The sequence below is a fragment of the Heloderma suspectum genome, chromosome 10, assembly GCF_057233095.1.
Source record: "Heloderma suspectum isolate Gila_16-S chromosome 10, 16-S_ref, whole genome shotgun sequence".
Taxonomy (NCBI): Eukaryota; Metazoa; Chordata; class Lepidosauria; order Squamata; family Helodermatidae; genus Heloderma; species Heloderma suspectum.
The window spans coordinates 2,517,690-2,790,724 of record NC_139467.1 but is presented as its reverse complement, the minus strand read 5'-3'; the positions used below and the strand labels follow the sequence as shown (position 1 = coordinate 2,790,724).

At 51.9% G+C, this 273,035-nt stretch overlaps 7 protein-coding genes across 18 annotated transcripts; 4 read left to right on the top strand and 3 right to left on the bottom strand.

Annotated features, from left to right (window-relative positions):
- Window positions 1–1,169: 1,169 nt before the first annotated feature.
- Window positions 1,170–7,445, bottom strand: FOSB (FosB proto-oncogene, AP-1 transcription factor subunit). 2 transcript variants are annotated; one of them, XM_084814298.1, is made up of 4 exons: window positions 7,314–7,445; window positions 3,766–4,167; window positions 2,904–3,011; window positions 1,170–1,646 (listed from the first exon to the last, which is right to left on the bottom strand). In XM_084814298.1, exons 1-4 carry the CDS (start codon window positions 7,443–7,445, stop codon window positions 1,170–1,172), a joined length of 1,119 nt encoding a protein of 372 aa, XP_084670424.1. The 2 variants fall into 2 exon arrangements, with proteins under 2 accessions (XP_084670424.1, XP_084670425.1); XM_084814299.1 differs by having other exon boundaries at window positions 3,832–4,167.
- A 46,150-nt stretch (window positions 7,446–53,595) lies between these two features.
- Window positions 53,596–71,104, top strand: LOC146337443 (snake venom vascular endothelial growth factor toxin HF-like). The gene is made up of 7 exons (XM_084814614.1): window positions 53,596–53,851; window positions 59,503–59,533; window positions 64,258–64,454; window positions 67,783–67,862; window positions 68,584–68,613; window positions 68,871–68,933; window positions 70,022–71,104. The coding sequence occupies exons 1-7, from the start codon at window positions 53,786–53,788 to the stop codon at window positions 70,119–70,121; spliced, it is 567 nt and encodes a 188-aa protein (XP_084670740.1). The 5' UTR covers window positions 53,596–53,785; the 3' UTR covers window positions 70,122–71,104.
- Window positions 71,105–72,627: 1,523 nt separating this feature from the next.
- PPP1R13L (protein phosphatase 1 regulatory subunit 13 like) lies at window positions 72,628–107,386 on the top strand. The gene is made up of 13 exons (XM_084814613.1): window positions 72,628–72,830; window positions 86,568–86,689; window positions 90,210–90,340; window positions 91,203–91,788; window positions 94,003–94,101; window positions 95,705–95,802; window positions 96,289–96,685; window positions 98,628–99,175; window positions 99,904–100,041; window positions 102,033–102,166; window positions 103,060–103,226; window positions 104,288–104,487; window positions 104,807–107,386. Exons 2-13 carry the CDS (start codon window positions 86,635–86,637, stop codon window positions 104,843–104,845), a joined length of 2,592 nt encoding a protein of 863 aa, XP_084670739.1. The 5' UTR covers window positions 72,628–72,830; window positions 86,568–86,634; the 3' UTR covers window positions 104,846–107,386.
- Window positions 107,387–111,328: 3,942 nt separating this feature from the next.
- Window positions 111,329–140,228, top strand: ERCC2 (ERCC excision repair 2, TFIIH core complex helicase subunit). Of its 5 annotated transcripts, none has more exons than XM_084814600.1 (23): window positions 111,329–111,397; window positions 117,983–118,082; window positions 118,492–118,569; window positions 118,962–119,024; window positions 122,482–122,595; window positions 123,377–123,493; window positions 124,187–124,303; window positions 125,014–125,137; window positions 126,591–126,687; window positions 127,507–127,640; window positions 128,170–128,338; window positions 128,630–128,748; window positions 131,541–131,610; window positions 132,013–132,082; window positions 132,234–132,335; window positions 132,887–132,950; window positions 133,739–133,860; window positions 134,740–134,832; window positions 135,267–135,339; window positions 135,483–135,553; window positions 137,609–137,752; window positions 137,895–138,038; window positions 139,870–140,228. In XM_084814600.1, exons 1-23 carry the CDS (start codon window positions 111,393–111,395, stop codon window positions 139,960–139,962), a joined length of 2,283 nt encoding a protein of 760 aa, XP_084670726.1. In that variant the 5' UTR covers window positions 111,329–111,392; the 3' UTR covers window positions 139,963–140,228. The 5 variants fall into 5 exon arrangements, with proteins under 5 accessions (XP_084670726.1, XP_084670728.1, XP_084670730.1 ...); XM_084814604.1 differs by lacking the exon at window positions 111,329–111,397 and adding an exon at window positions 117,508–117,591; XM_084814602.1 differs by lacking the exons at window positions 132,887–132,950; window positions 133,739–133,860.
- KLC3 (kinesin light chain 3) lies at window positions 129,728–164,653 on the bottom strand. 7 transcript variants are annotated; one of them, XM_084814605.1, is made up of 13 exons: window positions 164,194–164,457; window positions 152,822–153,131; window positions 152,163–152,390; window positions 150,651–150,729; window positions 148,675–148,900; window positions 147,660–147,747; window positions 147,261–147,362; window positions 145,961–146,134; window positions 144,317–144,416; window positions 144,123–144,166; window positions 142,954–143,087; window positions 142,649–142,715; window positions 137,469–138,237 (listed from the first exon to the last, which is right to left on the bottom strand). In XM_084814605.1, the coding sequence occupies exons 2-13, from the start codon at window positions 153,113–153,115 to the stop codon at window positions 138,079–138,081; spliced, it is 1,695 nt and encodes a 564-aa protein (XP_084670731.1). In that variant the 5' UTR covers window positions 153,116–153,131; window positions 164,194–164,457; the 3' UTR covers window positions 137,469–138,078. The 7 variants fall into 7 exon arrangements, with proteins under 7 accessions (XP_084670735.1, XP_084670731.1, XP_084670737.1 ...); XM_084814608.1 differs by lacking the exon at window positions 137,469–138,237 and adding an exon at window positions 140,263–141,343 and having other exon boundaries at window positions 164,194–164,383; XM_084814607.1 differs by lacking the exons at window positions 137,469–138,237; window positions 164,194–164,457 and adding exons at window positions 140,726–141,343; window positions 164,581–164,653.
- Window positions 164,654–192,654: 28,001 nt separating this feature from the next.
- On the top strand, window positions 192,655–203,495 carry CKM (creatine kinase, M-type). Its single transcript, XM_084814296.1, has 8 exons — window positions 192,655–192,698; window positions 195,467–195,682; window positions 197,176–197,330; window positions 197,649–197,781; window positions 198,800–198,971; window positions 200,625–200,748; window positions 201,371–201,560; window positions 202,480–203,495. The coding sequence occupies exons 2-8, from the start codon at window positions 195,490–195,492 to the stop codon at window positions 202,656–202,658; spliced, it is 1,146 nt and encodes a 381-aa protein (XP_084670422.1). The 5' UTR covers window positions 192,655–192,698; window positions 195,467–195,489; the 3' UTR covers window positions 202,659–203,495.
- Window positions 203,496–203,565: 70 nt separating this feature from the next.
- Window positions 203,566–232,056, bottom strand: MARK4 (microtubule affinity regulating kinase 4). The gene is made up of 16 exons (XM_084814444.1): window positions 231,622–232,056; window positions 230,493–230,546; window positions 228,088–228,136; window positions 226,472–226,537; window positions 224,588–224,658; window positions 224,102–224,158; window positions 223,086–223,322; window positions 221,892–222,011; window positions 220,883–220,982; window positions 220,332–220,441; window positions 219,385–219,541; window positions 218,937–219,151; window positions 218,042–218,145; window positions 214,672–214,941; window positions 206,701–206,745; window positions 203,566–205,969 (listed from the first exon to the last, which is right to left on the bottom strand). The coding sequence occupies exons 1-16, from the start codon at window positions 232,054–232,056 to the stop codon at window positions 205,633–205,635; spliced, it is 2,427 nt and encodes an 808-aa protein (XP_084670570.1). The 3' UTR covers window positions 203,566–205,632.
- Between the last annotated feature and the right edge of the window lie 40,979 nt (window positions 232,057–273,035).

Sequence of the window (273,035 nt, the reverse complement as noted above, 5' to 3'; positions counted from 1 at the left end):
AGCCACCTGCTTCCCCCCACCCCGACATGTTGTTTGTTAGCCTCTAAAAGGCTTCAGTGTGTTTTCTGCTAGATTCAATATGTTATACCCTTTTCCTGCTAGTTTATTATCAGTATTTTATACTGCCCTTTAATAATATTCCCAGAGCAGTCCGTAAAAAAGTGAAATTGGAATCTTGTGAACTAGGAGAGTATTTTATTTGCAAGCCAATTAAGGTAGATTTTCCCCTCTCTTTTTCTCCACTATAAATTATGGGTGCAATCCCACTGAACTCTGTGGCACTTACTTCTGAGTAAACACACATAGGAAGAGGCTGAAATCACTGGGCTTTAAGCACCATGGGTGCAACATTCCAGACTTGTGTTGGTGTGGCACAAGCATTCAGTAGGCATCAGCCAAAATAATCCACAGAAGCTGCTGCCACAATCAGTTCCTATGGCACCGTGGCACTTTCCATACTCCAGAATGGAGATAACTGGCAAAACGCAGCTTCTTCCAAGGAGACCCAAAATTCAGATTATGCTATGTTGATTGACTAATAACGGGAAAAGCGCTGAAATGCCCATTTTTAGCAATGCAACTGGCACAGAATTCACAGAGCAAGTTAGAGCAGAATAAGCCAGAACACAGCTTTGGGGTGGGGGACACAGGTAGGGCCCCATTCATCCTCATTTCCCCTAACAGGTCAGCCCCTTTGCTCGGCTTCTTACAACAGTGCTGGTAGGAAGTAGGGAAACATCACAGTCCAGCTCAGCCAGGGTTTGTGTTCAGGTGAGGCCCTGGTTTCAAGAAAGCAAGCTAGGGTCACAACTCTCCAAGGTGGTGGATCCTACTTGCAGCCCAGAAGTGTCCTGGTTCCTCCCGATTTGAAAATTGCAAAGCCCCAGACGTGGAAATGTTAAAACAGACAACCACCGGCAAAGACTCTCTGCCACGGGTCGCGCCCCCGAAGGTTTGACGACAACAACAACAGGCCGCATGGCCAGAGGCGGCATGGCGGATGCTGGCAGCTGTTTCTGCGTGTTTTTTGGCGTTTTATAGGGCCGATGCTCCCAGATGGTGGGTGGGGCGTGTGCGCATCCCCATCTCTTGCCCCCTCCACTCACACTGAGGTTTGTGCACATGGGTTTATCGGTTTAGACACAAAATCTGAGTTTGGGTTCTGAGTTTCACAGAGCAAGGAGCGAGGGGGAGTTCAGGGAGTCCGAGGAGTGGTCGCTGCTGCTGTTCCGCTGGTGGGTGGCTCCACAGGTGGCTCCCTCTGGGTAGGTGAACACAAACGAAGATGTATATGAAGGGTTAACCGGGTACGGCTCGGTCAGCTGTTCACCATGTGTAAAGTAAGAACTAGAAAATGCTACCTCCGCTGGGCCCGCAGCTTGGACCCCGCCAAGGCTCTGCTGGTAGAGGAGGGGCACCGATGAGTAGGCCGTCGGCCCAAAGGGGTCCTCTTTGACTGGCATCGCTAAAGAGCCCACCTCAGTCGAGGTGCTGGGCTGGCCACTCAGCTCTGGTATGTCCTCATAAGGAATTTTGCAGCTGGGCTTGTGAGCTACAAGGACGAATTCCAGGCGCTCTCTTTCCTTCTGCAGTTCAGCTATCTCCGACTCCAGTTCGGCTTTCTCTTCCTCCAGTTGGTCTGTCTCCTGGGGAAGAGGTGGAGCACTGGAGTCAGTATGGGGCCAGGGCAGCAAAGGGACCATGGGAGTTAGTGAGGCATTGTGGGACTCTGGCTAACTGGAGCCAGGCAAGTTGTGGGCCTGAAGTGAGAGGCAGCCTGTATCCCGTCTCCACCACCTTGTCTTCTTGCACCAATCCAATAACTAACCCAAGAGAAGCGTAAATGGCTGTGAAACCCGCTAGGCTTGGCTCAGTTTGTTCTCCTTTCCTGAGCATACTGAGACTGGGCTTCTTCCTAAAGTGGAATCCCTTCATGTTTCATCTTCCCTTTATCAATCAGGGTGTTCTCTCTCTAATCCATCAACATCGGGGGATGAACTCATTTAACAGTGCGCAAGGCACAAGCCCATAAGGATGGGGGGGTTGCCCAGAAATTCCCTACCCAATTTTGGGGACTGCTGGCGGGGGGGGGGGGAGAATTCTTAATTTCTCCTGCTCTACTTTGGCCAACTGTTTCTTTCTCCTCCTTCAAAATGGCGGCTGCAAGACTGGAAGGGGTAAGAACCACTCTGGCCTACAGATTCCGCGGCACTCATTCCTCCACCATCAACAAGTTGGCAGAGTAGAACAGCAACTGCCTTGCAGGGAAGGAGAGAACACAGGGAATGGGAAGCATGGCAGAGCTAGGGATGGGGGTGGAAGATAAGCTCTTAATTGGAAGCTGAAAAGGGGAACAACGCAGGAGGAACTGGGAATTTGTTCAAGCAAATTAGCCAAACTGGCAAAGGAGTCTTGCCAGAGAGCCCCATGCAAAGCTAGCACATGTGCACAAAAACTGTTCCAAAATTCAGGTAACTGTGCCATGACTACACCAACCAAGTTTTATCAGGACCATATAAGACACTTTATCCAAAATCTTGCTGGAAAAACATGGTCTTCACCTTTGACCTTAATACCTGGTAAGGAGCTTAGGTGGGCTCTTGGGAGACCGTGTCAAAATTAGAGATCTGGGCAGCAGGGGAGGCAACAAAGAGGGCTTCAGTCACCTCCAGTACTTTTGGGTGTCTCCTAAGAAACTAAGTGATTGATAGTTTGCTGTCCTCTAAAATCCCAACAATAAGCCATCCGAGGCAGGCCACGTCATCATGCATAACGGCACGGTACATGGCATCGAGCCGCCCCCGCTTGGCTTAAAGCTTGTGGGGTTCCCTAATGGTAAGGAGACTGTATCACAAGTCAATACCCTATGGTAGCCAAGGAGGTTTACGCAAGGGCACGCTTACCGCTTGAAGACGGTCTGTCAGTTCTCGGCGCCGATTGCGGCATTTGGCTGCCGCTAGCTTGTTCCTCTCCCTACGGACACGGCGTTTTTCTTCTTCCTCAGGTGTCAGCTGCAAGGATAAGATACGGTTAGTCAAAGGATGGCGGCTAGGCAGTGTCCCTTCCTAGACATGGCACCATCCCAGGGGACTTTGCTGTCACTGTATTGGGCAAATCAAGTGTGCCCACCCCTAACTGGATTGGGAGAGGCTGTTCCATCTTTGGCCTTAAAACAGGGGTGCTGGAATGGCAAATGCAACCAGCGTGAGACCAGGAACATTTCTACTGCTAAGAACATCATGTTCTTACTTGTGGTGGGGTGGATTCATGGACTGTATTTTCCACAGTCTCACTAGAAACCCAAGGTTCCATGTGCCATAAATTCACACACACACAGCTTCCCACATGCACCATTAAGCCAGAAGAATACACCAGTGCAGCCCAACTTTAGGGAGCAGCAACATGTAACTAAGTTGAACTTGAACCAACAGATACTGGAGCTTCAAGCGGCCAACTTTGGCGGGGTATTGTCGAAACCAGTTTGCTTCAGGCGCAAGATACAGAATGGCAGATTCCTCGTTGCAATTCTAGCTATACTTTCCTTGCACCCCACACCTGGTGTCAACTCTCCCCATGGCAGCGGGGGACAGAAAGAGGGGAGCAAGCCAGGAAAGCATGCAGAATGCAAGAGGGCGGATACGTTCCCACCCCACCTGCAAACGCAGCCATTAAGGGATTTTAGGAATCTCTTGTAAGTTACAACATGCTGGGGAACCCCCAACTAGCAGGGCTGGAGTTAGGTGCAAAATGATTTGAATTAGTAACCTCGTTGCTGATGCCCCAGAGGAAGTTCCACAGCAGAAGAAAGGCCCTACACTCCTCCCCGCTCACCGTTTCCTCCCGCGTCCTTCTGGGCCGGGCCCTGGTGGAGGGTGGTGGGGCAGCAGCCACAGGGGCCGTTGAGGGACCGGCAGCATAAGCACCCAGTCCTGGGGTGGAGTAGCTGGTGCCAGGCAAGTCATAGGGATCCACGGTAGGGGGTGGCGGCTGCGGCGGCGGCGGCTGCTGCTGCTGCTGTGGCGGCATTTGCTGGCCTGGTGGCGGCTGAGACTGGGCCATGGACGAGATTAAGGTGGGCTGCACCAACCACTGGAGCTCCTGGCTAGTTGATATTGCAGTCACTGTTGGCACAAAAGGTCCGGGCATTTCCCCAAGGCCACTGCACTCCTGGAGGGATACAAAGACACCACAAGCTCAGAGACTGTCACAGAGAACGGCACCAGAAACCATTCACGGGTGATGTTTGCCTTCCCGCACTCGGCGCCTTCTAGATATGCTGGAATACAACTCCCATCATCCCCAGCTGGCTTCAGCCATGATGGGGGTTGCATTCCAGCACATCTAGAAGGCACCGGGTGGGGGAAGACTGGGCTATGTGATATAGGCTTCGAAAATGGGGTCCAACAGGGGATGCCTTGTGTACAAGGCATCCTCCTTCACCGCCATGGTTTGGGGCCCAATGGCTCTTTTTCAGCCTCCATCATGTGGGAGAGAGTGGTGTGCATCCAGCATCCAGGGGCCAATAGGAGAAGATTGCAAGGCAGGGTTCTTGTGACCTCAAACACAGCAGGGCATGACAGAGTATTTCTGAACAGCTAAAACCCCTTCAAAGATGACCTTTGCTTAAAAACACACACCTTTATTTTGTTTGTTGTACTTCTAGCCCACTCTTCCATGAGAAAATTACATGGGGCTCTCCCTGATCACTCATCCTGAGGCACTCCAACCCAACAGTCATTTTTACCTAGACTGTTGCTATTGGTCTACTCGCACAACTAAAGTCACACAAGCCTTCTATATTTTTGTCTTAGACACTTGATAAGGAATCAACAGAGAGCAGAAGCTTCAGTGACCAATTAGTTTATGTGCCTCATCTTGATTCTAGAATCTAGATCTTCCCAGATTATGGCCCCCAGAAGCCCCTTCACTACCCAGAATCAGAGCCAAAACAGTCAACCAGCTAAGACCCATGATCAGAGAACCACCACCATTGGGTCTCCAGTCCAGACTGCCATCCAAGCTAGAAGAGAGAAGTTGCGAAGAGGCCCAGAGATGCAATGCAGATATTTTATTAAACCAGCTCTGATTTCTGTTCAAGAGTTTGTGCAAGCTTTAGTCCACTCATCATCACATATGTTTTATCTACACTCCATTTGCTGTCCAAGCGAGAACTGCAGGCTAAGATTTCTCAAGGACTTTGCAGCAGCTTTGGACTTCTCTCCCCACTGATAATTAACATCAAGTAGCATTAGGTGTTATTATGTGTGCAACTGAAGGTAAAAGTGTCAGCTGTCAATGGCTGCAACCACAATGGACATTTTTAGGACAATCCATCTGCTCTCTCATTGATTTTCAGGGGCTTTATATAACTTGTGTTCTACACCGATACTGAGAAGAGCTCTTGTTCGAAACCTCGGCCTTTTTTTTCCTTTGGTCTTTTTCAGGCCCCAGCCTCAAAGCCCACAGGTCTCTGGAAGGGAAGATATAACGGCCTGACCGCAATAAGATCAGGAGAGAAAACTCCCCAGGGTCTCCCCCACAGCAACATTGCTCAGAAATCGCTCACAGGCAGGGAGATCTTGGCAGCTAAGTGCATGGTTGCTAAACTCCTGGTTGCTTCTTATAGGTGGACAGAGAGTGAACACATTTAAGAGGACAGGATGAATTGCAAAGGTAAGCCTCACCTCAAGATTTGCCAGCCCTTCCTGCCCAAGAGCGAGGAAGGGGGTTCATGCAGGTGGAGTTGTGCACAGCACAGTCTAAAGGAGAGGCTCTTCTGAAAGCCACGCCTGCCTCAAGCAATTTCACTTGCACTAAATGCCTTTTGCCCCTGCTCTCAAATGGGTTGCAACTGGTTGCTGGGAGAGACAAATACACCTGGATTACACTCAAGAACATCACTGCCGTGCCCTGGAATTTCAACACGTTTCCTAGCCTTGCAGACTCCTTGAGTGGGCTGTTAACTGACAGCAGGCTCCCCCATCCCTTTATTAAACCCTTTTCCGACATCCTTTGGAACTCCAAATTGCTTTTCTGTGACTAAGCCTGGCTGCCCTGGAGCCGCCTTACGGCCATGCACCCCCACCAGAAGGACTAGGGGCGCCAGTACGGCCCCCTCCTCTCGCCCCTTTCCTCCACTTCGCGCGGGGAAGGCGGCTGCTCGATGCTTGGGAGCGGCAGGAGAGCCCTGCCGGGTCGGGCCAAGGCCCATCTAACCCAGCGCCCGCCCACGCGGGGGCAGCCCGCCGCCGGCGCGACGCCCGCAAGCGGCCCACGCCCACAGCGCCCGCCCCGCTCCCAGCAGCCGGCGCACGGGCCAGGCCGCCTGCGGCGCGGGGCGGCGCCTGGCCATCGGGACGGGGCCCGGGCAGCCGTCTGCGGCAGGAGGTCCGCGCCCCCTCCGAAGCCGCCCGAGCCGGCGGCGGCGGCTCGTGGCGGCGCATCCCGCGCCGGGCGGCGCGCTGGCGAGGGCCGCCCTTCCGTGGCCGGCCTCTCGCCGTCAGCTGCCCGGGCGGCCCCGGGGGCTGGCGGGACGGAGGGGCGCGCCTGCCTCCCGCAAGCCCCGTCGCGCCCCGGCCGGCCGTTTCGGGGCAGCGCGCGGCCGAGGCAGCCTGCGGGGCGGGGCGGGGCCTCCGCGCCGGGCCCGGCCAATCGGCTCGGCGCTCCTGCCCGCTCCTCCCCTTAGCAACGGGGGCGGCCCAGCGTTCCAAAATAACCCGCGCGCCTCGGGGAAGAGGAGGCGGCGGAGGAAAACGCGCCGTACGTGCTTCACGTCAGCACGGAGGGTTCCAGCACGTCATGCGTTACGCACAACCCCGCCCCCCGTCCCCGTCCCCGTCCCGCTCCCGCTCTCCTCCTCCTCTCCCCCCGCGAGCCGGCCCCGCGTGCGCACGCGCGCCCCGGCCCCGGGCGGGACCGAGTAGCGGGAGAGTTCAGGACGCCGGAGCGCCGCGGGGACTGGTGCCGGCCGCCCGCCCGCCCGCCGGGGGGCTCTTCGGAGGCCGGCTCGCGGGGCTTCTCCGCGCGCCTGCAGGCTGCCCCGCGGCCGTCGGCAGGGGGCCCGGGGGCGCCCGAGAGCGGGCAGCGACAGGGTCCGCCGCACGGCGCGCGAGGGGCCGGGCAGCAGAGGCGGCGCCCGCGCCGAGCCGGGTCCTCCGCGGGCGCGGCCGGGCCGGTTCTCGGCGGCCCCCGGGCGCGCCCTCCCCAGCCTTGCCCCGGGGGCGCTGCGCAGCACCGCGCGGGACGAGCCGCTGCCCAGGAGAGGAGCGCCGCCGCGCCGCGCCCGTCCCTGGCAGCCCCGAGCGCGACCCTACCTGCGAGGAGGCGGCAGCGGCGGCCGTGGGGCTCCCGAAGGACTCCACCGAGGAGAGGTACTGGGACTCGGCCGAAGGGGACGAGCTGCACCGGGAGGTGGAGTCGTAGTCTCCGCGGAAGCCCTGATACATCTCCCCCGGGGGCGCAGGGGGAAGGCCGCGGCCGCGCGGGGGGCGCCTGGAAGCCAAGGTGAGGGGCGCGCGGAGCCAGCCGGCCGAGACTTCCCCGCCGCGCCGCGAGCCCCGCCCGCCGGCTCCGAGGCAGGAGCGCCGTGTCCGGGCGCCGCGCGTCCCTCTCTTCCCCCCTCGGCGGCCCGGCCTGGGGGGAGACGGCGGCCGAGTGGCGGCGCGCCCCTCGCTCTCGCCTCCCGCTGGCGCCTCGGCCGCCGCCTTTCAAAGGAGCATGGCGGAGAGGCGAGGAAGCGGCCGGCCGAAGTTCCGCCGGTCAGGCCAGCCCAAAGTCCGCTTCCAGGAGTCCCAAATCCACAATCCGCGGCGATGCCCGGTAGGAGAAAAGCCGCCGCGGGAGAAGTGGGGTCCCGCCTCCTGCGCTCCGTGCCCGGCTCGCTCTTGCTCCGCTGCCTCTCTTTCTTCGCGGGCCCAAACCTTATGAATGAGCCCGCTCGGCAGAGCAGCCTATTTATACAAGAGGGGGCCGGGCCCCTCCTGACGTCACCGAGAGGCGTTCTCAGCAGCGCCCCGAAACGCGGCTCCCGGGGGGCCCCCGCGCCCCAAACTCGGCCGGCGCGTGCCTCGAACCCCGGCGCCTTGGCTGGCCGAAAAGCGTCTCCGGGCAGCCCCGGCAAAGGGGTCTTTTTCAACCGGGAAGGCAGGGGATCCCTCGCTCCGCCCACTGGGGTTCCTGTGACGCAATTAGCCATATATGGTCTTGTCTTTTGCTGTGTTTGTTTGGTATCCTAGCAATGACGTCAGAGGGAATCCCTTTCTCGCAGCCGCGCTGCTGCTTCTGCGGCGGCGGCGGCGGCTTTTGTTGGGGTATTAATAGAAACTTTTACTACCATTCTAGAAATGGCTTGAATTCGCGGTCGAGGAAGAAAATGCACCCCCCCCCGCGGCATGGCTGAGGGCTCAAACCAACTCGCTCTCGACCCCCCCCCATGCAAAACTCTTCAAAGCTGTCAGCAGAGTCGTGTTGTTTTAACTGATCGGCTGTCGGGTTGGAGCCACCAAGAAAATACTTCACACATAACCATTAACTTTCGGAACTCACTGCCGCAAGATGTAATGAGGGTCCTAGAAGGGGGGAAATAGTGGGGGGGAGAAACTAATTCCAGGAGGAGGAGGGGTCTACCAATGCTTCTCATACGCCATATTCACTCAGCCCTTGCAATATATGATAGCACCTTCTGGGCTGGGAATATGAGTGATAGGTGGTACGAAAAACTATAAGAAATATATTATTTGACTTTATGCTCCTCAAACCCCCCCCCACACACACACACACTTGGTGTTTACAATATATTGGCAAATTGGTCCAGAGTCTTCTTAACCCTTTATTTGGATGCCTCACTTGGCAACCCAAAGGGAAGGGCTGTAGCTCAATGGCAGAGTGCATGGTTTGCATACCAAAGGGCCCCACAGCAAGCTCAATTCTTGGCAACTCCAGGTATGGCTGGGAAAGGAAGAATCCTGCCTGAAAATAAGGAGAGCTGCTGCCACTCAGTGTTGACAATACAATGCTAGTCAAACCCATGATCAGATGTGGTATAAGGCAACTTCCCATGACCCTAACTAAAAAAAAGGAGTCAATTTCTAGGAAGAGAGGTGCTGGGGCTCAAGCTGCCCTGGAAGCACCACCCCACCCCCCACCCCCCACCGCAGGCATGTGGAGAGAGTCTGCTGGGGATTCCAGAGGGATAGCTATCCCATAGCGAGGGGAAAATGAGGAAGCAGAAATATCCTCTGTGGTTGAACCCACACACTGTCCTTCCCCTTCCTGCCTTATCTGACCTTTCTGTAGCTTATGTAAGAGCAAGTTCTCACAGACACCACCCCCCCCGCCCCCACAACCCAAGGCTTTTGACTGCAGTCCAGGTGCTCTTAAATCCACATTCACTAGCTCTGCCTTCTCCAACCTTGTGGCCTCCAAATGTTTTGACTACAACCCCCATCAGCACAGCAAGCATGGGCAGAGGTCAGGCACAATAGGGGTTGTAGTCCAAAACATCTGGAGGGTGCCAGGTTGGGGAAGGCTGTTGTAGGCTGTGGTTGAGAGTTTCCTAGGAAACATTGTGATATTTGGAATAAAGTGTTCGAAAACTGCAGCTTCTTCAGCATATCGATTGCAACATAGAAATAATAACAGGACTCCTCCTCACCTCCTTTGGGATGGTCAGATCACCTCCTGTTGAGTTTTAGAGTCACAGGATCATAGTTTCCCCAAGGTTAATGGATCCAGATGGTTTCCAGAGGGCAAGCAGGTGGGGTGTTCCAGCTGGTATGGGTGGCTCTCCAGTTGAAGCCTTGGTTGATCTGTGGAATGTAGAAATTGTGCAGGCGGTTGACATGATTGCTCCTGAATGCCTCTCCTGGATTAGTCAAGCTCATACAGACAGCCAGTATGGTCAGTGGTGAGAGTGTTGGACTGGGATTCTGGAGATCCAGGTTCTAGTCTCCACTCAGCCATGAAGCTCACTGGGTGACTTTGGGCCAGTCACTGGCTCTCAGCCTAACCTACCTCACAGGGTTGTTGTGAGGATAAAATGGAGAGGACAACAACTATGTAAGCTGCCTTGGGCTTCTTGCAAGAGGGAAAAAAGGCAGGATATAAATATATCAAAAAATAAAACATACAAATATTAGATGCAACCTACCACCACCCAGAAAATGAGCAATGTCATTCAGCAGATCTTGCTCAGAAAGAGGAAAATATTAATTTCAGTCAGGAGAACATCCTAACTCCTAATAAAGAGGAAAGTAACCCCTGCCAGAAGAATGTACTCCCTTCTGATCATATGAGAAAGAGCCAAGATATTACCTATGTTGAGCCCCTCCCTGGCTTGTGGGAAAATTTAGCAGGTGTTCAGGTAAGGTTAATCCACCCCTCCCACATTAATGGCTTTGTAAATCTCCACCCAGCAAGTAGCTCATACAGAGTCCAAAAGGGAAATTTATGTAACCTACTAGTGTAGAGGGAAAGACTTGTGTGCTTGAGAACCAGGTTGTCTCTCTCTCTTCCTATAATCCTCGTACAGGGGCTGTAGCATATTCTTTAGCCAGAGCTTTCTGATCAACACCAGATGTACTGTAACATCTGGGGTTGCGGAGTCTCCCTTGCTTTAGTGTATGTGGTTACTGGCCTGCCTGAAAGATGATCCTTTTGAGCTTTAGCTGGGATCATCTGGTTTTTGTTTTGCTCTTAATTATTATTATTATTTAAAAATATCTATCAGCAAGCCTGCTGGTGGAAGCACCAATAAAATTTTGAGGCTTCCCAGTAATGCCACCCAGGTCTGCCTAAAATAATACTTAGAATGCCTATGGATGCTTATGAAAGAGGAGGGACCTTGTCTCAGTAGCAGAGCCCCTGCTTTGCATGTGCAAGGTCCCAGGTTCAATCCCCGCAGGTATCTCCAGTTTGAAAAAAGGACTCAACTTGCAGGGAAAGATGCTCTTTCTGTCTGAGACCCTGGAGAATTGTCATCAGTCAAGACAGATTAGTCTTCCTCAACGTGGCACCCTCCAGCCGTGTTGCTCTACAACTCCCATCATCCCCAGCCAGCAAGGCTGTTGTAGCCCAACAGAGCTGGAGAGTGCCAGGTTGGGGAAGGCTGGAATAGATAGTGCTGCGCTGGATGGACAAAATCGTCTGACCTAGTGTACAGCAGCTTCCTGTGTTTCTGTTCAATTGATTGCTAGATTAGAAGGGTCTTGGGCCTGTTTCACACAAGCATGGACGTCACGTGATTAATTCATGTGCACTTGGCAGCTGAATGTGTAAACTCACTCCACTGAAAAGCAGAATGATGTGAGGCAAAACGGAAGTCATTTCCATACTGTTATAGCTGTGATGTCCCATCCACATCTCCTTCTGATGCTTGTCTCTTTGTTTATTTTGTCACACTATATCTCGCCTTTTTTCTTCCAAGGAGCCTAAGGTGGTGTACGCAATCCTTCTCCTCTCCATTTTATCCTCATAACCTCCCTGTGAGGTAGGTTAGGCTGAGAGTCAGTGACTGGCCCAAAGTCACCCAGGGAGCGTTATAGCTGACTGGGACTTGGGAGACTCAGGTTCGAGTCTCCAGTCCACACTGCTTCCCAATTGGTTACAGTCACCAAGATGTATATTATTTTATTGATACATGTTACCCTTCATTGTAAGATTCCAGGGTGGTTATAAACGTTCATGTATGGCTCTGCCCTTGTCTGGTGCAGCAAGGCAATTCTTACGTACTCAGTGGGTGGGAAGCAGGAAATTCATGGGTCCATTGCTAAGCTGAGGCCAACGGAGTTGGGACAAAGTGATGGAAAACGATGTTGACATCCGGAGCTGTAGTTCACAGTCTTGGATATAATGCCTGCTTCACTGGCTTTGGAGTGCATCCCTTTGGAGTGGGTGTACTCAAGGCCCAGGTGATTTTGACAGTGTTGCCTTCCTCATCCTAGCAAATGAGAGAAAGCCACATACACGCCCCCCCCCACTAAGGTCGTGGTGTTTCTTAAATGCATGGAGTCTCATCCGGCATTCACTGGTTCCCAGAAACCCAAAAGGGTGTGTGTGGGGGGCAACAGCACTGGGCTTAGGTCCCTGTGGGCAGGGAGTGAGTATAGCAAGGGGAGGCAAAGCATCACTTCTAAATTAAGCTCCCTCCTCCTGCTCCTTTGTTGCTGCTAATTTCCTGTGTGCATTAGGAATGGATTTCTCTTAGTCCCTGGTTCATTTTTAGTCATGGAGATCTAAGAGTAGGAACTTCTGGGCGGGGTGGAATTAAAGCTCAGTTTAGGGCTGCAGCCTGTGCCCACTGGCTTGTGATACGCCCCATTGAACTCAGTGGGACATGCATAGGCTCCTTTAACTGTCCATCCTGTTTCCCCACAGGGGTGACATCAGCTGGTTTTTGACCTTGGGATGGGATCGAGTTAAGAGTGTAGCCTTACAGCCTGCTTTCCGCACCAAGGTTGATCCCTGGAGCCTGAGGAGTAGTAATAAAGAACAGAGTGATTCTGAGCATATGCAGAGCTTCCCCACCCCGGGGGGGCGGGGAGTAACTATAACCAGTTCTCTCATTCATCTGAGATTAGCATACAGGATCTCCAGGGCAGAAAGCATAGCAGAGGCAGGTTTTGGACCCAGCCCATCTTGAGCATGTGCAGAGTGTGTGTGTTTTTCACACCACCTGGCATTTTAAAAATCGAGCACCTTTGGACTCCCTATCTCAGAAGAACTTCCAGTTCCAGTTTCTGCTGGGCGCTGGGTGTGAGTAGAGTTTCTTCCCAGAGGCAAGGAAGCTTCTAACTTGGTTGATTGTTTGCATTCCTCTGGGCCTGGCTCATAACCACAGAAGGCGTCAAGCAAATGGCTTTCTGGCAGCCACCACAAGCCGATCTTCCCGGGGACAGTGACCGGGCAGGCGAGACACGAATAATGACAAGGTGGAGCCTGGCCTGGCCTTTTTGCCCGAGTACCAAATATAGCCCCCGCCGGCCTGCCCCACCAGCAATCAGACAGGACCCTGCTGGCTGGGCTATTCTAAGGAGCTGGTTTCCCCCCACCACCACCACGCCACCCCCTGTCTGCCTGCTGCTGCCACCTCATTGCTGTCTGAGAGGAGAGAGCACCCCGAGCTGAGGGACACAGCCAGACAGCATAGTTATCCCCTCTTCCTGACCAAGTCTGCTCCTCCCACACTGAGGCCCCAACAGGGAAGGGCTGTAGCTCAGTGGTAGCGCACCTGCTTTGCACGCAGAGAGTCCCAGGCTCCCAGAAACATACCGCACTGGCTTACATACCTAGAGAGTCGGGATCACCGAACTGAGAAAGGTTTATGGGTTGCAGTTCATTATATACACTGGGGGTGAGAACCTGGATCCCACAGAAAAGATGCTGTTGGAGTACAACTCCCATCACCCTCTGACCATTGTCCATGCTGGCTGGGGCTTATGGGAGTTGGAGTCCACCATGTTGGAGGGCTGCAGGTCCCCATCCCTGGTAAACCCAGTGGTGCCATACAGCAAGCTACGTCTAATTGTACCCAGGTGGCATAGCTGGCCAAAGAGGTTTTGCAATGTGGCTTTTGAAAAGTGTACATTTCCCCACAGCCAAGTAAATAGTACAATTTGAGACTTTTAAATTCTGCATCCTGTAGTGACTCTGTGAGACCTAGATAGTCAGATAGAATCCTGATAGATTCAGTGGTCAGCCACACAAAGGCCAGTATTGGGTGTAAATTCTAGGTCAGAGGGTGTCCTTTCCAGGCAGGTTTGAACCCCAGCACCTATCTTTACACACACACACACACACACACACCTCTCATGCCAATCTGTTCTTTAGGGGTTTTGTATCCTGCCACCCCATGCATTATGGCTTTCCATTTCAAATCCAATTTTGCAGCCACCATCTCCCTTTGGTGAGAACCAGCTTTAATCTGGCACATCGTACTGTTGCCAGGCAGGCCACCAGTGAAACTGTTGTCTGCAGGGATCTCTTCCACTCAGAACAGGGTTTATGCTAACAAAGTGAATCCTGTTGTCTCCTTTCACGGGCTGTTGCCGGCTTTTTCAAATTTCATTCTAGCTTTGCATTCAGGGATCTAGGGCTGCCCCAAAACAGCTGCTCTAAATGGTCCACAAGGTGCACTTCAGGATTCCTTGTGACACTACAGAGTGGGCTGGGCAATGCCCTGAACTGACTGCTGCTTGGCTGGTAGTCCTGAAACTGTGGCGCTGAGAGCAGCTGCTTGCGTTGTTTGGGTGGCTGGGCTTGTCCTGCTCTCACCAAGCTTTTGGAATAAATGTTCCTATATGGTTCCTAGGCTGGCTTTAGCTGTGTTTTGCTAGTCGGGGGGGGATGCTTTATTTGTTTTATTTTATTTAAGTAGGCACCCCATTACAAGTTCTCTGGACAGCTCGCAAAACAAATGCAGTGTTAAAATACAAGATAAAACAATAACAATATTAAAACTAAAACAGAATTGAAATACAAATTTCAAGCAGAGAGGCTCAGGCTATAAGACACATTTAAAAGGTCTAGGTGTCTAAAACGACGTTCACCTGGTGCCGAAAAGAAATGTGGCAGTGGATTGTGCAGCTGTGTGGGCTATGCTGAACACCTCCAAGGGCCACATGAGTCTATGGGTTGTGGGTTGCACATATGTGCTTTGCGGGAGTAGAACCCCATCTAGAACAGGTTGAGCCCCATTCACCTGGGTGGGTGGACCACTGACCAACAGTACCTCCGCCTTGTCTGGCTGGAGTCTCCAGTCAGCCTCATCCATTGTCTTACAGCATCCAAGCACTGATTTACGACAGCCACAGCCTCATCTGCATCTGATGCCCAAGAGAGGTTAAGCTGGGTGTCCTCCTGGTGACACCTCAGACCAAATCTCTGGATGATCTCTTCCAGTGGTTTAGTGTAGATGTTAAAACAGCATGGGAAATAGGATAGAATTTTGCAGAAACCCAAAGCATGACTGCCAAGAAGGGGTTTAGAAGTAATACCCCCCCGCCCTATTATTACCTTCTGGAAGCAGCCATTCAAGCAGGAGCAGAACCAGCACCAAATGTGTGTGCCCCTCCTACACCCAACCCAGACAGGCTATCCTGAAGGTTGATGGTATCAAAAACAACTGAGAGCTCCAAGAAAATCAAAAGGGTCACACTCCCCATGTCTCTTGACAAAGGCCTTTCCACAGGGCTACCGAGGCCATTTCTGTCCCAAAGCCAGGCATAACACCCAAATGAAATGGATCTGGATAGTCAGTTTTATCCAAGAGTGACAGAAGTTGGCTCTTGATCACCTTGATATCATTATTAACATTATCCAGGTTTAGGCCAGGCTTCTTCAGGAGTGGTTAAATTATGGCTTCCTTTAAAAATGCTGGAAGTGTTCCCTCAGTGAGGCATTTACAACCTCCTGGACCCAAATGGACAACCTCTCCTGGCTAGATTTAGTACGCCATGATGGGCAAAGGTCAAACATACACGTGGTAGGTCAGGCTCACCAAACACCTTGTCCACATCCTCAGGCTCCAATAACTGAAACTCATGCAAGAAATGACCAGATGGTGTTTCTGGATAGCTCTGCTAATGACGCTGCATTAATTGTAAATGCCAGAGTGTACAGGCATGGATATTCCTGTCCTTGAATGAATATTTTAGTCTTCTGGCACTTGGCGACATTGAGCAGGGGGTTGGACTCGATGGTCTTACAGGCCCCCTCCAGTCTTGCTATTCTATGATTCTATTCTATGACTGCTTTTGTTGAAGAGAAACCCATTGCTGGCCCAGGAGACCAAAAAGATGGTAGGAGGGCTAAGAAAACTGGATTCAAAATGCTGGGCTCTACCTTGCAGGGCTGTTGTGAGGGCAAAATGCAATGAAGGGTTTCACATTAGAAGTGGCATAATAAAGGTACCCGTTATGGTATCCCTGCACCCCACCTCCTTTTCTGTGCCTTATGATGTGTGCATGTTTGTGTGCATATACATGCACATGCTTGGCACAGTCCAGAATTCCTTCCCACTAGGCTGCCCCACTGTTCTCTTCTAAGCCCTATTCCCCTACAGAAATGGGGTTCAAACCCAGGCATCCTGTCCTCCCCCCCCCCCACTAGTCCCTTTCTCTGCAATATATTTTGCTTAGTCACAAATAGCTGCCCTTTCCTAGCAGGGGTGGGTTACTCAAACCCCTCCCCTCCTACCCACAGACAATTGGCACATCGTGTGGAGGGGCTACTTCACAGCGCTAACCTATTTCTGTTGATGCTGACTCACTTTGGCAATGATGCACAACACAAAGAAAGAAAGGAAAGGAAGAAGGAAGAAAAGGGCTGCGCCTAGTCAGGACTGTGGGAGAAACCTCAGGTTTTCAGACGGAGCCTGAGGTAGCCAGTGATTCAGTTCGGGATGGAGATGGATCAGCCGAACAGAGTGAACAGAGAGACATTTTTTGCTGTTTGACTGGGAGGGAGGGAGGTGGAACCCCCAACGAAGTGTCTGACACAGCACTTTGAGGTCACTGGCCAAGAATGCTGCATCCATTCCAGAGCGCTGAGTCACGCATTGGGGGCTGAGCCTGCTTTCGGAGCTCTGCCGGCTGCTGACCCACGTGCCTCTTCATTCATTCATTCGTTCGGTCGTTCATTCATTCATTCATTCATTCATCCTTTGAGGCTATGTAACCCAATGGGGAGACAGGGGAAATTAATTAGGAACTAGGATTTTTGAGGTGTGTGTGTTTCTTTCTCTTAGCCGGAAGTAGGGTTTTAATTGGGGGCTATTGGTGGTGGTGGTGCTGGTGGTCATAAGGTGAGCTACCCGGTCCCTGTTTCCAACTGATGCAAGGCAGTGATGCATAATGCTTAGAGCAAGGAAGTCTGCAGGACAGGAGGACAGGTTTTCTGAGGAAGGGGTGGGGTGCAGTGAGTTATAGAAATGGAGCTGGCTGGGGACTGTGGTCCCTCATCTTTGGGGGGAGGAGGAAAATGGGGGGGTCTAAACTTTTGTGGAGTGAACAGGAACAGGAGGGGGGTGGATTCCTGGGCTTCAAAAGGCTGGAAACCAGGATTCCTGGGTTCTTTACTTTCACTAGGTGTGAGAGGAAATGTGGTGAGCCAATGGTTTACAGACAGGGCCCAGTATGCCTGGGCCCTATCCTCCACTTTCTGGAGGCAGTGGCAGCTGATGTGTAGAGCAGGGAGCACAGAGAACCAGAATTCCCAGGTTCTAACCATTGGAATGTCTGGAGTGTCTGAGGAGCAGCAAAGGGAGACAGTTCTTTCCTTCTGGCCCTGTTTCAGGCTTCCCATGGGGGGACATCTGGCTGGCCACTCTGAGAAGCTGCAAGATGCTGGACTAGATGAACATAAGAACATATGAACATGTTCTTTGAGCTGATCCAGCAGGGCTCTTAAGGACATGTGGAACAGCACACACAGGACGCTGGCTTCTCCTTTGGCGGACAGACCTCTCCCCTTAAATGTACCACTGCCTCTTGCACGTGGACTTCCTTTCTTTGTTTATAAGGGTGGAATCTTCACAGAAGAAAGGACAACCATTAGGGGGTCACAGATTAACAGCGGAGATGTGGGGGAGGCCTACACAGGCTTCTCCTGATAACTGAGTGATTATCTTTCTTTTTAAAGTAGATTAGGCCTGGCACAATTGAAAAGTGCCTCTAAGCTTGAACAGATTGCCTTTCTCTCATCATATGACCACATTCACATCCCAAGCCCATTCATTAAGGCCTATGGGACGGCTCCAGCTGCCCCTGACCTGAGCGTAAACCAGGGAAGGCATCACAACTGTGGAATGCCAGGAGAACATTTGCCTTATGTACACTTCGTCGTCATTAATTTTTTAATAAAGCATTTAAAAGTACCACTTCATGCATAATTTTTAAAAAGACAAGTTCTTGCCTGCAAGCGTACAGTCTAAACATCTACAACATTCATCTACAAGAGAGATGACCTTTTTTAATTTAAAAGAGGGAAATACAGTCCAATCCTATGCTCATTTACTCAGAAGTAAGTCCCACTATATTTAATGGGGCTTATTTCCTAGCAATCCTTATGATTAGGATGTGTTTTTGTAAGAGCATGCATTTTAAAAAATCCCAAAGATTAGCAATGCCTCGGGGTGCTGCTTTATGGTGTACATTAATTCAAAACTAGATTAAGAAATGGCATCAAGCCTCCAAACATCTGGAAGTAGTCAAAGGACTTTCAGGAAACTTTGGACCCCAGCACCTCTCAGTTTAGAAGTTGAACACTTGGCAGATGCACTCTCCTACTGTTTATCTACCTAGAACTGTTGGCCAAGTTGGCGCTCTCACTCTCTCTCTCTCTCTCACACACACACACACACTGCAGCTGGACAGGGGTCTCCCTTGTGAGAGATGTGCAAGCTTTCGACCACAACTTCTGTTGGCTGCACACTATGTCTTTGATCCCCTTTCCTTCCTTTCTCTCCCAGCCCTGACATGAGTACACGTGTTCCTCTTGGCTTTGGCCTGTCACGTGAGCTGGAAGGAAAAGGCTGGGCAGAGGGAGGGGGTGTTTGTGAGGGTGGGACAGGGAGGAATTGGCTCACCATTTGGAAATAATAATAACACTAGCAATAACAGACCCATGAGGTCTGCCTGGGGCTTCTGGAGCAGAGCCTGGCTTCTGCTGGGGACTGGCAGAAGGTGGGGAGCTGGGATGAAGGGAAGGCTGGAAGAAGTGTCTGTGGAGTGTGGGTGGATTATAAAGGACTTTATTAATTCATTATTTTATTATACTTTTTAATTTCCCAATGAACCCAGGTTCTCTGGGTGGTGTACAAGACATTAAAGCATAAAATACAAACAATAAAACAATGAATAAAATTGCACATTTATTTATTAATTAATTGCCCATCTGGCTGGTCACCCAGCCACTCTGGGCAATGTACAATAATAGAAACAGTTTAAAACAATAAAATTCTACATTAAAAACATATTTCTAAAAATACCCTAACCCACCCCAAATACCTGCCTGAACAATCACGTTTTTAATGCATGGCAGAAGCTCATTAAAGGGGGGGGCATAGCGGAGTTCCCTAGGGAGGGAGTTCCACAGAGTGGGGGCCACCACAGAGAAGGCCCTCTCCCTCGTCCTCACCAGTCTAGCTGTCCTTGCTAATGGGACAAACAGAAGGCCATCCAAGGCTAATCTTGTTAAGCGGCCTGTCTGGTGTTGCTGGAGGTGCTCCTTGAGATAGGCTGGGCTGGAACCACATAAGGTTTTAAAGGTCAAAACCAACACCTTGAATTTGGTCTGGAAAACAACTGGTAACCAGTGCAACTCCTTCAGCACTGGAGTGATGTGATCTTGCTGGCGGCTGCCTTTAATCAGGCGAGCTGCCATGTTCTGTACCAGCTGCAGCTTCCGAACCATCTTCAAGGGTAACCCCATGTAGAGCGCATTACAGTAGTCTAGACAAGAGGAGACCAGGGCATGTACTACTGATAGGAGCAGATGGTCAGGAAAGGGCACAGCCGCCATATCAGATGGAGTTGATACAGCGCTGTCCGGCTCACAGCTGTCACCTGAGCCTCCATGGACAGCTGGGAGTCTAAAATGACCCCCCAGGCTGCGGACCTGGTCTTTCAAGGGTAGCCGTACCCCATTCAACATCAGGTCAACATCCCCCAACCTCCTCTTGCCTCCCACCAAAAGTACCTCGGTCTTGTCAGGGTTCAGCTTCAGCTTATTCCTCCCCATCCAGCCACTCATCGTCTCCAGACATTTGGACAGGGATTCTACGGCCAACCCTGGTGAAGATTTGAACCAGAGGTAGAGCTGTGTGTCATCTGCATATTGATGACACCACACCCCAAACCTCCTGATGATAGCCCCCAGCCGCTGCACATAAATGTTAAATAGTATCGGAGAAAGGATAGGACCCTGTGGCACCCCACAAGTGAGTGGCCACGGGTCTGAAACCTCCTCTCCCAGTGCTACACTCTGGTACCTGCTGGAGAGGAAGGACTGGAACCACCACAATACAGTGTCTCCAGTGCCCAGCCCCTCCAGGCGGTCCAGGAGGATACCGTGGTCAACAGTATCAAAAGCTGAGAGGTCGAGGAGAACAAGGAAGGAGCATTTGCCCCTATCCAGAGCCCTCCTCATATCATCCACCCAGGCAACCAAGGCCGTTTCTGTCCCACACCCAAGCCTGAAGCCCGACTGAAATGGGTCTAGATAATCAGCTTCTTCCAAGTGTGCCTTCAACTGCATCGCCACCACCTGTTCAATCACCTTGCCCCAAAATGGCAGATTTGAGACTGGGCGAAAGTTGTTCAGAACTTGAGGATCCAAGGAGGGCTTCTTTAAGCGCGGTCTTAGCACTGCCTCCTTGAGTGCAGATGGCATCACTCCCTCCTCAAGGGAGGCGCTCACCACTGCCCTGATCCCCTCACCCAGCCTCTCTCTGCAGCTCATAATGAGCCAAGATGGGCAAGGATCAAGTAAGCAGGTGGTCGGCCGTACAGATGAAAGCACCTTGTCCACTTCATCAGAAGGAAGAAGCTGGAACCGATCCCACAAAACCGGTTTGCCACAGGCTGCCTCTTGCTCGCTAACTGTATCCATGGCGCACGGAATAACACTCCTGATCTGATCAATTTTATCCGCAAAGTGCCTTGCCAAGGCCTCACAGGACGCCTTAGAATGCTCCAGCAGTTCCGGAGCAACTGGACCGACCAGACTCCGGACCACTTGGAACAGCCTCCTGGGACAGCACTCTGCGGACGCGATAGAGGCAGCATAGTACTCCTTTTTTGCGGCCTTCACCACCACGTGATAGGCTGAAGATGCAGCTCTAGCCGTCTCACCACATGATAAAACAGCAAAGCGTAAAAGTGCTCCAGCACATATTTGTGAAACCCACCAAAAAATGTCTGAAGACCGCAGTCCTTCTTGGTAGACCCCACTCAAGGATCTGGTATTCAAAGACAGAGTGCCCCTGAATGTGGAAGCTCCATTTGGCTGTTTTGGTAAATAGCTGTTGATAGATCTCTCCTCCATACATTTGTCTAATCCTGTGTCCCACAATGGCCAGCCAGACGGTTCCAGTAAGCCCATGAGCAGGATACGGCCCCATGAAGGCAGAAGCCCCCCCCCCCATTTGAACCCCAACAACTGGGGGCTCAAGTGACCTGTCATGGCTCACAGACGTTGTAAAAAGGGACTGGGCAGAACAGATAACTACGGCCTCCCCCAACCTGGCGCCTTCCAGATGTGCTGGACTACAACTCCCGGAAAACCCCGCCAGCAGAGCTCCTCCACAGAGGCTTAGTGGCCAGGGAAACCCTTCGGGGGCGGGGGGCAGACACAGATCATCCAGGCCAGGCTGGGAAGGCGTGGAACGACCGGGCGCCCGGAGGCAGGACACGCGTTGGGCGAAGAAGGCGAGAGACGCAGCGGGGTCCGGGGGCCCCGCGGGGGCGGGCGGGGCGCGGGAGGGGAAGGGCGGGCGGGCAGCGAGCGCTCCGGGAGGGAGGCGCGACAGAGGCCGGCGCGGCTGGGAAGGGGTCGTGGGGAGACAGGCGGCGGCGAGATCAAGCAGGCGGGCCGGGACTCCGCGGGGCGGAGGAATCCCGGACAGACCGGGGCGGGGCGGGCCCGGCGGCGGGCGGCAGCGTCTTGCGGGTGCCGGGCGGGGAAGGGCCCCGCCGGCGAGCGCGGGCGGCGGCGCCGCGGGACCCACGCAGGGCCGGGGCGCCGCGGAGCGTCCGGCCCCTCCGCCGGGCCCTGCAGGGCTCGGGCCCAGCGCCCTCCCCGCGCCGCGCCGCGCCGCGCCGCCGACCACGTGCCTGGCAGCCCAGCCGAGGACAAACACCGCGCCGTCGCCCGGGCGACGGCGTTCCAATCCCCGCGCGCGTCATCACGCCGCCGCTCGGTTTGTTGACGTTGCCCGGCAACAGCGCCGCGACGCTGACGGCGGCGGGGAGGAGCTTCCCGCGGGCGGCCGCAGGAGCGGCGCCCGCCTCGGAGGCGGAGTCAGTCGGCTGTCGGCGCGCGGCGCGGCGGCGTTCCGGAGGGGCGTCTTCGCGCGGGGATTTCTCACCGTGGGGGGCGGGGCGTAAACTGGGGACAATGGCTGCGGGGGGCGCAGGAAGGGGGGCGCAATGGCTGGGGGGCCTCGCTTAGAGCTGAATGGGGCGGGGCGGGGCGCACGCTGGCTTTCTTAGGGGGCTGGCGTCGGGCGTGGGGGCAACGGGCTGGCGGGGGCTGGAGCCGGGAGAGGTTGGTTGTAGGGCAGCCTTGCGGGATGCGGCTGTTCTTCCTCGAGGGACTGGGCGAAGACTCGGCTGTGCCGGGACGGAGCTTTCCCGGGGCTCCGCGGCTGTGGCTGGAGCGCGAGGTCCGAGTTTCCTCTTGCGCGTTCTCACCTATGCACCGATTGATGGATCGATTTGACTTGATTTCTACCCCGCCTTCCTACCCAGAAAAATGGCACTCAGGGCCGCCGTGTTGATGAAATTGTGTATGTTTTCTATTCACACCAGTTTTTCTACATTGATGGCACAATCCTACGCATGTTGAGACAGGGAAAAGCCCTACAATTCCCAGCATTCCCAGCCGGCGTGGCTGGCTGGGAAATGGTGGGCTTTTTCCTGGCTAAACATGCGTAGGATTGCACCCTGAGTAAAGTAAACATTTTGGGTATGCACAGACCTGTATCAAGGAAGGCCCTGCCCCCACCAAATGTTCTCTGCCCCCCCATTTTTAAAAAACAAATAATTAAATAACGGTGTACAGTTTTGTCTTTAAAAGGCCGGGAAACCCTACTCTTTGGGGGGGGGGCGGGGCGGGGGGGCAGAACATTTAGGGTGGCTACAGGCCTGTGTATGTACAGTGGGTCTCTGTTGTGGTTGGATTCATTTTGAGAAGACGTGTCCTGTGTTATGAAATTGGATCTGTGCTCCTTCTGCACACCGCATTGCTTTCTGTAGAATGCAGACTTGAACCTGTCATCCAAATACACTTGGACAGGCATTCGCCAGGCCTTTAAACTGCAAATGGGCATTCATCCCCTCAGTTTAAAGGATCAGGGAGCAGGGTGATCACTCGAGCACCACAGGAAGCAGAGTGAAATGCAGGTGCAAGAAATGGAGGCTGAAGGGTTCAGATCAGAAGGCTGATCAGAGGGGTTCAGGGGGAGGGGACGATGTGGCCTGCAGATTGGGGTACAGGCACACTCCCTCCTTTTGAGAATGGGGTTTCTGAAGGTTATCCTCTTTCCAGAATTTGGACTTCTCATCAGCACCTACATTTCTTGGAAGCCACTTTGCAAGTGGCATTCAGGCCCTCTCCTTTACTCCTGCCAATCGCCTACTTGCAAGCCTGCATGCTACTGTCTTGGTCTTGAGGAGGCAACAGGGGTGGGGAGCAGGTAATACCCCTCAGGGCCCTGCCACCCCCCACTGCTGATCTTGAGTCTGGGTTGGTCCTGATCTTGCAATACAGCTTCCTGTTCTATTCCAATGATTGTCCATTCAATTAGCTTTGGATTCCTACTGGACTGCAGGAGGGTACATGCCCTTTCTGCAGATCTTGAACTGCAGAGATTGTGTGTGTGTGTGTGTGTGAATGGATGGACACATGGCAAAATGTGTGACCCACAGAACTAACCCAAGGGCCTCCGTTGTGCTGAAAATTGTGGCTGATAGTGGTATCATTTAACTTTGATCGTGCGTAGAAATGACTTTGGGATGTAGAGTTCCTACACCCAGGGATGCAGAACCTCAGGCCTGGAGGGTCCCAGTCCATCCCTCTGGAACTCCCCAGATGGCCACACCCCCTGGCCCCGCTTCCTTTCCCCCAATCACTGATCGTCTGGTGGCTTCATGGCTTTTGCGTGTTTTCCCCCATTCCAAGAGGTTGAAACGCCTCCCCTGCAGCTCAGTTATCAGCACTCAGAGCTTTAAGCCTGAAATATGCTGGAGTTGTTTGGCATTTTGGCCCAGCCACTTTTGCCTTTGGCCCTGCCCACCGGTGAAAGGACCCCCCCCCCCGCTTCCCCAGAATGGAATTCGGCCCTCAAGTCAAAGGGGGTTCAATACTCCTATGTATATATATGTATGTGCAGGATGGTTTACACAGACGAGGAGAAGCAAAAAAGAAGACCTGCCCCCCCCTTTATAATCTGAATTTTGACAATAAGGGGGGTGCTTAGGGAAAGGAAGAGTGCTAGAAGATGATGAAGACGCAAAGGTTGGTCTTTGCCATGGTGGGCGGATGCGTGAGGCCTGTGGGATGAAGCCAAAGGATTCATTTTTTGTTGGGAGCATAGTGATAATAAGCAAGCCCTGCGCTGCAGCCCGTCCCTAAACATCTGTGCTTCTCAGTTAGTCCCATTGATTCCTGTTTGATTACCGAAGGGTAAGCACATTTTATAACAGCCTTCCCCTGCTGGTGTTCTCCAGATGTGTTGAACTACAACTCCCACAATTCCCAGTGGCCATGTTGTCTGGGAATGATGGGAATTGCAGTCCAACACATCAGTTGGGGAAGGCTGCTTTATCACAATCCAAAATGACAGCTACAAAAATGTGTACATTTCTATTTACTTATATCCTGCCTATTTTTCCTCTTGCAAGGAACCCAAGCTGGCACACGTGAGACCCTCCATTTTATTCTCACAACAACCCTGTGGAGTAGGTCAGGCTGAGAGTCAGTGACTGGCCTAAAGCCACCCAATGAGCTTCATGACCGAGTGAGGACTAGCACCCAGATCTCCTGAGTCCCAGCCCCATACTCTAACCACTGCATTACACTGCCTCTTCTAGAAACTCCTAGAACCTCAGAAGATCCCTGTTGGATGGACAAAGGCCTGTCTCAGGGGTGGGGGACATGTGGCCCTCCAGATGGTGTTGGACTCAAAATCCCATCATCCCTCACCGTTGGCTATGCTGGCTAGGGCTGATGGGAGTTGTAGTCCAACAACACCTGCAGGGCCATCCGTCCCCTATGCCTGGCCTGTCGGCTCATCCAGCAGCCCTGCTTCCCAACCAGATGCCATGCGGAAGAGCACAAGCCGGGCAGGAAGGCAGCCGCTTTCTCCCGCTGTCCCGCAGCAACTGGGATTCCTGCAGCAAGTGGCAGCCCAAGTGTGGCTGTGCTGTGTAGCTGTGAGGGCTAAATAGCTGCGGGGAGACAGACCTCTCCTCCTCCGGGAATGTGTCCAAACCTTTGTAGCATCCATCACCACATCTTGTGGCAGCGACTTCCATAAATGAGTTCTGTGCAGTATGAAGAGCGACTTTCTCTTCCCTGTCCTGAGCCCCCCATCAGCCAGTTTCGTTAGATGACCTCTGCGTGAGGTTTATTGTCACAAGAAGAAAAACCTCTCTGGCCACTTTCTCCACAACGTTTCTCCTTCAGAGGAGGAAGACCCAGCCATAGAAGGCTGAAGCTGTTGGGATGGCAGCAGGGGCTTGATTAGGGGAGGAGGGAACCTTACATGTGGCGGGGGGGGGGGGGCGTTGGCAAGGAGGGCCAATTCCAGGCACTGATCACTCACATTAACTGGCTAAATCCCTGGTCAAAATATACTGTGGGAATATACAAAATATATGGTGGAAATTTGAGGAGGGGTGCTGGTGGAGCTGTCATGTCCCCAAAGGGAGGAGCTGTCATGTCCTCTGGGGACAGCCGTTGCCTTTAAGCTGGCAACACGGGTGTGGACATGCACAGATTGTCCTTGTGAGGGGCCTGGATTTGGCCCAGGAGCTGGCAGTTGCTGGCCCATCAGCCTCATCATTGGCTACAGGCCTTTCATAGGGAGAGATTCCTGCCTCTGTATATGTGTTTCATTCCAGACGCAATGCATGGTGCACTCCAAATGGCTGAATGTGTCACCCTGTGAGCATGGAAGCATGTATGTCAGCCAACGGTGTGAGTAACTCTGAGTGTGTGTGTGTGTGTGTGTGTGAACGCAGGACTGCATGTGTGTAAATAAAAACAACGGTAACAGCTGGTGCATAAGCCCGGCTGCTTGCGTAGGATTGGGATCTTGCAAGAGTGCACAACAACTGGAGATGGGGGTGGGGGAGGCAACTGAATCATTTGCCTTGTGCATGGGTGTGATTATGTGTGCATGTGTGCATGCATGTGTGTGCATTGCAGAAATGGAGTTGCATTCTTTGGGTGAGTGTGTCAGGGATGCGAAGCTGGGGCTGGTTTGTGTGTGAAAGGTGACGGCCGTGTAGCAGCAGCAGCGCGCTCCCCTCCCCGCCTTGCGTCCCAGGAGCAGCCATTGGCAGCAGGAGCGGGGCCCACCTCGCCTCAGCTGTGGGTTCTGGCCCCCATCCAGCGGAACCTGGCATGTGGCCTCAGTAAATAACAACAGCCAGAATTGGAAGCTGAAGCTAGTTGCTAAGAGACAGATGTTTTGCTCCTGCAAGACTGGGGCCTCCAGTCTGGGCCAAGGGGCCTGGGAACAGGGACAGAAGGGAGAGGGGAACTGGGATTACTGGGATCGGGATGTGGTGCTGTGTGGAAACTGGGTACTGTAGCTAGCAGAGATCTTAGAAAGGGCCGACAGGCAAAGGAATAAAGTTCTCCAAGCACCCCACTCCGATCCTCATCTCAGCCTCCCTCAACCTGGTGCCTTCCAGATGTGTTGGACTACAACTCCCATCCTCCTCAGCCAGCACGGCTGATGCTGGCTGGGAATGGTGGGCGTTGTTCCTTTTTTCGTTGCTCCCCGGTGTTGTTTGGCTCTTCTAACTCCCGCTTTGTGGCTTGCTGATGGAGTGAGAGTTGACTCTCATTGACCAGGCAGAGCACATCTTAAAAGGTGGTTCCTTAGGAACAGGTAGGCTATTCGGGGCTTGTATGGGCTAGTAATTGTTGTGAACTTATTCACAGCACTGAGCTCAAGTACCTGACTTGCAAAAGCAGCAAGGATTAGATTGACCCCCCCCCACACACACACACACGCTTCACAGCACAGAGTGATACCTGTTTCCACTGTGGTAAGGCCACGGTGTTCAACAGAAGCTCACACCCATGTGAGTGTGCCCAGGCCAGCAGCCTTAACCATCCTTTGTTGTTCCAGTGTGTGAAAGGCTGGACACTTTCCCTCTGCACTGGCAGTTTGCACTGATCTCTGTGAGTGGTTTTAAGTATGGAAGCCATGGCTGGCAGTTAATCCAGGTGAATTGTTCTAGGCTGTCAAGGTGGGCACACACCCCTCTGCAGATCCCACCACCTGTGGCCTGAGGATGACTCTCTTGGTGCTGGTCACGGTGGTATGGATCCAAGGCTTGGGGAGAACCGAGTCTGACATTGCATAATTCTTATTAGAGCTGTGTGGAAATGGTCCCTCAAAATTCTCCACCTCATTTGTGGGCAATTTCACCGAATTTCTCCATGGGGAGGAGAAATTCTCAACAGTTTCTTCCAGGTGGGGCTCCCCATTGGCAGGGCTTGTAGCACCGCTGCTTCTTTCTTTTTTCATACGGGGTTTGGATCTCTCATGCCGCAACAGCATCAGCTGTGTTGGTGGCCTGGCCCCATTTTGCATTCACCACAAAGCAGGTGTGAGGGTGGGGTGGGGGGAGTGTTGTATCTAGCTGAAGGGAAGAGGCAGAGTTAGTGCTGAGCCAAAATCTGTACTCCAGTTCTTGAAAGTTTTCTTCCCCCATGAAAGAGGCTTCCATTGTTCTGCCTCATTCTCAGGGTGTTTTATAATTCTTTTTTGTGGTGTTTTTGAGCTTACTTAGTCACTGTTGATGACAATACATTATGTGAATGTGGAGAACCCAAGACCCAGTGCATCTGACGGTGTGTCGATCACTGCTGGAGTCTTGTACTGTTGACGATCCGCAGCAAGCTAACGACAAAGCTGTGGCGGGGGCTACATTTTGGCAGAGCAAAGTTTGATCTGGACATGAAATAAATAAAATCAGTGTTGCCCTCCCAGGCTGCCTGCGCCTCCTGATCTGAAAAGGCCCCGTGGGAGGAATTACCTCACGATGTCTTCTCCTGGGCTTTAAGCGGTGTGGGAAGCTGAGGAGGCTACAGGCTGCTGGAGAAGGGATTGTACAATGAAAAACAAGACATTTGCACACACTCCTTGCCAACCTTGTACGTCAGGTAAACCCAAGAAACCCAAACCCAACCAATGAGAATTTCTCCAAAATTTCTTCACCATTGAATTTCTTTTCAAAAGCAATTTCTTTTCTATCAAATGGAATGAAAATGGTCAAAAAATGTGGGAAAAATGTTTGTCACAGCACTAATTCTTATAGTAGTAGCCCATTCTCGTACTATTTCCCCCCACAGTTGCAATCCTTATTTCTTCCATCCCTGCAACAACCCTGCGAGGCAGGCCACATTTGTTCCCATTTTACATATGGAAGAACTGAGTGCCTTTGCCTGCGGCCACTCAGTGACATCATAACAACAGAGGTGTGATTCTAATTGCAGTCTCCCCGTCAGACACTCTGCCTGCTGGCCGTGTGTGTGTGTGTGTGTGTGTGCGCGTGCGCGCGCGCGGCTTGCATGCTTCATTTACAAAGTTTATTTAGAAAGGCGGGGGAATCCAGGAAGCTGGCACCTCCCCCTGCCGAAGCCTTGCCCGCCTGTTCATGCACCTCTACCTTTTGGTCCAGCCCCTCCCAGCCACGAGGCTGGGCCCCCCTGCAAGGCATGTACCTGCTCCTGGTTAGCAGAGGGGTTCCAGGGGAATTCTTGGCCGTGGAGATGCATTCCTTCCTGGGGCTGGCAGACAGCTGCGCCTGCTCCCTCCCCTGGAAGTCCTGCTGCTTACATAAACAGCCTTTGCTGGAGGCCCCTCCAGTTTTCTGTTTGTTTGTGTGCCTGCTTAGGAGGCCCAGCCGGGTCGCTAAGGGGGTTGCATAGCAGGCCTCACCTATATATTTATGTACACACCCTCCTTAGCTTGCCTTCCTTCCAGCCTGCCCCCTTGACCCCACACTTCCTGGTGTTCTTCTGCACCCCCTTGCAGCCCCTCCTGCTCACCAGTGGTACATGGCCTGCCCTGAAACCCTGTGTGAGGTTCTCCCCCCCCATCTGTTGACACCCTGCCTCCTCCACCCCTCCCTCATTCCCTGAGTCTTTGCACCTCTTCCTGGAGCCCTCCTCTTCTCTCACACACCTGCCACATCCTCCTCCTGGGCCTGGGGCGGGGGCAATCTCCTCCCCCGTCCAGCCAGATCCTTAAAGACAATGCAGACAACCAAGGCTGCATATTTGGGATTCCAGATCTCCAGGCCAGAGGGTGTGGCTTCTACATGAGTATGAGGCTTTGGGGCCCTGATAGAGAGTGACGGTTGGCTGTGGCAGAGCAGGCCCTTGTACTGGGGAGCGGCGGCACCTTCAGCATTCAGACCTCTGCCTTGCACTGCTCCTAAAACCCAATGTTGTGGGAACTCTTGTCTTTCTGGCACTGCAAGAATGAGGGATCTTTGTCCTGAGAGCAAAACGCTAACAAAGAAGTTGCATGTAGACACAGCTCTCCCATGGAGATGCCTTCCCACATTAGTTATTAAAAGCATTTTACCCTGCCCTTGAGCGAAAAAGGCTCCCAGATGGGCTTACAAGTATTAGCAGAAAAGCAAAAACCCTGCCCACAGACTGACAAGAAGAAAGACATGACACACGAGGAAAAGGGAGGAGGAGGGAGGAGGAAAAAAGCAAACCCAGGCACGTGTGCTGTGGCTGTGTCAGCCACTCTCCCGCGCAAAAAAGTTCCCTCAGCTGGCCCTTGAGCCCCATATAGTTTCCCCCAGTGGCTCAGTAAGTGTGAGCTGTTGTTTTTCAAGCTGGATGCACAGCAAAGCAATCACAGGTCCACAGTTGGCATATGCTGAGAGCTGCGTGAATCCACTCAACATGTGTTCTCAGCATGCTTGTCCGGGCGTGTGAAGGAGAAGTCTCCCCGCCACTTGGGCCAAGAGGGATGGGTGGGGAGACCGGGCAGGTGGCTGTTCCCACCCTGGGGCGCCTCAGCCATGTGTCCATGCTGTGCCATGCCTGGGATTGTGCCCCAGCACATATTGGGAAAGGGGCCCACTCCTCGCAGGTTGGGGGCACCACTTCCTGGCCTTTTGAGCACTGCAGCGCATTTTTGATGACGATTTTCATAGTCTGCCTTGATCACTTGGAGGAGAGGGATGCAATGTAAGCAGGATACACAAGCCTCCCCCCCCGGCCTGGAGCCCTCGAGATGTGTTTGACTGCAGCTTCCATCATCCCCAGCCGGAATGGCTGATGCTGGCTGGGAATGATCGGAAAAGCAGTCCAATACATCTGGAGGGCACCAGGGTGGAGGAGGCCGGGGTATGCCCTAAGCAATGAATCTGCAGCTTTGTTCATGCGGCTTGCAGGGCACCGTGGGCTTGGACTGGCTCTTCTGCTCCATCCTCCCCCTCCCCTCCCCTCCCCTCGGATTTTACCCCTCCCCCTAAAGGCCATCTGTCTCACAGCCTCGCCAGGTCCTTGTGAATCCAATGGCGTGGGGAGCATGCACAGCACTTCACGGACCTCGGAGGAAGGGTGGATTAAACACGCAACGAACAATCGCACAGTCGCCCTGCCGGACGCGCACACCCCGATCTCTCACACACGCCCGGTCCTGCGAGAGCTACATCAGCTCCCATCGAGCCGTAGCGCGTCTCTCTAGGTTTCGTGGGGGAGGGGTTGTTGTTCAGTCGTTCAGTCGTGTCCGACTCTTCGTGGCCCCATGGACCAGAACACGCCAGGCCCTCCTGTCCTCCGCTCTCTCCCGGAGCGTGCTCAAGTTCATATTCATCGCATCGGTGATGCTATCCAGCCATCTCATCCTCTGCTGTCCCCTTCCCCTTTGGCCTTCAATCCTTCCCAGCATCAGGGCCTTTTCCAGGGAGTTTTCGCATTAGGTGGCCAAAATATTTGAGCTTCAGCTTCAGGATCTGTCCTCCCAATGAGCACTCAGGGTTGATTTCCTTTAGGATGGACTGATTTGACCTCCTTGCAGTCCAGGGGACTCGTAAGAGTCTTCTCCAGCACCACAGTTCGAAAGCATCAATGCTTCGGCGCTCAGCCTTCCTTATAGTCCAGCTCTCACAGCCCTACATTACTACTGGGAAAACCATAGCTTTGATTATACGGACCTTTGTCGGCAAGGTGATGTCTCTGCTTCTTACTACGCTGTCTAGGTTGGCCATAGCTTTCCTCCCAAGGAGCAAGCGTCTTTTAATTTCAGGGCTACAGTCACCGTCTGCGGTGATCTTGGAGCCCAAGAAAGTAAAATCTGTCACTGCTTCCATTTCTTCCCCTTCCATATGCCAGGAAGTGATGGGGCCACATGCCATGATCTTAGTTTTTTGAATGTGGAGTTTCAAACCAGCTTTTGCACTCTCCTCTTTCACCCTCAACAAGAGGCTCTTTAGATCCTCTTCTCTTTCTGCCATTAGGGTGGTATCGTCTGCGTATCTGAGGTTGTTGATAATTCTCCCGGCAATCTTAATTCCGACCTGTGATTCATCTAACCCGCCTTTCTCATGATGTACTCTGCATATAAGTTAAATAAGCAGGGCGACAATATACAGCTACGGGGCGACTGATCAGCTCCGGGGGCGGCCTCATGCGCGGGGGGGGGGCAGGGCCCGCGTCCTGGGTGACTGCCCCCGCAGGCGCTGATGAGCGGCTCCCCGAAGGGCTGCCCATGACGGCGCTGGCCGCCAGAAGCAGCCCAGGTGCCGGCCGCGGGCCCGCTCCAGCGAGAGGCGCCCGGTTATTTTGGGCTCCAGCGCTTCTGAGCCAGTGAGCGGGGCCATTTATAGCCCCCGGCGGGTAAAAATGGACGGGGCTCAGCTGACCAGCGAAAGGAGGCACCGATGCGGGGAGGCACGGCTGGGCCAGCTCGGGGCCCCGAGGAGGTGCGTGGGAAAGGGCTTTCCCCGTTAGGATGGATGGAGAAGTAGAGGGAGATGGCTGCGTGCAAGGAGGCGGGGGAGGCCCCGGCGGGCCCCTGGTCTCTTCCGCCCTTGTGGCACTCCGCCCCGCCGGGCTAGGGGCATCTTGAGTAAGGCAACCTGCGTAGCTATTCGCGCCGTAACATGTGCCTCAGGCCACCCTAAAGCAGGCGCCCCGGCCTCCCTCGAGCCCAGCTGGACCCAGACTCTGCGCCCGTGCAGGGACTCCCCAGCAGGGAACGGCATGCGGTGTCCCCCTATGAATAAGACGCTGGCTTGGATCTGCTCCGCATTTGGAGCACCCTAAAAGTTGTCCCTTCCGGTTGAAACTGCTCCAGGGAGATGTCTGCTTTGCTTCAGCCCCCCCGCCCCCCAGCAACCCAGATAAGCACCCAGGACCTGGGGAGTGGGGGCGGCGGGGGAGATGACCTGCTCCGCATCCCAAGAAATCGTGCTCAGCTTTGCTCTTCCTCTGCGCGGTCGGGCTATATTTGGAGCGGCGCGGCTCTCTATCTCCCTCTGGTGGATAATCCCCATACGTGCAAGCACTGGAGTAATCATTTGAGGCTGTCGAGTTCTGAGAGCCTTTTCGCCCCACAAAGCCTAAGAGCTGAAGCCAGGCTGGATCAGTTCCCACAGTGGCCAACCGGATGCCCCAATGGGCCGCCCACAAGTAGGGCACCAGCACAACCGCACCCTCCTGATCATGTTCTCCAGTAACAAGAACATCAGAAGAGCCTTGAGGCTGGGTCAGGCCAGGGTCCAACTAGTCCAGCATTCTTTTTCATACAGTGTGGTCCAGCTGTTGACCAGGAGCCGCAAGCAGGAACCACCAGCAACTGGTGTGCACAGGCACGCTGCCTCTGGGCTTTCGTTGGAGTTCATATTTAATCTTAAGTACTAACAGCGAGCAGGGAACTGCAAGGTTTGCTGAAGGCCAATTGGGGGGGTCTACAGGGGGTGACCTGGAGTCCTGGCACCTCCTTCTGGAGCATCGCTCCTTCCCAGGCGCGCAGGGCCGGAGCGTGGCGGCGGCCAGAAGGGGCTCCTCCGACCCGTAACCATTAGACTGCCCTGCCTCTCCCCTGGCGGGGCGAGTCTGCGCGGCCGGGAATGTTCGAGGCCCCGCTGGCTTCTGATTCAGCCCCGGCACTCACTCCGCCCGCGTCATCCCGGCCAGGCCGCTGGCTCCGGCAGCTATTAATAGTGCGCCGGGCTCTAAAAATATCTCAGGGGCCGCTGCGCAAGTCCCTCTTGCGCGCCGCGCGTCAGCCGCGCTATTCATAGCCGCCGCGCCGGGCGCGCGCCTCGCCGGGTCCGGCAGGCGCTGAGCGGGCGCGCGGCCTCCCTTGGCCTGGCCCCTCCGCCCGCCTCCGCCCCTCCGCCGAGCCCTGGGATGGAGGGGGGCGCAGGCAGCCAGCCCCCTTCGGCCGCGTGCTGGCGGCGTGGACGCGCGCGCGTCTCTGCGAAGCCCCCGCCCGTTGGGCGGATTCACAAGTGACGCGGGGAACACGCCTCCCGGCCTGCGCTGAGTCACGCGCGTGAGGCAAGCGCCCGGCTTCAGGCTCTCGATGATGAATTTCACCCGGCGGGGACTGGAAGGTAAAGACAATGAACCCGAACCACGTCAAGTCCAGAGGAGCCTCCGTGGGAAGAGGTAGTGCACCGCGGGAGCCAGGCGGCGCCGGAGGCAGGGAACAGGGGAGGCGGGCCAGTGCGTCAGGGCCCGCCCGCAGCGTCTGGCCAGCGGCGAGAGCGCCGCAGCGGCCGACGATGCGCCCTGGACAGCCGAGGAGGCCGCGAGGCCGCTGCTTCGCGAGATGCGCCTCACCAGGGGTGCTTCCAGACCAGGCTTCCCCAGCCTGTGCCCCCCAGATGTGTTGGACTGCGACTCCCTTCACCCCCAGCCACCATGGGCCAATCTCTCCTCTTCAGTCGGCCTGGCAATCTTTTCTTTAATAATAATAATAATAATAGCACTCCTAATACTTAATTAATTTATATTACTATTTAATAAATAAAACTTAAATAAATGTGCAACCACCTGAAATAATTAAAAACACATAAAAGATAGCAGTCTGCCAGTGGGCATCAGTCTTTTTTTTCATACAGATTTTTATTGAATTTCAGTAATATTAACAAATCAAAACAAAACCGAAATAGAAACTAAAATAAAACAAATTCCATCAGGATTGCAACTTCTTACCACACAGTTGTATCTTAATTGTTGTATCTGTACAACACAGTTGTATCTGTACAGAGGTCACAGGTAATTCTTGTCAGTGCTACTAGATTATTTATCAGACGGACTCAGGATTATTCTTCATCTATTTTCTTCCTTATAAAAGCCATAGGGTTTAGTGGGCATCGGTCATGATCCTCCATAAGCAGGCAGTTTACTTGACTTGCTGCGGGCAAGCCACAGGGAGAGGAAGGCCCCCTTGGAAGATCCGTGAACCTCTGACTTTTGCTAACATTGCTCTGTCAAGTTCTGTACTTTCTGCCACCACCCAAATGATGGAATGGATGTACTTTACGTGTTTGGAGACTGCAGCCAAGTTCATTGACTGTCTCCCAAGCAAAAGGCAGAGGGAGAACCTGCAGGGATCAAAAGCCCCAGGATCTCCCAGCCATGGTGACCTTGGAGTGGCTTGTTCTGACTTTGGCCTTTGTATCCCCATCCTTCTCCCTCCAGGCCCTATTTATTTATTTATTTATTTATTACATTTATATCCCACCTTTCTTCCATTGTGCAACTCAAGGTGGCTACATGTGGTTCCCAGGTGGTCTCCCCTCTAAGCACTGACCAGACCCAGACCTGCTTCGCTTCAGCAAGGTGGATACATCATGTGCCTTCCGATCATGTCTGTCCCTGCTCTGAGAGGTCCTGGGTTGTTTGTTCCTGGAAGGAAGAGATTTCTCTACAAATTAGACAGGCACATTGGACTAGAAAGGACCAACTCTGGGCAAAACCAATAAAAGAACCCCATCACACTTTTGACGTGGCTTCTCCGGGTGTCCTGACAGCAAAAGCTGGGGGGGGGGGGGAGGCTCTGCTTGAGACTTCCCCAGAGGCATCTTCCAAGTGATGGTTAGGGACAAAGATGTAGCATGGCCTGATCTTCTAATCCAGCAGACTTTTGTTAGGATGTACATTCCTCCATCTTTATCCCTCTTTTTGCTTTCTACTCCCATAAATAATATCCAGAAGTGATGTGATTCAGAGCACTTCTTAATGTCACTTGTGAAAATTCATCTTTCTGGACCCAGGGTCTGCCTTTAGCCTGCAACATGGATGTCTTTTTCATAATTGTTGTTGTTTAATTTTGGCTACTCTAATCTCTCCTTCCTTCCTTCCTTCCTTCCTTCCTTCTGTCTTCTTCTGCCTGGAAACGTTCTCTCTTTCCCCAGGGCTTCATTTGAATCCAGGAAGCTCATTCTCTAAGCCTTGGAACCTGTTTAGCTCCTGAGTGCTGAGGTCTGGGAAAGGTGAAGCAAATACTGAAAGATCACTGAGGTGTCATGGTTAGTGTGCATTGTGTGTGGGCAGGGGAGACTGGGATTCAGATCTTGTTTGGGGCATGCATGGAGCAAACTGGGGGACCTTGAGACAGTCAGTGTCTTTCACCATAACCTACCCCTCAGGGTTGTTGTGAGGTTAAACTGGGAGGGGAGAACAAAGTTTGCTGTGCTGCCTTCCATGGAGGAAGTATGTGCTGAAAATGTGATTAATAACAATCCATTAATCATGAAGACTGTAGTTCCTGCATATCTGTGCCAAGGGACAATGCTTAGCTCAAAGGTAGTGTGGTAGGGAAGAGACTGAACAGTGTCTATCCCAGGAAGACCCCAGTTTGAGTTTGGCCTTGGCTGGGCAGTCATCAGTTGGCTTTAGACAAGGCTGAGTTCCCCCCTCCTCAGTAATATATTTGTTTACTATTACATCATTGTGATGTATAGAATCATAGAATAGTAGGGTTGGAACAAGCCTACAAGGCCATCGAGTCCAACCCCCTGCTCAATGCAGGAATCCAAGTCAGAGCATCCCTGACAGGTGGCTGTCCAGCCTCGTCTTGAAGGCCTCCAGTGTGGGAGAGCCCACCGCCTCCCTAGGGAATTGGTTCCATTGTCGTATTGCTCTGACAGTCAGGAAGTTTTTCCTGATGTTCAGCCGGAATCTGGCTTCCTGTCACTTGAGCCCACGATTCCGTGTCCTGCACTCTGGGATGATCGAGAAGAGATCCTGGCCTTCCTCTCTGTGACAACCTTTCAAGGACTTGAAGAGCGCTATCATATCTCCCCTCAGTCTTCTCTTCTCAAGGCTAAACATGCCCAGTTCTTTCAGTCTCTCCTCACAGGGCTTTGTTTCCAGTCCCCTGATCATCTTTGTTGCCCTCCTCTGAACCCTCTCCAGTTTGTCTGCATCCTTCTTAAAGTGTGGTGCCCAGAACTGGACGCAGTACTCCAGATGAGGCCTAACCAGTGCTGAGTAGAGGGGAACTAGTACTTCCTGGGATTTGGAAGCGATGCTTCTATGAATGCAGCCCAAAAGTGCATTGGCCTTTTTTGCAGCCACATCACATTGTTGGCTCATATTCAGCTTGTGATCAACAACAATTCCCAGATCCTTCTCGCTTGTAGTGTTGTTGAGCCACGTATCCCCCATCTTGTAACTGTGCACTTGGTTTCTTTTTCCTAGGTGCAGAACTTGGCATTTATCCCTATTAAATGTCATTCTGTTGTTTTCTGCCCAGCGCTCCAGTCTATCCAGATCACTTTGAATTTTGTTTCTGTCTTCCAAAGTATTAGCTATCCTGCCCAATTTTGTGTCATCTGCATTCCCTGCATCTCCTCCTCCAAGTCATTAATAAAAATGTTGAAGAGCACTGGGCCCAGGACTGAGCCCTGCGGTATCCCACTCGTTACCTCTCCCCAGTTTGAGAAGGTCCCACTGATAAGCACTCTTTGAGTCCGATTCTGTAGCCAACTGTGGATCCACCGGATCGTTGTTTCATCTAGCCCACTTTGAGCTAATTTGCTCATCAGGATATCATGGGGCACTTTGTCGAAAGCTTTGCTGAAGTCAAGGTATATGATGTCTACAGCATTCCCACGGTCCACAAGGGAGGTTACCTGATCAAAAAATGAGATCAGATTCGTCTGGCAGGACTTGTTTTTGACAAATCCATTTTGGCTTCGAGTAATCATGGCATTGTTGTCCAGGTGCTTCCAGATGGATTGCTTTATCATCTGCTCCAGAATTTTCCCAGAGATTGATGTCAGACTGACTGGTCTGTAGTTCCCAGGTTCCTCCTTTTTACCCTTTTTGAAGATAGGGACAACGTTAGCCCTCCTCCAGTCATCTGGCACTTCCCCCGTCCTCCATGATTTCTCAAAGAGAAGAGACAGCGATTTTGAGAGTTCTTCTGCCAGTTCCTTTATTCCTCTAGGATGCATTTCATCTGGCCCTGGATATTTGAACTCATTCAAAGTAGTTAGGTGTTCCTTGACCATATGCCTATCGATCTCAAGCTGCAATCCTGCCCCTTCAGCCTGTACTTTGCCTCTGACAGGGGAGCCATAGACCCTCTTTTGGGAGAAGACTGAGCCAAAGTAGGAATTGAGCACCTCTGCCTTTTCTTGGTCATCTGTTATCGTTTTGCCATCCTTATTTAATAGCTGAACAACCATTTCTTTCCTCTGCCTTTTACTATGCACGTAGCTGAAGAAAGCCTTTTTGTTGTTTTTAGCATCCCTTGCTAACCTCAGCTCGTTCTCAGCTTTAGCCTTCCTGACACCATCCCTGCAATTCTATGTTACCTGCCTGTACTCTTCCTTTGTTACTTGGCCTTCTTTCCACTTCCTATATGTGTCCTTTTTTGTTTTCAGGTCATCCCTAAGCATTTTGTGAAGCCACATTGGCTTCCTCTGTTGTCTTCCACCTTTTCTTCTTGTTGGAATTGTTCTAGTTGTGTAATGTAATAGTTGTGAAATGCAAGAAAGCAAAGTGGCTGTCTGCGGAGGCTTTACAAGTAGCGGAGGAAAGAAGGGAAGCGAAAAGCAAGGGAGAAAGGGGAAGATATATCCAACTGAATGCAGAGTTCCAGAGAATAGCAAGGAGAGACAAGAAGGCCTTCTTCAATGAACAATGCAAAGAAATCGAGGAAAACAACAGAATGGGAAAGACTAGAGATCTCTTCAAGAAAATTGGAGATCTCAAGGGAACGTTTTGTGCAAAGACAGGCATGATAAAGGACAAAGAAGGCAGGGACCTAACAGAAGCAGATGAGATTAAGAAGAGGTGGAAAGAATACACAGAAGAACTATACAGGAAAGAGCTTAATGTCCCTGATAGCCATGAGAGTGCGGTCACTGAACTTGAGCCGGACATCCTAGAGAGTGAAGTCAAGTGGGCCTTAGGAAGCATTAGTAACAACAAAGCTAGCGGAGATGACAGTCTTCCAGCTGAGCTATTTAAAATCCTAAAAGATGATGCTGTTAAAGTGCTGCATTCAATATGCCAACAAATTTGGAACACTCAACAATGGCCGCAAGACTGGAAAAGGTCAGTTTACATTCCAATTCCAAAGAAGGGCAACGCCAAAGAGTGTTCAAACTACCGCACAATTGCGCTCATATCACATGCCAGCAAGGTGATGCTCAAAATCCTACAAGCTAGGCTTCAGCAGTATGTGAACCGAGAACTACCGGAAGTACAAGCTGGGTTTCGAAGAGGCAGAGGAACTAGAGATCAAATCGCCAACATTCGCTGCATCATGGAGAAAGCAAGAGAATTCCAGAAAAATGTCTATTTCTGCTTCATTGACTACGCTAAAGCCTTTGATTGTGTGGATCACAACAAACTGTGACAAATTCTTAAAGTGATGGGAGTACCAGACCACCTTACCTGTCTCCTGAGGAACCTGTACGAGGGTCAAGAAGCAACAGTAAGAACCGGACATGGAACAACGGATTGGTTCAAAATTGGGAAAGGCGTACGACAAGGCTGCTTATTGTCGCCCTGCCTATTTAACTTAAATGCAGAGTACATCATGAGAAATGCTGGGTTGGATGAATCACAGGTCGGAATTAAGATTGCCGGGAGAATTATCAACATCCTCAGATACACAGAAGACACCACCCTAATGGCAGAAAGCAAAGAGGATCTCAAGAGCCTCTTGTTGAGGGTGAAAGTGGAGAGTGCAAAAGCTGGTTTGAAACTCAACATTAAAAAAAAAAAAAGATCAGGGCATCTGGCCCCATCACTTCCTGGCATATAGAAGGGGAAGAAATGGAAGCAGTGACAGATTTTATTTTATTTACCAAGATCACCGCAGACGGTGACTGTAGCCATGAAATTAAAAGACGCTTGCTCCTTGGGCGGAAAGCTATGGCAAACCTAGACAGCATAGTAAGAAGCAGAGACATCACCTTGCCGACAAAGGTCCGTCTAATCAAAGCTATGGTTTTTCCAGTAGTAAGGTATGGCTGTGAGAGCTGGACTATAAGGAAGGCTGAGAGCTGAAGCATTGATGCTTTCGAACTGTGGTGCTGGAGAAGACTCTTACGAGTCCCCTGGACTGCAAGGAGGTCAAATCAGTCCATCCTAAAGGAAATCAACCCTGAGTGCTCATTGGAAGGACAGATACTGAAGCTGAAGCTCAAATATTTTGGCATGCGAAGAGAAAAGTCATTGGAAAAGACCCTGATGCTGGGAAAGATTGAAGGCAAAAGGAGAAGGGGACGGCAGAGGATGAGATTGCTAGATAGCATCACCGATGCAATGAATATGAACCTGAGCACACTCCGGGAAAGAGCGGAGGACAGGAGGGCCTGGTGTGCTATGGCCCATGGGGTCATGAAGAGTCGGACACGACTTAACGACTGAACAACAACACATCATTGTGAAACTTCTGTACTGCTCCCTAGGAATCCTCTCCAGATCTCTTTGTATCTTTTGGGTGTTGTAAACTGGATTATATTTATCAAACACTAATTTATACATTATGATCAAATGCTAATGTCTTAGGGCACAATCCTATGCATTAGAAGATGAGCAAAGGGCTGGATGTGCTTGATCTCATGTGATCTCGGCTGCTAAGCAGGGTCAGCCCTGGTTAGTACTTGGATGGGAGACCACCTGGGAATCAGGCTTCTTGCACTGAGCAGGGGTTGGACTCGATGGTCTTGTAGGCCCTTTCCAACCCTATGATTCTATGTTAAGGCAGAAAAAAATCCTACAACTCCCAGCATTCCCCATCTAGCCATGCTGGCTCCGGAATGCTGGGAATCGTAGAGCTTTTTTTCCATCTAAACATGCATAGGATTGTGCCATTAATGTACTATGCTTTGTATGAACTTGACAAATTAAATTCTTTACATGCTGTGCTGTCGTTTCGAAGACACAAAATCCCACAGGATTGACACATGGGAAATATTGGAATAACCTTACAGTTAGGAAAATATAGGTTTGATGCGGGGTGGGGGGAGTTAATGCAGGTTAGAAGAATGTGCTCAAGGATTTAAAAAAAAATAAACAATGAACTTGGTTTAGCTCAGCTTTTTTAATTTTGTAAAATAATGTGAAAGTGTAGCACCAGCTCCCCCAGGACTGGGAGAGGGCAGTTTCAGCTGGCCAGAGTTGCCATCTAGTGATACAGCAAGGAACTGCACACTTTTTTTTTAAACAACTACATCTTTTTGGCATATGTTAGTTATTAGTTTTAAAATTATATCCTGCTTTATAAATGGGGGCAGGGGGAAATTCAGAACAGCTTATGTTAATTAAAAATAACAAAAACAGCTAACGATATTACTGACAATAACTAACTAGATAAATAAATCCAAAACTAGTAGAAATAACCGAACTTCATCAGATGCAAACTTCATCATGGACTATAGTCCATGAAAGGTTAGGCCAGAATACATCTGTTCATCTTAAAGGTGCCACAAGATTATTTGTTGTTTTTGCTGCAGTAGACTAACACAGTTACCCCTCTGGATTAAAACACCTCCCCCCCCCCCCGCCCGTAAATAGAACCTCACACAGCAGCATCTGATCTATGAAACTTTAGAGCCTGTGCTGGCCACATAAAAGGGCCTTGGTTGGGCTGCCATCATTAAGAAGGCCCTTTCTCTGGTTGCCACCTATGTAAGGTGATGGTGAGGGAACCTGGAGAAGGACGTCAGATGAAGAACTTAACACCCATAGGTTAGTTCATATGGGAGTATGTGCATCATGGCACTTGACAGAGTCATGTTAGCAAAAGGCACCCTGAACTTGCAGGGTGAAAGTAGACATGTGGAGGGAAAGGCAAGGACAACGAGGGGTGAATATACACCAGGGAAGTGCCTGCTTAAGTGCCCTCTCAGAGGACTGAGCAGTGGTGCTGCTGTCAGGGTGGAACTTTGTTGCAGAGGTCTGAGGGTCCCGCTCAGTAGAATGAGTGCGGGGGTGGCAAACGCAGCAGGGCTGGCTTAGCACATTTTGAGGTGAATGAAGTCATACACATGACCATCTAAAGAGCGGGGTGGGGAGTATAAGAACATTCAGTCCAGAGTCTACAATTTCCCAGCTGCATCACTGGGGTGGAGGATTAAGCCAAAGGCCCACTTTGCTCTGGGGTCTGAAGGGGAGAGCGCAGGAGCAGAGCGCTTGCAGAACACCAAGAAACCTCTGAGCAGCAAGCAGGAGCCGTCAGAGTTCTTTAACAGAGCAGACTTTGGGTAGCCAAGGGTGGTAGAACTGGAGGGGTACCAAATTCAGGCTGGAGGGGGCAAATATGTTGGGATATAAGAGCAGGAGCATAGTGTGGTAAGGCCAGAAAGGGCTTTCAAGACCTTACTTTTGTGTTTTCATTTTATCCTTCATTGGCTTTGTTTTTTGTCTTGAACAACTGTTATGGATTTGTATTACTTGCTGTTAATTCCTGTTGGTTTTGGTTGCTTGTGTTAGATTTCCCCTGATTTTAAAAAAAGTCTTATATTTTGATTGAGTTGTGCTGTTCTTTTATTTAATGAAATGTTGTTACAACCTAACACAGAATATAATTAAAAATTAATCAGTAGAGTTCCAAAGAGCCCTGTGGCAACTTTGATGTGGCTTTGCCAGATGCCATAAGAGCAAAAGCTGCTTCCAGGTGTGTGTGTGTGTGTGTGTATGTGTGTGTGTGTAGCTGTGGTGAGCTATGAATGCGAGTTCAACAGAATACCTGAATCCCAGCTTCTGGGGACAAATGGCAGGGGCAGGTCATCACCTTGAGACATCTGCCTGTGAGGGCAGGCCCTGCCAATGGTGCAGCTAGTTCATTTTAGACCCTGGACTTAATGATCTTATGGGAGGGCACTTTCGACAGCCATGTGTATTACTTCAGTTGTGAAACCCACAACGAATGTTTCTCTTCTCCCCTCTGTGCCATTCCATGCTTCATTCCTGATCTGTGAGAAACGCCCCCCAGAACTAAACAAGAAACTATTTACTAACCCCCATTTAAAAAAGAACTACTCTGAGCATGTACAGTTTCATATTTTAAACTCAAATCACACCACTACCATGTCTATAGGAATAAAAGGGAGTTTGCCTCTGCTACCCTGTTGCTGAACACATTGGTTTGGGAATAAGCACCATTTTGTTGTAGAAAAGGGTAATATATTTTGAAAGTAAAAAGAATAAAATGAACATCTGTACCCAGGCACATGCCTAGTCAGCTTCCCCCTAACCCTAAAATGTGTAAAAATGAGAAGAAAAGGTGCTGCGGCAAACAGCGTCAGCCCAGGTGCTGACGCGGGCCCTGCTTGCCACCGTCTCCGTCACTTGCTGCTCTCTGGATGGCCATTTGGGGCACCCTGGGCTGTGGGAGCCCTGGCCCTCGGTCCCAGCTGCACCAAGGAGTCCTGCCCGTGCTTTGATCCACCCAGGGAACTCTTCTGCTCTCACAAACCCTGGCTGAAGGAAAGAAAAAACACCAGTCAGAGGTGAATTTGGAATTTAGTCTGCAGAGAGATCTCTGGCCACTAGATGGAGCCATTTGCTTTTGGGAGTGTGCGTGCGTGTGCGCGTGTGCGTGTGTGTGTTTCCTGCCCTCCATGACCACACAAGGCATTTTGCCCTTGAGCTGCACCCCAGAGATGCAAATCGCAGGACCTCCTTCCAATGTTGCAAAAGGTGCTGGGGTGGCAGTCCAAGAGTTGTGTCCCACTAGCAGCCTCTGGAGCCTTCCATAAGATCCTGGGTGCGAACTGATGCCTTGACTCCCACACGGCAGCTCTGTTGGCTTCTTGAGCTGCGTGTGCCGTCAGGCCTTGGCTGGACTACACAGGAAGGATGCTGGAATCCAGCAATTAGCTGAGTCTGGAGCAATTTCTGGGCCCGCGTGCTTTTTGCTGAGAGACATAACACAGCTTTTGCAGCTGTTGATTTGGTTTCTGGGACTTGGGCTGCTGACTGTGGTGCATTTAACCCTCTAGATCCTCCTCCGTGTGTGAACCTGGAATTCTCATTTTACAGAGGCTGAGTCTCAGAGGCCCTGTGGGTTTCTTTGCCCAGCTAGCTTTCCCCATCCAATATTAGTCGCTGAACTGGAAGAGAGTAGTTCAACCCATATTTTTGCTTTTAACTCCTGTGCTCCTGGCTGGTGAGAGCCATAACTAAAAGGGATCCCCCAAGCCACCCTCACCCCTCTTAACAGCGCATAGCTTAACTATGGAACTCGCTGCAACAAGATGTAGCAATAGCCACCAGCTAAAAGGGCTTTAAAATGGGATGGGACAAATTCATGGAGGACAAGGCTATCAAGCACTACTGTTCAAGGTGGCTATATATTATCCCTGGGATCTTGCCCAGTCACAAACTCACTGTCCCCAGGCAGGATAACACACAAATAGATCAGAAGGACTGACGCCCAAGCCATGAAAAAACTTGTCCTGCTGGGCTTTGGAAACAGAGGAATGCTGCCCTTAACCAGGGAGGCTCCATTTGGCTTGGTATGGCCACTATCCATGTTTACATTTTAATTACAACCTGATGAGCAAATACTATAACCACCATTCTACTACTAATGCTCCTCCTCCTCTACTACCACGACCACCATGAAATTAACCCTTGCTTGTAGGGTAGCTTTAAGGCACATTCCCTCACACCTCCCAACCTTTCACAGATGAAGAACAGGACACTTGGATTAATAGAATCATAGAATCATAGAATAGTAGGGTTGGAAGGGGCCTACAAGGCCATCAACTCCAACCCCCTGCTCAATGCAGGAATCCAAGTCAGAGCATCCCTGACAGAGGGCTGTCCAGCCTCGTCTTGAAGGCCTCCAGTGTAGGAGAGCCCACCACCTCCCTAGGGAATGGGTTCCATTCATACTGCTCTAACAGGACATTTTTCCTGATGTTCAGCCGGAATCTGGCTTCCTGTCACTTGAGCCCATGATTCCGTGTCCTGCACTCTGGCATGATCCAGAAGAGATCCTGGCCTTCCTCTCTGTGGCAGCCTTTCAAGTACTTGAACAGCGCTATCCTATCTCCCCTCAGCCTTCTCTTCTCAAGGCTAAACATGCCCAGTTCTTTCAGTCTCTCTTCATAGGGCTTTGTTTCCAGTCCCCTGATCATCTTTGTTGCCCTCCTCTGAACCCTCTCCAGTTTGTCTGCATCCTTCTTAAAGTGTGGTGCCCAGAACTGGACACCGTACTCCAGATGAGGCCTAACCAGTGCTGAGTAGAGGGGAACTAGTACTTCCCGGGATTTGGAAGCTATGCTTCTATTAATGCAGCCCAAAATAGCATTGGCCTTTTTTGCAGCCTCCTTGTGTATTTGTCATACTACCCAGATTCCCACACTAAGAATGCATGTTTATTTGGAAAGAAAGCCTACTGTGTTCAATGGGAGTTACACCTGTGTCAGCGTGCCTGGGATTGCAAGTTAAGGATTGCTTCTGGAGTGCTTCCCTTTTCCTCTCCAACATGATAAATAATCGCGGGAACTCATCCACTGGCTGGACACAGCTTTCATTTGCTTTGCAATATCCTGTTCTGTGCTGGAATTTGAAGCAGGTGAATCAGTAAGCTTACTGTAACAGTTTCCTTAAAAAAACAAGAATGTAAGCTTGTCTAATCTTTCAGTGGATCTGGTTGTATTGTCCTTGAATATCCACCACTGGGAGAGATTCTGCAACGTTTGCTTTCTGGTGGTTACAGGGTGCTGATGGAGGGATTTCCACACATGTATAGAGCCAAGACTGATCTCCCCCTGCCCACATCCTCCGAGATTTAACTCCTCAACATTAAGGAAGTGGGAAGGAGGCCCAAGTGCGAGGCATGACCATGGTAGCATCTCACGTTAAGAACACGTTTTGAGGGTATATGGATCCCAGAAAATAAGGACTATCTGAGTAAATTAGGACAGGTGGAGTGTTTGGGTTCCCCCCACCCCAGGTTGAAGAGAGAATTGTGGGATTGATGATGCAGGCTCAGTCCACACTATTATGGAATATGTGCAGCAATTTGGGCCCTGTAGGATGCAAATGTGCAGACACAGCCCCTCCTAACTGTAGGCAGAGGGAGGGGAATGTGTGGCTGTGCTGGCAGACTGCGCTCAGTCTCATTGGAGAGAACGATGAGCAGGACCGGGCGACTTGTACAGCTTTGTGCGTGCAAAATTCATCCCGTCCATTCCATAATTAGCTAACCAGTTAGCTATCCACCCTTTCCCCTCTATCCGTTATTTCCTCTGTCTGACTTTTCCATCACGCAATTCTCTCTCTCTCTCTGTTCCACCTCCTCCACTCGTCCTGCGGATCCCATGTACAGTGGCCTGTGAACAGCGCCCCCACCCCCATGTTCCCTCAAGATCTCTCTCGTTCTCTCTCTCAGCTCCTGAGAGTGACCTTGGCCCTGGTTCCTTGAGACAGGACGGGATGGACTGGGCTGTAAACACCCTTGCTTGGCCTTCAGAGGAAGGGCAGGCCGGAGAGGGTCTGAACACCCCTGGACCCCTTGCAAGATTGCAGAGGGTGTTGTGGCTCAACTCTGTGCTGCACCCCTGGTGCCCCTCCAAATACAGCCAGATACATTGATTTTAATATTTAGGTTTTGAGCACCAGCTTAAAAACCTGATGTGCACGCCCTTACAATGCTGGTCAGCTGTCATTTGTTAAGCCAATTGCTTGCCAAAGGTAGGAGTGTCTTCAGTAGGTAGTCTCACTGGAACAGCCTTCCCCAAGCTGGTGCCCTCTCAGTGTGTTGGGCTACAACTCCCATAACCTCCTTGCCAGCTATGCTGGTGGGGGACTATGGGAGTTGTAGTCCAACACACCAAGAGGGCACCAGGTTGGGGAAGGCTATGCTAAAGCATCCAAAGAACCCAGCTGGATATTCCTACCCTCTGTAGGAGATGCCCAGATGAAATTCCACCCGTGCTGCTTTTAGTCCTGCTCTCATAGTGCCTGCTACAAATTAAAATGACCGATGAGCTTCCTTATGCCTGGTCTAGCATCACATGTTGCTTGGCGCTAAGCTAGCAATCATGGTCACAGATTCTAGACATCAGTTATCATTTAGGTGAGGATGGTCGGTTTTTTGCCTCTTCCGTTGGTCGATTTAGGAACAGAGGAAGTCACTCTCTACCGAGACAGACCCTAGGTCAATCTAGCCCAGTATTGTCAGCACAGACTGGCAGCAGCATTTCAGGCAGGAGTCTTTCCTGCCCTATCTGAAGATGCCAGGGACTGAACCCGGGACCTTCTGCATGCAAAGCAAGGGCTCCCCCAGTCTAGTCTTTTGAGAGAGGGACATGACTGAGCACTGAACATCAGCATACCTTCATGTCTGGAGATCTCTCTCCCCTGCTCTTAGGGGGTGAGACCCTGCAGCTGGTGGGAGGAGGAAGAGAAAGCTGTATTTTATTTTATTTTATTTTATTCATGTATTTGTTCCATTTATATCCTGCTTTCCCAGAGACAGTGTGGTGTGTGTGTTTCTAGCTGCAGCTGGTGGAAAGTGAGGTGCAATTCCAAAATACAAGATGCATCTCCTCAAACCCAACCCAAAGACCCACTACACATACGCAATATGTTTTGCTCATTCAATATATAAAATCAGATGTGAGTAGAACAGTGATGTACAGTTTAATCAATGCATAGGTAAGAATGCACATTAGAAAACTCATATCATGGACTCCAATCGCAACTATGGAGCACTGCTAAAGTTCGGTTTTGACTATGCTGAGTCTTTATCAAGTCACTCTATGAAGAAGTTGTTCAATGTCCTTGGGGAAAAAACCTTTTTTCTTTTTGTTTGGCTCTGATTGGGGTTGTCAGGTGGAGATCCTCCAGTTCTTTGGATGATAATCAGGATTTCCTCTAGTTGTCCATACCCAACAGAACATCAGACACTTTTTAATCCCAAACAGGTTGTCTTGAAATCCACTCCTCCTCCTACGGCACAAGCCCAGTCTGTCCTTGTGCTGTGGAAAGAGGAGTAGATTTTGAGACAACCTGTTCGGGATTAAAAGTGTTTGATGCCCTCTTGGGTGTCGGGGACTGGAAGAATTTTTGGTGATCACTAAAAGAACAGGAGGATCTTGACCTGAAAACCTCAATCAGAGCCAGACAAAAAGAAAAAAGACGCCCCACCTGCAAGGACATTGAACTTCTTCATATAGTGACTTGATAAAGACTCGGCATAGTCAAAATGGAACTTTACTTGTACTCCATGGTTGTGATTGGAGTCCAAGATGTGAGTTTTTCTACTGTGCATTCTCCCCTATGTATTGATGAAATTGTATGTGTATAACTTTTCTGTTTGCACCTGTTTTTACACATTGCATAAAGTAGACGTATCGTATATGTACAGTGGGTCTTTGTTTTGGTTGGACTGGAAACTCGTGGCAGCCGTGGCGGTGGGGACTGAACAAATTGCACTCTGGAATCTAAGGCAGGGATGGAGATGGCGCTACCTGCTGAAGGAGCGTCTCTTTGCTTCCCCTGTGGGCTGTTGCATGTTTGTAAATAAAGCATGCATAAAGCCCCAAGTGCAGCCCCTGGCATCTCCAGGCAAAGGACTTGAGGTAGCTAGGAAAGACACCATTGCCCAAGACCTTGGGGAGTCAGAGTTTCACTGGTTCGGTAAAAGTGAGCTTTGTATGTTCCTATGTCAGAGCCGCGAAGCAGCCCCGTCTTGCAACCTCATTTCTGCCTCAGGCCAGCCTCTCTCTCTCTCTCTCTCTCGCATACACACGCACATGCCGAGCCTTGGTTCTGCATTTCCCCGTCTACAGGATGGGGGCTCGACTTTACAGGGTTGTTCTACAGGCTACCGAAAGAAAGCATGTGGAATGCTCTGAGTGCAATCAGAATGCCCGTGATTATCATAATGTGGAAAAGGCGTTGAATATTTTTCTTATATTGAGGCGGCAGATTGGGGCGATCACAACTGAACGCATTTTTTAAAAAAACCCTTCTGCCGCCTCCCTGCTTGGGGCACCGGGCTCCCTTCGGATGCCCGAGGCGGCCGGGCTCAGGAGCGGCCCCTCCTTTGGGCGCCTGGGGCAGGGAGGGACGAGGGCCGGGGCGCGGCGCGGCGCGGCGCGGCGCAGGGCCGGCCCCGAGCCCGAGCCCGGGCCCGAGCCAGCAGCTCGACTCCCCGGCACGCGCGGCAAGCCCAGGCGCACCCTCGCTGCCTGCGCATCGGGAGAGCTGCCCGGCCGTTCCCGCCCACGGCAGGTCAGCGGCCGCCTCCGGCGTTTCTCGGAGCTGCGCAGCCTGCCCCGGGGAGCCGAGCGGCCAGTTCCCAGCAGCCTGCCGCGGGACAGGGACGGGGACAGGGACAGGGACGCCCGCCCGCCCGCCCGCCCGCGCCGCGCCGCGCCGGGGCAGGAGGACGCGCGCTTCCTCGGGAATGCGCGTCCCGCTCGACCCCCGCAGGTGCGCTGTCGCTGGAGCCGCGCCCGGCGCCAGGCTCGGGCGAGTGTAGGATGCCGGGCCGCGGGCCGCGGGCAGGGCCGGTGCCGAGGGCCGGCACCGCGGAGGGCCCCCGCAGGGCCCGCGCGTGCTCCCCGTCCTCTCGCGCCCGGCCCAGGCGGCGGCGGCGGGGAGCGGCAGCGGCAGCGGCTGCCCCGCGGCCTGCCAAGCTGCCGCGGGAGCGCGGCGCGGGGGAGGAGCCGGAGCCCGCGGCGATGGCGCGGGGAAGGCCGCCCGCTGCGGCAGGGGCCTTGCCCAGGGCCCCGGGAGCCTGGAGCCCGCTCGGCCCCCGGGAACGGCAGTGCTGCTCCCCGGGTGGGACGCCAGGAGCCCCAGGTGGGGGTGGGGGGTGCGTGTGCGGTGCACATGTGAACTGGCGCGCAGTGGGGCGACCTGATGCGGGGGCGCCTTTCGGAGCTGTTCGAGGCGGAGGAAGAATTCCGGCCGTTGCGGCTTCTCCCGCCGCTTGGCTGGCGGGTGTCGCCTGCCGCAGCCCCCCCCGAGCGGGGCAGGTCCCGCGGTGCTCCTTGGCAGCCGCCCAGCCCCAGCTGTGGAGGTGGATCGCCAGCGATGCTGACCAGGTCCCGGGCGCGGCGGCGGAGCGCCCGTGACGCGCCCGGCTCGCCGAAGCTGGGCTCTGGGAGAGGGCTGCGGGGAGGCAGCCCGGGAATCCCGGGCAGGATGCGGGCGGAGGGGGCTCCTCGCGCGGCCCTCCAGCCCCTTCCTCCTGGACAGATGCTGGGGGAGGGGGGCGAGGGGGAGGCGTCCTGACTTGGGGGCCCGTGGGATCCCGCGAACGAGTCTCGCTGATGGTGCCCTGAAAGCTTCTTCTGGAAGCGCCCTAGCAGAGGAAGGCGTGACCTTTTCAGACTGTAAGCGGCGGCGGGGGGGGGGGGGCAGAAACCTCCTTCCGTGGCCTCTGCACACTGATGGGAACCGCCGCCACCACAGTAACCAGCGGCAGACGCAAGCGGGCCGATAGTCCGTGTACGGGCGAGCTGGAGACGACCTTCGGCCGTGGCCCTCCGCGTGCTGCCACCGCAGCGGCCGCTCGCCACCACCGCGAACAGACCAGCCCCAGGGGCGCCTCGCTCGGCGTCCGCCCTCTGCCAGCCGTGGCCTCCTCCAGGGCTGCAGGGCGCCCAGGCCCCAGGGGCTGATTCGCGGGGCCGGCAGAGGGGGACGGCCTTGTCGCTGGGAGCGCAGGCCACGGGGCTTCCCAGCCGACGCGGCGCTGGGCGGCGGCGGCCTCGCGGGCCCTTGCGGCGGCTCCGGAATGCCAGGCCCTGGTCCCCCAGGGCCTCCCGAGCAGCTGGGCATTCTTGCCTGCTCTTTCGGGCAAGCAGAGCTAGAGTGGCCACCGCGGAAAGGAGCTGCCTCATATGGAGTCAAAGGAGCAGGGGGGCCTCTCTCCCTGGAACTCGAGCCCACCTTTCCCTTGCTTCAGACCCCAGCAGGGCCAGCCCCGCCCGAAAGGCAGCAGAAGCAGCTGCCTCGGGCGGCGGAATCCAGGAGGAGGCACTGGCCTGTTTGGGAAGACTCATGATGGGGGCGGGGGCGGGACAGTCTGGGTCAAAGGATGCCAGTGCCCCCCACCCCGCCACACACACGCCCCAGTTTTCCGATTGCAGCCTGTCCCCCTTGTTACATCAGAACACCAGAAGAGCGGTGCTGGATCAGGCCCAGGGTCCATCTCGTCCAGCATTCTGTTCGCACAATGGCCAGCCAGCTGCCCACGGGAGACCCACAAGCAGGACACGAGCGCAACAGCACCCTCCACCCATGTTCCCCAGCAACTGGTGCACATAGGCATACTGCCTCTGATCCTGGGGGTAGCACGTAGCCATCAGAACTAGAAGCCATTGATAGCCTTCCCCTTCATGAATTTGTCCAGTCCCTCTTTGAAAGCATCCAAATTGGTGGCCATCGCTACGTCTTGTGGTAGCGAATTCCATAGCTGACTATGTGCTGTGTGAAGAAGTCTTCCCTTTGATCTGTCCTGAATCTCCCATCCATCAGCTTCATGGGATGACCCTGTTGGGTCCTAGGATTATGAGAGAGGGCGAAAAATGTCTCCCTTGTTCCGTTCACTTGCTTGGGCCAGAGGAAGGAGGATGCCATTATTCATTCATTTGATGTATACCAAGGAAACGGCACTCCAGTCTGCCAACAATAGCAGTTGGAAACACAACCCTGTGCATGGCTACTCAGGAGAAAACCTCTCTGAGTTCATTGAACAACCTCCCGGTAGGTTGGTATAGGATTGCAGCACCATAGTATGCAACGTGCATGGAGAATTTTCCCACTGGCCAAGGGCAGCAAACGCAGCCCTGTCTCCGACCCCCATCGCAACCGCATCTGCATCCAAGGACCGCTGGGCACATCATGATGGCTGTGCAAAGTGCCTGCGACGGCTCTCAGACACCCCCCATCCCTCTGTTCTCCCTCCATCGCCCCCCTTTCTTGCTTATGCTTTTGCTCTAAAGGCCCATGTATGGTTATAGTGTTGTATAAACACTGTCTGTTAATCATAATGCTCTAGCTTGCTTGCAAAATGCATGAGAGTTGGGAAGGAACCAAAAGGCCATCTAGGCTGACCCCACTCACCAGTCCAAAGACAAGTCCCTCCCCACACCCCACCCCTCCAAACTAAGCCACAGCAGAGAGAACATGAGAGCCGGGTCAGACCAAAGGGACTCCATCTAGACCAGCAACCGGCCTCCCCAATGGCCAGCCGAGGCTGCCCATGGGAAGGCCACAACCAGGACTGAAAGCTATAGCCCTCGTAAGAACGTAAGAAGAGCCCTGCTGGATCAAACTAAGGGTCCGTCTAGTCCGGCATTCTGCTCCCACAGTGGCCAGCCTGCTGCCCATTGGGAACCCACACGCAGGGCACGAGCGCAACAGCACCCTCCCGCCCAGGTTCCCCAGCAACTGGTGCGCATAAGCTCATTGCCTCTGGTGCTGGAGGTGTCATAGAGCCATCAGGACTAATAGCCACTGATAGCCTTCTCCTCATCTGCTGGGGGGGTTTCCCTAAAGAGGGGGAAACTCTGGGGCGCTGAGGGGACCCCCCCAAGGGGGCTATTATTCCTGCTTCCCCTTTCTCTTGCCAGGGCTGCCTTCCGCGTCCGCGTCCCCTCATCAAAGGCAAGGTGAAATCCGAGCCGTCAGCAGAACGGAACTGATGAGCGCCTGTCCAGTCCCTGCACCCGGCCCGGTCGCGGCTCCGGGGGCGGCTTGCGGGGGCGTCCCGGCCTCGGCGCGGCCAAGCGAAGAGGCTGCTGACTGACTGCAGCAAGGCCGCGGCGCTCCCGTGCCAAAGCCGGTCCCCCGGGGGCGGGGCGCCGCCTCGGGCCAGCTGCTGGGGCCCCCGGGCCGCGCAAGTGTCCGGCAGCTGTATCCAGGCATTGAGCCGCCCCCCCCCCCCGCCGCTGGGGCCGCGCGGACACCTGCGTGCTCCCAGCTGGCGCCTGGCGCGGGCGCCCTCGGACTTGCTTTGGACCGCTCCGGGCGGAGCGGGGCAGGATCCAGCGGAGACCGCGGTTCCCGAGGCTGAGAAATGACCCCGCAAAGGGGCTTCAGGCAGGAGCCACCCCTCCGAGCGAGTGGGGCGCAGGCCCGGGAAGGGGGCTTCGCTTGAGCCGCCCGACGCACAGCCGGACCTCGCCCCAGAATCTGTCCTGGGTCTTGCGCTTTGTTTAAAGAGAGACGGTGTCTGAGCACGTGTGGGGAGCTTTTCCCTCACCGTGAGGAACGCTTAGGGACCAGGGCTTCCAAAAGCACAGCGCGCGGGCGGGGGGGTGGGGGTGGATCCCAGCACCTATCACGGCCCTTGCCTTGGACTTTGGTGCTTGAGTTATTTCAGCTGAATTGAATTTATTTGAAAATACGTGTGGCCTGCCTCTTAGGACAATGCGGCTTCCAGCATGAGATGCAAACAAGACCTTAAAGTACAAATTAAACACTTAGCACTGGGCAAAATCAACAATCTAATGCCCGTATAAAAGAAATCAATCAGGAAATGCCACATTTGTTAGCTGCTTTGCTGTTCCTAGTGAAGAAAGGCATAATGGAAAGAAAGGGGGGGGGGGAGACGGTGTGTATTTTAATTTTTTTAAATAGTTTGTAATCCGCCCAGACAACATTCATTATTGGGTGGATTTAAAATATAAGAACAAAAGACAGACAGACAAAGAATCATGTCCCCCGTCTGCCAGGATCGTGTCATATTACCTGGGGCTGTTCTTCTGGCCGAGAGGAGAAAGGAGTGCCACAGAGCATGTGCAGAGAGCCCTCTTCTCAGCACGGGGGGGGTGTCTTCCCATGACGCGCACACCTCCACATGTTTTATGAGCATCCACAAGAGTGCCCTGTGTGCCCGTGACCAGCACCACCTGTGCCAGGGGGCGAGGATGGGGGCTGGGGCTCTTTACACCTGCCCCCCCTCGCCCGTGCCACGATGGCAGTGCCCGCGAGAGGCTCCGGCTTCAGAGCTTCGGGCAGAGCTTGCCCCCCACCCCGTCCGCCCGCTTCCCGAGCCGGCGGGGGTGGGAGAGCAGCCCCCGCTCGTGCGCGCGCCTTCCCCCACCCCCGGGAGGCCGTGCCCGCTGCCGCCCCGCCCTGCCGCCCCCGCCCCCCTTGGCTCTCGGCCAGCCCCTGCTCTGCCTCGCGCCTCCAGCCTGTCCTGTGCTTTCCACTTCCAGGGGAAGCAGAGCGGCGGCAGGGCTGCCTCTCGCCCGCCCGCCGGCCCCGGAACGCCGCGGCAGTGCCACCCGCGGGCCTGCAGCCACCTGCTGCGCCCCGCGCCCGCTCTCCGCCTCCGCGCCGGGCCCCGCGGGCCAGCGCGGAGCCGGGCGAGCTCGGGCCCCGCGCCCCCTCGGCCAGGATGCGGCCAAGCGCGGCTGGGGGCCTGCTGGCGGCGGCCGTCCTCTGCGGCTTGTCCTGCGCGCAGGTAAGGAGACGGGCTGGCGCTGGGCGGGACCGCGGGGGGGCGGGAGGGGAGCGCGGCCCCGCAGCAGGGACCGGCCAGCCCGCGGCGAGAGCCTTGGCGGCTGGGCCTCCCGCCGCGCGCCCCGCCGCCGCGCGCGCCAGCAGCCCGCGGGAGCGGCGTGCTCCGTTACCCCGGGCCATTGCTGCGTCTCCGGGGGAGCGAGCGGTCGAGAGATCCTGCGGGTGGTTTGGAAGGGCTGCAAAACTATTTCTGTCCTAGGCAGAACCAGCTGGGCGGGGGGCGGGGGCGGGGGCGGGCGCCTCTGTTCAAAGTGAGCATTGTCTGCGCTCCGTGCAAGGGATGCGGCCTGGACGCGGGGAGGGATCAATCCGGAGGAGGGCTTGGTCCGCCTTTTACCCCACCAGGGCTCCAGGGCAATGCGTTCCGCGCGCGTTCAGCAGTATTAAGAAAGGGCCATAACGGTGGGGCCCCTGCTTTGCATGCAGAAGGTTCCCGGGAGGGCTGGGGAAGAATCCTGCCTGAAACCCTGGAGAGCCGCTGCTGCCAGTCAGATGGACCCAGGGTCTGATAGAATCCTAGAAGGGGCCTAGAAGACCATCGAGTTCAACCCCCTGCTCAGTGCAGGACTCGGTACAAGGCCGCTTCTGATGTTATTGAAATGGCATCTGTCCCCGGGCCCCAGCACTGAAGGTGGGTTATGGGGCTGAAGTGCTTTCCCTGTAGAAAACGCAGAGGGCATGAGGTGGCCCTAAGAGCACAGGGCCAGCCCATTTTGGTGCCTTTTCAGAAATGCCGGCACCTCTTTAAAACCCGTTTGGAATGTGTCAGCACCTATGGACGGGCACCGGTGCGTGCTTCACGGTTCGGCCCCCTTCCTTGGCACTCTGCAAGCTGAATCCTCGACGGAGAGGCTTGTTTCTGCAGTCCACATGCAAGAAAGTGAATATGCAAGGCACCCATCCTGCTGTACACAGCCATTCCACACACCACAGTTGTGTGTGTGTGTGATTTGTAATGCCTAATAAACCATTGTAGGACAGTGATGTGTTTCTAGTATATCTTTAAAACAACAACAGATAAGCAATGCCCTGTTGGCTCTTCTCTGTTCAGGGCAAGCGCTTTCTCTCACTCCCTCACAGACACACCCTTGCACACTCCGGACACGGTTTTTCCTGCCAGAAGTTCCTGTGTGGAAGGGGACATGGCAACTGCCAGTTGACTTCTCCCAGGTCCCCCTTGCCAGCGGCAAAATCTGGAGTGCTAACAGGCTGCTGAACAACTTCATATTTCCAGCTACACATGTTGGGGTGGGCTGCATTTCCCTTCCCTTTGGGCCATCAAAGCAAATTAGACATCTGTCTTTGTAAGCACTGCTGGAGGATTGGGGGCAGGCCCCTAGCCGAATCTCTGCAAGTAAGTGGCACTGTTTGTTAACCTTCTGTTGCTGAGAGCTCCTCCAGGAGACCATGTTTGTCATGTTCAATTCACCTAAGAGAGTGATGTAGGACTCCTCCTTTGCATGTAGTGGGTGGCCAGCAGAGCCACTAAGGGACCTTGGTGAAAGAGCCCACAGTTTAAGGAGGATGGGCTCATTCCATCAGTCTGGACTGTGCAAAAGCTGGGACCACCCCGCTCAGTTAATTAAGATGCACTGTTTGATCCTTGTGTGTTTAGACCAACTTTCCCCAACCTAGCACCCTCCAGGTGCTGGACTACAACTCCCATCATACCCAGCTACCCTGGCCATTGTAGCCACTGTGGGTTGAAGTTCAACACATCTGGAGAGTGCCAAGTTGGGGAAAGTTGATTTAGGGCAGGGTGCGGAACCTCAGGCCCAGGGGCCAAATTCAGTCCTCCTGGGGTCCCAATTCCATCCTCTTGGGCTCCCCAGATGGCCCCTTCCCCTGGCCCCATCCCCTTTCCCTTGGCCACCAATTGTTTGGTGGCTTCCCGGCTTTTGTGCCGTTTTCCCCCATTCTAAGAGGCCGAGATGCGCTGCGTCCGGAGGCTGAGCTGCTGGCAGGAAGAGCTGTAAGCTGCCGTAGGCTGGTATGCTTGGTGTTTGCCCCCACCCCTTTTGCCTTCGGCCCCGCCCACCCCATGGAAAGCTGTCCCTGAGACTTCTCTGTGGTGGGATTTGGCCCTCGGGCAGAAACAGTTCAACCCCTCTGATCTAGACTGTAAGCTCGTCAAAGGCGGGGCCCAGTTTGTTCACTTATGTTCCTCCAAACAGCACCATGTCCATTAGTGGTGCTACAGCAGTTATTATTGCATTGTCTTCACCATCTAGAATTAATGAGAGAATTTAGGCAGCTGCAGCTTCTTCCGTGAACTCACTGCTGCTGGCAACATTATTTGCTTCAGATCAGTCTGTTGGTGTCCACAGCCAGCTAAGCCCTCCCTTGACTCTTCCCAGGGTAAAAGCAAAGCGACCCTTTGTTCAGGAAAGAAGCCACCTCGCTTGGGCTGAATCTAACCAAGGGGCAAACTGCTTCTTTCTTTTTCACATCTGGTAGCAGAGTTTGATCCCCATCTAGTGGCCTTCACTGGCACAGCAGCTTCTTGGCTGTAAGTTTTACTTATTGCTTTGCAATCGAGACCTTTTTATCCATGTGTTCTGTGTGCAATGCAATTCATGTACATTGGGCAACATGTTTTAAATTATTAATTTTATAGTATCCTTTGTTGTTGTTGTTGTTGTTCAGTCGTTCAGTCGTGTCCGACTCTTCGTGACCCCATGGACCATAGCACGCCAGGCCTTCCTGTCCTGCGCTCTTTCCCGGAGCGTGCTCAAGTTCATATTCATTGCATCCGTGATGCTATCTAGCCATCTCATCCTCTGCCGTCCCCTTCTCCTTTTGCCTTCAGTCTTTCCCAGCATCAGGGTCTTTTCCAGGGAGTTTTCTCTTCGCATCAGGTGGCCAAAATATTGGAGCTTCAGCTTCAGTATCTGTCCTTCCAATGAGCACTCAGGGTTGATTTCCTTTAGGATGGACTGATTTGACCTCCTTGCAGTCCAGGGGACTCATAAGAGTCTTCTCCAGCACCACAGTTCGAAAGCATCAATTCTTCGGCGCTCAGCCTTCCTTATAGTCCAGCTCTCACAGCCATACATTACTACTGGGAAAACCATAGCTTTGATTAGATGGACCTTTGTCGGCAAGGTGATGTCTCTGCTTCTTACTATGCTGTCTTGGATTGCCATAGCTTTCCTCCCAAGGAGCAAGCGTCTTTTAATTTCATGGCTACAGTCACCATCTGCAGTGATCTTGGAGCCCAAGAAAGTAAAATCTGTCACTGCTTCCATTTCTTCGCCTTCTATATGCCAGGAAGTGATAGGGCCAGATGACATGATCTTAGTTTTTTTAATGTTGAGTTTCAAACCAGCTTTTGCACTCTCCTCTTTCACCCTCAACAAGAGGCTCTTGAGATCCTCTTCGCTTTCTGCCATTAGGGTGGTATCGTCTGCATATCGGAGGTTGTTGATAATTCTCCCAGCAATCTTAATTCCGGCCTCTGATTCATCCAACCCGGCATTTCTCATGATGTACTCTGCATATAAGTTAAATAAGCAGGGCGACAATATACAGCCTTGTCGTACTCCTTTCCCAATTTTGAACCAATCGGTTGTTCCATGTCCGGTTCTTACTGTTGCTTCTTGACCCTCGTACAGGTTTCTCAGGAGACAGGTAAGGTGGTCTGGTACTCCCATCACTTTAAGAATTTGCCACAGTTTGTTGTGATCCACACAATCAAAGGCTTTAGCGTAGTCAATGAAGCAGAAATAGACGTTTTTCTGGAATTCTCTTGCTTTCTCCATGATGCAGCGAATGTTGGCGATTTGATCTCTAGTTCCTCTGCCTCTTCGAAACCCAGCTTGTACTTCCGGTAGTTCTCGGTTCGCATACTGCTGAAGCCTAGCTTGTAGGATTTTGAGCATCACCTTGCTGGCACGTGAAATGAGTGCAATTGTGCGGTAGTTTGAACACTCTTTGGTGTTGCCCTTCTTTGGAATTGGAATGTAAACTGACCTTTTCCAGTCTTGTGGCCACTGTTGAGTGTTCCAGATTTGTTGGCATATTGAATGCAGCACTTTAACAGCATCATCTTTTAGGATTTTAAATAGCTCGGCTGGAAGACTGTCATCTCCGCTAGCTTTGTTGTTACTAATGCTTCCTAAGGCCCACTTGACTTCACTCTCTAGGATGTCCGGCTCAAGTTCAGTGACCGCACTATCATGGCTATCAGGGACATTCAGATCTTTCCTGTATAGTTCTTCTGTGTATTCTTGCCACCTCTTCTTAATCTCATCTGCTTCTGTTAGGTCCCTGCCTTCTTTGTCTTTTATCATGCCCGTCTTTGCACAAAACGTTCCCTTGAGATCTCCAATTTTCTTGAAGAGATCTCTAGTCTTTCCCATTCTGTTGTTTTCCTCGATTTCTTTGCATTGTTCATTTAAGAAGGCCTTCTTGTCTCTCCTTGCTATTCTCTGGAACTCTGCATTCAGTTGGGTATATCTTCCCCTTTCTCCCTTGCTTTTCGCTTCCCTTCTTTCGTGAGCTACTTGTAAAGCCTCATCAGACAGCCACTTGGCTTTCTTGCATTTCTTTTTCTTTGGGATGGATTGAGTTGCTGCCTCCTGAACAATGTTACGGACCTCCGTCCATAGTTCCTCAGGCACTCTGTCTATCAGGTCTAATCCCTGAAATCTATTCCTCACCTCCACTGTATATTCATCAGGGATATGATTTAGGTCATACCTGAACGGTTTAGTGGTTTTCCCGACGTTCTTCAATTTAAGACGAAATTTTGCAAGAAGCAGCTCATGATCTGAGCCACAGTCAGCTCCAGGTCTTGTTTTTACTGACTGTATGGAGCTTCTCCATCTTTGGCTGCAAAGGACATAATCAATCTGATTTCGATATTGACCATCTGGTGACGTCCATGTGTAGAGTCACCTCTTGTGCTGTTGGAAAGGAGTGTTTGCTATGATCAGCATGTTCTCTTGGCAAAACTCTATTAGCTTTTGTCCTGCTTCATTTTGTACACCAATCCTTTATTGTGCTTCAAACTCATCTTTTCAGTAAAGCTCTAGCTCCAAAACTTAATGTACCAGCCCATTTGTTAGCGTGAGCAAGCTGAACTTCCAGAATCAGATCACACCTGTTTTAAACCAACTGTTTTGGTTATGAATCCATTTCTTGACCTAATTCAAGGTGGTGGTTTTGACCTTTTAAACCCCTAAATGGTCAGTATCCTGTGTATCTCGGGGAATGCCGGCTCCCTGTTCTGGACATTAAGTGTGGCATCAATTAGGGTATTGAGACATGCCAGCAAAAGGGAGCAGGACCTTCTTACTTTGTAATTTCCCTGGGGCAGAGACATTGCAATGGTCCTCTGATTTCACAGGCATGGGTCTTATCTTTCACATTGAATCTTGGCAGCCAGATGGGCTAGAAGTATGTGGAAGGAAGGAAGGAAGGAAGGAAGGAAGGAAGGAAGGAAGAAAGGAAGGAAGGATAGACAGACAGACAGACAAGATTCTTATCAAGTTTGATTTAGCTTTGTAGCTTTGGGGTACTGTTTGCTTGGATGCTACAATCTCATGATCCCATGTACCCCTTTCTAACTGGTTCCTCGTTCTCTTACAGCTGGTGTCTCCTTCCAACCAGTCAGCAGGAGGTGAGTCCTCCTGTCTTGAGTCTTATTCTTCTGGTTTTTAGTTGTGAATTTGGGGTCTTCACTGCATTGCAAAGCAGTGAAGCACCATGACTGTGCCTCCAGCTGGGTCGCCCACTGGGTTGCCCATCCAGCTGGGTCGCCTATCATCTGCACATTTGGACAGTGTGGGAAAGGACTCCCCATATATCCTGATGGCTGCATGTAGAACTGGCCTGTGGCGCAGAGGCAGGGCTAGTCCACATGGCCCCATGGTTCCTTATGTACTCTTCTGACAAGTGTGTGTGTGTGTGTGTGTGTGTGAACCTCCCTAAAGTTCCAAACTGTGCAAGGGGGGAAAGGGAGCGTCGAGGGACAGAGCCAAGGACATGGAGTAGGGGGGCACTTGTGAATCTCCAAAATAGTGGACACCAATCTGCAGAAAATTTGCATATGCTAATTTATATGTATAGGTGCAGAAGATTGTAGACTGCTCTACCTGAGGGTAAAATCCCACACCCTTACTGGAGCTTCTGCTTCTGGATGCTTTGCAGGATTAAGACTCGCTCCTTTACATGGCTGACATGGGCTGTTTTTCACAGGTGTTCTTTCTCCACAAGTTCTATATGTTTCATTATACAGCCACTAGATCACTGCCTTGTTGTGGCGAAGGGGCTTGTGTAACTCAGTGAAGCCATAAGCTATGCCGTGCAGGGCCACCCAAGACGGACAGGTCATGGCGGAGAGTTCTGACAAAATGTGGTCCACTGGAGAAGGAAATGGCAACCCACTCCAGTATTCTTGCCAAGAAAACCCCATGGAATGTATCACAAGGCTAAAAGATATGACGCCGGAAGATGAGCCCCTCAGGTCGGAAGGTGTCCAATATACTACTGGGGAAGAGCAGAGGGAATTTCCAAGTAGTGCCAGAAAGAGTGAAGCGGCTGGGCCAAAGCCGAAAGGACACTCCGCTGTGGATGTGTCTGGTGGTGAAAAGAAAATCCGATGCTGTAAAGAACAATATTGTTTAGGAACCTGGAATGTCAGATCAATGAATCAAGGTAAGCTGGAGGTGGTCAAACGTGAGATGGCAAGACTGAACATCGACATCTTGGGAATCAGTGAACTAAAACGGACAGGCATGGGCGAATTTAATTCAGGTGACCATTATATCTACTACTGTGGGCAAGAATCCCTTAGAAGAAATGGAGTAGCACTCATAGTCAACAAAAGGGTGGGAAAAGCAGTACTGGGGTACAATCTCAAAAATGATAGAATGATCTCAGTACGAATCCAAGGCAAACCATTCAACATCACAGTAATTCAAGTCTATGCCCCAACCACTGATGCCGAAGAAGCTGAGGTTGATCGGTTCTATGAAGACCTACAACACCTTCTAGAACTAACACCAAAAAGAGATGCCCTCTTCATCATAGGGGATTGGAATGCTAAAGTAGGAAGTCAAGAAATCACCGGGATAACAGGCAGGCATGGCCTTGGTGTACAAAATGAAGCAGGACAAAAGCTAATAAGAGTTTTGCCAAGAGAACACGTGGATAATAGCAAACACTCTTTTCCAACAGCACAAGAGGCGACTCTACACATGGACATCACCAGATGGTCAATACCGAAATCAGATTGATTATGTCCTTTGCAGCCAAAGATGGAGAAGCTCTATACAGTCAGTCAAAACAAGACCTGGAGCTGACTGAGGCTCAGATCATGAGCCTCTTGTTGCAAAATTTTGGCTGAAATTGAAGAACATAGGGAAAACCACTACACCATTCAGGTATGACCTCAATCATATCCCTTATGAATATACAGTGGAGGTGAGGAATAGATTTAAGGGATTAGACCTGATAGACAGAGTGCCTGAGGAACTATGGATGGAGGTCCATAACATTGTTCAGGAGGCAGCAACTAAATCCATCCCAAAGGAAAAGAAATGCAAGAAAGCAAAGTGGCTGTCTGAGGAGGCTTTACAAGTAGGTGAGGAAAGAAGGGAAGCGAAAAGCAAAGGAGAAAGGGGAAGATATATCCAACTGAATGCAGAGTTCCAGAGAATAGCAAGGAGAGACAAGAAGGCCATCTTAAATGAACAATGCAAAGAAATCAAGGAAAACAATAGAATGGGAAAGACTAGAGATCTCTTCAAGAAAATCGGAGATCTCAAGGGAACATTTTGTGCGAAGACGGGCATGATAAAGGGCAAAGAAGGCAGGGACCTAACAGAAGCAGATGAGATTAAGAAGAGGTGGCAAGAATACACAGAAGAACTATACAGGAAAGATCTTAATGTCCCTGATAGCCATGATAGTACGGTCACAGAATCATAGAATAGTAGGGTTGGAAGGGGCCTACAAGGCCATCGAGTCCAACCCCCTGCTCAATGCAGGAATCCAAGTCAGAGCATCCCTGACAGAGGGCTGTCCAGCCTCGTCTTGAACGCCTCCAGTGTGGGGGAGCCCACCACCTCCCTAGGGAATTGGTTCCATTGTCGTATTGCTCTAACAGTCAGGAAGTTTTTCCTGATGTCCAGCCGGAATCTGGCTTCCTGTCACTTGAGCCCATGATTCCATGTCCTGCACTCTGGGATGATCGAGAAGAGATCCTGGCCTTACTCTCTGTGACAACCTTTCAAGTACTTGAAGAGTGCTATCATATCTCCCCTCAGTCTTCTCTTCTCAAGGCTAAACATGCCCAGTTCTTTCAGTCTCTCTTCATAGGGCTTTGTTTCCAGTCCTCTGATCATCTTTGTTGCCCTCCTCTGAACCCTCTCCAGTTTGTCTGCATCCTTCTTAAAGTGTGGTGCCCAGAACTGGATGCAGTACTCCAGATGAGGCCTAACCAGTGCTGAGTAGAGGGGAACTAGTACTTCATGGGGTTTGGAAGCTATGCTTCTATTAATGCAGCCCAAAAGAGCATTTGCCTTTTTTGCAGCCACATCACATTGTTGGCTCATATTCAGCTTGTGATCGACAACTATCGGTCACTGAACTTGAGCTAGACATCCTAGAGAGTGAAGTCAAGTGGGCCTTAGGAAGCATTACTAACAACAAAGCTAGTGGAGATGACACCATTCCAGCTGAGCTATTTAAAATCCTAAAAGATGATGCTGTTAAAGTGCTGCACTCAATATGCCAACACATTTGGAACACTCCACAGTGGCCACAAGACTGGAAAAGGTCAGTTTACATTCCAATTCCAAAGAAGGGCAATGCCAAAGAGTGTTCAAACAACCGTACAATTGCGCTCATTTCACATGCCGGCAAGGTTATGCTCAAAATCCTACAAGCTAGGCTTCAGCAGTATGTGAACTGAGAACTACCGGAAGTACAAGCTGGGTTTCAAAGAGGCAGAGGAACTAGAGATCAAATTGCCAACATTCGCTGGATCATGGAGCAAGCAAGAGAATTCCAGAAATACGTCTATTTCTGCTTCATTGACTTGGATTGTGTGGAAACTGTGGCAAATTCTGAAAGAGATGGGAGTACCAGACCACCTTACCCGTCTCCTGAGAAACCTGTACGAGGGCCAAGAAGCAACAGTAAGAACCAGAGATGGAACAACCGATTGGTTCAAAATTGGGAAAGGAGTACGACAAGGCTGCATACTGTCGCCCTGCTTATTTAATTTATATGCAGAGTGCATCATGAGAAACGCCGAGCTGGATGAATCACAGGTTGGAATTAAGATTGCCGGGAGAATTATTAACAACCTCCGATATGCAGACGATACCACCCTAATGGCAGAAAGCGAAGAGGATCTAAAGAGCCTCTTGTTGAGGCTGAAAGAGGAGAATGCAAAAGCTGGTTTGAAACTCAACATTAAAAAAACTAAGATCATGGCATCTGGCCCCATCACTTCCTGGCATATGGAAGGGGAAGAAATGGAAGCAGTGACAGATTGTATTTTCTTGGGCTCCAAGATCACCGCAGACGGTGACTGTAGCCATGAAATTAAAAGACGCTTGCTCCTTGGGAGGAAAACTATGGCAATCCAAGACAGCATAGTAAGAAGCAGAGACATCACCTTGCCGACAAAGGTCCATCTAATCAAAGCTATGGTTTTCCCAGTAGTAACGTATCGCTGTGAGACCTGGAGTATAGGGAAGGCTGAGCGCCGAAGCATTGATGCCTTCGAACTGTGGTGCTGGAGAAGACTCTTACGAGTCCCCTGGACTGCAAGGAGGTCAAATCAGACCATCCTAAAGGAAATCAACTCTGACTGCTCATTGGAAGGACAGGTACTAAAGCTGAAGCTCAAATATTTTGGCCACCTAATGCGAAGAGAAAACTCCCTGGAAAAGACCCTGATGCTGGGAAAGACTGAAGGCAAAAGGAGAAGGGGACGGCAGAGGATGAGATGGCTAGATAGCATCACCGATGCAATGAATATGAACTTGAGCACACTCCGGGAGAGAGCGCAGGACAGGAAGGCCTGGCGTGCTATGGTCCATGGGGTCACGAAGAGTCAGACATGACTGAACGACTGAACTACAACAATAGTGGAATTGTGCATTTTCACGAGGCTTCTATGGCAGAATATAGCAGGATAGAGAAAATATGGGCTTCTCCACATGGGGCTTTTATCCTGCGATTGAGATTGGTTACTCGTGGAAGTTTGAGGGTTCTTTACGTAACATCGTCATCCTCCAGGGCCTCTCCCGCTCTTCGTAACCATTATTGTGGGCTTTTTCAGGAAGGGAAAAGTCTAGTATTTTCTCTCTATTCCCTTTCTATCAACAGTGGTGCCCTTTGAGGAAGTATGGAGCCGCAGCTACTGCCGGGCCCGGGAGACCCTGGTGGATGTCCTGCACGAGTTACCCCATGAAGCGGAGCACATTTTCAAACCGCCGTGCGTCCCTGTCTGGAGATGTGCTGGGTGCTGCGGGGACGAGAGCCTGGAGTGTGTTGCTGTTGAGACCCGTACGGTTGGTTTGCAGGTGGGTGAGCAGAGGAGGGCAGCTTTCAGCTCCCCATCCCGTCTTCCCCCAAATGGGCCCCCCAGGGGCACCCTGTATCCCCTGGGGGTTGCCCCCAGCCTCACCCCAGGTCTTACAGCAACTAATGCTTGTCCATGCTTCTGAGAGATGAGGTACTCTTTTCCCTGAATTAAAAGCAAAGGCGCACTCGATGTCCCCCAACAGTTTACTTTTTGACTGTTCTTTTCACCCCTGTTGCAGACATGGGGCTGACTGGAACGGAGGTACAGCCCAAGGAACAACTCACATGCAGGGACAGGTGGCTGGGCATTTCTGGCTCACAAAATTGTGCAGTTAGAGGGGGCCTTGAGGCCATCTAGGCCAACCCCCATGAAGCACCTTGGATAGCTAGCTCCTTTAGGGTTCTGGCTGGTTCTGACTGAAACCCGGAGTGGATTCAGCATCCCACTGACACTGGAGCCAGCAGCCTCCACTGTTTTTATCAGTACGCTGAGGTCCACCAGCTGGAGCCAGATGCAACCTGGTGCTCCTGATGAGCCATTAGTTGTCTGCCAAACAAGACAGGATGCTGAACTTGGTATTGCCTCTTTCTCTGTCTCTCTAGTTAATAAACGCTGGTTGAAGGCAGCCAATTCACACTCCTGTTGTACAGTGGGAAACACTGAGGGCTTTTATAGTGCACCCACCCTGCCTCATTTGTGGAATTTTACAGGGGGTCCAGACATCATCTTTTCCTACCGCTGCTTCCATCTTTTTTCTTACTGCGGAAAATCTGTTAAGGAAGAAAAGATGGAATTGCTGCACGAAGTCCTCTAATGGGTAGTTTTAGGAGCCCTGTGGCTTGAAGCACCCTGAGCTGGAGAAAGAAGCCATTAGCTAAAGGCCAGCACATGTCCAAGATCCTCTGCAATTCTACTTGCTCTTGTAAGCTATTATTGGGAGTCAGAAGCCCTTGGCCACCTATTGCCAATCACCCTGGGTGCTTCCACCCTAGGATTTCTCACTCGCCCACTTCTTCCTCGGCCTTCACATGACAGTCATTGTCCTCCTGTGTTTACTTGCAGCTTCTTCCATCTTTTCTTACACCGTAGACAATCGGAGTGTTTTGAAAGAAGCAAGCAGCAGCATAACTTCCACAGGTGTGGATCATTCGTATCACTCCCCTTTCATCTTTCAAAGTTTCTACATGTCCAGTGGCAGAACAGGCAGACTCAACACACCTTCAGTGCACCCACCTATTTTATCACACCAATATTTTTTTTAAATCTGGGAGCTTCCAGGCAGAAGGCACCGGGTGCCAGCAATGAAAAGGCCTTGTGCAGCTGCTCCATCTTTTTCTCCATAATGGATTTTCTACATCAAGGAAAAAGATGGAATAAGTGGTGGGAAAACACGGGAGGGTTACAAACAGAAGAAGACATAATCCGGACTCCACACAGATGCTGTGGGCGAGGCAGGGCAATGGCTGGGGAATGCTGGAAGTTGTCGGACCTTTTTCTGTCTAAACATGCATAGGATTGTGCCCTTAATAAGCTCTAAAACTTTGAAATAATGCTTAAATGAAAGTGTGTTATAGTGCTATATTGCTGATTTTAAACATGATTTTTAAAAACCCTTTCCAATCACTGCCATTTTAGCAAGGTTTTGTTTTTAATTAAATGCTTCTGACCCTCACTTCTGATTCAAAACAAGCATTAAACATTGTTTTTTTGTTTTACATTTCCCCGTTAGTAATCAAGCAATCATGCTTCAATGAATAACAGCTTTAGCACAAATTAAATAACTGATTTTTTTTTTAAAGATCACTTGGAACCTCTGCCCCTCCAAATGGAGATTTGGGGCTTCCCCTCCCCAACCCACAGCAGCTTTGTCATGCCCACTGAAGTGGGTGGAAGATGGCTGGAAGAATACACAGGAAAAGTGCCATCTCCACAATAGTGTGGAAGGTCCATTACAATTCCACTTGTAGCTTACAGGGGGAAAACAGTGCTTATTTGCACCGAGAACCAGTAGATTCTTATCTAACCTTCTATTTATTTTATGTTCTGCTATTTTACTTATTACATTTCTATACTGCCTAATAGCTGAAGGTCTCTGGGTGGTTCACAACAATTAAAACCATAAAACATAGCCCAATAAAACATAATATAAAACCTTTTGAAGTTTAAAACTACAGTATAAAACCAAAGTAAGAACCAGCAGCAGTGTAAAGATTTAAAAATATATGTCAGATTTAAAAACAACAGAAACTGAAAGACTAAAATGCCTGGGAAATAAGGTGTTCCCCGGCGTCAAAAGGAGTCCAACATTGGCGCCAGGTGAACCTCTCCACCATTTCTGTGCAGCAGTCTTCCCCAACCTGGTGTCCCCCAGATGTGTTGAACTACAACTCCCATAGCTGGCTGGGAATTATGGGAGTTGTAGTCTAAACATCTGGAGGGCACCAGGTTGGGGAAGGCTCCTGTGGAAAGGAAGTGGCAGGGTCTCTGAGGCCTTACCAGCTACATTAGACTCTATCGCCCCTGCAGTGGGCATTGAACTCTTAGGTTAGAAGTGCCAAGACAGTGATAAATCAGACTCAGAGGTTTACTTACAAGGAGTACTTTATTGGGTAACTTACAGCACACAGGCGCATCCAATGGTTGGATCAGACAGCTTCTCCGAACCCCAAGCCATGGGGCACAATGGGTCTTATGCTGTCCGTGTCAGCAATGAGGCAGCACAACACTAGCAAGCGCCCCTCACGTTCGTTCCCAGCATAGGCTGGCAGTGTTTGGTTCTCAGGCACAGCCCCCTGTAAGCAGACTTAGCTTCCCAGACACATCAGAGATAAAGACTCTCCTCATTAGCAAGGAATGCGCCAAGAAGGCTATTATCGGCCTTTTGACTCATCTGCACATGCTCAGAAACTTACTAGCATGGGAATTGCACCAATAATGAACTTAAGCAAGCATTATGGATCTCTAGGCCCCTCTAGCACTATAAATGACTTGGCTACGCTCCTGGGGCCAATACATTGACATATAAGAAAAGAACAGAGGTAGGACACTGGGAATGAATGAATCGGCAGTGAGATTAGGAGGGTGACAGCCGGCATTAGAGTTTTTGCATTTGGGAAGGAACAGGCACGCCCTGGTGTGAGGCATAGCAGGAGTGCCCATGAGGATTGCCTGGCTAAATGAGAACAAAGGTTCATCTTCCCCAGTGCACTGGCTCCACCCATGTGTGGCAGGCCAGACACCCAGAGAAGCTCATGAAGTTGAAACAAATGAAGCTGGGCTGGGCTGGCAGGTGCAGCTGGTGCAGGATTATGTGTTTCCCCTGGTAGGTGGTGCGGGTGAGCCCCATCCTAGGCACGACTCAGCAGGAAGAGATGAAGTTCACAGAGCACACGCGGTGCATTTGCAGGTGAGTCAGGGAAGCAGGCAAAGCAGCAGCCATCACATGACTGCAGGGGGTGCCAGGGAGGGGGTGGGGTGGGGAGGGTCTACAGATGGACATCAGGGGTGGGGCGTTGAAGCCACAGCTCACTATCACTTAGCCTCACAACCTGTTTTCCATACTGGAGCCTGGGCCTTTAGCATGTGATGTGCCTCTGAGCATGTACAGAGTGGCTCTCCCTCAACAGAGGATGGGCATTCAGACTAGAGGATATGACCGACACCCCCCCCCCGCCACTTGATTTTAGAAATGAATGTAAGGACATCAGAAGAGCCCTGCTGGATCCAACCATAGGTGCGTCTGGCTCAGCATTCTGTTCACACAGCAGCCAACCAAACTCGGGGGTTGGTTGGCAGTTTGGATGTCCTGTCTTTTGCAAAGGTGCACCCCAGCCTTCCCCAAAGTGGTTCCTCCCAGATGTGCTGGGATTATAGCTCCCAGCGTTGCCCAGCCATGGCTGGCTGGGGATGCTGGGACTTGTAGTCTGCCGCATCTGGAGGATACCAGGTCTGGGGAGGCTGATACACCCAATAAATGAGTCTCTTTCGATTGCTTGTCATGATGGTCACACCCAGAGTCAAAGGCCTCATTCCACCTTGCTCAGGAGACCTCCACCCCTAGATAATACTAGCATCATCCCTGCCCCCCATGATGCACAGCGTAAGTGTTTTCTCTCTCCTATTTCCAGGCCTCGACGAAAACGTTTGAAAAGTGAGAGGTATGTGTAGGGAACCGTTGGTTTGAGGGGTGGGGGTGGAAGTGGTTTTGTTGGGCAGGGCTCAAAGGGGGGAGATGTCCTTTAGTGGCAAACAGATGCAGTCCAGCATTCCCAATTTATCAGGGACAGCAGCCCCAATGTTCCAATCTCATTTGGGTAGATAAGTACCTTCAGAAGGTGGTTGGCAATGCCTCCTTAAAGAACACACTGCTGTGTGAGTTGCTAGAGCTCTCAGCCTCTTCTTCCTCCACTTCCAGGAGCCACCGGATAGGGGCTAAGAGGAGACCTCGGGAGCCGAGCTCTACATCTTCCACAGCGCAGTATGTACCCCACAGTGTGGCACTTGCATTACAGCTGACAATCTAATGAGGAAGGGCCATGACGCAGTGGGTGAGCCATGCCCCACCTGCAAAAGGTTGCCAGTTTGATCCCAGCAGGCATCTCCAGTTAAAAAGGGATCTAGGAGAGCAGGGAATGGGAAAGAGCCTTTGCTCTCTCCTGAGACCCCAGAGCACTATTGCTGGTCAAAGAAGACTGGGCTGGGCTGGATGGACTCAAGATAAGGCAGCTTCACACCGGTATGTCTTAGCCACATATGGAGCACCTAGACTTCTCTAAGTGCTGTACAGAAATGAAGAATTTAACAGGCGCTGCCTGCAGGCTCTCAGTCTAATAGGCTCAGTACAAAGGAAGGAGGAGTGGGGAGGGAAGAGGAAAACAGTCAAATTTGGGTACCAATTTTTCAAGTTACATAATTTCACCAGTGTCATCTGATCTTGAGAGGTGAGGCCTCCCTCCTTTTAAGTGCACACAGACACCCACAAGTAGTAGCCTGAGGGCATCTGGCTGATGCGCAGGGCCAGAGCATAATCTGCCCACTGGCTTCAAAGTGGACAGAGAGAGGGGACTGCCAGAATTCATGTGGTGCTACCTGAAGCTGCCAGTAGGAGGAGCTATCGCTTCAACCCTGATGTAAGAAACGCTCTGGTTAAAAGAACAGATGCAGCAACCTTCTCTGACCGTGTGCTGAGCACCTTGGGGTGTGATCCTATGCACGTTCAGACAGAGAAAAGCCCTACAACTCCCAGTATCCCCAAGCCACTATGCTGTGCTGGCTGGGGGATGCTGGGAGTTGCAGGGCTTTTTCTGTCTAAACATGCATAGGATTAAGTGGCCAAACAGAAAATCGGGAAACAGACTGGATCGTTGAAGTTTATTTTGGGTTTGTTCAGTAGTAGGACTCTGCCATGATTCCCTCAGTGTGCTGGGCAGGCTACCAAAGATTAAACATGGTGTCTGCATGGCTGAAGTAGGGATACCACCTGAGCCACCTTGAAAAACAACACCGTTTGCTTCCCCAAGGCCTCTCTAACCTCACCCACGTTCTGTTGCATGTGGCTTTCTTCAGCAGCTGCAAACTCCCTGGCGTAGGGAAGCACGATGCTCCAGACGGAGACCAGGAGGAAGTGTTGGCTGAAACCCAGTCGAGAAGAACCACCTCCCTCTGAAGCTGGAACTCAGGGGGCTGGGAGGGGCCATGTGGAAAGCTGGCCCTGGACGCCCGTCTGCAGATTCTCCATGGGGGCTGCTCTCCTCTTGGCCCGGGGGCATGTGTGCTCTACAGAGGGGCATGGCTGGAAGTCCCACTGGCTGATGGTATCTTGCTACCCACCCAAGAGTGTTGCTTGCTGACCAGTCCCCAGGTTTCCATGGCATATAGAGGAATCTGTTTCTTCTGATGATGATGACACAGTCAGGGATTCAATTCCTGCACTAAAAAGGCCCTTTGCAAAGCATTCCTGTCCTGTCCCAAGATTGCCTCTTTGCCTTTTATTTATGATGTATCATTCTTATGTCTAATACACACATGCCTGTTCTATGAATGAGTGTGTGTGTGTGTGTGTGAGAGAGAGAGAGAGAGAGAGAGAGGTCTTCCAATAAAGGTGAGACTCTGCTCATGTTTGGAGCAGAGTGGGGAAACAGATTATGGTAAAAGAATGGGAATTTCCCTTAGAAGTGTAATTCCTCCCTGGCTCCATGGCAGATCTCTTAAATCCAGGAGATCAAATGTCTTTAAAAATTATATACCTATATGAGAGAGCGAGTGCGCTATTACACAACAGTTGCTTTGCGGTTTCGAATATGTGGTTTTGATATTATGATTGGGTGACATGGAGCCAAAGGTATGTTATCAGCTCCCTCTTTGGGGCTGTTAAATTCAGCCTGCCACTCACCTCAATCAAAGTTCAGCAGAAGAATAAGTATTCTTATTTGTGCACTGAATTTTTGCAAGAGTTTCCCATGGTAAGTGCTGTTGCATTTGGGGATTTTTAAATAATTTCCAAAAAAAGGGTTAGTGCTGAAAAATGGGGCAAATTCCAGCCACAGTTAAGTACTTCTAAACGTCTAGACTTTAAAGATGATTTGCTTTGGCTAGGTTCCACGTGGTGGAAATGACTCATGTTTCATTACACGTTTATCATTATGGCTTAAGATTTTTGGTGTGTTACCTCAAAAGTGATTCTAAAAAAAACCCAGCTCCACTTTCAAACATTTCCCAGGCACTTTCCAGAGGGCCATCTTTATTTTGGAACATTTCCCTGTGCATCCCCACCAACCACCACCTCTGAATTCTTTTGGGCTGAATCTCTTCCTGTGTGGCCCAGATCTACTTTTAAGCCTTTGGGTGGAAGCCCAAACATGGAGGTGGGGTGGGGTGGGGGATTGAGGGAGATTCAGGGTGTGGGGGAAAGAGAACTGTTTAGGGTGCAATCCTATGCATCTTTAGACAGAAAAAAGTCCTGCAATTCCCAGCGTGGCTGCCTGGAGAATGCTGGAGTTGCAGAACTTTGTTCTGTCTAAACATGCATAGCATTGTGCTCTTAGGGGGCAATCCTATCCATGTTCAGACAGAAAAATTCATACAACTCCCAGCATTCCCCAGCTATGGGAGTGTTCTGTCTAAACATACATAGGATTGCACCCTTAATGTCTTAGAAAAGATATTAGAATACAGGCCCTTCCTGGGCGGGATGCCTTAACGGGTGGGGACGGGCGTTGGGTTACTGAGTGGGTGCGTACACTCTGCACACGCTCAGAAACCCCCTCTAGTATCTAAGACCGAATCCGAGCCAGTATTGCATTTTATGTCCTGGTGGCTGAAATCGGAGGAGGAAGTCTGATTCATTGTTCATGGGAAAGGAGCTCCTAGGAGTGGGATGGGGCAGAGCAGAGAAGGGGGGATGTATGTGAGCGCAGCGGGGCACGAAACAGCCCCGGAAAGAGATGCAGCGAAATCAGGAGGGGGAGCGGGAGAGAGGCGGGTTTGCATTCCAAAGCCATGTGTCATTTAAGCGAGCGCGGAGGCTGCTGGGGGTTGTAGTATTTCCCACCTCCCGCGGGAGAAGCCCAGCTCAAGAGCCCCGCGACCTTTTTGTCCTCGCGCTCTAATCTCCGATCCCGCTGGTTGCATGAATGTGCGCTGGGGTTCTCCTCCCTCCTCGGCAAATTAGACAGAGAGCGGTGGCCTATGAGCATGGGCAGAGTGCTTTTGCTCCGCCAATGAGTGACGGCCAGCAACCACGATCTGCCCTGGCCACCGTAGAGGATGGGGCAGAGCTTAGAATCACAGAATCATAGAACAGTAGGGTTGGAAGGGGCCTACAAGGCCATCGAGTCCAGCCCCCTGCTCAGTGCAGGAATCCAAGGGCGGGGGCTGTACCTTCCAGGACCCCGGCACCTCTCAAAATAAGCGCAGGGGGTCTGTAAGCCTCGCGGACAGATAAGAAAAAGCGGCGGCGAGTTCACGCTCCAGCCCGGAAAGGGAGACGTGCACTCAGCGCATGCTCAGAGGCATCCCCGTCCTAAACTCCACGGCGAGCCGAGGAGGGTCATGCCTTGGCCCCAATTGGGTCCTGCCCGTGCGAACGGGCCGAATCCAGTCTTGCTCCCGTCAAGCAAGGACTACAAGTCCCAGAATGCAGCGGCTGCCCCGGAGCTGTCCTACCTGCGGAGTTGCGAAAGAGCCCGGGAGGCGGGCAAGAGGAAACCTGTCTTCCCGGGCAGCCAGAGGCGCGCGCGTCGGTCGGGCTGCGGCTGCTGGTGCCGGCTGGGCTGGAGCGGCGGAGTCCCGGAGGGCCGCCAGCAGCGCCGCCTGCCCGGAGCCCCGCGGGAGCAGCAGCAGGGCCGCCGGGGCTGGCGGCGCCGCCCCGCCGGAGGTCAGTGGGGCCCTGGCCCGCGTCGGCGCCTCCGCCGCGTCCCTCGCCGTCGTGCCGCCCGGCCGGGGCGCTGCACGGACCGCGGCGGCCGGGCCGGGGCAGCCTCGACGGCTCCGCTCCCGCGGGCGGCGGGCCGAGGACTCCCCGCCGCCCCCGGCGCGCAGTGCGGCCGCATCGCGGGGGCTCGGCTGGCTCGGCTCCGCGCCCGCCACGCGCCTCTGGCCTCCCTGGAGAGGAGGGGCGGCGTGCGCGCCGGAGGCTGCCGCCGCCTCTCGCTGCCCCTCGCCGCCTGGAGTCGGACCGGCGCGTTTCCGCGGCCGGGCGGCTGGCCGGGCGGCGGCGGCGCACGCCCGGACTTGCTCGGGCGCTTCTGCTGCAGGCGTTTGGGGCGCAATGAGGCGGCGGGCCGGGGTGTTCCTCGGCGGCTTTCCCAGGGCGTTGCGGGGGGGAGAACTGATGGAGCGAAAGCGGGGGGGGGGGTCGGGACGGACTCGCCCCAAGGGGGTGGCGGCGGCCAGGAATTTGACTTGGGAGAGACCTCCGTAGTGGGGCGGGGCGGAGTGCGTGGGCCGGCCCTCTCCTTTGCTGGCTTGGAAATGCCGGGGCTTTCTCGAGGGCTGGGGCTGAGCCAGGGTGATGCTGGCCCTTCCCAACAGCCCTACTAGGGTGAGGGGGGCGCAAAGTGGGTATGAAAGCCCGCTCAAGTGTCACTGTGCACTGCCAAGTGGAAAAGCAGCCTAGAATACTTAAATAAGTAACTAAAACATATTGGCTGTTATTAAAGTAATCTTAAGTTATGTCATTTTTTCTTTCCCATTATGGAAAAGATTAAATGAGTTGAAAAGTCAGGTGTGGATTTGCTCAGAGGCTTAGTGGGGGCAGCTGGTTAGGCAGAGCATGGCACTGTTGTAGTTTTTCTTTGGCCCTCTGCCTCACTATCTTTTCTGGCCCTGCTCCATCTTATGAAAGCGTCAAATGACTAGGTCATTGTATGAAGATTGCAATTATTCCACAAATAAATAACAGGGTTGCCTGCGTCTACTTTAGAGCTCAGTTTTGGATGGGGCATGCATGCAGGCATGGCCATGGGAGTCAAAGGTAGGATGTTTGTTGTTGGGATCAGTTCCAGCTTTGAGGGTCCTCTAATCCACTAACACAAGGGGGGCAACAGAGGAAGGGGAGGGAAGAGGGTTAACTGCTTGTACTGCAGTTGCACTCCTAGGCTTACATTGGGTTTCGGGATTAAGGGGCTGGGCCAAAGGCTTTGTGGAAAAGGTGGCTTTGCAGAGGAGTTTGGTAGAAGAAAGGGTGGGAAGGCCTTTTGAGGGGGCAGGAGCATGGAGCTCTTCACTTATGATGTAGCAGCAAAAAAGGCAAATGCTATTTTGGGATGCATTAATAGAAGTATAGCTTCCAAATCCTGTGAAGTCCTAGTTCCCCTCTACTCAGCATTGGTTAGGCCTCATCTGGAGTGCAGTGTCCAGTTCTGCGTGCCAGACTTTAAGAAGGATGCAGACAAACTGGAGAGGGTTCAGAGGAGGGCAATGGAGATGGTCAGGGGCCTGGAGACAAAGCCCTATGAGTAGAGACTGAAAGAACTGGGCGTGTTTTTCTTTTTATTTATTTCTTTTTTAATTATTTCATTTCTATACCACCCAATAGCCGAAGCTCTCTGGGCGGTTCACAAAAACTAAAACCAAACAACACACAATAAAACAATTTAAAATATATAGAACATTAAAACCACAATATAACAATACAACCACAATAAAACCTAGCAGCAGTGCAGGAGTTTAAAATACAGATTTAAAACAGCAAAGCTAAAAGTTTAGAAAGCTAAAATGCTGAAATGCCTGGGAAAATAAAAAGGTCTTCACCTGGCGCCGAAAGGAATACAATGTAGGTGCCAGGCGAACCTCACTAGGGAGCTCATTCCAGAGCTGGGGTGCCACAGCAGAAACAGCCCTCCTCCTAGTAGCCACCCGCCTCACTTCCTTTGGCAGGGGCTCACGGAGAAGGGCCGCTGATGATGATCTTAAGGTCCGGGCAGGCACATATGGGAGGAGGCGATCCTTCAGGTAACCTGGCCCCAAGCCGTTAAGGGCTTTAAATGTTAACACCAGCACTTTGAATCTGGCCCGGAAATGGACCGGCAGCCAGTGCAGCTGGAAAAGTACTGGCGTAATATGAGCTCGCAGGCCAGTCCCTGTTAACAATCTTGCTGCCCTATTTTGGACCAGCTGAAGTTTCCGGACCGTTTTCAAAGGCAGCCCCACGTATAACGCATTGCAGTAATCCAGACGAGAAGTTGTCAGAGCATGGATAACTGTAGCTACGCTATCTCTGTCCAGATAAGGGCGTAGTTGGTATACCAGCCTAAGCTGATAAAAAGTGCTCCGTGCCACTGAGTTCACCTGTGCCTCAAGTGACAGTTCTGGATCCAAGAGCACCCCCAAACTACGAACCTGATCCTTTAGGGGGAGTGCAACCCCCTCCAGAACAGGTTGAATATCACCTAGCCGGGCAGACGAACCACCCACTAACAGTACCTCCGTCTTGTCTGGATTGAGTTTCAGTTTATTAGCCCTCATCCAGTCCATTACTGTGCCCAGGCACTGGTTCAGAACAGCCACTGCCTCACCTGGGTTTGATGAGAAAGAGAGGTAGAGCTGGGTGTCATCCGCACATTGATGGCACCTCAGCCCACACCTCCGGATAACCTCCCCCAGCGGTTTCATGTAGATGTTAAACAGCATGGGGGATAAAATAGAGCCCTGTGGAACCCCATGGCACAATTGCCATGGCACAGAGCAGTAATCCCCCAGCACCACCTTCTGGAATCGGCCATCCAAGTAGGAGCGGAACCACTGCAGTGCAGTGCCTCCAACTCCCAACCCAGACAACCTATCCAGAAGGATACCATGGTCGATGGTATCGAAAGCTGCTGAGAGGTCCAGGAGAATCAACAGGGTCGCACTCCCCTTGTCCCTCTCCCGGCAGAGGTCATCCCACAGGGCGACCAAGGCAGTGTTTAGCCTTGAAAGAGAAGACTGAGGGGAGATATGATAGCGCTGTTCAAGTCCTTGAAAGGTTGTCACAGAGATGAAGGCCAGGATCTCTTCTTGATCATCCCAGAGTGCAGGACACGGAATCATGGGCTCAAGTGACAGGAAGCCAGATTGCAGCTGAACATCAGGAGATACTTCCTGACTGTGAGAGCACTATGACAATGGAACCAATTCCCTGGGGAGGTAGTGGGCTCTCCCACACCGGAGGCATTCAAGACAAGGCTGGACAGCCACCTGTCGGGGATGCTTTGACTTGGATTCCTGCACTGAGCAGGGGGTTGGACTCGGGGGTCTTGCAGGCCCCTTCCAACCCCACTGTTCTGTGAATCTTTGACTCACCTAGCTCTTGAGTGCCTTCTTGGGAGTGACCCCATCCAGTGGGACAACTCTCACTGGCATCCCCTGTCTGCCTCCAGGTCCTGGGAGCGATCCTGGGAGTGGGCCAGAGACTCACCTTTGGAGAAATGACCTGCTTGGCCAATGGTGTGTGTCACAGCCAGAGCTGGGGCCCTTCCATGCACCTGCCACCTCTGCAGCTTGAAGTATGAAATATCTTACTCCCTGTGGGTTTATGGGAGTGCTTGGGGATTGATGGGCAGTTTTTACCCTGTGCTCCAAATGTTACCATGGGAGGGCCTGGGGTAGCAAGCTGGGATGAAGTGCAGTGTGGGGGGGAGAAGAAGCTGTAATGTGTCCCACATCACCCCTTTCTTTATTCCCCTAGAGTTTGTTTTCATGAATGAACACTTTTTTTCTTCTGCCCTTCCTTCAAAAAGTTCAGAGTGGTACACCAGGCATTCCCCTCCCCCCGTTTTGTCCTTACAACCATCCTGTAAGGTAGATTAGGCTGAGAAAGAGTGAGTGGCCCATGGTCACCCAGTAAGCTTCATGGCTTAGCAAGAATTTGAGCCCAGGTCTAAACACTCCGAACAACACGCTGCGCCAGCTTTCCTTGTGCATCTAGGCCACAGGAAGGGCCTGCGTCTAGAGCCTTTGCGGGGGCAGGGCTGGGGGGCAGGGCGTAATTCGGAGCAGGGCTCAGTGAGCTGGGGCTTGCAAGAGCTTGGACAAAGGGCCTGCGCTCAGCTTCAGAGCTCCACGCTGAATCATCTAAAACACCAAAAAGCCCCCCCAAGCCCGGACAGAACTCGTTTCTCTGGCTGCTGAGGAACTGCATCCAGCTGTCAGATGTCCGAGCTTCAGAGTGGGGGCGGAAAGAGTTCCAGTTCAGAGGGGTGTGGTTCCCCCAGGCCAGCTTGAGCCCCCGCACCTCTCTTTAGAAGTGAAGCAATGCTTAGTGGACCAAGGCCCTGGAGAGATAAGCAAATGCAAATCGGTCTTCTGGGTTCCAAAAATGGTGCCCCCCCCTGTGCTGCTGCTGCTTGCCCTCTTCTGCTGATAGCCAAAATGCCACCCTTCCCTCCTCCCCATCCTGACCATGTGGCCTCGGACTTGCAAACCAACCCTATCCTCTGTGGAGTGGGCGCGTGTCTGGCTGTAGTGTGCGTTTGCACTGGAAGTGCCCTCCTGGTCCCTTGCTGTCTTTTTCCCCTCAGTTGCTTGGAAGAGGCAGGGTGGGTGGTTCAGGGATGGAGAGTGACAACTGCAGTCCTCCTGGGCACAAATAATGGGCTGGAGTGTCCTTTTCAAGGGCAGCACCCTGCTAATTATTCCCCAGGGGTTCAGGCTGGCATAAGAACCTAGAAAGAGCAAGGTTCCATCTATGTTTCTGGGAGCGGCCTACCAGATGTCTCTGGGAAGCAGGTTACAAGCATTGCTGGTGTTCAGAGCTATCCTTTTTCAGTACGAGGAGGCTCCACAACTGTTTAGCTGTCGTGGCTAATAAGCTTCTCTCCCCCCCCCCCAATTTATGAAACCCTAAACCCTGCAGCAAACAATCAACCCTTTGGGTATTCCAGATGGCGGATCCTAGTCCAGCCTTCCCCAACCTGGTAGCCTCCAGATGCGTTGGACTGCAGTTCCCATCATTACCAGCCAGTATGCCTTCATGTCCTACTTCTGGACGTGCCAGAGGCAGTCATCTGTCCCCTGTGTTGGAAACAGGATGCTGGACTAGACTGACCCACTTTGGTTTGATCTGCAGCCAGGCTGTTCTGGCATTCTTACGGAGCGCCCCCTGTGTGCAAACACCACGTGAGATCTGGCACACCAGATCAAATACACAGTTGTTTCTTGGTGTGTTCTTCTCCTCTTGTCTTCAAGAAGGTTACTTTGGGGGCGGGGGTCTGTTCAGGGGCCTCAGTTGTGGTCCATTGAGATTGGGAGGGGATCAGTGTATATGTCCCCCTAAGACTTTGGGTCCCCCTCCCCCAATTCGTCTGTGCCACCAGTTGAGCAAGGACGTTGGGTGGGATAAAGTTAAATCTAACAGAATTTCCAGCAAGATGAGGCAGAGGTTAGATTTCGCTCACGCTCTGGTTCATGGTCATGTTTGGAGTCAGGAATGTAACTTCCCCCACCAAGTCAAATTGGCTAGTTAGCTTACAGAGGGGGCTGCGTCGCACTCTCTCTCCCTACCCCCCCCCCCCGCCACCATTTCTAGTCTGACTTATTTGCTCCAGTAATCTGGAACTCTCTGCACGGCATGCTTCTGTTCTGTGACTGCCCATCTCTGTTCTGCAGGGGGTGATCTGTGGAGTCAAATTCCCACCTTTGTTTTCTTCTGTTGTTGCTCCTGGGCCTCCCGTAACAGCCTGGCACGCAGACATTCATGCAGGTGCAACTTTGCTGGCCAAAAGCGGAAGAGAAAGTTCCACCAACCTAATGTCTGCGTGCCCTGCCTGCCTTCTTTTCCCACTCGCCCCCCTTGCCTGCAGTTTGTGGTCCCCACCTGCCTGTTCTTCTGGCTTTCCTGGGTGTGGCTGGATCATGTTTGCCTTCCTGGACTGACTTCTACCTTGAGGAGGCCATGGATGAGCTCTTTTCAATGCCCCACACAAAGCTGCCTGCAGCCAGGGCCAAGGGGAGCTGAGCCCCCTTTGCAGCTCCTTCCTTTGTCGTTTTTGGTGTGCATTTACATGCAGGCCAAGATCTGGGGTGCCAAAACCTGGCTTTGCTCCCCCGCTGCCCCTCCCCTGGGGGCAACTGGTCAGCATCCCCTGGCCTCCACCCACTGCTGATAAACTGAGTCATGCACCCGATTTATTTATTATTTGTTCCATTTATATCCTGCTTTCCATAAATGAAGCTTCCACAACAGCTTCCACAACCTGGCACCCTCCAGATGTGTTGGGACTACAACACAAAGTGGCCTGCAAAACATAATTAAGCAATGCTAAACGGTAACCAGTTGAAAACATAGCATGATACGATTACACAAACCTCAGTTTAAACCTATAAACAGTGTTTTAGTTTAATGCTACCTTAAGCACAGAGCTGTTTCTTTCTTCTTCTTTTTTGACAGTATCAATCTGCTCTTGGGATCCAGCAGACCCCTTTAAAGTCCTAGCTAAGAATACACTAAAAGCTTGCTTTCAAAATTATTCCCGTTTAACATAAAAATGAGATTTTATTGGTATGGTGTTCCAAAAACATTGTCCAATGGGAGAACTGTTGGGGTACATTAGACCCCACAGTGTTAACTGAAATTCCTCATTGCGCTGTCAGGAAGTCCTGGAGGAAAAAACAAAAGAGAAACCAAATAATGCTTGGGTGAAATGCTGGGATCCTCGTATATAATGATGGGGCCCCAATGTACCCCAGTAGCTTAATGTGTCATCCGAAAGAACATCGCAGATATTTAGTGCTGCAAGTTCACACTGTGGCTTAGTTCCTGTGTCAAGCTAGAGCCAGCTTGGAGCAGAACTAGACCCTAGGGGAAATTTACTCCTTGGGTCCAATGGACCCCTGCATTGCTTTGGAACAGGGTGGGTTTCTTTTTTTTTTTGTACAACTGTGTACATACATGTACATACATGTATAGAATTAAGAAAACAAAACAGGAAAAATCTACCACAGTGCATTTGAAGTGCTATAACCACAAAAATGGAAGTAATGATACCGACAAAATGCACTTATGTTCCCTCCCGTATTTTGAGAAATTGCTGGGGACACAATGGACCCTGGGTAGCTATTAGGTGTTTGGTAGTTTCACTTTCCCATCCATTTCAATAAGTGTGAGCAGGACCCCTGATAACTTAAAAAGTGAAATGTGGGGAGGGTATAAATTAAAAATCACAGGACAACTGACCCCAGTAGGGTGGCCACTTAAGGATTGTTGCCCCCTGAAAGGAAATTCATCACCCAAAAGAGGACAAAATATGTGCATATGCTGGTTTATATGTATAGATTACAATTTTGAAAGAATTATTTTAATTTAATTAGAAATGCAATGGGTCTCCTCACTAATTGGGGAAAACTGCCCTGTGTGTCTGCTCTCTGGGTGAATGGGCAGCATCAAGGCCTTGCTGTCCTTTCTGATGATTCTTTATCATTAAACTGCACTTAGCCTGACCACCCTTCAAATGGAGGATGTTTTCAAACAGGACTGTCCTCTGTAAAGTAGGACGTACCCCCACACACTTGTTGAGGACTACATGGAGTATGAAGTGGTCAGGGTTACTTAAAAAAACTCTTTTCAAATAATTCAAACAGCTGCTGGTGTCCTCAGCAACCCCATTAGCTGGGGAGGGTTAAAAACCATAGGTCGCTGGGCATTTAAACACATGCCAACTGAGGATACCTCTTCACTCCTCTGATTATTTGTTTGTTTATTTATTTCATTTTTATACTGCCCAATAGCCGAAGCTCTCTGGGCAGTTCACAAAAATTAAAACCAAAGAGCACACAATAAAACAATATAAAATATATAAAACATTAAAACAATTGTACTCCTTTCAGCGCCAGGTGAAGGCCTTTTTATTTTCCCAGGCATTTTAGCTTTCTAAATTTTTATCTTTGCTGTTTTAAATCTGTATTTTAAACTCCTGTACTGCTGCTAGGTTTTATTGTGGTTGTATTGTTATATTGTGTTTTAATGTTCCATATATTTTAAATTGTTTTATTGTGTGTTGTTTGGTTTTAGTTTTTGTGAACCGCCCAGAGAGCTTCGGCTATTGGGTGGTATAGAAATGAAATAAATAAATAAATAAATAAATAAAATAAAACAAAACAAAACCACAGTATAACAATGCAACCAGAATTAAACCAGACTAAAACTTAGCAGCAGTGCAGGGATTTACAATACAGATTTAAAACGGCAAAGCTAAAAGTCCAGAATGCTAAAATGCCTGGGAAAATAAAAAGGTCTTCACCTGGCGCCAGAAAGAATACAGTGTAGGTGCTCTGATGAAGGAACTCTGGTCCAGAAAAGCTTTGGTTATAAAAAGTGTGTTCGCCTTTAAGGTGCCCAAAAGCCCATTGTTTTTTGTCTGAATGGGTGAGTTTTAAAACAAAACCCAAATTCTGTCTGAATGCAGGAAGAGAAAGGGAGCCTGATGGATTTCCCCAGGGAAGGCGGCCCAGAGTTTCAGTGCCACCACTGAAAAGGCGCTGCCTCTCGTACCTGCCCAGCATATCTTGAATAGTGGTGGGACAGTGAGCAGAGCTTCCGAGGCCAATCCGAGGGCTTGGCCAGCTTTGTAAAGGAGAAGGTGGTTCTCAGCCCGACTTCGGGGATGTGGCTGGCTTCTTAGTCAGCCAGGAGGCTGCAGCCTGTGGCTTCCTGTTGGCAGCCAACTGGTGGCTTCCAGGAGGGCCTCGGGGAACATGGGTGGGGTGGCTTCCTTGGGTGTGAAGCTGCTACAGAGCCAGCTTGAGTTGTAGGTTGGGAAGATTTATGGCCAGCTGTCTGTCTATGTTGGTGCCAAAGGTCAGGAGACAGTGCCAAGAGAGTTGTGGGGACCCCATCACAAGGGGAGGAATGGAGGCAACCTCCCAGTACAGCAGGGTGATTTGCCCCAGACCTGGGGGTGGGGTGGGGACCGCATGTATTAGCAGCGCTTGTAAAAAGAAAGGTGCCCAGGCCAGTGGGGGCTGGTGGCTTTGGTGTCAGTGGGGCGGTGAATCCACTCCGGGTTTCAGTCAGAACTCTACAGGAGCTCTCCAGCACCTTGGACAGCTCCTTCAGAGTTCTGATTGATTCTAACTGACAGCTGGAGCAGGTTCACTGCCCCACTGACATCAGAGCCACCAGCCCCCACTGGCCCTGCTCAACCTGTCTCACATTTGCACTCTCTGTCATGGAAGCATTTCTCCTTAATTTCATATCTGTTAGGAAGAGAAGTCTTTTCATGCTCAGAGACACTTCCTTCTTTGGCGTTCTTGTGTTTTCAGTTCTTAGTCTTGACACTTAACGAAGGTTCTGCAGCTAAGCTTTGGTGAGGTTAAATTCTAGTGTGGGTGGTCCAGAGAAGCGAAGGTGCAGGACTGCAGTGGGGGTCGGGTCATTTTCTGGAGCTCAGTTGACTTGCACCTGATTAGATCCTGCAGTTGAGCTCTTGTAAAGCTTTCCTTGTACCTCTGGCACCTGTTTGATCTGCCTGTGCAAGCAATCCAGTAGATGGGGGCGGGGGGGCTGACTTGGGTCAAAGCCATGATATATTTTGAGCGATTACCCGAGAGTACCCAGCCACAAAATGTTATAGACGTAGGCAGACAAAGCCTCACTGGGATTCACCATTGTATTGTTATTTCATGTTATTTCTTTCACTTTATTTTTATTCGTTAGGCTCTTTGTCCCACTGTAGCCCCTGAGACCTGACCTGGTTCTCCTGGCGAATCAGTTTGGCTTTGCTGATGCAGGGTTAAATGCTAACATACCCGGTTCCTTGGAACTGGGCGTGGGCTCATTAAGAGAAGAACAGGTTTTTTCCTCTGGATGAGCCAGGGAAGGGCAGGCTGGTTGCAGAAGAGCCTTGCATAGCCGTGGCTTGTTTTTCGCATGGTGTATGTGGAGCCAGATGGCATTTCCCCTGCCACCCACAGAGGGCACCAAAGCTGTGGGTTGTTTTGCACCCGCGCCTCTCGCAGAGCCTGTTGTATGGAGTCCTTCTGTTGAGCTGAGGCCTCGAGAAACATGTTGTGCCCCAAGACCGTGTGTGTCAAAGAACATTCACTTCTGATATTTCTGTCATCCTCTGACTTTAAGGCTTCCTGCTTAGCTTTGAGAAAGAGGTCCTGGGGCTCAAATCCACCTGGAAGTCACAGTGATCAGGAAGCCCTTCTCAAATTCAGGAGGCTGAATTCTGGGGGTTGCCTGTGACAAGGGGAAGGTACTTGGCACATCCTCAAGAGCTTATTGACCTGTATCCTTGCCTGGGCCTTGCATGGCAGGAGTTATACCCCACTGCATCAGTTGTCCAGCTTGGAGCGCTCAGTTTTGCTTGCCCTGTCAGGGCAGACCTTGGTTGCATCCAGCAACACACCTTAGTTGAGGCCGCTTTTGAACAGAAACCCCAGCTGACAGAAAATGTGGCAGCTTGGGTATGGACTGGGGCCCATTGTTCCAATCCTATTATATTAATATTCTATCATTTTTTGGTAGCTGGTCTAGTTCCAAGTCCAGTTCATGGTGCTGGTTTATCTTTTTAAAGTCCTAAATTGTTCTGAAACTGGATATCTTAAAGGTTGCCTCCCCTTCCCTCATAAACCCAATTGGATCTTCATTGAAGGGCTTGTCCTAGAACCCACTGAGCTATGGCAGGTAGGTATGCAAGGCCTTCTCTGTGGTGATACCCCATTCTGTGCAATTCTCTGCCCTGGTATAACTATTTGGTTCCCTGCCTTTTGGTACCAGGTTAGAGCGCTGTTCGTTTAGCGTTCTTTCAGTCTGGGCAGTAAGTGACTTTGTGTGTGATCCTCCTCTTTTTTTTCTGCTTTTGCCTGTAGGGCTTAAGATGAGCTTAGTCAGGCCCTGTTCTACAACCTGCTTTTCTTCTTATGCCAGAGCCCAGCCCTTGAAAAAAATGCAAAGGGATCATAAGAGAGGAATGCCTCTGAGCATATGTAGAATGCCTTTCCCTTGCTACTGCCTAACCACAGCAGCTCCAGGCACACGTATGCTTGGGACATGGGGAGGGCTTTCGTCAAATGCTGCAATGTCTGACTGGCCTGATAAGGCACAGAAGCAAAAATGCACGCAGGCTGAGGGTTGCTTGTCCTACTACAGGCAAAAGGGAGAAGAAGGCATCCCCTTTTGGGACCCAGGAAAGGCTCTGGGCTGTCCCTGGCCCTGTCTGAACTGGTTCCATTCTCTGGCCGTTATATAATCACCTTTGGCTCATGGCCTGGGATTTGCTCTCCTTCCAGGCAAATTGTCTTGTCCTGTTTCTCTTTTCCAGAGGACAAAGGCTTGGATTCTCTTCTTTGAGGTGGGGCTGGGCTAGCACACCCAGCTTGATTAAGGATGACGTCTACATTTCGGCAGTACGAAAAACTTGTTGTATCTTGTAACCCAAATCCTCCGCTTATCTGTGAGGGCAACTTGCGTCAGGCATGCAAATAGGTCTAGATGTATAATTTATGTCCTTTGCTACTAAGGTAGTCAGCTCCTTAAAGATATTTTTTGGCCAATTAGCTAGTTGTCTTTTAATAGGCTAATTGGTCATTTGACTGATTAAATTTGCATAATTTTGCATATTGCAACAATTCCATAAAGGTAGCTTTAAAAAATATTTTTTAGTCGGAAGGACATCCCACTAGGTTTAGCAAGTATGTTGAGGATTGCAGTCTAAATACTATTTTTAAAAGAGGAAAAATAACCTTAAACATTATAAGAAGAGTAAAACATTGCAGATATTAATTCATACTTTATTTATTTATTTATTTATTTACAATATTTCTGGGCCACCTTTCAGGGCAGGAGCTGTCCCCAGGTGGCTCACAGTAATAAAACTCATGTAATAAAAAGCAATATTATAATAAAAACAGTATAAAAATAAAACTCTCATAATAAAAACCAGTGTGGTAATAAAAACAGCAACAGCAGCAAATATCCTAGAAAGCAACAAACACCAGCATAAATGAGTCTTCTACGTAGTGTAAGTGATTTTAAATTCTACCATGCCCATAAAGGTGCCCTCTTTGAAGACCCAAATGAGACAAATATATTTTTAAACTGTCTACTACTGTTCTTTTCCCCCCCTTCATTTTTATAGAAAAGCAAATAATGTTTAATCATTTTCTGTCAAAACTGTGAAGCTCGCCATACTCCAAGCTCTCTTAAATTTGGGAGATTTGGTGAGACAATGGAAGTGGGGGCAGCTGTTGCTCCTCTTGCCCCCAATACCTTGGTGTTTGCCTCTTGATGGTTTTCAACATGCCGGTGCGTTAAATGCCCACAAATCCAGAAAGATGTGCATCTTTTGCTTAAGAATATTAGTTGGTGAACATCCTTCCTCAGAAGCAGAGCTGTGTTTTCTTTGTTTTGTTGCCACTGGTTATAAGTCCAGTGTATAGCTAAGTTAAATGGCTAAGAGTGGCTGGGTGACCAGCCAGATGGGCGATTAATAAATTTAATAAATAAATAAATAAATAGAAGATTGGTCCCTGCCCCAAGGGGTTTACAATTGAAGTTTAGACAGTGGCTGAGTGACCACAGAGGGAGCAAGAGTAGATAGCCAGCAGGCTGAGGGCAGAGGCTCCGGTGATTACTGCCAATTTTGCTCTACTATATTCCTTTGTTTGAGGACAGGGACTTCATGGGAGGTTAGTGACTTTTTTCTATTTAATTAGATCCCTATCTTTGTTCCTTTAAGCATCTATAGAAATCTTGTATGAATTATATTGGCTAATTGAGCAAAGCTCGCAATCCCCTTCAATCTTGATGGGTCTGCCGTCTACCTTTTGGTCAAGGATTGTGGAGAGGCAGAGAATCTGAGGTGATGAAGATACATGTGTAAGGGCAGGATCTGGAGGCTTTGGGAAACGATTCTTGGAAATGGCATTTGCCCACTCTCAGGCTTCACAGTCGTTTCAGCAGAATCTCCCGACGCAACTCTCAGAATTGTAGTGGCACCATGAGGGCTAGAAACGTACTTGTTTGTTTTAGACGAATCCTGGGCTTCTTGGCATTCTGGCCAAGATATGAGACCTTGATCCTGTAAGCATTCAGTGAGGAGTTTCAAAGCAGTCACGGGAGCAGGTGCTGCTGTGTTTGGCTCGGGGACAAATATCCGATGATGAGTGCTTGGGAGAGATGGCGGAGCAGTTTGGGGCTAGCGCCAGCACTCATCTGTTTGCTCTGCCACCCAGCCTGGCACCAGTCACAGGAAGAAAGCATGTCAGCCCGTTCTCTGGGTGAAGCCTGGGGCGTCCTGCCCCTTTCTCTGCCCCTCCCCACGGTTTCGAGGGACGGCTGTGTTTGGCACTCTTGTTTTTTGGTTCCTGGATTGTGTGACCCCTCCAGCTGCCGGCTCTGGCTTGTGCCGATGCCTCTGATTACCCAAGAGGCTTGACTTGGGTGCTGTGCCTGTTTCCCAGCCCCTCCCCGGAGAGACCTGGCTTTGGAGCCAAGTTATAAGCGGGCGACGGGCAACTCTGGCTTCTCAGCTGCGGCACAGCATCTCTGGGGAGAGGGCAGGAGTGTCAGGAGCAGGGCTGCGGGGATGGGGTGAGTCTGACGCATCCTGAGTGGGGGGCAGGGGGACAGCTGGCTCGGTAGCCCCCAGTGTCTGTCGATCTCCATTGTGGAGGTGCTCCATCTTCCTAGGTCCCTGCGGCACTTCAGGCAGCGCTGGTGGCCGGCTGTGTCAGAGCCCAGATCGCCTGCTGGCACCATGGCAAGCGAAGACATCACCAGTGCTCAGGACCTGCTGGATCTCACCTTCCAGTGTGAGTCGGGGGGATCCTGGCTGCAGATCCCTGGATTTGTGTCGGGGGAGGGAAGGCTTGCAGGAGTGGCACGCCTGTCTCCGCCGGGGTGGAGGACGAGGGCAACGGATCTGCGGAACGCCGGCTGACCTTCCGGTGGGGGCAGGCCAGAGCTCAGGGGCTGAGCACCTGCTTTGCATGCAGCAGGAGGCCCCCAGCCTCTGTCCCTGGCGTCTCCTGCTCAGGATCTTGGGCAACAGCATCGAGAAGGTCCCCTCTCTGCCCAGGCCTCTGGAGAGTCTCTGCCAGTTGGCTTGGCCAGCCCCACCCCACGTGGGCCAAGGCCTCTCTCGCTCTCTCTCATAGAAGGCAAACATCTACAGCGATGGGGTTTGAAACATTGTGCCAGTGTGATCCCCTGGGGCTGGGATGTTGGGCTTGCATGAGCCTCCCCCCCAGCACATTCCTGCTGAGCTTTATGACACTCACAGGATGCGGGCTTAGCAGATCTCTCTCCCTAACCTACCTCGCAAGGCTTTTGGCCAAAAATGAGGTCAAAATATCCTGTAAAGTGTTCTGGAGAACAAATGAGGGAGGAAAGGGCTCAGTCTGCCTTTGTTCTTGTTCCCAGCATCCTTTGTGTCTTCGAGGGCTTGGCAAGAAGGACGCTAAATCTGATCTGGTGGAAAGAGGAGGGCTTGGCTCTCCTCTCCAAGTGGGGGGAAAACAACATCCCCTGAGCTTCTGGAAATAGCTGCTGGCGTGTCAGACCTGGGGCTCCTGAGCACAGGACATGAGTGGTGGGGCCATGCGTGGGGCCGTTCAGTAATCTGCCCCTTCCTGTGGTGTGCCCATCGGAGCCCTGTACGGCTCAGCGAGCTGTCAGGGCTCAACTGGGCATGCCACAGGAATGTCAGGCAGGCCCCAGATGTCGCTGGCCAGCATCCTGCCTTGCTCACAGCTCTGGAATATTTGACCAGCTCCCGTGGGGAAAAAGTGAGAATACTACTACTAAATGATAATATACCATGATTGGTGTGTGTGTGGTGCTTAACCAAGTATCACAGCACAGTTCCCTCCCTGCCCTAAAGGGTTTATGACCTAAAATTCCACATGGGAGACACTAGAGCTCCTTGTGCTAACAATCAAAAGGCATTTTGCAGCTATTCTGTCTTCTGAATTTTCTGCGGTAAGAAAAAAGACCGGAGACGAAGCAGTGGGAAAGCAGGGCTACAAACTGAAGATGGCATTGACTGCCCCACCCCACATAAAATTTCGTGAATGTGGCAGGGTGATGGCCCAATAAAAGTCTCATCTGGAAGCATCCAGAAAGGAGAATGAGGGAGAAATCAACAGAGGAAGAATGTACAGTGATACACACACTTTCTCACAGATGGGGGACTAAGGGCTTGTGCCAAAGTCTTCATGGAGGAGGTGGTTTTGCAGAGGGATTTGACAGAGAGGAGAGAAGAGAGATGCCTCTGTATGATCCAACAACAGCCCTGAAGAGATGGCATCCCAAAATACGAGTCCAGTTACTTTCTGCGTGCTTTCTAGGCTTCAGCACACATTCGGGGGCCATCTGATCTGTCGCTTCTTCCGGGGTAGTCAGTCATTTCTCTGAGTTGCACTCTCTGAGGCTACCCTTACCCCAGGGTAGAATGCTTCCGTCTTTCTGGCGAGTTCCCCCAAGGCAAATCATAGAGAAACAGAGTTTGCAGAGAGAATGCAGCAGCACAGCAGCCAAGACAAAGAAAGCACAATTGTTGGTCAGTGGTCAGTTGTGCCGATGAGCTTCTGATTAGGAGCGGGGGGGGGGGGAGTGTGCACACGCACGCACCTGCGCCCACCGCACCCACAGAATGGCGCGCCCGGTGCTCTCCAGTTTTATTGAATCTTGTATGTAACTGAGGATGCATGTAACTGAGGAGATAATTCCCTAAGGCAGAGATTCATACTAAAACAAACATAAATAAAACATCCAAGCTAAAATATACAGTAAAGCCAGCCACAGTCGTGAGTGTGATTACTCCCTCATAAGTAGTGCTGATGTCAGTGGAACATCTTCCTGAGGAGTTATGCTTAGCGTAAGAACATAAGAAGGGCCGTGCTGGATCAGGCCAAATTCGCCTTCCCCAACCTTGGGACCTCCAGATGTGTTGGACTACAACTCCCGTAATTCCCCAGCCAGCACTGGTTCCCGCTGTGGCCAGCCAGAAGCTGTGCGTTGCCCGTGTCCCTGTGTGAGGACTATTCAAGGCGGAGGAGGAGGGAGGAGAACTGGCTCTGCTGGCCTCTCTTCTTCTGATCCGCCCAGCGGTTTGGGAGCAGGCACTTGTGGCTACACAACTCGCCTCTTCCTGTGCCCCCGCCCCACAACCCAATAGCTCCCTGGCAAAACTCACTGCTCCCCACCCGTTGTGTCTGATGCCCCTGGGTTGCTGGGCTGCTGCATTTTCTCTGCCAAATGTACTTCTCTGAGGTGTAGCCAGATGTGAACACGCTGGAGCTATGAGGAAACTTTACCCCAGTGGTACCTGCAGCCTGCCTCTAGCACAGCCATCCTCAATCTGCTGGCTGGGGTCGCTGGGCATTGTAGTCTAACACTCTGGAGGGCAGCTACCCCAGAAGGGGAAACAAATTAAATGGACCACAAACGTAGAATCTACTGAAGCCTAAAAAGGATGCAGGTACCCAGGAATAAGACATTGTTGCGTGTGGGGGGGATGTTGCTGGTTTCTACAGGAACATCCATCTGGCCCTTTTATTTTTCTCTTCGGAATTGGCCAAATGTTTCCTAGCCATGAGTCAGACAAGATGCTTGCCTAAGATGTCCTGGGCTTGTTTGATGTTCCTGTGGCTCGCTTGGCTCGAGCCCTTTATAGCCCTCGGAGCCTGCCCAAAAGGCGGATTGCATAATGGCCCCTTGGCAGAGGTGTGAGGCAAGAGGGAGGGATGGGCCGCACTGCAGGGCCATTGTTTCTTCCTGAGCAGTCACGAGGAGAGGCACAATCCCAGCCCTGTGTTGAGGGGCCTCCCATTCCCAGGGGCATCCTGGAGGGCTTCAGGGTAAATTGGCTGCCTTCTGCTGGGACACGTGGGGAAGAGTGTGCGTGCTCGTGTGTTGATCTGCTTGGATCTCATGTGCTGCAGCACCTAGTGCCCTCTGATGGGAGAAAATGATGGAAAGAAATGCAGTTTCCCTGGATCCTTTTTAATGGAAATTCTAGATGTGACCCTGGCTTTGGGACAGGCAGACATGACTGTTCCAAAGGATTATGGAGAGGTGCATTGCATCGTCTTTGTGTCTCTTCCACCACTCACCCACAAGTCCTTCTCTGGGCCCCTTTCTCAGTTTCGAGAAACATGGGAATAGATTGCCACTGATCTCCCTGCTGAGCATCACGGATGTCCACAATGGCTTAGGAAATTGAGCAATGGCCATTTCGGACATCTTGCTTCCAGGGAGGCTTTTTAAATTGCGCCCTGCCCGTCACACGAGACGTCCTGCATCTCTTGCTCTCTCTTCCGTGCCTCACAGCTCTGGCTTCGAAGCACATGGACCTCAAGCAGATGGAGCTGGACACAGCGGCCGCCAAGGTGGACGAGCTCTCGAAGCAGCTGGAGTCGCTCTGGACGGCCAGCCCTGGGCCAGCTGCCGCGCCACTCAAGGTGGGAGGGCAGCCTCTGTGCTCGGTCCAGCTTCAGCGCCACTGCTTCTGGGGTGGACCTGGCTAAAATGGCCAATGAACATGTGCTGTCTGCTGTGCGCCATCTCATTCAGCATCGTGTACCCTGACTGGCAGCACTTCAGGCAGGGCTCTTTCCCATCATCGTTCCCCTTTAACTTGGCGACGCCCGGGATGGAGCCTGCACGCGAAGCGGGTATTCAACCCGGTTATTCTCCACGGGGGGTGGTAATACGAATCAACGTGGAAGGGTCACAAATGCCTGTGTGGCTGTCCTGTATGGCCTCCGCCCCCCCGGTTCCTGTCAGATGTTGGACTACAATGCCTATCAACCCCAGTCTGCACAGCCAGCAGGCCATGCTGGCTGGAGTAGACTATACTAGGTGAGATGGACCATAGCAGATACCTGGGGATGATGGCCATTGTAGTCCCAACACTTCTGGAGAGCACCTGGTTGGGGATGGCTTGTCTGGTATGTTTAGATTTTCCTTTGTCTTGTTATTTGACGACTGTGTAGAATAAAATGTAATTTTAATCATTTTGTTTTGAGAAATGAATGCTGATAATTTGGGAAAGGGGCCTCGCATATGCCTGATTGAGAAAGCTTCCTAGACCCCCTCCCCACATCCAACCCTAGGGCCATGGGGCAGTTGAGGCCATGAGAAATTGCAAGTGTCAGAGGAAACTATGGGGCGGTTGGTGGTGATAGTAGCAGAGGGAGAAGTGAAAGGGGTCAGGGTTTTGTTTGAGTGGAGGATGGTGGCCCTGGGCTTCAGCTACCTTTAATCCCACCGGGAGATGCTGGAGGACGGTTGCCGCATGATCCCCTTTTCTGTTTTTGGCAGATGATGGATAGATACAGCACCAGCCCCGCCCAAGAGCTGCTAGGCCGGATGAGCCCCATCTCCACCTCCCCACTGCAGCAGCTCCCTCGAAAGAACGCTTCCTGGGAGGCCGCGGACAGCAGCTACACCTCGTCCTCCTTCGGCGAAGGCTCGTCTGGTTTTTCCCATGGCTCACCATTCAGCTCCTCGCCCAGCCAGCTCCTCACAAGCATGTCCCCACTGGGCCGGCCCACCTCGCCGCGGCCTTCTTTCTTCCTGCAGTCAGAGCTGGATCGGCCCCTGGCCTCCCGGCCCAAGGTTCTGGCTGTCCCTTACGAGTCACAGCCCAGCCCTCCAGCTCACACGGGCTCCCCTCGCTCCCTCCGGCCCACCGGCCCCACAGAGCGCCACTACGAATACAAGCCCTACGCTGGACCAGGGGGCCGAGCCAGCTCTCCGCGGCTGCCCATGGAGGGCCCCATGCCACAGTCTTTCTTCCCAGACCGGGGGCCGTCTCCGCGGCCGCCTCTGCCGCCACCATACGAGAGCCACAGCATGTATCCCTCGGCACCCAGCAACTTCGCACCCTTCCGGGCTCAAAGTAAAGGTCAGGCAGGGATTGGGGGCACAGGGATGGGTAGTTTGCAGCATTCTCGGGTATTAGAAAAATCAGAAGGGGAATTAACAACCCAGGTTAAACAGCACCTTTCTTATGAGAGTGGGCAGATCTCCTACTTTTTACATACTTTTAAAACAAGTGTGCAACGGGGTAATTACCGAGGAAGGCTCTTGATCAATCCAAGGTATATGAAGGGAAGTTGGCTTCGCAGATCTCAATCAACAGGTTGTGTCTGCTGCAATTTCGCAGGAGTACAGAAAAGCAGCGGGAAGATGCATTGGACTCAGAATGCACTTTCCTAAGAAATATAAGCTTTAAAATATCAAGTTTCTAGCCCTTATGAGATGTGCTTAAAAGGGTGTTGGCAATGCTTGGGGAGATGCCAGAAGGCAGTGGGTTTGCTCAACAAGATTTCTGGTGGGACGGAAGCAATGTATCGGTCCCATGTTTACCTCTTTCTGCACCACCCTGTGACAAACAAGATCAGTAATGCAAACTGGCAACCAGGGATGCAAAATAAGAACAAATCCTGCAGATTTTTAAAATCAGTGCAGTTCATCCAAGGTGATGAACAGGGGTCCTAAACATGGTGCCTGCGGGTGCCATGGCATTCGCAGGCACCTCAATGGTGCCTGTGAAGGGGTCCCCAATGTAGCACACATAGGTACCCACAAACTTCTTTAAAGTTAATTTCCCCCTTTTTAAATATATGTACATGGATTTGTATATATCCCTGGCAATGAATACATATGAAATGCATACAGCTTTCAAGCAGTTATACATTGGCTTCAACAAAAGCAGACCAAACATCCAAGTATCCATTTGAAGGTGGAGTCTCCATGTCACCTGTTCAAATACTGAAAACATTGTAAGGTCCTCAATCCATTGCATTACAGGAGGTGTTTATTCTTCCAGTGTTATAATATCAGTCTTTTGGCTGTCCAAAGGGCGTGGAGAATCCATTTACGCTGACCATTGGTTAGTTTCCATGAAGCAGGTAAATAATTTAAAAGTGCATACGCATCAGTGAATGCTAAAGACTGTTCCAGTTCAAAATGTATCTGTGTAATAACCTCCCCACCAAAAGAAGCAACTGCTGGACTTTGCCAGAACATGTGTTTAAAAGGAGCATTAGCTGTATTGTACCAACAGCAATTAGTTGAATTAGACATTCCCTTATTAAAGAGACGTTGCGGTGTCCAGTAGACATGAAACAAAAGCTTTTGCTGAATAAGACGCAGCCAAGGATCCACAGACGCGGCAGGTAGACGCCAAAGCAGCGATCCTGATTAGTCATTTTGTGGTGGTGCCCACAGGGGTTTCTCAAATTTCCAAATATGCCCACGGGTCCAAAATGGTTGGGGAACCCTGTTGTAGAATTTACTCCTTCTTGTTGCAGAACTAGCATTGCAGAATTCTGAAGAGTCTTTTCTTTTTGTTTGTTTGTTTAGTGTAGCAAGCACATGGCCTAAATATCGGCTTTGTAGCCCGAGAAGCTTATAAAGTGCACACCCCTCCACACTGACCATTCTCTGGGTTTTGTTTTATTTGGTAAGCTTTTATCCTGCTTTTAAATCTGGATTTAAAATAGAACAGCAATAAACAAGATAAAAGCCTGCAAATAAAACACCAGGGGAAGACAGCACTAAAAAGTAACTGCTACCACCCATTAAAAGCCTGGGCAAATATAAAGGCCTTGGCCTAGAACAGCCTTCCCCAACCTGGCGCCTTATAGATTTGTTGGACTACAGTTCCCCTCAGCCCCAGTCAGCATGGGAAGTTTGGAGAAGGCTGTGCTAGAATATAAGAACATCAGCAGAGCCTTGCTAGATCAGATCAAAGGGGGGGCATCTAGTTAGCATCTTTTCTCCCCCAGCGGCCCAACCAGATGCCTCTCGGAAGCCCCCAAGCAGGGCACAGAGGTCAAAAGCTTTCTCCTTGATTGTCCCGCAGCAACTGGTACCCTGAGATACATTGCGAATAGCCATGAGAATCAATAGACTTTTCCTCCATGAATTTGTCAAATTCCCTATAAGAACATAAAGAATTACTGGGAAAGCGGTCCTTCGGGGAGCATTCCACAAATAGGGTGCCACCACTGAAAAGCCCCTTTTCCCAGTTGCCTCCATCTCTGACAACCGGGCAAGGGGCACCTGGAGAAGGGCCTCTAATGCAGATCAGAATGTTTTTTTCCTTCTACAGATGACCTGGTGATCCGGAGGAGGGTGCAGAAAGGGTGGAACGAATCTGACCTGGATGTGGCTTATGAGAAGAAGCCATCCCACCCTGTTGGCTATGAGAGTGAGTGTCGACGGGCGTGGGCAGGGGGAGGCTCTGGGGAAGGAAATGGAGGGAGGGGTGGCTGAACCTGCCCAGGTTCTAAGATCGGCCTCAGAGGACTTAGAATCATAGAATAGTAGGGTTGGAAGGGGCCCACAAGGCCATCGAGTCCAACCCACCGCTCAATACAGGAATCCAAGTCAGAGCATCCCTGACAAATGGCTGTCCAGCCTTGTCTTGAAGGCCTCCAGTGTGGGAGAGCCCACCACCTCCCCAGGTAATTGGTTCCATTGTCGTATTGCTCTTACAGTCAGGAAGTTTTTCCTGATGTTCAGCTGGAATCTGGCTTCCTGTAACTTGAGCCCATTTTTCCGTGTCCTGCACTCTGGGATGATCGAGAAGAGATCCTGGCCTTCTTCTCTGTGACAACCTTTCAAGTACTTGAAGAGTGCTATCATATCTCCCCTCAGTCTTCTCTTCTCAAGGCTAAACATGCCCAGTTCTTTCAGTCTCTCTTCATAGGGCTTTGTTTCCAGTCCCCTGATCATCTTTGTTGCCCTCCTCTGAACCCTCTCCAGTTTGTCTGCATCCTTCTTGAAGTGTGGTGCCCAGAACTGGACACAGTACTCCAGATGAAGCCTAACCAGTGCTGAGTAGAGGGGAACTAGTACTTCCCGGGATTTGGAAGTGATGCTTCTATGAATGCAGCCCAAAAGAGCATTTGCCTTTTTTGCAGCCACATCACATTGTTGGCTCATATTCAGCTTGTGATCGACAACAATTCCAAGATCCTTCTCGCTTGTATTGTGGTTGAGCCACGTATCGCCCATCTTGTAACTGTGCATTTGGTTTCTTTATCCTAGGTGTGGAACTTGGCATTTATCCCTATTAAAGGTCATTCTGTTGTTTTCTGCCCAGCGCTCCAGTCTATCCAGATCACTTTGAATTTTGTTTCTGTCTTCCAAAGTATTAGCTATCCCTCCCAATTTTGTGTCATCTGCAAATTTGATCAGCATTCCCTGCACCTCCTTCTCCAAGTCATTAATAAAAATGTTGAAGAGCACTGGGTCCAGGACTGAGCCCTGCGGTATCCCACTCGTTACCTCTCCCCAGTTTGAGACTTGTTTATGTACCTGCTAGTAAGAGCTATTAGGCTGGTGGACACAAGAGAGAGGGCCTTTTCTGTGGTGGTCCCATCCTTATGAAATGCTTCCCACGGCATGTGTGTGTGGCTCCTTTCCTGTTATTAAATGGGCCTTAAATACCTGGATGTTCCATTCTGCTTTTAAATGGGCGAATGCCTATTTTTAGTTTATAAATGTGAGTTTTTATCGCAGTTGTTTTAAATGTTTTAGCCTGCTCTTTTTATAAATTGCATCTTGTGGACTATTGTTCTAACATTTCACCTTGTAAACTGCCTTGAGGAGGCTTTGACTTGAAAGGCAGCATAAAAATATTTAAAATAAATAAACAAAAATGTCCAGATGGAACTCTTTGCTTGTCTTCCTGTCTGGGAGCACAGCAGGTAGTGACGTGTTCCATCCCCAGGTGACCTGGTGGGCAAAGTAAGCTGGAGGATGCAGCTGGCGCATCCCACCTCCAGTCAGGGTCTTTCTCCTCACAGGAGGAGATGCTCACATGGGCCTTCGCCAGAGCTCAGCGGGGCTGCCACTGGCTCCTTGGAGGGAATCAAGTTTAGATGGGAGCATCGGACAAGGCAAGGTAGGTTTGGGCCTCCAGGGTTATCGTACCCTTGCATGGTTGCCCTCCATTTCCATGGGGCTTTCACAGGAAAACTTTCCGGTGCCCCATGAGAACCACTGAACAAAAGGCAGAGTAACATCCTGGGAAATGCCAGTAATTAATGAAAGTGCGTGCGTGGGGATAGGGGATTTTGGATTTGCAACCTCAGGAACAAATGCCTTGAGCTGGCTGTGGAAGGGGAGGACTCACATATAAAGGGGAGGGGGGTTATTATTTGTTTGTTTTTTAAAAATATTTTTATCCTGCTCCTCAGCCAAAAAAGGGCTCCTGGAACAGCGTACCATCAGTCAATAAAGAAGACAGTCTCTGTCTTCCGGCTTACAATCTAAAAAAGACACAGCACACAAGGAAAAAGGGCTGAGGAGGGCAGAGGATGTTCTGCTTCCTCAAGCATCAGTGGGATCGGCATATGTGGGATCTCACCTTTTGCTTCCTTTCTTGCAGGAAGAGCTCTACGGCATGCACAGCGCCACCTTGCCCAGGAATTACAAGGTCTCGGGGCTGGCGCACGAGAGGCGCCAGGAGAGTTCCTTCCGCCGGCCATTCCCCACCAACCAGACGGGCACCCTGCCCCGGAACTGGCAGCCCATCTCTCGCATCCCCATGCCGCCCCCAAGCCCCCAGGGCAGCCTCCCCAAACGCCACAAGCCGCTGCCCCTCTCCATGATCTTCCGGCTGCAGAATGCCTTCTGGGAGTACGGGGCGTCCGGCAACAAATTCCCCTTCTCTCAGGGGCAGCCTGGGTCTCCGCTTTTCCTCCGTTCCCTGCAGAAGCAGATGCTGCAGCAGCCCCTCGGCCAAGCACAGCATCACGTCAGGATGAGCCCATCTGGCAGCGAAGGTAAGGGACCTTGGGGAGGGGCAGGCAGTGGGGTGGGAAGCCAGGCCATGTTGGCTAGCAGGCTTGGCTTCTCCCCCCTAACCCCAAATTAAAGCTCAGCACTAAGAATACACCCCTGTCTAGAGGAATAAATGACATAGTACAAGTGAAACAATAAGTATTTGAACCATAACAATACTATATGATGAAGAAGAAGATGTGAATGGACCCTCCTTGCAGACTTCCAGTCTCAACAAAATAGTGGTTAAAGCACAGGATGCAAGTGTAATAGTTGCACAGGACTCTCCGCTGGCCTGCATTTTCAAAGTAGGAGAAAGGGGGCAAGGTCATAGAATCATAGAATAGTAGGGTTGGAAGGGGCCTACAAGGCCATCGGGTCCAACCCCCTGCTCAATGCAGGAATCCAAGTCAGAGCATCCCTGACAAATGGCTGTCCAGCCTCGTCTTGAAGGCCTCCAGTGTGGGAGAGCCCACCACCTCCCCAGGTAATTGGTTCCATTGTCGTATTGCTCTTACAGTCAGGAAGTTTTTCCTGATGTTCAGCCGGAATCTGGCTTCCTGTCACTTGAGCCCATGATTCCGTGTCCTGCACTCTGGGATGATCAAGAAGAGATCCTGGCCTTCTTCTCTGTGACAACCTTTCAAGTACTTGAAGAGTGCTATCATATCTCCCCTCAGTCTTCTCTTCTCAAGGCTAAACATGCCCAGTTCTTTCAGTCTCTCTTCATAGGGCTTTGTTTCCAGTCCCCTGATCATCTTTGTTGCCCTCCTCTGAACCCTCTCCAGTTTGTCTGCATCCTTCTTAAAGTGTGGTGTCCAGAACTGGACACAGTACACCAGATGAGGCCTAACCAGTGCTGAGTAGAGGGGAACTAGTACTTCCCGGGATTTGGAAGCGATGCTTCTATGAATGCAGCCCAAAAGAGCATTTGCCTTTTTTGCAGCCACATCACATTGTTGGCTCATATTCAGCTTGTGATCGACAGCAATTCCAAGATCCTTCTCGCTTGTAGTGTGGTTGAGCCATATTACAAGTGAGAAGGATCTTGGAATTGTTGTCGATCACAAGCTGAATATGAGCCAACAATGTGATGTGGCTGCAAAAAAGGCAAATGCTATTTTGGGCTGCATTCATAGAAGCATCACTTCCAAATCCCGGGAAGTACTAGTTCCCCTCTACTCAGCACTGGTTAGGCCTCATCTGGAGTACTGTGTCCAGTTCTGGGCACCACACTTTAAGTTCTGGGCACCACACTTTAAGAAGGATGCAGACAAACTGGAGAGGGTTCAGAGGAGGGCAACAAAGGTCGTGTGCTTCCAATGCCAGAACCAGGTATTTGATGGAGCAGACCCTCAGTTTGGTTAAAAATGAGCCATGATGGCAGGTTTTTCAGCTAGACAAAACCTCAAGCGCATGCAAATAAGTAACACATTTTGGAAGTGTATAAGAATACATGTTAACAACTTATACATATAAGCATAAAATTTTGCAAATGTCTGATTGAGAAATATTTGGGCCAATAAAGATACATGTTATGTGAGTGTGCACCTCTTTACCACCACCCCTCCATCAATCTCAGAGGCCCTTGGGCAGATTAGATTAATTTGAAAATGTGTCTGTTTTTAAAATGTTTCCCACCCTTAACTTTCTCAACAAAATGCCTCCCTCGCTAGAAAGGCATTGTCTTGTTTTTCCCTTTCCCTCCAAGCCTATGAATAAAGCAATCTCTTTGCTTGTGTGAGTAAAGAAGGGCACTTTTGATCACGTGCAGAGTTCCTTTCCCACTCCACGAAACAGCACATCTGGCTTCCAGACCAGAAAGGATGGGTCCCCAGGTCCAAAGGTAGTGACTTGCAGCTAGATGTGTATCCTGGCACCTCCTTGGTGACACTTTTCTTTCTCCCCTCCCCTCCCTCCCTCTGTGTCCCCCCTTCCCTCCAGGAAGCGGCAGCTCCAGGTCTGCAGGTGTGCCAGCTGAGCCAGTCCGTGTGGTCCCCATCGTCTTGACGACAGGAGAGACAGAGCCTGAGCTGGAAAACCTCCTGCCAGGCAGCGAGCCCGCAGAGATGGACGAGTTGGCCCGGCCGCTGAGCCCCACCCGACTGCAGCCAATCCTGCCACCTGAAGCCCAGAAAGTGCCCGAGTTCGAGGAGGTGGCGCGTGTCTTGGCAGAGATGCCGCGCCCCCTGAAGCGTCGGGGCTCCATGGAGCAAAGCCCAAGTCCGGCTCTGCCCCCCACCCACAAGAAGCAGTATCAGCAGATCATCAGCCGCCTCTTCCATCACCATCCCCGCAAGGAGGAGGCTGTCCCAGTGGGGGAAGCCCCCGCCCAGGCTGACCTGGTGCCCATCAATGAGGCCACAGAGCAGAAGGCAGCTGGGGCAGTTGTGGCGTCCTCGGCCCCAGCGCCCGCCCCGGCCTCCACGCCGGCACCACCCCTCCCGCCGCCTCCAGACAGTCCTGCAGCCCTCACTCCCTTGCCCAGCCCGGTAAGTCTGTGGCTTCAGGCCCACTTCTGACTGCATTCCAAACTCCCTGGAGGCTGGACGCCTGCAGCCACTCTCGGCTGCATGGTGCGGAGTGGCTGGCCGGCTGGAGTGCAGGCCTTCCGGTGACAAACCTGTAAGAAGAGAGGCTCTGGGGTCAAACGTCGCACTTGAGTTCTGGCCACTGTTCACACTGGTGCTGGGGCGTACTGTGATTACACAGGGAAGGCACTCTGCACACGCTTAGAGGATTCTTTCTCTCTGATCGCATGCTGGCAAGGCTTAATTTCATACAGAAGACCCCAGGCTTGGTCCCTGGTGTCTCCAGCTAGCGGGTGGTGATCCTTCTCTGCCCCGCACCCTGGAGGGCCTCTGCTGCTCAGAGGACACGATCCCGGGCTAAACGGCCCTGCCTGAGGCAGCTTCTGACACTCAGTTTCTGAAATGTGAGTCGTGGAGTCTCGTGTGCGCTTGGCATCAGCACTCTGCGAGCTTGAACCCAGCCCCTGCTTGCCCCAGTCGGTAATATCTCCAGTTATTGATTGGTGAGCACACAGAACATGCTCAGAGGCCCCCTTGTCCTTGTTACTGCATAACATATTCCTGCACTAAGCCCTGGCCTTGAAAACGATTCTCTGAGGGCTGTGCCTTGTTACAAAGCGTGTGGGTGGTAATGGTGGTGGGGACAGACCTTTTCTGAACACTTTCCCAATAACTGCTCATGTCTGCAGGAGAAACGCTCGGTGCTGCGCAAGGTCTCCTTCCCACGGAAGCAGCTGACCAAGAGGGCCCGGCTCAATCCCTTGGTCCTGCTTCTCGATGCAGCTCTGACGGGCGAGTTGGATGTGGTGAAGGAGGCTGTGAAGGAGGTGAGCTTGGGGCTGGGGGATGCCCTGGCTGTGACAGACTTGGAGGGAAGGAGGGGGAACGTCCTTCTCCTGGCTAGGCTGGCAACTGTATTGATTTTGGGGGGTATTTTATCCTGCCTTTGTCTAAGGGTGGTATACAAGGATATATCTGTTCCTCAAGATTTTTTCTGATTAACCAGTGGCTGCTTTTAAAACTTTGCCACACAAGCTTGAAACTTCAATATAACCAAATAAAAGAGAATGTCTGACTCTCAGCACCATAGTATCAAGACCATGAACCCTATATGCCTGAAACTTGGCATGCATACTAAGGCATGCATACTAAATTTGGCATGCATATTAAGGGGTGTGGCTCTCAGGGTTATTCTGTTTTTAAAATGCATTGATTAATTTTATAATTAATTTAAATGTGCACATGTGGTTGAAGCCGGCAGTACCACTCTCAGTCACTAGGGGCAGACGTTCCCCACCAGCACATCGCTTTGCAGCCAGTGCAGTTTGGAACTAGGGGAGATGAGGAGGCCGAGGGGCGGAGTTAGTTCTAGGCCGGCCCCCTCCCCCCTGCTGTGGGGCAGCCCCCCCCCCCCCCCGCAGGGGAATGGAGTGGACAGACCCCTCCCTGAAGGGGCTACGGGGGTGCACCATGGTTGCAGCCGTGCCTAGGGGTGCCAGTGTCTGTGGCTTCACTCAAGCAGGGCGGGCGGAATGCGTCCAGCTCTCCGACAGCTGTGTAGGTTTGACTGAAGGCTTCCCTATATCAAAGGATATACCTCTTCCAACCAGGTACATACGTTAGCTTGGGTATGTGTACATGGGCATACAGACATGCATGTGCAGGGCAGGTGTCAAGGGTAGGTGTGGTTGGGCACCTGCTGTGTTGATCTGGAGGCTTGATTCTGCCAGGGCCCGGTCAAAAATAGATCTTTTTGATTGCCAGATGAAGAAAAGCCACTTGTGCAAATAGATGACAATTTATTGATAGAAAATAGATGCAGAATATGCATGCAAAGAAAGCTCACACCTCTCCTCGGTCAATGAAGCTGTCACAGCTGGAGTGTTTGTCTGGACCCCCAAGATAGATGGAGAAGCCATTCTTGGGGCCACACGTTTCTTCCAGCTGGCTGTGTGCACATTTCCCCTGAAGCGAGGCCTTAGGAGGAACAGTCAGACAGACACTTAAGAGGAATGGTCCAGACAGTGACAGCTTCATTGGCTGAGGAGAGGTGTGAGCTTTCTTTGCATATTTATTTGTGCATCTATTGTCTATCAGTAAATTGTCATCTTTTTGCACAGGTGGCTTTGTTTCATCTTGGTAACCAAAAGGATCTATTTTTGACTGGGCCGTGGCAGAATCAGGCCTCCGGATCAACACACCTGCTGAGGGCCTGCGCCCCAGCAAGGGCCCACTGACAAAAGCCCCCTGGACTTGCTCCTACTTTTCACCCCTGCAACCTGCTTGTCGCTCTGCCCAGACAACGGTGGTGGCAAGAAAGAGCAGCAGGAGATGCCACGGCTGACTGGCGCCCTGGCTCTGCCTGCCTGGCAAGCAAGTGGGAGCAATGTTGAGAGAGAGGGTGAGGAGCAAGGGCGGCTGGGGACCATGGTGGGGAGAAAGAGAAGGGAGGGGGCCCACTGGGGGTGTCTCACCCAAGGGCCCTCAAAAACCTGGAGCTGGCACTTACAGGCCCCACCAAAGGGCACTGTGTCCTGGGCCCCCTCAAATGTGGCACAAGCCCTGTGCATACGCATGCACACAAACGCATACAGGCATACCTGCCTTTTCCTACTCACAGCTTGAATGGCAAAGGGATTACTGTGCTGGGGGATTACTAGGCCAAGGGACACAGTTCTGCACCTGCACCCCTGCCACTTGCTTGCTTGCAGCCTTCATTGTATCAAACAAAAGGCTATCCAACTTGTGCAAAGCCAGGTCCATTTTCGTGTGTGTGTGTGTGTGTGCGCGCTACATATATGCCTTTTCCCACCCACAGTTGAATGACCCAAGCCAGCCAAATGACGAGGGGATTACCGCACTCCATAACGCCATCTGTGGCGCCAACTACAACATTGTGGACTTCCTCGTCAACATTGGGGCCAACGTCAACTCCCCTGACAGCCATGGATGGTGAGCCTAAGAGTAGGAGGCCTGGGGGGATTCTCCAACCTCCTCCCTTTCCCTAGCCCTTGCTCCGTGGGTGGTTAGGGCATTTCATGTCCCTTGAGGGGCCCAGTTCACCAGCTGAGGGAGAGTCCTAGTATAGGAGTTAAAATTTAAGGATAATAAGTCTAATTAAGCAGATCCCCTGTTTATTCGTGACAGGTTCTTATTTCCTGTCTCTATCTGGGTTCAGAAAGATGTGGTTTTCCTGATGCTGAGTAGGACAGAGTCACTCACAGGCAACACAGTTCCTTTATTTATAATAAAGACGCATAGATTATATTTTAAAACATTTATTAAGAAAAAAAACTATTTAAGACAATTATAGAAAGAAATTGATACCATGGTATTTGCTGACAAAGTTTAAAACAGAAAAAGAAAACAAGACATAGTGCCTACATTACTGACAGAGCTTTCTGCTAGCTAAGGTTACCCCCTGCCAGGAGCAACCCCATCCAATATCTTCCCTTTTATAATTTTACACTTCAACATGATATGTGATGTGATTGCTTACTGTACTCTTGCTTACTGATAGCTTGGCTATCGTACTCTTTTAATCCCACCTCTCTGTATTTATTCATATTTGCTGATGTCTTGTTTTTACTTCTATTTCCCAACTTGTTCTCTGTGGTTTAGACTTGTCTGAGACATGAATTTTATTGAGCAAAAAAAAAAAGTTATCTCTTCCCCAGGTCAAGCTGCCTGCCAGTAATAGGTCAAAAGCAAACTTTGACTCAGGGAGCCTTTTTAGCTAGGCCTCTTTGATATGCCTGATGTGACCATTGCCTTAACGTTGCCTACACTGTGAGTCAGGCATTAGCGTTTACGCGGCGTGTGCTTCTCTCCTCTCCTTGTCCCAGGACACCTCTGCACTGCGCCGCCTCCTGCAATGACACGGCCATCTGCGTTGCCTTGGTCAAGCATGGGGCGGCCATCTTTGCCACCACCTTCAGTGATGGGAGCATGGCCATTGAGAAGTGTGACCCCTACCGCGAGGGCTACAGTGACTGCTTCAGCTACCTTGCAGGTGAGGGGAGGCCTCCTCCGCACTGCCCCTCTCTGGGCAGCTTCGAACGCATCCCACGTAAAGCCACACAAGTTTACGAGGATCCAAAATGAAGAAGGCCACAAACCTGAACAAGTCGTGGGGTGGTAGGTAGCTCCTTCCCTGTGAGGAAAGGCTAGTAAAGCGTTTGAGGCCTTTTAGTTTAGAAAACACCCAACTCAGTGGAGGGGCAGGGGACTGATAGAGGTTCATAAAATTAAGCATGATGTGGAGAGAGTGAAGTTTTCTGTCACTGGCAATTAGTCCCATACAGCTTTGCCCAACCTGGTGCCCTTCAGATATGTTGGACTGCAACATGGCTGGCTGGGGCATGCTGGGAGTTGTAGTCCAACACCTCTGGAAGTCACCAGGTTGGGGAAGGCCAAGTCACAAGAACCTCCATGGAACCTCCCATTGAGAGGCAGCTTGCACAGCGGTGGCTGGGGGAAATGACCCGGGAAGTGCTACTGCATTCGTGGCCTGTCTGGATATTGTAAAGGCCTCTGGTTTGCCCTGTGGGAAGCTGGATGATCTCAGCACTGGGCAGCCTGCCGCCCTCAGGCCACACATGGCCTGTGGCCCAATTTCAAAGCCCTCTGCCTGCGGTCAGTTCAGACCTCTGACAAGGGCGAACTGTCCCTTCTGTGGCAGACTGCTGGGTGGGAAGGAAGAGGGGGAGAGAGAACAGGGGGGTGGAGAAAAAGCAAAGAGGCGACCCACCCACTTCTGGCTCTGGCCCTACACACCCCTGGCTTCAGCCCCGGCCACCTCTGGCATGTGCCCCCCAGCAGATTACCCACGAGGGGATGCGGCCCTCGACAGAAGAAGGGTTGTCCGCTCATGGACTAGGTGGACCGTCGATCTGATCCAGCAGGGAGAACCACGGCTCTGAAAACAAGCGTCCTGTGTTCATGAACAGCCCTGCCTGTCAAAAGTGTCTGCTGGCGAGTGGCCATCAAGGTGCCTTGTGCCAGTGAAGTCCCTAAGTTTGATTATGATATTGATCCTCGCTGGGGGGCGGGGGGACCCAATTCTCGTTGCAGATGTTGAGCAGAACATGGGCCTGATGAACAACGGGGTGGTGTATGCCCTGTGGGACTACAGTGCCGAGTTCAGCGACGAGCTGTCCTTCCGCGAGGGCGAGCCGGTCACTGTGTTGCGTCGCGATGGCCAGGAGGAGATGGACTGGTGGTGGGCATCTCTCTATGGCCAGGAGGGCTATGTGCCCAAGAACTACTTTGGGGTGAGTATTGTCTTTTAGGGGCTCGAAGCCTCACCCACAGCTAGCTCCAAAAATGGAGGGGCAAGAGCTCTGTAAGAGAGGGTGGTGCAAGGCACAGAGACAGTAGAATAGAGTGGGGGGCAAACTTTGGGGAGAATGCCAAGCTCTGTCCATTGGCTACTGTCTGTAAAGGCAGCTGGCACTCTGCAAGGCTTTACGTCGTTAACCAGCAGTGGGCTGTAGGAATCTTTGATGCGGCATTTTCTCTGCCTGGTGGACTTTTCCTTTTAATTAAAGGAGAAGCTCAACCTGTTTTGTTTTGTCTCCTCCTCCTCCTCAGCTCTTCCCCAGGGTGAGGCCCCAGCCGAGAAAGGCATAAAGTTTCAGAGGCGGGAGCTCCCTCACTGCCTTTCCAGGAGGAACCTGAGGAACGTGTCTGGACAGGAAACTGGAGGGCTTGGTAGTTTCCTGCGGTGACTGCTACGTCCACGCTTGCCTGCCTGCGAAGGGCTGTTTGTGGATCTTGTATCTGTGGACACTGAGTAATAATGGTGGAAGCAGGGAGAGAGATGCAAGGCGAGGGCCCTTTCCCCTGCTTGGCTGCCACTGGCCCTGCTGTGGGTGGAAGAGCATGAATAAGGGGGGCAGTGGGTTTCAACTTGGTTCCTAAGCTGTCTCCCAACTTGCCTTGCTCTCCCCCTGGTTCCTTATGAAGTCACCCAACACCGGGGATGATAGTATTGTTGTTGTTACATTACCCCTTTCCAAAGAAGCAAACGCAGCTGCTTTAGTGACCACGAGGTTTGCCCAAAGGCTACACAGGGACTCTCTAGCAGAATCCCACCCATCAGTCCCACAGCCTTTTGCTTGTGCTCCACCCTTGACCCCAGAAAAACTGCCCCTTCCCAGAGATTCTCCCTGATGCCTTTGGTGAGCCCATTTAGGGGCAAGGTCTGCTTTCACACATGCTCCAGCCATTTCTCCACCAACGGAACAGCTCCAGCTTGCTTGCCCCTCTGTACAAGGCCACAAAATGTGTCTCCTGCTCCAAGTTGGCCATGTTGCTTGCGTCTCTTTGGAACTTAGTGCAAGAAATAGGACCACGTTGGGTAGGGTGGCTGAATCGGGAGAAGTCTTCCTTTTCTCGTGTGTGGAAACAGACTGGCCTGCACTGGGATGGGGGAAGGCAGTCTATGTCCCCCCCTCACTTCTGTGATCATTGCTGGAGTGAAATCCCTCTCCTGTGAAACTTCAACTTCCAGCCCCAACATTACAACTGGAGATTTGGGGCGGGGGGCGAGGATGGAGCTTCCCTCTTAGTAGATGGCCAAAGTTTGAGCAAAGTAAAAAAATAATTAAAAAAAGAGCCTCATTCCTGGCTGGAAGGGACTGGACAGGATGGTACCCCAGCCTGGGAAGTATCCTGCGCTTTGCCTCTTCCTAGTCTGATTGTAAAGCCTTTGTAGAGGGCAGGCTTTTGAGAGATGGAAATGACGGTTGTAACATTGTAAGCTGCAGCCACAAGGGAGCTCACTTCCTGGTCCAGTCCTTTGCACCGTGTCTTTGCCCTTCATATTGCAGGAGTCCCAACTTGAATGCAAAAGAGAAGTTGTTCCTGTGCCTTCTCCCTCCCCAGATTTAAACCAACTGCAAGGGCTTCTCAACACACAGCTGCTCTGTTACACCTTGGCAGGGTCCCCTTTCCTTGAGGGACAATACCCGAAATGTCCAGCCTGAATTTGGGGGTTGGAAGGGTAACTGTACCAGGCCCAGCCCTGCTGCTTTGTGCCTAAGCCAAGGGCAAGCCCCTCCGCTGACCGTATCTGGCCTAGCAGGTACTTCTGGCTGGAGTCAGGGGTGGTGTTTGGGGGGGATTCAGTGGGGAGGGGGGTTGTAGAGTTTCACATAGATATGAAACCAGTGTTTTGTATAGCCTGTTAGGTCTGTCCCCGTCTCCCACCCACCTCACACACAGTGGGCTCTCTGGGACTCTGTTCTTTTTTTCTTCCACTTCTGGTGGTGGGCTGTTATCGGTTTGGATGAGCCCTCCTGTGAGCGCATCAATAACACTGGCTGGAAAACTGGAGACAGAACTATTAAAAGTTGAACTGACTGGATAAAAGTGCTGGTTGCATTCTGAGGCTAAGTGCCAGGTGGAGCACAAAAGTCCCTCTCTGCTGAAGGCTCGAAATAGCCGGGTGGGCAGGGTTGGGGGCTTCCCAACTGCCAGTACATTTAGGGTGCCCCTTCTTTGGTCCTGATCGAAGCGTTTAATTTAAAATGTCAGTAAGGGTGCAATCCTATGCAGCTTCAGACAGAAAAAAGCCCTACACCTCCCACCATTCCCCAGCCAGCCATGTTGGGAGTTACAGGACTTTTTTCTATCTGCACCTGCATGGGCTTGTGAATTGAGTAGCTGTGACTGAAACAGCTTTACGCAGTGATGCAGCCAGGACTGGACCTTGGGGCTAAAGTCGAGGGCCTGCAAGCCAGGGTCCCTCAAATAACCATCCAGAGAGCAGCTGCTGGCCATGCTGGCTGGGAACAATGGGAACTGTAGTCCAATGCAGCTGGAGGGCACCAGGCTGGGGAAGCCTGCTTTAAATGAATCATACTTTACATTTGTAATATGGAAACAAGATTTAGTGGACTAACTTACAGGTCTGTTGTACAGAGTGTTGAGATAATGTGAGTGTTTTATACATTTGAAATGTGCAGTGTAACTGCTAACAATGATAGCTAACAAACAAAAATTATTTTATTTAGAAAAAATAAATACACCCTTGCATACATCTGAAAGAAGCTTAACTTCAACCAAAAGAATACTAGTGAAATGGTCAAGAACATTAATTCTGTATAATTTGCCATTTCCAATATTCTGTATAATTTGCCATTTCCAATATTCTGTGTTGTTGTTCAGTCGTTAAGTCGTGTCCGACTCTTCGTGACCCCATGGACCATAGCATGCCAGGACTTCCTGTCCTGCGCTCTCTCCTGGAGTGTGCTCAAGTTCATATTCATTGCATCGGTGATGCTATCTAGCCATCTCATCCTCTGCCGTCCCCTTCTCCTTTTGCCTTCAATCTTTCCCAGCATCAGGGTCTTTTCCAGGGAGTTTTCTCTTTGCATTAGTTGGCCAAAATATTTCAGCTTCAGTATCTGTCCTTCCAATGAGCATTCAGGGTAGATTTCCTTTAGGATGGACTGATTTGACCTCCTTGCAGTCCAGGGGACTTGTAAAAGTCTTCTCCAGCGCCACAGTTCGAAAGCACCAATTCTTCGGCGCTCAGCCTTCCTTATAGTCCAGCTCTCACAGCCATACATCATTCTGTAGTGTCACATAAAAAAGCTATAAATTTGTCCATAGAGATCACTCACAATTCTGTATTTTAAAGGCATTTTTGAACCATTTATAGAGGAATGCAGAAGGAGAGGATTACAGTGCAGTCTGTTTATGTTTACTTGGAAGTAAGTCCATCTGTGTTCAATGGAGTTTACTTGCTGTTAATTGTGTTTAGTATTACAACTGTAGTGGTGAACTGCTATGTCGCTATTTCCCGTGCAGGCCTATGCACGTGAACAATGGATCTGTGTTGTGAACTTCCTGAGCCAATTAGAGGCCAGTAAGTGGCCGTAATTGGGCCTTTAGGCCTTGCTTTCCCATAAAACCTCCAGAAGCAGCAGCTTCCAAGGCTGGGGAAGAAGGTAGAACAGGGAGGCCTGTGGGTGCCGGAGGTGGCAGCGTGAGACGTGGGGCTGCCTGGTAGAGCCGGCCAAAACATCGCAAGGGAGCATCTGGGACCCCTCACAACACCCCAGCTGCCTCTCTGAGGGGCCCCACAGCCAGCGAGCAGAGTGGGAGAGGAGCTCAGTTTTATCACAATTGCCTTTATGAACTGTTAAACAAAGGAAACATGCGGGGAGCATGGAAACAAGCAAGTTTGATATTAAAAATGTGGCCACAACTCAGATATTGCTAGAAAGGGAAATCTGCAGGTGCACTGCGAGGGTCACTTATGTCCTGAGCATGCTGGTCATCAGAAGCGCTGGCTGGGGAATGCTGGGAGTTGTAGGCCTTATCTCTGTCTAAACATGCATAGGATTGCACCCTTAAAGTCTCACAAATTAGGGCAAAAGGAGAAAACCCTGTGACCAGTACTGCTCTCTTCCCTTTTTGGGGGACCATCTCTGAATACACTCCCATAGCAGGCAGCTCTTAATTTCACAGCTGTGGGGGCTCCTGGGAGCCAGTGGAAATATCCCACAGCCAGGATTTCTCACGATATTTCAGCCAGCTCTCAGGAGCCCCCATGGCCCGGCTCGCTGAATGGTTCTGTATCCTACAGCTGCCCCAGCCTCCCACTCTGGTACCCAGCAGCCTCCGAATCTTGACAGGATTGTGCCCTAACCAATTAAAAACAATGGAAACTTTCCATCAAATTATCCAGTTGCTTCATGATAAAATATAGTATAGCTGTAAATGGTCAAGGACTTAGCCCTGCAAATCCAAAGATAGGCAGGGGCTGGCTGGCTAGCTTCTCCTGCCATAATGAATGCTTCCAGCTCCTCAGCCTCGTTGCCTTCTCATGATGCCAGTTGTGTTTCCAAGCCATGAAACAACTTACCAAAAGCCGAGAGTCCCTGAGCCCAGTGTGAGTTTCCTTGTGGTACTCAAAGCCCAGTGTCCTCTGAGAGGAGACACGGGGAAAGCCAAGGGAGACCTGAGGCAGACTGAGACAGAGCACCTATGGCCGAAAATGTCCCGAAAACCATTTCAGTGGAAGGCCCATTGGAAGTCAGAGAAGGAGGAGTTTGATGAGGAAGAGGAGTGTAGAGGAGAGGGAGGAGGAAGGAAGATATTTCCCTAAGAAACAGCAGGAGCAGGCCTCTGGTTGTCCAGTGCTCGGGCATCACATAGCGGATGGCATGGAGGAAGGGGCCACTGCCACAGATGGAATAAAAATTGGAGCCATTTAAATGTACATATTATTGTCTTGTGTCTTTCTGCTTGAGTTTGGGGGGCAAGTCTCTTGTAGTCTGCTCATAGGATTCCAGTTGAAGCTAAGCGGTAACCCTCCATATCCTCGCCCTCTCGCGATGCTGGATGTCTTGCCAGGCCACAAAACATCTTATATTGTATTTTAATGTTTTAACTTTTGTAAGCTGCCCGGAGAGCTTCAACTATGGGGCAGTGTAGAAATGTAATTACTAATAACAACAACTCAGGCTGCAATCCCAAGCATGCATATTTAGGAGCAAGCTCCATTCAATAGTAGGAATGGTGGAGAATTCCGCCATGGACTCCAATGAGGCCGGATTCTTTAGAATCTTTAGAATCCGGCCCCCCCGGAGTCCGTGGCGGAACGGAGCACTCACCTCCACCTCCCCACAGAATCCGTCCAGGTCGGATCCGTCCCGCCGTCGATCCTGCGGAGCTGGCTGCCTGCTCTGCATCACTGCTGAATGTCGATACGGCTGGCAGCCATTGCCATGCCATATCGCCGCAAGTCTCCTACGCAAGGCTGGCGTAGTGGACATCATTTGCAGCTGTAAAGCTGGTAGATTAGCTTAAATGCAGCCAAATATTTGCGTAGCCTATCACGTCAAAAAACAGGGACACAAATGGCGTTAGTGGATGCCATTTGCAGCTGTAAAGCTAGTAAATTAACCTAAATGCAGCCGTAAATGGTGTATGTAAATGGGACGGATCGCCTCCCCCCACGGGTGGATTCCCCCCCCCCAAATGACAGGGAATCCACCCATTCCTATTCAATAGAATGGGGCTTACCTCTGAGTAGACATGCATGGATTTCAGATGTCCATCCCATTTAACTCTATGGTACCTGTCAGTGCTAGAGAAAGGCAGCCTTTCTCTAGCACTGACCATTGGGGGGGAGAGGGGCCTGGCTTGCCTGAAGCTGGAGGCTCCTTATCCCTCTTGTAAGGAAAGGGAATGCAATGAATATGGACTTGAGCACGCTCCGGGAGAGAGCGCAGGACAGGAAGGCCTGGCGTGCTCTGGTCCGTGGGGTCACGAAGAGTCGGACACGACTGAACGACTGAAAGGGAAAAAGAGCAAAGGAATAAGGTGCAAGCAGAAATATTCTAATCCACATCTGAGTCCTGCCTCCTTCTTGGCTCAAATAGCTGTTAGTTCAGCCACCTACCCTGTACACACCCATGTGGCCCTAAAACTAGCAAATGGTAATTTAAAAAATATAAAGTAATATAATTGTGATTAGCCACTTGCCTAGCCGCCTATTGTGGCAAGTTAGAATATTACCTCCAGGCACAGAGGGAACTATCAGTTGGAAAAGAGCTAATTTTTCCTTCAGGCATTCTATGCAATACAACATGAGAGGCAGGCTAGTAAGCATGCTTGAGGACTAGCAACTTTGGCTCACTTATTTCAATACTTGACCAATGATTGTGTTTTCCTTTGCCACGTGTTACTTCAGAAGAGGCCGAGCCCCTTTCCACTAGACTCTGCACTGAAAATGCCCAGAACTCCAGAAATCACAAGCTGCTACATTATCTCCCCTTGCAGATTTTCAGCCAGGAAGAATGACAGGGGCCTTTGCATCTCCACCCCAGTCCACGCTTATTCAGGGCTCGACTACTCCAGCCTAACCTTAGTGACAGCGTACGATCGGAGCTTGAGCGGCTTCTGATGCCTGCGCCCAGTGCAGCCGAACTCACTGGCTTGGGAGTCCGTGATACTGCTTGGTGGGCGGAGGCACAGGCTTTCCTCCCCCCCTCCAACTAGCCAATAAGAGCGGTCTGGCGACTTTTTCTGGCCAATAGAGCCCGAGCGTGTGGGGAAAGGCGTGGATAGGAAAGAGGGCTTGGCTTGGGGAGGACCGGGGCGAGGACTGCCACTCCGCGCGGCGGCAGCAGCGGCCAATGGGATTGGAGCGGGAGAGACCATGAAGTGAGTACGGGCGGCGGGAGGGGGGCGACTGGGAAATACCATCAGGGCAACAGGGAGGGGGCGTTAAGAAGACGCGGGGCGGCGGGGAGCGGAAGCGGCGCATCCCTGCAGGGCGAAGCCTGGGCGAAGGGCAGTTGCGGGCGGGGATGGGCGGCCGATGCCCCCGTGGTTTGGCGGGGCGCGCTAGGGGCGCGCGGGGAAAAAGCCCTTCCGGGGGTCGTGGGCAGCCCCCCGGGCACTGACCCCCCTGGAGTCAGTGGGGCGCGCTCCGGGGCTGCGCCTCGGGCTCCGGCCTCGAGCAGCCCTTCAGAGGTCGTTCAAGGACTCGGCCGGGGTGGGTAACCAGGTGGCTGCGAGATGTTTTGGGCTACAGCTCCAATAGCCCCTGCCCATTAACGGTGGACCCCTGAGGCTACGGTCACACTTCCCCGGGATTAAACCCCATTAAATGCGGCCAGAGTTCCTTTAGAATTAGCCTTTCGAGGTTCAAGGGGCAAATAGATCCCGTGAGACCAAGAGCCTAGTTGATGCAGAAGTGTTCAGACGGGCTTCCCAAAGGAGGGGCCAAATGGGCCGCACCACAGCCAGGGTGGTGTTGGTTCTGTGTGTGTCCCTGCGCCATAGTTGTCTTTTTGTTTGCTTTTAAAAATCAAATCGCTAACCTTCAAATTAAGGGGGGAAATGAAGGTCATGCCCCCCAGGCCATCTCTCTGTACCCCTGCTGGCTTTATCACATACAAATGCTAAGCATAAGAACATCAGAAGAGCCCTGCTGGATCAGATCAAGCGGGGTCCATCTAGTCCAGCATTCTGTTCACACAGTGGCCAGCCAGCTGTTGACCAGGAGCCCACAAGCAGGAACTCGAGCACAACAGCACCCCCACCCATGTTCCGCAGGAGGGCTCTGGATAGGGGTGAATGCCCCTTCCTTGTTCTCCTCGACTTCTCAGTGGCTTTTGATACTGTTGACCACGGTATCCTCCTGGACCGCCTGGAGGGGTTGGGCATTGGGGACACCGTATTGCGGTGGTTCCGGTCCTTCCTCTCCGGCAGGTACCAGAGGGTAGCACTGGGAGAGCAGGTTTCAGACCCGTGGCCACTTACTTGTGGGGTGCCACAGGGTTCCATCCTCTCCCCGATGCTATTTAACATCTATGTGAAGCCGCTGGGGGCTATCATCAGGAGGTTTGGGGTGCGGTGTCATCAATATGCGGATGACACGCAGCTCTACCTCTCGTTTAAATCTTCACCAAGGTTGGCCGTAGAATCCCTGTCCAAATGTCTGGAGACGGTGAGTGGCTGGATGGGGAGGAATAGGCTGAAGCTGAACCCTGACAAGACTGAGGTACTTTTGGTGGGAGACAAGAAGAGGCTGGGGGATGTTGACCTGGTGTCGAATGGGGTATGGCTACCCTTGAAAGACCAGGTCCGCAGCCTGGGGGTCATTTTGGACTCCCAGCTGTCCATGGAGGCTCAGGTGTCAGCTGTGAGCCGGACAGCGCTGTATCAACTCCATCTGATACGGCGGCTACGCCCCTTCCCGACCATCTGCTCCCATCGGTAGTACGTGCCCTGGTCTCCTCTCGTTTAGACTACTGTAATGCGCTCTACGTGGGGTTACGCTTGAAGACGGTTCGGAAGCTGCAGCTGGTACAGAACGCGGCGGCTCGCCTGATTAAAGGCAGCCGCCGGCGAGATCACATCACTCCAGTGCTGAAGGAGTTGCACTGGTTACCAGTTGTTTTCCGGGCCAAATTCAAGGTGTTGGTTTTGACCTTTAAAACCCTATATGGTTCCAGCCCAGCCTATCTTAAGGAGCGCCTCCAGCAACACCAGACAGAGCGCCTCCAGCAACACCAGACAGGCCGCTTAACAAGATCAGCCTCGGATGGCCTTCTCTCTGTCCCATCAGCCAGGACAGCTAGACTGGTGGGGACGAGGGAGAGGGCCTTTTCTGTGGTGGCCCCCACCCTGTGGAACTCCCTCCCTAGGGAACTCCGTCATGCCCCCTCTTTAATGAGCTTCCGTCGTGCATTAAAAATGTGGTTGTTCAGGCAGGCATTTGGGGTGGGTTAAGGTATTTTAGAAAATGTTTTTATTGTAGAATTTTATTGTTTTAAACTGTTTTATTGTGTGTTGTACATCGCTCAGAGTGGCTGGGTGACCAGCCAGATGGGCGATTAATAAATTTAATAATAAATAAATAAATAAATAAAACTGGTGTACTGCCTCTGATATTGGAGATAGCTCATAGCCATCAGGACTAGCAGCTATTGGTAGCCTTTTCCTCCAGGAATTTGTCCAACCCCCTTTTAAAGCCATCCAAATTGGTGGCCATCACTACATCCTGTGGTAGCAAATTCCATTGTTTGTTTGTTTGTTTGTTTGTTTATTTATTTATTGCATTTATACCCCGCCTTTTTTCCTCTTGCAAGGAACCCAAGGCGGCTTACACTATCCTCCTCCTCTCCATTTTATCCTCACAACAACAACTTTAACTGTGTGCTGTGTGAAGAAGCCCTTCCTTTTATCAGTCCTGAATCTCCAACCAGTCGGCTTCATGGGATGACCCCACTGGGTTCTAGTATTGTGAGAGAGGGAGAAAAAACACTCCCTATGCACATTCTCCACACCATGCATAATTTTGTATACTTTTATCATGTCTCCCCTTACCCTCCTTTTTTCCAAGCTAAATGATCCCAGCTGTTGTAACCTTCCCTCATAGGGGGGATGCTCCAGCCCCTTTAGTTGCCCTTTTCTGTACTAAATTCTGCATAATTAGCAGTTCATGTAAACCCTTCCAGTTACTCTTAAAACAACCCTATAAGGTAGGTCTGTGTTATTATCCCAATATTGCAGATAAGAGGCCGAGAGACTATACTTGACTGGTGAGTTCATGGCAGACCTGAGATTTTAACATTGTTGTTCAGTCGTTAAGTCATGTCCAACTCTTCGTGACCCCATGGACCAGAGCACGCCAGGCCTTCCTGTCCTCCGCTCTCTCCTGGAGCGTGCTCAAGTTCATTTTCATTGCATCAGTGATGCTCTCTAGCCATCTCATCCTCTGCCGTCCCCTTCTCCTTTTGCCTTCAGTCTTTCCCAGCATCAGGGTCTTTTCCAGGGAGTTTTCGCATTAGGTGGCCAAAATATTTGAGCTTCAGCTTCGGTCTCTGTCCTTCCAATGAGCAGTCAGGGTTGATTTCCTTTAGGATGGACTGATCTGACCTCCTTGCAGTCCAGGGGACTCGTAAGAGTCTTCTCCAGCACCACAGTTCGAAAGCATCAATTCTTCGGCGCTCAGCCTTCCTTATAGTCCAGCTCTCACAGCCATACATTACTACTGGGAAAACCATAGCTTTGATTATACAGACCTTTGTCAGCAAGGTGATGCCTTTTAATTTCATGGCTACAGTCACCATCTGCGGTGATCTTGTAGCCCAAGAAAATAAAATCTGTCACTGATTCCATTTCTTCCCCTTCTATATGCCAGGAAGTGATGGGGCCAGATGCCATGATCTTCGTTTTTTTAATGTTGAGTTTCAGACCAGCTTTTGCACTCTCCACTTTCACCCTCAACAAGAGGCTCTTTAGATCCTCTTCGCTTTCTGCCATTAGGGTGGTATCATCTATGTATCTGAGGTTGTTGATAATTCTCCCGGCAATCTTAATTCCGACCTGTGATTCATCCAACCCGGCGTTTCTCATGATGTACTCTGCATATAAGTTAAATAAGCAGGGCGACAATATGCAGCCTTGTACTCCTTTCCCAATTTTGAACCAATCAGTTGTTCCATGTCCGGTTCTTACTGTTGCTTCTTGGCCCTCGTACAGGTTTCTCAGGAGACAGGTAAGGTGGTCTGGTACTCCCATATCTTTAAGAATTTGCCAGAGTTTGTTGTGATCCACACAATCAAAGGCTTTAGCGTAGTCAATGAAGCAGAAATAGACGTTTTTCTGGAATTCTCTTGCTTTCTCCATGATCCAGCAAATGTTGGCGATTTGATCTCTAGTTCCTCTGCCTCTTCGAAACCCAGCTTGTACTTCCGGTAGTTCTCGGTTCGCATACTGCTGAAGCCTAGCTTGTAGGATTTTGAGCATCACCTTGCTGGCATGTGAAATGAGCGCAATTGTGCGGTAGTTTGAACACTCTTTGGCGTTGCCCTTCTTTGGAATTGGAATGTAAACTGACCTTTTCCAGTCTTGTGGCCACTGTTGAGTGTTCCAAATGTGTTGGCATATTGAGTGCAGCACTTTAACAGCATCATCTTTTAGGATTTTAAATAGCTCAGCTGGAATACTGTCATCTCCGCTAGCTTTGTTGTTAGTAATGCTTCCTAAGGCCCACTTGACTTCGGTCTCTAAGATGTCCGGCTCAAGTTCAGTGACCGCACTATCATGGACATCAGGATCTTTCCTGTATAGTTCTTCTGTGTATTCTTTCCACCTCTTCTTAATCTCATCTGCTTCTGTTAGGTCCCTGCCTTCTTTGCCCTTTATCATGCCCGTCTTCGCACAAAATGTTCCCTTGAGATCTCCGATTTTCTTGAAAAGATCTCTAGTCTTTCCCATTCTATTGTTTTCCTCGATTTCTTTGCGTTGTTCATTTAAGAAGGCCTTCTTGTCTCTCCTTGCTATTTTCTGGAACTCTGCATTCAGTTGGATATATCTTCCCCTTTCTCCTTTGCTTTTCCCTTCCCTTCTTTCCTCACCTACTTGTAAAGCCTCCTCAGACAGCCAGTTTGCTTTCTTGCATTTCTTTTTCTTTGGGATGGATTGAGTTGCTGCCTCCTGAACACTGTTACAGACCTCCGTCCATAGTTCCTCAGGCACTCTGTCTATCAGGTCTAATCCCTGAAATCTATTCCTCACCTCCACTGTATATTCATAAAGGATATGACTGAGGTCATACCTGAATGGTGTAGTGGTTTTCCCTACTTTCTTCAATTTCAGCTGAAATTTTGCAAGAAGCAGCTCGTGATCTGAGCCACAGTCAGCTCCAGGTCTTGTTTTGACTGACTGTATAGAGCTTCTCCATCTTTGGCTGCAAAGGACATAATCAATCTGATTTCGATATTGACCATCTGGTGATGTCCATGTGTAGAGTCGCCTCTTGTGCTGTTGGAAAAGCGTGTTTGCTATGACCAGCATGTTCTCTTGGCAAAACTCGATTAGCCTTTGTCCTGCTTCATTTTGTACACCAAGACCATGCTTGCCTGTTATCCCGGTGATTTCTTGACTTCCTACTTTAGCATTCCCATCCCCTATGATGAAAAGGACATCTTTTTTTGGTGTTAGTTCTAGAAGGTGTTGTAGGTCTTCATAGAACCGATCAACCTCAGCTTCTTCGGCCTCAGTGGTTGGGGCATAGACTTGAATTACTGTGATGTTGAATGGTTTGCCTTGGATTCGTACTAAGATCATTCTGTCGTTTTTGAGATTGTACCCCAGTACTGCTTTTCCCACCCTTTTATTGACTATGAGTGCTACTCCATTTCTTCTAAGGGATTCTTGCCCACAGTAGTAGATATAATGGTCACCTGAATTAAATTCGCCCATGCTTGTCCATTTTAGTTCGCTGATTCCCAAGATGACGATGTTCAATCTTGCTATCTCATGTTTGACCACCTCCAGCTTACCTTGATTCATTGATCTGACATTCCAGGTTCCTAAACAATATTGTTCTTTACAGCATCGGATTTTCTTTTCACCACCAGGCACATTCACAGCTGAGTATCCTTTCGGCTTTGGCCCAGCCGCTTCACCCTTTCTGGCGCTACTTGGAAATTCCCTCTGCTCTTCCCCAGTAGTATATTGGACACCTTCCAACCTGAGGGGCTCATCTTCCGGCGTCATCTCTTTTAGCCTTGTGATACGTTCCATGGGGTTTTCTTGGCAAGAATACTGGAGTGGGTTGCCATTTCCTTCTCCAGTGGACCACATTTTGTCAGAACTCTCCGCCATGACCTGTCCATCTTGGGTGGCCCTGCACGGCATAGCTTATAGCTTCACTGAGTTACGCAAGCCCCTGCGCCACAACAAGGCAGTGATCCGTGAAGGGGGATTTTAACCTGCAGCTGCCCAATTCACATCTCTTTACAGTACTGCTGTGTTACCTTTTACCTGATCAGTTCATCTTTCTTTTATTTTTCTTATATGAACATCAATCCTGCTTTCAAAATTACATATTTAGATAGGTAAATTTTGAATGGTTTTAGTATTACTTTGAGAACAACCTTACATGTAGCCCATAACTGATGCTGGTTAATGCTGGGGCTTGCTGGACTGTCCCTATCTGAATCTACCCACTTTCCCCGCAGAGTGCTAGGCTTTGCATAAAAAACCCTTTTAATCAAATTAGACCAAGGAGATGGGAATGGAAGAGGAAAGAGGAGGAGATAATCAGATGGCTATGGGGGGCCAGGGCCAGTGAGGCAGCGTCATGGGGGTATGTATAGCTCTCATAGAAATGGAGAGCTTTAAAACAGGAGTAGAATGACTTTGAGTCAAGCAGCTCCTTAAGGACAATTCCTTTCATGGGTCAATTTTATTTCCCTGATGCCTTTGGCTTTTTTTTTCCTCCCTCAGGTTGAACATAGATGGATTGCTTGTTTATTTCCCCTATGATTACATCTACCCAGAACAGTATTCATACATGCTGGAGCTCAAGAGGACACTGGATGCCAAGGTTTGACAAAAGCAAGGTTGCGGTGGGGTGGGTATGCCATTTTTTGTGCTTGACCTAAATGGGAATAAGACACTTGTTCCATAAACAGCTAAATAGTGAGGTATATTGGAGGAGATTGTGGGAAACTCCTGGGATGAGGCAGGTGGTGTGGAAATGCAGGCAGGCCTGCAAAAATGCTCCCACCTGCTTGCTTGCCCAGATGCGTAGAAATTCAGTGCTGGCGCCTAGGTAGTTTGAACTTTCACCAACCCCACCCCATTCCACTCTGCTCCTCAAAATGTGATGCTGGCTTCTAGGAACTTGAAGCTATTTCTTTTTCTGATCCTGGAATGGAGAGGAAAAGACACAAACTACGTAGCTGGCTGCATGCCTGTGAGGATGTAATATGCCCTTTCTGTTTCTCCACCAGGGTCATGGTGTGCTGGAAATGCCCTCAGGCACTGGGAAAACCATCTCTCTCTTGTCTCTCATCGTGGCCTACCAGCGCGTGAGTATAGTTCAGCTATGGGCTCTTTAGATTGCCTTCCAGATGCATGCTACTCTGAGGCCCCTGTCTGTAATGTGGAGGTGATAACAGCAACAGGGACCAACCTTACAGGGCTGTTGAAAGAAGAACCCAGAGAGGATAAAAGGGCTGAAGCTTGTGGGACAGTAAGTACAGCTGTCCCAAGGTGAAAGCAGACATTCCTGGGGGGTTTGGTTCTCAGTTTCGGAGGAGGCTGGAGAAAGGTGGAACCCTGGGCAGGAACATAACAACCACATATGGCTGGCTAGTGTTCCATGGGGCCTCTCAAAGGGAGCACCCCCATCTCACAGGCATCCCCCCCGCCCCCAAGTAGGAAGTTTCCAAGCTGTCCTGACCTTTTCCCTCCTCCCTAGGCTCACCCTCTGGAGGTCACCAAGCTCATCTACTGCTCCAGAACTGTGCCGGAGATTGAAAAGGTAAACCGGGGGTGGGATGGGGGAATTGCTTGTGTGGGGGTAAGATGTCTTAGCATCGCACTTCGAGTTGCACAGAGGAGCACACATCAGACCAGCCCTACTGCCTTCTGGGTATACCTACAACCAACTCATATCAGCAACTAGCAGCAACAGAGGGCAGCAGCTTGAAGAACAAGAACAAATATTGGTTTATATTATTTTACACCTTTGTATTTTTAATATGTGCCTGGGCAGCTCAGGGGGGCAAGGGGGTGCCACCATAACTGGTCATGGGTAGGGAGAGGTATGGCGTTGGGGGATTAACAGGCCAGTTGAGGAGAAGGGGGCTAGGTACCTTACATCTATCCCCTCTTCTGGTTCTTCCCCCAGCCAGATGGTTCCTGGCAGCCTTACCAGCTTGCCCTTGGCTGAATGCCAGGTCAGTCCAAAATAAAATCTCCCTCACCCATGATTTGATTGTGGATGAAGGGGGGTGATCTGGTATGTACTTCTGAGACCTGGGTGGGGGAACTGAGAGGGGTTACTGTCTTCCAGCTGTGCCCTCCTGGGTTGGGGGGGGTTGCTGTAGTCTATAGGAATACAACCTCTCTAGGCTTCCTGTTCATTCGAGTGCAGGTCTTGAGTGTCTGTAGGTTATGTTGGGTGCCTGGGACAGATTAGGGATTCTTCTGGAGTCCCCGCCCACGCTGCTACCCATCAGACTCCCTGCCTGAGCTGACGGAGGTGGTCTCAGACTTGGTGTTGAGGATCCCCAGGATGAAGGTTCTGGGGAATCTCAACTTCCATGCTGAGGCTGCTGTATCCGGGGTGGCTCAGGACTTCATGGCTGCCATGACAACCATGGGACTGTTTCAACATGTCATCGGCCCAACGCATGTAAAAGGAGACACGCTTGATCTGGTTTTCTCAGCAGGGCAGGAGGATGATGATCTGAAAGTGCAGGAATTAACATCTGTCCCCTTGTCATGGTTGGATCACTTCCTATTGAGGTTTAGATTCTCAGTGGCCTTTCCCTTCTGCAAGGGTGGGGGACACAGTAAAATGGTCTGCCCCCAGAGGCTAATGGATTCCAGAGGGCTCTGGAGGATTTTCTTGCTGGTATGGCTGGTGCTCCTGTCGAAGCCCAGGTTGCTCTGTGGAATGCAGAGATGACTCAGACGGCTGACATGATCGTCCTCAAGCGCCCTCTCCCTCTGAGCAGAGCCCGGCCAGCTCCTTGGTATACACCTGAGCTGAAGGCAATGAAGCAAAAGGGAGCGGGCTAGAACGCAGGTAGAGGAAAACTCATGCCAAGTCCGACCGAACACAGGTTAGAGCTCACTATCGAGCCTACTCGGTGGCAGTGAGGGTGGCAAAGAGACAGTTCTTTTCCACCAGCATTGCATCTCCTCAGTGTCCTCCAGCGGAGCTTTTCCGAGTGGTTCGCGGCTTGTTACATGCTGGGCCAGGGAGAGAGATGGTGGAACCCTCGGTAGCACTCTGTGACGAGTTTGCATGGCATTTTGAAGATAAAGTCGCTCTGATTCATCATGAATTGGACACCACGATTAACACAGTTCCACTAGTAGAGGCGTCCAGAGCACTGCCTTGTCCAGTTCTATTGGATGAGTTTCAGTTATTGAGGCCCAAGGATGCGGACAAGGTGCTTGGCCAAGTCTGGTTGACCACCTGTGTACTTGACCCTTGCCCTGCATGGCTTATTATATCCAACATACAAGGGATGTCTGGCCAGGTCCAGGGGGTTGTAAATACCTCCTTGAGAGAGGGAGTGGTGCCAGCCTCTTTAGAGGGGCTGCTTCTGAAAAAGCCTATAGTTGTTAACATCCCCGGTGGCCAACATCCCCTTCCTTGGCAAGGTGTTTGAGCGGGTGGTTGCAGGACAATTCCAGGCACTCTTGAAGAAATTGGATTATTTAGACCCATTTCAATCAGGCATCAGGCCTGCTTTTGGAACAGAAACTGCCTTGGTCACCCTGTGGGATAACCTTTGCTAGGAGAGGGACAGGGGGAGTGCAACCCTATTGATTCTCTATAGGTTGTCTGAGTTCAGAGTTGGAGGCACTGCACTGCAGTGGTTCTGCTCCTACTAGGATGGCCAATTCCAGAAAGTGGCACTGGGGGATTGTTGCTCTGTGCCTTGGCAACTATGCCATGGGGTTCCACAGGGCTCTATTTTATCCCCCATGCTGTTCAACATTTACATGAAACCGTTGGGGGAGGTTATCCAGAGGTGTGGGCTGAGGTGTCATCAATATGTGGATGACATATTTTTTCATCAAACCCAGGGGAGGCAGTGGCTGTTCTGAATCAGTGGCTAGGCACAGTACTGGACTGGATCGGGGCCAACAAACAGACTCAATCCAGACAAGACAGAGGTACTGATAGTGGGTGGCTCGTCTGCCCAGCTAGGTGATGTTCATCCTGCTCTGGAGGAGGTTTCACTCCCCCTAAAGGATCAGGTTTGTAGTTTGGGGGTGCTCTTGGCCCTAGAGCTGTCACTCAGGGCACAGGCCAACTCAGTGGCACAGAGCACCTTTTATCAGCTTAGGCTGGTATACCAACTATGTCCTTATCTGGACAGAGATAGCCCAGCTACAGTTATCCACGCTCTGATAACCTTTCATCTGGATTACTGCAATGTGTTTATACGTGGGGCTGCCTTCAAAAACAGTCCAGAAACTTCAGCTGATCCAAAATAGGGTAGTGAGACTGTTAAGAGGGACTGAGCGATGTGATCACATTACGCCAGTACTTTTCCAGCTGCACTGGCTGCCAGTCCATGTCCGGGCCTGATTCAAAGCGCCGGTATTAACATTCAAAGCCCTAAACGGCTTGGGGACAAGTCATCTGAAGGATCACCTCCTCCCGTGCCTGCCCAGACCCTAAGATCATCTTCAGGGGCCTTCTTCGTGAGCCCCTGCCAAAGGAAGTAAGGTGGGTGGCTACCAGGAAGAGGGCCTTTTCTGCTGTGGCACGAGCTCCCTAGAGAGGTTCACCTGGCCCTATGTTGTGCTCCTTTTGGCACCAGGTGAAGACCTTTTTATTTTCCCAATATTTTAGCATCGTAGCCTTTTAGCTCTGCTGTTTTAAATCTGTATTTTAAATCTCTGCATTGCTGCTAGGTTTTATTCTGGTTGTGCTGGTATATTGTGGTCTTAAGCTTTCATATTTTATATTGTTTTATGCTGTACTTCGTGGTTTTAATTTTGTGACCCACCCAGAGAGCTTCAGCTATTGGATGGTATAGAAATGAAATAAATAAATATAAGCAGATAAATGTCTGTAGGAAGCCATGACTGGGAGGCCTTTGGGCTTGGGCCGAGCATCTCTAACGTTTCCTGTGTGTTCTGGAACTTCAAAAGGGGATGGAGTCCTTGTTGGCTTCCTGGAAGGGTGGGCTGGGCTGGGGGGAGAGATGATTGAGGAGGCTTTTCCATGGCAGCTGCATCTTTTCCAGGTCATTGAGGAACTGCGGAAACTTCTGGACTTCCATGAGAAGCAAACGGGCGCAAAGATGCCCTTCCTGGGCCTGGCACTCAGCTCTAGAAAGAACCTGTGCATCCACCCTGAGGTGCTCCCCTTTCATTCAAAGGCCGGGCTTCATGCAGTGCTGCCCCAGGGGCTGATCCCTGAGTCACACCTGTGTTGCTTTGGCCGTGAGGGCCCTCCGAATGGCCTTGCCTTGGGTTTGGCGTCCTCTCTTCTCGCTGTGGTACTCCCACTTCCCTTTTCCTTCTCCACCTTTCGTTGTTTTGCTGTGTGATCACAGTGGTACATGCTCCTGCGGCCCCCGCATCTTCACTATTACCGGTTACATTTTTATCTACCTTCCAAAGGTGGATACAAGGTTCTTGCGTGCTGCCATCCTCCACTTTATCTCACAACATCCCTGTGAGGTGGGTTGGGCTGAAAGAAAGTGGCTGGACCAAGGTCCTAACTGGGCTTTGTGATTTGAGCACAAGGTGTCTCCTATCCTAGCCCAGTCAGTGGGGGCTGGTGGCTCCGATGTCAGTGGGGCTGTGAATCCACTCCGGGTTTCTGGAATCCTCCACTGAGCCCAGCCTGGTGCCCATCTGGGAATGAGGGGAGCTGCAGTTCCACATCAGGTTGAGGAAGGCTGCCCTGACGATTAACACCACACTGGGACCTCCAGACCACTACCTGAAGCTGAATCAGGATCTGTCCCACAGAGTTTTTTGTGGTATGGAAGGGTGTGTGTATGTGCAGAGGGAAAGGAAGGGCACCAGAGTTGTGATTGGTGCTGGGGGACCTCGGTATGCCTTGGGGTCTTGGGGGGGCAAGTGAGCAATTATCCTAAACCTGTGGGGGGTTGGCCCCATTTCTCATCGCAGGTGAGCGCCTTGCGCTTCGGGAAGGAGGTGGATGGGAAATGCTTCAGCCTGACCGCCTCATATGTACGGGCACAGCAGCAGCAGGATGGCAGCGTTCCCTCCTGCCGTTTCTTTGAGGTATGGGGGTGTTGTGGGTGAAAGGGTGTGTGTGCAGGCCAAGGCTCCCCAGCAGTTTTGATCATCCCAAACCCCCCGGCCCAAGGAGTCCATATCACAAGGGGATTTAAGGAAGGGTGTGTAGCTCAGTGGTAGAGTCCCTACTTGGCATGCAGAAGGTCCCAGAATTGATCCCCAGCCGCTCCAAGCAGGGTTGGAAGAGGTTTCTGCCTGAACCCCTGGAGAGCCGTTGCTGCCAGTCAGTGTCAAGAATACTGGGCCAGGGGGACCAAGGGTCTGACTCAGTGTAAGGCCCCTTCCTATGTCCCTAAGAGGGGTAGCACAACTCTGCAGGTACAGAGAAGGCTGACGGTAGCGATGGATGAATCCGCCTATTTCCGGCCTGTGTTGCTTTTGCCCACATTCACCTCTGTGTCCGTTCCATCCTGTTCCCACATTAATCCGCGTCTGAAAAACAAAACCCGCACAAAAATTCACATTTAAATACGAATTAAAATATGCATTTCTAGCTGTATTTTCTCTCAAAACACACATACCAGTCTATGCTGCATGGACATAGCCTGGGTATAATCCCGTTTTATGATAACGGTCTATTTTGTCCCTCCGCAAATGTGGACCGAGATGGAGAACCATCAGCATTTTAGAGGGGTGTTTCAGCTCTTGATGAATGCCATTTCCTTCCCGCCTTGGCAGGAATTTGATGCCCACGGCCGCCAGGTGCCCCTCCCATATGGTGTGTACAACCTGGATGACTTGAAGGCCTACGGTCGACAGAAGAGCTGGTGCCCCTACTTTCTTGCCCGATACTCGGTAATGTGGCAGTTGCAAACATTCTCAGCCCTCTGGCGTCTCTCTTTGCTGCAAAATAGATAAACGGTATTTGTGTTGGTCCACTTGCTGTTGAGAATATCACTTTTTGTGCACCTTTGACTAGCACAAAAGTTCTCTTTAATCAAGCAGAAGGAAAGACTATTGCCTAATATGCCATCCCCATTTTCCTTGTAAAAACTGCAAGTTCCTAGTCCTAATGGCTGCTAAGATACGATTGCAAGTGTGGAGGAAATGCCTGCTGATAAATATCAGAAGCCAGAGGGGTGACTAAATAACATTTCGAGTAGCTGGGGCTTGGGCTTTGGTGTCCTTGCCCCTTCGCTGACTAGTTAAATCAGAATAGTATATGCAAAATAAGAGATTCTCTATTCTATTTGCAGGATTTATATAGGGTGCAGAATTTTGCTGCCTGAATGCAACATTTCTGAATGCAAACATCCCTGGCTATACCTGAGGCTTCATTACTTTTCTTCCCTGCCTGCTGAAGTTTTCTTTGTATCTTGAAAGCTTGTATAGGTAGAAGTAGTACAACTCCTGACTATTGATTTTGGGGGCAGGGAAGCAGGATTGGTTTCTTTTTTAAAAAGAGAATTAGAAAAGCAGAGTTCTCTGGGTGTAATTCCTAGTCCAGTTCAAATTTTCATGAGATGTCTGTTCCAGCTCTGCTGTTTCTCTCCTCTTTGGATCAGATCCTTCATGCCAATATTGTGGTGTACAGTTATCACTACCTCTTGGACCCCAAGATTGCTGACCTGGTCTCCAAGGAGCTGGCCAAGAAATCCGTGGTTGTCTTCGATGAGGCTCACAATATCGGTATGCAGGAGGGTAGCAGGTGGGCTGCCCAGCCTTTGTGGGGGTCAGAGGAAGGTTATTTTGTGGGGTCCCACTTGATCTGTCACATTTCTTCATGTTAATGCACAACAAGCCTATGGGACTCACTGCCACATGGTGCTGTGATGGCACCACGGCAGAGGGAGCCTTGATAGGGGTGGATCATATGGAGGAGGGGTTGAACAGGGTTCTTTGGATCGTCAGATGCTGGGGACAAGCAAGGGGTGCCTCTCTCCATCATGCCGTGCTTGTGAGCGTCCTAGGAGCATCAGACTAGCCACTGCCGGAGGCACAGAGCTGGGTTAGATGGGCCTCGTGGCTGACTTCGCATCCTAGTTCTTTGCTCCTCTTCCTCCTGCCCTGGTGATGGTGCCCAGGAAGCTAACTCTGTGTTGCCCGCTCTGGCAGTGGCTCTCCAGGGGCTTCCCCAACAGCTACTCCCTGGCCCTTTTCTCACTGGAGATGGGGGGGGTTTGAATCTGGGCCCTTTGACATGCAAAGCAAAGGCAAAGACGTCTTTCTTCAAGCAGGCCTTCGGCATGTAAGCTGTTCTGATGGCTTGGGTCCTGTTTTTATCTTTTTACTGCTGTGTTTTTTAATCGTATTTTAATGTACTTGTTTGATGAGTGCGATTGTTTATGATTATGTTTTTATTTTAAATGTTGGTTTTTATTGTTGTTAGCCACCTTGAGACCATTTGCTGGTAGAAAGGCGGGGCATAAATTAATTAAAGGCGCAATCCGATCAAGATGCCCATCAGCCTCTGAACCTGGAGGCTGACGGGCATGCTATGCAGAGCGGGAGGAGCGTGGAGGTGATGTTCGGCTGCTCACTCCTCCCGCTCTGCGTTTTGGCCAGATGGGCTTTTTTTGCCCATCTAGCTGGAGCTTTGGAGCAGGAGGGAAGGAAGCTGGGCAGGCCAGAGGATTCTTCTTCAGCTGGCCTCCCCAGTCCCCTCTCCTCCCTGCCCACAGAGCCACCCCCTTTCCCTCCTAGCCAAGGCTGCTTTTGCAAGTTCAGAGAGGCGGCCGAGGCAGTTCTGTCTGCGCCGGCTGCGAGGGGGCGGGGAGCTTGGACTCTTGGGTCCGCAGTTGGAGCGCTGTCCCCAGCTTCGGGTCCAGGAATCCATACTATCCTATGCCCCCCCCCCCCGCCATGCTGTCTAAGGGCCATAAGATTGGTCTTCCTGTAAACACATAAAGTGCGTGCTCTGCCAGTCCACTTCAGCCCCCTCCACAAAGTGTCTGTGAGCTGGGCAAAGTGAGCTTGCCGCACAGGACGACGGCTTGTCCCCTTCCAAGGGCATGGGCTGGGCAGGAGTGTGGCACAAATGCAATGCTAGAAAACTGCTGGTCTTTTGGTTTTGGATTCTTGAAATCTTGCTTGGAAGCAACCTGGTGGGCTCCCACCGGCCTGCCTCTTTCTTGACCCACAGATAATGTCTGCATCGATTCCATGGGAGTCAACATCACACGCAAGATGCTGGACCGCTGCCAAGGCAACGTGGCCACTCTGCAAGCTGCCATCCAGAAGTGAGTGAGTGAGGAGGTGGCAGTTTCCTTTCCTGCACCAGAGCCTTACTGGGAGGGCACGGGCATTCAGCCCACTGAAATTATGTGCCAAGATGGCCCAAATGGTGCCACACATGTTCAAGCATCCATAGGGCTAGAAACATGAAATGGTTTTAATTCTGAAAGCTGAGGAACTCGAGGAGCTGACTTAGGCCTTCTCAGGAGTGGCACCCGCTGTCTGGAACGCTCTTCCACGCATTGCTCAAGAGGCAGCAGTGGGGCTGGGCTTTAATCACCTCTTGAAGACATACTTGTCTACATAGGCCTGCCCTGACTTGTGATGGACTGTACCACAGCTCCACTTTATTATGGTCTTTCTTGTAATGTTTTTCAGTATTTATTAAGCTGTTCTTCCACTGTTTTATGTTGGTTTTTATACTGCATTATATGGGTATTGTGTTGTGCACCGCTTTTAGGACATTGAGCAGCATAAATAAATAATTGCTAAATAAAATACATAGGAACCTAGGGAGCTGGCTTATACTGGGTGAGACCCTTGGTCCATCTAGCTTAGTACTGTCGGCACCAATGGTCAGTGGTTCTCCCCCCGGGGTTTCAGGCCAGACTTTCTCCTGCCCTATCTGGAGATGTTGGGGATTGAACTGGGACCTTCCGCCTTCAGAGCAGGGGCTCAGCCACTGAGCTACGGCCCTTTCCCTTTGTTCATTCCATGGTCTGTGGGTTTTCTGCGCTCTTCTGGAACTTGGCAGGGCCTTTGGGCGCTGCCCTCTGTACCCTTGTTGCTCCCCCACCTAACACCAGCGCACGCCCCTTCTGCAGGATCAAGGAGACGGATGCGCAGAAGCTGAAGGAGGAGTACGGGCGCTTGGTGGAAGGGCTGCGGGAGGCCAGTGTTGCCCGGGAAGCCGATGTTTATCTGGCTAGCCCGGTGCTGCCGGACGAGATCCTCCGAGGTGGGTTCGCGTGTGTCTCTGCAGCGGGAGCTCAGGCATTGCGCTTCATAGAGGGCATTGATGCCACATGCCATCTCAGCTCTGATATTTGGATCCAAGCTTCCTTACAGATGGGCTTTTGAAAAGACAATAATTCAGGGGGAGGGAGGGGGGGTGTATCGGTGGCTATTGGCCGTGCTGGCGGAATGGTGCCTCCGTGGGTAGAGGCGGACCACCTTGAGTACCGGACCCCGGAAGGTGATACTGGGGCATGGCCTTTCCATCATGCCGTAGCTGTGAGCTTCACAGAAGCATCTGGCTGCCCCGTGTTGGAGACAGGGTGCTAGGCTAAGTAGACCTTTGGTCTGATCTAGTCTAGGCAGTTCTTACTTTCTTAAAACAAGTTGTCTTGCATTTGGCTCTGGTGTCAACACACACATGTAGCCACGTGGCCTCCTCCTCCTCCGGTCCCAGAGCCTCATGCCTGTTTGAGCTGCTCTGTGTGGGGCCGTGGCAATGACTGATACGTCCCACACTGCCCTCTTGGCAGAGTCCGTGCCAGGCAGCATCCGGACAGCGGAACACTTCGTGGGCTTCCTGAAGCGCTTTCTGGAATACCTGAAGTCCCGCCTGCGGGTGCATCACGTGGTCCAAGAGAGCCCTCCGTCTTTTTTGAAGGATGTCTTTGAGAAGGTCTGCATTGAGCGCAAGCCCCTCCGGTAAGCGGGGTAGGGAGAAGCTCTCTGAACTCCCTCCCCCTCCCCAGGACTGGCCAGTCCTTGGCATCTTCTAGACCTGCCTTCCCCAACCTGGCATGCTCAAGATGTCTTGGACCACCACTCATATCATCCCCAGCCAGCAGGACCACGGTAGGCATGGAGACATGCTGTGCCCCACTCTAGGACTTGCACCACAGGGAGAGGAATGAATAAAAGTGTGTGTGTCATGGGGGCACCCTACATGGTGAATGTGCATCCTTGTACAAAATCTGATAATTGCTTTCTCTGCAGGTTCTGTGCCGAGCGGCTCCACTCCCTCCTTCGCACGCTGGAAATTGCGGACATCTCTGATTTCTCCCCCATTACGCTGATTTCCAACTTTGCCACGTTGGTCAGTACATACTCCAAGGGTAAGAGAAGCCTGTGTTTGATTGAGTTGCTTAGGCCTTACAGAACCTTGCCTCTCTGGTAGGTTTTTTTTTTTTTTTACCACATTTGGATGCGGAGATTTGCCAATTGTCTTCCTGCGAAGTTTCCAAAACCAGCAGTGCTCAGATGAAAGACGCTTTTCTAGAGCTGAGTTGCTTGATCAAAGCCAAGTTCAAGGCAAGAGCTTGGCTGCTTTGCAGATTGGGGTTAGAGAGGGAGAGTTTCACAAAAGCAGGGCAGCCAGCTGACTAAAGTTAAATAAACTTGTACATAAAAATGACTATGCGAACCCAGAATCTAAAGGAACTGGATTTGTAAGGCACCTCTTCCAAAGGGCTCAAAGTGGATAACGGCAACCCCATTTGGTTCCCTAAAAAGAATTGGGTCTATGCATGCCAACATTTTTAACACATTGGACCAAGTCTTGCTGCTGTTAATGTTGGTATGAGGCAGTCTGGTCAGAGTGCTGGTTGAGGACTGGGGAGGCTTTTAGCTTGGGGAGGGCGCTCTCTCTTAAAGCTAGGCCTGTGTTCTGCAAAGGGCCATTACCACAGCCACTAATGGCTTTCAGCAGTACCACAGAACAGCCAGATGCATGGGATGCTGGGAATACTAGTCCAACACATCAAGCTGGGGAAGGCTGCCATAGAACCATAGCATTGGAAGGTACCGTAAAGATCACCTAGTCCAACCCCCCTGCTCAGTGCAGGCTCTGCACTGCAAGATGCAGCTACAGCATCCCTGATGGATGGCCTTCCAGCCTCTGTTTAAATGCCTCCAGCAAAGGAGAACCCAGGGACCGGTTTTGTCCTTCTCTGCCCATTCACACCTTGGCTGGGTGTCCACAATCCTCCCCATTAGTGGGGGAGGGTGGGGGATATGGTAGTGATACCACTCGCAATACACGTTTCTGGTCTTTATGGTTGCAAAGAGATGCTCTTCAATAAAATTCCCAGGGTGGTGTACAAAATTTAATAACACAGTATAGCAAACCTTTAAATGTACACATTTAAAAATATACCAAAATGTACTAAAAATGCTCAGAGCAGCATAAAAACAACAGACATGGATAAGACAAAACAGATCAAGTTGAACTAAAATTACTGAGAAAATAAGAAGCCCTTTGCCTGGTTCCAAAGTGACATCAGAATAGGTATCGGGCGAACACCCCTGGGGAGAACATTCCCACGGAGGCGGCCTTTTGCCCAGTAGCCACCTCTTGCCTTTTCAGAGCCTACGAGACCAGAGGGAAGTTGGGTGTCTCTCTGTGAACAGATTTCTCCTGCTGCTGTAAACAAGGCTGTTTACAGGCCTGGCGTAATGGCCCTGTGCCTGCCTGGCGAGCCGGCAGGAGGCTCTCCCCTGTGCCAGGAGTTGGCGTTGCCTGTGTGCAGAACAGAAGGGCGCTTTCCTTCCCCAGGCAAATGGTTTCTGTGCCAAAGGCAGCTGCGCCATGCATCAGGCCGAGAGGAGAAGGGAACGGGCTCTGTGCTTGTGTGTTTCTGACGTTGCCACAACATATAAATACCACATAAGTCTCTTAGGTGCTTAGCCTGGCGGCTGAGTCCATCCTGCTGCCTTTAAGAAGCTTAATTTTTCTTTCTTGGCACTCAGACAGAAAGCTTTCTCTTGTCTGTTGCTGTCCAAGCAGCAAGGACCTCGCCCAACTTGCAGGTTAAAAGCTGCAACAGCGAAAAAGGAAGTCCCCCACTCCGGTAACACTTTCCACATCAATTTGCACAGGGGTGTGTGTGTGTGTTCGTGTTCTAGGGTGCGTGTGACACCTCACTGGAGGCACTGGGCAGGGCTAGAGGTTGTCACCAGGCATGAACTGAGAGTGCACCCAAACCACCCAAACACTCTGCTGTGGCCGAACGTTCCTGAGGAAGATGGTTGTGGTGGACAAGCCACCTTTCAGCAAAGCTCGCCTGGCAGCGCTGATCTTCTCCTTGAGCGAAGCCTCCCCAAACCACCAGGACTACCTCCCCATCCCAGAAAACTATTGAAAGACCACACACAATCCCAGTCTGATGTGAATTTCACTGTATACCAGGCTGTGGCAGAAGAGATGATAACTGCGGCATTGTACCTATGCTCAGGGTTCCGCACCAGTAGGGAATCCACTATGAATGTCTGTTCTCCAAGTCCTGCCAACAAATAAATAACCTTTTTCAGAGAGGTCTTAAGGAACTCCCATTCATTTGATGACACTTGCATAGGAGGCTTTCTTGGGGGATCAGGCCCTTTCATTAAGTACTCCATTTCTAAATAGGAACTAGAAACACTGAGGAGAGGAGCTATCCAAAATAAAGAGAGGTTCAAATCTACTCTGGATAGAGCATCTACCTCAATCATAAACAATTTTTATTTATAGAATTTACAAGTTGCTTCTCTCTGTGTGTGTGTGTGTGTGTGTACGCACACACACACATTTTTTCCAAGCACATTGGCATATAATTCATAAGAATGTGAAACAACCGTTATTTTAAAATACACCCAATCAACACCAAAACAGCAGTGAGAAATTCTTGTTGGCATCAAATACCTGGCTCTTTTTTCTGTGCAGCAATGAAGACTAGAAGCTTGCCTCTCCTTGACACCTTTTTTTAAAGGAAAGCTGAGCTTTCTCTGGAATCTACCTAAACAGTTTAGCTTCCTAATTTTGTGTGAAAAGGCAGAATGCAGGCTTTTGTTGATGAGTACGCTCATACATACATACACACACACACGCACGCACACACAGCCCAGTCATCTATGTTTTATCTTGCTATAGGTTTTACCATTATCATAGAACCATTTGACGACCGGACTCCCACCATCACCAATCCAATCCTGCACTTCAGGTGAGGGTTATCATGCCTTCCTGTGAATCAAGGGTGTACCCACATTTTGGGACTCTCGGTGCAGCTTGGGTTGGGTTTTTCTCATCTCAAAAAATATGCTATAGAACCAGCAGAGGAAGATGGTCAGGTGTGAAGGCAACGGCCATCCCAAGGTGGCTGGGGGATTATGGGAGTTGCAGTCCAGGTTAGGGAAGGTTGGCTTAGAGAGTTGGTTTTGTGGCCAGTTCCTAAGAGTATGTGTCACTGTCTTTGGCTGGGTGGCTGGGAAGAATCTCTACCTCTTAGTCTTTGGTTTTTAGGGGAATACTAATATCCTTCTGGGGTCACAGCAGTGTGCACAGAATAGGTTTGAGGAGGAAGTTGTCCTCTGCCTTCATCCTGATGCCCCCTTCCTCCCCGCAGCTGCATGGATGCCTCCATCGCTATCAAGCCAGTCTTTGAGCGCTTCCAGTCGGTCATCATCACCTCGGGAGTAAGTGTGCTGTTTGGAGGGTCCAGCGTTTCCAGCAGTGCCTTTTCTGCAGGCCTGAATTCTCTGTTTTTCTGCATGGGATGTGACTGGTGGTGGGTAGCCATTGTGGGGGGGTTTACCTCAAGCCAACTTTCTCCTCTCTCTGGCACAGACACTTTCCCCACTGGATATCTATCCAAAGATCCTGGACTTCAGGCCGGTTACCATGGCCACGTTCACCATGACCCTGGCCAGGACCTGTCTGTGTCCGATGGTGAGTGCAAGAGGCCGAGCAGAGTGAGTGAGCAGGAGAGCACCTCCCCCAGCGCAGCTGTCTTAGATTGTAGCAGCAAGGAGGCAAGACAGCTCTGGCTCCTTGTGTGTGGAAGGACCTTTCGCAGGCTGTGGTTGCGCTATGGAGCTGCCTTATTCCAAATCGGGCTCCTTGGTCCCCCAAGGCCAGAGCCAACCGTTCTTGACTCATGGGGTATTTCGTAGTTCTGCTGCTGGAGATGCCAAGGATTCGAAGCCAGGACCTCTCGCATGCAAGGCACGCGTGCTGCCGATCGGCTGTGGGCCCCATGGAAGCAGCGGCTGTTTAGACGCAGGGGTCATGGTACAGCAGAGTCGCTCTGAATCACACAGGGGTGGTTTTTAGTTTCATGAAGTCTGTTCCTTTAACAAAAATGGGGGGGGTGTCTCATTGGGTATTTCCCCCAAAGCGTAAGGGGCTCCACTTGCTTCTGTGGAGATGCCCACTTAATGCACCTGAGTGGCCCCTGGTGGGCAGCAGGGCCACTTCCCCACCTGCCATTTCCCTTCCAGGTTGTGGGGCGCGGGAACGACCAAGTGGCCATCAGCTCCAAGTTCGAGACTCGGGAAGACATTGGTAAGGGCTGCCCCCCCGCAGCAGCACAAGTGACCTTTGGTGTGCAGGCTCGGACAGAATATTTGCCTTGGCGTCTCCCCCTTTTCCCGGGGAAAGGAGGTGATGTTGCCCTATGCTTTTCTTGCCCAGTGTGGGGACGAGGGCAAAGAATGCTGCTGTCATGACAGTTTTCCAGCTTGCATGGTTTGAACTCGCTCCTGGGCTGTGGCTTGGGGCTCCTGGCCTCCTTTGAAGAAACGGGGTGTTGTTGTTTGCTACAGCGCCATCCAGAGACGTGTTTTACAAGCGATGGGAAGACAGGGCCAAGCCACAAGCGGCTTACAATCTCAAAAATAGACTCCAGGGGGACAAGAGAGGAAGGGGAGTGGAAAGGGCCACTGGGGTAGCTGTAAGCTGCCTTCGTAAGAGAGCGTATTCCGCAAGCAAGGCTTTTGGAAGACATCCGCCAGAGCAGCCAGGTGTAAATCGTTCACACCCCGTGCCCGGTCAGTCTCGCATGTCTGCAGGAGGCAAAATGGGTGGCCCAGATGCATGAGGCGCTCTGGTCACTGCGTTCTTTCTCGTGGTGGATCAGCACCTAGGGGGGAGTGCTTGATTGGGACAAAGCAGCCCAGCCTTCCCCAGCCTGGTGCCCTCCAGATGTGTTGGGCTGCATCTGGACTTCGGTAGGCCCACCAGCCCTGGTTGCTTGGTGGCAGGTGTTTGTAGGCTTTAGGCAGTGATCTGGGCTAGGGAGGGAAGGCCGCGTATTTGTCCCCTTCTCGAAACAGTCCTCGATGTCCCGGCAGCTGTGATCCGCAATTACGGCAATCTGCTCCTGGAGATGTCCGCCATCGTCCCGGATGGCATTGTGGCTTTCTTCACCAGCTACCAGTACATGGAGAACATTGTTGCCTCGTGGTACGAGCAGGTGCGTCTTATGCTGCGGGAGCAGAGCAAGCCCACAGCTGGAGGTCAGGATGTGTGCGACAGGCAGCCTGGAAGGTGGTGGCTTCTCTTCCCTTCTCTTTCCTTTTTGCTGGGAAGATTAACAATGTTTTAAACTGCATTTCAGGCGCAATAACATCCGGAAGTGTTTGCATTTTTGATGTGTTTGAATTAGTTGCCACAGGAGGGCTGCTGGCTTAGGTTGATTTACAAGGGGATTAGATACACTCCTGGAGCAAAGACCTTCAGTGGCTGCAAAATGGAACCTCCATGTCTAGAAGCAGTGCATCTCTGAATGCCAGTTGCAGGAGAGGGCTCTTTCTTCCTGTGCTGCTTGTGGCATCTGATTGGCCACTGTGCGTGCTGGACTAGTTACGCCTTCGGTCTGATCCAGCAGGCTCTTCTTACGTTCTAATCCTAATTTTTTTTTAAACCTCAGCTGCAATGTGCCTTTAAGAGTGCTTTACTCCAGGGCTCATCCTGAGGTAGTTCAGAAAGGAGCACAACAAAAATCTCTGTGGGATGGAGACGGAAAGGAAAACGGATGAGTGATACTGGGGCTCCCACTTAAAGTTTTCCTTTGGTGCTCCAGCGGGCAGCGCAAACTGGAGCCAGGGTGCCCAGGCCTTTGGGGCCCTGTCAGGATAGAGCCCTTCCTCTGCTGGCTCCCCTTTGTTCCCACCTGAGGGGATGGAGAGGGGGGCAGACTCTCGTGGGCGATCTGGTCTGCTACAGCTCCCCTTCCAGCCTGCCTGGACGGAGGTGGTCCAGCAAACTCATTCTGCGACTGGGAGGCCTCGAGGCTTGGGCTGCATGTGCCTAGCACATGTGCCACAGCCCATTTCCTCTCTGACCACTGCAGGGGATCTTGGAGAACATCCAACGCAACAAACTCCTCTTCATTGAGACGCAAGATGGCGCCGAGACGAGCATGGCCTTGGAGAAGTACCAGGAGGTGAGCCGTCAGCCAGGAGTTGTCCTGGTGAACGTGGGAGTGGAATGTGCCACAGCACCCTCATGGCCCCGCTGCTGCCCTGCACTGGGCTGCCCTTCCGCTGTTCAGGGCAGGCCCTGGGCTAAGCCAGCCTTTGAACAAGCCTGGGTCCAGGGGCCCACAGCCCATCAGAAAGCTCCTTGAGACTCACTAACTCTGTGCCCACGCCCTCGCCATCCTGTTTTCGGACGGTCAGGGGGGACTCTGGGGCAGCCTTCCCCATCCTGGTGGTCTCCAGGTGTGTTGGAGGGCATCTCCCATAATTCCCAGCCAGCAGGGCCAACAGCACATGCAGGGTCAAAGTCTGGCAAAAACTGCCCCCCCTGACATGTGTTGTGGTCGTGTGCCATGGGATCGACCAGGTTTTGTAATGAGAGTCTGTCTCTTGTGGGCAGGCCTGCGAGAACGGCCGGGGAGCCATCTTACTGTCAGTGGCCAGGGGGAAGGTCTCTGAGGGCATTGATTTTGGTGAGTGCTTGGTCTCTTTTCTCCCCAGCTCCCTAGTCCTCCTGCCTCTGCCAGGGAAAAATGGAGAGTTTTAAAAAGGAGGATGCTGTATTGATCCCCCCCCACACACACACACACACACTTCTGCCCTTTCTGTTCCACAGTTCACCACTACGGGAGAGCCGTGATCATGTTTGGGGTCCCCTACGTCTACACCCAAAGCCGCATCCTGAAGGTGAGCTCGGTTTGTCTTTGTTTGCTCGTTTGCCGCCTTCCTGTGCTCGCCTCTTGCTCCAGGGCGCAGTCTTCCAAGCGGGAGGGCCTCTCATCTCTGAGCTGTGCAAATCTCCGAGGGCTTTGCAGGCAAGCAGCCTCAGCGTCTCTTGGAGATGGGTCTCGCTGGGCCGGGTTGGGAGCTGCCATTTCCCAGTTCCCTGCTCAGCTGGGAGAAGACTGGCACGCAGCAGGCAAACAGGGAAAGCTGTTCCCCCGCTTTGGCGGAGCGCATGTTCCCCAGGCTCTCTGGCTTGTGCTGTTGCTCAAAAGCGTGCCCGGGAAATGAGTTGAAATTCCTGGTTTTGCAGAATCCTGGCCCCACTGGCTTTTCCCACCACAGAACTGGGGTCTATTGAAGATGGTGGCTGGAGCAGAATCAAGACTCTGGGCTGCCAGCCGTTGGCCTGGTGGCCGAGCCCCAGCAGCGAGTCTGGGATCTGGACTGGCTGCCTTAACCCCCTGTGAGGATTAGGGAGCCCTGGCAGGCATCGCAGAGGGAAATGAGCTGCCAGGAAAGGCCCAGCCCTGGAACATGTTGTTGTTACACATATTGGTTAACAATGAACAGAACAACCCTGACCCGCTGTTATTGACTTGCAGAATACACTTTCCTGGATGTAAGAATGACCAGTAGCTCTGTTGGCTTTTAAAAAAGGGTGAGCTCAGTGGTAGTTCACTGGGGCCTCCCGCTGCACCGGGGGGGCCTGCTGCCTTCATGCCCTGGAGGGCGAGCTTCCCCAGGGCTTCCGGTTGGCCACTCTGACACAACAGAATCCTGGACTAGATGGACCTTAGGAATGCAGGAAACAGCCTTCATCCGAGTCCAACCACTGAGGTCCATCTAGCTCAGTTCTGCCTGCGCCAACTGGCAGAGTGACGTCTTCCCCTGTCACCTGCGACATGATCCCTTTGTAACTGGAGATGTCTGTGGGGATTAAACCTGCAGCCTTCTGCATGTCCCTCAGCTACGGTCCCGCCCCAGACGTATGGAACTTGGTCTGATGCAGTCAGATTATGTATGTTCTTACATGGCAGGGGAGGCAACAGTCCCCTGCTCCTCACACACACATGTACGGACCGATTGGCCCATTGGCTAGGGGGCGAACAGATTCCTCACCCCGAAAGATGGAGACCAATCATAGCCTGGCTTCATGTTAAACCCACCATGGTAGACCTCTACCTGTTGAAAAGTCCTGAAGCCCCCCACCCTGCCCCCCAACAGGCAGGCAGAGGAAGGAAGCTGGCATGGTAGACATCACGTGCCCTTTGCGAAGGAGGCGCCACTGGCTTCGGTCGTTCATCTCTCCATATCTCTCTTCCTTAGCAACTAATTTTCCCTAGGAATTGGGAGGGGAAGGCGCAGGGCAAACTAGCCGCTCAGGCAGAGAGATAAGGGGAGATGAACACAGGCAGCGCCTCCTCCAAGTGTGTGTGCGGTTTCTAAGCGTTCCAGCTTTGCTTGATGGCTTGAGAGCTGTCCCACGGTGCCCTCGTGGGGCGATTGTAACATGTAGCCAGTGACTTTGGAATGTGAACCAGGATTGCTCAACCTCTTTCAGCCCAAGGGCCAAATTCCATTTTGGAGAAACTCTTGGGGGCCACATGCCAGTGGTGGTTGGGGCTGAAAGCAAAAGGGGAGGTGCAAAATGCCGGCATAAAGCAGCTCAGAGCTCTACTGCCAGTTACTACGCCTTAGGGGAAGTATTTCAACCTTTTAGAATGGTGGAAAAAACTGCACAAAAGCCAGAAACCACCAAATGATTGGTGGTTGGGAGAAGGGCGGGGCCATCTGGGGAACCTTGGAGGGCTGGGCTTGGCTCCCGGGCCCGAGTTTCTACATCCCTGATGTAAAGTAAACGTATGGGAGCCGTTATGAAAATGCACCTGAATTCTTTTTTTATTAATAAAAGCAAGTCATTTTGCAGGGGGAGAGGAAGAGCAGAAAGAAGAGCCCCCCCCCCCCCCCGCACAAGGAGACCCATATGGCGGAACTGTTGTTGTCCTCTATCCCCAGGCCCGGCTGGAATACCTGAGGGACCAATTCCAAATCCGCGAGAACGACTTCCTTACTTTTGATGCCATGCGGCACGCAGCTCAGTGCGTGGGCCGGGCAATCCGGGGCAAGACAGACTACGGCCTCATGGTCTTTGCTGACAAGGTGTGTCGAGGAGGAAACCATGCCAGGCAAAGGAGTGCCTTGCCGGTGTGGGGCTGATCTCTGCAGATGGGGGGGGGGGGTGTTGGCATATGGCTTCTTCCCACCCTCATTCACACAGCTGTGCCCTGTCCGTCCTCGGCAGCGTTTTGCCCGGGCCGACAAGCGGGGCAAACTCCCGCGCTGGATCCAGGAGCACATCACCGACGCCAACCTCAACTTGACGGTGGATGAGGCTGTGCAGGTGTCCAAGTATTTCCTGCGGCAGATGGCCCAGCCTTTCCGCAAGGTGAGTGATGGAAGAAGAAAATCTGCGGGAGTCTGGGGCTTTAATTTGGGGCCCGGAGCTGTGCAGGGGGACTCCCCCGCTGCCTCCTGGGCCTCTGCTGCGCTGTGGGGTGTGACGCTGCACACTCTTGAAGCAGGGGTGCAGAACCACGTCTGGTCCTCCCGGGTTCCAATAGGGTTGAGAAAAAACAGCTGTAAGGCTGGAAAATAAAAATAGAAACAGCTGCACCAATTAAATTCTCAACATGTTTCGACACTTGGGCTTTATCAAGGGAAAAACTCCTGGAGATTCAATCCTCCAAAAGAATCTCCAAGAGTTTTTCCCTTGATAACAGCCAAGTGTCGAAACATGTTGGGAATTTAATTGGTGCAGCCATTTCTTTCTTGACTTGACTTTCCTCCTGGGTTCTGCAGAAGGCTCCTTCCCCTGGCTCTGCCTCCTTTCCCATGACCACCGATCATTTCGTGGCTTCCTGGCTTTTGTGCAGCTTTTTCTCCCAGTCTAAAAGGTTGAAATGCCTCTCCGGAGGCTGCATCATTAGCAGGAAGAGCTTGAACCTACAGGGTGCTGATACTTTTTGTATTTTTGGCCCCACCCAGCCCTGGATTGCACACACACACATACCCCCCTGCCCCCCCCCCCCAGCTGCTCTGCAATTTGGTGAAGGATTCCTGCCTTCAGGCTGAAAGAGGTTCTGCAACCCGGCCCTAAAGGTTAGCAGTCGTCATCCAGCCGGCATACCTGATCACCCAGGGAACTAGATCCATAGAACCCAAGAGCCTCTTTGCACCATTCAGTATCTCTAGTCAACCAGGAACGCCCTGGCTAAGTTCATCACCTGTCTGTCCAGCTGTGATGGCAGGAGCAAAATCAGCCACTCTGTCCTGCTGCTCTGCCTGCTGTTTTTTTTATCATCATCATCATCATCATCATCATTTATTGCATTTATATCCCGCCTTTTTTCCTCTTGCAAGGAATCCAAGGCGGCTTACATTATCCTCCTCCTCTCCATTTTATCCTCACAACAACAACTGTGTGGGGTAGGCTGGGCTGTGAGTCTGGGACTGGCCCAAAGTCACCCAGTGAGCTTCCATGGCCGAGTAGGGACTAGGACCCGGATCTCCCAGCTCCCAGTCCAATGCTCTCACCACTACACCATGCTTAATGCTCTTCTTCTTCCCCCCTCTTTGTCCCACCCCAAAGTCTGCACCTCTTCCATAATGGGTGCAGGATCTCTTTTTCTGTTGGCTTTTGGGGGCCAGGGCAAGGGGGCAGCGTTTCATATTTGTAAATGTTTCCTGTTTACCTGCACAGGCCCTTTGGGTGAAGTCTGCAGGCTTCACATCACTGCCAGTTGCACAGCTTTGGGTCTCTAACATGGTGTTGGATCAGCCCAGGGGCGGATGCATTAGAAATTAAAACAGCAATGGATGCTTGACAGCTAAACAAGAAATAAAAAAACCTCCTGCTCCACTCCGCCCATTCAAAGGAACTAACAACAGCTTAACCAGCCTTCCCCAACCTGGTGCCATCCAGATGTGCTGGACTACCATAATCCCACAGCCAGCATGCGGGGAGTTGTAGCCCAACACATCTGGAGGGCACCAGTGGTCAAGGACAGCAACAAAAGGCCCCAGCAGCAGGGAGTTGCACAGATGTGGGGCTGCCCCCTGGGGCATGCCAGTGATGGACTGCACTAAACAGCATGGTCAGTGCTGTGCTGTGCGTCCTGGATCCTTTCCTGGGGAAGCGATGTACACGTTCCTGGCCCAGAGCATGCTGGGAAGCAGACTGCCCCATCTCTCACCTAATTTCTGTTCGCTCTTCCCAGGAAGACCAGCTGGGCCTGTCGCTGCTCACCTTTGAGCAGCTGCAGTCGGAAGAAACGCTGCGCAAAGTGCAGGAGATTGCACACCAGGTGTGAGGAGGTGATGGCGGTAGGGCCAGGGAGTGAAAGAAGAGAGGAGGAAAGAGCACAAAAAGGAACAGATCCCCTGGACGAAGAGGAGCCGCTTGGCAGGACCCAGTCCTCTCTCTCTCTCTTGCATCCAAGCCCACCAGCAGATGGGGAAACCAGGCAGCCGATTCAAACTGTTCTTGTGCCATGGCAAACACACAAAAAAGACTTCAGCCAGAGGGCTGTTAATTCCAGATTTTGGACTAGGACTTTTAATAAAGGGGTATGTGGGGTTTTTTTTGTAACCTGGTGGTCACTGTTCTGTTGCTCTTCAGCCTCTTATTTATTTGTTACATTTATATCTCACCTTTCCTCCAAGAAGCCCAAGGCAGCATACATGAATTTCCTCCTCTTGATTTTATCCTCACAACAACCCTGCGAGGTAGGTTAGGCTGGGAGTCAGTGACTGACCCGGCATCACCCAGGGAGCTCCATGGCTGAATGGGGATTTGAACCGGCTTCTCTCCAGTCCAACACGTGGGGGTGGGGGGAGCTGTGCTGTGCTCTACTGTCTGGCTCGCAGGGTGAAAAGCTGCCTTCGTTCTGGGAAGGAACCCATGTTCCCTTTGCAGAAATCAGCCTTTTTGTGGGAGGTCTGGGCCGGCGCTCCATTTGGGGGTTTCAGCAAGCACTGCCAGCTGATAAGCTGCCTGGAGATCCCTTCTCCCACTACAGTCTCTTAAGCAGGAACCAGCTGCCGCACCCCAAAGAAGTGGACAGGAGACAGTGTCTCTTTACAGCCAGCTTTTTATTTAGGGGGCAGGGTGGGGCAGGGGAGGTCTCCCTGTTGCATAAATAGAATAAATAGTGATCTTTGGCTGGACAGAAACCGCAACGGTTCTGCCAATACGGGGGACGAAGGAATGCAGGTTACCTGATTGTATTCAGAGTTTAAGGCAGCAGCGAGGGGGACGGAGGGCCTCCCACTTGTGCTGTTTTGGGGAGGGTCACTCTGTCCCCCACTTCCTGAGAAAAGAGCGGTCCATCAGCTGTAGCAGGAGTGTTCCCCCTCCAGGGCCGTCTGGGGTGGGGGGAGAAAGGGTGTCCCTTCATGCAGGCCAGAGCTGGAAGCCAAGGAGCAACCCACTCCTTTGATTCTCCAGCCAGAGGGCTCCACTCAGCATGGGGACATGGCCACGCTCGGAGCTAGGAGCCAGCTTGGAGGCTGGAGCCGGCAAAGGTGGGGAGAAGGAGAGGCTCGAACGTTGGCCTAGCCTCCGGCAGCAAGAGTGCAGCGGGGAGGGTGGGGGAGCAAACTAGACCCCCCGTCCTAGGGGGCACTGCTGTGCATGAGGTCTTGCGTACTGGAGCTCAGGCTCTGGGCACCAGTCAACTTCCTGCTGGGCTGCTGCATGGGGAAAACAGAGAGAGAGGTTACACTGTTGTAACCTCAAGTTTCTAGTCCAGCACACTAACCAGCATGCCAGCCTGGATCTCTAGGCCACTCGCTGCCTCTGGAACAGCCTGCCCCCCTCTGAGAGTCCTACGGCTTCGTGTCTTCCTCCAGCCCCATGTCTTGAGCAAAGCTGAAGAACTGACCACGAGAAACGTGGCAGAGAGCTGCTGACCACACGCATGACCTCACCTCACCTTTGCCACTCCAAGCAACTCCCCACTGCCCACAGCTTGTGCCAGAGCAGCTGAGCCCCGCCTGGGAGAAATCCAGCACTGAGCATGGTGCCCCAGGACCCCCTTGCAACGGGGCGTGCTGGGCGCAGCGTGGATGGCGTAAGGGTGGGGCCACCAGCTAGCGTCCTCGGGAAAGGGGCTCAGGGCAGGCGTCTCAGGTCAACTCTTGCCTCGCTTGCACCCGTGCGAGTGTGGGCACCCAAACAATCCCAGGAGTGGTTGCCTCTCCCCATCCAGGCCACTCTTGATGGCTGATCTGCAGGGACATGTGTGGGTTTCTGCAAGGGCCAGGAGAACTTGGCTGTCCTTGGCCATGCCCCTTGACTGTGGGGGGGGCTCTGCATCAATCAGCAAAATGTCTTGGCCCCTCCAGTCCTGTAGCCCCGGGCTGACCCCTCTGCCTGGGAGAGGCTTCCTGGGAGGCAGGGCAGGAATATCCCATCACTCGCTACCCGAGGTCCTTCGAGTGCAGATGCCAAGGGCTGAGCACGGGGCATGAGCCCTGCGGAGCGTATGCCAAAGAGAGCACAGATGTAGATTCTGGCCATATGCTGACGCAGACCATTGGCCCTTTGTGCCCAGCGGTGTCGAATCTCAGGCCTGTGGGCCGAATCCGGCCTGTGAGCATTCCCCAAATGGCCACTTCCTCATCACCTGACCCCCCCTTCCCATGACCACTTTTTCTACAGTCCTCCCCCCAAATGCTGAAATGCTTCTCCTGAGGCTGTCATTTGAGGTTTTCAGACCCCCCCCCTTTGCCTTCAGGCCCGCCTCTGGCTGGGATGCAGCCCCCAAGAGCTGCCCTGAAACTGAATTTGGCCCCCAGCCTGAAAGGCAGCTTTGCAGCCCTGGCCCCACGTTGCCTCCACTGCCTGGCAGTGGCCCACCAGGGGTCTCCTCAGCCCCACGAGTGCCACCCTGGGCTCCCTTCAGCCAGAGAGACCCCAGGAAATCTGCCCTGCCAGGCAAGGGCTGCACCACAGAGCAACGGACCTGTCCCATCCCTTTGGCGCCAGAAGCTCACCGTCGGGGACGCAGCAGCCACGCTCTCACTCATGTGCAGCGCGTTGAGGGATGTGGCCCGCTTCATCCTGCCAAACAGAAACACACCATAAAGCTCTGAACCTGGCTGTACGTGGTGGTGGTTGGTGATGTCTATATAAATCAGCCTTTCCCAACCTAGGGCCCTCCCAATGTGTCGCTGGCTGGGGGATGCTGGGAATTGTAGTCCAACACATCAGGAGGGTCCCAGGTTGGGGAAGGCTAATCGAAATTGTAAATTGAAGGCAAAGGTTTATGGCTCCAGCGGCCGGAGAGACACAGACTTACCCAGGGGCTGGGGGTGCATTGGGGCGCCGGACCCCTTCCCCTTTGAGTTTGGAGACCAGCTTCTCGCTGCCCCGTTTGATGGACTCACGGAACCGGGAGAAGGAGCTGCTGCGTCTCAGGCTCCCGGCGGCATCCTTGCAGGGAAAGAGAGAGGCTGAGGGCCCATGGAAGGGAAGCCGCCGCATGCAGGTCGGGTACAGAGAGGGCCAGCGAGCTCTCAGAAGCTCGCCGTGGATTCGCCAGCAGCAAAAGACCCAGGATCTTCCCCCAGCATTCAAAGATCTTGGGTAATGTTCCTGAGCCAATCCAAGGGTTACTTGCCCATCTCACTGCAGGGTTTCTCCCCCCCGCCCCCATGACTCCAATGAAAGCTAAGGGCGATGAAGCCACTCCAGTCACTGGCTCTGGGTAGGGCAGGGGCAGAGATCTGGCCCTCCAGGGCTCCACTGATGCCTCCTTGCCCCACCCCCTTTCCCCCAATTGTTTTGGGGGTTTCCCAGCTTTTCTGCAGTCCCCCCCACCCAACACACACACATTCCAAAAGCTCGATATTCCTCTGCAAAGGCTCAGTTACTGGACATAAGTGGACTGATGGAAGTCTAAGTGGAGCTAAGTAACAATTCAACTGCCGCTAGTTGGGTCTACCGCTTTCCTAACCTTGTTTTCTAACAGGCTTTCACAAGAGTTAAACTGTAGTGCATTTTGCACAGCATACACATGTATTCCTTTTGATCACTGCAAGTCCCACATTTTACTTCTGTGCATGAGGTTCTTCTGCATTTACTTTTCTCTGTAAACCATACCTTAAGACTTCTTGTGCGGCATGTTTCCATTTGCTTAACAGGTTGAAGGAGTATTCTCTGTTTTCTTGCTTAAGTTTCAAAACGTATTTTCAAACATACTGAATTTTTAGACAGCCTTAAGCCAGTGCTGGTTGCACGCTCCCACCCACCAGGGCAAAGGCAGAACCTCGCTTTCTGAGCCAAACAAGCCCTAGCTGCTTGGAGCGACGAGAGCCGGGTGACGGCTCGCCCCCCCCGGCCCGCCCCGGACAGGGACGATGGCGCCACCTGTGTATTTGGAAAGCTGGGGAGAAGCAGGCTGGAGGGAGAACGCCAGATGCAGGACAGAGGCAGCAAATGCGCTTCTCCAAGCAGCCCAGCACATACCTGGCTGTACTGAGCACTTCCTCCAGCTCCCATCCTGCTCTCATCTGAAAGACAGGGGGCGGGAGGGAGAAAGGAGTAAGGCATAAATTCAGGGGCCGCACCTGCCGAGAAGAGAGCTCCCAAGGCTCCCTTGGTGGCAAAGTCTCCACCCAGGCTTCGAGCTCTTTTGGAAGAGACCCAAGAAACACCCTTACCGCCCCTGCTGGTGGGCGCCTCCTGGTCGTGCGAGGAGAGGATCTCCTTGTACAGCTCCTCCGCCTGCTGGTACTTGCCTTGCTTCAGGTATGAGGATGCCTGGCGAGGGGAAAGGGAGGCAACGTGAGCTGGGTGAGCGCCCTGCCTGCTGCCTTCGCCATCTTGCCTCCGTGAGGCCTGGCTGGCTGCCTGGCCCCAGCTGAATGGAGAACCAACAAACCAATGCGGGAAGCCACAAAAGCGCACAGGGATCCTGCGCATTGGTATCCTGCCAACACAACAGCATTTAGTCTATCAATCCATTAGATTAACTGGTTACAATACGTCTTGACTGACTAGTACCATGCCCCAAATAATTGGGATAAATAATAATTCAAGAATAATTATCCTGAATATGTTACTCAAGATGTTTTTGAATGCATGTGCGCACGCACACACATGGAGTATTCTTATAAGTACACACACACACACACTATTCTCCCAGGAAAGGAAAAGGGTAGCCAATCACCACATTCCACCTCTTCTTCCAGAATTGCTTAACACATTCCCATTCATCTTCAGACTTGGTTTGCATGTTCCCCAATTGGCTCGGGTAGCTCAAGTCCATTTGCCACATCCCATAACTTCACACGCCATTTTTAAGTCTTGGTACTTGCTCATTTTTCCGTGAGACTTTCCCCAAAATTCAAGATCAAAACCTGTACCATACCTCTGCCGTGAACTCCCTCAGCAGCATTAGGTGAGCCTCACTGTCTCTCAGCCTCAAGCCCCCATTTGCAGTTGGTGCTGGTGCTGCCTACATCGCAGGGCTATCGCTGTAATGGCTAGGAAGCTGCTTTATGCCCAGTCAGACCGCGGCTCAATATTGCCCACACTGACTGGCAGTGGCTCTCTCGGGCTTTCAGGCAGGGGTCCCTCTCAGCCCTACCAGAGATCCCAGGGGTTGAACCTGGGACCTCCTACATGCAAAGCAGGTGCTCTACCACTGACCTACAGTCCCTCCTGAGGTAGGAGTCTATCAGAGCAGGGCCTTTTTGGTGGTGGTGCTGATTCTGTGGGATACTCTTCCCAGCCCCAATACTGTATGCCTTCAGGTGCCGCATGAAAGCTTGCCTTTTTCAGACAGCTTTGGGGACTAGCTGAGGTTGTTTCTGGGTGTTGCTTTGCTTCTGCGTAGCTGGGGGTTGCCATTAGTTTCTGCTGTTATACTGTTTCCTTAATGCTTTCTTGTTCTTTGTAATCCATAGTTTGTTAAACTTGTCTGTAATCTGCCTTGAGGCAGAGTATAAATTTCAAAAGGAAAAATAAACAATGACCATTGTCAAAAATGCTAGGAATATTTTAGGTATTATAATGTGTATGTTTGTATATAAGAAGTCTTGTAACAAACTATTGCTACACATAAAAAAATATTTCAACAAAATTAACCCATAACTGTATCACTAACAGCAGTATCCAAATGAAAACACCAACAAGGAAGTCAACAGTCCTCTACAAGTCTTAACACTCCAATGACTGTGGTGTGACCCTGTTGCTGATGGCATTTAATTTTTTTATTTTTTTAATTTAACAGTATGTAGATTGCCTTTAAGACCCAGCAGTGTCTTCCAGTAAACACACACACACCTCCCCACAAACTTTACCAGGTTGTTCTTGGTCTTGGCCACATTGGGGTCGTCAGGGCCCAGCTGGGTCTGGTAGATGCTCAGCGCCCGCTGGTAGTACTGCTCCACCTCCTCAAACTTGCCCTGGTTCTGACACAAGAGCGCCAGGTTGTTCAGCTGTTTGGCGACATCTGGGTGGTCTGTGCCCAGCACCTGAAGCAGAAAAGGAAAGGCGCACACAATTCAGGAAAAGCCCTCAGCTGCACTCCTCACTCACCCGCCCTGCACCTGTGCCAAAACAAGCTGCGAGAAATGGGATTTCTATGCATGCTATGAATCCTGCCCACATACTAACTGACCAAGTGGCTGTGTTTGCACATAACACTAAGCCACCACTTATGGTAACCATGGTTTGTTGCTTTAGCCGTTAATTGTCTCGCAGATGAGCAAACAAACCATGGCTTGTCCCTTTTTCCGGTTTGTTTCTCTCCTGCCCATTTCAACAGCCTTCCGAGCAGTTTTGTTTTCAGGCTGCTCTTGCTGGATGCCTCCAAAAAATGGCACTCCAGGCATCGGACTACAGCTCCCACCACCCTCAGCCAAACTTGCACCTAGGGATGTTCAAGGAATTCCATCTCTCTGATTTCCTATAAGAAGTGAGCTGATCCACATTTCCTGGACTAATGTAAAGGTAGAAATTTGCTGAATTTTGCACTTCATGAATGGATACAGATTCTGGCTCAAAAAACTTGCCAGAATGATTTTTAAAGCATATTTTCAGAGAAAGTATGTGCATTTTCATCCGTTTTTTAATTTTTTTAAATAACATTGCAGATTAACACAGAAATGAGATGAAACAGACGTATGTGAGAGTGACCTGGAGCAGAAATAGACTGATCTGCACTTGCGCCCAAATCACCAAAATTGGAGAAATATGCCTACTGCTCAAAGGTGACTATAAAAGACCATCATACGCAAAGTCATGTGCATTCCATAATTCAGTGACTGGTCAGAATTTGGCACTGGATGCTGAAAACAGCATCATTCAAATTGTGGCTTTTGTTTTTAAAAAGCAAAGCAAGTACCTAGCCCTTAAGGCTGCTTGAAAGTGCATGAGCTATGTCTGGGTGAGCTCTCAAAGGCCGAGAGGGGGCCAGGCAGCATTTCCCACAGTCAGAGAGCAGGGTCTCATATGCCTTCCATTGTCCCTCGGATGACTAGCAGGAGTCCAAATTGCAAACTGGATCATTGTAAGAGGACACGCCATTCAGCTTCCCGTGGGGCAGAATTTCTCCCTCCCTTCCCGCCTGCCCTCCCACTCCCTCTGATGGCCCTTTACCTTCTCGCGGATCTCCAGCGCTCTCTTGCACAGAGGCTCAGCCTCCTTGTACTTTCCACGTTTGCCATACAGCACGGCCAGGTTGTTAAGCGTGGCGGCCACCTGCCAGGAAGAACAGGGAGACCTTGAGGAGGTGGGTGGGATTAGGGGAAGCTCTCCTCCCACCCCTGAAGGCCGAGAAGCATCTCAGACACCCCACTCCTCTGGCTGCAGAGAGAACTCTTCCAAACTTTCCAGGGATCCAACTGGGCTGCGCTTTTCTTTGGAGAGCCCCTCCCTTCCTCCCCACATGACAGAAAAACTCCTAGTTGTGAACCTCCACAAAGACACACCTCCTATTGACCTGTAGGCCCCCAGGACATCTGTGCGGCTGCACACAAACACACCCCGGACACTCACCGCAGGGTGTTCCATGCCCAAGGTCTGCTCCCGGATATCAAGGGCGTCATTCAGCAGCTCCGTGGCTTCTTTATACTTGTTCTGGTCCCTGCAAGGGGAGAGGCAGGACCGTGTAAAAAGCACCCACACCTCCACTGGGTCTCGAGTGGGAGGGAGCCAGCGTGGCTCTGCCCATAGCTACCCAAGCAGCTGCAACCCAAGGGATACAAACGTGGGAGATGCTGCAGAGGACTCCTGGGGGCATCCCTCGGACTGTAGGGGGCAACCATTTGGGGATGCGGAGAAGCATTTAAGCACTGTTTTCTAGCCCTCTGTCCCCCACTCCTTCTTTCCCCTTATGCCTGTGATTTTTACATCACGAATTTGAGGGCAGGATCTGTGCTTCTGACTACTTCTGTGCCGCACTGGGTAACTGCTAAGTGCTTTCTGAGTAAGACCATCAATGCCGGGCTGACCTTTTTGGACTGGGATGGGCCCAGACATAGGTCTCATCTAAGTGTAACTGCTCCTTCCTTGTCCCCCTCCCACATTTAATCTGGCCTGCCTCTCACTGCGCCTCCACCCCACCCCTCCCTCCCTGTCCTCAGAAGGATTGGCCCTTTTTCCTTTGGCGTTTGGGAGATAACTTGGGTAAACAGCCCAGGTATAATTTTCTAAGGCTGCAACTTTAAACACAGGGAGTAAATCCCTGTGAACTCAGTGCCACTTATTCCCGAGTAAACAAATTGTTCGGCATGTTCAACATGCAAATCTAGTAAGATGATGTAGAAAACCACGCGAAACACCACCCTTGATGGGTCCTTGCTCAGATGGGGAGCCATCTCCACGCAGGATCCCTGCTGGTTCCAAGCAGACAGCAGAGCCAGCCTGCCAGGTCTCCCGCCCACTTTGGCTCTTCCGCTCAATTCTGGGCTTGCTTCCAAGAAAAGCTCTGTCTCCGCCTCGGCCCAGAAGCAAGAACTGTGGGAGCGAGATCCACAGACCCTCCCTGCTCAACACCCCACGACCCTCTTACCTATAGACCAGGGCCAGGATATTAAGCATCGTGGCCACATCCGGGTGGCTGTGTCCGGAGCTCTTCTCCAGGTCCTCCAGGGCCTGCTTGCAAAGGGGCACTGCCACTTCGTAGCGCCCCTGGGAGGCGTACTGGATGACCAGGTTGTGCAAGGCGCGCAGGCGCGCAGGGATCTCGTAACCGCCTTGCTGTGCTGCAGACGCCGCTGCGCTCGGCCTCTGCCCCCCTGCGGAGGAGAGACAGCCACGGGCTGGCAGAAACAGGCCGCCACAGAGGGGCGTGGGGAAAGAGGAGATGCTGGATGATTTGCAGGAGATGAGCAAGGGGTCGGGAGGGGCCATAGCTCGGGGGGGGGGGAGCCCCTGCTTTGCTCGCAGAAGGGCCCAGGTTCGATCCCAGACCTCTCCATGTAGGCCTGGAAAACACTCCTGCATGAAACCCTGGAGAGCCGCTGCTGCCAGTCGACAATACTGGGCTACACGGCCGACTCGGTATACGGCTGCTTCCTATGTTCCCCTCTGTTCCGATGGCTCTGTTCCGATGAACAGCAGCACCAAGAAAAGCTTCCCCCACCCACCTAAATTAGGCTGTTAAAATCCACAACATTGCAGCCTTTCAGAGGGAGAAGCTTATCCCAGAGAATGGCTCATAAGCTCCTGTAGGTCAGCGATCCTCAGCCAGGTGCCCCCCCGATGTGCTAGACTACAACCCCCAGCATCCCCCAGCCAGCATCGCTGGCTGGGGGATGTTGGGAATTGTAGTCCAACACATCTGGAGGGCGCCTGGTTGGGGAAGGCTGCTCTGAGTACTTGGCTCCATTTTCTGAGGCACCATTTTGAATTTGGCTCCCTCTCCTCCCTTTCCCCACCCCAAATTTGCACCTGGCTCTGGGCCTCAAGCATCTAAGAAAAACCAAAGTAGATCTTGCAAGCTGGGAGTTTGCCCATGCCTGACTGACAAGGCAGAGCCATCAGTCTCCCCACACAGCCGAGCCTCGGGTTCCAAGAGGAAGATATCCTGCACCCAGATTTCTTCTGAACCTGCAGACAATCACAGCTGAGGCAAAACTGGGGGTTAGACAACGGCGTCCACTACTGTGAGGTGTGAAGGTCAGGAAGAAAACTACGCAGGGCAACTGGAAACTGGGCCTCCCCTTCACCCGCCAGAAGCAGAATTCATTGGGGTTTTGGATTCCTAGCTGGTCACTTAGTCCCTCTCTCCCCAGACATTTTATCTCTGCTCCTGGGGTCACGCCACTTGGAGAGAACTTTAGTGGACAGTTGGAAGAACACACCAAAGCACTGGAATTGCTTGGAGCCTGAGTGAGATTGCAGGCCGCTCCCTCACCATAAAAAGCGACGCTTCAATGACTTCGGAGAAATATTTGATCTATTATCTTCTGTGTTTCTCACTCCTGCTGTTAGGATGTGAATTTCTGCATGCCTCTTCCCGGTCATTTCCCCCTTGTTAACTTGGCGTAGCCTCAAACATACCTCAATGGGTGTACACAGCTCCTATCACCTCCTCAGCCCCCTGCATGCATCCAATTAGGCTAATGCTGCATTAAGGAGACATTCCACTTTTCTCGGCTACGGACCGCTGCTTTTGTACAACTGGGAACAGAAACTAAATTTGCGCCTGGATCTGATTCTCACTGAACACCTGAACAGGCGAAGATGTATTGCAGCTTCCCCTAACCTAGCGCCCTCCAGATTTCCTGGACTACTGTGCCCAGCATCCCCAGCCAGCCATGCTGGCAAATGTGGCCCAGCATATCTGGAGGGCACCCAGTTGGGGGCGGCAGATGCACTGCAGCCTCCCCCTGGCAGGGTGCTGAAATCTAAAGCCGCTCCCAAAGCCGCACAAATCCCTCTCAGCTAGGAGAACCAGCTGGTTATTCCAGGCCTCCCTCTCTCCACTAGCTGCTCCCCGCCCCCGCTCCACTCCACGCCAGCACCACCGCCTCACAAACTCACCCTGCCTCTGCTCTTCGTCATCGCTGGGGAAGAGTGAAGAGAGGCTGCCCTTTCTCTGCTCCGAGTCACCCTGCTCTGCCTGCAGGGAGAAAGGGGTACAGTGAAGGGCAGGCCCAGGCCTCCTCCATCGCAGGGCTTTTTCTTAAACTATATTTTTCTTGAAGTATCTAATTTTACACACTGAAAAAAGCAAAACAGGTTTTTTGCTTTTGCAAAACAGCAAAACAGCAAAAATAAAAATAAGTGAGCAAGTTTGCAGTGTCAGCATTCACCAGATAAACAGAAGTGAAATGGGAGCATTGCATAATAAGCAGATCGCTCCAAATTGTCTTACATTGTGTCAAGTAATGTTGTACTGAGGGGTTTTTATTAACATAAGAAAATATACCACTGAACTATACAATGAGCCAGATGAGAATTACTATTGGCTGCACAAATCTGTTGCATGATTTTTTTCCCATTACAACTAAGCTTCAAACTTTCTTTGCAGAGTTTTTAGAAAATGTTTCTACACCTTAAGGATGCAGAGTGAATAATTAATTTTACACTACCTTTATGTTAATTAATATATAATCTTCATTTAAACAAATTAGATACTTAAGAAACTGTGAAGCATACATACATATTAATTTCTAAATTATAATTTGGTTTCCAATAATCAATGAAAGGACTCCATCCCTTCATAAATTTACGGTTTTGCTGCCTCCCATCTCTCAATCTAACTGTTTCACTAATTTTCAGTGATTGAACTACTTGCCAAACTTGATTAATCCACTCTTCACATGTGATTATTTTCATATTTTCCCAGTTTGGAGCAATTTTCAACTTTGCAGCTGTTAATAAACTGGGATATCATTGTTTGATGAAATGCTGATACTTGAGAATGAAAAGCTCTAACAACATCATTTTTAGACTGAAGGTTAAATCATGCCCACTTATTCTGTTTATATGTCTTTTGACTTGTCTCCAGAATATCTGGATTTCTGGACAAGGTCACCTTTTCCAGGAGGCCTTTGGATCAACTCCCACACCCAAGTGTGAGCACAGGTTTCAACTGCGTTTTACCTCTGCCTGTACTCCCTTCCCTTGCTTCCCCTGTGTTTAATTTAAACTGTAAGCTCCTTGGGGCATGGGCCTGCCCTCTTGTACTCCGTAAAGCGCCACACGCGCTGATAGCACTCTCTCTCTCTCACTCAGTATCTGTCATTATATAACACTAAGTTCTGCAACCCTTCCCCCTTCTAAGATATGCAGCCTCACATCAGAGTTCATCCCCACAAACATATTTTCAATGTCAGGACACAGCTGTGAAAGACATCAAGGAAAAGACAACTCTGAGCATGGGCAAAGTTCCTTTCCTCAGCACTACCAAGTAATCACAATCCCCCCCCACACACACACATGCTCAAGGCACAGCTGGCATTAGAGAGGAAGCCAGATGAGGGGGCAGGGCATCTGGGGGGCTGAAACCCCTGCCCCGTGGTATCCTTCTCCCCCCCCACCTGGCCGCACCTGCTCCCCTTTGGGGTCGTACTGCTTGAGCTGGTTCAAGAACTCCAGGTGCTTCTTCTCCTCCTCCAGCTGTGCCACGCACTCCTCGCTGTGCTGCAGCCGCAGCTGGGTCACCGCCAGCTCGTCCCGCAGCCAGAGGTTTTCCTGGGAGAGGCGCTTCACCTGGGCCCGCAGCTTCTGCTTCTCGGCCTCCAGAGCCCCAACGTGCGAGGACAGGGCAATCATCATCTGTGGGATGGACAGGAGGACATGGGGGGGGGAGGATTCTTTTCCAACTCTAAATGTCTGTAACCCCCCCCCACACACACACACACACAAACAAGGAAGTCCCTGCCTAGTCCCTGCCTTAGGGTTTCTCCTTCACCACTGCCCTGATGCTGCCTCCCTGGCACCCCTTTCCCAACAGTCATGCCCCTGTCTCCACAGCACCCCCCAAGCACACAACCCCTCTGAGATGCTCCCCGCTCTCTCCTCAGCTGAACCAAACTTCCAGTCCTCTCCCAGAAATTGTCAACATTCTGCAGCCCACACAATTGTCCTGAGCAGTCAGAACGTTGGCAAACATTCCATGATGTCACAGCAGTGCAGCCAATAGCTACAGGGCCATGGCAGCCAGTTTTCAGCTGGAGAGAGTCGTTTTTCCACCAGCCCCACGATACCTGAGCTTCCGCAATGCCCAGCTCAATCCCCTCCAAGCTCTTGCAGACAAGATCATGCTTCTCCTCCAGAAGTTCCAGGGCCTGGATGTCCGTGGACTCTGCCGCCACCGCCTCCTCCCTCTCGCCCAGCAGCTGTGGGCCCTTCAGCAAAGCCTCTTGGAGACGATGACGGATGCTCTTGTTCTCGCCTCGCAGGGCTTCCAGGCCCTTCATCGCCTGACGAGTATGGACGATGATGTCGTCTGCCGTCATCCTCTCCGATTCGTTGTTGCCAAGCTCCACCATGATGGACATGGCAGGGCCAAGTCAGCTGGGGAAGAAAGGAGACCCTGGCGTGTGCTGGGGCCCAAGGGAGGCGTCTTCACTCCTCCAATGCTTACCTTCTAAAAGAAGGAAGAGGAGCCTGGCTGGGGACTTGCACCTTCCAAGGAGGAAGCCCTTCCCTTAATCCCAGAACTGAAGGTGACTTAGGCACTCTGCACGTTCTCAGAAGCGCTCTTGGCCTCATATTTCAGGGGCTATCAAAACTAGGCTAAGCCCTGCTCTCTTTTTACTCTGGATTCATTAATCAAGAATTAACGACATCGAGAGATGTAAATTTGTGAAGGCATGACAGGAAAAACTCAGGGTTTTAGTCTTTCCCACACAGTATTAACAGACAAACCAAATTCAGAAATGTTCAGGGGAGGGAAAAAATATACGTAGTATCTGCGGCACCGGATTGTGCAAGTTTACTCTAAATTTGGAATTTAGCGCCACAAAGCGGAATCCACCCCCTCAACAACCCGGTGATCTCATCTAGCAGGTGGGAGCTAAACTGGAGCTTGCGGGGAGGGGCGGGGAAGGTTTAGCACTACCCTCCGAGGGGACACACATGGGGCTGGATCAGGCTTGGGTTGCTCACTCCCCAACTGGGAAGGCTGCGTCCCGAGAGCTGCGCCTCATCCCCTTGACTCTCTCCAAAACGAGTTCCACCAGCAAGGCAAGCAGCAACGCGTCGGCTGGCCAAGCTCGCTCTGCGGCTGCATACCACATGGCGTGCACGCTCAGCACGGTGGGAATGGCGCGCCAGCCCATCTGCAGGGAGAGCGCCCATCCTCACAACAGACCCCGATGCATCATCAGAGTTGGGCCCGGCGGCACCACTCTGCCAGAATCAGGGCTGCTCGGCCAGCAACGCGCCAGCTGCTTTCTTTATTAGATTTATACATGGCCCAGCTGACAAAGGCCCTCAAAGCCATTTACAATCACAACCTCCCAAAAAACAACAGTGAAACAAGAGCCAACGCAATAATACAGCCAATCTGAGTGTCAAAAAAATTAAGATACTGAAAATATTAAAGAGCCAGAAGTAAAATGGATAATTAAGACAGCAGCTTAAATGCCTGCTAGAAGAGGAAGGTGTTCACCTGGCATCAAAGGGCGCAATCCTATGCATGTTTAGACAGAAAAAGTCCTACAGCTCCCAGCATTCCCCAGCTATGTGAGTTGGAAAACTTTTTTCTGTCTAAATTTATGTATTTATGTATTTATTTAAATTTCTTAATCGCCCATCTGGCCAGTCACCCAGCCACTTTGGGTGATGTACAATGGTACAATTTAAAACAGTAAAATTATATATAAACATTATTTAAAAATACCCTAACCTACCCCAAATGCCTGCCTGAATAACCAAGTTTTCAGTGCATGGTGGAAGCTCATTAAAGAGGGGGCATGGCGGAGTTCCCTAGGGAGGGAGTTCCACAGAGTGGGGGCCACCACAGAAAAGGCCCTCTCCCTCGTCCTCACCAGCCCAGCTGTCCTGGCTGATGGGACAGAGAGAAGGCCATCCAAGGCTGATCTTGTTAAGCAGCCTGTCTGGTGTTGCTGGAGGCGCTCCTTGAGATAGGCTGGACCGGAACCGCATAGAGTTTTAAAGGTAAAAACCAACACCTTGAATTTGGCCTGGAAAACAACTGGTAACCAGTGCAACTCCTTCAGCACTGGAGTGATGTGATCTCACTGGCAGCTGCCTTTAATCAGGTGAGCCGCCATGTTCTGCACCAGCTGCAGCTTCTGAACCATCTTCAAGGGTAACCCCACATACAGCACATTACAGTAGTCTGGACAAGAGGAGACCAGGGCATGTACTACAAATGGGAGCAGATGGTCAGGAAGGTATGGGCACAGCCACCATATCAGATGGAGTTGGTACAGCGCTGCCCGGCTCACAGCTGACACCTGAGCCTCCATGGACAGCTGGGAGTCTAAAATGACCCCCAGGCTGCAGACCTGGTCTTTCAAGGGTAGCCGTACCCCATTCGACACCAGGTCAACATCCCCCAACCTCCTCTTGTCTCCCACCAGAAGTACCTCGGTCTTGTCAGGGTTCAGCTTCAGTTTATTCCTCCCCATCCAGCCACTCACCGACTCCAGACATTTGGACAGGGATTCTACGGCCAACCTTGGTGAAGATTTGAACGAGAGGTAGAGCTGCGTGCCATCCGCATATTGATGACACCGCACCCCAAACCTCCTGATGATAGCCCCCAGCAGCTGCATATAAATGTTAAGTAGCATCGGGGAGAGGATGGAACCCTGTGGCACCCCACAAGTGAGCGGCCACGGGTCCGAAACCTCCTCTCCCAGTGCTACCCTTTGGTACCTGCTGGAGAGGAAGGACTGGAACCACCGCAATACGGTGTCTCCAGTGCCCAGCCCCTCCAGGCGGTCCAGGAGGATACCGTGGTCAACGGTATCAAAAGCCGCTGAGAGGTCGAGGAGAAGAAGGAAGGAGCATTCGCCCCTATCCAGAGCCCTCCTCATATCATCCACCCAGGTGACCAAGGCCATTTCTGTCCCATGCCCAGGCCTGAAGCCCGACTGAAATGGATCTAGATAATCGGCTTCTTCCAAGTGTGCCTTCAACTGCATTGCTACCACCCGCTCAATCACCTTGCCCAAAAGTTTTGAGACCGGGCGAAAGTTGTTCAAAACTTGGGGATCCAAGGAGGGCTTCTTTAAGAGCAGTCCTATCACTGCCTCTTTGAGGGCAGATGGCATCACTCGCTCCTCAAGGGAGGCGTTCACCACTGCCCTGATCCCCTCACCAGTCTCTCTCTGCAGCCCATAATGAGCCAAGATGGGCAAGGATCAAGTAAGCAGGCGGTTGGCCTTACAGATGAAAGCACCTTGTCCACTTCATCAGAAGGAAGAAGCTGGAACCGATCCCACAAAACCGGTTTGCCACAGGCCGCCTCTTGCTCGCTAACTGTATCCATGGCGCACGGAATAACACTCCTGATCCGATCAATTTTATCCGCAAAGTGCCTTGCCAAGGCCTCACAGGAGGCCTTAGAATGCTCCAGTGGTTCCGGAGCAACTGGACCGACCAGGCTCCGGACCACTTGAAACAGCCTCCTGGGACAGCACTCTGCAGACGCGATAGTGGCAGCATAATATTCCTTTTTTTGCTACCTTCACCGCCACGTGATAGGCTGAAGATACAGCTCTAGCCCATGACCGATCGTCTTCGGAGCGAGACTTCTGACACCGGTGCTCTAGCCGTCTCACCTCCTGTTTCAGGCCTCGTAACCACGGATTAAACCATGGTGCAGTCCGAGCCCTGTTCATGGGGAGAGGGCGTTTCGGAGCCACCCGATCTAATGCCCCAGTGATTGCAGCATTCCAGCCACCCACCAGGGCCTCGACCGAGTGGCTGTTGGCGTGCTCCAGAGAATCCCCAAGCACGTTCAGGAATCCATTCGGATCCATAAGGCACCTGGGGCGGACCATTTTAATGGGTCCTCTGCCCCTGTGGAGGGGTTGTGGAACCGAGAAGTCCAACGTCACCAGATAGTGATCTGACCATGACAAGGGGGTGGTGGATATACCCCCGACTTCCAGATCACTCCCTGCTTCTCCAGAAACAAACACAAGGTCTAGCGCATGACCGGCTACATGGGTGGGCCCAGTTGGAATAGTGTGCAGCTCCCAGGAAGCCATGGTCTCCATGAAGTCCTGAGGTGCCCCCGTGAGGATGGCCTCTGAATGTACACTGAAGTCCCCCAACGCCAATAAGTTAAGGGACTGCACACGCACATCAGAGACCACCTCAAGCACCTCAGCCAGGGAGTCAGTCGCACAGTGGGGTGGACGGTACACGAGCAGAATCTGCAGACTGCCCTTCAGGCCAGACCTCCAGTACATGCACTCAGCAACCTTGGTTTCCCGGAGAGGGGGTCTGGTGAAGACCAAGGACTCCCAGTAGATAACAGCCACTCCCCCTCCCCGATCCCCAGCCCTCGGCTGCTGTGTGTAAGAAAACCCGGCTCGGCACATGGCCGCCAGAGTTGGAGCAGCGGCCTCAGGATATGCATAGGATCACACCTGAAATGGATATAATGAAGAGACCAGGCAGATCGCCCTGGGAAGGGCACTCCAGAGAGAAGGGGCCACTACAAGAAGGCTTTTTCTGTGGTTGCCACCTATCGCACCGTTGTGGACTGCAGCACCTGGCGTGGCTCTGAAAAGGATCTTCGCAATTGGGCAGAAACATATGGCAGAAAGCCCTCCTCCAGGGAGACTGGCCCTAGACTGTGCGGAACAGGGCAGAGATACCTTGCTTGCACCCACAATTTGCTGGCATGTTCCAAGAAGAGCTCTCTTGATCTGACCAAAGGCCTCTCTAGTCCAGCAGTCTGTTCGCACAGTGGCCAACCAGATGCCTCGATGGGGAGCCCACAAGCAGGATATCAGCTCGTGAGCGCCCTCCCGTGCGTGTTCCCCAGCGACTAATACTCAGGCCCCAGTGGAGGCTGGTGGCTCCAGTGTCAATGGGGTGGTGAATCTGCTCCATGTTTCCATCAGAACCACTCAGAACTCTAAAGGAGCTATCCAAGGTGCTTTGCATCTTGGATAGCTCCTTTAGAGTTCTGACTGAAACCCAGAGAGGATTCCCCACCCCACTGACATCAGAGCCACAGCCTTCATTGTCAGACCCTGGAGGTGGCGTGTAGCCATCAGGACTAGTAGCCATGGCTAGCCTTACCCTCCACAAATTTCTCTAACCCCCTCTTAAACTCATCCAAAATGACAGTCATCACCACAACTTATGGTTGCAAATTCCATAATTTAACGATGTGCTGTGTGAAGGACTTCCTTCTATCTGTCCTGAATCTCCAACCATTCAGCTCCCACTAGGTCCTAGAGCTATGAGAAAGACACATCCATTTTCTCCACACTGTGCATCATTTTATACACTTCTACCATGTTCCTCCTTACTCCACTTTTTTCTGCGCTAAAGAGCCCCAAACATTGTAACCTTTCCTCATAGTGGAGTTGCTTCAGCCCCCATTTTGGTTGTCCTTCTTTGCACCTTTCCCAGTTCTACAATCTCATGTTTTAGTGCGGTGACCAGAACTGTACACAGTATTCCCAGTGTGGTTGGACCATCGCTTTGCATAAAGGCATTCCTATGTTGCAACCACACTTGGGACACTGTATAGGATACTGTCATATTCTCATCTCTGCAACCATCAGGGCTAGTAGCTTGGTTTGTGGTACACAAATACCACAGCCACCAGAACTACAATATGCCAAGAAGCTGGATGCTTAAACCTTCCATTTGCAAACGAGCTGCATGCTTGGCCAAGGCCAGCGATATACACACACATAACCATGATCCATGTGTGAACTCCCTGTGCATAATACACAACAACCAACATATTCCAGAAATAGTGAATCACAACCAAAAGGAACACTGTTGTGCAGGCTTAGAAGTAGCCACTCATCTGGTCACCTGTGCTGTGCTGAGGTCTCCCTCATGCAAACCAGCAGGGGAAGTTGACAGAAGCTGGATACAATTTTACATATGATCTATACAGATATTGTATTTTTATACCATTATTATAATATTATTATTCCTTTATTGTTATTAAGGAACCAATTTATTTATGTAGTATCACTTACTAAATAAAACATTTAGAAAGTAAATTAAAAAGCAGTTACCTCTTCGTCTTTCAAGTCACAAAGGGCTATCACAGGTATATCTGTGTCAGTAACTTTTGTGGAGTTATCTGCAAGGCGACTACTGTGGCATAGGATTCGGGAATAAGGATAAACAGCATTCCGCCCTGCCCCCACCCCTCCTCTAGCAGGGCTTAGATTAACAGAAAGAGGTGCCAGGGCTCAAACCTGCCAGCTGGAAACCCTGTGCTCTGACCTGACGCTATTACCCCTCACCTCACTGGTGTGAAGGTGGCTACAGTTACTGAGCAGTAACAAAAGACTCCCCTTCATGGATCACTGCCTTGTTGTGGCGAAGGGGCTTGCGTAACTCAGTGAAGCCATAAGCTATGCCGTGCAGGGCCACCCAAGACGGACAGGTCATGGCAGCGAGTTCTGACAAAATGTGGTCCACTGGAGAAGGAAATGGCAACCCACTCCAGTATTCTTGCCAAGAAAACCCCATGGAACGTATCACAAGGCTAAAAGAGATGACGCCGGAAGATGAGCCCCTCAGGTCGGAAGGTGTCCAATATACTACTGGAGAAGAGCAGAGGGAAGTACTAGTTCCTCTCTACTCAGCACTGGTTAGGCCTCATCTGGAGTACTGTGTCCAGTTCTGGGCACCACACTTTAAGAAGGATGCAGACAAGCTGGAGAGGGTTCAGAGGAGGGCAACAAAGATGATCAGGGGACTGGAAACAAAGCCCTGTGAGGAGAGACTGAAAGAACTGGGCATGTTTAGCCTTGAGAAGAGAAGACTGAGGGGAGATATGATAGCACTCTTCAAGTACTTGAAAGGTTGTCACAGAGAAGAAAGCCAGGATATCTTCTCGATCATCCCAGAGTGCAGGACAAGGAAAAATGGGCTCAAGTGACAGGAAGCCAGATTCCAGCTGAACATCAGGAAAAACTTCCTGACTGTAAGAGCAATACGACAATGGAACCAATTACCTGGGGAGGTGGTGGGCTCTCTCACACTGGAGGCCTTCAAGAAGAGGCTGGACAGCCATTTGTCAGGGATGCTCTGACTTGGATTCCTGCATTGAGCAGGGGGTTGGACTCGATGGCCTTGTAGGCCCCTTCCAACCCTACTATTCTATGATTCTATGAGGGTATTTCCAAGTAGTGCCAGAAAGAGTGAAGCGGCTGGGCCAAAGCCGAAAGGACACTCAGCTGTGGATGTGTCTGGTGGTGAAAAGAAAATCCGATGCTGTAAAGAACAATATTGTTTAGGAACCTGGAATGTCAGATCAATGAATCAAGGTAAGCTGGAAGTGGTCAAACATGAGATGGCAAGATTGAACATCGACATCTTGGGAATCAGCGAACTAAAATGGACAGGCATGGGCGAATTTAATTCAGGTGACGATCATATCTACTACTGTGGGCAAGAATCCCTTAGAAGAAATGGAGTAGCACTCATAGTCAACAAAAGGGTAGGAAAAGCAGTACTGGGGTACAATCTTAAAAACGATAGAATGATCTCAGTACGAATCCAAGGCAAACCATTCAACATCACAGTAATTCAAGTCTATGCCCCAACCACTGAGGCCGAAGAAGCTGAGGTTGATCGGTTCTATGAAGACCTACAACACCTTCTAGAACTAACACCAAAAAAAGATGTCCTCTTCATCATAGGGGATTGGAATGCTAAAGTAGGAAGTCAAGAAATCACCGGGATAACAGGCAGGCATGGCCTTGGTGTACAAAATGAAGCAGGACAAAAGCTAATACAGTTTTGCCAAGAGAACACACTGATCATAGCAAACACTCTTTTCCAACAGCACAAGAGGCGACTCTACACATGGACATCACCAGATGGTCAATATCGAAATCAGATTGATTATGTCCTTTGCAGCCAAAGATGGAGAAGCTCTATACAGTCAGTAAAAACAAGACTTGGAGCTGACTGTGGCTCAGATCATGAGCTTCTTGTTGCAAAATTTCAGCTGAAATTGAAGAACGTAGGTAAAACCACTAAACCATTCAGGTATGACCTCAATCATATCCTTTATGAATATACAGTGGAGGTGAGGAATAGATTTCAGGGATTAGACCTGATAGACAGAGTGCCTGAGGAACTATGGACGGAGGTCCGTAACATTGTTCAGGAGGCAGCAACGAAATCCATCCCAAAGAAAAAGAAATGCAAGAAAGCAAAGTGGCTGTCTGATGAGGCTTTACAAGTAGCTGAGGAAAGAAGGGAAGCGAAAAGCAAGGGAGAAAGGGGAAGATATATCCAACTGAATGCAGAGTTCCAGAGAATAGCAAGGAGAGACAAGAAGGCCTTCTTAAATGAACAATGCAAAGAAATTGAGGAAAACAACAGAATGGGAAAAACTAGAGATCTCTTCAAGAAAATTGGAGATCTCAAGGGAACGTTTTGTGCAAAGACGGGCATGATAAAGGACAAAGAAGGCAGGGACCTAACAGAAGCAGATGAGATTAAGAAGAGGTGGCAAGAATACACAGAAGAACTATACAGGAAAGATCTCAATGTCCCTGATAGCCATGATAGTGCGGTCACTGAACTTGAGCCGGACATCCTCGAGAGTGAAGTCAAGTGGGCCTTAGGAAGCATTAGTAACAACAAAGCTAGCGGAGATGACAGTCTTCCAGCTGAGCTATTTAAAATCCTAAAAGATGATGCTGTTAAAGTGCTGCATTCAATATGCCAACAAATTTGGAACACTCAACAATGGCCGCAAGACTGGAAAAGGTCAGTTTACATTCCAATTCCAAAGAAGGGCAATGCCAAAGAGTGTTCAAACTATCGCACAATTGCGCTCATTTCACATGCCAGCAAGGTGATGCTCAAAATCCTACAAGCTAGGCTTCAGCAGTATGCAAACTGAGAACTACCAGAAGTATAAGCGGGGTTTCGAAGAGGCAGAGGAACTAGAGATCAAATCGCCAACTTTAGCTGGATCATGGAGAATGCAAGAGAATTCCAGAAAAACGTCTATTTCTGCTTCATTGACTACGTTAAAGCCTTCGATTGTGTGGATCACAACAAACTGTGGCAAATTCTTAAAGTGATGGGAGTACCAGACCACCTTACCTGTCTCCTGAGAAACCTGTACGAGGGTCAAAAAGCAACAGTAAGAACCAGACATGGAACAAACAAGTGGTTCAAAATTGGGAAAGGAGTACGACAAGGCTGCATATTGTCGCCCTGCTTATTTAACTGATATGCAGAGTACATCTTGAGAAATGCCGGGTTGGATGAATCACAGGTCGGAATTAAGATTGCTGGGAGAATTATCAACAACCTCCGATATGCAGACGATACCACCCTAATGGCAGAAAGCGAAGAGGATCTAAAGAGCCTCTTGTTGAGGGTGAAAGAGGAGAGTGCAAAAGCTGGTTTGAAACTCAACATTAAAAAAACGAAGATCATGGCATCTGGCCCCATCACTTCCTGGCATATAGAAGGGGAGGAAATGGAAGCAGTGACAGATTTTACTTTCTTGGGTTCCAAGATCACCGCAGACGGTGACTGTAGCCATGAAATTAAAAGACGCTTGCTCCTTGGGAGGAAAGCTATGGCAAACCTAGACAGCATAGTCAGAAGCAGAGACATCACCTTGCCGACAAAGGTCCGTCTAATCAAAGCTATGGTTTTCCCAGTAGCAACGTATGGCTGTGAGAGCTGGACTATAAGGAAGGCTGAGCGCCGAAGAATTGATGCTTTCGAACTGTGGTGCTGGAGAAGACTCTTACGAGTCCCCCGGACTGCAAGGAGGTCAAATCAGTCCATCCTAAAGGAAATCAACCCTGAATGCTCATTGGAAGGACAGATAATGAAGCTGAAGCTCAAACATTTTGGCCACCTAATGCGAAGAGAAAACTCTCTGGAAAAGACCCTGATGCTGGGAAAGACTGAAGGCAAAAGGAGAAGGGGACGGCAGAGGATGAGATGGCTAGATAGCATCACCGATGCAATGAATATGAACTTGAGCACACTCCGGGAGAGAGCGCAGGACAGGAAGGCCTGGCGTGCTATGGTCCATGGGGTCACGAAGAGTCGGACATGACTGAACGACTGAACAACAACAAAAGACAGTTTGTGCATGCACAGAGGCATGGGAAGCAGATCCTACAAGTCCCAGGGACCAATCCAGCCCCTTGAGAAGTACCAGCTGGCCTTGTAGTTGCTATGAGTGGTGTGTGGAGGAACAGGTGGTTGCTGTGGGGGTTGTGGGAAGATGGACCCCTTAGAACGGTCTTCCTGTAGAAGCCATTGCAGCAAATGATTGCACATCTTCCATCAGCAAAAGGTGCGCAGAAACCCCCAAGCTCGTAAAGCGACACTCACTTGCAGAGAGTTGGAAGCTTTTCTAGGTAACCAAACAAGGGAAGCTGTCCCACATGGACAAAGCGACTCCCCCTGACTCCTGGTTCTTTTCAGGCTGCTGTTACAACAGAAATGACTATGGTGAGCATCCCTGCACTGGGCTCTTTTGCGAAGGCGCATGTACAGACACAGGGGTGGGGGGGTGGGGAGAACCTCCCAGCCAGGGCTGGCTGAACCCCTTTCGCTGTGCTACATGTCCTTGGAAGCGGTGCGCACTGAGACTTGTTTGTGATGTGAATGGAGAAGGCCAGGGCAGCCCAGCCTTGTCTGGGCACATTGCAAGCACGCCTGGGTGTGTACAGTTCTTGCAGGCTTTCATCGACACCATTCAACATGTGACCCTGTGCCACCCACCTGGGCTGCTTGTGCGTGGCGCTGGCTGCACTGAGGCCCAACACGGGAGGTGGCGAGGAACCGACAACCTCCTCTCAGCTCAGACCCTGTAACAGCCTTCCCCAATGCGTTGGACTACAACTCCCACAATCCCCCAGCCAGCTATGGGAGCTGTAGTCCGACACATCTGGAAAGTTGGGGAAGCTTGCCCTAGAAGCCTCTAACTATTTGCGCCAGAGGTTCCAGACCCGCGGTGATTCCGCGCAATTAGAAACAGTTCATCAGGGCTGTAACCCTATACCTATTTACCGGGGAGCAATTCCCATTGAGCTCAGTGGGGCTTACTTCTGAGTAGACACGGCTAGGATTGCACTGCAGCTGTTCTCTTCCTCTCCCTGCCTTCCTTTGCCAAGGCTGCAATGCTGGGCGCGCTCGCCTGAGAGTGAGCCCCCTTGAACAGAGCGGGGCTTACTTCTGAGTAAAGAGGGCCCTGCAAGAGACACTGGCGCCGCCGCTTGACTCGCATTTGAGCCGCCGCCGCCTTGCCTGCGCTGCTCTTCGGAAACAGGGCATCCGCGGGGCGCGCGGGGAGCTGCGCGCTTTTAACCGTCTGCTGGGCGAGGAGGAGGAGGAGGAAAAGCCGGCCCGGCCACCGTGCACCTTCCATCTCCCCAAGACCCGGGCGCGTCCCTACCTTACTCCGGAGGAGCGGCTCAGAACGTGAGGGACGGGGATCCAGACCCCTCCTCAGAAAGGGGGGTCTCCTTGGGCGATCTGGGGGGCCAGCGAGTCCGCCTAGCTCTGCGCCCCGCGCTGAGGGCGAGCAGCCCGGGGCATCGCCGCTGTGGGGCGCCGGGGGCGTGTGTGCAGCCTCGCCGTGCACTGAACCCCCCCGGCCCTTCCAATGCGGGATCAGCCCCGGGCCCGCCCCGATCCGCGCGCCTGCCCCGCCGCCGCCTCGGAGCGGCTGGACCAGAAGTGCCCCGCCCCGCCCGCGGCTCCGCCCCGCCGCGCCCCGCCGCGCCCCGCCGCCCGGCCCGGCTCGGCTCGGCCTGGCCCGGCCCGGCCCGGCCCGGCTCACCTGCCTGCGCCGCCTCCCGCCCTCCATCTTGGCCGGCCTGGGGCGGCTCCGCCCGGCTGCCTCTCCCCGCAGTGCGGCCGGCAGCAAGGCAGCGGGGGGGAAACGCGCTCTGCGCATGGCCAGGGGCGCGTCGCCCGCCGCTCTGTCCCGCTTGCCAGGCCCGAGCTCGGATGGAGAACCAGCCCGGGTACGCGCGTCAAGCTCTGCGGGGAGGCCGGGAGGGCGTGTGGATGGCACGGACTAATGTGGAGGGCCGCTCCCTCCGGCCTTCGCTCCCTCCGTCCCGCCCGGTTACGCTCTCCGGCAGAATCAGCCTCCCTGAAAACGAGCGTTTGCAGGAGGGATGTTACTGGGGCGAGGAGCCAAGTTACTAGCCGGGGGGGGGGGGGGTCTACAGAGGAGGGATTGATGAAGATGCCAGCCTGGAGGGCGGGGCCAACATGGTGGCACTGGGAGACCCCTGTGCCACTCCATGTTCGTTGGCGGATGGCAGCTGGGGGATACTGGGAGTTGTAGTCCAACACATCTAGAGGGCCTCTGGATGGGGAAGTCTGGCCTATGGGGCACTGCAGAGTTCCCTCTTGCCCTTATGTTGCCTGTCCAGCAGGGAGATGAGAGCCCTGGGTGAGGCCGTCCAGGGACATGGGCCAAAGTGCCTTCAGCCTCCGCTCCCATTCTTGTTTTCACCTGATCCCAGAAGAGCAGAGGTGGATTCTGAGGCAGGGGGAGCCTTGGGGGATGCTCTCTACTCAGCTCTCCACTCAGCAGCTGGAACGAGGACGCTGCTCCCCTGGGGTGCCCTGCAGAGACCGTGCAGGGCAGGTTCTGGGGCTCAGTGACAGGCTTGATGTGGATGAACGAGAGGCTTCAGACAAGATGATGAAGGTACCTTGGGATGGGATGGGATGGGATGGGATGGGGCTTGCTGCCTGACGCAGAGCCCAAACAGTATCTCCTCCAGCTAGAGCCAACGCTTGCTGCAGTTCCTGCTTTCATCCGTTCCCTTGCCCATGATGCTGCCTCTCCCCCTAGCACTGCCTGAAGCAGATCACTGCACCCTACAACATGGCAGGGCCAGCCCAGTATGAGTTAGCCATAGGGCTTCTGGGCCCAGCACTGCTCCTGGTGGCCAGGAGGGCCTGGTGGCCAGCTGGTGCGTCAGCTGTGTTCCTTCTAGGAGAAATTGGACTGCCTTTGAAAAGTCCAGAAACTACGGGCGCAGTTCTATGAGTTGGGCCCCCGATGATCATAAACCCCCAGACCCAGAGACTTGCGATCATCCTATGCAGGGTGGGAAAAGTAGCGGGGCAATCTTCACCTCCCTATCCTCCCACCCTGCATTTGTTGCTAGATGGGCTTTTTTGGCCAGCCAGCTGGGGTTCTTGGGAGGGGGAGGGAAGGAGGCTGCAGAGGCCTCAGGAGAACTTGAACCTTGGCCTCTCTGGTCTCCTCCCCTCATCACCCACCCAATGTCCCTTCTCCCTTTCTTCAAGGTTGAGTCCCTCACCTTGGAGAGCAGCAGGTATGGTTCTTTCTGCGCTGGCTGTGAGGGGGGGGGAGGGTCAGAGCGCCAAGTCCCCCCTCCAAGATCGGAGCGCCGTTTCTGACTTTGGATCAGGGAATCCAAGGTATCCTATAGCCCCCCCCCCCCTGCTGTCTAGGGGCCATCGGATTGCTCCCTAACCCTGCTCGAGGAAGCAGTGGCCAGAGTGTTCGTTTGTTTATTTATTCATTTGTTTCTATATCCCCCGGTTGCCCAAGCTCTCTGGGCAGTTCACAATAATTAAAACCACAATTAAAATTATGGTTACATTAAAAACAACATAAAATACAATTTGAAAGTTTAAAACTGCACAGTAAAATAAAAATAAGAACCAAAATGTTTATCTGATGTGAGAAGCTGGAGCATATTATTCCAGTGCTATATCAACATCACTCGTTCCCGATTTGTTCCTAGGTTCAGTTCAAAGTGCTGGTCTTTGCCTGGCCTGAGCCCGTTGGGCCTCAGAGGTTATCTTAAGAACAGATGAGACAGCAATGTTTTAATAAATGGATAAACAAAGTACTCCCAACAGACTGCTGTGTAGCTAAAAAAACCTTAACAGCCCGATCCTGTGGCCCATTCGCATGTAACAGCAACCCATGGGTTGTTTAAACTGTTGGTTGTGAGGGCTGCCTGAGCATGAGCAAGCGACTGTGTTGCCTTCTGTGGGCTCGCCACTTCCACTCTGAATCCGCTTTCACAAACAACCCAGGAAACCTGTAGGGCTGTTGCTGGGCTAAAACTCTGAGTTGGTTGTCCCTCAACAACCCAGAGTTCCAGGTCTGCACGGGGCGTGCCTGGGGTGCTTATGAAAGCAGATGCAAAGTGGAAGTGGCAAGTGTGCGGGCAGCGGCACACTCACATGCTCCAGGGTGGCCCGGCCAGTTCATAGGTTAAGCAATGGGTGTGAAGCAGGTCAGACCGTGTGTGTTCTTGGAAGAAAGTCCCACTGGGTTCAGTGGGGCTTGCCCCCAGGTGAGTGTTCAGGGGGGTTTCACCTAAGCTAAAATTACCCTGACCCTCATTGAACCCCAGCCACAGACCTCCTGTCTGTGCAAGAGACCTCTGGAGCATTTCTGGGAGGAAAAGAGCATTCTTGGGCTTTGGTGAGTCTCCAGCTTTGGCAAGCTCCACAGTTGTGGGGCAGCCATCCAGGACACTCATCAGCTCCCCCCCCCCCCGGGCTTTGTGGGCTATTTAAGGGGAAGGCAGAGCTCACCAGAATGGGAGAGGCCAGCTTTAAGGTGGGGAGCACCCAGTGTCCGGTTGCAGAGGGAGCCTGGCTGGATGCTGAGTGAAAGTGCCAGCAAGAGGCAGCTGCTGCGGATTTGGCTATGAGAACTCGGCAGGGCCACGCCGGGCAAGATCAAAGGGCCGTCACTGCTTCATCTGTCAGATTTATATACCGCTTTCCACAGAGTTCTCAAACCAGTGAACAGACAATGTCATACCATCAAAAACAGCAATAAAACATAACAATAAAACTACAGAGTAATACATAAACATTAAACACCCAACAGTGCACATTTGTTCCAGTGGCCAACCAGGCATCTCTGAGAAACCTACAGGCAGATCCTGACACTTCAGCTGCCTCCCCAGGAGCTGCTTTCGGGGGTCTTTGAGCACGGGGGCTGCACGGAGCACTCAAGCCCAACCAAGGCCCACTGCTCAATGTCCATGACCATGTCTGATGTTCATTTAAAGCCACCCAGGTTTGTGGCCATCGCCACACCTTGTGCAGCAAACACCATGGGTGGAGTGGAGATGGGTTTTCTTTTGTCTGCCCTTAACCTACTACTCATCCATTTCCCAGGACAACTCCCAAGTCCTCGTATTGCCTCCCCCAACATGGTGCCCTCCAAATACACTGGAGCTGCAGCCCAGCACATCTGGAGGGTGCCGGGCTGGGGAAGGTTGTACTAGTGGTACAGCCCACTCCTACGGCCCTCGCCTACTCTGGGGCAGCTCCTTTCCACCACCATTGCGTCTTCTCCATGTCATCCAGCAGAGCTTTTCCAAGTGGTTCATAGCCTGTTACAATCTGAACCAGAGAGAGAGAGATGGTGGAACCCTGACAGCACACCATGACATGTTTGTGTGGCATTTGAAAGATTGTTGTTGTTCAGTCGTTCAGTCGTGTCCGACTCTTCGTGACGCCAGGCCTTCCTGTCCTGCGCTCTCTCCCGGAGCGTGCTCAAGTTCATATTCATTGCATCAGTGATGCTATCTAGCCATCTCATCCTCTGCCGTCCCCTTCTCCTTTTGCCTTCAGTCTTTCCCAGCATCAGGGTCTTTTCCAGGGAGTTTTCCACCTTCGCATTAGGTGGCCAAAATATTGGAGCTTCAGCTTCATTATCTGTCCTTCCAATGAGCACTCAGGGTTGATTTCCTTTAGGATGGACTGATTTGACCTCCTTGCAGTCCAGGGGACTCGTAAGAGTCTTCTCCAGCACCACAGTTCGAAAGCATCAATTCTTCGGCGCTCAGCCTTCCTTATAGTCCAGCTCTCACAGCCATACATTACTACTGGGAAAACCATAGCTTTGATTAGACGGACCTTTGTCGGCAAGGTGATGTCTCTGCTTCTGACTATGCTGTCTAGGTTTGCCATAGCTTTCCTCCCAAGGAGCAAGCGTCTTTTAATTTCATGGCTACAGTCACCGTCTGCGGTGATCTTGGAGCCCAAGAAAGTAAAATCTGTCACTGCTTCCATTTCTTCCCCTTCTATATGCCAGGAAGTGATGGGGCCAGATGCCATGATCTTTGTTTTTTTAATGTTGAGTTTCAAACCAGCTTTTGCACTCTCCTCTTTCACCCTCAACAAGAGGCTCTTGAGATCCTCTTCGCTTTCTGCCATTAGGGTGGTATCGTCTGCATATCGGAGGTTGTTGATAATTCTCCCAGCAATCTTAATTCCGACCTCTGATTCATCCAACCCGGCATTTCTCATGATGTACTCTGCATATAAGTTAAATAAGCAGGGTGACAATATGCAGCCTTGTCGTACTCCTTTCCCAATTTTGAACCAATCGGTTGTTCCATGTCTGGTTCTTACTGTTGCTTCTTGGCCCTCCTACAGGTTTCTCAGGAGACAGGTAAGGTGGTCTGGTACTCCCATTACTTTAAGAATTTGCCACAGTTTGTTGCGATCCACACAATCAAAGGCTTTAGCATAGTCAATGAAGCAGAAATAGACGTTTTTCTGGAATTCTCTTGCTTTCTCCATGATGCAGCGAATGTTGGCGATTTGATCTCTAGTTCCTCTGCCTCTTCGAAACCCAGCTTGTACTTCCGGTAGTTCTCGGTTCGCATACTGCTGAAGCCTAGCTTGTAGGATTTTGAGCATCACCTTGCTGGCATGTGAAATGAGCGCAATTGTGCGGTAGTTTGAACACTCTTTGGCGTTGCCCTTCTTTGGAATTGGAATGTAAACTGACCTTTTCCAGTCTTGCGGCCATTGTTGAGTGTTCCAAATTTGTTGGCATATTGAATGCAGCACTTTAACAGCATCATCTTTTAGGATTTTAAATAGCTCGGCTGGAATACTGTCATCTCCACTAGCTTTGTTGTTACTAATGCTTCCTAAGGCCCACTTGACTTCACTCTCGAGGATGTCCGGCTCAAGTTCAGTGACCGCACTGTCATGGCTATCAGGGACATTCAGATCTTTCCTGTATAGTTCTTCTGTGTATTCTTGCCACCTCTTCTTAATCTCATCTGCTTCTGTTAGGTCCCTGCCTTCTTTGTCCTTTATCATGCCTGTCTTTGCACAAAACGTTCCCTTGAGATCTCCGATTTTCTTGAAGAGATCTCTAGTCTTTCCCATTCTGTTGTTTTCCTCCATTTCTTTCCATTGTTCATTTAAGAAGGCCTTCTTGTCTCTCCTTGCTATTCTCTGGAACTCTGCATTCAGTTGGATATATCTTCCCCTTTCTCCCTTGCTTTTCGCTTCCCTTCTTTCCTCAGCTACTTGTAAAGCCTCATCAGACAGCCACTTTGCTTTCTTGCATTTCTTTTTCTTTGGGATGGATTGAGTTGCTGCCTCCTGAACAATGTTACGGACCTCCGTCCATAGTTCCTCAGGCACTCTGTTTATCAGGTCTAATCCCTGAAATCTATTCCTCACCTCCACTGTATATTCATCAGGGATATGATTTAGGTCATACCTGAACAGTTTAGTGGTTTTCCCGACGTTCTTCAATTTCAGCTGAAATTTTGCAAGAAGCAGCTCATGATCTGAGCCACAGTCAGCTCCAGGTCTTGTTTTTAATGACTGTATGGAGCTTCTCCATCTTTGGCTGCAAAGGCCATAATCAATCTGATTTCGATATTGACCATCTGGTGACATCCATGTGTAGAGTCGCCTCTTGTGCTGTTGGAAAGGAGTGTTTGCTATGATCAGCATGTTCTCTTGGCAAAACTCTATTAGCTTTTGTCCTGCTTCATTTTGTACACCAAGGCCATGCCTGCCTGTTATCCCGGTGATTTCTTGACTTCCTACTTTAGCATTCCAATCCCCTATGATGAAGAGGACATCTTTTTTTGGTGTTAGTTCTAGAAGGTGTTGTAGGTCTTCATAGAACCGATCAACCTCAGCTTCTTCGGCCTCAGTGGTTGGGGCATAGACTTGAATTACTGTGATGTTGAATGGTTTGCCTTGGATTCGTACTGAGATCATTCTATCGTTTTTAAGATTGTACCCCAGTACTGCTTTTCCCACCCTTTTGTTGACTATGAGTGCTACTCCATTTCTTCTAAGGGATTCTTGCCCACAATAGTAGATATGATGGTCACCTGAATTAAATTCGCCCATGCCTGTCCATTTTAGTTCGCTGATTCCCAAGATGTCGATGTTCAATCTTGCCATCTCATGTTTGACCACCTCCAGCTTACCTTGATTCATTGATCTGACATTCCAGGTTCCTAAACAATATTGTTCTTTACAGCATCGGATTTTCTTTTCACCACCAGACACATCCACAGCTGAGTGTCCTTTCGGCTTTGGCCCAGCCGCTTCACTCTTTCTGGCGCTACTTGGAAATACCCTCTGCTCTTCCCCAGTAGCATATTGGACACCTTCCGACCTGAGGGGCTCATCTTCCGGCGTCATCTCTTTTAGCCTTGTGATACGTTCCATGGGGTTTTCTTGGCAAGAATACTGGAGTGGGTTGCCATTTCCTTCTCCAGTGGACCACATTTTGTCAGAACTCTCCGCCATGACCTGTCCATCTTGGGTGGCCCTGCACGGCATAGCTTATGGCTTCACTGAGTTACGCAAGCCCCTTCGCCACAACAAGGCAGTGATCCATGAAGGGGATTTGAAAGATACCGTCGCTCAAATCCATCACAAACTGGACACCACTATTAACATAGTTCCAGTAGCAGGCGTGCCCAGAGCACCATCTGGTTCAGTTTCACTGGGTGAGTTTCAGTTGTTGAGGCCCGAGGATGCAGGCAAAATGCTTGGCCGAGTCTGGTCAGTATAGAAGTGTAACAAATAGATAAATCATATGGGAGAGGGAGGAAAATAAGTCCCCTTCTCCATATCATGCATAATGTTATTAGCCAGTCTCATGTTCCTCCTTGCTTGCCTTTTTTCTAAACTAAGAAGCCCCAGACACCATAGCCTTTCCTGGCAGGGGACTTGCTCCAGCCCCTTGTTCATTCTGGTTGCCCTCTTTTGCACCTTTTCCAGCTCTCTACACTATCCATTACAGGATGGAACCAAATGTGGCCACCCGTAGGTTGCCATAAAGGCAATACTGGAATTCTATTCCTTTCTGAAGCATGTATTTTGCCCTGTTGCACCAGCAAAGCACCCTCCCAGCCCCACCTGCTGTGCAAGACATTACGGGGGAACCCTGAAAAAAGAAGCGCTACCACCGGTGGCTTGTTCTGGTGGACCCCCACATCCCTCCCTCCCTGCCGGCAGGTTTTAAGAAGTCACTGTTGGCACAGCAAGCATCAGGGAGGAACAAAAGCTACAGTGGTGCCAAGCACTCCCTGCCCCCAGAGGCTGGAGGCAAAGAGCTGACATCACTTTGCAGGCCTGGGAAGGAAGAGTCTTGCAGCGAGAGAGAGAGAGCTGCCGGGTCAGCAGGAGGAGACCAAACACTCCCCAGGGCAGAGTCCCTGGCAAAAGAAGACAGACGCATTCGGGGCAGGCGAGAAGAGTGTGGACAGCCAGTCCAACGCACCCTCCCTCTCTGAGCTGATCGAAAGGGTCATGGTACCCCTCCCCTTCTGCTCTGAAACCTGACCTTTTGGCTTTGCCTTCACCCTGATGAGGCTCCACGTTCATTCAGATTTTATAAAAATAGCATTTCATCAAGGATGCCTTCACTGGCCATTGCACTGACCCACCTAAAAACTGAGTTCTGAGGTGAAAGCAAGGTGGCTCTCAGCCTCTATGCAAGGGAATTGAAATAAGCTTTGCAGAAGCTGAGAAGTCAGACACTAAATCTTGCAAGACCTCAGCTCCTTTGCCCATGAACTATGCAGGAAATAGATGGATCGGAGTTGATGGCATGGAAGAGAGTAATAGAGGAAAGCAATAGGAAGCACTGAGAGTAGGCAGGCTGTGATCTGTAAGAAGGTAAATATTGCATTGTGTACTGGGATTCTTTCATCGTGATTAACGTTGGGTCAGAACTCACAGGGGCTTAATCCTGGAATCTGTTTTCAACAGCCAAGGCTGAGTGAAGCAAGAGCGCCTGTGAGCATGAGCCAAGCTCCTTATCCTCGGTAACTTTCCCGAGTAACAGCAGTCAGCTTCTGGGATTAGATGAGAGAGAAGGTGTCACCTATCCAGACAAGGAGTTTAAGCCCCAGCACCTCTCGTATTTGAAATTAATCTCCATCCAGCACAAATGAAAGTGGAGTCGTCGTGTGTGTGTCCTTCCCCCTGGCTTGGAGTGATTTTGTTTGTCTGTTTACTTTACATTTTTCTGGGCCACCTTTCAGGGCAGGGGCGCCCCCAGGGCGGCTCGCAGCCAGACGTGCTTCAAGACGAGGCTTCCAACGCGCAAGCGCCGCGCCGCGCCGCATTCGCCGGGCTCTGCCGGAGGCGCAGCTGCCCCCGTCCGCTTGTGACGCCACGCTCTGGTCCTTCTACGGCGGGAAGCCCGCCAAGGACGCAAGGGCGGGCTGCCCTTCTGGCGGGCAGCGCTCGGCGCCCCCGCTCTGGGAGCACCCTGGGAGCCGGCGGAGGCCCGCGGGCCCTGACCGGGCGCCCTCCGGCTGTGCTGGAGCTGCAGGCCAGCACGCCCGGAGGGCGCCAGCGTGAGGAGGGCCCCGGCCCCGGCGCGCCCGCGGAGCGCCAGGGCAGGGCAGGCTAGGCTGCGTGGGCAGGCCGGCGGGGGGAAGAGGAGGGCGCTGCTCGCTGGGGCCGAGGCGCTTGGCGGCGGGACACAAGCGGGGACGCTGAGGCCAGAAGCCTTTGGCGGCGGCCTCCGCCGCCGCGCCGCGCGAGCCGGGCCCCCAAGCGCGTGCCGCGCGCCGGCCCCTCGCCTCGGCGTCGGGGCGCGCGCGCGGGGAGCGCTGCGGGCGGAGAGGAGCCGGCGAGGCGCCCGCGGCGGGGCGCGCGCAGAGCCCCGCCCGGCGGAGGGGCAGGTGAGCCGGGCGGCGGAGGGGCAGCGGGAGCCTTCGTCCGCTGGGCCGGGCTCGGGCTGGGGTTGCGCGGCCGGTCTCCGCGCCGTGCGCCGTGAGCGGATCTCTTCGCTCGGGACAGCATTTTGCAGGTGTCCGCGGGAAGCGTTGGGTCTGCCGCAGACGTGGGGGCCAGGCGGGGCGATCCCGTTCCCGGGCTGATGTCTCGCGCCGCAGGCCAGCTTGAATCTGCCCAGGGCAGATTTCTCAGTGGCTGGGTTGGTTTGGATGTGGCTTAGGAGAAGACAAACGAAACAAGACGTTAAACATGCAGCGTGCTGCAATTAAACACAGCAGCTAACAATGAAAATGCAACATAAGAAAGCGTTTCTTCAGACAGGGACCCATAGAGCAATTAGCAGCTCAGATTACGACCCACATGAGAACAGTGGCAGACCAAGGACTGTTTGAAAGGTTTGGGGGAATAAGAACGTTTTCACCTGGCGCCATTTTTTTTAAAGAAGGCACCAGGCAAACCTCTCTGGGGAGGCCATTCTGGAGGCAAGGTGCCACTACCAAGGAGGCCCTCCTCTCCTTCGTAGCCTCCTGCCTCACTTCACTTGGCACAGGATCATGGAGCAGGGCCTCTGAAGAGGATCTTCAGGTTTGGAAAGGCACATAGGGGAGAAGGCTTGGGCCCAGGTTTCCTGAAAGATTGCCATTTCGGGTTTTATAGGCTACAAAATTGGCCTGGAAGTGGACTGGCTGCCACAGTAGCTGGTGGAGCCCTGGCATTATATGATCACAATGCCCCGTCCATTGTTTTTAAAGGCAGCCACACGTTGCAAGAGTCCCACCCATGGGCCTTCATATTTTGAAACTGCCTGAGAGTTTCTCTATACCAAGAGCACGCACACCTGCCGTCTTTCCAATCCTTGCCCTTTAAGCCTAGAGACTCAGCCAAACTGTGGTAGGTTGATGCAAACTGATATGGGAAATGTGGCCCCCTGAGCCAAATTCTTGTCTGGACACCAGCCAATAGCAAAAAATACCCTCCTTTCCCTGGGCCGTGAGTGAGGTTTCCCACCCCATCTCTGTTTTTGTCTTGGCCCCTCCCATTTCTAACAACTTTTAAAAACTTCAAAGAGGAAGAGTTTCTTTCTCTGATCTTGATTGCTTGCCATTTATGAAAAGCAAAGCAACAAAACTTCTACCCATCTAGCTTAGCTATCTTAATATATGTGTTTATTCGGATCATATTCATAAATGTCAGCTAAAAAGGGAGTGGGGAGAGTGAGGGAGGCATTGAGATGGGTGGTGGTTCATCTTGCCAAGCTTCTAAAGCGAAAGAGATATACTTCTGTTCTGAACATTCTGATCTAAGCATCCCTTGCAAAGACTGCTTGCAAAGCATTAGGTCTGAGTTTTCTTCCCCGCAGGTCAGATTTAACTTCCTTAATAAGGAAAGTGAATGAGGTCCTGCAAAGAACTCTCTTCCGTGAGGCAGCAGCTTGGGTTTTGCAAGGTTTATTACAGTCCAGGAGCTGATCTGATCTGATAAGAGTGCAGAACACTTTCCGATGCAGCACGGGTCTTTTGTCTTCTGGTTGGCTTGTGATGGAACAGAGCCATTTTGCAAAGTGTTTTGCTTTGGCCTGGGAAGCTCAGCGCCTGCGCAGCCCAATGGAACATCCAAACTGGCAGCCCTAACCCACTAATGGTCATGGAGCAAAATGCAATGTGAAGTTCTCCTGCACAAACCCCCTTGAAATGAACAGAAGACATGCAACAAATGGGACTTATGCAGGAGAACTTCCATGTAGATTGAGCCTCTGGTGGGTCAAATCTGTGTGTCTGTCTACCTTCCACCCTGCTGCCATTCATGGTTCCACCCAAAGCATTTGTCTCTTATTGCCCCATGAAGAGTCATCTTTTGAAAGAAACCCCAGTCTCTTAACCCTACAACTAGGATTCCCTCTTTCTCAAATCCCAAAGGCTGGAGTTTGCAACCAGCCACGAGAGGACAGCAAAAGGCTAGGACGCACATGCCCCGCGATGCTTGCAAAACCCGCCCATTTCCAAGGGGGTCTGAGGGTCTAAGAACCCTCCAGCAACAATGCCGACCCCAGCTGGGTGGTGAATGTTTGAAGGCACAGTTGCTGGGGGAACCAGGCTGGCCCTTCGATCCCATTCAAAGTCCTGGGAGCAGGGAAAAAGCCAAGCTCTGAATGCTCGCTCCTCTGAATCCCTGCTTCTTCGATGACAAAACATTGCTGTTTTCTCCGTGGCTGCATGAACCCACAGGTCCTGTCTGAACAGAGGCCCGCTTCAGAAGATTGAGGATACTCATGCACCATGTCTGAGCACTAGCTAGAATCACAAAGAATTACCCCAGTAACCTTCTTCACCAGGGATGGCCCCCGTTTTCTGTTGTTGTTGTTCAGTCGTTCAGTCGTGTCCGACTCTTCGTGACCCCATGGACCATAGCACGCCAGGCCTTCCTGTCCTGCGCTCTCTCCCGGAGCGTGCTCAAGTTCATATTCATTGCATCCGTGATGCTATCTAGCCATCTCATCCTCTGCCGTCCCCTTCTCCTTTTGCCTTCAGTCTTTCCCAGCATCAGGGTCTTTTCCAGGGAGTTTTCTCTTCGCATTAGGTGGCCAAAATATTGGAGCTTCACCTTCATTATCTGTCCTTCCAATGAGCACTCAGGAGCACCCTGTTTTCTGCTCCCTAGTAAATTACCATCACCATTTTGGCCTTTGGGGGACACCTTGCTAAGATCTGAGTCAGTGTGAGTTGCTGGTGTTGTTGCCATTCTTCAGGACTCAGCTGCATCCTGGGGTCTAGAAGAGCCTCCCCCAACCTGGTGCCTCCTGGATATGTTAGACCACAACTCCCATCAGGTTGGGGAAGGCTGCCTTATCTGGACATGGCAAGTCACAAGCCCAGATCTGTGCACATCAAAGTCATTCTTGGACATTCCGTCCCATCCTGATGTGACCAAGAATCATAGAATAGTCATAGAATCATAGGGTTGGAAGGGGCCTGTAAGACCATCAAGTCCAACTGCTAAGAAATAGAATGTAGGGCGGGGCTATGCATAAGTGGGCTGGGTTCGAAGTGGCGGAGGTCACCAAGGGCAGAAGGGGGCAAGTTGAGTGTGCCCCCTCCCCACACCCCGGTGGTGCTCGTCCACGTTTTCTCCCATGCAATAGACAAGTCCTGTCTCTGTGCCCAGCCTACCTGCCGTGAGGCCTACGGGCATTTCTCCAGAACAGAAACAGTTGCAGAGGACGAGCAGCCGCCCTGGAGTTGCACATGGGCCGCTATAGCCAGACATGCCCATTTCATTCGTGCATCAAGGGCTGCTCGTATTTCTGCACCTGTTTCTCTCTGGCCAAGCAATCTTTGGCTGCCCAGATATCCCTGCCTCTTCCCAAAACACACACGGCAAAATACGCAGCAGCATCACTGCCAGCAGCAGCCACGGAGGGGCGCTTGGAGGCAGCCGGGAGGACATCTCACACCATCCAGTTCCCCAGGCAGGTGGGCAGGCGAGCTCTCTTAATGGGTGGCTTCCCCCAACAAAGCCACCAGGGAAAAATAATTAAGGACATTTCCTCTCTGTGGAGTTGCACGGCTGGCCTATCCAAATTAAGCATTATCGCTTCGCATGGATAAAATAATCTGCATATTTGCACTTAGCGAGCCTGGCAGGAGCCTGTCTCCACTGGCCCGTGCCTGAGCAGCCCTCCGCTGTGATGAGGCCAGCTGGGCAAAAGGGCCAGACCCCCGCACAAGCAGCCCAAGGAGTCACCTGGCCAGCAGGGTTTGCAGAGGTGCCAGAGCAGTGTGCAGTCCAAGGGTGGCACCCAGCACATCCTATGCGCGGCTTCCCCGACCTGGCACCCTTCAGAAGGGCTAGATTAGAACTCCCATAATTCCCAGCCAGTTGACCATGCTGTCTTGGAATGATGGGAGCTGTAGTCCACCACATCTGGAGGGCGCCAGGTTGGGCAAGGGTGCTCTGTGCTGAGCCAGAACATTGGTTCGTCTAGCCCAGTGTTGTCTCCTCTTACTCGGAGCTGCTCTCCAGGGAAGACCTTTTCACTGGAGATGCCAGGAACGGAACCCGGGGCCTTCTGTGAAGGAAGAAAGTGCTCGTACCATCGAGCCATGGTTTTCCTTTCCCAAATATCACCATGGTATGGTTACTGTTAAAGAGAAACCAATATGGATAACCCCCATATCAGCATTCAGACATCATATTTCAGAGAAGATCAGGAATGTGGTTCAGGGAGGTTTGCAGGATGAGGTTATTCTGTCTGGGGTCCAGTCCAAGGCCTGGTACAATGACTAAGTGAGAGGAAGTAAGTGGTTAGTTTCGCAATAGAAAGGTGCTGGGGCTCACGGCTGCTGGGAGCTGGGAAGCCTGCCTCTAACCTTGGATGGGCTTTGGAGAGGGAGAGACATTCTAGTCTGTATTAGTACCGCATGTGATGCCCACGGGGTGACTCCTGCTGCTGAAAAGAAGTTCCGGGGCTGAGCCTCAGCCTGCATGGAGTTCTGCCGAGGGGCATCCCCAAGTGCAGGACCACCGCAAGGTGGGTGCAAGCATTTCTGGGCCAAATGTGGACTTTCGCCCACTCCTCGCCCCAGGATGGCATCCGCCTTGCTCAGCCGCAGCAGCAAGAGGAGACTGCTGCCCTCTGGGAGCCGGCGCACTGCTCTGCCGAGAGCCGCCTGTTCTTGGCAGCTGCTCTGGGCTGCTCTCAAGGGCGGAGACTGGGGGAGATGCCTGTCGGCAGGCCCCAGCTGAGCAGCAGGCAGTGGGGGCAGGGGGCTCCGGTGTCAGCGGGCCAGCGGATCCGCTCCGAGTATTGGCCAGAACCAGTCGGAACTCTGAAGGAGCTCTCCAAGCACGCACCATGCGGAGCTCCTTTAGAGTTCCGACTGGTTCTGGCTGAAGCCCAGAGCGGATTCACCACCCTACTGACACTGGAGCCCCCTGCCTCCTCTGGCCGCAAGCGCTCCCCCACCCTGGCTCGAGTGGTGAAGCCAGAGGGGGGAGCTCATGGCGATCACGCCCCCCCCCCCGGGGCATTGCTGCACAGGGCGGAGTGGCCTCTTGGCCCTTTTTGGCCGCCCTGCATGTTTTGCACAGAACAGCCGTCCCTCTGAGGATGTGCCCTGGCGGCACCCACTGCAAAGCCCCCACGCCGTGTGGCGGGTCAGAGGCACCACAAAGAGCCGTGGAGTGGGAGCTGGGCAGGGCTAGGCCAGGCACAGGCCAGTCGGCAGTTCTTCTTGGCAAGCCCCCCCAGGCTCTGACTGCTCCTGCCATCAGCACGGGCACCAGGCTTTGGGGGGCGTAGGGCAAGGCCCCCCCAGTCCCGCTCCCCCCTCAGCGCCCCCACCTTCTCGCCACTGTTGTTGCCAGCTGCACTTCCTGCTCAGCCTGCCCCTTAGCCCTGCTACTGCTTATCTGCTTGGCAGGCAGAGGGCTGTGGGCAAGCAGGCCGCGGCATCCAGAGCTGCTCCTCTTGCCTCGCTCCCCATTTTCCTCCTCACCACCACCCTTCTCTGGGCCAGAGTGAGAGGCAGGGGAACACGCAGGTTGCAAGGATGAAAAGGCGGAGCAGCTCCAGGAGACTCCTGCCAGTGGGCCCCTCCTGGGCTGTGAGCCCTTGGCAGGTGACGATCCGCCCGCCACTTGGCGCTGGCCCTGCCTGCGGTTTTGCCTTTGGGCCCTTTTAGAGCGTCTCTGCGGTCAGGGCGGTGGTGCCTCTCCAGGCTCTGAGTAGGGGGAGGTATGCGTCTTGTCTCTCGCGCACATGGAGGCAGACACACGCACACAGACGCGAGGGCCCCACGCAGTGCAAACAGCCTGCCATTTCATGCGCTGCAGCTGCTGGGGTATATTTTGAACTGTCGCTAACATTATATTTTTCAAAGTGTATTTTTAGCCCAAAGAACCATCATCCTCGCTTGACTTTCAAATCAGTGCAGAGTAAACACACAGAACACACGGCAGGCAGAGCAGACCCTTCTGCTACGTAGAAGAGTGGTGGGGAACAGGGCGGGGGAGTATGGACAGGAGGTTGTGGTTTTAGAATTGGGGTGTTACAAGCATGCCCATCTTTTGACTTGTGCAGTGTTGGCAAAGGGTATGCATCCCTGCTAAATGGACAAGAGGCACTCTAGAGCAGCCACCCCCATAGCCTGCACAGCTGAGGACAGGAGCACTTTTTAAAATGTGCCTCTGAACATGTGCAGAAGGCTTTTCCACACAGCAACCTCAGTCAGCCACCATGCAAATGGAAAGAAGGGAGTGGCTGAGCTCTGCCATCTCTCCTTTCCGGCAGGGTGGGTCAGCTCCCAGCTCCGACTGAGCAAGAAAGTGGGGCAGGACTGGTGCCGGCAGGAAGGCGTCCCACGGGGACCAGCCTGTGATTAAACTGCATGAGCAGCATTAATTACTGATCCATCTCTGGGGGGGCTTGGCTAAGTAACTACATTATCCTCCCTCCCCCCAGCCCCCAAATATAGGTCACATCCAGACTCCTCATTGCATGCAAATAGACTGATGATGAGCTGGAGGTCGACCTGCTTGATTGTAGTTAGCAACTGGTCTCGATGTGGGGCTGAATCTCTAAAGAGACAAGTCCTGGGGCTCATTCCAGCCTGCAACTCCTCTCCTCTCCCTAATCAGTTATGTGGGTGGAGGCTGGTGAAATTAGCGGGGGGCGGGGGGAGAGACACTGTGCAGATGCTGTGGTTATGCAGTGCTGTAGAGCATGTGCAGAGTGCCTTTATCTTCCTTTTTTTTAGTAAGTTCAACAGCCAGACACAATGCATGTGGGAAAGGGAATCAGAGGTTTTGAAGCGAGGGATGGGTGTGGCATTAATTTAGGGCACATCTCTAAACGCTGCACAACAGGCTCAGCCCTGCAACCTGTTTTGAATGCCTACGCTCATTTCAATGAATGAAGCTTGTGGAGTGGAACTACCTGTCAGATTGTGCTCCATGTGCACTCGTGGTGGGCAGGAGGGTGCTGGGCTGGCCTGGGGAGTTGCCATTTCAGTCTTCCTCCTCAGGCACCATAGAAGGCAAGCAAGTTGCTGCACTGCATCTCCCGATCCTGGAGGCGATGCTGCTGTCTTCAGGCCCTCCCCATTCCACATGGCAGCAACTGTCAGTATATCTGTCTTCATGTATCAGCTGATCCGTGTGCGCGTGCACAGGCATACAGATTGCTGCATGTGCTTCCTCCCTCCCTTGGCCTTCTGAGGCGAACAGGTTTGCTGCTGCTCGTATTCAGCATACGAAACAAGGAGACAATGCCTCTGAGCCTGTGCAAAGTGCTTCTCCATTTCCTATTGTGTAACCGCAGCCTGTCCCCATGCACCAGACATTAAGGACCAAGGCTGGCCTTTGAGGAATGAACCACGCTTGGAAGCAAGACACCAGCACCTTTGAGAAAGGATTTGGGGCTGGAGGCACCAATGCTCTTTCCTCCTCACTGCCCACATTTGTCCTGCACATATGGAGAGAGCCTCTTCTTGCCCACTGGCATGGCCTCATATGCTGTGGCTCATTCATACACCTGGGATCCCATAATCTCTTCCCAAAGGTGCACGGAGGAACCCTTCAACAGGCGCTGCCTTCCACACAGCCTAGGCTGAGCAGCAGCAAACCTGTTCGCCTCAGAAGGCCAAGGGAGGGAGGAATCACATGCAGCAATCTGTATGCCTGTGCACACGAATCAGTTGATACATGAAGACAGATATACTGACAGTTGCTGCCATGTGGAATGGGGAGGGCCTGAAGACAGCGGCATCGCCTCCAGGAGCGGGAGATGCAGTGCAGCAATTTGCTTGCCTTCTATGGTGCCTGAGGAGGAAGACTGAAATGGCAACTCCCCAGCCCAGCCCAGCACCCTCCTGCTTGCCACAAGTGCACATGGAGCACAATCTGACAGGTAGTTCCACTCCACAAGTTTCATTCATTGAAATGAACGGGAAGCCACCTTACAGGAGACCGCACGTGGTGTTCTCATTGCGGATATGGAGAAAGAGATGATACACTGGAGCAGGTGATGCCGGCACATAGGTCTCCGAAGGACCCAGCCATCACACTTTCAGCTGTGGCCAAAATCTCCCAATGGCTATTAGCTGTGATGGCTCCCTGGAACTTCCATCTGCATAGGCAGTCTACCTTGAAGCAGCAGTCTATATGGAGCAAGAGCTGGAGAGGGCTCAGTTGCCTTTGTGCTCTGCTCCCCAACTCCTCAGAAGCAGCTGGTTGGCCATTGTGGGAAACAGGGTGCTGGTTTAGATGGGCCCCCTTTGGTCCAGTCCAGCAGGGATGGTCTTACGTTCTCATTCAGAGAGGGCGCCCTTTCAGATGGCTCTTCTGCCCAAACGATGTTGCTACCCACAGACCAGGTCACCTCAGCGGTTCACCAGGGCAAGCAAACTGGTGTCAGGCATGCTTTTGCCTGTCCAACGTTAGAAGCACAGACCTCTTGCCAGAAGATGCTCTGGCCCCCTCTCGTTTGTTTATTGACTTATTTGAAGCATTTTTAGCCCACTCCTCAGCAGACAAAGGCTCCCAAAGTGGCTTACGATTAGATCAGTAATAAGATGCTGCCCTCAGGCTTACAGTACAAAAGACATGACATAAAAGGTAAGGTGTTTGTGAGGGAGGAGGAAAAGAGCAAACTCGGGCATGAGGTCCTGGTTTTAAAGCTCTTATGATGATTGATTGGCTGGAATACTAAACCAGATCAAGGCGAGGAGGAGGAGGCAGTACCACGAGATGGGGGCTGACTTTTTAAAAGCCCCACATGTTAGGGGGGTCTACCCAAAGAGGATGGGAAGGATGGGATTCCTCTGCAGCCTCACGTCCATCGTCTGCACTCTGACTGACCCCTTCTTCTCCAACCTTCTCCCTTCTCTCAGATTCACGATCCTTGAAGCTGGCAAAAGAGAGGGGCAGGTTTGTATCACTGACATGAGAATTCTGGCTTCTCCAGGGAGCTGCATAGAGACAGGGGTGCCCAGCACTCTGGGCACAGGGTTTGGAACCCTTCTGTCCCCATTGCTCCTTTCGGTGTGAAACCCAAGTCAGGATCTGTGGCTGGAGAGTCCTCTAAAAATACGCCATCCCAACCCGGCCACCCCCATTTGCTGGCCCAGTTTCTCTGCTCTGCCAGGATAGAATTCCCATGAGTGAGCTGATCTATGGGGGAGGGCACATAGCAGTGTGGAAGCAGGTAAAGCACCCAGTCTCCACCCCCGTTAAGAAATGCACAGGGGCCCCTTCCAACGGCCAGGTCTTCTGGGTGGGTTCATACGACAGTCTGTGCCCCACCCAACCACCCCATCATGCCTTAATGGGACCCCCTCAGCTGTAGTGCAAGCAATGGGACTGGACAAACCAGATCAGACAGGTTGCTTCGGTGGAGATGGAAGAGCTCCTGGACACCTTGGGGTAATGAATACCTGCCTGGCACGCTGTTTGGATTTCTGCCGGATAAGGTAGGCTTGCTGGGGAGTTTTGCCCTGGCTGTGCAGAGGGGTTTCAGTCGTGCGCACACCCCCAACCCCAGCTCAAGGTCTGGCTTTCTGCCATCGCAGCTATCAAATACAGTTATGCAGGTGAGGTGTCAACCTGCCAGGAACGCCTTGTTCCAACAAGGGCAATGCACAGCCACAACATGATTTCCAGTGTCAATGTTCAAACCCTGGAAAATGTAAAGGAACGGTGACAAAGGCTGCCTCTGAGCATGTGCTGATTGCCCACATTCCTCTGGGATGCTGGAAACCTGCACGTGTGCAGCCCCTCCATCTCTCCCAAGTCCCGCTCCCCAGGGACTTGGACCGGACCTCTCTGCCTGCTGCTGGCGGCTGGGGAAACTGGTCAAGGACCAAGCAAGCTGCAGCACAGGCTGGATGGGCCGTGTTGGGCTCTGGGAGGCGCAAGTGGCGCGGATGAAACTGTTCATGGGCTGCGGCTCAGTGGCCGAGCTCTGCTTTGCATGCAGGAGGCCCCAGGTTCTGCCAGCCTCTCCAGGTAGGGCTGGAAAAGATTCCCCGCGGAGACGCCGGAGAGCTGCTGGCCTAGATAGGCCAATGGCCTGATGCACTGCTAACTTCTAATGTTCCTAATCAGCAAGGAGTTTAAAAAAGAAAAAGAGGAGCAGTAGATGCTGCACTTGCTTCAGACAAATGGTTTCACCTTCTCTTGGTCTTGATCCATAGTTTGGTCCGCTAAAGAACGTCGTTTTCCCCCTGTCAGCACAAAGACATGAGGCCAGACTCTGGAGAAGCGAGGAGGACAATCCCGAGTGGACTCAGGCCCAGAGTCATCCTATGCACAGAAGCTAGGTGGGCCAGGGGGGGGAAAGCCCAGGTCTCCACTTCCCACCTTCCCTGGCTGGGCGCTTCGATCTGCCTGTGCCAACGTAGAGGCTCTGTGCCCTTCCTGGGATGTGACCAGGCACCCAAAGCAGTCCCAGATGGGCTGTCTGTGACGGAGAACCTGCCCTGTCCCCACTCCATCTGCTCAGGCTGAACAGGCAGTGGGGTGTCAATTGCTGCGGCTGCCCCAAGACATTTCGGGGCCCTGAGGAAGATGATCCAAATGCAAACCTCCCTAAGTGTCACCACTGAAAACAGGGGCCCCCTTCTCACATCAAGGACCACTGCTGAAGCCCACACCCCATTGCACATCGCTGCACCCTGGTACACTGTAGGCATTTATTCTCCTATTTTTTTAAAAAAAGACATGCCAAAAACACATCATTCCACTAGACTGTGTTATCGACAGTGTTTCTGCCTGCCTGCCTTTCTTGCCCACCTGTTGCAGGAATGGGCAACTTGTGGCCCCAACATTTTAGCCTACATCTCCCATCAGCCCTAGCCAGCACAGCTAATGGTGAGGGATCAAGGGAGTTGTAGGCCAAAAAATCTGGAGGGCCACAAGTTGCCCACCCCTGAAGAGTAAGCCCACACAAGGCAGCTTACAATAAAAATGCTCAAAAATGCTCAAAATGAGTCTCAACAGAGTGTGTGAGGTGGCAGGTTACAGATGGTGGCACTGTAATGCTCCCACGTGTGTTTTCATGCAGGTGCCTTAGAGACATCCCCCCCTGCCCCCGTGCCTCCCACCTGAGTCTGAGATTTAACTGCCAGAGTGTCTGAGGAGGAAGCTAAACCCCAAAGACTGACAAAAGCAGCAGATGACTCTAACATGTTTGAGAGGCATCCTAAAGAAAGGCAAAAATCAGGATCAGAAAATATGAATAGGGACACTTGGAGAGTATGCAAATATCCCCAAGGTGACCAGTTAACACAGGACCCAATCCAGCAGGACGGCCTGCTGTGCAAGCCCCGTTGAAATGAATGGGAACTGCAAGAGCACGGCTAGGAGAAAGTCCCACTGCGCTCTCATCCGCAGATCAGACCTGCCCCATGCCCATACTGGCCATGTTGGCAGCACATCACATTTTGCCACCAATAGCCGGCCCTGAAACAGCCCCTCGCCGCCTTTGCGGCAGCCCCCGTCCCCCCCCCCGCTTCCCACAGGCCCCCCTGGCCAGTCGAGTGGCAGGCCTCGGCCTGGCAGCAATCAGCCGGCGGGGGGGGGGGGGGGAGGTGGCATTCTCATGAATCATGGCAGGGAGGCAGCTGCTGTGGGCCTCTGTCTCCCCTCCCCTCCCCATTTGCCAAGCCTTTATGAAGGGGGCTGGGGAGAGCGAAACCCGATCCTGCGGCTGTTGGGGGCACTCTCAAGCCTCAGACGCAGAGGGGCCTGTGGGGCAGCTTTGGTTTCAGGCCAGCTGCCAAGGTCTGCCTATAAAAAGCTCTGAGCTTCCAAGCTGGGGGGGCGGGGAGGGGGCAAAGAGAATGACCCCATGCGCCTGGCCCTTGAGGGCTGGATGCACTGGAAATTAAATGGAAGCCCCCTTCTCCCCTCAACTGTACATCTGGGGGTGAATTTGGTCTCAGAGGGACCAGATACACAAGACAGCTGAATACCAGTGGCTTTGTGTTGACAACTGTTGGCACAACCCCTCGGTCCTGATCCCCTGCTGCAGCCTTCCCCAAGCAGGTGCCCTCCAGAGTATCGGAGTACAGCTCCCATCATGCTGGCTGGCGATGATGGGTGGTTGTAGCTCTGTCATGGTTCTGCCACAAAAGGTTGGTAGCACAGTCCTCAATGTGCTCAAAATGATTACTGAAGAAAGTGACTGTCCCCCCCCACACACACACACAAGAGCGAAGAAAGTGACTGCCCCCCCCCACACACACACACACAAGAGCAAAAGCTGCCATGTCTTGGAGCTGCCAGTCCCTGGCGATGAAACATGCGGCGTAAAAGGTAATTAGGAATCCAGAGAATTAAATAGATAATAAGGTAACCGGTACCAAAAAGGAGGTTCAGGTACAGGTTCACAAAAAGGTTCGTAATGAATTATGGGTAAACTGGCATAAAAACAATGGTGAAGATGACCTGGATGGTATCCAAAGAGAAAACCCCGAGTTAGAACCCTCTCACTTGAGCCAAAAAGTTATTTGAGTGATGAACAAGTTTGAGACTGTATTATTCCAGGTCAGAAGTGTACTTAGTTTTTGCTTATCAATTAATGAGCAAAAATATTGTATGAGGTATACACATCAAAAAGCTTGATATATGGATGTCTAGAAAAATGTATAGACTTAAGTTTAATTGGCAAATTTTGAGTAAGGAGTTATCTTCTCAAAGGTATAATTTAAAATTGATCTTATCTAGCTTGAAAGGTGTACGTGTAAGCCTTTTATGTATGTTCCAGTTTTTAAAAAATGTTTAATCACAATGAGATAATTAATACGACTGTGAGCCCTAATTTATGGGACAGTAGATAATATTAGTTATGAAGTAATTTCTACAGTAAGGGTGCAATCCTATGCAAGTTTATACAGAAAAAAGGCCTACAATTCCCAGCATGCTACGAGTTGTAGGCCTTTTTTCTGTCTAAACATGTATAGGATTGTGCCCTAAAAGTATAAATATGTGCTGATTTTAGTATGTGGGAACTTCTTATTAGAAGTTCACTAGGCCTGCCAACCTGTCAGCTGAATAGCTTATTCAGTACTGAATAGGGAACTCTCTCCTTTTTAAGCCATTAGGACTAGGGGCATCTCTACACCAGCCTAAAATCCTGCATTTAAAAGGGGGCTTTCTGTTTTCAAATGCAAGATCACAACAACTCCCTTGGCTTCCTTTCCCCTCTCCTTCTCCGCATATCTGAAGTCTTATCTGAAGTCTTCCATATTTTTCAGTGATCTTGCTCTTCTTCTTGCCTCTTTTCCCAGAGGGAACTCAAACAGAACACAACAGGGTAATTTGATAGCTGATTATCTGCAATCTATTTAAAAATGGAACAAAGGGCATTTAGTGCAGGAGACGCCTTGAATGATCACGGCGTCATGTAAAGAGCCCACAAACTTCTGTGAAGGAGCAATCTCAGTCGCAGGGTAAAAGTTCCAAGAGAAGAAAGTCTAGAGAAAAAGAAATGGTTAAGAATTTCTATTTGTTGTTAAGCTATTAAGATCTAAGAATATTAATAAAGGTCTGTTTAGCAGCAGAAATGTTTTAATGTCATTATATGCACAATATATTTTAGTGTGATGTTACAAATATATTTCTAATAAAAATGGATGAAAAAGATTTTCGTTTACTAATTCTTGTTAGTACAAAACCTGGATTGCAGCACATCAAATGACCTTAGTGTACACTTTGTTTGGAAATATTTTTATCTGCTATTGGGGGTGAACTGGCAGCTAAAAGCTCCCAAAGTACTGAACTATAGCCAGAGAGCTCCGATGCAGTCAAGCCGTAACAACCCAACACGTCTGGAGACCAGCCTGGGGAGGCTGCCTGACCGTAGGCAAACCGAATGATGTGTAACTGAAATGAACTCCTCTGTTTCTCACGGGTTGCCTCAGACTGCCTCCCTCCCTCTCTCCCCCCGTCCTCCGTGATCTCGCCCAAGGGCAGTGTCAGCACTTGGCATCTTTGGGCTGTGCCCTGGAAGGGCTTGCCACTACTGCTTGCCCTGAGCTGTCGGCTCTGGCGCCCCCTACCATTTCATCTCCAGCTGCAGCCCCATGACGCAACGTTGGGGGCTGTAGCAGGAAACTAAAATGGCAGGCCATATGCGGTGTCGCCACTGCTGCTGCTCCCTGCCTTTACCACCAAGTAAGCCCGCCGGGAGGGAGGCCCTTCCAGTGTGTGGAGGGGCCCACCAGGTGCCAGTGTGCCAAGGGCCCCCTTGAAGCTGGAGCTGGCCAGGCCCCTGTGTTAAATTTCAGATTGTGAGCTCTTTGGGGCAGAGACTCTGTCCTCTTCTACATTGTATAGTACTATGCATATTGATGGCATTATACTTGGAGAGGCAAGAAACTCAGGACAGGGTTACCCACACGTTGAATTTTATACAGCAGATAAGGGGAGACATGATAGAGGTGTACAAAATGCCCAGTGTGGAGAAAGTGGGTAGGGATACATTTTTCTCCCTCCTTCATAGTCCTAGAACCTGGCGGGGTCATTCCATGAAGCTGACTGGTGGGAGATTCAGGACAGATCAAAGGGAGGACTTCTTCACATAGCAAGCACCTAGTTAAGCTACGGAATTCGCTACCACAGGATGCAGTGATGGCCACCAATCTGGGTGGCTTTAAAAGGAGGTTGGACAAATTCCTGGAGGAGAAGGCTGTCTGTGGCTACTAGTCCTGATGGCTCTGTGCTACCTCCATGCTGCTCACCTGAGGGCCTGAAGCCCTCCCAGGGCTTGGGCGTGACGGCACTGATGTGTGGCTGCAGGAATGTCTTGGCCAGAATGAGAAGCCTTTGCTTTGTGCCTGGAGCAAGCGGGGAGCCAGGCGGTGGGCAGCAAGACAGGGTGGCTGCTGGAGACAAAGGACAGGAGGTGGTGTGTCACATGTGAGCGGGGGGCTGGACATGATGGACCGAGGCAATGTCGTAAGGTCCAGGCACCCTGGCAGGGAGGGAAATGCCATCTTGAGCCTTGCATGCTGCAGGGAGCCTGAAACACGGGGGTTGATCTTTAAGGCAGCTGCTAAGCTCCAGAACTTCCTTTCAGAGGCAACAAGTAGGCCCTGAACTATGTGAAGCCCTGGCACAGTGCTTCTGGGTATGTACAGACAGGAGCACTGAATAGCCCCACTGGATGGATGACACACTTGGGCCCAGTCTCTTTTGTTCCCATTCCTTTGAGTTAACCCTTGGCTCCCCTCTGCTCTGGTTAATACACTTTTCATCTAATGCAAGTGCCCAAAAGGGATTCCCCCACAGCTGGGGGGGGGAGATCAACCCCCCACCCACCACATTTGTCAGGGTTCCAGTTACTAAAATCAGGTGTGAAAGGAGACCCAGTTTCTTTGCAGCTGCTGGGAGCCTAGCAGGGGTTCTCCTCCAATAAGAAAACATGGGCAACATCTGCGCTGACACATGCCAGGCCTGGAATGGGGTGGGGGCATTGAACATTCTCCAGCCCAGAGCAGACAGCCTATGCCAGTTGTGCATGGAGCAGGGGAGAGGAGGGGCCCCAGGGAGAACAGCCATTGCTCTCCTAAGGCTGCGAATGTGGGGCCGTTGGGAGTTCCTGCTACTGCCACTCTTGCTGTGGAATGGCGGGGAATGTTTCAAGTCAGCCCTCGCACAGTGGGCTGGATGGGATCCTCAGATGAGAAAGCACCATTGGGGGGGGCACCTGACAGCACCCCAATGTCCCTTTGGCCAGTTGGACGGTGCAAATCTAGGTTTGATCCCTCTGGCCTGAACTGTGTGTTCCAAAAGATGCAGACAAATGAGGTGCTTCTTCACACAGCGCATATGGATGTGTGGCGCTGGCCGCCAGGGGATCTCCTTGTGGCCTTAAAGGGGGATTGGAAGACAGTTAGACAGACAGTGGTGAGCCAGAATACCTAAATGGAATCTTCTGGTTTAGAGGCAGCCCACTTGCTTTTGGGCTTCCTGGATGCATCTCGTGCAGCCCAGCTGGGGGATTATGGGAGTTGTAGTCCAACACGTCTGGAGGATGCCAGATTGGTGGAGGCTGTGCCAGCTAGTCACTGTTGGAGACAGGATACTGGGCTTTGGTGTGACCTTCCGATGCTTTTATCCTGCCCAGCCCCTTAGAAAGCAAAAGCCAAGGAACAAAAGAGGCACAGGGGCATTGCTAGGCCACAAAAGTATTCTGGGCACAGGTCTGTAAGACACAAATTTGCATATGCTAATATATATCTACATATGCACATTTAGAAATACTGACTAGGATCTGTTTAAATCTCACAGGAAGCAGTGCCCACCAATTAACTTCTCATCCAAATAATCTCAAAGAAAACAAATTCTTCCATTGATTTGCACCCTGCCCCAGGTCGTGGTTCCCTGCCCCAGGTCGTGGTTCCGTTCTAAGCTTACTTGTCATTCAGGGAAGGTTTTGTTGTGGGGAGGGGTGTTCAGGGGAGGGGTGCTGCAGCATGTGGGAAGGGGGGAGTTAATCCCTCCCTCCCCAGCTGGAACCCCCCTTGAAAACTGCCCCCCCACATGGCAATTAAGCTGAGAAAAAAACCTTCCATTAGCACCAAGGGACACTCAGGGCTCTGTGGAAGAGGTCCGGGGGGGGGGGGGGCGTGGGAAAGACATTCAGGACCTGGACCCCATGAGCCCAGGCCCAGCAACCACCCTGGCTGGGGACAAAGGAGAATCAGGCCAGAAGCTGCTTATGGGAGACAGGAGGTGCAAGGATGGGTGCAGGGAAGGTTTCCGCCCCACCCACATTCCGCAAAATTCTTCCTCCATGGCCGTTTTGGATCAGGTTTAAACTAGTTTCAAACTGGTTTAATTGTCCTAACTCCTAAGAGAGGGAGGGGCTGGGGAGGTCTATTGGAAGAGCTCTCAGCAATTCTCTTTCCACAGCTCCTAGCATTCCTCGCCTCGGTGCTTTGGAGGAAGTGGTGATATTAATACATTTCCCCCGACCCCATCAAGCCAGTTTCAGATTTGTAGTGTAGACGTGCTGTCAAGCTACCGTGGCTGGATGAGATCTAGCAGCACGAAGCAGCGCTGACAGGGAGGCAGTCCTGTCTCCCTGGCAGTGCCGGCCCCAGGCTTTCGAGGGCCCTGGGGCAAGATGCCCTCCCTGGGCCCCCTCCTCCCTGCGGGAGCCGACCTCCCCATCGCCACTGCCACCGGCTGCTCTTGCTCCTCATGGCTGGCAGGCAGGGAGCCCGCGGGTCGTGGCAGCCTCTGCTCCTCCTCGCCAGCACCGCTGTCTGGGCCGGAGTGACAGGCAGGGGAGCAAGCGCAGCGCAAAGGGGAAGGGGAGGAGGGAGTCCGCGGGGCTCTTGCCTGTGGGCCCTGCTGCTGGGTGGGCCCTCGGCAGATGCCCCGCAATGCCAGCCCTGGTCCCTGCAGGAGCAATGGGCTGCAGACACCTTTAGAGAGAGGCCTCAGCCCCAGCCCTCTGAGAAGGACTCCGATTCCCAGGGTTCTCTGGGAACCGAAGCCACAGTGGTTAAACCAAGCTACGATCGATCGTGTGTGAATATGTCCTGCTGCTCCCATGCATTGCCCGTCATGAACGCCTTTTCTCTCTTTAATGCCCTTTGTCTCTCCAGGGCTTGTCAAACACACACACACACACACACACACGAACCAGAACACTCTGCTGGTGTCGATTTCCAAGGATCTCTGCTTTCACTTATTTTTTTTTAAATTTCAAGTTTCTAGACATGACTGTTTAGAGAGAAGCTTGCAAGCAATATCAGGGGAAGACCTAGAAACTTGAGGGGGAGAAATTGGACTCCAATGGCCTGCACAGGCCCTTAACCCCTATATCCACCCCCACCCCTCAAATCCATTCTCTGCAAGCTCCTTCTCATACTGGGGTTCCTGGCAAATGCCCCGAGTCTTGGAAAGTCTCCCCCCCCCCCGCTTTCTTCCACTTCTCCAGATGATGAGCCACCTGCCCCAGGCTGACCCTTAGTCCATAGCAGAGACAGGAGGGGGAGACCTCCTCCTAGTAGCGAGCATCCCCTCATTACCAGTGGCTCCCTATTTTTAGAACACTCCTCCAGCACGGCTCCTTCCCAAAGTCCAGGCTGTGCCCGTTCACAGCTCCGGTTCAAGAATTTGTATGGACGCGCACTCTCCCCCTTGCCTGCATTCCGGACAAGGTCAGTACAGAGGGAACATACAAGGTGCAGAGCCCGGGATTCTGCCGCCTGCTTGGGCGTGGGCCATGCTGGATGGCCTTGGGCAAATTGTGATCTCTCAAGCCCACCTTACAGGATTGTTGTGAGGATGAAAGGGGAGAAGCTAGTGTTGCTGCCTGGAAGTCTCTAGAGCAGCCTTCCCTAACCTGGTTCCTTCCAGATGTGTTGGACTGCTGGCTGGAGGATGCTGAGAGTTGTGGTCCAAAATATCTGGAGGGCACCAGGCTGGGGAAGGCTGCTCTTGAGAATGGGTGGGTGGGAGAATTTCTGCAATGCCTGCCCAGGGAGTGAATGCTCAGCAAACCTTGCCCCATCACTGGTTCATGGTTGACTTGTGTAGGAGCACTCTTCACATGCTCAAAGACACTCACTTCACATATTCCTGGGCCATGTCCTTGCATGGAAAGCAGGTTCTGGGGCTCAAGAGAATGACAGAGAGAAGAAAAGGAGCCCCGCAGGAGTCACTTGAGCTCCGTGAGGGAGGGAAGCAAATCCCTTTGGAGGCCTCCGGCATCGCAAGACTCCTACCCACATTTCAAGCCCAGCTGGGAACGCGGCGCCCAACCACAGGCCAGCTGCTTGTCACGGGGCAGCCAATGGCAGCGAGGCAGAGGGTATATATTCCTAGGTTCCTGAGCCAGGCTTTTGGGTCACCTGTTGTGCTGGAGTGAGACAAGGCTTTGGTTCTCCCTGTCAGGTAACATCTTTCTCTGGTTCCAGCTTTGCAGGGGGGAGCAGGGGGTGGGGAAGAAATGGACAGGAGCAGGTGCAAGTGCTTTGGCTGTTCTGTTTGGGCTTTTTCTTTAATGACTTCTTCTTCTTCATCTTCTTCTTCTTCCCGTTCAGTAGTGCCACATAGGGCCACATAAAGCAGAAACCTGTAGCCTGTGTGGACAGGAAGGGGGCAGGATGCAGAGTTTGGGGCAACAGGAGGGAGCCTGCCCACCCCAGCCTGAGAGCTGCAAGTGTTTTGCCCCCCAGAATGGCCAAGGGCAGGGTGGGAGACTCCTGGAGGCGCCTGTTTCAGGTTGGCCTGAATGGCGCCCAGGACCCTAAATCTCGCGATGACCTTGAAAGTGTCTCTGCTGGAGGTTGTGTGGCTGCTTGTATGTTGGAGGCAGGTAACGAGGGTTTGGAGATCAGGGCAGCGGTTCTTCTGCCTGCCTGACTTCTGCAGGTGTGTGCCCAACACCTTCCTTCGCCCTCTGTGGATGGAGCGCTCCTCCTCCCTCCTTGCCTGGAGACTGGATGTCTTGCTGGCTTCTTGGCTCCCAGGACCGCTGACACTTTGCAAAAGTGGCCACTGGAATGTGGGCTCAGCTTGCAGCCAAAGCACTCCTCTGCACCAGCAGATGCAATCAGGGCCCTTTTGTGGACAAAACCGGCAGCTATAAATAAACCTGTTTCTGAGGGGCTGACAGCTAAAATTATCCCCGAGTTTCCACTGGTGGCAATTGGATCAGAGTGGTGGAGTTCATGCCTCCCCCACTTCCCTGCCCCCTTGGCACCCTGGCCAGGTCTGCACAGTTACTGCTGCCCTCTGTGGCTGTCGACCTCTCCAGCAGTTGACATTGGCGATGGACCCACCCTCCGAAGCCCTCAGAACGGGGAATGGGCCCTGCCCCGCTCATTTTTACTTTTGATTTTTAAATCGGAGATGCTGGGGATGAAGTCAATCTTGCTTCAGTGCCTCACTTTCCATCCTGGAAACCCTGCATCCTTCAGCAGAGGTGTGAGGATGGATGACTTATAGTGACTTGTACAAGAAAAATGCGTAGATAGAATACACTCTGCCCTGAGGAAGGGCCCACAATGCAGCAGCATTCAACTGCAACTGCAGGAAGGGCTTCAAGCCTCGGCAGTTCTGGCAACCCAAACTCAAGCAGCAAGGCTGGGGAAAGCCCCTGGAGATGACTTGGTGGGCCAGCAGCCCTTGGTTGATGGCTTAATTTGATTTTATTTATATCTCATTTTTCCATGAAAAAGTGCTGCTCAAAGCAGCCAACAATAATAAGGCCAAGATGAAAAGAAATACCAAATTAAAACAACCATAAAAACAAAAAAATAAAAACACAATAATAAAAAATAAACAGCACCCAACCAATTAAAAAACCCTTTCAGCAATAGACCAGCTTATGTGCCCAATGCCTGCCTGAATAAAAACATATTTGCCTGCACCGGAAGGACAACACAGCAGAAGCCAACCGAGCTTCCCTCGGCAGGGAGTTCCAGGGCCTGGGAGCTGCCACCGAGAAGACCCTCTCTCACATCATCAACAAATGTGCCTCCAATGGCGGTCAGACTGAGAAAAGGTCTTCCCTGGAAGGTCTTAAAACCTGGGCAAGCTCCTTTGGGAGAGAGCAATTTTAGGAAGGATGTAGACAAACTGAAATGGGTTCAGTGGCAGGGAATGAAGATGGTCAGTGGTACAGAAAACCAGTCCTCTGAGGAAAGGTGGAGAGAACTTGGCATGTGAGGCAGGGTACATGCTAACACTCTTCAGAGCCCTGGAGGGCTGTCAAATAGAAGAGACTAAAGACTTGTTCTCTGTTGCCATCCCAGAGGTCAGCAGGGCTAGATCTCATGGGCATAAGTTAAAAGATGGGAGATTTCGAACATTAGGAGAAACATCAGTGATGGAACCAATGACCTGGAGAGGTGGTGGTGGACTCTCCCTCACTGGAGGTCTTCAAGCTGGGGCTGAAGAGTAATCTGGTGGGGGTTTCCTACATTTGGGAAGGCAGCCTCCCCCAACCTGTCATCCTCCAGATGTGTTGGACTACACCTCCCAGCATGCTCCAGCCAACACATCTGGAGGGCACCAGGTTGGGGAAGCCTGGGCTAGGGGGCTAGACGAGATGGCCCTCCCACCCTATGGTTCTGCAACTCCATGCAAGGCAGCTTCTTATATCCCAAGTTTAGCATCGTGAACCCAACTGAACCACAGCAGGCAACAGCTGGCTTGGGTTGGAGCAAAAATGAAGGTCTGCCTTGTCGGGAAATTTGGTATCGATTCAAATTCAAATCCACTTTCTTTTTTGACATTTTATTTTTTTTTTAAATGCCTCTAAAACCCTTAAGTCTTGTTGATCAATTTGTAAGGTGAAGCTTTCCAAGTCAATCCACTATTTACATCCTGCTTTCCCAATTAAAACCTATATTTTATTTCCTGTGGATAAGGTGATGACCGCAGGTATTGACCTATTAAATTCAATATGTTATTTCTCCTTTTCCTAAGGCCAACACAGCATCCATAATGCTAAAAGACATTAATTCCCAAGGATTGGGATCATGAATATTCTCATATGGAGAATTTTCACGATCCCAATTCTTCATTGTAAATGTTCACAAGCAAATCTCTCCCAAATTAGTTCTAGTATGGCCAGGGTGGGGTGATGGAGGGGCTGCTGGCCCATCCCGGCCCCATCCCTCTCAACCCTCTCCCCTCTCCGTCTACTGTCACAGGACTCATCCCGCCAACCACCACCATGCCTTTCGGAAACACCCACAACAAGTGCAAGATGAACTACCCACCGGAGGAGGAATACCCCGACCTCACCCATCACAACAACCACATGGCCAAGGTTCTCAGCCCGGAAATCTACACGCTTCTGCGGGGAAAGGAGACCTCCAGCGGTTTCACTCTTGATGATTGCATCCAGACAGGCGTGGACAACCCAGGTGAGTCCTGCCTGCTTCCCACACCTCCAGAACCTCCACCAGGGGAGGGAGGTCAAGGCCGCTAACTACGCCAGTCCTCCCCACACACACACACACACCGCCCCTCTCTGTAAGCACAAAATATCCACAAAACCCATGCACAGTGCACCATCTGGCTTGTTATCTCCCTCTGGTGGCTGGTTTGCATCATACCGATCGCGTCTGCCCCTGGATGGCTTGTGGAGAGGGCGAATGCCCGAGGGCTGGCTCCAGACTGCCACAGACCCAGAAGCGCAGCATCAAGATGTACGCTCTGTTTGGACCAGCTCTTGTTTAAAATATTGGAGGCAGGAGAACTCCTTGCTGGGTGTGATGCCCCAAAGCAAAAATCAATGGGCCTGGGATCATTTGCCACATTGCTAGAGAGAGTGGGTGCTGATGACTGAACATAATAAAACGTCTCTCTCCAGAGAGCATTGCAATGTGGTTCTGCAAATGGCAAAGGAGAAGGGCGTTCGTGCATGGAAGCGCTACGTTAATTAGATCAGGGCTGGCCACATTCTGTATGATGCTCAGGGGCCACTCTGTTCTACAGACAGTAGTAGGGCGGGCCAGGGGGAGGTGGTCAGTTCCACACTCTTTAGTAGCAAGAGCGCCACATGATGGAGTTGAGGTGTTGGGCTGCAGTGCTTGATCATGTAGATCAATCTATTAAAAAACATTTAGAATGAGCAAAAGCTGCCTCTGGTTAACTGGGCAGTAGATCATTCAAACTGTGTTATTTTTATTACAAGAACTCACAGAAACTGCAGTTGGAAGTGCTGTCTTGGAAGAGGCATGCCGCTCTGTATGTGAGAAGGAAGCAGGGATGCCTCTTTGGGGATGACGCCCGGCTGAGACACAGGCACATGCACGTCGTCTAAAAACAGAGCATGCTGCTGCTTTCCTCCTTTAGGTCCATTGGTTCATCTCAAGTGCAGATTTAACTGACTACAAGTCATTTGAACAGTCCACTCAGATTTATCTAATTGGATGTGTCAACCCTGCTATAAGCATGTGCAATCACGTCTTACATGCAACATCCAAGAGAGATGGAGAATCTTTTCCTTCATATAGCTTGCAAATATTTCCAGGTAGGGCCGTTGCAGGGCTCAGTGACAGTTAGCTGGCCATTCCAGAATGACACTGCAAGGTGCTTTGCTGGGGTGGATTCAAGTTTGGCTTTGAGGACAGGCATTAAAAAGGACATAGGTTGTTTAGATGCAGGAGACCAGCACATATCTGCACGGTGGTGGAGAGGTGTGTGCACACTCACCTCGCCTCTAGCGAGCACGTTCCATGGTGCAGGAGTCAGAAGTGAAAGATCTTGTGCAGCTCTTGTTTATTTCAGGGAGAATGTCCCTGAAGAGATGCGAAGCATCTACATTTACTGATTCCTCCCACCTCCCAACACCCTCACAAGCACAAGCGCACGCACACCAGTCTCTAATACCTCGTCCCTGGTTTGGATGCAGGCCACCCTTTCATCATGACCGTCGGCTGCGTGGCTGGTGATGAGGACTCCTACGTTGTCTTCAAGGAGCTCTTTGACCCCATCATCCGGGACCGTCACGGTGGCTACAAACCCACCGACATGCACAAGACCGATCTGAACCATGAGAACCTGAAGGTTGGCATGGGGGTGGGGGTGTGCATGGGGGTGGCGGCAGCAGGGAAGACAGGCCAGGGCTTGGTGGTCGCATAGATGCTTTGCAGGCATGAAATCCCAGGTTCAGCCCTGCAGACGTCCACTTAGGAGGACCTCAGGGCTGGGAAAGACCTCCTCACTTGGCTTGAGACCCTGCACGGAACTGCCTGCCCACAGAGGGAATACTTACTGGGGGCTTCAGAGGTGGCGGCTGCAGTGGAGACCACTGGGTCTGTGGCAGAGCGAGGGGTGGTGAGATGCCTGGCAGTGACCCTGTCCCTGTCTATCCCTTCCCTACAGGGTGGAGATGACCTGGACCCCAACTACGTGCTCAGCAGCCGTGTGCGGACTGGCCGCAGCATCAAGGGATACTCCCTGCCCCCCCACTGCAGCCGTGGGGAGCGCCGTGCTGTGGAGAAGCTCTCCATCACCGGTAAGGGGCCAAGGGTGACCAAATGGGTCATAGACATAGACTCATAGGTTGGAAGGGGCCTACAAGACCATCAAGTCCAACCCCTTGCTCAATGCACCTTGGCAGACCAGCTGACCAGTGGCTGCCTCTTCCCCAAACAAAAGAACATGGTGCCTCTCTGTACACATTGTCTGGGTGGCGTAGCCACACTATTTACCTGGGCTCAAGTCATTCCCTAGGAATGGTGGTTCCAAGACAGGGCAAGGGCTCTCTAAAAATTCTCAGGGCCCCGCTGGGCTACAATTTCCAGTACTTTGGCAGGGAAGCTAGGACAATTCTAAGTTTGCATTTCAGCTGATGAGATCTCAGATTTGATGTGCGGCCCAAACTGAGGAGAGAACAATGATTAGAAAGCGCCTGCAGATAAAATTTCACACCTGCCAGCTCAAAGCTGAGAAGTGAAAATGCCCTGCGTGTAGATGTGGACAAACCCTGCTGTAACTGGGGTTGCTGGGGGGTTGTTAGGCCTTGGTCTTAAAGAACGGCCAGCGGACAGTGTGGGGTAATGGTTAGGGTCTCAGACTAGAACAGGGGCGACCCAGAGTCAAGTGCCTGCTCCGCCACAGAGCTGGCCGGGATGACCCGACGGCCCCTTCCAGCTCCGCGATTCCGGGACCGCGGCCCCCCCGTCGGCCCGAGCTGCCTGCGTCGGCGGGGCATCGCCCTGGATGGCCCGCGGGGTCCGATTCTGCCTCACGGGGGGCGCGAGGACGAGGGCGGCGGGGCGGGGCGGGGCCCCCTGGGCTCTTCACAGCAAGAGCAGGGCGCTGCCGGTAGTGGCGACAAGGCGGCGGGCCGGGGGCGCAGGGCGGGGCCGAGCACCGCTGCCAGCGCTGCGGGGCTCAGCGCAGCCCCCCGCGGCCCCGGCCCCGCGAGATGCTCGGGGCGGAGCGCCGTCCGCAGGCGGCGCGCACGCCGCCCCGGCTCGGCCGCGCCCCAGGCCCGGCCCTAAGCGCGGCCCCCGGTTCCGTCTCCCCAGCCCTGAACAGCTTGGCGGGGGAGTTCAAGGGCAAGTACTACCCCCTGAAGAGCATGACCGACGCGGAGCAGCAGCAGCTCATCGACGACCACTTCCTCTTCGACAAGCCCGTCTCCCCGCTGCTGCTGGCCTCCGGCATGGCCCGCGACTGGCCCGACGCGCGGGGCATCTGGTGAGCGGGCGCGGCGCGGCGCGGGGAGCCCGTCCCAGGCTCGGGGGCGGCCCGGAGGCGAGCGGTCGCCCGCGGGGCAAAGGCGGCGGGCCTCTCCGGCTGGCCGCCGCTCCCCGCCACCTCCCCGGGCGGCGAGGGCGAGAGGCGGCGCCCCGCTCTGCCGCGGCACCGCCGCCTCCAGGGAAAGGGCTCGACGGGGAGGCCCTCGCGCGGGGCCCCGACCGCGCGCGGCCGCCCGCCGCGGGGCAAGGACGCAGCCCGGCGCCTTTCGAGCAGCGGGGCGGCCGGCGCCCTCCCCGGAGCCGCGCTCCTCCGGGCAGCTCGGCCGGGGCTCCCAGCCCCGATGCTTTGCTCCGTGCCGTAGCGCGGAGCCTGCGGGCGCGGCGGGCAGTCGGAGCCCCTGCGCTGTGCCGGAGAGCTGCTCCGCGCGGGGGCGAAGATGCGGGCGCGGCCTTGCAGACGGAGCGACGGCGCTGCCCGAGCGGGGCCCCGGGGCGTGGCCGCGGGGCCGCCGCGATGGGCCCCGCGCCTCCAGATCCGCCCCGCGCGCCGGCCTCCGCGGCGGCGCGAGGGCGTGGGCAGGTTCCAGGAGGGGGAGCGGAGTCCATCCGGCGGCTGCTGCCCTGACGGCGGCGCGGGCCCCGGAGAGGCGGCTGGCTTGCGCGGCCAGATGCTGGGAAACGGCGGCGGGAGGGCGCTCGTGCCCCCGCCCTGCTCGGGGCTTCCTGGAGGCGTCTGGCGGGGCCCTGTGCGGAACACGAGGTTGGCCTCCCGCCCCGCCCCGCCCGCAGAGCTCTGGTGCCCTTCATGGCCCCGGGCATCTCCGCCCAGCCGGCTCGGGACGGCCGGCAGCGCCACCCTGGGCTGCCCCGCCGCTCTCTGTGCCTGGGCGCGCCTGGGTCAGGGCCCTTCAGTATCAAGCACTTGCGAAGACACTGGAGGCAGCGTACGACCGTGCGCGATTTAGTGTCTTGCAGCTGCTTCTCCAAAACGACGTGAACTTTAAAGTGCGTGTCTGTGTCGGCTTGCCTCCGTGCTCCTATATTCTGCCCTAGAGCACCTCCCAGCCTCTCTCATTGACCATCATAACTGGTCTAATGGGTAAGAGCGGGAAAACATAGGCGCTAAAGCTCCTTGCCCTCATTTGGAAAAGCTGGGTACCAGAGAAGGAGTAAAAATGAGCATTGTCCAGACCGAGGCATCCTGGCCCTCCCCCACACTCCCTCCCCACCCACCCCCAGTGTCAGAGATACCCACCAAGACAGCTGTTGCCCTTCTAATCAGGAGGTCTCTGACAGCAACACTGATGTCTTCTTGCTCATGTAGCTTATAAATATAAGGCACTGTCAGCACTGTAGAAGAGATTAAATACAAATGTATTTCTTAGGTGGGTCTTTTTACAGCTTTATATTATACATCTGTCGTGTGTTGTTTCTAACTTATGTTCGACGCTGTCTTGAATAGCCTGGCTGAATGGTGGGACAGAAATAAAATAAAAGAATTATTAATCAATAACCTCCTGGGGCATGTCACACTTCTGTGCTGTCAGACTAACTCCAATGCATGTGGAAGGGAGCCACAGGAAGGGCGGGTGACCCGCTAAGGGGCATGAATAGGCCCGAGGCATTTATGCACTCTGGTCTGCTCCCCCAGGCACAATGACAACAAGACCTTCTTGGTGTGGGTGAACGAGGAGGACCACCTCCGCGTCATCTCCATGCAGAAGGGCGGCAACATGAAGGAAGTCTTCCGGCGCTTCTGCGTTGGACTGCAGAAGGTGAGCAACTGGGCTTCTTGGAACCTGGAGGCAGGGCTCCTCTTGGCCCACTCCAAGGCCATGTGGGAGAGGGCGACAGGCGCTCAGGGCAGTGAAGTCCCTTGAGCTGATGAGCAGTAGGAGGCGGAGGCCAGGCCTGGGGGGCAAGCTGAGGCCCGTAGCTGAGCAGCACAGAGGGACGCTCCCTGGCCAGGAGACAGGAGCCGGCCGGGGAGCTTGATACATACACGCCAGTGGCATCCGACTGGCTCTCCAGTGACCCTGGGTGGGCCCGGCCAGGAGGGTTATGGGCAATTATGAGTGTCTGCGATCCAGAACGGCCTGCAGTTCTCTCCTTTGGGCAGCAGTGCCGAAGTGTAGAGACAGACCCTTTTCCTAAGCCAGAGGGCAAACCCTGGGTCACTAGATGTGCAAGAGGCCTTGGCAACTGAGGACATGTGTCCTTGGCAGTTCAGAAGGGCAGCAGGGAGCAGCACGTGAGCGTGTAGGTGTGCCCGGCCGCCCCACTTTGCTGCTCTTCAGATGTCAAAGGTCCCCAATTTGGCTCATGCCAGGGTGCCAGCTCTTGGCTGCCAGTCCTGTAGAGGAGGTTAAATCCTCCCCCCCGTTTCTCCCCTGGAAGATTGAGGGGATCTTCAAGCAAGCTGGCCACCCCTTCAGCTGGAACGAGCACTTGGGCTACATCCTGACCTGCCCATCCAACCTGGGCACCGGCTTGCGTGGCGGTGTCCATGTCAAACTTCCCCACCTCAGCAAGCATGCCAAGTTCGAGGAAACCCTCAAGCGCCTCCGCCTGCAGAAACGTGGCACAGGTAAGAGTGAGAGAGAGAGAGCTGGGTGTTGTGTTCCACAGTGCAGTCTGGGCGAACAGGACAGGTTTCCAGCTCCACCCCCTCCCCTCTAAAACCATCTGGACCTTAAAGGAAATAAGTAAGGAAGGTGCTTCAACAATCAAGGATGTTTCATGGGAAGATGTGGCTGTCAGTAGCTGCTAGTCATGATGGATATATATTCCCTCCAGGATTGGAGGCAGGATGCCTCTGAGTGCCGGTTGCAGGGGCACCCATGTGGGAGGGTGCTGCTGCGCTCATGTCCCGCTTGTGGGCTTCCCAGAGGTATCTGGTTGGCTAGTCATGATGGGAACACCCTGCTGCTGTAGAGAGGCCTTTGGCTTGATGTAGTACAGCTCCTCATCTGTCCTTATACTGCAAAAGGGGACTCAGGTCCTTGCTACCTATTTTATAGGAAGCTGCATTCCTCCAGCCCCCCTCCCCCACCCACACCCACCTCCTGTTTCCAGAAAACACAGGCGGAAATGGGGAAACCGGCTGCAGAATTCACTTCCTTGCAAGGCCAGCCACGAGCACCGTTCAGCTTAAAATCCCACTTCATGGCAGCTTCCAATGGTGCCTGTGTAGTTTTCCCAGTCACCACCATTGCAGAGAAACCCGGCAAGCACAACTGACATGCATTTGTGTGTATTGCACACGAGGGAAGCTGTACCCACAGGCACACACAGCCCCTGGCGTCTTGACCTGGCAGAACACATGCGCTGCACTTCCGGCCTCCTGGCAGTTTTTCCAACAGCGAAGCAGCGCTGAGCTTTCCAGCGTGACCCTAGGGCTGCCGTGTGGATGAGTGTTCCCCAGGCAGGAGCAGAGCAGAGCAGTCTGATCTTTGCTGGAGGGGGCAACTGACTGACAGCCACGTTCCTCTCCTCCGCCCCCGCAGGTGGAGTGGATACCGAGGCTGTGGGCGCCGTTTTCGACATCTCCAACGCTGACCGCCTGGGCTCCTCTGAGGTGGAACAGGTGCAGCTGGTGGTTGACGGCGTGAAGCTCATGGTGGAGATGGAGAAGAAGCTGGAGAAAGGCCAGGCCATTGACGACATGATTCCTGCGCAGAAGTGAGAGGCACCACCCGCCACTCTGCCAGTCCTGCGTGGACTGGGGCTCGGACTCCGGGAGGGTGACCCCAACCCTGCCACTCCCAGCAGCGGTCCCCTGGCGCCCTCCTCTCTCCTGCCAAGGAGAGGTGAGGGCCTGGAGGGCAGCTGCCCCCTAGGTCAGCTGGGAAGCTCCTGTCATCAGAGCCTTCGTGGAAGGAGTGAATAAAGCTAACGACGGGCCCCAGAGCCTTGCCTCCCCCTCAAAGCGGTTTCTCTTGCCTGTTTCTTCCTGGGCCCTTGTGGATTCTGCCGGTGGGGTGGATCCGAAAGTGGAGTTTTGCATGAGAGGTGAACAAGCTGCCTGCTGGGAAGTACAAGCCCCACACCTTTCCTGGTGGGGCTGGGCAGTTCCATGTAAGCAACTGACTCTCTACCACTGCATCATAGGCACTGGACTCGAGTCTGAGGCTGCCCCAGAAATTTGGAAGATGTGGGATGGGAAAGGCGTGTGAGAAATGGACAGACAAGGAATTCGAGGGCCTGCTGAACAACTTGAGACTCCTGACCCAGCCTTTAAAAATTTACTCTTTTATGTCTTTCCCTACCAGCCTCAAACTGATGCCCCTGGCACCTTGCCAGGTGTGTGTGTGTGTGTGTGGAGGGTCAGGGAGAAGAGAAGCTGGTGGCATAGTCTGAACCCAAGACTTCCTTTGAACTAAGGCAGCTGCTCCTAGCACCCAACAAGCAATAAAAGCATCCCTGAACATGTGCAGAATGCCTCTCCCACAGAGACATGCTGTGTCTCTCCCACATGCTCTGGTAACCTCTCCACTGAGAAATTAAAGGCCTTTTCAAAGCCATTCCTCACGCAAAAGCTGACATGTGTTTGGTGCGCATCCAGACAGTGGGCAAGGAAGGATCCACCGAGGCACAGAAGGAGGCTTTCTACGTTTATTAAGAGTTTGGTACAGACCACCGCTCTGGGGTTGGAATAACTTACAATCGTCCCAAGGCTAAAAGGCTGGCTCATTAATATCTCTACCCAATGATACAGGGGCTAACCGGACTATTATTTACATGGGAGTCTGTACAGATGGGGGGGCGCCCAAAGAGGCAGGATTTGCAGGGTGGGGAGGGGTAGGAACTACAGCAGGAAGAACCAGTGCACAGAGTGGGACAAGGTAGAAGTGGGGAGGGAGGAAAGGATCAGAAGGAAACCCACTTGATTTTCCCCGGAAGAGCTGCCAAATTTAGTGTCATCAATAACAGCCCAGATAGGGTGGGTTCCCTGTGAGCTCCACCTGGCCCCCAGGACTGGAGCAGGATTGCCCCAGGCCCCCCAACTGCCGTTCCACCATCTGAGACCAGACCCCCATCCTCAGCCCTGGTGGCCGGCTGCTAGACCCCTCCAAGTCACTGAGCCTCAGTTTCCGGAGCCCGGTTGGGCAAGATGAGGCAGGGACAACGGTGGCCCAACACAGTGCGCAGCGCGCGATGTCTGTCACATGAGGTGCCGAGCCAGATGCAGCGCGTGGCATGTGCGTCTCCCCTCACTCTGCTTCTTCCGAGTGGAGCGGTGTGAACTTGACCCAGCTCTGGTGGGGCAGACAGCGGCAGGGAACACTGACCCGAGCCCTTGAACCAACCCGCCGGGAGGGCCAGCCTCCGCTAGAGCGTGGTCTCAGCACCGGGGTTCTTTTTATTTTACTTTTTGAGTCCAGCAATGGGGGTGCATGACGGCGGCGAGGGGCCTGCCCGCCGCTCAAGACCTTGCTGCACTGTGGGGATGGTGAACACAAGGCCAACGTTTGCCCCCTGCGTTGGCCAAGGAGCTGCAGTGGTTAGGCCGAAGCCTCCCCAGAGTTGCAGAAATGCGAGGGCCTTTTGGCATCGCTGAGCAACCTGGTCTTGGTCAGAGGGAGGAGCTGGTGCCAGCAATACTGTTGCCAGGGGCCGAGCACGAGTGGAACCCCAGAAGTACCCTCTGTAGGTCAGCAACCCCCACTCCAGCCCATGGATGGGACCCCACTTCCGCGCTGTGTAGCTCTGAGCAAGATGACATGCCCTTTGGCAACGTGATTAGCCCACTTCGTCCTAAAAGGTCAGGCTTGCCCCTTGGCTACACTGAGTTTGCCTACATGCCTACTGGGAGGGGGGGGGAGTTGGTGCGCCTCAGTCTTCATGCTTGCTCTCCTTCGATTGAAAAAAGCACACACTGAAATTCATCAAGCAGAGCCAAAATGAGTTTGGATTCAAATCAACTGGAGACATAAATATATCCTGCCTATGACACCTGAACCTCCAAATGCAGCTGGGATAAAAACTGGCCCTGGTTGGAGAAACAGAACCGGTTCAACTTCTGGATTTAAGGTGGAGTAACGTATGCCTTGGATGAAGGGGGGCGTTATGACTCCCTCCCTCCGAGGATGCTTGTGGCAGAGGGAGAGGCACTGACCGGGGGTCAAGCACTGGGGACTCCCCCTTCCCACACTCAGTCCCTGGAGTGGAGAGGGCAAGCAACCTGGGGGGGGGGGTGTCACAGCTCCTTCCCCTGGCCATCTAGGCACTAGCGGACACGCTCCTGCCACAGTGAGGGTTAGCGGAGAGCCGCAACCTCCTCCTGACAGGGCTTGGAAAAATGGCCTGCAGCCCCTGGCTCCATTTCCTGCAGCAGCATGGAGCTTTGCAGGGGAGGGCTGTGCTAGCCAGGAAGGTGCACTCTTCCCAACAAGCTGGGGGGGGTGTCTCCTCCCCAACACCCAGCCTCTCCTCCTCCTCCCTAACCACTCCCCAACCCCGAGTCCCTTGCACAGTTGGTAGGCTGAGGGGGCCCCTCCAGAGCAGGTCCTCGTCCTGTCGGGCAACAGGAGGAGGCCCAGAAAAGCTCCTGGGCCTCCAGGCACCAGGTGGCAGTTGAGAGCCACATCGCTGGACCCCAGAGCATCCCCCAGCCTGTGGGTCAGTCAGCGCAGAGGCTCCGAAGCAGCTCCAGCCCCCTAGAGTTGCAGCTGGTCGGAGATCTTGGCCACCAAGCTGCGGAAGGCCAGGGAGGTGCCAGCCTGGCGCCGGAAGAGCACGCCGTGGAGTCCCCCCAGCCGCTGCAGTCTGCACACTTCCACCTCGAAGCAGCAGAAGTGCTCACTGGGGCTCTTCTCGTGCGTGCAGGACAGGACAAAGGGCTCCGTCTGGCAGCAGCAGCAGCTGGCAGAGTGTGTGGCCTGGCGGAGGGCGGCCAGGATGGCTTCGGCGGAGCGGGTGCTGGTGAGCTTCACATTCCAGGTAAATCGGAGCAACCGGGGTTCTGCTTCCTTTTGATTCCAAGGTAAATTGCAACTGCAGGCAAGGGAGGAGGCAACAATGTTTACATGTTGATCAGAACAAAAGAATTCCCCCACTCTTGGGGCAAAAACTGTAACTCATCCTGTGTCCAACTTGTAAGAGTGCCCTTAAAGACCACGGAAAAAGAGCCCAGAAGAGGGAAGGTACCACTCAGGTATGGATGGAGACAGGCCCACTTAAAACACTCCCAAGCTCCTAGCACCAAATGGGTGTGTGTGTGTGTGTGTGTGTGTGTGCGTGAGAGAAAGAGACAGAGAGCGCGCGCGCATGTATGTTCTGCAAAAAAATGGAATTCTGTATCCTGAATAAATTCCGCAAAATTAACACAGTTTCTCTTATCTTGCATCATAATGCCTCCAGCTTCTGCTAAATCACAAGGAAAGGCAATTAATTACACAGAGCAATTCTTTTGGCTTCTAAGATTTCATGAGGAATTGCCCCATGCTTGCAAACCATATATTTGAAGACACAAAGGCTAAAGGCCTGGTTTAAAAAGACAACAAAGTGAAGTAGATGTCTGCAGTCAATGCCACATCCTGTGGCTTTTCAGTACTTCTGTGGAATCACGGCAGACGCACAACTGCCTGAAGCAGAACAGACCAACCCACCCCCTTGCCCAGAGGAACATGCCCTCCAGAGTTTAGGAGCGGTAACGGGACCAGAAAGGGGACCCAAGAGTGGACAGTGGAGCACAGGGCCTGCGGGCGAGGGAGTCCAGAACGCACCTTGTGAGCGCAGGTCCCCTGATTCTCTCAGGTTCGTCTGCGACCCTGAAAGAGAAAGAGCAGGACAGGGATAAAGGCAAAGCCACCTGGGGCAGGGCGGGGCACAGGGGAGGCGCCAGCGGGCAGGCTCTTCCCTGCTTTGGGCCACTGGAGGCGCCTCTAACCTAGACCAGCAGAGGATGGAGCCCCTGGCTTCATCCGAGTCCCCAGCCTGCAGGTTTCACTGTTAACAGAGACTCCAAGCTCTATGAGCCGAGTTTGTGGAGAGCGAGGCTGGGGCTCAGCCCTTCCTGAAGGGGGCCTACCCGGCTGTGGGCTGTGCCATTTCAGATTGCCAATGTGGGGGGAGGGCTCACATGGCTGAATGCTGATCCATACCCCAAAATTCCAGTGCACAGATAAAGTTAGTGTGTCAGGCAGACAGGTTCTATGCCTAGTCTTCTCCCTGCACTGCAAATTTTACTGCTGCTGTTGAAGAGGAGGAGGAGCATTCAGTCACGTGCTTGCTGTCAGACGTGGGCTGGTACAGGCTTCTCCACTCAGTGACAATGAGAACAGAACGGGGACGTTGGCCTGGAGTTTCCATGCTCACCGCAGGCATCCAAAGGAGTTGGGAGCCAAGGCGGCTGCCTGAGGTTGCGAGTGCCAGGTGTCCTGCTAGGCCGAGCCCTGCTCACTGGGGGCCCTGGTGCCAAGCCAGTGTGCCCCACTCCTCCTCCACCACCCATTTCCAGTAGCGGGGAACACTCGGTCAGCTGATGCTTGGGCGAGGCCTTAGGAGCTCCAGGCTACAACTCCCCCCTTGGCTAACCCAGCTATACTCCTGGCCTGGCTCTTACCCAGCTCCTGAGGGTGTAGCCATAGGGCTTAGCTCAGACCTGGAATATAAGGAAGAGAGGGCTTTTGAGTATGTGCCCAGAGTGCCACTCCACAATGTGTCTGAGACCACGGGGAAGGGCGTCCAGGGTTGGAGGCCAGCTGGCTGGAGGCCTGGCACCTTGGGGCGTTGTGAGATGTCAAGCACTGACCCAAGCACATTCCGCCAGGCTTTGGGGCCTCCAGCTTTCTAACCAAGCAAAAAGGAAGCAACAGCCTTGACCAGGCAGAAAGAGAGAAAGGAATAAAGCAGGGAGGCAGGCAGGCAGGCAGGCAGGCAGGCCTACCCCTCAGCAAACAGAAAAGGGAAAAACAGCAGCCAGACTTACTGATTTTAGATCCTTGAGGCATTGAAGCACCCGAGACGCACCTGTTAGAATTCTGCCGCTTAGAGGGGTCAAGAGTGACCCTGAAAACAGAGAAAAGCCAGAGTGAAACAGGCGTGGCGGAGGAGGAGGAGGAGGAGGAGGAAGGGAAGCAAAAGAGGTTAGTGAGGAGGAGAGCCATCCCTGCCGCGTGGTGCACCAGAGCTGAAGAGGGCTAACCGGTGGCTGGTGGCAGCTGGCCTCCAAATGGGTCGGGGCCAAGGGGATTCCTATGACCCATCCGCTTCCCCATGCTGCTCTTGGAGCCTCCAGGTGTAGTTTCCATGTGGATGGAGCAAGGGGCAAATGGCCTATTCCCAGGTCCGGCATAGCCCTGTCTCTGAAATGGCCGTTCACTCATTTTTTAGGAAGCATCCAATGTTGCCAGCCAGTGCTTTCCTATGTTGTCTCATCTATTTTCAGATCAGAATTGTCCCTATTCTTTTGCAATAACATAAAATTGCAGTACCATCCTGTCCAGTGTGAGCTGGCAAAGTGCAATAGAACTTTTCAGGGCTCCTGTGCCTTTAATTCAAGTTTCCTGTTTGCTGGTCCTGCCTATTTTATTGCTCCCTGTTGATTGCAGCTGGAAGATTAGTGATGAAGAGATTCTCAGTTGCCCTTGAATAAGCTCTCCGAACTACCCCAGTGTCAGTTTCTGCATCGCTTCTCCCCGCATGGGAAGAGAAACTGACAACTGGGGCAATTAAAAGATGTTAAGAGTGAAGTGGCTGGGCCAAAGCCGAAAGGACACTCAGCTGTGGATGTGTCTGGTGGTGAAAAGAAAATCTGATACTGTAAAGAACAATATTGTTTAGGAAACTGGAATGTAAGGTCAATGAATCAAGGTAAGCTGGAGGTGGTCAAACATGAGATGGCAAGATTGAACATCGACATCTTGGGAATCAGCGAACTAAAATGGACAAGCATGGGCGAATTTAATTCAGGTGACCATCATATCTACTACTGTGGGCAAGAATCCCTTAGAAGAAATGGAGTAGCACTCATAGTCAACAAAAGGGTGGGAAAAGCAGTACTGGGGTACAATCTCAAAAACAACAGAATGATCTCAGTATGAATCCAAGGCAAACCATTCAACATCACAGTAATTCAAGTCTATGCCCCAGCCACTGAGGCCGAAGAAGCTGAGGTTGATCGGTTCTATGAAGACCTACAACACCTTCTAGAACTAACACCAAAAAAAGATGTCCTCTTCATCATAGGGGATTGGAATGCTAAAGTAGGAAGTCAGGAAATCACCGGGATAACAGGCAAGCATGGCCTTGGTGTACAAAATGAAGCAGGACAAAGGCTAATCGAGTTTTGCCAAGAGAACACGCTGATCATAGCGAACATTCTTTTCCAACAGCACAAGAGGCGACTCTACACATGGACATCACCAGATGGTTGATATCGAAATCAGATTGATTATGTCCTTTGCAGCCAAAGATGGAGAAGCTCTATACAGTCAGTCAAAACAAGACCTGGAGCTGACTGTGGCTCAGATCATGAGCTTCTTGTTGCAAAATTTCGGCTTAAATTGAAGAACGTAGGGAAGACCACTAAACCATTCAGGTATGACCTCAATCATATCCCTTATGAATATACAGTGGAGGTGAGGAATAGATTTCAGGGATTAGTCCTGATAGACAGAGTGCCTGAGGAACTATGGACGGAGGTCCGTAACATTGTTCAGGAGGCAGCAACTCAATCCATCCCAAAGAAAAGAAATGCAAGAAAGCAAAGTGGCTGTCTGATGAGGCTTTACAAGTAGCTGAGGAAAGAAGGGAAGCGAAAAGCAAGGGAGAAAGGGGAAGATATACCCAACTGAATGCAGAGTTCCAGAGAATAGCAAGGAGAGACAAGAAGGCCTTTTTAAATGAACAATGCAAAGAAATCAAAGAAAACGATAGAATGGGAAAGAGTAGAGATCTCTTCAAGGAAATTGGAGATCTCAAGGGAACGTTTTGTGCAAAGACGGGCATGATAAAGGACAAAGAAGGCAGGGACCTAACAGAAGCAGATGAGATTAAGAAGAGGTGGAAAGAATACACAGAAGAACTATACAGGAAAGATCTTAATGTCCCTGATAGCCATGAGAGTGCGGTCACTGAACTTGAGCCGGACATCCTCGAGAGTGAAGTCAAGTGGGCCTTAGGAAGCATTACTAACTACAAAGCTAGCAGAGATGACAGTATTCCAGCTGAGCTATTTCAAATCCTAAAAGATGATGCTGTTAAAGTGCTGCACTCAATATGCCAACACATTTGGAACACTCAACAGTGGCCGCAAGACTGGAAAAGGTCAGTTTACATTCCCATTCCAAAGAAGGGAATGCCAAAGAGTGTTCAAACTACTGCACAATTGCGCTCATTTCACATGCCAGCAAGGTGATGCTCAAAATCCTACAAGCTAGGCTTCAGCAGTATGTGAACCGGGAATTACCGGAAGTACAAGCTGGGTTTCGAAGAGGCAGAGGAACTAGAGATCAAATTGCCAACTTTCTCTGGATCATGGAGAAAGCAAGAGAATTCCAGAAAAACGTCTATTTCTGCTTCTTTGACTACGCTAAAGCCTTTGATTGTGTGGATCACAATGAACTCTGGCAAATTCTTAAAGAGATGTGGGTACCAGACCACCTTACCTGTCTCCTGAGAAACCTGTATGAGGGTCAAGAAGCAAAAGTAAGAACCAGACATGGAACGACCGATTGGTTCAAAATTGGGAAAGGAGTACGACAAGGCTGTATATTGTCGCCCTGCTTATTTAACTTAGATGCAGAGTACATCATGAGAAACGCCGGGTTGGATGAATCACAGGTCGGAATTAAGATTGCCGGGAGAATTATCAACAACCTCCGATATGCAGACGATACCACCCTAATGGCAGAAAGCGAAGAGGATCTAAAGAGCCTCTTGTTGAGGGTGAAAGAGGAGAGTGCAAAAGCTGGTTTGAAACTCAACATTAAAAAAACGAAGATCATGGCATCTGGCCCCATCGCTTCCTGGCATATGGAAGGGGAAGAAATGGAAGCAGTGACAGATTTTATTTTCTTGGGCTCCAAGATCACCGCAGATGGTGACTGTAGCCATGAAATTAAAAGACATCACCTTGCCGACAAAGGTCCGTATAATCAAAGCTATGGTTTTCCCAGTAGTAATGTATGGCTGTGAGAGCTGGACTATAAGGAAGGCTGAGCGATGAAGAATTGATGCTTTCGAACTGTGGTGCTGGAGAAGACTCTTACGAGTCCCCTGGACTGCAAGGAGGTCAAATCAGTCCATCCTAAAGGAAATCAACCCTGACTGCTCATTGGAAGAACAGATAATGAAGCTGAAACTCAAATATTTTGGCCACCTAATGAGAAGAGAAAACTCTCTGGAAAAGACCCTGATGCTGGGAAAGACTGAAGGCAAAAGGAGAGGGGGACGGCAGAGGATGAGATGGCTAGATAGCATCACCGATGCAATGAATATGGACTTGAGCACACTCCGGGAGAGAGCGCAGGACAGGAAGGCCTGTACGAGGGTCAAGAAGCAGAGTACATCATGAGAAACGCCGGGTTGGATGAATCACAGGTCAGAATTAAGCTTACTGGGAGAATTATCAAGAACCTCAGATACGCAGACGATACCACCCTAATGGCAGAAAGCGAAGAGGATCTAAAGAGCCTCTTGTTGAGGGTGAAAGTGGAGAGTGCAAAAGCTGGTTTGAAACTCAACATTCAAAAAACTAAAATCATGGCAACTGGGCCCATCACTTCCTGGCATATAGAAGGGGAAGAAATGGAAGCTGTGACAGATTTTATTTTCTTGGGCTCCAAGATCGCCGCAGACGGTGACTGTAGCCATGACATTAAAAGACGCTTGCTCCTTGGGAGGAAAGCTATGGCAAACCTAGACAGCATAGTAAGAAGCAGAGACATCACCTTGCCGACAAAGGTTCGTATAATCAAAGCTATGGTTTTCCCAGTAGCAACGTATGGCTGTGAGAGGTGGACTATAAGGAAGGCTTATAAGGGGACGGCAGAGGATGAGATGGCTGGATAGCATCACCGATGCAATGAATATGAACTTGAGCACGCTCCGGGAGAGAGCACAGGACAGGAAGGCCTGGCATGCTCTGGTCCATGGGGTCACGAAGAGTCAGACACAACTGAACGACTGAACAACAACAACAACAACAATTCAGCACTAATCCCCCAGCTGGGATCTTCAGGAAGCAACAAAACAGGACATTTTCAATTACCATCCCAATAGGAACAAAGGAAACTGCCATGGTCCATCTAGCCCAATACTGCCTGTGCTGACTGGCAGCCATGGCTCTCCAGGGTTTCAGGCAGGACCTTTTCCAGCACAACCTGGAGATACCGGGGATTGAATTGGGACCTTCTGCATGCAAAGCAGGTGCTCTACCACTGAACTCCAGCCTCTCTCCATTAAACAGACCTCTGCTAAATGGGACTTGTGAATAAGCATTATCAAAGGATCAGGGCCATGGGAAAGCACACAGCTGCATAACAGAGTGCTCTATTAATCAATGTGTGGAACCCCCCTCTTAAGTCCACTCTCCCCAGAACTTTCTCCCTTCACTCCAGTCCTGCATCACCAACTGCCTCATTGATATTTCCGCTCAGATGCTTCATCGCAGTCTCAATCTTGACATGTCCAAGGGCAAACTTCTCATCTTTCCTCCTCCCTTTGTACACTCTTATTTATTGACAATGTCCCCAGCAGCCCTGTGGTTTCATCTTCAAAGTCCCTCTCTCTCCCCACTCCCTTGTTCCCCATATTCAGTCTTTAGTCAAGTCAAGCTGCTTCTCTACAACAGCCTTCCCCAATCTGGTGCCCTCCAGATGTGTTGGACTGCAATTCCCAGCATCCCCCACCAGCCATGCTGGGAGTTGTAGTCCCACGCATCTGGAGGGCACCAGCTGAAGAAAGCTGCTTTACAGTATTGCAAGAATACAGCTCTTCCTTTCTGACCCCTCAGCTAAAACTCTGGTCCACGCAGTCCTCATCTGTCGCTTGGACTACTGCAGTCTTCCCTCTGGTCCTATGCTGTCCCGCTTTGGTCCCCTCACCTCCATCCACCACTCTGCTGCCCAAATCCTTCACCACTCCCATTGTTCTGATCACATGATGCCTCTCTGTCTATCCCTCCGCTGGACTGCTCTCTGCTCCCATACCCAGTACAAGCTCCTCATCCTTGCCTCCAAAGCCCTCCAGGTCCTGGCCCGTATCTCTCTGCTCCTCTGTCACCCCTGCTGGCAACCTTCGCTCCTCCAGCTCCACCACCCTCAGGTCCCCCTTGCTGCCCCTGCTGCCTGGAACTGCCTCCCAGGACGCTTATGCAATGCAACTCTGCTTGTTCCCTTCAATTCCTGCCTCAAACCCCACGGTTTCCATGGAGCTGTTGGCGTAGTCCCCAGGCTCTGCTGCAGGGCTGGGGAATGTACGGTGTGACTTCCCTCCATCCCTTACACCTGGGGGGAGCTGCAGCTCACCAACATCTGGAGCACCACATGTCCCCTGCCCCTGGTCTACAGCAACTCAGCTTCCCTGCTTTGCCCTGCCTGCCTCGCCTGCCTCTGTTTTCCCCGTGTTGATTTTCAGACTGGAAACTCCTCAGGGCGGGGAACTGTCCTCTTGGACTCTGTGAAGTGGCAGGCACACTGACGATGCTATATAAATAAATAATAAAAAGCAATGCCTCGACAGCGCTGAACAGCTCTAGTGTGGAAGCCAGGCTATACGGTGTCCATGATTCAGAACCACACACCGCCGGTGCCACAAGAAGTCACGTGCATTTCTGTGTACAGAGGCACTGATCTGCTCTCAAGTGAACTGTTTGGGCAGAATAAGGCACAAGCCAAGACCACCGTGAAGAGAGCGTCACTGCCAAAACCGTTCGGAAGGCTACCTGGAAAACGGCCCCTGGGGCACTGCAGGAGGGTTTGCTTGCTGCCTGTCACATCTGCCGAATGAGATTCGGGTCAATGAAATATGCAGATCAAGTGCAGCTTTTTGGCCTGAAAAAAAAATCAGAGCTGCTTGCCTCTGGGGATGGGCAGCATTTTCAATTGAGGCAGTAATGGACAGTAAGAATTTAGGAATATGGCCACATTGATGATTTTCTCCACAGAAGGGCGTGCTTGGTTCTCCGCCTCCTCTCTCCTTCCCTTGCAATGCAACCACAGCTGTGGCCTCTGGATTATGGGACAGGATCCTCCCAACAGGCTGGAGTTCTGATGATGTTCAGAGATGGAGCAAAGGCAGCTAGGAGCAGGCCCAGGGCTAGCTGACTGGGGACAGTTATCCTGGATTTACTAGAACCCTCAAAAACTCATCAAGAGCAAACACTTTAGGATGTTTTCCGCATGATCAAATTCCTATGCAATAAACAGAGCAGCCTTCCCCAAACTGGTGTCCTCCAGATGTGTTGGACTGCAGTCCAACTCATCAGAGGGCACCAGGGCGGGGAAGACTGCAATAAAGCAAGTTACACACCTGTGGGATCAACAGATGTTACGGCCTCCAGGGGAGAAGGGCGCAGAAGCAATTTCTGCTTAGGAAACTGGTAACAAATGAAGCCACTGAACCAATTTTTTTCTTTGGCGGTGTTGGGGGGAGGAGAGGGAGAAATCATACAGCCAGCATCTGTAGCCTCTCTCGCTTCTCCTCCTCATTTGCCAGGCTACCCCCACCCCCCATGAGGGTAGGCCACTCACCTCCGCGTGAGTTTTGACGTGAGTTTGCTGAAGAGGTTGGAGGTGGCCCGGCTGCGGCTCTGAGGCAGAGGGGTGGCTTCGTGGGAGAGTGTGGGGGAGGTGGGCGGCCCGTTCTGCACGCCAGTCCCACGCCGGTCCCGCACCTGGCCTCCATGGAAGGTGCTGCGGATGTTGGTGCCGCGCGAGAGCCGGGTGCGGTCCGAAGAGGTGGACGAAGTGGCAATGCTGTGGCTGGAGGGGGAGGCTGGGGGCACCCGACTGGCGACGGAGCTGTGGGGGTGGGAGGTGGGGAGAGCAGACTGTGAGCGGGTGGAGAAGGAAGTTGGCCCCACCCATTTAAACTCATCCAGGGAACAGATAAAGCACCATATACAGAGTGCTCTGAGCATGTACAGAATGCCTTTCTCCAAATTGCCGGGTAACTGGCTAAGCCCTGCACGATTAGGAGTGACAACATCCAGGGTAGGTGCAATTTCCAGGCTGGCCAGAATCCTGGAGCCTCTCATCGGAGAAATGATTCACTGAACCTGGACACCTCCTCCTCGGTCAGCCTTTCACCCCACCCCACCAGGTGCCACTGTTCTGTCCTTCTGATCCTCCACATTCCCTTGCCATTTTTAGTGTTCTTCAGAGTGCTCTGACCTTCTTCTGGGAGAAAAAGAGAAGGAGAGGTGCCCAGCCCATCTCTGGAGACTGTCCTGGATTCTCCCACAGCCAGTCACATGGATGGCCCTGCGGTCTCCTTGGGGCCAAGGCACATCGAGCTGGAGCAAGACCAGTGGGAACTGGGCACAGAGCCAAAGTCCGTGGGAAGGGACAGGAATGGGAAGTCAAGGCTGGCAGGAAGACGGGGCAAGCAAAGAGGGCTAATCTTCACGTCATCAGAAATAAGAATCATTCACTTCCCCCTGCTTTCTCCCCCCGCCCACAACACCTTCCACGAAGAGGTGGAAATAAAAACCTAAAAACTGCCCTGCTGGGTCTGATTGAGGGTCTGCCTAGCTCAGTGTTCCATCACCCAACAGCAGCCAATTTAGAAGGTGCCTAGGAAGGTCATAGAGTCATTGAATAGTAAGGTTGGAAGGGGCCTACAAGGCCATCGAGTCCAACCCCCTGCTCAATGCAGGAATCCAAGTCAGAGCATTCCTGACAGATGGCTGTCCAGCCTCGTCTTGAATGCCTCCAGTGTGGGAGAGCCCACCGCCTCCCTAGGGAATTGGTTCCATTGTCGTATTGCTCTGACAGTCAGGAAGTTTTTCCTGATGTTCAGCCGGAATCTGGCTTCCTGTCACTTGAGCCCATGATTCCGTGTCCTGCACTCTGGGATGATCAAGAAGAGAGCCTGGCCTTCTTCTCTGTGACAACCTTTCAAGTACTTGAAGAGTGCTATCATATCTCCCCTCAGTCTTCTCTTCTCGAGGCTAAACATGCCCAGTTCTTTCAGTCTCTCCTCATAGGGCTTTGTTTCCAGTCCCCTGATCATCTTTGTTGCCCTCCTCTGAACCCTCTCCAGTTTGTCTGCATCCTTCTGAAAGTGTGGTACCCAGAAATGGACACAGTACTCCAGATGAGGCCTAACCAGTGCTGAGTAGAGGGGAACTAGTACTTCCCAGGATTTGGAAGCTATGCTTCTATGAATGCAGCCCAAAAGAGCATTGGCCTTTTTGGCAGCCACATCACATTGTTGGCTCATATTCAGCTTGTGTTCGACAACAATTCCAAGACCTTTCTCGCTTGTAGTGTGGTTGAGCCACGTATCCCCCATCTTGTAACTGTGCATTTGGTTTCCTTCTCCTAGGTGCAGTACTTGGCATTTATCCCTAGGAAATGTCATTCTGTTGTTTTCTGCCCAGCGCTCCAGTCTATCCAGATCACTTTGAATTTTGTTTCTGTCTTCCAAAGTATTAGCTATCCCGCCCAATTTTGTGTCATCTGCAGATTTGATCAGCATTCCCTGCACCTCCTCCTCCAAGTCATTAATAAAAACGTTGAAGAGCACTGGGCCCAGGACTGAGCCCTGCGGTACCCCACTCGTTACCTCTCCCCAGTTTGAGAAGGTCCCATTGATAAGCACTCTTTGAGTCCGATTCTGTAGCCAACTGTGGATCCACCGGATCGTTGTTTCATCTAGCCCACTTTGAGCTAGTTTGCTCATCAGGAGATCATGGGGCACTTTGTCGAAAGCTTTGCTGAAGTCGAGGTATATGATGTCTACAGCATTCCCACGGTCCACAAGGGAGGTTACTTGATCAAAAAATGAGATCAGATTTGTCTGGCAGGACTTGTTTTTGACAAATCCATGTTGGCTTCAAGTAATCACGGCATTGTTTTCAAGATGCTTCCAGATGGATTGCTTTATCATCTGCTCCAGAATTTCCCCAGGGATTGATGTCAGACTGACTGGTCTGTAGTTCCCAGGTTCCTCCTTTTTACCCTTTTTGAAGATAGGGACAACATTAGTCCTCCTACAGTCATCTGGCACTTCCCCCGTCCTCCATGATTTCTCAAAGAGAAGAGACAGCGGTTCTGAGAGTTCTTCTGCCAGTTCCTTTATTACTCTAGGATGCAGTTCATCTGGCCCTGGAGATTTGAACTCATTCAAAGTAGTTAGGTGTTCCTTGACCATATGCCTGTCGATCTCAAGCTGCAATCCTGCCCCTTCAGCCTGTACTTCGCCTTTGCCAGGGGGGTCATAGACCCTCTTTTGGGAGAAGACTGAGCCAAAGTAGGGATTGAGCACCTCTGCCTTTTCTTGGTCATCTGTTATCGTTTTGCCATCCTTATTTAATAGCTGAACCACCATTTCTTTCCTCTGCCTTTTACTATGCACGTAGCTGAAGAAAGCCTTTTTGTTGTTTTTAGCATCCCTTGCTAACCTCAGCTCGTTCTCCGCTTTAGTTCCACAAGCCATGGGGCAGGGAGGGCTGCAGTTGCTCACTGCCAGCCTCCATTCCATTCCATTCCATTTCATTCCATTAATCTCAGGGTTGGGGAAGGCAGATGAAGTAGGCGCCGTCTCCAAAGCAGGGCATGGCCCAGCCCCGTCCCTGCACCCCTAGCTTAATCCCAGGGGCCTTCGTTTCTTCCCGTTGGAAATGAACAGAAGCCTCCTCCCGGCCTGTGCAAGACGGCTCGACAGGGACCCAGATTCCCAAAGCTTTTTTCTGGAAGCAATTTCAAGGGTAGGCCTCAGGCCTGGGCACATGTGAAATAGGAACAGAAACAGACACAGGCAAAAGGGTTCCTCTCTCCCGGGCTGAGTAGCCGCAGCTCTGGGATACAGGTGATGGCTGCCAGAGCAGAAGGAAGGCAGAAGCTGCTCCCAATGCGTAACTGAATCCCTGCCCCAGTCCTGCCCCCCACAACCCACCTGTTCTCCTTCCCGTTCTGAAGCAGCGAGTGGCGGTCCCCACCAGGCCTGTCCGTACATACGTAGGTGTTCCTCCGGGTCATCATACTCGAGGGAATGTTATTCTGAAATGACAGAGGAAGATCCCAGGCTGAAATGTGGGCTAAGGTGGTGGCAGTGGTGGCAGGGACAAGGGAGAGGCAGCATTTTTCAGAAGCCAAACTTGTTCCACCGGGCTGGCTTTTTGGTAGCCCATCTCAGGCTCTCAAAATCCAGAAGTGAATAACTCAAAATCCAGATGTGTCAGAATGGAGATTTGGGGTGCAAGGTTGCGGTTAGATGTTCAAATGAACTTTTGCAGCTGCTTAGATAGAGGTCAGGGGTGCATTTGTGGGTGACTGTGAATACCCACCCAGGATAAGCAACTTGGTGCTCTCATGATGCTTTGGACTAAAACAGCACCAGCCAGGGGTTATGGGAGTTGTAGTCCAAAACCTCTGGAGGGCCTTCCCCGGGACGCACGCACACGCCGCTGACACACGTTGTCAGTGCTCCATTTTTAGCAACAGGGCTTGAGTTTCTGCCAAGGACCCGATCAGATAAACAACCCCTGGACTTGGCTGGTGCCAGCTGAGGGGCAAGCTTCGGCCCAGCACTGTGAAATCTAGTTCCCAAAGTTTGGGAGCTTATCAGCTAGTCTGAACCCAGCCACCTGCCCTCTCTCCAGCCACTGTGTGCTCCCAGAGGCCCCTGCAGAGGGCCAGACACGTGCCCAGAGACCCTGCGGCCCGTACAGGAGGCTCCCTGGCCTAGCCAGAGAAGAAAACAGCAAGGCAAGGGCTCCTGCGCACGCCGTCACGTGTGTGTGTGTCTGCCTTTGCCCCAGCCCCCGGAGGGGGGCCCTGCATCCGCTCACCGTGTTGACCGCACTGTCCTTGCGCCGGTCGGGGATCTCAGATTTGTTGGGGTTGTTGGCACTGCTCACCATGGGGCTGGAGGGCGGGATGCCCCGCCCGCTGCTCACCACGCTGCAGCTGGCCTTACGGGATGGCATCCGCTCCTCCTTCAGCCCCCCGTCCCCGGTGCTGGTGGGGCTGCGCTTGGGGTGTGGGGGCACCGGAGACGGACCGCCTGGGGACAGAGAAGTGAAAGAGGAGCAAGAGGGCTTGGTCTCCAGCCCAGGGGACAGGCACCGGCACACTCTTGCCCGGACAGGGACCCTAGGCCAGGGAGCGAACACAAATGGCTAGGGAAATTCTGTGGCCCCATTTGCAAAGCTAGGCGAGAAAGGGCTCCAGCCCAGAATTGACTTGAGGCCAGTTTGGGTGGTGGCACAAGGGAGCTCGGGGCAAGGGCCCACTCACAGAAATCACTGTGCCGCCGCTGCCGGTGGTAAGTGGAGGAGCTCCGCTGGCTCTTCGAGTGCGAGGATGATTTGCTGGTGCCGTTGGAGACTTCGCTGGGTGCCCGCACCCGGGCCAGTGAGAGGCTGCTGCCCGTGCGCGACTCGCCCCCTTCCACCTGCTGGGAGACAGCGAGGCCATTACGTGCTGGAAGCCGACCAGGCAGGCCCTGCCACCACCTGGCTGGGCGAGCTGCGCAGGAGCAAGCGAGCGCGCCCACCGGCCTCCGCTGCAACAGGCGCTGCAGCAGCCCTGGAGGCAGCTGGTTTCCTCTTGGGGGGCCAGAACATCGCCCCATCGAAAGCAAGGCCTCTCCCACCCCATATCACCCCAGGGTGAGCCAAAATCCCCCTCCTCAAGAACAGCATCCTCTCCCTTCTGCCAGTGTGCATTTTACAGCTGCCGGCCCCCACCAGCCCTCACTGCAAACCTGAAATCTCTTTTGCGCTTGCACACAGCACGGCCTGCACTTGATCTGGAGGCTGTGACAAATGACAGAACCTGAGGCTTTCTCTTCATGCCCAGCTTCTCCTCCCCGCCTCCCTGATTTTTACTGTTCTTTTCCCAAACAACCAGACTGAGGAAGAGTCTTGGTGAACTTGAAAGCTTGCTCGCTGCTTTGTGACATTTTAGCTCATCCTTTCCCAAGCTGGTGCCCTCCGGATGTGGCGGACTACATCGCCCATAATCCCCCAGCCAGCATAGCACCAGGTTGAGGGAGGCTGTTTTAGTTGGTCCATGCAAAGAGGTTACCTGACAGTAGTGTTACCGACCTGAGTTACCCAACTGCTATTCCAAGGGACCAACTTGGCCCGCGACAGCTTTGTGCGTTTCCCTACTGCTTGGGGTCTCCTGATGGGACAGTCCCCTGGCACACTTCTTGCCCGCCCATCTGCCATGGGACTCACCTCGTTCTTCCTGCCCAGCAGGAGGTAGGTGGCCGTGACCTCGTTGTACTTTTGGTTGGCCAGGGCTTCCTTGATCTCTTCGCGGGTGTAGCCCATACCGACCATCACTTCTGTAAAGAGGGGGGAGCAGAGGGGGGAGGAGAGGAGGCAGGTAAAAGCAACCCAAGTCCAGGTGCTACTAAAAGAGCCACGTTCCCCCACGCCCCACGCATCAGCCTTCCTGATCTCACAGCCCATAAGCCAACCCAGGACACGAAACCGTTGTGCCCTATGCAGGCCACACAGAGCCAGCTCCAGTGCCCCCTTGGCTCAGCTGCCCAGGCCCCCTGCTCCTCTCCACCATCGGTCGGCTCCTCTCCCGATTGCAAGACACGCCGGGAAAGCTCAGTGGGAGAGAGCTTGCATGCCCAAGGCCCTGGGTGAAAGCATCCTGGGGAGCAGAGTTGGAGACAAGCCTCCGCCTGTGCCCCTGGAGGGCTCCTGCCAGTCAAGGCAGACTGCAGGAGGCAGAAGCTAGAGGTTGCTCCACTCCCAGACCCGCTCTCACTCACCAATGCGCTTGGCATCCGCAAAATCCTCTTCCGGCTCCTTGTATGGCTTCAGTTCATCCCCCTCGTAACCAATATTGATCCATTTGTCCTTCATGATTTGCTGTGGACAGAGGAGGGGGAAAGAGGTCAGGAAGGGCAGCGGGTGGACTGTTCAGGGCTTTGCTTGGCAGCTTGTTCCCCTCTAAGCTCAAAGGTGAGGGAAAGGCACTCTGCACATGCTCGGGGGCAATCCTGAACATTCTGAATCGCACCTCGGCCCAAGTCCTTTTCTTCGAAACAGCCCCAGCCTCTGTTTGGGGGAGGGGACAGGCAAAGATGCCAGGAGGGCCCCTGAGGGAAGCCTCTCCGCGTCCCTCCTGGCTCTCGGCTTTCCCCCCGGAAGCCCACGGAGCAGCACCGGGAAGGAGAGCGCCGGTGCTGCGTGGGGGTGCTGGGGCTGCACGCTGCCTCCCTGGCGCTGGCATATAATTATCCTTGAGGCGATTAGGCTAATTACAGTCTTCTGTGGGGGTGGGGGGAGAGGGAGGGAGGCGAGGCAGTGGGCCGGGCCAGATCCCACGGAGACATTAGCTAATTAAAGGCCTCCTGCCTCCTGCAAGGAAAGCGGGTTGCTGGTGTGCCTGGGAAACCGGGGGGGGGGGGGGGGGCTGGCTGGCTGGCATCTCTCCTCGGAGGAGGCGAACACCAGCTGTGCTCTCCGCACCCCAGGGACTGAGAAGGAATAAGTAACATCTCCAGCAGCTCAGGGGAAAGCGGAAGAGGGGCAACCTTCCGGGCCCTGGTGGGGCGGGGGGGGGGGGACGGACACATACTGGAAGTGGATGGAGCTGGGGAGCAACACCTGAGGCAGCAGGGGGACACAAGCCCCCCCCCCCCCGTGGTACAGGGCCCTTGGAAGGCCGTGCCTCTCCAGCCAGGCTACCAAACCCCTCTCTCCGCACACCCCCGCTCCCGCCCTTTGCTTTTCTCAGCTTCTACCTGGGAAAACCTTATCTCCAGGTGTCCTCACCTCAAGGGTGCAGCGCTTGGCGGGGTTCAGCACCAGGAAACGCCTCAGGATGTTCTCGCAGTCCGTGGACATGTAGAAGGGGACACGATACTTGCCACGTAGGACACGCTCCCGCAGCTCCTATGGCAGAAATGCCAGTGCATTGAAGCCGCGCTCCCCAAAGCCGCCAGTTCACCTTTCTCTCCTGGCCAGCCTTTCTGTCAGACTCTGGAAGGTGGCGGGGGCGGGCTGGCTGTACGAGTCGCCTGATGGGCTATTGCCACAGTGGCTGTGTGCATTTCATCATTGTCTCCACTACCGTAACAACCACCTGGGGTTCTCCCGCTACTTCAGTTTAAAATGGGCAGAAAAACTGGAAAAATTGGGGGGTTCTGACATTCCTTGTCACAGTGCCCTGAGCTTACTATTTCAGTCGGTTCCATGCTAACCAGGTGTTTTTGTTTTTGTTACTAATGCAGAAAACACTTCCATCACATGAGCGAGAAAGCGAGGCGTCGTACAATTCAGAAGCGGAGTACAATTCCCCCCGCCTGCTCCAGCATTTTGGAAAAAAGAAAACCCCTTTGTCATTCCAATAAAACTGCTTGCAAAGAGAGAATTTCAAGTGAGACAGGCTGAGATGCCTCTCCCTTTCCTCATCCCATTTTTGCCTCCAGCTCACTCTGACCTGGTTCTCACGTAATCACAACCCAGAGTATGGGTTGAGAATGAGTTGCTGAATCCTGGGTTGTCGTTATGTGTGAACCTGGAACTATGGTTTAACTCTGGGTTGTTAACCACAAACAACCCAGGAAGAGAACCCATGGTTTGTTGCTGGGGTGTGAACTCTAGGTTGTTTTAATTCTGGGTTGTCGTCACGTGTGAACCCAGAATCATGGGTTGTTTTGCCAGGCGGCAGTGGCGTGAGTAAAAAACTCTGGCTGCTCTACATACCAGTACTACAGTGCCACAAAGGCATTTGAGATATAGGGAGGAAGCAGGCAAAGGAGGAGGAAATCAAGCAACCCAGGATTTGAAAGAACAGCCTGCACGGTACATAATCATCTGGCAGACAAATCATGGGTAAACTCTGGGTAAGGCAACAGCCCATACTCTGGGTTGTCGTTATGTGTGAACCAGGTCTCTGAAACCTGCCAACCTGCCCTGCCAGGATCCCCCTCTCCCCTCCACAAGCACCCACCTCCATGGCCTCACCTTGAGGTTTTGCCCATCGAAAGGCAGTGAGCCACTGACAAGCGTGTAAAGGATCACTCCCAGGCTCCAGATATCCACCTCGGGGCCATCATATTTCTTGCCCTGGAAGAGCTCCGGAGCGGCATAGGGGGGGCTCCCGCAGAATGTGTCCAGCTTGGAGCCCAGTGTGAATTCATTGCTGAACCCGAAGTCGGCTATTTTAATGTTGGCATCAGCATCCAACAAAAGGTTTTCGGCCTGTTTGGTGGGGAAGGGGAGGAGGAGAGGAAATGGAGGCGAGAATCATTAGGGACCACAAATCACCACATCCATCCAAAGAAGAATCAGGGGTGGGCAGCGGGGGGGAGAAAGCCCATTACCAAGGGCTTGCAAAGCGAAGGAGGAAGGTTCACTCATCATGGGACTGGTCTTTCCCATGACAATCCCTTTAGCAGCCTTCCCCAATCTGGTGCCCTGAGGATGTATTGGACTACATCTCCCATACTTCCATTGGCCATGCTAGCTGGGAAGTATGGGAGATGTAGTCCAACACATCTGCAGGGCACCAGGTTCGGAAGGGGTACCATATAATATAAAAGGACGAAATGCGCTGCCACCTCCAAGCATGCGGGAACATTCAGAGTTGTTAGGGACGCGCATGACATTTTTAGGCACCTGGATGAATGTTTCTAGTTATCGAGCCCAGCACAAAGCTGAGAAACTGCTTCAGTTCCCAGAAGCCTCCGTATCTTCTATCCCTAACCTTCAACTTCACATCCACGCCGAGAGGCAGGTAGTAATTATTTCCATGCATGGAACAACTTTCAGATGGAACAACTGAGGCTTAGAGGAAAGTGATTAGCCTGAGGCTGTGCCACGAAGTCCAGGGCAGAGATGGAAGCCCAGTGCCAAGCCTCACCAGCTCAGTGGTTCCACCAAAACATACCGGGCTCGTGGCAGAAGGAAGCAATTTTGTTGAGAGATTTTGTTGGTGGGGAAGAGGGGGAAAAGATAGGAGCTGTACAGGGGCGTCTCACCTTCAAGTCCCTGTGTACAATGTTCTTCTGGTGACAGTAATGCACGGCGGAGACAATCTAGGGGTGAGAAGAGTCACTGTCCATGTGCAACACCCCTGCAAACCTTTCCCCTTTGTGTTGAAAGGATGCTCCCTCCCCAACCCAGAAGAATCATGTGTGCCCCATTTTAAGGCCAGCAAATGCAGGCTGATAAGATCAATCCTTATGCCCCAGAGGCCGGAGTGGGGAAATCAATCGTTGGCCACGAGAAACCAGCATGGCGCAGGGAGCAGCCGATTGTCCCCCCACGGCAAACACCGGCCAACCCACATTCCCCACTGCAAGGCCAACAGGCAACCTGGACTTGCTAAGGAGTCCCTTGGGGGGGGCTGGAATCAGGCCTCTGTCTCCCTGCCAACACAGCCAGGCCGATGGACCCGTCTGCCCCCTTGCTGGGATCCACAGAACAAAGAGACTCAGCTCCAAACTCAGATCTCTTCTCCCAACCTGTCTGAACTTGGCCCGTGCTTCTTTCTCCTTCATGCGCCCGTGGGAAACAAGGTAGTCAAAGACTTCTCCTGCAGAGGGAAAAGACAGACTTAAGCCTCACCTGGATCTTGGGGGCCAGGAGGGATGCTTCCTCCTGGCCCATGGATGGCCTCGGGTGGCAGACGCTGGGTGCCATCAAAGGCAGCAAAGAGGAAGGCAGACACGTCTGACCTGCCAAGAGGCCCAATCCACCAGCAAATTCTCCCATGCAAGCCCCATAGCAACAGGATGCAATGCAGTGCAGTTCCAGGTCAGAACTTCCCTCTGCTCCCAGGCATAGCACTTCCATTGTTTGGGTTATGGTCTTTACTGATCTTTTAGTTGTTTTATTATGTCTTTTAAAATGGGAATTGTTTCTATTTTACATTTTGTATGGTTTAATAATGTTGTAATTCGCCTTGGATCTTTTTTAAGAGAAAGGCAACTAAAAACTAATTGATTAAAGAATTACTAATAGTGCAGAAGAACTTTGCAGCAGACAGCATTCCATGTTGAGCGGGCATGCGCCATTTGGATTTTCCATCTCAGACACCAAAATATCTTCCGCCAACTCTGTCATAGCCAACTGTGCTAGACCTCTGCTACTGTACATGCCTAATGCACAGTGCTCCCTGCACTGAAGGCTGGGGTGTCACCAAGGGAAAAGGAGATCTGTCTCTGCATTACAGGAGTGGAGGAAACCATTGCCAGGACACCCCCTTAACAGCCTCCCCAGCATGCCAACCTGAAACCCCTTTTCAGGAGGCCTCAAGAATAACTTCAGGTCTTGGCACCCCAGTTTGAAAGCGGAAAGAAGACTAAAAACTTTTTAAAAAAAGGGGGGAATAACTTGATATGCAGCACACTCAAAATATCAGAAGCAGGCAAGAGGGGAGGAGAAGAGGGAGACCAAAAGTAAGGTGGAAAGGGGAGAAGACATGGGCTCTGCTGGCTTTTCTCTACTCTGCTGAGCCATCCTGACCTCTTGCACTGCCACCAAGTGGACCACAGGTGGCAGGAAAATGCCTGCGCTGGCCAGCCAGAGAATTTGGCAACAGGGCAGACACATGGCGCAAGGACATTCACATCAGGGAGCTTGATTATGCTGCTTCCTATTCAAAGACTTCAAACAGCTTTGAAGCACTGCAGAAACCAGTTCAGGGGGGAAGGTACCCTTCAGCTACAGCGCTACCCAACCTTTCAGTGGGAGGGAAAGAGGGGAGAGGGAGAAACAAGGGCGTTCATCTCAACCCTGTTCTGGCTTCTGATGCTGGCTTCCACCAGCAGGCTGTTGCCCAGAGCTCAGCTGCCAGGGAGGCATCATTGTCTGTGGGGGTGGAGAGCTGGGGATATTTTAAATAGATCAGGGGAATAATTTTAGCAGCTCCAGGAGAGTGAAGCAGCAGAAGAGAGAGGAGGAGCGTGCACAGTCGCCAGCTTGAGTGGCAAGCAGGGTTTGCTTCTTGGTCCCGCACCGCTGTCATTACACTCCACACCTCTGCTTTTGATGGACTTGGGCACCCCCAGGGTCAGTCTCAGCCATGGAGCTGGCTTCTGGGGTAAAGTCCTGGATTATTCCAAGCCAGGGATCGGGAACATGCAGCCCTAGATCTCATCAGCCCCAGCCAGGATGGCCAATGGCCAGGCAGGGTGGGAGTCGCAGACCAACCACGTCTGCAGGGCCACAGGCTGCCCAGCCGTGCTCCAACCCTGCCCCCTAGTCTGACATGCAATGACTGTTTATTATTCAATGTGAACCTGAAGGAGATGGAAACAGGGAGACCTCCAAAGAAGAAGGCGGGTCAAGAAGTGCTGCTGGCAGGCACAAAAGGCCAGGGGAGCAGGAGCGCAGGGCAGACTTACCGGCACTGGCGTACTCCATCACCAGGTAGAGGGTCTTCTCCGTCTCGATCACCTCGAAGAGTTTCACTGCAACAAAGCGATGGAACGTCCCCTCAGCTATTGCATCCTGTGCACGCCGAGGATGCTTTCATACAGGGGTTTCCGCTCAAGAGAAAGCCCCCCCCCCCCCCGGAAGATTGCCTGTCACTGGGAACCATGTGGACTTTAGTTTTTTAAACCTGGATTGTTTTTGTTTGTTTTCATTCTGTTTTCTCGCAAAAACCTTTGAAATCTTTTTGAGGGGTGGGGTACAAAAAGCAACATAAAAAATTAGCAAATGAATAGATCTGCTCCATGCTGCGCCGCATAAACTCTGGGAGAATTTTTGAATGGAGATTATGTGCTGCAGGAAAATAAATTGCCACCGAAACACCCCACAGAATAAAACTGGGCACATTACGCCTGCCTTGCCCTGCTTCCTTCAGCCACTGGGGAGGAGCAAAGAGGGTTAGAGAGCCCCACCCTTCGCCACTGAAAGGCTTCTGCCCACATGTTTCCATTACATTTCCATACTGTCATTCACCAGAGTCTTGTGGGGATAAAAATTGAAGAGACCCCCATAACAACCCTGTGAGGTAGGTTAGGCCAAGGGATTCGCTTTCACGGTTGAGAGGGGACAAAGAGCCAAGCCCCTCCAGTCCGAAAGTCCGCTACACCAGCCTTCCCCAATCTGGCACCCCCTAGATGGGTTGAACTGCAATTCCCAGCATGGCCATGCTAGCTGGGAGTTGAGGTCCAACTCAGTGGAGGCCGGTGACTCTGATGTCAGTGGGGCAGTGAATCCACTCTAGATTTCATTCAGAACCAGTCAGAACTCCAAAGGAGCTTTCCAAGGTATGGAACAAAGCACCTTGGAGAGCTCCTTTACAGTTCTGACTGAAACCCAGAGTGGATTTACTGCCCCACTGACATCAGCGTCACCAGCCTCCGCTGGCCCAACCTATCCAGAGGGCACCAGGTTGGGAAGGTTGCACTGCACTCTACTGGCTCATTATGGCTTCAGTGCCGTCAGGGCTAGAGCAGCCTGGTGCCCTCCAGACATGTTGCACTACAACTCCCATCATTCCCAGCCAGCAAGGCCATCCGGAGGGCACCAGGTTGGGGAAGGCTGGGCTTCCAAAAACAAACTGGCTATCAACGGCTACTAGTCCTGATGGCTACATGCCATCTCCAGTACCAGAGGCAGTGTGCCTTTGCACACCGGCTGCTGGAGAACATGGGTGGGAGGGTGCTCTTGCACTCGTATCCTGCTTCTAGGTCTCCCATGGGCGGCTGGCTGGCTGCTGTGTGAACAGAATGCTGGACGAGATGGACATGGGTATGATCCAGCAGGGTTCTTCTGATGTTCTTAAATACAAGCGGAGGTTTTCCGGGGGTGAATTCTAATGTGAAGTCCTACATTTATATGGGATAAGTGTGGAATCAGGGCAAGACTGCCCCTGGACATGGACACCCCTCGCTTGCTCTGGCTCTGCCTCAGTGCGTTTCACTTGCTGAGCAAGCTGCGGCTGCCAAGAGCAACCCTGGACCCAGGCGGGGGGGGGGGGGGCACTTCCCGCTTCAGGCTCCTTTCTTACCAATGTTGGGGTGATTCAGACCCTTCATAATCCTGACTTCCCGGAAGAGCTGCAAAAGCAAGAAAAACAATGGAAAGACGGATTGGCCAGTCACCCTCCCAATCTCTTTGCCAAGGGTTGGACCCACCACGACGCGCCCCCCCCCCCAGTGTTTCAGATTGGTCCCCACTGTGGGAAGACATGCGGACACTTCTTCGGAATGGAAGCAGCTGCGTGGACTTCTCAGGAAAAGGTCTGAGAGCAGGAAACTAGGTCTTCCTTTCTCCTGCCATATCCACCCAGATGCAAAATTCCACCCCCACCCCCCACCTTCACTCCAAATGATTCCTTCACAGGAAAATCCCACAGAAGAAAAAGTGTATGCTGGGAGGAAGGATAGCTTTCTAAAGAAGAGAGGTGCTGACACTTGACTTGGGAACCCTTCCCACTAATCCTAGGAGCAGGGAGCATGCTACGCTGAACCAGCAGTGGCAAAAAGGTATTCTGCACATGTTCAGAGGCCCTCTCTTTGTTAACATGACTTTGCGTGTTTGAGCCAAGCCCTGGTTTCACATTCATCCCTAGGTGGGGCAGGCTTTAAACCAGTGTTCAAATTATAGGGGCAGGGGAGGCAGACGAAAATGCTCCCCCCCACACCAGGTTTTGTGGCAGTGCTCTTTGCTGCTGTTTTTAGAGGGTTGTTGGGGAGTTGGCTAAAACTGGCCAAGAGGGGGGCTGGGACTTGTGGATTCCATGAAGCCTTCCCAACCTTTCCCCCCACAAGTCAAGAACTGCTTTAGCCTGTGCAGTGTTTTGCCTGGCCTGCAGTCTGCAGCTTGGCTCACATGCTGAAGTCATCTGGAGCACTTTACGCTTATGCTCTGTACATGCTGCATTTGAGATGGCCTCCACCCTCTCCGACTGTGGGTCATGTAGGGTGTGGGGTAATCTGGAGTAAACTGGTGGGTGGATAGCCCTGCCTTGGACCTGGATGAGTGGACTGGATAGATTATTATATTAATAAATATTATTAATTAATAATAAATTATATGGATATTTGCATAACACTTTTTTGGAGGAACTTCTAAAGCAATTTCCATGTAAGTCTAAAGCAACCATCAGCCATAGGAGCAGGAGAGATAATGAAAACAAAACAGCAGCAAAGGTATCTTCGTACATGTCAGTCCTACACTTCTATCCATTCATTTTAGGAACATTCTCTATTTCTTGACACAGACAGCGCTATCAATGGACCAGCTGGGAGACGAAGGTGGGCAGCACCGACTTAAGGGAGGTAGAGGGGGCTCTCAGCCCAAAACGGAGCTGAATCTTCAAGGCAGACAAAGGTGTCTTGCGGGGAGGGGGGTTGGATCGGGATATTGAGACCTCCCCAAAACTGGAGTGCCAGGGCACCCATCTGGTTCCACAACTGGGAAGACTGGGTGGTTCACCCCTTTGGGCGTGGAGCATCCCCCCCTCTTGCCAGAGGGAATGAGTAATCTGAAGGTGGGAGGGGCAGCCATTCCTGCTCCCCCCACCTTCCCTGAGGCTCATTTGGCCTGGAAAATCCAGCCACTAATTAGCAACCCCCCCCACCTCCCCCTTAGCGAGATGCTAGCAGGAGATGGCGTTACCACAGCGACCAACTTGGACTCCAGGCACTAATTAGGGAAGGGGGGAGAATCAGGAGAGTGACAAGCATCTCCTCTCTGCCCCCCATTCTCCCCCGCTCACCTGCCCAGGATTGGAGCTGGCTGGAAAGGTGGGGTGAGTTGATGGTTTGGTGGGGTGGGGGCCATGGAGGTAGCAGGAGAATACCCACGTCCCCCCCCCAATCATAAGCTGGAGGCCGAGGGACAAGGAAAACAGTCAGACTTGGGGGAGGGCACCAGGACAGAACCCCACCCCCACCTCGCTCCACAGGAAGGGAATGGGATTGTTATGGAGCGTTGTATGTTGCAAGCTCCATGGGCTGGATGGGAACATGGGAGAGCTATGGTTTGGGGGTGATAGATGTAGCCCAACACATCTGTAAGGCACCAGATTGGGAAGGCTGGCCCACTCCAACCAGTAGCAGCTCTCTGGGTTCTCTGCAGAGTCAAATCTCCCAGTGTCCTCTGCTGCCTGATCTGGGTTTTTTTTATGGGAGATGCCTGCTGGTCCTGAACCTGGGAGTTCTGCATGCAAAGCAGGTGCTCTGACACTGAGCTGTCCAGGACATGACCCACCCCAGGATCTCTAGGCCCCGCCCCACAGTGGCCTCCTAGCCCCCTCTCCCCCATGTGCACACTCATCCTTCCTGCTCTCTGAAGAGGGCCTCTGGCATGTGCACAGGCAGCCCAGCTGGACTTCGCCACCTACCGTCAGCAAAACATGGGCTGCATCTCCCCCCGCCCCCACCCTACTTGCTAAAACAAGCAACTCACCTTCTGGAGGCTTGTGGGGTTCAGCTGCGTCTTGTCAATTATTTTTATAGCCACCTTGAAGAAATACAACACAGAGAATCAGTCTGGTAGTTTAAAACTGGGGAGCAGGGGGGGATGAAAGGCCTCTCTCCTGCCTTGCTGAAGGAATGGGTGCCCTGGTGCAATCTGTGGGTTGCATCCCTATCACAAGTGTAGTCCAACTGCAGCTGGCCCCCAAAGAAGCAGCAGAGAAGGGGGCAGGACTAATTTCAAACTGCCCCCCACCATCATCTCCAGCCCTGAAAGTGGTCCTGGGGGGCCTTCTGAGGAGGAAAACCTAAATGCAAACACATGCACCCCAACTCACACACAACATGTTCACTTCCTGGTGGATCGCTCCCGTCTCCTACCCTGGTGCCCTTAATGAAGTTCCAGCTGGCACAGCCAACAAACATGCCGGCTGGGAATGATGGGAGTTGCAGCCCAGCACATCTGGCAGGCCCCAGGCGGGGCGGGGCTAACGCCGCTCCCCTCCCCCTCCCCCGGAGGCTGTGTGGGCCACGGATTCGCGCAGCGGGCACCGCGGCCGCGGCTGGCCTCCCGGCAGAACCACCGCGAGGGGGGTCCCTGCTGCAGCGGGGGCCAGCTGCTCCGCCCAAGGCGCGCCTTCCGCGGCCGCTCCAGCCCCCGGGCACGTGGGGCCCCTGCTGGACCGGGCCAAAAGGTCGGAGGGGCGCAGGCAGCGGCGCACCAGAGGCGCCAGCGGGGAGCCCGCCAGCGGGGAGGGCGCGCGATCAGCCCCTCCTCGGCGGGACGCGAAGGCTCCGCGCAGCCCTCGCGGCCACGAGCCGCCGAGAGCGCTCTCCCGCCCCGTCGGAGGCATCCGCGGGAGCGGCCCCGCGGCTGGTGGCGGCGAAGTCCACCCAGCTGGCCGGCGAAGGCCTCCGCTGCTGCGCTCCCGGGTCTCCTCCGGCCCCCGCCCCCCCGGCTGCCTCAGCTCCGGAGCGGGGAGGGCGCGGGCGCCTCCCGGCGCTGTCGAGCGCACGGAGCCGCCGCCGCCGCCGCCGCCCGCGCGCCCCCCGAGCGCAGCGCCCCTCTTGGCGGGAGGGGGCGGCCCGCCCGCCGGCGCTCCGGACGCGCCCCCGCTCACCTCTCTGCCCGTGAGGATGTGCCGCGCCAGCTTGACCTTGGCGAAATTGCCCTTGCCGATGGTCTTGAGGAGGCGGTAGTTGCCGATGTGCGGCTGCTCGTCGGCGCACGAGGCGATGGAGTTGCGGCAGCGGGCGCCCAGCGAGCGGCTGGACCATGACGAGCCCTTCTCCGAGCGGCTGCTGGCCAGGGTGGAGGGCTGCGGGGACAGCGGCGGCGTGGCCGGGCCGGGGGCCGGGTCGAGCGTCACCGCGGGGCAGCGCTGGTGCTGCGGGCGAGAGGGAGGCGCGCTCAGCCCGGCCGGCGCGGGGCCGGGGCCCGGCCCCGGCCCCGGCCCCCGCCCCCGCCGCCGCCGCCCGGAAGGGAGCCGGGGGGCCGTCGAAGAAATCCAGATGCCCCGCGCCCCGGCTCCCCGACTGCCCGCACATTTTGCCATCTCTGGGGCCCCCGTTTCCAAGAGCTCGCACGTTACTTGTATTATTTATTCGGTCGCCGTTCGCCCCCCGTGGGACGCCAGACGGCTCCACGGGCTTCCCGGGTGGGCTTCCCGGGTGGCCTCCCCCCCCCCCCGAGCAAAGAGCGCGCCCAGCCCTGCGCAGCTTCAGCACGGTGCCTGCCGCATCTCCCTTCGGGCGGTGCCCTGGAGCTAGGAAGCGTGGTGCACTGGTCAGAGCAGCCTTCCCCAACTAGGGCCCTCCAGAGGGGCTGGACTGCAACTCCCATCATTCCCAGCCAGCACGGCCAAAGCCTGGACCGTGATGAGCCGGCGGCCGCACTGCCTGAAGATGATGGTGGTTGTCGTCCAACGCCTCCAGAGGGCCCCGGGGGAGGCAAGGGGGGGGCTAGAGCGCCACACGAGGCTGCGGGAGGCCCCGGCCAAGATCCCAGCTCAGCCGTGAGGCTCACTGGGTGGGCCAGGCACCATATGTTGGCCCAGCCTACCTTGCAGGGTTGATGCGAGGACAAAATGGGAGGGGAGAACCATGTATGTTGCCATGACCTCCTTGGCGGAGCGGCAGGGTAAAAATGTAATCGACACATAAATACCTTCGCTGAGGGGGCCAGGCCTCCTGTAATTCGAGCACTGCTGCTGGCATCATTAGGAGCATGAGAGCACCACCCTACCCATGTTCAGACAGAAAGAAGTCCTACAACTCTCATGGGTGGGAATGCTGGGAGTTGTAGGGCTTTTTCTGCCTAAACATGCATAGGATTGTGCACTAAGAGAAGGAAGGTTCTAAGCCTAACCTTCCATCCACACCCCCAACCACACCATACCTGGAAGCACGCCTTCTCTGTGCTGGCACCCACCTCATGGGATGCTCTCCCCACATGGCATGTTTTAGATGCCCACTAAAGACCTGTCTCTTTAGCCAAACCTTCCCTGAATGATTCTGCTGACGAGTCACTCTGCTTATTACTCATTGTCCTTTTAGCTTTGGTTGTAAATATTTTAAGCACTTTAACTGAGGAGTTTTTGTATTTGTAATTATGCATTTTAATTCTATAAACCACTTAGAGATATCTTCTGATAAGGTAAGCAGTATAGAGATTAAATATGTAAATAACATACCTAAGACTCTTTTTAAAACATCTTTTTTTAAAAAAGTATTTTAAAAACCCACACAATACCACAACACCAGCAGAAAGCATCCATATTTCTGTACTCAGTACTGTACAACCAATTCCAGGCACTGCTCCATTCCTAAAGAGGGAGGTGTGGCAGCTCAATCCTGCCTGACAAACGCCTCCTTCAGCCCATGTATTTAGAGGGGTACTGAGTGGTACGAAACACACACACACACACACACACACACACAGTGCATGCACAGAGGAATTCCGGCCGGTGTCACTTCACCTGTTCACCTGGGGAGCATTGGCTCAAATTAAAATTTACAGCAACCGGCAAGACAGCTGCATTTGCACTGGTGCTCCCAATGGGAGCATGGGGTGACATGTAAAGTGTGAAGGGTATAACGTGCAGGAGGGAGTATCTTCTGCTCTTGGAATACACCAATTTCCAACAGGATTTTGAATTCTTTCTATGTACAATTCGCAGGCAGGGAAGAGGCTGCAGAAGGGAGGACAGACAGACTGCGAGAAAGGATTACGGGGGGGATGTTAGCAGCAGAAGCCATAGAGCGACCTTCCCCAACCATGCTGGCTGGGAATGAGGGGTGTTGCTGTCTGACACACCTGGAGGGCACCAGGTTGGGGAAGGCTGCCCACCCCGGATCCTAATCTCACATGGAGAATGAAACCCCCCCAAAACCACAGCTAGCCAATACCTAAAGTTTACTAGGGCCAAGTAGTTGCATTCCACACCCCAGAAAGCTTGCTTGCTATTTTGCAACATTTTAGTTGGCCCTCACAAAGGTGTCGCTCTACTGTGGCTTTGGGGATTCCCCCCCTCCCACTAACAAATCAACGTGGCCACCTTCAAGTTGTTTATGCTGTAGAGGATGAAATTTGCTCTTCGCTAAGACAGGCCAGATGTCTCAAGAAATATCTTTGTAAGCCACCTTGGGAGCCTTTTTGGCTAAAGGGTGAGATGAAAATGCTGCAAACAAATAAAGCAGCCCTACAAGATCCTACAAAAGATCTGCATGTTTTCTGCAAAACATGGCCCCTCCAGGAAATTCCAGAGTTGTGTGGCGGATAACTTCCTCCTACAGAAAGTAGAGGAAGGAACTAGAGGATCGGCTATCCTTGACTTGATCCTAACCAACAGAGATGACTTAGTGGAGAAAGTAGCAGTTACAGGAACTCTGGGGGAAAGCGAACATGTTGCACTTGAGTTCTTGGTTCTAAGGGAAGCAAAAGCAGAGTGTAGTCAAATGCGTACCCTGGATTTTAGGAAAGCTGATTTTAATAAACTCAGAAGAATCATCAGTAAGGTCCCATGGCAAGCGACGCCAACGAGAAAAGGAGTCCAAGATGGGTGGGAGCTTTTAAAAAAGGAAACTCTCAAGGCACAGTCACAAACAATTCCAACAAGAAGAAAAGGTGGAAGACAACAGAAGAAGCCAATGTGGCTTCACAAAAAGCTTAGAGATGACCTGAAAACAAAAAGGGACACATATAGGAAGTGGAAAGAAGGCCAAACAACAAAGGAAGAGTACAGGCAGGCAGCACAGAATTGCAGGGATGGCGTCAGGAAGGCTAAAGCTGAGAATGAGCTGAGATTAGCAAGGGATGCTAAAAACAACAAAAAGGCTTTCTTCAGCTACATGCATAGTAGAAGGCAGAGGAAAGTAATGGTGGTTCAGCTATTAAATAAGGATGGCAAAACGATAACAGATGACCAAGAAAAGGCAGAGGTGCTCAATTCCTACTTTGGCTCAGTCTTCTCCCAAAAGAGGGTCTATGACCCCCTTGGCAAAGGCGAAGTACAGGCTGAAGGGGAAGGATTGCAGCTTGAGATCGATAGGCATATGGTCAAGGAACACCTAACTACTTTGAATGAGTTCAAATCTCCAGGGCCAGATGAACTGCATCCTAGAGTAATAAAGGAACTGGCAGAAGAACTCTCAGAACCGCTGTCTCTTCTCTTTGAGAAATCATGGAGGACGGGGGAAGTGCCAGATGACTGGAGGAGGGCTAACGTTGTCCCTATCTTCAAAAAAGGTAAAAAGGAGGAACCTGGGGACTACAGACCAGTCAGTCTGACATCAATCCCTGGGAAAATTCTGGAGCAGATGATAAAGCAATCCATCTGGAAGCACCTGGACAACAATGCCGTCATTACTCAAAGCCAACATGGATTTGTCAAAAACAAGTCCTGCCAGACAAACCTGATCTCATTTTTTGATCAAGTAACCTCCCTTGTAGACCATGGGAAAGCTGTAGATATCATATACCTCGACTTCAGCAAAGCTTTCGACCAAGTGCCCCATGATCTCCTGATAAGCAAACTAGCTCAAAGTGGGCTAGATGAAACAACGATCCGGTGGATCCACAGTTGGCTACAGAATCGGACTCAAAGGGTGCTTACCAATGGGACCTTCTCAAACTGGGGAGAGGTAACGAGTGGGGTACCGCAGGGCTCAGTCCTGGGCCCAGTGCTCTTCAATGTTTTTATTAATGACTTGGAGGAGGAGGTGCAGGGAATGCTGATCAAATTTGCAGATGACACCAAATTGGGCGGGACAGCTAAGACTTTGGAAGACAGAAACAAAATTCAAAGTGATCTGGATAGACTGGAGCGCTGGGCAGAAAACAACAGAATGACATTTCATAGGGATAAATGCCAAGTTCTGCACCTAGGAAAAAGAAACCAAATGCACAGTTACAAGATAGGGGATACGTGGCTCAACCACACTACAAGTGAGAAGGATCTTGGAATTGTTGTCGATCACAAGCTGAATATGAGCCAACAATGTGATGTGGCTGCAAAAAAGGCCAATGCTCTTTTGGGCTGCATTCACAGAAGCATAGCTTCCAAATCCTGGGAAGTACTAGTTCCCTTCTACTCAGCACTGGTTAGGCCTCATCTGGAGTACTGTTTCCAGTTCTGGGCACCACACTTGAAGAAGGATGCAGACAAACTGGAGAGGGTTCGGAGGAGGGCAACAAAGATGATCAGAGGACTGGAAACAAAGCCCTATGAAGAGAGACTGAAAGAACTGGGCATGTTTAGCCTTGAGAAGAGAAGACTGAGGGGAGATATGATAGCACTCTTCAAGTACTTGAATGGTTGTCACAGAGAAGAAGGCCAGGATCTCTTCTTGATCATCCCAGAGTGCAGGACACAGAATCATGGGCTCAAGTGACAGGAAGCCAGATTCCGGCTGAACATCAGGAAAAACTTCCTGACTGTAAGAGCAATACGACAATGGAACCAATTACCTGGGGAGGTGGTGGCTCTCCCACACTGGAGGCCTTCAAGACAAGGCTGGACAGCCATTTGTCAGGGATGCTCTGACTTGGATTCCTGCATTGAGCAGGGGGTTGGACTCGATGGCCTTGTAGGCCCCTTCCAACCCTACTATTCTATGATTCTATGATCCCACAGGATAGAAAAACAGAAACAAGCTAGATGGTGGCAATGAACTAGTTGGGCTGCCAATTAACTGGATTGAGCAAGCCCCCCTTTCCACAGGGTGGAAAGCCAAGTCCCTTCAGGGGATGGGGGGGGAGGGTCCACGTAGCTGACCAAAATGTATGTCTCCGCCCTAGTTCAGAATAAACTTCAGGCAGTCTTAAAATGTGTTATTTCTGGCCCTTGCAGTCTGAGGGCAAACTCAAGATCAAGCGGAACCAGGAACAGAGTCAAGGGCCGGCATGTTTGGGCACCAGCCAAGGGCCCAAACCCCAGTAGTAGTGGCAAGCAAGCCAGTGGCAGCAGTGATGAGGAAGGGGAGGAGAGCAGGAGCAGCAGGGAGGGCATCTTCTCCAAGGGCCCACAAAAACATGGATCCAGTACTGAACAGGGCTGCTTCTCCTTCCGAGCAAGGCTGACCAAGGTATCCCAGTCTGGTAGGCTTGAGTCCCAGGATATTCTCTGCAGAGGCTTGTTGCCTTAACAAGCTTAGGCAGCAAAAGAGCTTTAGTCCAAGGAGATTACAGAGATCAAGAGAAGCAGCAGCAGGGCCAGGGGCCTTTCTCTCCACCCTGGCCCAGGCCCGGAGAAGGTGGCCTGATGCCCCTTCTTCTATGGGGCGTCCTTTGCCATGGAGATGTTTCTCTCAGGGAGGCAGGCTGGAGTCCTAGCACAGGCCTTTGTAGAAATCAAGAGCTAGATTTGGAACTGTATATTAAAACACACACACACACACGATACCGTAACCACGGCTGCTAAATCTAACTAAAATTAAAAGGCCTGATACTTCTCTCAAGAGCTACTCTGGTAAACCTCCACTGGGAGATGTTTCAAACACAAGAGCTGCAGTGCTGGATCAGACCAGGGTCTACCTCGGCCTTCCCCAACCTAGTGCCCCCCAGATGTGTTGGACTGCCACGCCCATGCTGGCTGGGAATGATGGGGGTTGCATCCCAACACATCCGGAAGGCACCAGGTTAGAGAAGGCAGATCTACCTAGCCAGGTGGTCCCTCTCCAAATGCGGCCAGCCAGGTGCCCCCTGGAAACTCACTAGCAGAGTACACAGGGGAGAGACATCCTCTGTGGCATGTCACCAGCACCTGAGTTTCAAGGGACCACAGGAAGCATTCTTAGTTGCCCATCTAACCAACATTGTCTAGTTTGATGGCCAGCAGGTCTCCCACTGCCTGTTACTCGATTCCTTTTTCAAATGGTGGGGATTGAACCTGGAACATTCTGCACACAAAGTGGGAATTCTAACACTGGGTGACCGTCTCTCCTATTCAGATCGTGAAGGTTCCATTTATAGCTCCCATGATCAAGAGCCGCTCATAGATCTCTCCTTTACAAATCATAGAATCATAGAATAGTAGGGTTGGAAGGGGCCTACAAGGCCATTGAGTCCAACCCCCTGCTCAATGCAGGAATCCAAGTCAGAGCATCCCTGACAAATGGCTGTCCAGCCTCATCTTGAAGGCCTCCAGTATGGGAGAGCCCACCGCCTCCCCAGGTAATTGGTTCCAATGTCGTATTGCTCTAACAGTCAGGAGGTTTTTCCTGATGTTCAGCCGGAATCTGGCTTCCTGTCACTTGAGCCCATTATTCCATGTCCTGCACTCTGGGATGATCAAGAAGAGATCCTGGCCTTCTCTGTGAAAACTTTTCAAGTACTTGAAGAGCGCTATCTTATCTCCCCTCAGTCTTCTCTTCTCAAGGCTAAACATGCCCAGTTCTTTCAGTCTCTCTTCATAGGCTTTGTTTCCAGTCCCCTGATCATCTTTGTTGCCCTCCTCCGAACCCTCTCCAGCTTGTCTGCATCCTTCTTCAAGTGTGGTGCCCAGAACTGGACACAGTACTCCAGATGAGGCCTAACCAGTGCTGAGTAGAGGGGAACTAGTACTTCCCAGGATTTGGAAGCTATGCTTCTATTAATGCAGCCCAAAAGAGCATTGGCCTTTTTTGCAGCCACATCACATTGTTGGCTCATATTCAGCTTGCGATGTACAGCAATTCCAAAATCCTTCTCGCTTGTAGTGTTGTTGAGCCACGTATCCCCCATCTTGTAACTGCATTTGGTTTCTTTTTCCTAGGTGCAGAACTTGGCATTTATCCCTATCAAATGTCATTCTGTTGTTTTCTGCCCAGCTCTCCAGTCTATCCAGATCACTTTGAATTTTGTTTCTGTCTTCCAAAGTATTCGCTATCCTGCCCAATTTTGTGTCATCTGCAGATTTGATCAGCATTCCCTGCACCTCCTCCTCCAATTCATTAATAAAAATGTGGAAGAGCACTGGGCCCAGGACTGAGCCCTGCGGTACCCCACTCGTTACCTCTCCCCAGCTTGAGAAGGTCCCATTGATAAGCACTCTTTGAGTCTGATTCTGTAGCCAACTGTGGATCCACCGGATCGTTGTCTCATCTAGCCCACTTTGAGCTAGTTTGATCATCAGGAGATCATGGGGCACTTGGTCGAAAGCTTTGCTGAAGTCGAGGTATATGATGTCTACAGCATTCCCACGGTCCACAAGGGAGGTGACTTGATCAAAAAATGAGATCAGATTTGTCTGGCAGGACTTGTTTTTGACAAATCCATGTCGGCTTCGAGTAATGACGGCATTGTTGTCCAGGTGCTTCCAGATGGATTGCTTTATCATCTGCTCCAGCATTTTCCCAGAGATTGATGTCAGACTGACTGGTCTGTAGTTCCCAGGTTCCTCCTTTTTACCCTTTTTGAAGATAGGGACAACATTAGCCCTCCTCCAGTCATCTGGCACTTCCCCCATCCTCCATGATTTCTCAAAGAGAAGAGACAGCAGTTTTGAGAGTTCTTCTGCCAGTTCCTTTATTACTCTAGGATGCAGTTCATCTGGCCCTGGAGATTTGAACTCATTCAAAGTAATGAGGTGTTCCTTGACCATATGCCTATCGATCTCAAGCTGCAATCCTGCCCCTTCAGCCTGCACTTCCTTTGCCAAGGGGGTCACAGACTCTCTTTTGGGAGAAGGCTGAGCCAAAGTAGGAATTGAGCACCTCTGCCTTTTCTTGGTCATCTGTTATCGTTTTGCCATCCTTATTTAATAGCTGAACTACCATTACTTTCCTCTGCCTTCTACTATGCATGTAGCTGAAGAAAGCCTTTTTGTTGTTTTTAGCATCCCTCGCTAACCTCAGCTCGTTCTCAGCTTTAGCCTTCCTGACGCCATCCCTGCAATTCTGTGCTACCTGCCTGTACTCTTCCTTTGTTGCTTGGCCTTCTTTCCACTTCCTATATGTGCCCTTTTTTGTTTTCAGGTCATCTCTAAGCTTTTTGTGAAGCCACATTGGCTTCTTCTGTTGTCTTCCACCTTTTCTTCTTGTTGGAATTGTTTGGGATTGTGCCTTGAGAATTTCCTTTTTTAAAAGCTCCCACCCATCTTGGACTCCTTTTCTCGTTGGCGTCGCTTGCCATGGGACCTTACTGATGATTCTTCTGAGTTTATTAAAATCAGCTTTCCTAAAATCCAGGGTATGCGTTTGACTACACTCGGCTTTTGCTTCCCTTAGAACCAAGAACTCAGGTATAACATGGTCGCTTTCCCCCAGAGTTCCTGTACCTGCTACTTTATCTACTAAGTCATCTCTGTTGGTTAGGATCAAGTCAAGGATAGCCAATCCTCTAGTTCCTTTCTCTCCCTTCTGTAGGAGGAAGTTATCCGACACACAAGTCAGGAATTTCCTGGAGGGGCCATGTTTTGCAGAAGTTGTCTCGCAACAAATATTGGGGAAATTGAAGTCCCCCATTACTACTACATCATGCTTCCTTAAAACATTGGCTATTTGCTTTTCAAAAGTTTCATCCTCGTCTTCTCCTTGGTTGGGTGGCCAGTAGTAGACTCCGACCACCAGGTTCCTTTTATTCTTTGCTCCATTTATTTTGATCCAGATGCTCTCAATGGGGCTACCAAGCTCCTCCTCCTGTATTTCTGTGCAGAGATATGTATTTTTCACATACAGTGCAACCCCACCTCCCCTTCTGTTCCTCCTGTTCTTTTTGAACAAGTTATATCCTTCAACTGCTGTATTCCAGTCATGAGAGTCATCCCACCAAGTCTCAGTTATACCTATCAAGTCATAATTTCCCTCCTGTATTAAGAGTTCAAGTTCATTCTGTTTGTTTCCCATACTCTGGGCATTAGTATATAGACATCGAAGACCATGTGCTTCATAGTCTGGCTTTCTTCCTACATGTGTCTGAAGACTGTTATTGGGCGCTATCAGAGCTGCTGTCTCCGTTGCAGTGCATGCGCCTACGTCCACTGTTACCCCCAGCATTACATCTCCCTTCCCTGTAGGATTCAGTTTAAAGCCCTCCTGATGAAGTTCTTCATGCTGTGGCCAAACACATTCTTCCCATCCATTGTGAGGTGCAACCCGTCCCTTGCCAACAGCCCATCTTCCAGGAAGTATAGCCCATGGTCCCAGAATCCAAATCTCTCTCGTCGGCACTACCTAAATCGATCTAGCCCTTATTATTATCATCATTACAGTAGCAGCATTTATATTCACGGTGCTTTGCAAAAGTATAATAGGACAGGCTCCTGCCCTGAAGAGCTTACAATTTGTAATTCAACACAGGGGAGACAACAGAGGAAAGGGCAGGACACGGAGGCAGGGACGGACAGGGGAAGAATAGGAATTTATTCTGATTACACATACCCAGGCTTCCTTAAAGTAGAGCGCCTTCCCCAACCTCCTGTCCTCCAGATGTTTTGGCCTCCAATTCCAATCAGCCTCAGCCAGTATGGCCAGTGGTCAGGGTGCTGGCAGTTGTCATCCAAAACATCTGGAGTGTGCCAGGTTGGGGAAGGTGGCTGTAGGACATAGGTTTTTTGGGTGTTTTTTTTTTTAAAGCTGCCTATAGTAGTGGCCACTGCAACCTCCAAAGTTCCACGCTGCTGGACCACTATCATGAAATTTTGGGGGTCCCTCTGCTATAGCACAGTTCCTTAGCTGGGGTGGCAGGGACCCAACTAAGGAGAAAATGGCACACCCACCCATCTCCACTGCCAGCCACTGGCTTGCCAATTCACTGCTTTGCTTCTTTTCACTCAGTCTGATCATGGAAAAAAAAATCTCCACGAACCAGTTATGAGTCCAGGCCCATGGAGACAAGCCTGACTCTTCCTAAAATTGGTCTACAAAAAGAGTGGGTTGGTATGAAAACCAACCTGAAAGGCAGCCACTCCTGGGGTGGAGCCTGTCCCTGCAACAAAACACCATCCGTTCACAGGGAAGAGAGAAGGCGGGTCCCCCCATCCCATCAGAAGGAGGTTTGTCGGGAGGATGAGAGGTGCTTATTAGAGTGGGATTCTGGCCAGGTTCACAAAGATCTCAGTCACAATCCTTGTGGAGCAGAGCACTGGGGCCTCCCATCCAGATTTTGACCAAGAGACCCAACGGGGTGGTTCCTCCCTTCGGAACATCCCAGAAAGATTTAAGCCCACAGAGGCCTAAACGTCTCCCTACCTCATGACCCCCATGGACAGTAGGGCCCAGCAGTCCCTTCCTATTCCAAAATGTGTTTGGACAAGTAAAGAGTTTTCCTATGGCTGTACTTTAAAAGCCAACAGTCAATCCAAGTGCTCGTTATTCTATATATAAGTCTCAGTACAGTCATCTCCCTGCTTGGTTTGTGGGTGAAGCTTTGCTAAACCTGAGTTGCTAAAGACTTCAAGTCTTGCAAGGTCTGCTTGCGTTAGGACTTGCCAGAATCAAGCCATCAAACTAAGGGTTAGGTGACCATCTCCATTGCTATGTGGCCACATTCTTAGTTGCTACCTTTTCTTTTAACAGGGTCCTGCTTATATGGCTTTAAAAGCAGCCCAGGTTTTAAAGATTTTAGCAAGTGAAGCTTTCCCTGGCATAGAGAAAAGGAGGAAGAATAAGCTCCACTCACTAATGTGTGTATTTATTTAGCATTTTTAAAATTTAAAATATTTATAGGCAGTCTTCCAGGGTAGGAGCCCTCCAAAGGCGGCATACAACAATAAAATGCATATAATAAAATGTCCAATAAGAAGCCAATGTGGTAATAAAAACAGCAAAGGTTCCACAGAACAATGAACATCAGCATAAGACAGAACCTAGTACACCACTACAGTTATAACCCCAGTCTGATCGAGCATAATCAGGCCAGAGAACACAAGTGGGTCTCCAGCGCCTTCTTAAAAGCCTGCAATGATGGGGCCTGGCAGACCCCTGATGGCAACTTATACCAGAGGTATGGGGCCGCTCCCCTTCATGGATCACTGCCTTGTTGTGGCGAAGGGGCTTGCGTAACTCAGTGAAGCCATAAGCTATGCCGTGCAGGGCCACCCAAGACGGACAGGTCATGGCAGAGAGTTCTGACAAAATGTGGTCCACTGGAGAAGGAAATGGCAACCCACTCCAGTATTCTTGCCAAGAAAACCCCATGGAACGTATCACAAGGCTGAAAGAGATGACGCCGGAAGATGAGCCCCTCAGGTCAGAAGCTGTCCAATATACCACTGGGGAAGAGCAGAGGGAATTTCCAAGTAGCGCCAGGAAGAGTGAGGTGGCTGGGCCAAAGCCAAAAGGACACTCAGCTGTGGATGTGTCTGGTGGTGAAAGGAAAGTCCGATGCTGTAAAGAACAATATTGTTTAGGAACCTGGAATGTCAGATCAATGAATCAAGGTAAGCTGGAGGTGGTCAAACATGAGATGGCAAGATTGAACATCGACATCTTGGGAATCAGCGAACTAAAATGGACAGGCATGGGTGAATTTAATTCAGGTGACCATCATATCTACTATTGTGGGCAAGAATCCCTTAGAAGAAATGGAGTAGCACTCATAGTCAACAAAAGGGTGGGAAAAGCAGTACTGGGGTACAATCTCAAAAATGACAGAATGATCTCAGTATGAATCCAAGGCAAACCATTCAACATCACAGTAATTCAAGTCTATGCCCCAACCACTGAGGCCGAAGAAGCTGAGGTTGATCGGTTCTATGAAGACCTACAACACCTTCTAGAACTAACACCAAAAAAAGATGTCCTCTTCATCATAGGGGATTGGAATGCCAAAGTAGGAAGTCAAGAAATCACCGGGATAACAGGCAAGCATGGTCTTGGTGTACAAAATGAAGCAGGAGAAAGGCTAATAGAGTTTTGCCAAGAGAACACGCTGATCATAACAAACACTCTTTTCCAACAGCACAAGAGACGACTCTACACACGGACATCACCAGATGGTCAAAATCAAAATCAGATTGATTATGTCCTTTGCAGCCAAAGATGGAGAAGCTCTATACAGTCAGTCAAAACAAGACCTGGAGCTGACTGTGGCTCAGATCATGAGCTGCTTGTTGCAAAATTTCGGCTTAAATTGAAGAACATAGGGAAGACCACTAAACCATTCAGGTATGACCTCAATCATATCCCTTATGAATATACAGTGGAGGTGAGGAATAGATTTAAGGGATTAGACCGGATAGACAGAGTGCCTGAGGAACTATGGACGGAGGTCCGTAACATTGTTCAGGAGGCAGCAACGAAATCCATCCCAAAGAAAAAGAAATGCAAGAAAGCCAAGTGGCTGTCTGATGAGGCTTTACAAGTAGCTGAGGAAAGAAGGGAAGCAAAAAGCAAGGGAGAAAGGGGAAGATATATCCAACTGAATGCAGAGTTCCAGAGAATACCGAGGAGAGACAAGAAGGCCTTCTTAAATGAACAATGCAAAGAAGTCAAGGAAAACAATAGAATGGGAAAGACTAGAGATCTCTTCAAGAACATCGGAGATCTCAAGGGAACGTTTTGTGCAAAGACGGGCATGATAAAGGACAAAGAAGGCAGGGACCTAACAGAAGCAGATGAGATCAAGAAGAGGTGGAAAGAATACACAGACGAACTGGACAGGAAAGATCTGAATGTCGCTGATAGCCATGATAGTGCGGTCACTGAACTTGAGCCGGACATCCTCGAGAGTGAAGTCAAATGGGCCTTAGGAAGCATTAGTAACAACAAAGCTAGTGGAGATGACAGTATTCCAGCCGAGCTATTTAAAATCCTAAAAGATGATGCTGTTAAAGTGCTGCGCTCAATATGCCAACACATTTGGAACACTCCACAGTGGCCGCAAGACTGGAAAAGGTCAGTTTACATTCCAATTCCAAAGAAGGGCAGTGCCAAATAGTGTTCAAACTACCGCACAATTGCGCTCATTTCACATGCCAGCAAGGTTATGCTCAAAATCCTACAAGCTAGGCTTCAGCAGTATGTGAACTGAGAACTACTACAAGCTGGGTTTCGAAGAGGCAGAGGAACTAGAGATCAAATCGCCAACATTCGCTGGATCATGGAGAAAGCAAGAGAATTCCAGAAAAATGTCTATTTCTGCTTCATTGACTACGCTAAAGCCTTTGATTGTGTGGATCACAACAAACTGTGGCAAATTCTTAAAGTGATGGGAGTACCAGACCACCTTACCTGTCTCCTGAGAAACCTGTACAAGGGTCAAGAAGCAACAGTAAGAACCAGACATGGAACAACCAAGTGGTTCAAAATTGGGAAAGGAGTACAACAAGGCTGCATATTGTCACCCTGCTTATTTAACGTACATGCAGAGTACATCATGAAAAACGCCAGGTTGGATGAATCACAAGTCGGAATTAAGATTGCCGGGAGAATTATCAACAACCTCAGATACGCAGACGATACCACCCTAATGGCAGAAAGCAAAGAGGATCTAAGGAGCCTCTTGTTGAGGGTGAAAGAGGAGAGTGCAAAAGCTGGTTTGAAACTCAACATTAAAAAAACTAGGATCATGGCATCTGGCCCCATCACTTCCTGGCATATGGAAGGGGAAGAAATGGAAGCTATGACAGATTTTATTTTCTTGGGCTCCAAGATCACCGCAGACGGTGACTGTAGCCATGAAATTAAAAGACGCTTGCTCCTTGGGCGGAAAGCTATGGCAAACCTAGACAGCATAGTAAGAAGCAGAGACATCACCTTGCCAACAAAGGTCCGTCTAAGCAAAGTTATGGTTTTCCCAGTAGTAACGTATGGCTGTGAGAGCTGGACTGTAAGGAAGACTGAGCGCCAAAGAATCGATGCTTTCGAGTTGTGGTGCTGGAGAAGACTCTTACGAGTCCCCTGGACTGCAAGGAGGTCAAATCAGTCAATCAGTTAAGGAAATCAACCCTGACTGCTCATTGGAAGGACAGATACTGAAACTGAAGTTCAAATATTTTGGCCACCTAATGCAAAGAGAAAAGTCATTGGAAAAGACCCTGATGCTGGGAAAGATTGAAGGCAAAAGGAGAAGGGGACGGCAGAGGATGAGATGGCTAGACAGCATCACCGATGCAATGAATATGAACTTGAGCACGCTCTGGGAGAAAGCGGAGGACAGGAAGGCCTGGCGTGCTATGGTCCATGGGGTCACGAAGAGTCGGACACGACTGAACAACAACAACAACAAATGGGGCCGCTGCGGGGAAGACCCTTTAGGCTGCTGCTAAAGGCAAGGACATAAGAACGTCAGACGAGCGCTGCTGGATCAGACCAAGGGTCTGTCTCGTCCAGCATTCTGTTCACACCATGGCCAACCAGCTGCCCATGGGAAACTCGCAAGCAGGATACGAGTGCAACAGCACCCTCCTGCCCAAGGAGCGAGGCCAGCAAAAATACCTGCAGCCCTAGACCAGAAAAACACCCTGCCGGGTGCCTGGTTCTCTTGGCTGCTTCTTACTGGTGCCTGCTGACAAATGTTTCCAGGTCCCCCCTTGCAGGATCCTGCTGGAGCCATCAAATAAGTTTGGCCCTCGTGGCTCAGGCTTCCACTCTGGTGATATCTCCCTGCGGCTGTCGCTGCCTCCCCTGCTCACCCCCTTGCTCCAGGCCAGCTGGTTCCTTCCCTACCGATTAGCATCTTCCAGTACTTTTGCTCCTTCTAAGAGGGCCTCACCTAGTTCAAGAAGGAGCCCAGTTCTGCCTCCGCTCCTAGGCCTCACTGCTTTCAAAGCCTTACAGCAGAGCAACTGCATAGCAAGCGAACCCCGTAAGAAGCACTGGATCAAAGGCCAAACTAGCCCCAGTGATTCCCACAGTAGCCAACCAGATGACCCAATGGGAAGCCCAAAGCAAGACTGGAATGCAATTCCCCCCCGCTGCTTCTCAGCAAATGGCATTCAGAGGTAATATACAGCCATCATAACTAGCAATCACCGACAGCCTTGTCCTCCATGAACTTGTCTAATCCCCTTTTTAAAGACTTCCGGTTTTCTTTCCTGGCCCTGCACCTCTGCCTTTATCAGCAGCTGGCCAGACAGTTTAGCAAGTGATGTTTTCCCTGTCACTTAACAGGTTAAGGTTTTCCTGGCATGACTGAAGACTGAAGCTTCACTTACTGAATGTCTCTGTGGCAGGTGGCTGTGGGGCCAGTAAAAAGACAGCAAGTCAAAAGGACTCTTAGTAGCTGCGCAGGTTTAGCCAAGTGTATCTTAAAAAACATGCACATTAGCTGAGGTCATGCAGTGCTTTGCAGAGGAGCTGTGCTGTTTTGCAAAAATACTTAGCAATTGTCAAGCTGTTCCAAGAGTTAAGCAGGCTTGATGAAAAGCTAGTAACATTCTTCAAACCTCAAGGCAGGATAAAGTGAGCAGGATAAAGGTAAAGACAAGAAGTCAACCTGAGAAGAATAAGGGAGATAAACCTCTGAATTAGGGATATCCAGCAAATCCTAACATCTGCAGGTCTACAGGGAAGGGCCGTAGCTCAGAGGCAGAGCCCCTGCTTGGCATGCAGAAGGTCACAGAATCATAGAATCATAGAACAGTAGGGTTGGAAGGGGCCTACAAGGCCATCGAGTCCAACCCCCTGCTCAATGCTCAAGGTCCCAGGCTCAGTCCCCAGCAGCATCTCCAGGGAGGGTGAGGAGAGAATCCTGCCAGAAGCCCGGGAGAGCCACTGCTGCTAGTCATTGTTGCCAGTACTGGACTAGATGGACCAAGGTTCCTGTCAGTATGACAAGATGAGGCCACAGGTATCTTCAAGCAGTCACTCACTGCTCGTTGATTCAGGTGAAAGAAATTACTCCCAAAAGTTCATCACCCCATTTCTGAATCACCAAAACTCCAGATTTTGTAGCGTCCTCCCATCCAAACCTGCCCTCCATGCGCAAGGTGATTTGCCCAACTCAGAAGACCAATAAATTCTACCAGAGATGAATTAAAAGCGACGTCCAAATGCACTCTCCCCTAAGGTAGCCAACATGACAACCCTTGGACAATTGCAATAGGACAAAATGCAACAGTGTTTAAAAATCATGCGCCATGGTTAAGACAGCATTACAATCACATTGCCAAACAATACTCAGAACAGTAGGCTGATAAAGCCACATCATTCCTGGATTTAAATGGCTGGGGCAAATACATTCTTGTTTACCTGGTCCCAAACACTTATAAGGGTTGGCACAAGGACACCCCCCTCGGTAGGCAGGGCAGGCCTTCTCAAATGAGCTGAAGGAAAGGAGGTGATTGTCTGATCGCTGAGATACCCTGCCTTCAGAGGCTGACACACCAGCACTGGTGGGGAAGCAGCCCTTCCCCAACCTGCTACCCTGTAGATGTGTTGGCCATGCTGGAAGAGGATGATGGCAGTTGTAGTCCAACACACCAGGTCGAGGAAGGCTACAGAAACATATCAACCAGACACACTCAAGATTTTACAACCTCTACATCAGGGGTATGCAACCTGGTGCCCTCTAGGTGTTCCGGACTACAACTCCCATTAGCCCCAGCCAGCAGGACCAAAGGTACGGGATTACGAGAGTTGTAGTCCAAAACATCTGCCCACCCCTGTGGTAGCTTCTAAATTCCCTACTGCCCAACAGTATCTATCACCAGGGGCCTTGTAAAGAAAAAAACCCAGTTAACACAGGAGGAATCTGAAATGGTGCAAGCAAATTCCTCTTGAAAAGGTCCACAGGAAGCACAGGCCATGTGCCACCCCACTGCACCCCCAAAGCCGCAGGTGTGGCTGGCATGAGGATTTGCACACACTCTACCTGCAACTCCAGGGCCATGAATGCCTGCCCAGGCACTGAGAATCCCTCAAGCTGCCTATCCCACCCCACCCCTCTGTGCACACAAAGGAATACTTTTCTGCCCCATTTCTTCCCAAATGGGAGAGCCGGGAGGTACATTTTTCTGCCTCAGAAGCTGCTTTCTCTGTGCATGGCAAAGAAGGCGGGCATGGCGCAGGGAGACACTGGGCTCACTGCGTGGAGGAAGATGGAAATTCTGCAAGGGCACGCTCCAGTGGCTGAATATGAGCAAATGGTGCTGCACCTTTTGAACCCTGGGCCTATCATTCTGTCCAAGGCCAGCTGCAGCCTGCAGGACACAGACAGGAGCACTTCTGGGAGGATGCCAAACTTGGACAGCCAAGGGGAGAGGACCCTTCTCGACTGCCTGACCTTTGCACGAAAAGTTAAAAAGCAACATCTTGAGGCTGGCCCTCTGTGAGGGCTCACAGTCTGCATTGGATGGACAAGATCCCCATCTCAGTTTGACCAAGAAATGCAGCATGATGGGCACAGCCCCTCCTACTTCTGGGAATCTCAGAGGGAGATTTAGGCCCCCAGAGGCCTTGAAGTCTCCCACACACACACATACGCGTGCACAACACACACAGTTCTTGAGCAGGGAGCCAAGGTGCGTGGATTCGCATCTGCATTCTCTCCCATCCCAGCTCTAAATGCGTTGGGAAAAGTAAGAAGAGGTTTCAGAGCCCAACAGTCCATCCAAGTGTGAGTTATTCTGCCTGTACAACGTGGGACAGTCATCTCCTGCTTGGCTGGCTTGTGAAGAAGCTTTGCTAAACTTGTGCTGCTAAATACCCCAGGTCTTGTAAGGTCTGCTTTTGTCAGAGCTTGCCAAATCGCGCCATCACGGTAGCTGGATCATCATCTCCGGTGGCAGAGAAAGGCGCACCTGGAAAGATGGGAAGCAGCCGTGGCTCAGTGGACTCCAGCCCTCTGGAGTTCCCCCAGTGCTCATGCCCCCTTCCTCACATCACCAAAAGATTCTCACTCCCCCCGCCCCCAATCATTTGGCGGCTGCTTGGCCTTTGCATGCCCCCCCCCATTCTAAACAGTTGAAGTGCCTCTCTTCACTGGCAGGAAGAGCTTCAAGCTGCAACATGCTGGGATTCTGGCCCTGCCGCTTGCCTTCAGACCACCCGCAACAAGTCCCAAGAGCATCTCGGAAGCGGAATTCGGCTGTGGGCTGAAAGGGGTCCCGCAGTGCCCGCTCTGCAGGCCGCATGGCTGTGCGAGCTGCCGTTGCCACCTCCCAAGGCTCACCCAAAGCTATGCAGCCTCCCTGCAATCTCCTTGGAAGCCCCCGTCTGATCCTCCTTCCCAGGAAGGGGTTGCCCTCTACCCATGGTTGCCGATGTGCCTGCACCCCATCCCACCCAACGGGCACCATGAGGGGCCTGGTAAATGGGGGCCAAGGGCATGTGCCGCCAAACTTGGGCACGGGGGGCATGGGGAGCAAGAACTACACAGAGGCTGGAATGGGTTACTTTGGTTCCAGCTCACAGAGTATGGCGTGGCAAAAGGCAAGGATCCAGGTTTCGGACAGTCTGACTGCATTGGGTGGGATGTGGTGGTGGAGAGTGCTGGTGAAGCAACAGGGCAGCTTGTCATGGTGCTAAATCAGAAAAAGGCACTCAGCTAGGGTGCATTGTGAAGTCCCAAGACAACCACACTTGCAAGACTGGAATGAGTTTGTGGTTGATCCTACAAAGCTGCCTTCTGCCTGAACAGACGCCTGGTCCATCCTGCCCAGTGTTGTCTGCTCTGAGCAGCAGCAACTCTTGAGTAGAGAGAGGCCTTTGCCAGACAGCCTTTAAATGCAGAGGCCAGGGGCAGAACATGGGAGGTCCTGCAGAAAAAGCACATGCCATCAAAAGGGGCCATCAGTTACATACGGTGGCCCATCAGGGATTCGATCACAAAAACAAGAGGGTTCTCCGTCACTGGTTTTACCTTCAGCTTGGTGGGGCAGTGGAAGAATTTGGAGAGTGCTCCAGAGGTCGTTTTCCCACCAGCGGTGAAGGTTTTCTGGGCAGAACTAGCACCAGCAACAGCTATGCACCATTGTTCGGTTATTTGTTTCCAATTAGAACAGAACATCCTTTTATGACACACCCTGCTTTTGGCCAGTGGATGGAGGAGATGACTTTGGAGTGAAACTACTGATAAGATACTTGGGGGGGGGGGGTGCTATTGCACTCAGCGTCCACTATTCTATTCCTTTTGGACATTCAGTTATATACTTAAGATATAGCTTCATCATATAAACCCCTGCTTCAGCATAAGTTTTACAGCACTCTTAAGCAGTACACATTTCTGTAATGCAGCTTTCTCCAACCTGGTGCCCTCCAGATGTGTTGGACTACAACTCCCATCATTCCCAGCCAGCATGGCCAGGTTGGGAAGGCTGCTTTAACACAATGATATCCAGCTCTTCCCCCAAGTAGCCCCAGGTAGCACACCAGGGGGTGGGAGGTTGGGCTTAATCCTCACAACAACCCTGCACAGGAGGTTAGGCAAGAGATGGTGACTTGCTCAAGGGCTTCCGATGAGCTTCATGACAGAGATTTGAACCCAGGGCTCACTGCTAAAGGCCAAAACACGATCCATTACACCAAACTAGCACTGCATTACCTTATCCTTCTCACATTTTCTTCACAACAAGCCAGGTTGTTGTTGGGCAGCCAAAAGGGTAGGTGGGATGGAGCAGAACAGGGTAGCAGCTGCCATTCAAGTCTCACAGACCCTTTTTTCAGATAGTCCAACTGCCCCTCCCCCCGGGAATCTTCTCCCTCCACCCTGTCTACACATTTCTCTAGTATACCCACAATATATAAGAAGAGCCCTACTGCAAGGGAAGGCAACCTTTTTGGGCCCGTGGGCACATTTGGCAATTTGAGAAGGCATTGTGGGCACCACCACAAAATGGCTGCCATGGGAGGAACGGCTAGTCACAAAGGACTAGTAACCTGCCCAAAAGACTGTGTACAAAGTAGCAGTGGGGACTGAGCCGCAACACACCGAACAACGTCTTTGAATCCACAGTCTTTGGCGCCGTTTTTCTTCCCCCTTCTTTTTCTTGATATCTGGGCTCACTACAGGAAAGCATCACCCACTGTCTTCATATCTGAAGAATGTCTCTGAGCCCCATCACGTAGCCCAGAACTGGCATTCATGGCAAATGACGATGGCAGAGGTTGGAGGCCCTCGCGGGCCTGAGAAGTGATCTCAGCTGCCAGTAAGAAAATGTGTTAATTTAAAAAAAAAAAAGTGGGAGGGACAGGACATCCTGGTGGGTGTCAAGGAAGGTGTCCAGGGGCACACTGGTGCCCATGGCCACCATGTTGCCTACCCTGCCCTACTGAGTCAGGCCAAAGGTCCATCAAGTCCAGCACCCGGTGGCCAACCAGATGCCTCTGGGAAGCCCACAAGCAGGACGTGAAGGCAACAGAGGCTTCTCCTGAGGTGCTTCTGAGTGAGTGGCATTCAGAGGCATGCTGCCTTTGATCCTCGAGGTTGCAGCATGTAGCCATCATGACTAGTAGCCACTGACCAAGCTATCCTCCATCAAAGGATGCCATCTCCTCTATCCCTGGGCCCTGTGCAGGGCCTCCCCTGCCACCCCACAGCGTAACTGATCTGTGACTCCCTTCAGAGAACCCGCAGAGCATGTGATGACTTAGACAATGCAGTGACATGCATTGTGGACTGGAAGTGCACAGATGCAGATGTCCAGTGTCCAACCAGTGGCGCGTGAGAGGGAAAAACTGGTGCTGCCACATGGGTGCTGGGAAGGGCAGGAAGTGCGTGTGTTCCCAACCTGGTTGTCAACGCCCCCCCCCCCCAATCCTCCTCTTCCTTCCTTAGTCCCTGCTCACAGCCATTATGGTAAGTTCCAGAAGCATGACATGGAAGAAAGGAGGAGCACAGAAAGATCAGAATGTACTGATGGCCACCAATTCAGATGGCTTCAAAAGGGGAGCCGACAAAGTCACGGAGGAGCCGTCAATGGCCACTAGTCCTGAGGGCTCCAATATTGGATGCAGTGTGCCTCTCTGTATCAATTGCTGGAGAACATGAGTGGGAGGGTGCTGTTGTGCTCACGTCCTACTTCTGGGCTTCCCACAGGCATCTGGTTGGCCACTGTGTGAACAGAATGCTGGACGAGATGGACCCTTCAGCATGGCTGATCCAGCACGGCCCCTCCTACATTCTTAAAATGCACCAGCAAGAGGCAGGTCTGTCCACTCTCCTTTCCACGATGCCTCCAAAGTTTTGCAAAAGTTCTTGCACCCTCTACTGAAGACTGAATATATGGAACCTACTGTATTTCTGGATCCTGCCTCTGATAACACAATTATTCTTTGGATTGCAAAACTCCCGTAATATTGCACACGTTTATGGGAGTACTTCAGTGAGCCAGTGTGATGTACTGGTTACAGCAGCTTTCCCTGACCTGGTGCCCTCCAGATATCAGATGTGTTGGACTGCAACTCCTAACATTCCCAGCCGGGAATGATGGGAGTTGCAGTCCAACACCTCTGTAGGGCATGAGGTCAGGGATGGCTGGGTTAGAGTGTCAGTCTGGGGAGAACAGGGTTCAGACTCCCACTTCAGAAGTGAAGCTTGCTTGGTAACCTTGAGCCAGTCATTTTCTCTCTCAAGCTGACCTACAGCACAGGGTTGTTGTGAGGACAAAATGGGGGAGGGGGAGAAAGGAGGACTGCCATCCAAGGACTCCAATATGCAACATTTACCGGGTCTCTGTCCAACAAGGGCAAGCAGGGGACCTAACTGGGCTGCAGCAGAGAGAAGATGTGGCCCCTCCTGGCCACAACATGGATCTCATGTCTTATTTTCCACTGTCTTCTGGCAGAGTTATGTTTGTATGTTCATGTGCCGCCTCCCCCTCCAAACTCCCCCTTCCTCTGCAAAACACCCACACGTGTTAGCAGAGTCTTGCAACTCAACCCGGCTGCCAACGCCTTTTGTGATCTCAAACCACAACCGCTCCACAACGAGCAACTCACAAGGTCTCTCTAGAAGTATTTGGTAACATTCAGCTCAAAAAACCCTTTACTGTCCAGGCCAACTTTCCTTCCTGGAGCCCCAGCCTACTCAAGAGAGGCCAAATTACCCCAAGCCATGCCTTCTACACACAGACCCTCCTAACCCCACACTTTAAAGAGAGACTCACTGGGAGAGAGTGAATTAGGGATTCCACAAAATGAAACCCACTCAGTGACAGGTGCTAATGGGAACCTAAGGAGACAGCTCTGGCTGGCAGCAGTGCATTCTGGGATAAAGACCCAGGTCTCCAGGGGGTGCAAAGACCAGGAATCTGGCTCAGTCCCCAGTAAAGACACTTCCTGAGATGGTGGCAGGTGACAACAGGAGGGCAAAGAGCGCTGCTTGCTGCTTATCTCACACACTCCGGAAAAAGCATCCTGGCATTTATGGATTTTCCTCCCTCCTGGAAAATGGGGAGGGGGAGCATGCTGGTAATGTGCTTGCTGTCAGGAGCTGGCCTTTCTGAAAAGCTTGCTTTATGTTCCCATGGGAGGCTATTCAGGAATGCCTCAGTGCATTGTGGGATACCAAGGAGAGCTGCCTGTTAGGCTAGCACAGCGGAGGGCTAGGGGGAGGGAGGGTGTAATGCCAAACACAGACCCCCCCCATCTCAAAGCTCATCAATAATGCACTGGAACACAACACTGCATGCTTGGGAAGGAACTGCGGTGGGGTGAGGGGATGTGCTCAGGCCAGTCTGGGACACTGTGTGTGTATGAGTAGAGTTGCATGGAAAAGGTAGGATTTATTCATTTAGAAACTGCTTTTCCAAAGCACAAGACAGGTTACAAAAATTTTAAGAAGATGCTTCATTGTGTAAAAACAAACAAACCATAGGGACAAATAGATTTCAAGTGTTGCAATACAATGAACAACAGCTACAGCAATCTCAAAGCGAGCTAAACAGCTCTTCTCCAACCTTGCAGTACCACTAGCCTGGCTGGAAAAAGTTACAGAAAGGACAGGACAAGCAGTTACAGAGCAGATGGGAATCGGAGAACCCAGATCAATCCTGACTTGGCATATCTGCCCTGGCACCCAGGACAGGGGTGGAGGACAATGGAAGTGGGTAAAATCTAGCTTTGGGAGTGTTTTTTTTAACCTTAGCAAATGCAGAAGGGCAGGGCCAGCGTCAACGGTAGACACAGTTGGGCACATGCTGGGGGCCCAATGACCAGAGCCCCCTGGACTTGCTCTTCCTCTTCCCCATTGCAACCTGCTCGTTCACCTGCCTCTCGCTCCAGCCCAGAGAGCAGTGGTGGTGAGGAGGAGCAGGAGATGCCATGGCCCACTTGCTCCCTGGCTCTCTGCCTGTCAAGCAAGCAAGTAATGATAAAGAGGATGCGGAGCAAGAGCAGCTAGTGAGAAGGTGGACTCTCTGTCTAGGGGGCACACTGAGGGTGTCTTGCCCAAGGGCCCCGAAAAAACAGGAGCTGGCACTGCAGAAGGGAGCTCCACTTTCTCCATAGTCCCCAGCTTCCAGACCCCCGAATGTGGGAGCTAAAACTGGATGGACACAGACCAGGCCGACTGTAGTCCATATAATATCTACCCCTGATCTAGTGGCACTGTTCTAGGATTGCTGAACTCATGATAAGGCTATCATCATCGTCATTATATTTTATTTCTATAGTGCACCCCCCACCCCCAGGGTCCATTGCAGGAAATAAGCACTCAGGCAAAGCATCATTATTATTGCTTTGTACATTTTTATACTGATTTTGCTTGCTAGCTAAAAGTACATCAGATAAAAACATTCAAATGGGAAATCCCAAACTGGATTCTTAAAAACTAAGAAGATTTTCAGGCACTTAAACACACACACAGGAGAAACGAGAGGAGGACAATGGTGCGAATTCCTCCCTGTGGAACCTGCCTTAGCCACCCAACAACATGAGATCCTTCAAGCAGAAGCTGGTGTGTGATCACAGACAGGGCGTGTCGTCATCCCCCTGCCCCCACCATGGGTGAAGGGCAATGGATAACGTCAGCCAGGCACTCCACTCTGAAGCTGGATCTCTGTGCACTGCTGGAACTGAAGGTGGAAGCACATTTTAACATAAGAAGGCCCAGAGGGTAGGATCTCAGTCTCACCTCTCTGTAGTTTTAAGCCATTGTTTCTTATCCAATTCTCAGTGGATGGAATTACCTGAAAGTTTAGTTAAAAAGCTGCAGGATACAACGGAGGTGCCCAAAAACTGAAGCAGCCCATCAGCCCTTTGCCAAATGGAATAACACCAATCTGTTTGCTGCCTGGCCCTCTATCAACACCCTTGCCCTTAGCAGCCCTCACACACCCCTTGCCCAGTGACTTAACCAAGCACTTCTTACTGCTGCAGTACCCTGCCTGGTAAAGAAAAAACCTCCAGCACAAAATCAAATATCAGGTTGGGAATGAAACATGATGGGCAGCAAACAAAACACATTTCAAAATAAGCAGAAAATGGGCAAGATTCGGTCATATACATAGCACTTCAGAGCAGTCAATGTGTTTCACAGCATCATCCTGGTAATTGTTACAGAACCCCATGAAGTAGGCCAAAAGCCTTACTGGCTTTGCAGGTGAGGGTCCAAGAGAAAGCATTTTACTCAAGGCCACATCGCAACTGGGGTGAGACATCCGCTCTCAGCTCGTGTTCTTAGCCACTAAGTAACGATTGTTTGAAATTCTCCCAGCTGTTTAGAGATGCAAACACAAGACTGAGATACATACACACACACACACACACACACACACGTATGTTTCTATATTGACAGATACAATGCTTTGCTCCTTACCATCCTGCCCAATGAAAAGTTCCAGAAATTGTGAGGGCTTGAATGCTCCCACGCTAATCAAAGTTGGGCCAATGAAGAGATACCATTTTAACCTGTGCTGTCCTTTGAGAGCAAGATGGCCCCCACATTATACAAATCTAGACTTTCTTGACTAAAGGTACAAGTTGTCTTCCATTATGGGTTCAGCACAGAAATTAAAAGCAAAACACTGACCGAATGAACAGGTTCCGTAAGTTTCACGTTCTTTTGATTCCGAGTGCAGGATTTCTGTCTCCTTGGGGCAGGATCTGGATAGCTTCGGCACAAATTGTCATGGATACCTTACTGCACAAGGAGTCCCAGAACTCTGGCAGGAGCCCAGCAGGTGAGAGGAAATTCCACAATAGCACCAGAGGGGTCGGCAAGGAAGCTTTCCTTGAGTGCCTGTTTCCCATCCAACTGATGCATCCCTCGCTCCTTGCAAGACACCCCTGAAATGCTACCAGCTTCTAATTCAGGAGATCAACACAACCAACAAGGAAGGAGGCCAAGGCAGCAGGAAGCAGCCCTGCCCTGACACCTCATCCCTAAAGACAACACTCCAAGGAGGCCACCAAACCAGCCAGCCCTGCCGTGTCAAGGGAAACTGGTACGGCAGTTTGGTCACTCCACGTTGCAGTGAGATTGCTGCCACACAACATAACTGAGGGAGCTCCCCATTTGAGGAGAGAGGCTGGAACACACCCAGACAGCCATTCTGCTGGAGTGCACGCACATGCACATATCTGCTGCCCTCAGTCTACAAACCACTGATGGTTTTGTGTGGGTGTGTTAAGGACTTCACATCCATTATCTCAGTAATGCTTACAACAACCATGTAAAGTAGGCCAGTGGGTCAGGAGCAGGCCAGGACTGGCTGGGGGCAGCCATAGCCTTGGGGCAGCGGCTGGGGGAGAAAAATGTTCTCCAGCTCTTCCTGGTCCCTTGAGCTGCAGAACTGGGAGCTGGTTGCCAAGATGTATGATGAGGCAGAAAAAGGTCCTGCTCTGTTGGTTCCGACAGGGCAGAAGGCCAGGTTCCTAGTATTTATAGGCGGCCTGGCCAATCTGGAGGTTTCACACTGCCTGCCAATCAGAAGGACCAATACTGCAACTGACCTTTCCCTTCCATGCCACAGGACAGTCTTCAAAAACCTGGGCAGGCCAAATCCAGGGTAACTCACTAGGCCAGCCTTCTCCAACGTGGTGCCTTTCAGATTTTGGGACTACAACTCCCAGCACTCCACACCATAGGCCATGGTGGCTGGGGCTGCTGGGAGTTGAAGTTCAAAACATCTGAAGGGCCCAGGGTTGGGGAATGCTGTGCTAGGCCACGATTCAGCTTCTGTGAACCACAAGATTCTTCATCCAAGAGGCCCTTGGCCCAGGAGCCCCTTTCAGATGTTCAGTCCAGGGTATGAGGAACACGCATAGGATGGGAAATGCTCCACACAACCACACACCTCTGTGCACCCCTTAGGACATCTGTAGAGACCCCCAGGCACAGGGCTGGCATTACAGAGGCCATCCAGTGGGTTTATGGTGAGATTCAACCCTTGCTCAGCCCTGCCGGATCACTGGCCCTGCATTGTGCATGGGACCAGGCCTGGAGCAGCCTCCCAGGCTGCGGGGAGGATGGAGAGATGTTGGATTGGCATCCCCCTCCACACACTTACAAAAAGGTATCCATGTTTTAGAGGCACCCGCCATGCCACACTGTTCACGAACGTCTGGCTTAGTGCATGACCAGATATGCGAGACAGCCGGAACCTTCCATTTAGATGTGTCTCGCAATCCACAGTCAATGTTCAAGGAGCAGTGCTTTCTGTAAAGAGAGGTGCTGGGGCTGAGCCTGCACAGAAGGCCCACCCAGGGACTCCTAAACTCAGGTGAGTAGGGAGAGGCTGTGGTTACTCAGTGCTGGGAGAGGGGGAGTGGTCAGGACATGCTCAGAGGCACCCTCTCCCTTGTCCTCACTCTGTAAGTTTGAGCGCTGCTGGCATTGGGAGTAGGTTCCAGGGGCGAGGCCTACATGGCTGCCATGGCAAGGACCTCGCTTCCATGGAAACACAGCAGTGGTTGCAACATATGGCAGCTCTCAGGGAAGCCTCGTCAACTGGCAACAATGGTTAGCAGCAGCAGCAGCAGTGCAGGGTGGGGCTGAGATCAAGAAATGCCTCTGAGACAACAGCAAAGGTGAGCTTGGGTTGGTTAGGCTGGAAGCCGGTCTCACCTGCCAAGGTGAGCACAGTTCATAAGCACGTGGGATGTGATGCGGTTGGAGGCCGGGATTTCACAAGGAATGTCTGAAAAGAAGATGGCATTCTCTCCACCCCGCCCCCGGCATGATAAGCACAACTGGAATCATAGGCATATCTGTGCACTGTGTGCCAAATTATTTTACTGTTATCATCACCATTCAGATTTATGTTTTACAGCATGTCCACCCAATGATGCTCCCTCCTCTAATTCCTTTCCACAACCACCTCATGAGGTAGGCCACTGTTTTTAGGATTTTTGCACACTGGGAAACTGAGGCTGAGAGAGAAGCAACTTCCTCAAAGCCACCCAGGAAGTCAATGACTGAGCTAAGGTATTTTAAAGCCTAAAAACACAATCCTATGCACACTGTCCTGGGAATACGCCCCATTGCGCATAGTTGGTCTTACTTCTGAGCGAACAAGCATATATTTAAGACTGGAATGACAATCTGGAATACAGGAGAAGGAATTATCTTGGGTGCCTTCTCTCATCCAACCAGATCTTGCGATTTGTAAGAACTGCATGATGAAGTTAGGGCCAAGACCCACATTCCAAACCCCCAAAGTAATTTATTCCAGGATCAGCATAGGTTATGCAAACTTCACCCTGAGTGGTCTTACTCAGCCCCAGTCCAGCTTTTGGGATTTCAAATTATCCCTGTGTTTCCCAGCTTATCTGTACAGTCATAAGGGCTAGGAACTTAAAAAAAAAAAAAAATCCTCTGAAAGCAAAAACTCTCAGAATGCCAAATACCTATCTTTTTGCAACAATTTAATATAGGTGCAGAATGCACACAGCTGTGAGTGTAGTTCAAGAGGTATTATATATTCAGAGTAAGATGTGAAGTTGGTGCTGAAGGACTGTACTGAAGGACTGTACGTGTTATTTGGGATATAAAGTTGATGGGAGCAGCTAGCAGATATTTGTGTGTGTATGTGGGGGGGGGGAGATTATGATTCAGAGTATGACACCCCATATTTCCCAGTGAGTCTGGTGTGTAGCCCTACCGTAAGTTATTTCCACAAAGTTGCCATCCATCTTGTAGCCTTGAGAAATGGTACATCAGAACAGACCAGCTCCACACAGCAGAAACCAAACACTCCACGCACGTCATTTTTGAAGATGTTCATCCTGTGACCTTTGGGGGGCCTCCATGTGCCATTTTGGGGGTAAAGCATGCCCTGGGCAAAACTGAAAGATGAATAAAGGCAGGGAGGCCCTTGGGTTCACAGCTTTGTGAGTGTGTGTGTCTGTGTGGGGGGGGGGTTGTGGGGGGCCTGCCATTCCCATAGTGTGAAGCCCTTCAGGCAGGACACCGAGTGTGTCAGCAGTTCACAACACCTCGGAAAAATAGCCTGAATCCAGAACACAAACGCCAGCTGCCTGCTTGCTCTCAGCTGCCCCATCTTCCATCAAACCCCTTCTTGGCTGACAAAGGGTTGCCTTCCGATCCCCACTCTGGAAGGTGAAGGCCTTGCGCATCGCAGAAAAACGAGCCGAGTCACTGTGTGTGCAGCCCTGCAGGGACCAGCAACAACCCCTTTCCTTCCAGAGACCCCCTCCCCGGCCTGTCTGTGGGCTTCTGCCAATCAGCCCTGCTGACCTTAAACTGCCCACCTGGCACGCGATCAAGGCGGCTGGAGCAGTCTCCATTCATTCCTACACAGGCCGGCCACCCAGCCCACCTGCCTGGGCAGAGACACCACAGCCGCCAGACCATCTCGCTCCGGAGACCAGCCATCACCCAACAACAACAGACCAGCACAGGGCCCAAAGGACCAAGCTGGGCATTCTGGGCTGGGCACGGTGCCTGCGCTGATGGCATCGAGCCCTTCCCACGGGGCTGCTCCTTCCCCAAAGCAACCCGCAAGGCGAGGGGGCATCTTGGGGAGGGCAGGTGACAATGACCTCCCTGCCCCGCCGCCACCACATCCGCGGTTTTCGAGCTGCATCGGGAGATGTGGGGCACGGAGGTGGAAGGGGGCCGGGTCAGGTGGAGAGCCACCTCCCAAAAGCCCCCCCACCCCACGGCGGGCCTGGCCTGGCCTGGCCTGGCCTGGCCGTTCGGGGACGGATCGAGGGCAGCGAAATCCATGCCGCCTCCGCCGCCGCCGCCCTCTTGCCTAGCGACGGGGCTGCCAGGCTGCCTTCGCCAGTCATCCGCAGTCTCTGGCTCCGATGGCCGGGGATGGCGGCAGGCAGAGCGAAGCAGCCGCCAGCTGCCGCCAGCCCTCCGCCCCCCGCCTCTGGCGGGCACACAAGCCACTCCAGTGCCTGGACGGGGAGGGGGTCCAGCCCCCCATACACCCCCACCCCCCCCGGCCGATTCTCCCCCGGCCGAGCGAACGGCTCCTCCGAGGGGCTCACTCACCGTCTCGGAATTGCGCTCGTTGCCCGGCGCCAGCGCGGTTCGCAGAGACATCTTGGGCTGCGGCGGCGGCGGCGGCGGCGGCTTCTCCTCCTCGCCGAGCCTGGACGCCGCGCGGGCGAGCGGGGCCGCCTTCCTCCCTGCCTCCCCCACAGCGGGCGCTCATATAAGCAGCACACGGCGGGGCGGGGAGGGGGCGGCTGGCAACGGAGGTGAGCGGGGCAGCACGCCGGGCTGCGAGCGCCGCGCGGGGCTAGTGGCGCCCGCCGAGGAAGCCCGGGGCGGCTTCCCCCCCGGGGGGGCTCATGGTGGGGGGCGGGGGTGCAGCGGGCGCCGCTGCTGCTGCAAAGGCCTGCGCTCAGACGGCGGCTCTGCCGGTCCGCCTGCCGGCCGCGGGGCTCCGGTTCAGCGCCGCTGCTGCGCCCAGCCCGGCCGTGGCGTCCTCTCCGCAGGCAGGAAAGGGCAGAGGCGCTTCCTGCCACCCCCCATCAGGCTCCGTCCCCGCGCAGGGAGGGGGCGGGGGCGCGCTGCGCAGGGCGATGCCCGGCCGGGCCGCGGGCAGGCCGCCTCCCGTGCCCCCCGGCCCGCACAGAGCTCCTGCTGCGCCGGGCGAGGCGCGCTTCACCTCAGGCAGCCGGCGCCGGAGAGCCGGGCTCGGGCAGAGGGATCCATCGGGGCTGCCCCCGTCGGAGATGGAGGGGGGCCGTTAACGAAGGCGGCGATCTCCCACCTACCCACCGCGGGAGGCTGGAACGGCGCGAGAGACGGGGAGGGACCGAGGAGAGCAAAGGGGAAGGAAAGAGGACGGCGAGGAGGAGGAGGGGGGCCGGGCCGGGCCGGGCCGGGCGGGAGGACACACACGGCGGGCGAGGCCAGCTCCAGCCCCCGAGCCGCTTAAAGGCGCCGCCGCCTGCGTCCAAAGGCGCCGCTTGGCGAGGGCGCGCGGAGCCGAGCCCCGGAACGCGCCTGGAACCGACGCCGGCGGGGCAGGATTCCGGCTGGCGTGCTTTCCTTCCTTCCTGCTTCCCCGCCCTAGCAAACAGGAGGATGCCTCTGAGCGTGGGCAGAGTGCCCCGCTGAAGCCGAGACGCGGTTCAGCGCAAGAACCAATGCACCGCCCAGGAAGAAAGCTGGGAACGAAGAAGACGCCGCCTCTGAGCATGTGGAGAGCGGAGGTTGCCTCCCTGTTTTCAAAGCCAAGGTTGTGATCCTTGGAAGACTGGAGGTAACGGCAAAGAACATGTCCAGAGTGTCTGTCTTCTCTTGGACAAACCACAGTTAGCCTGAATTAGGGAGAAAAGTTGCTCAGCGCATATTTCTTCGGGTGTGCGAGTGTAGGAAATATATTGACTGGATTAGAGCAGATTTTTGAAGCTTAAATTGACTATATTATTTAAATTTGTGGTCTGAATCTCACTCAAATAGCTCAGGAAGAAATAACTATCAGTTTTGCCTCCTTGAGATTCATATTTTCTGCATGCCCAGGCTCCAAAAAACAAAACCTCTTAGGGTGGATTCTGTGCATGTTTAGACAGAAAAAAAGTGTCCCACACTCGGTCTAAACATGCATAGGATTACGCCCTTATTTATCTTTTCGTAAGCCACAAGGGGGCAGCTGGACCCTAAGCAACAAGAGTCCAAAACAAACTGTAAAGGAATAGGTGGATTTTCCCCACACAGGGCCTAGCTAACCTACGGAACTCCCTGCCGCTGCCACAAGAAGGGGCGAGATCCATTTGCAGAGGACATCAGCGCGGCAGTTGGCCAGTGAGATCAAGACAGACTCATCTTGTGGCCAAGACATGCCTGTGAATCCTCTGACAGGTGGAAGATGGCAATAGGAGGTGGATCACTGAAAAATTACCACAGTTTCTCAAGCCCTTTCCCTGGATTATTTGGAGTCAGATGGGGACATGATGCTAAATGGGGCTTTGTGACCCAGCTTGGCATGGCTCAGATTCCACCAGCTCGGGTGTCAAGCCACCAAATCCCACCCATTCATCAGAGACAGAGCTTTTGCAATGCACCCCCAACAAACCCCTAAACTATTTTCAGGAAGAATTTATAAGACTTAATCTAAGCCAAACCTAGTTTTCAGTGCTGGAGCCCAGTGCCTAGAAAATGAGACGAAATCACAAAGAGTGTCTCTGAGCACATGCAGAGTGCCTTCACACACGAGCAACTTCCTTCTGCCCATCCAGCCCCTACATATCTTGGATTTGGGGGCAGGGGCTTCTTGGGGGCAGGGCTGCGATTTAAAGGCAGGCCCTCCGAGCTAGAGCCCCTCCCCAGGGGTCAATGCAAGCACGGCATGTTCAGAACTGGAAGTGCAGCTAGTCCTGAATGGTTAACACATGTCCAGTGCTGAGTGAATAAAGAAAGCATTTTAAGCTGGGCTGAAAGTTTGGACAGGAGTTAGTTACAAAACTGGGTGTGTGTGTGTGTGTGTGTGTGGGGGGGGGGCATTAAGAGGCAGTGGAGACAGCTTGTCTAGTTCTCCAGGGCAGGAATAATTCATGGCCAGGTGACGGCCTTGTGTGTACACTCCTCAGCTTCCCTGGGGTTCAGCAGCGGTGAAGAGGAAGGCATGCTAGCAGTGCCTTCAGCGGTGAAGAGGAAGGCTCCTACACACATTTGCATCAAAGGAGGCCCCACTCCATTCAGTGAGGTACATGTCCAAGAAAGCGAGCACAGGATTGCTGCCTGGGATAGCTTCTTTCTGCGAGGGAATGGCAGCAGGCAAGCAGCCCGGAAAGGGACTAGTTAGTGCAGGTATAGGCGATTCAGCGCTTGAGCGATGCACCAAAGTGCTTCCTCAAGGCTTGTTTCTGCAAGGGAAGGGAGCAGGCAAGCAGCCCGGAAAGGGACTAGTTAGTGCAGGAATAGGCAATTCAGCACTTGAGCGATGCACCAAGGCGCTTCCTGAAGGCTTGTGCCATCTTGCTTGCCCCATGAATGTAAAAGTATAGTTGTCTGGGGACTTCTTTGCACAAGCGCCCTGGAACTGAGTGGGGGCCACACATGGTTTGGCCTGGACACCCTGCCCTTTAAGCCCAGATTCCTGGGGTGGGCAGTGATTTCTCAGTGGTACTCTGCTTATGGTCAGAGCCATACTTCCCATGGCCCAATCCTGGAACAGAAGATAGGGTCCATGGCTGGTTCCCATCATGGCCTAAACTCCATCACCCTACCCCATCTGGAAGTGTCACATCATAGAAACCAGAGTGTTGTGGTCCAAATATTGAGCCAGTCTTCTTGCTCCTTTGTTCCAGACGTGATTGTGATGTCAGCTGGCTCCATTCAGGAGATCCAGAGTCCTGCTGCACTCCTGGTAAAGCTTCTGCACTCACATGCCCTTTTAAATTTGGTTACATTTGAATCCAGAGTTTGAAATACTAGAATTTTGATTCCGAGGAACTCTTTGGGGGAGGGAAGCTAATTTTTGTTGGTAAATGTTAAGACAATAATACTAAGCATTACCAATTCAATACATTTTATACTCCCCCCCCCCACACACACACACTCAAATCAAGAGTAGTGGTTAGAATGCCAAGCTAAGACTGGGAAGTCCTGGGTTCAGATCCCTACTTACCCATGAAACTAATTGGATGACTTTGGGCCAGTCTGTCTCTCAGCCCTGCCTGCATCACAGGTTTGTTGTGAGGCTAAAAGGGATGGTGGTGGAGGGGAGAGGATGCTATTCAGTGCCTTGAGCTCTTTAGAGGACAGCTGGGATAAAAATCTAATGGATTAATTTAAGTATCTAAACCTCCAAAACATACATAATTATTAGGAAGTCACATTGGGAGAATATAAAATGTGAATTCTTTGTAGGCAAATTCAGTTTAAGAGAATTTGCAGAACTTTTCCCTAAGTTTTGTTTTAGTTCAAAACTCAGCCCACACTTTAGATATATTAAAACGCTTGCTTGTGTGAAGTGGGCCCTTATCTCAGAATCTCTGACTCTGCCAGCCTTTAGAGGACACAGCTGGGCAATCTATTTTCATGGGCAGGCTCATTTTTTGTTTGACTAATTATATGTGTAAAGCCTTGTTAAAGGCGCATGGCAGAATTGGCCCCGTGAAGGGCCACTTCCTGGTACAGCGTCTGGGTCCAATGGCAAACAAACCCTGGAATGGTTTCAAAAACGTCAACATTGAGAGAGAATTTGGAGGTGGCGCAGGTGTTAAAGGCTTTCCTAATTTAAGGGTGCTGGAAATGTGTTGTTTATTATTTGAAATCTGAGGGTGCTGTACTGGAGTCCCCAGAAATGGGCTGTGGGCACCTGGTACATGCACTGTGCTGAGGCTCAGCTGCTGTGGGTCTGCTCAGGGACTGGATGGGTGGGCGCTGGGATCCTCAGCATGCACCATCTAGGGTTCCATGATGGAAAAAAAGGCTGAACAGAATGTAGAAATTCAAATGCTCTTGCACTCTGCTCTCCTCTTGGAGCATCAAACATCTCTACAGCCCAGGAAAGCACCCAACGAAATTGCCCTTCTGATGATACGGTGGGCGCGTTTGGCTCCTAGAAGACCCCGGAGAGCCCCCGCTCCTAATGACGACGACGAGGCACATTCCGAACGTCCTTCGTGTACCATCTCCGTAATCTTGGCAGCAACCCTGCAAGGGGACTGGGCGTTTTTTATCGCCCTACTGCGCGCAGGGGAGCGCGCGGCGGCCAAGGCGAACAGGCTCCCCGCCGCGGCCGAGGAGAGGCCGGGCGGGCAGCCCCCAGCCCGAACCACCACAGCGCAAGGGCCCAAGCGCCGCATGCCTCATCTCCGCCGGGCGCCGCACTTGCCAGCGTCGGGTCAGGCGAGGCTCCGCCTGCAGTTCCCAGTCCGAGCGGTGTAAGGGAAGCGAAGGTGCAACCCGCGGCGCAGGCTCGGGCACACCCGTGGCCAGGAGAAAGGGCTCGTCCGCGGACTGCCCGGCTTCGCAGCGCGGCCGGCCGCGGGGTCTGCGGCGGCGGCGGCGGCGGCGCCGCCGCTCCCCGCCCCCCCCAGCGCACCAAGGGGGCAACACAGGGCGCTCCGGAGGAGGCGCCTACCTACAAGGCACGGCAGCCAACGGCCAGCCGCTGCGGGGTGGGGAGCCGGCCGCGGAGAGCGCGACTGGCGACAAGGCGGCACGGACACAAGGCCGGCCTGCCCGCCACCCTCCCGTCTCTCCCTCCTTCCCCAACCAAACCCTTGCCGAGGGGGGCGGGCAGCCTTCATGCTCACTCGCCATTGGCTGCCGCTGCAGCCAATCCGCCTCGCTCAAGCACCCGGCCGTTAACCCTTCCATGGCACTTTGGCAGCGCAGACGGATGCGCCTTTGCGCATTCATGCGCTGCAGCTCGGCCAGAAAGGAAGCGCGCAAGGCGGACGAGTCCGGCGCTCCTAGCCTGTCACCGCCCACAAGCCAATGTCCTCGTTGGGATTTCTTTCTCCTCGCCCGCGTCTTCCACTTGTGATATTGGAGCCCCCACCATTTCAGTTTGGGAGAGGAAAACAAAATGGGTTGGGCGGGGTGTGCAAGAAGCCCCCCTGCCCCCTCCCCGCCCCAAGCGGATGACCCCGAGAAAAGACGTTGCGATCAAAGAGAAAGAGACTCGGAGTGAACCTCAGATGCCTTCCGCAGTTCGCCCAGAAAAACCAGCAGCATTGAGGCTGTGCACATGAACAGACGTGCCAGTTACACGCAGGAGCAGAGGAAGCTCCAATGCACTGCCCTGCACCAAGTCAGACCCCGGGTCCATCGAGTTCAGGACGGAGCGAAGGTTACAACAGCTCGGATTGCTTAGCCTGGAAAAAAGGCGAGTCGGGGGGGACATGGTAGAGGTGTGCAGAATTATGCCTGATGGGGAGAAAGTGGATAGGGAGACATATTTCTTCCTCTCTCATAATACTAGGACCAGATAGGGTCATCCCATGAAGCTGATTGGTGGGAGATTGAGGACAGATCAAAGGAAGGACTTCGCCACACAGTGCATAGAATCATAGAATCAAGGGCCTATAAGACCATCAAGTCCAACCCCCTGCCCAATGCAGGACTCCAAGTCAGAGCATCCCTGACAGAGGGCTGTCCAGCTTCATCTTGAATGTCTCCAGTGTGGGAGAGCCCACCAACTCCATAGGTAATTGGTTCCATTGTCGTATTGCTCTAACAGGAGGTTTTTAGTGGTAGTAGTAGTAGTAGTAGTAGGGTTGGAAGGGGCCTACAAGGCCATCGAGCCCAACCCCCTGCTCAATGCAGGAATCCAAGTCAGAGCATCCCCGACAGATGGCTGTCCAGTCTCGTCTTGAAGGCCTCCAGTGTGGGAGAGCCCACCGCCTCCCCAGGGAATTGGTTCCACTGTTGTATTGCTCTAACCGTCAGGAAGGTTTTCCTGATGTTCAGCTGGAATCTGGCTTCCTGTCACTTGAGCCCATGATTCCATGTCCTGCACTCTGGGATGATTGAGAAACGATCCTGGCCTTCCTCTCTGTGACAGCCCTTCGAGTACTTGAAGAGCGCTATCATATCTCCCCTCAGTCTTCTCAAGGCTAAACATGCCCAGTTCTTTCAGTCTCTCCTCATAGGGCTTTGTTTCCAGTCCCCTGATCATCTTTGTTGCCCTCCTCTGAATCCTCTCCAGTTTGTCTGCATCCTTCTTAAAGTGTGGTGCCCAGAACTGGAAACAGTACTCCAGATGAGGCCTAACCAGTGCTGAGTAGAGGGAAACTAGTACTTCCCAGGATTTGGAAGCTATGCTTCTATGAATGCAGCCCAAAAGAGCATTGGCCTTTTTTGCAGCCACATCACATTGTTGGCTCATATTCAGCTTGTGATCGACAACAATTCCAAGATCCTTCTCACTTGTAGTGTGGTTGAGCCACGTATCCCCCATCTCGTAACTGTGCATTTGGTTTCTTTTTCCTAGGTGCAGAACTTGGCATTTCTCCCTATTAAATGTCATTCTGTTGTTTTCTGCCCAGCGCTCCAGTCTATCCAGATCACTTTGAATTTTGTTTCTGTCTTCCAAAGTCTTAGCTATCCTGCCCAATTTTGTGTCATCTGTAAATGTGATCAGCATTCCCTGCACCTCCTCCTCCAAGTCATTAATACAAATGTGGAAGAGCACTGGGCCCAGGACTGAGCCCTGCGGTACCCTGCTCGTTACCTCTCCCCAGTTGGAGAAGGTCCCATTGATAAGCACTCTTTTCCTGATGTTCAGCCAGAATCTGGCTTTCTGTAACTTGAGCCCATTGCACTCTGGGATGATCAAGAAGAGATCCTGGACAACCTTTCAAGTATGTGAAGAGCACTATCATATCTCCCCTCAGTCTTCTCTTCTCAAGGCTAAACATGCCCAGTTCTTTCAGTCTCTCCTCATAGGGCTTTGTTTCCAGTCCCCTGATCATCTTCGTTGCCCCCCTCTGAACCCTCTCCAGTTTGTCTGCATCCTTAAAGTTTGGCGCCCAGAACTGGACATAGCACTCGAGATGAGGCCTAACCAGTGCTGAGTAGAGAGGAACTAGTACTTCCCAGGATTTGGAAGCTATGCTTCTATTAATGCAGCCCAAAATAGCATTTGCCTTTTTTGTAGCCACATCGCACTGTTGGCTCATATAGAATCATAGAATAGTAGGGTTGGAAGGGGCCTACAAGGACATCGAGTTCAACCCTGGGCTTAATGCAGGTCAGAGCATCCCTGACAGATGGCTGTCCAGCCTTGTCTTGAATGCCTCCAGTGTGGGAGAGCCCACCACCTCCCTAGGTCATGGGTTCCATTGTCGTATTGCTCTAACAGTCAGGAAGTTTTTCCTGATGTTCAGCCGGAATCTGGCTTCCTGTCACTTGAGCCCATGATTCCGTGTCCTGCACTCTGGGATGATTGAGAAGAGATCCTGCCCTCCTCTGAACCCCCTCCAGTTTGTCTGCATCCTTCTTAAAATGTGGTGCCCAGAACTGGACACAGTACTCCAGATGAGGCCGAACCAGTACTGAGTAGAGGGGAACTAGTACTTCCCAGGATTTGGAAGCTATGCTTCTATTAATGCAGCCCAAAATAGCATTGCCCTGTTGGCAGCCACATCACATCGTTGGCTCATATTTAGCTTGTGATCGACAACAAGGCCGAGATCCTTCTCGCTTGTAGTGTTGTTGAGCCACGTATCCCCCATCTTGTAACTGTGCATTTGGTTTCTTTTTCCTAGGTGCAGAACTTGGCATTTATCCCTATTAAATGTCATTCTGTTGTTTTCTGCCCAGCGCTCCAGTCTATCCAGATCACTTTGAATTTTGTTTCTGTCTTCCAAAGTATTCGCTATCCCGCCCAATTTTGTGTCATCTGCAGATTTGATCAGCATTCCCTGCACCTCCTCCTCCTCCAATTCATTAATAAAAATGTGGAAGAGCACTGGGCCCAGGACTGAGGCCTGCAGTACCCTACTTGTTACTTCTCCCCACTTTGAGAAGATCCCATTAATAAGCACTGTTTGAGTCCGATTCTGTAGCCAACTGTGGATCCACCGGATCATTGCTTCATCTAGCCCACTTTGAGCTGGCTTGCTCATCAGGATATCATGGGGCACTTTGTCGAAAGCTTTGCTGAAGTCGAGGTATATGATGTCTACAGCATTCCCACAGTCCACAAGGGAGGTTACTTGATCAAAAAATGAGATCAGATTCATCTGGCAGGATTTGTTCTTGACAAATCCATGCTGGCTTCGAGTAATCACTGCATTGTTTTCAAGGTGCTTCCAGATGGATTGCTTTATCATCTGCTCCAGAATTTTCCCAGGGATTGATGTCAGACTGACTGGTCTGTAGTTCCCAGGTTCCTTCTTTTTACCTTTTTTAAAGATAGGGACAACATTAGCCCTCCTCCAGTCATCTGGCACTTGACCCGTTCTCCATGATTGCTCAAAGAGAATAGACAGTGGTTCTGAGAGTTCTTCTGCCAGTTCCTTTATTCTTCTAGGATGCAGTTCATCTGGCCCTGGAGATTTAAACTCATTCCAAGTAATTAGGTGTTCCCTGACCATATGGCTATCGATCTCAAGCTGCAATCCTGCCCCTTCAGCCTGTACTTTGCCTTTGCCCGGGGGGTCATAGACCCTCTTTTGGGAGAAGACTGAGCCAAAGTAGGAATTGAGCACCTCTGCCTTTTCTTGGTCATCTGTTAACATTTTGCCATCTTTATTTAATAGCTGTACCACCATTTCTTTCCTCTGTCTTTTACTATGCACGTAGCTGAAGAAAGCCTTTTTGTTGCTTTTAGCATCCCTCGCTAACCTCAGCTCGTTCTCAGCTTTAGCCTTCCTGACGCTGCAATTCTGTGCTACCTGCCTGTACTCTTCCTTTGTTGCTTGGCCCTTGGCCTTCTTTCCACTTCCTATATGTGCCCTTTTTTGTTTTCAGGTCATCCCTAAGCTTTTTATGAAGCCACATTGGCTTCTTCTGTTGTCTTCCACCTTTTCTTCTTGTTGGAATTGTTTGTAATTGTGCCTTGAGAATTTCCTTTTTTAAAAGCTCCCACCCATCTTGGACTCCTTTTCTCGTTAGCGTTGCTTGCCATGGGACCTTACTGATCATTGTTCTGAGTTTATGAAAATCAGCTTTCCTAAAATCCAGGGTACGCGTTTGACTACACTTGGCTTTTGCTTCCCTTAGAACCAAGAACTCAAGTATAACATGGTCGCTTTCCCCCAGAGTTCCTGTACCTGCTACTTTATCCACTAAGTCATCCCTGTTGGTTAGGATCAAGTCAAGGATAGCCGATCCTCTAGTTCCTTCCTCTACCTTCTGTAGGAGGAAGTGATCCGACACACAAGTCAGGAATTCCTGGAGGGGCCATGTTTTGCAGAATTTGTCTCCCAACAAATATCGGGGAAATTGAAGTCCCCCATTACTACTACATCATGTTTCCTTGAAACATTGACTATTTGCTTTTCAAAAGTTTCATCCTCGTCTTCTCCTTGATTGGGTGGCCGGTAGTAGACTCCAACCACCAGGTTCCTTTTATTCTTTGCTCCATTTATTTGATCCAGATGCTCTCAATGGGGCTACCAAGCTCATCCTCCTGTATTTCTGTGCAGAGATATGTCTTTTTCACATGCAGTGCAACCCCACCTCCCTTTCTGTTCCTCCTGTTCTTTTTGAACAAGTTATATCCTTCAATTGCTGTATTCCAGTCATGAGAGTCATCCCACCAAGTCTCAGTTATACCTATCAGGTCATAATTTCCCTCTTGTATTAAGAGTTCAAGTTCGTTCTGTTTGTTTCCCATGCTCTGGGCATTAGTATATAGACATCGAAGACCATGTGCTTCATAGTCTGGCTTTCTTCCTACATGTGTCTGAAGACTATTATTGGGTGCTATTAGAGCTGTTCCCTCCGTTGCAGTGCATGAGCCTTCATCCATTGTTACCCCCAACTTTACATCTCCCTTCCCTGTAGGATTCAGTTTAAAGCCCTGCTGATGAAATTCTTCATGCTGTGGCCAAACACATTCTTCCCATCCTTTGTGAGGTGCAACCCGTCCCTTGCCAACAGCCCATCTTCCAGGAAGTATAGCCCATGGTCCCAGAATCCAAATCTCTCGCGCCGGCACCACCTTCGTAGTTAGTCATTCACCCGGAGTATTTTTCGTTCCCTTTCTATCCCTCTTTTAACTACTGGAAGGATGGATGAGAAAACTATCTGGGCCCCACAGTTCTGGAGTTTCCTTCCCAAAGCTTCAAAGTCTGATGTGATTTCTTTGTAGCTCCACTTGGCAGTATCAGTTGTTCCCACATGGATGAGAAGAAAGGGATACCTGTCAGTGGGCTTTATGAGTGCAGGCAACCCTTCAGTCACATCTGTAATCCATCCTCCTGGGAAACAACATACCTGGCGAGTCCACGGGTCTTCGTGACATACTTGGGTCTCGATTCCACGCAGCAAGGAGACTCCCCCTTGTAGATCATATTCACCTTGTGATCTACAACAATTCCAAGATCCTTCTTGCTTGTAGTACTGTTGAGCTAAGTATCCCCCATCTTGTAACCGTGCATTTGGTTTCTTTCTCCTAGGTGCAGAACTTGGCATTTATCCCTATTAAATGTCATTCTGTTGTTTTCAGCCCAGCGATCCAGCCTATCAAGATCACTTTGAATTATGTTTCTGTCTTCCAGGGTATTAGCAATCCTGCCCAATTTTGTGTCATCTGCAAATTTGATAAACATTCCCTGCACCACCTCCTCCAATTCATTAATAAAAATGTGGAAGAGCACTGGGCCCAGGACTGAGCCCTGCGGTACCCCGCTCACTACCTCTCCCCAATTTGAGAAGATCCCATTGATAAGCAGTCTTTGAGTCCGATTCTGTAGCCAACTGTGGATCCACCAGATCATTGTTTCATCTAGCCCACTTTGAGCTAGTTTGCTCATCAGGAGATCATGGGGCACTTTGTCAAAAAATTTGCTGAAGTCGAGGTACATTATGTCCACAACATTCCCTCTGTCCACAAGGGAGGTTACCTGATAAAAAAAAATGAGATCAGATTTGTCTGGCAGGATTTGTTCTTGACAAATCCATGTTGGCTTCAAGTAATCAGTGCACTGTTTTCAAGGTGCTTCCAGATGGATTGCTTTATCATCTGCTCCAGAATTTTCCCAGGGATTGATGTCAGACTGACTGGTCTGTAGTTCCCAGGTTCCTCCTTTTTACCCTTTTTGAAGATAGGGACAACGTTAGCCCTCCTCCAGTCATCTGGCACTTCACCCGTCCTCCAGGATTGCTCAAAGAGAATAGACATTG

Bases quoted from the DNA above. Each gene is read 5' to 3' on its own strand.
- FOSB (XM_084814298.1), bottom strand. From the start codon at position 7,445: ATGTATCAGGGCTTCCGCGGAGACTACGACTCCACCTCCCGGTGCAGC. The intron at 4,168-7,313 runs GTAGGGTCGCGC...GTATCCCTCCAG, and splicing joins CCGCTGCCGCCTCCTCGCAG to GAGTGCAGTGGCCTTGGGGA. The intron at 1,647-2,903 runs GTAAGCGTGCCC...CCTCTTCCCCAG, and splicing joins TGACAGACCGTCTTCAAGCG to GAGACAGACCAACTGGAGGA.
- LOC146337443 (XM_084814614.1), top strand. From the start codon at position 53,786: ATGCGGCCAAGCGCGGCTGGGGGCCTGCTGGCGGCGGCCGTCCTCTGC. The intron at 67,863-68,583 runs GTGAGTCAGGGA...TCCTATTTCCAG, and splicing joins CACACGCGGTGCATTTGCAG to GCCTCGACGAAAACGTTTGA. The intron at 68,614-68,870 runs GTATGTGTAGGG...CTCCACTTCCAG, and splicing joins AAACGTTTGAAAAGTGAGAG to GAGCCACCGGATAGGGGCTA.
- PPP1R13L (XM_084814613.1), top strand. From the start codon at position 86,635: ATGGCAAGCGAAGACATCACCAGTGCTCAGGACCTGCTGGATCTCACC. The intron at 95,803-96,288 runs GTAGGTTTGGGC...CCTTTCTTGCAG, and splicing joins GGAGCATCGGACAAGGCAAG to GAAGAGCTCTACGGCATGCA. The intron at 104,488-104,806 runs GTGAGTATTGTC...CCTCCTCCTCAG, and splicing joins TGCCCAAGAACTACTTTGGG to CTCTTCCCCAGGGTGAGGCC.
- ERCC2 (XM_084814604.1), top strand. From the start codon at position 117,551: ATGAACATCAATCCTGCTTTCAAAATTACATATTTAGATAG. The intron at 124,304-125,013 runs GTAATGTGGCAG...TCTTTGGATCAG, and splicing joins ACTTTCTTGCCCGATACTCG to ATCCTTCATGCCAATATTGT. The intron at 132,951-133,738 runs GTAAGGGCTGCC...ATGTCCCGGCAG, and splicing joins CGAGACTCGGGAAGACATTG to CTGTGATCCGCAATTACGGC.
- KLC3 (XM_084814605.1), bottom strand. From the start codon at position 153,115: ATGTCCATCATGGTGGAGCTTGGCAACAACGAATCGGAGAGGATGACG. The intron at 150,730-152,162 runs GTGCGGCCAGGT...TTCTCCCTGCAG, and splicing joins ACGACCCCAAAGGGGAGCAG to GCAGAGCAGGGTGACTCGGA. The intron at 144,167-144,316 runs GTAAGGGTGTTT...CCTGTCTTTCAG, and splicing joins GGCGCCCACCAGCAGGGGCG to ATGAGAGCAGGATGGGAGCT.
- CKM (XM_084814296.1), top strand. From the start codon at position 195,490: ATGCCTTTCGGAAACACCCACAACAAGTGCAAGATGAACTACCCACCG. The intron at 198,972-200,624 runs GTGAGCGGGCGC...CTGCTCCCCCAG, and splicing joins CCCGACGCGCGGGGCATCTG to GCACAATGACAACAAGACCT. The intron at 200,749-201,370 runs GTGAGCAACTGG...CTCCCCTGGAAG, and splicing joins TCTGCGTTGGACTGCAGAAG to ATTGAGGGGATCTTCAAGCA.
- MARK4 (XM_084814444.1), bottom strand. From the start codon at position 232,056: ATGGCAAAATGTGCGGGCAGTCGGGGAGCCGGGGCGCGGGGCATCTGG. The intron at 224,159-224,587 runs GTTGGGAGAAGA...TCTCACCCCTAG, and splicing joins CACGGGCCAAGTTCAGACAG to ATTGTCTCCGCCGTGCATTA. The intron at 219,542-220,331 runs GTGAGTCCCATG...GTCTCCCAGCAG, and splicing joins TGCTGGGCAGGAAGAACGAG to GTGGAAGGGGGCGAGTCGCG.